Source organism: Zootoca vivipara, chromosome 4 (assembly GCF_965207765.1).
Source record: "Zootoca vivipara chromosome 4, rZooViv2.hap1.1, whole genome shotgun sequence".
NCBI classification, from domain to species: Eukaryota; Metazoa; Chordata; class Lepidosauria; order Squamata; family Lacertidae; genus Zootoca; species Zootoca vivipara.
In genome coordinates, this window is record NC_142587.1 from 39,227,152 (window position 1) to 39,470,944 (window position 243,793).

The window sequence follows — 243,793 nt, forward strand, 5'->3', positions numbered from 1 at the left end:
ATGTACAAAAGCCAATGAGACTGGTCATTGAATATTATTTCAATACCAGCAACAGAACAACATACCTGAGGGCAAGTAGGCTAGCTTTGGAGGAACAGGGTAGACCACGTAGCACACCTTCAACATCTCATCTCTCCTCCCGGCCCTCCAGGATCTGCTTGTCTAAAATGACTGCCTCATTCTGCCTAATGGTAGGACTGCCCCTACAGATGTGACACTCAGTTATGTGTGTCTTTCCTCCGACATTTTTTCCCTAAACATTCCTATAAGGTTGCAAGTGGAGAAAGAACACAGAAGAGCTGCTCAGTCCCTTTCCTTATCATTTTCCCATTCAAAATCCCCCTTCCTCCAAGTTGCTCATCTTAACGCCCTGTTGTACGGTAGTTTACCTGCCGGGTAGTCAGATTCAAGCATCCCTTGCACACTCAAGGCTGAATGGCTGACACTCTCTCTAAAGGAAACATGCTGTCTTTAATAAAGATATTGTCAAGAACCAAAAATGGTGAAAGCTTTCATGTCTCATCAAACATCTGACTTCACAAATGAATGTCAATTTCCACTGCCAGCCCCCTTTAAAAAAAGGAATAAATTTAAAGTGAAGTGACATTATCAAATACATTATTCAAGTAAGAGATGTAAAGAGCTCTTGAGGTTCCATAGCTCCTGAAGTAAAAAAATAATTGGTTTCCAAAGAATATGAAGTGCTTAAGGAAGTAGCCACTTACCAATTTATTCATCCAGGAGCATTTAAAGGAGCTGCTCTGGGCATTTTCAAGGTTAAAAGAAGAGGGGCTGTCTTCATTATCAAACAACAACATTAAAATTCAAGAGTCTCCCATCCGAATACTAACCTGGCCAGGATTGACCCTGCTTTGCTTCTGAGATCGGGCATGTTCAGGGTAGTATGGTAGCATATGGTACTTCAAAATCAAGAGGGATAGCAACTATCATTTCAAAGAGATGTGGGTTTAGTATATTAAAGATGAAGATCCTGAGGGAAGATCCAGCGGCAAATGGCAAGGGAAGAACACACTATGATTAATATTTACTGTATGCTCCTAATGAAAATCTGGTGGAATTTTTTGATAAAGTATTTAAGGGAATGGAGGGCATTCAAAAGGTCTATATCATTATGGCAGTAGATTTCAATATGGTATTAAACAAATGGATAAGTCTAATCCTACCCCCAGAGGAAAGATGTAATAACATTACAGGATTAGCTAAAATTATGAAAAGAAAATATATGAAAGATGTATGGACAGTAATGGGGGGGGAGGGTGAGAAGCTGAGGAGAATTGGTATTAGGGAATCCAGTAAATTGAAACAAGAAGAAGAAATGAAAAAGTTAGAGGAAGACATCAGGATACTGGAAAATCAATATATTAATGATAAAGATAAAAGATGTTATGCACAATTACAGGTAAAAAGGAAGGAGTTAGAAAATAAAGATATGGAAAATTGCAGAGAGATTTGATACTCTTGAAAAGAATTTTTTTGAATATAGTAATAAAAATTCCAAATTGCTGGCTAGAGCTGTACAGTAAAAAAAAAGTAAAGAATTCAATTAGCCTAATATAAGATAAAATGGTTAATATTCACAATCCAATGAAAGATAAATTGAGATTATTTCAGGAGTTTTACCAAAAGTTATATTTATCAGGTAACAATTCTATGGGGAAGATGAAAGATAAAACTAGAAAGTAAGGATGGAACAACCAACTTAAAAAAAATCTATACAGTGGTACCTTGGGTTGTGTACTCAATCCATTTGGGGTGCCATTCGCACCCCGAAAAGTACGCAGCCCGAGCAGCGTTTCAAAAGCATGTGTGAAGCACCAATAGAGCACTTCTGCGCACATGCAAAGTGTGCAGAACACTTCTGCACATGCGCGAAGTGCGCAGAACGTTTCAACGCATGCCCGCGCGGCGAAACCCAGAAGTAAACACTTTCGGGTCTGCCGTGTTCTTAAGCTGAAAGTACGCAACCCACAGCGTACTCAACCCGAGGTATTACTGTAGAGGTAGTTATAGGGAAACTAAAAGCAGATGAAGATGAATTGGGAATAGAATATTATAAGATTTTTTATAAAAAATATTGGTTCCTAAATTAAAAGTATTATATAATTTAGTAAAAGAGGGTGAGAGGATCCCTCCATCATGGGAACAATAAATAATGATCTTAATTCTAAAACTAGGAAAAGATTTGAAGGACCCGGAGTCATATAGACCAATTTCCCTAATCAAGATGATAAAATATTGACCACAACAATGGCAAAAAGGATGGATATTTTTATGTATAAATATATAAGTAAAAACCAATGTGGCTTTGTAGCAGAAAGACAGATCACTAGTTTAATAGGAAGAGTGTTGAATAAAATAGATATAAGAAGAAGAAATAAATTGAAAGAGGGCATAGTAGCATTGAATATTGTTAAGGCTTTTGACTGTGTAGAATGGACAGTGTTGAAAATTATTATGGAAAGCTTAGGATTTGGAGAATGATTTAAGGGATTAATAAATCAATTATACTTGAGGAACAAGGCATACGTTGTAGTGAACAGTGGTATAACAGAACAAATAACACTAGCCCAAGATACAAGACAAGGGTGCCCCCTTTCCCCAGTTTTATTTGTATTGGTCACTGAGACTCTGGCCAATGTAATTAGAGAAGATGGAAATGTAAAAGTCATAAGAATAATGGAAAAGTTAGTGGGGGGTGTAAATATGTATAATTATTATTAATTTTTTATTTGGCAAAGGGAGATAACAGAAATCAGTGGGTTAAAGCTCTCCAAAAGTCCAGAGGTAGCATTGCTATCAATTTACCATGGGGTGGACGGTTCGCAGGCTATGAAGGACTTGCTCACAAATTTATTGACAGCTGCACAAGTTTGTTATGGCCAGGAAGTGGAAGGGGCAAGGTGAATATAAAATAGAAGAATGGCATAAAGAGGTGTGGGATATAGCTATTAATGATAAATTAACATGTGTCATTAAGATAAGGCGGGGAATATGCAGGAGAAATGATTTTGAGGAGATATGGAAGTTATTTGTAGAATTTGAACTGTTAAAACACCATCGCAAGAGGTGTTGAAATTTTGGGAGGTTGGATAGTTACAATGGAATTGTCTCAGGGGTGGGGTGCACATTTTAATTTGTTATTATTATTACTTTGTTAAAATTTTAAAAATTCAAGAGTCGTTCTCGAAATGAAGAGTTCAGTTCTGCATATGTTGCCTTACCAAGGACAATGTGACTAGTCCCAAAGTGTAGACTGTTTAATCTGCTAGATATTTCACGATGTGCAGTCTACCCATTGACATGCTAATGAACACATCTTAGCGTGTGAAGAGGGGCGTTGAGGAAAACACGCTAACTCCTCCCCTTCAGCATTGTCATCCTTCTCCATGAGTTTGAGGGTTACCTTTTCTGAAGTGAGGGGGCTCTGGTGCTTGCGGAGGTTCTGCTCATGTTTTTGAATCCTGCTTTTCCAGGGCACAAAAATGTGTGGGGAACATAAAAACTGCAGAACTGCTTTTAAACTGCCAATATTTTAAATTACTTCAGTTTTAATGTTGGCCACAGCAGGTCAAGATTTAGAATTTTAACTGGCTAAAAGCCCATAAATGGTTTATTTAAGAGGTTGCTGCAATATTGAATTGGAAGATTTCACTACCAGAATTCGTCCCACTAATAAATAATCTGTGTGAGAGTTTATCTGACCTGTGTACTGAGCAGCATTTTTATTCTGCTTGAAGCATGTCTAGTTCCTGCTTATCTCTGTAGAAATAAATGAAAGACTGTTGCAAAATAACCATATTTCTCTTCTAGGCACATAAATGCTTGCATGCTCTATTCATGACACACAGCACTTAAAAATGTCAATACTTGAAAATAATGGTTGAGTTAAAATCAACCAAATGAAGTTAAATGTTTGGGGACTGGCCAACGATAGCTACTTTCCCTCTGATGCAGATGTCTCAATGTTTCCCTGTTTCCCAATAGATTTAATCCTCCTTTCCTGTGTCATATTTAGTTGCAGTCTCTCCCAGCATACCAGCTCATCTGCATTCACTCAGCTTTCATGATAAGCTCTAGCATTCACCATACTCAGCAGAAAATGACCTCACTTGCCCAATTGGCCACTTTAGTGGATCACTCTTTTATCCAGCTGTTTTTTTAAAGCCATTAATCATGTTGGGGGGGGGACTGCAAAGGCATATACAAATAATAATAATATTCTATTGTAGTTCACTTTCCTCCTTTTTAGACGTTCATTTTTTAAAAAAGTAAATCACAATTGTGGGGAAATATATTGCAGTCACTCTTTTAACCTTCCTATTTTGCTTTGGTTGGTATTTCAGAAAGCATAATACCTTTAAAGGGGCTTCCACAGCAGCCATCCTCTCCTGCTTTGTGCATTTTGCCAGAACAAAGGCGGCAACCCTACTTGGGGCAGCCTTCATGCATAACATGTGCTCAACATCCAAATTGTATACAGGGCCTCTCTCTCCACCCCCACCATTCAGCCTGGACACTGAGATTCAGCTCTGGGGGCCTTCTCACAGTTCCCTTACTGTGATAAGTGAAGTTTCGGGAAACCAGGCAAAGGGCCTTCTCGGTTGTGGTGCCTGCCCTGTGGAACACCCTCCTGTCAGACATAAACATTTATACAACTTTCTGAAGGCAGCCTGTATCGGAAAGCTTTTAATGTCTGGTGTTTTGTTGTGTTCTTTTATATTCTATGGGAAGCTATCTATCTATCGACTTATTCACATTTGAACATGAGTTAACTGTTAACGCACCTTTTCCCCATTCAAATAGACGTAGTACACACACACACACACACACACACACACACACACACACACTTATTTTAATTTGTATACAAAGAGCAACTTTTGTATAGGATAGGAATTTTTAATGTGGCTTGCATGTGCAGTTTTCTGGTTTTGTGCAAATCCGTGGGATCAAAAGAAATATCACACCTCCAGGAGCTCCTAGAAATAGTCAAGAGGGCTGTCAGAAAACCACATGCTTTCCAAATTGCTGCACAATATCTGGAATAGACATGTTTCTGTGGCTTACATGTGCAGTAGCTGACAATCCTGGGAGAGGGTTGGTTTGGTTTGTTTTTTAAGTAAAGGCTAACACATGAGTGAACATATTCAGAGAAATGGACCTTCCACTCAATAGCAGGATTGATATTTTGAATGGTCGGAGGGGATTTTAGGAAAGAACAGGGTCAGAATCAACAAAACTTCTGAGCCAGGACAAGAAGGACATTGAGTATACACCCATACCACCAGCCTTCTCCAACTGGGGTTTGGGAAGTCTTGGAAAAGATTAAGTTGGACAGGTTATGGTGGCGAATCCTCAAAGCCAAGCCAATGTGAGTTGCATTCATCATAGATGAGGACCCTTCTATACGGCGCAGTGGTCATATTATACAAAATGTAAAGTACCAACTGTGTAAGGTCAACTCAATGATTGATGATAAATTTCCATTTCTCTATAGACCTCCAGGGAGAGGCTCAAATAACTATCCCCCACCCCCCTGTCCCTGCTTTAAAAAAATAAATTTAAGTCGCTTTATGGCCAAGTTCGCTTAGTCGTGTCCGACTCTTCGTGACCCCATGGACCATAGACTAAACGACTAAACAACGACATGGCCCAGTTCAACAATAAAGCAGCAAATAAGAATGTAGAAATGGTGGTGACTGTACTCAGTTGGTTCAATTTATAACAGTGATCAAATGCACATAGGCGTCGTTAAGGTGGGGAAATGCTGCTATGAATGCTAAGCATAGTATTTGGCAGGTTACCAATTTCTCCTGACAGACAGCTATTTGAATTATTTCAGATAAGGGTAGTTTGTCTGTCTGATGCTGATGTATCTCTTAGCAATGATCCTTAGACAATAACTCCTTGATTTGCAAATCCTCTTGCCGTCACAAAATGTGTCAACCAAAATTGGTTGTCATGGAAATAGTCATGATGTTATGGATGTGAAAAGGAACTTAACCAAGCTAGGATAATGCACACATGCCTTTCTCCCCTCCTTTCTTGGCTAAAATACTCTGGAAATAAATGAAAAGTCTAAATGATGTCCTTGTGAAGCATATCTACTTTCTTTTTGTAGACCATCAAAAGTCTACAACAGCCTTTGCCAATGTGGTGCCCTTCAATGTTGTTGAATTACAACTCCCATCGACCTCTGTCGGCATGGGGCTTTTTTTCAGCCAGAACTCACCAGAACTCAGTCCCAACACCATTGTCATTCTAAGAGAACAAAGGAGGTGTTTGTGGTGAGTTGTGGCACCTCTTTTTCTAGAAAAATAGCCCTGGGGCTAATGAAGATTGTAGTCTAAAAATTCTGGCAGTCACTACATTAGGAAATGCTGTTGTAGACACTGGTAACCACTTCAAAGTCCAACCGTAGCCCTTTGGATCTGAGTGACTACTGCTGGATTCTGCTAATTTAACATCAGTGTTTGTGATGATGGTGATACCCTTGCTCTGTCCTGTGATCCCTGAAAATCCTATTTGACCAGAATTTTCAGCGCGAAAAAGAAAAGCGCATGTATACTTTCTTGAGAACCGTTGTCCTCCCTCAGTTTCTGGGTTGGATTAATCAACAGGATAAATATATTATAAAGCCCTTGCTGTATGTCAGAATCTTGAACTTCTTCAAAGTTCTCCATAGATTTGGAACAAGTTTCTTCATCACATAATGGAGGGGAATGGAAAAGTGCTGTACCTTGCCTAAGATGAGGAGAGGTTTGAGCTGCTCATCACTGCCTCTTGTCACGCAATCATTAAAAGGCCTTTCCTTTTTCCCTTTATTGCACTTCATACACAACAGCCACCCCTCCTCTCAGTAGCCACCTCCTGGAAGCTGCCCCTCAAACACACCATGCCCTTTGGGAGGACGCAGAAGCTGCTGGAGTAGCTCAGTCGGTAGAGCATGATACCCTTAATCTCAGAGTTGTGAGTTTGAGCCCCATGTTGATTCCTGCATTCCAGGGGGTTGAACTAGATGTCCCGCATGGTTCCTTCCTACTCTATGATTTTCTTACGTTCTATGTTCCAAGGAGCATTTGGGAGCAGAAACTTCCAACTGCCTTCCAATAGCCACAGAGAAGTGTTTCACTGTTCCCACTTGCAGCAGTGGCAAAAACAACTTTTGAATAGGGAGGGAAAGACTACTGGCACTGCCATGGCCTAGGAGAAGATCTTCACAAACTTCCACCCCCAAATCACACACACACCTAGATCAAATTTCAAGTGGAAAGTTTACAGAGTTGGACTTCTGGGTCCTGCTTTAGTATTGCACTAAAAACTACATTCAATTGTGAGTGTAAAGAAGAAGAAGATAAAGGACCCCTGGACAGTTAAATCCAGTCAAAGTCAACTATGGGGTGTGACGCTCATCTTGCTTTTTAGACCGAGGGAGCCATTGTTTGTAGATGCATTGATCCTGAAGGCAATCTGTTTTGAACAGCTTAGAGCATCACAGTTCTAAAAAAACAAAATAGTATCTTTTGATATGACTTGGTACAAGGGCAGTTTCCCATTCTTGGTGTGTGTATTCTAATCACACTGCAGCACCAACACTCACTTTAACAAAACAGAAAACAGGAGGGGGGGAAACAAGTGGCTTTTCATTGTGCAGAAAAACAGCAGAAAGGACTTGGCAATTTCAAACTGTTGGGAAGGACTTAGCCATGTGACTCCTATTAAAGCAGTCAAATATGTGTCAAGTGGTGAATAACCCCCCAGAATGCTTTGAAGATATACTTAAATGTGATTCCCCCCTGCCTTTTTTTTCCTTGATGGGGGAGGGCTTTCTGAAGGAAGTTGTGAAACATGACCACAGAACGCCACTCTCAAGAGACTGCTTCAGTTACTCCTCTTAGTGCACAGAGAAAAGAAAAGGCTGCTAAAAGGGCGGGGAAGCCATTTGGAATGCCAGCAGCAGGATGGCATAAACAAGCATCCTTTTTATTTTATTTTATTTTTGAAAAAAAAAGTTTATTTAATTCAAATCATAGCAAAATACCACAAAATTTACATATTTTCCATAATATTCCATTACACCAGTGATTCACATTTTACAATGAGACACAGGATAATAAAGCAAAACAAATGAGAATTCTAACCCTGACCCTAACCCTAACCCCCACCCCCTTTTCCTTTCCCTACTTCCCCACCCTCCCCATTGGACTTCCTGTTTACACTGACAAAGTATTTAGTTAGTAGCTAAACAGGGCAGGGCAGGGACATCACAAGAGAAAGTGGGTGGATTAGTGCTGGATCAACAATGTATAGTGAAATCCAGGGGTTTTCCTGTCCCCCTTGCTTGGAAGGAGAATCTTTTAATCCAGAATATTGGTGGCTTCCTGGGTTCATACTGCACACCCCTTGTATCTGCTCTACAGCACTAATAATAATAATAATAATAATAATAATAATAATAATAATAAATTTATTATTTATACCCCACCATCTGGCTGGGTTTCCTCAGCCACTCTGGGCAGCTTCCAACAGAAAAATAAAATAATCTATTAAACATTAAAAGCCTCCCTAAAGAGGGCTGCCTTCAGATGTCTTCTAAAAATCTGGTAGCTGTTTTTCTCTTTGACATCTGATGGGAGGGGGTTCCACAGGGCGGGCACCACTACCAAGAAAGCCCTCTGCCTGGTTCCCTGCAACTTGGCTTCTCGTAATGAGGGAACCGCCAGAAGGCCCTCAGTACTGGACCTCAGTGTCCAGGCAGAACAATGGGGGTGGAGATGCTCCTTCAGGTATACTGGACCGAGGCCATTTAGGGCTTTAAAGGTCCGCACCAACACTTTGAATTGTGAAAGCCACTGCTCAGTAGAATTTAAGAAGTGGCATGTTGGGTCAGACCAGTGGGCAGTGGCTCCCTTTCCACCAACCCTGGCTTACCCAGACACTCCGGGGAATGGTGGATATTTCCATTCCCAGCATTGACAGTGACAACAAGGATGAGTAAGGTGCTAGTAGAACTGTTCTGTTACACAAACTCTTCTTGCATCTGCAGTCCCTCTAGTCAAGAAAGCACAGGGCTCTTAAGTGATATAAATCATGCTTGGCACCTGAAGGAGCATGTCCATCCCTGTTATTCAGCCCGGTTCCCTCACTGAGAGAAGTGATGTTACAGGGAACCAGGCATAGGGCCTTCTCAGTAGTGGTGCCCACCCTGTGTAATGCCCTCCCATCAGATGTCAGTGAGATAAATAACTATGAAACCTTTGGAAGACATCTGAAGGCAGTCCTGTATAGGGAAGTTTTTAATGTTTAATGTTTTGTTACGTTTTTGTACATGCTGGAAGCCACCCAGGTTATTATTGGATTATGCCACTCTAGGCTCTCCCAATTGAATTGTAGGATCACTCACAATATCTTAAACCCAAAGCTAGCCTCCTCTTTGAGAACCCGCACAGACACGTGCAATTGTTGCGCTTTTATCTGAGATCTAGTATAGAATTTTCATTAAATCATTAAGTAGCCATTTGCTGACTCAGTCCTTCTGTAAGGAAATGTAGAATGACTTAATGAAGAGATGAGGCAGACCTTTATCTCTGCCTGCTCTGGCCTCATGGACAGCTCCATGGGGAGTAATAGACTTGTAGGAACATCTGAAAGAGGACAGCAGCAAGTCTTACTGAAAACTGGCACAGTTTTTTATGCTCCTCTTTTGGGTAACTGCCTATAGCCAACAGCTGCCCCTGCCATCTGTCAGCAGGAGCCTGCCAGTTTGCTGTGAACATAGGCTAACATTTCACACCTGCCAGAACTATTGGTAAAACTTTGACCCCAGTTCTTGGGGTTTCAGCTTCAAAGGGATACAAGTAAGAAGAACCGTTACGCAAGAGCGACATGTAGGGATAGCAGTGCACAGGTTAGAAATGAATGTTAAAGTTAGCAATGAGATCTGATGTGATCTACAGCCCTGTAGCCTTTACACATGTGCCTTTACAATACAGGTAATCATTCAAAAAGAACTAGCCATAGTTATGCTGACAGATTTACTATGTGCACTCAGAGGTCAAAGAACAAAAGGTCACTTTGCAAATATCCTTTTCAGGTGTCTCCGAATGCCTATCAGAATGCACATAAATGTACAGGAACACTCTGAAGAAAGTTGTTTTTACGACCTGCCTGGCTCGTAGCACAAGTTAAAGGTTGGAAATAAATTCCTTACCAGAACTGTCAAGGCAGCTACCAAATTTAGAGATTCCCATACCCCTGAAGACAGAAATAAAGGCTGTGTTGGTAGTCTAAGCTCAGTGTTGAACCCAGGTGAAGTGCTATTCTGAAACGCCTGGTTAATACACATTTTTAATAATGGTTACACACCTTTCTCTAATTAGGCCACATCTTCCTAGTTATCTGATTTTACAGGCCGTGATCCTCTAGCCACGCAGGCAATGTAGGCCAGGGTTGGCTAACCTCTGACCTGCAAGCCCCCCAAATTTGTTTCTGCCCCCCATTTAATTTTTATTTCAAAAAGAACTGATGTTCACATAGTTGCCCAACTGTGATGCCCAAAGTTGTTGTTCTTTTTTGGTCCCTCTAAAAATGTCGTTTAAATAAAAAAGATAAACTCTGTGATGCCTTTAAAAAAATGAACTTGCTCCTAGGGAAGCATATACAGCAAAACTTGGGTCTCCAGCTGTTTTTGGACTGCAACTCCCATCATCCCTGGCTAGCAAGACCAGTGGTCAGGGATGATGGGAATTGTAATCCAAAAACAGCTGGAGATCTAAATTTGGGAATTGTAGGTTAATATTACCAGACGTCCCCGCTTCCCGGGGACAATCCCCATACAAAATCAATTGAAGTTGAGAAGTGTCCCCGGATTCATTGAAAAAAATCTGGTAACCTTATTGTAGGCTCAACTTTATCTAGCCTTCTTTATCCATAGTCAAATACTGCTACCAATGGTTAATGATGAAAGAATGGGTAAAGGAGGAAGCAGAATAACAGATATGTGGCATATTCCCTTCTCTTGCGGGGGCCCAATTAGTGCCATTGCCTTCCGTTAAGAGCTTGGGTGTAATCCTTGACGCCTGCCTTTCTACAGAGGCACAGGTTACTACAACAGCTAAGGCGACATTTTTTTACCTTCACAGCATTAAGCAGTTGGTCCCTTACCTTTCCCGCCCCGACCTAGCCACAGTGATCCATGTGACGGTCACCTCCAGGCTTGACTACTGTAATTCGCTCTACGCGGGGCTGCCCTTGAAGCTGTCCCAGAAACTCCAGTGGGTGCAGAATGCTGCAGCGAGGCTCCTTGCGGGGTCCCTGATATGGGAGCATATTCACCCAGTGCTTTTCCAGCTGCACCGGCTCCCGGTGGAGTACAGAGTCAGATTTAAGGTGCTGGTTTTGACCTTTGAAGCCCTTTACGGCCTAAGGCCCTCGTACTTACAGGACCGTCTCTCCCGGTATGGCCCGCGGAGGACCTTAAGTTCCATAAATAGTAACACCTAAGAGGTCCCAGGCCCAAAGGAAATCAGACTAGCCTCTACTAGAACCAGGGCCTTCTCAACACTGGCCCCGACCGGGACCTGATTTCTTTCCACAGGGCCTGTAAGACAGATTTGTTCCGCCTGGCATTGCCTGGAGCCAACCTGATTCCCTCCCCCATTTTCCCTTTCTTTTTCCCTTTTATATGAGGCTGCGTTTTTAATTTTTAATATAATTGTTGTGACGTGGGGTTTGTGATTTCAGCTCTCTTGACAAAACATGCTGGAGACAGTTCTCTAGTAACAGCTCTTTATTAAAGTGAACAAGACTGAAGACTGAGGAGAGGAAAGCTACATTTATAGGGACAGGGGACTAGCTAGGAAGGGATACATTTTGGAGGGAACAATATCAAGCAATCACAATGCTGCCTTTTGGAGGAAACCAATAAGACAGAGGATCCAAATACAGCAGCTTAAATGAACCAATAGTAGCTGTACCCTCTGGAACCAAAAGGCAGTTACTTTATCCTAATGCAAATACAGACAATAATAATACAGATATAAAATCCTTTGACTCAATACACAACACCCCTCCCCCCCTAGTGAGCACAGCAGACGTAATCCCTCAGGTACTGTGGGGTCCTACAACTTCTACCTGATCTCCTGACAACAGGTGTTGCAGGTTCTGGATTGGGTGTTACCTGTGGTGGAGGGGCTGCTATAGGGGTTTCATCAGGAACAGATGGAGTCCCAGACATCTCAGGGTCCCCGACCTGTACCTCGTCATCATGAGGACTAGCAGACCCTGGTTCATTTGCTGAAGCCCCTGGTGACTGTACCTCTGGACCATTTTCACCAGGGAATGAATCCCTGGACCAGGGATGAATTATCTGACTCCTCCCTGCTGAGCGCCCGGCGCCTCAGCTGATCTATATGTCTCTTCCAAACTTGCCCATTTTCCAAGGTCACATAATAGGACACAGGTCCACTAGCCCGGGTGATCACACCGGCCACCCACCGCGGACCTCGTGAATAGTTCCTCACCCAGACCAGATCTTCAGGGGCGAGATACCTTGTTGTGTCAGTCTCAGCCTGGGGGGTTGCTCTTGAATTACGGTTTGGCATTTTATCTGGGTGGACATAATCCAGCACCGTTACCAGTCTTCTACCTAAGAGCAGCTCGGCTGGCGACTTGCCCGTCGCAGTACACGGCGTCGCATGCTGCAAAAATAACATTCGCGCAATGCGAGCCGACCAGTTACCCTCCATTAAGCGCGCAATGGATTCTTTGGCTGTTCTTACCATGCGCTCAGCCTGCCCATTGGAGGATGGGTGAAAGGGCGCGGATGTGACCCCTCTTATAAAGTTATCAGCCAAGAATGCCCTGAATTCTTGGGATACAAAAGCTGCCCCATTATCTGATACAATGGTCTCAGGTAACCCGTGGGTAGCAAACAGCTGCCTCAACACCTTGATTACGGCAGCTGATGCCATGCTAGGGACCATCGCCACTTCTAACCATTTGGAATATGCATCAACGATAACCAAAAAGACCTTCCCTTGGAATGGCCCAGCAAAATCTATGTGCAGCCGGCTCCAGGGAGTCCTGGACTGCTCCCACCAGTGGACTGGTGCTCTGGCCACTTCTGGCCGCACCTCTTGGCATGCCTTGCATGTTCGTACCCATTGTTCTATGTTCTGGTCCATTCCAGGCCACCACACATAACATCGGGCTAGCGACTTCATCCTGACCATTCCCGGGTGTCCCATGTGAAGCGTCTCAAGAACCCTGTTTCTCAGTGGTGCTGGGATTATCACCCTATCTCCCCATAGGAGACAACCCTTATGCATGGACAATTCGTGCTGCCTTGTCGCATAAGGCCTGAATTTTTCTTCATGCGGACCACCTGGCCACCCCCTCCCCACCCAAGTGAGCACACGGGAGAGAACAGCATCTTTCCTAGTTTTCTCAGCTATATCCGTAGCTGTTACAGGAGCCCCCGGAAGTGTTTCTAGCATCATAATGTGCTCCGCCGGAGCAGGATCCTCATTGCTCCCGCCAGGAAGGGGCAATCGACTCAGCGCATCAGCATGGCACAACTGTTTCCCCGGCACATGGGTCAAGGTGTACTGGAACCCATTCAGGAATATTGACCAACGCAACATTCTGGGGGAGAGAATTTGTGGCGTTTGTTTGTTTGGGTTGAACAACCCTAACAGTGGTTTGTGGTCCGTTTCAATGGAGAAATGGCGACCGTACAAATAATCATAGAACCTTTTGATTCCGGACACAATAGCCAGTGCCTCTTTATCAATTTGAGCATAGTTGCGCTCTGTGGGCGACAACGTACGGGAATAGAAAGAGATGGGCTTTTCCGACCCATCCGGTTCCCTATGACTCAGCACAGCCCCCAGACCGTATTGAGAGGCATCACATGCCAGGACCAGCGGCTTTGACTCATCATAATGAGCAAGGACGCTCCTGCTACTCAGCATTCCTCGCAAGGAGTCAAAAGCCTTCTGCTGCTCCCGCCCCCATCGCCACACATTCTTTTTCTGCAATAGTCTATGTAATGGTTCAGCTACCGAAGCTTTCTGGGGTAAGAACGAATGATAAAAGTTAATAAGTCCCAGGAATGACTGCAACTCCGTCTTGTTCTGTGGTCGTGGTGCCTCGATGATGGCCTTAATCTTAGCATCTGTGGGGTGGATGCCTGATGCATCAATTTTAAACCCCAAGAAATCCACAGTTGGCACCCCAAAACTGCATTTTTCTTTTTTCAGTTGCAACCCCACCTCCTTGAACTTGAGCAACACTGCACGGACACGCGCAACCAGTTCCTGTGGGTCTTTTCCAGCAATCAAAACATCATCAAAAAATGGCAAGACCCCCGGCAGACCTCTTAACAGGCGTTCCATGAGCCCTTGAAAAATCCCTGGGGCCACACAAACTCCGAACTGTAATCTGTTAACTCTGAACGCCCCTTTATGTGTGACAATAGTCTGTGCTTCCGCTGATTGTGGGGTTACTGGCAGCTGTTGGTAAGCTTGTGCCAGGTCAATTTTGGCGAACACCTTGCCCCCAGCCAGTTTAGCCAACAGATGTGATACGACTGGAATGGGGTATGAGTTTCCCCTGAGTGCCTTATTGATAGTACATTTGTAATCTGCACATATCCTGACTTCCCCATTTGCTTTAAGGGGTGTGACGATTGGAGTCTCCCACTTAGCAGAGTCCACGGGTGAGAGAACTCCCTGCTTGACCAATTTATCCAGCTCTGCCTCGATCTTGGGTTGCAGTGCAAATGGCACTCGCCTTGGTTTGAGTCGGATTGGAGCCACCCCGGGGTCCAACTCGAAGTCAACTGGGGGCCCTTTATAACAACCCAGTTTTCCATTAAAGAGACCAGCAAATTCCTTGCATAATACCTCACTCATCTCAGGGCAGGTTTGGATTGAATTAAGCCCTGAGATACTCAGTCCCAGGGCAGGGAACCAGTCAGTGCCCAGGAGACTGGGGCGACTGCCCTTCGCAATCACCAGTTTGAGTACAGCCTGTTTGTCCCGGAACTGTACTCTCACGGCACACATTCCCATAACATGGATGCGGCCTGCTGAGTACGACTGCAAGGTTGCCGGAAAGGGCTCCAGAGGGGGCAACTTACCCCTGGGGAAGAATGTCTTCGCGGTCTGGTCCGACACGATGGTGAATGCGGATCCGGAGTCCACCTCCATGTCGCACTGCTGACCCTCAATCTTCACCTTGACGTGTGCCTTGCCTTGCGCTGGAAACTGCACGGCCCTCCCGTTGATCTCCGTTACGTAGTGGCAGTCCTTTAGAAAACGAGTTGCTGTGGGCGGTCTGCGATGCTCCAGTCTAGGTGCTCCTGTTGCTCCCGACGCCGCCGATCTACAGACCCTGGCGATGTGACCCGTCTTTCCGCACGTCCGGCAGATAGCATCCCTGAAACGACAACTCTTCCTTTCATGGTTTCCGCCACAACCTGGGCAACTGCCTCGGCGATCTCTGTGCACTGTGCAGGCCTGACGCACCGACTCGACCCCACGGACTGGGCTCTGGCTCGGAGTAGCCTCTAGCTCGTCCATGGCATGCGCAACTTCTATCTGTGGCTTAGTGGCCTTGCGACTGGCATCAAGCTCCTCTCTTTCATAATTCTCCGTGGCGGTGGCCTCTTTCAAGGCTGAAGCAAGGGTAACCTCTTCTTTAGCCACGATGCGTCTTCTGGCTTTCTTGCTGCTCAGACCACCAATAAACCGATCCAGGAGAGTCTCTTCCAGATTTTGGAAGCCGCAGTGCTGAGCGAGCTTCCGGAGTTCAGCCAGAAATGTGGATACAGACTCCCCAGCATGCTGCTGCCTCTTATGGAACTCCATCCGCCGGGCCATCTTGGTCTCAGTAGGCGCCAAGTGGCTTGTTAGGCAGGCAAGAATATCTTTGAGAGATGTCTCACTCAGCTTTGCTGGAGCAAGTAATGCCTTGGCCAGCTTGAAGGTCTCGGGCCCACAGTAGCTCAGGAATGTGGCCCTTCTTTTGCTGGCATCGGTGATCCCTTGAGCCACTGCAAAGAACTCGAAGCGTTCGACGTAGTCTTCCCAGGTGTGGGGCTCTGATGGCTGGAAGGGCTCCAATACCCTTGGACTCTCCATTGTCCTAGCGGGCAGGGTCGTCTTCTCAGCTGGCCAGTGAGTCTTGTTCTCAGCTGCAATCCGGACTCTGAGGCAGGGTTGTGTTTAACCGCTCCTCAGCATTCCGGATCCCACCTTCGTCGCCAGTTGTTGTGACGTGGGGTTTGTGATTTCAGCTCTCTTGACAAAACATGCTGGAGACAGTTCTCTAGTAACAGCTCTTTATTAAAGTGAACAAGACTGAAGACTGAGGAGAGGAAAGCTACATTTATAGGGACAGGGGACTAGCTAGGAAGGGATACATTTTGGAGGGAACAATATCAAGCAATCACAATGCTGCCTTTTGGAGGAAACCAATAAGACAGAGGATCCAAATACAGCAGCTTAAATGAACCAATAGTAGCTGTACCCTCTGGAACCAAAAGGCAGTTACTTTATCCTAATGCAAATACAGACAATAATAATACAGATATAAAATCCTTTGACTCAATACACAACAATAATTTTGATGTATGTAGTCTTGTTGAGTTGTATTTTAATCAGTTGTTTTATATTGGTGTTAGCTGCTCTGAGCCCAGCTTTGGCTGGGGAGGGCAGGGTATAAATAAATTATTATTATTATTATTATTATTATTATTATTATTATTATTATTATTTTCTCTGTAGAAGGCTCGTGATAGTTGTTCTCCCAACCAAATGAGAGCCACGGATGATTTCTGGCTTCTTTTCTCTTTGCCTTAGTTTAGTGTTGTTGTTGTTTTAAGGTTTGTCCATGAATTGTGTATTAGCATAACATTTGTGACACTTAGAGGTTACACAGCTCATTAAAGTTTGTCCACATAGAAGGTGCAGTGGTTCATAGGGGCTGAGCTGTCAATGCTGTTTCTTTCAGCAGACAATAAATACTGGTTGCTTCTAAAAATAATCAATCTGTTTCAATTTTTTATTGTGTAGAGGTCAGCAAATAGTGCACACATCTGCAAACAGTCCTTTGAAAAAAAATGACATTGGCCTTTTGATGTATCTCTTACATAAACATTTCAGGAGAATCCGTGCATTTGAGATGTGCTGGGGACTGAGGTTGAGATGTTCATTGTAAGTAGCTGTTAAGAAACTGGTATACAGATCTTAAACTGGCTGATTTTGACCCGTTCAGACCTAGCCAAAGCATCTTCAATAAATAAATTGTGGAGATGGGGGAGGTGTTATTTGATTTAAACTACAAATTGAAAAAAAGATCACAGGATTTTTTTTAAAAAAGAAACCCTTTCACATCATAAATATATTTGAGGGAATTATGATTTGATCTTGCAACACTCCCAGGCAATAAAAAGGAACTCGGACCCTTCATAAAATTATCTGTTGTGAATTATTCTATCGTAACTAATCAAAAGAGTGGTTCCAGTCGGAAATATTCTCCCTCTTCTAATTTGATTCTGGGTTTAACAATGCAAAGCAATTTCCTCCAGTACTAAACTAATCTCCACTGTACACCCCTCAGTTGTGCTTTAATGATTTGAATTTAAATTGCCACCACATGGTTAGGACTATGCACAGCTGTTAGAATATTCAGATGTGCTTCCCATGTTGTATGGAAAGCACCTTCACCAGGCCTGTGAGTGCTCAGACCCCAGCAGTGCTGGGGTAGTTAATTCCCACACCATGCAGCCAAAAATGGAATCATCGTAAAAGCTTGAGAGAGATAGGGATTCCACCAAAAAAAGATGAAATTGATCCAGTAATTATTAACATAATAATAATAATAATAATAATAATAATAATAATAATAATAATTTATTTATACCCCACCCACTCTGGGCAGCTCCAACAGAATATTAAAAACACAATAAAACATGTTTTGCTGGGCATATACAAAGAGCTGAACTCACATGACCTCCTGCTCCAGAATCTTGGATCTCTTTGAAATACAGTGGTGCCTCGCTAGACGAAATTAATTCATTCCAAGGGTCTTTTCTTATAGCGAAAAATTCGTCTAGCGAATCCCATAGGAATGCCTTGAATTTTTTTTGCCCATAGGAACGCATTAATTGAATTTCAATGCATTCCTATGGGAAACCGCGATTCGCTAGACGAATTTTTCGTAAAACGCATTCATCAAGTGAGGCAACCTCCGCTCGAAAAATCCTTTCGTTAAGCGGAAATTTCATTAAGCAGGGCATTCGTTAAGCAAGGCACCACTGTAAAGCCATTTGCCCATTGTTAAGCAGGGTAGTTAAGTAATGGTGTCCTGTCCTCCATTGTTACAGGTCTCCCTGCTGAGTGACTTGGCTGAGGACTTTGGGAAAAGCAACCACAGTACCTGAGGATAGTTCAGGCGAGAAAAGATAGTTTGTGAATATGTTTTCCAAGGCAGTGAAGAAACTTCTTTCTTCTCAGGTGTAAGTAGGATTTCTAATTCTCAGGGCCACCTTAGATGCTTTGAGGGAAATGGCTTGCCTTGTCCTTTGTGGGCATCATCACAAGAAGTTTTTCAAATAATTTCATTGTTTGTTTAGCCCAGGGACTTGGAAATTAGTCCATCCAATTCAGTGGGTCTTAACTCTGAATAGCTTATTAGACAAGCACGGGGTTGTACAGTGGTACCTCGGTTTTTAAACAGCTTAGTTCCCTAACAACTCGGACCCCGAATGTTGCAAACCCAGATGTAGGTGTTCCAATTTCAGACTTTGCCTCAGAAGCCGAACGTGCTCCTGAGCTTCCATTTTCACTCTTGCACAGCTCATTTGAGTCCCCCCCCCCCCCGCATCATAATTAAAGCCTTCCATTTCTGATTGCAGTGTTCTGAGGTGATATTTGGTGCTTTTGGTTTTGCTATTTTTTGTGGTTTTGTTTGTGTGTTGTTGTTTTTTCATTTTTGTGACTGTGGCTTGTTTTTCGTTTTATGATTGATTGATTGATTGTGTGACTGCAGAAATGGATAACCCCCCCCCCCCATCCAAACAACGACTATCATAAGTGCAGGTAAGAAAAAAAATATTTTTATTTTTATCATCTACAATCCTGTCTTATTTATTTTATAGTACAGAACATTGAATATTGCTTTCATTTTATGGATCAATGGTCTTGTTAGAATAGTAAAATTCATGTTAAATTGCTGTTTTAGGGGTTGTTTTTAAAAGTCCGGAACGGATTAATCCATTTTGCATTACTTTCTATGGGAAAGTGTGCCCTGGTTTTGGAACACTTTGGTTTTGGAACGGACTTCCAGAACAGATTAAGTTTGAGAACCAAGATACCAATGTACTACTGTTCATCTCTGATTCCACCACTGCCACAAGCAAGCAAGCAAGCAAATAAATAAATAAATTGCAGGGGGACAGCTTTGGGCCTGGTTTCAAATCAAACATCTTAAAATCACCAATTCTGAGGTGGGGAAAACAGCTGTGAAATTACCCTTGTCCATTTACTTCAGCCCTACAGGCACATAGAAAGCAATCAATACCCTTTCAGAGCAATGATCAGTTCTCATTGTAAGTGCAGGTCACACCCACACCATACATTTAAAGCACATCACTGGCTCCTGGCTCCCCACAATAATCCTGGGAACTCTAGTTTGTTAAGAGTGCTGGGAATTGTAGTTCTGTTGGGGAGGGGGGTAAACTACAGCTCCCAGGATTTAGGGATGTGTGAAAACCAGGTACTTCAAGTGGGTGTTCTTGGTGTTTGCTGTGGTTGGGACCCAAAGGACTGCTTTAGACATGCCCAAGAATTTATCAAAAGAGTATGTGCTAAGTCCCATATTCTTTGGTAATTCAAATAGCTTCTCTCTCCCTATGTTTTCTTTCATCCTTTCTTTCCAAATCCTCACAGGGTTTCTTGTATTTCTTCCTATCTTACAATTTGCTTACACAAAGGAATGACGTTAAGTCTGAAAGTCTATCCTTGACACAGCAGGGGCGCCCAGTTTTAGTCTTTGTGTCCGTGTGTGTGTCAGGAACAGTACATTAAGTGATTTATTTATTTCATAAATTTCTCCCCTGCCTTTCTTCATCACCAATCCCAGGACAAATGATAAACACCTAAAACAATTCAGGTAAATAACAACAACTAATGAAAATATAAGAAATAAAATACTATAATAGTCTGTATAACCTCTAAAATTAAATTTACACTGTAAACAGCTTTAGATTTTAAGTAGGTGGTACCATGCTTCTTTGGAACCCATCTGTTGTGTTATCTCCCCTCCTGCTTCTTTTTATGGATAATTCCCAGAAGTGGCTACAATTACCCTCCTACAGATAGTAATAGACTCCGAGTCAGGGATTAAATCCAGCAGACCCACACCTTAAATGCAGTTCTAAATTTTGGAGAAAACAAACTTCTAAGGCAGGGGTCAGCAAACTTTTTCAGTAGGGGGCCGGTCCACTGTCCCTCATACCTTGTGGGGGGTCGGCTTATATTTTGAAAAAAAATATGAATGAATTCCTATGCCCCACAAATAACCCAGAGATGCATTTTAAATAAAAGGACACATTCTACTCATATAAAAACATGCTAATTCCCAGACTGTCCGCGGGCCGGATTTAGAAGGCAATTGGGCCACATCAGGCCCCCGGGCCTTAGTTTGGGAAGCCCTGTTCTAAGGTATTCTGCCTGCTATTACTTACCCTAATACTTGGAACTCCAACTGACCGTGTTTCCGCCTCAGCTGGCAAAGCATCAAGGTTAAGCAGACATGTGAGGAAACTCCCATTTAAATATATATTTTAAACAACTGAGACTAATAAGGGCACAGTAAGGCAGAACTGCACAGTTAGGTCACATGTAGATTTAAAAGGAATTACAGTAGATAAATGTATGGATAACTGGATAACTATAAAACATGACTAAATGAAAATGCGAGCTTTAGATGTAGCATGCCACTGGTAACCAGTTGCTAAGGCAGCGTAGGGAACCTACAGCCCTCTAGGTGTTGAACTACAACTCCCATCGGCCCCAGCCAGCACAGCCAATGGCCAGGGGTGATGGGAGCTGTAGTCCAGCAATATCTGGAGAGCTGTAGGTCACACTCCCCTATGCTAGTGGGAAGCACTATTGGCTTAATGCTCTGTTGTCAGCTTTCCAGAAGCATCTACCATGACCCACTATGGATAACAGGACGCTGGACTAAAATAATAGTTGGGGGGGAAGTGTCATCTAGTCTGACCCCCTGCAATGTAGGAATTACAGCTAAAGAATGTCTGACAGATGGCCATCCAACCTCTGTGTAGAAACCTCCAAAGAAGAAGAATCCACTGCCTTTCTTCTAACTCGAAGCCATTGGTTTTGGTTCTGGAACAGCAGAAAACAAGCTTGCTCTATCCTCCATGTGACAGCCCTTCAGCCCTTCAGATATCACAGTCTACTCTTCTCCCAACTAAACAGGCATATGACACAACCAAAGTAAGGCTTGGTTTTCAGACCCGATGGGCTCTGTTCTGAGTAGGGCTCTATTGTGTTCTTAGGAAGTGAAATGCAACAGAACAATAAAACGAAATGACCTCTTAAATAAAGGAAGCAAAAGAACTCTGGGAGGAAGAGATAGTTTCAGACACTGAAAGAGGAAGACCAGAGAGAAAATATTATTTAAAGGTTTTAAAATGAACCATTTTTGTCATACAAGAAGAAAAGGATGGACATAGGGGGAAATACAAAACTTGGGCAAATTTATCAGTATGGTGGAGAAAACAAACAAACAAATGGAACCAAAGCAGAGGAAATTAAGAAGTGAAGGGGGTGTTCTTCTCTAGCAAAGATTAAATAACAGGACCCCAACTTTCAGTATTAATTTCTGATTTAGGACTATATGTGTGCCTGCCTTAGAAATGCCTTTTTAATGACATTGCAATTAATTTAAATGTTAAGCACCTTATGAAATTGAAATCAAGCCCTGTGATGATGGCACCAGGTGCGTCTCCTCCCCTCCCCCTTTTGCCTGCAGGAAAAAAAAAACCAGGCTAGATCTGCAGAAGTCACAGGTAGGTCATTAATCAAAAACACAGCAGGATTCCTAACGTAGTTCCTGCAGCAGGAAACTGTTAGCACAGAATGCGAGGCCATTATTTCCTCCATATCCAGTCAACCTGAAGAGTATATAAAAAGGGGCTCTTTAAATCAGTACCTAATGTTAATGTCCATATTTCCATGATCTCATATGTTAAACTGCATTTTTGTTATTCCTTTCTCTTGCAATGACTGGATTATGTACGCTATCACTCCTCTATGTATATATATTTTTCCCAATCAAAACCAGCAGGTACACTCGGCTGTGTATTACTCTGGGAAAACAAAACACCAAATTTTAAATCTGCACTAACCAAGATGAAAAGGGAACTCAGCGGGGCATAATTTGAGGAGAGGATCACATTGTAAATTCTGTGGAATTCAAAGGGGCAGATTTACAGCCAAGAAGATCCTATTCTCAATTTAAGCCTGCCGGGAGAGATAGGATTGCTCCCAAATCTCTCGGCACCGGTGGAGCACAATGTTGCACCTGTGCAAAAAAATCCCCGATGCTGGAAGAAGTGTACTGCCAAGCATAATGTTTATGCCATCCCCAACCACAACAGGATTCCAATAAACTCTTGAGCCAGCTATGGATCTCACAAGAAGTATATAAGCTCCTGCCAGGGAACACAAAACAGAATCTCAAATGTGGGGAACTTTTGGGTCTCCAAATGTTGCCGAACTAGAACTGCAATCAGAGCATCTGTTGCATCAGTAGCCCTGCCCAGCAGGACACGAAGGATGGATGTGGGTGGACTGACAGATTGGGTTTGATCCCTGTGTGTCAGCTCCAGATATACGCAGCTGGGGTCTTGGATCGGGTCTAATGCTGTCTTGTGATACCAGCTTAGGATACAGAGAATCCCAGGCCAGCTCAGCCCTGCCACCCTCAGAATGTCCTGTTTGGGGTTTTCTGCTGGGCTCCCCTAGCTCAAGTTGTCTTCTGCCTTCCTGCACATTTGATAGGAAGAAGAGCACATTTGATAGGAAGAAGAGCCAGTGTGGTGTAGTAGTTAACAGCGGTAGACTTGTAATCTGGGGAACCGGGTTCGCGTCTCCGCTTCTCCACATGCAGCTACTGGGCTAGTCACACTTCTCTGAAGTCTCTCAGCCTCACTCACCTCACAGAGTGTTTGTTGTGGGAGAGGAAGGGAAAGGAGAATGTTAGCTGCTTTGAGACTCCTTTGGGTAGTGATAAAGCGGGATATCAAATCCAAACTCCTCCTCCTCCTCCTCCTCCTCCTCCTCCTCCTCCTCCTCCTTCTGCTGTACCAGCGATGGCAACCAGCAGGAAGCCAGGTCAACCAGAAGACACATGAACAGAGGGAGACCTCCACTCAATTCACCTCCCCGCAGCCCAATGTGAGAGGGTTTTGGATTGCAGACTAATCATATTTAAAATACTAATATGTAATTATATGAAATGTGTCATAGGAATTGATTTATGAATCATAACACCACAGTTAGAAAGAGTAAAAAGACACTGCAGGATCAGTTTTAGAAGACTGTCTCAAAGGTGCGCGGAATGTACATTATTTGATCAAATTGTTACATCTTGTCACATTCCAGAAGGATAGGAGAGGTAATAATAATACAAGAGATTATATTGAAAGCTGAAATACATTCATAACATACTGAAATAATTGGTTCAATCAATTTATTGCTGGTTTGATTTATTTTAATCAGTTTTTGAAGCATCAGTAACTTTGGAACATAAGATGATTATGTTATGTATTTTTTTTTTGTCCAGTATTTTGACTAACTAAACAAAATTATCCCATACATACTTTTATATGCCTGACCTAATATGACTGATACAGCTATGAAATATAATGATTCGATAATGAGAACTTTATTTTGAATTTAAAATCCATATATTTCTGTTTCCTAGATTGGGTTTGGGTATGTTTTTTAATGGTTTAACTCATGAACCTCTCTGACAAGGGGCTCTGTGGCTGTCCTGAAGGTGAACCAGACAGCATTGTGTACAGCAGGGGCAGCCAGTCTTCCAGATGTTGTGGACTACAAATCTCATCATCTCTGATTGCCGGCTGGGGCTGGTGGCCATCCATCACATCTGGAACGCATCAAATTGGTTTCCTCTGGCGTATAGTCATGCTCAACTGAGAAGCATTTAGGCCTCATCTGCACTATGCATTTATAGCAGTATCATACTTCATTCAACAGTCATGGCTTCCCCTAAAGAATGCTGGGAAGTGTCATTTGTTAAGAGTGCTGAGAGGTGCTAGGATACTCGTATTCCTCACACAGAGCTACAATTCTCAGAGTGGTTCAGCAATCAGTGCCTCTTACCAGGGAACTCTGGGATCTCTCAGTATGTGAACATAAATTTGTCAACATTGTAGTATGCATGTATCTTAACATGCACATTTTTGTATGCATTTTTTTCCCTTCTGAAATGTATTTCTGCAGTGCTATTTTTTTAAAAAAAATGTTTCGGGGTACTCTCATTTTCCTACTCATAATGAAATACTGCCCCTCAATGAGGCCAAACTTAAATTCACTAAATGTTTAGGGATATGCATACCCCTGCGCACCCCCAGAAAAAAGCACTGTATTTCTGTATGTCATTTTCACTAATATATGCATTTGTATGCGCGCTTTCCTGTAATACACATATTTTTGTACATAGACTTTGGCTGGAGAATGGCATTGAAAAATTCTGAGAAGTGTGAATTTCCAAGGATACTACATTTCAGGTTTCATATTTCATGATGTGCAAATTACATAGGCTTGCGTCAATATTCAAATCAAACTGAATTTCCCATCCACCTCCCATTGCAAGCTATCATCTTAAAGGTAAAGGTACCCCTGACCATTAGGTCCAGTCGCAGACGACTCTGGGGTTGCGGTGTTCATCTCTCTCTATAGGCCAAGGGAGCCAGCGTTTGTCCACAGACAGCTTCTGGGTCATGTGGCCAGCATGACTAAGCCGTTTCTGGCGGTCCAGAGCAGTGCATGGAAACGCCGTTTACCTTCCCACTGTAGTGGTACCTATTTATCTACTTGCACTTTGACGTGCTTTCGAACTGCTACCGGTAGGTTGACAGGAGCTGGGACTGAGCAACGGGAGCTCGCCCCGTTGAGGGGATTTGAACCGCCAACCTTCTGATCGGCAAGCCCTAGGCTCAGTGGTTTAGACCACAACCCCATCAAACTGAATTTCTCATCCATCTCCCATTGCAAGCTATCATCTTAGTTAGAATCATTTACCAGAAATTCTATTAACTCTTCAGAAATGGAACTCTTATTGCTCTTCCTTGCTCCCTCTCTCTTCTACCTCCTTGAAGACTGATCCTATCTGAATGAGATTTCACTCTTGAAATATCTCCCATTGCTTCAAGGCATGCACACAACCTTTCCAGCTGCTGATTTTTAGAGATGCTTCTTCATTTTCATGGATAATGCCTTTGCCCTTTCATTGTTATAAGGACAATGTTGACCCTGGAGGAAATAGGATGAGCAAGGTTTTGAAGTTTAATTTTCTCCCTAAATGGCCCATCAGTAGCATACATTTCTTGGAAATATCCTGCTATTATACATTGCAAAAGGGGAGCTGACTGAAGTACAAGGACGTGTGGTGTTTGGAGTGTGAGATCAGGTCTAGTTACAGATGATCATTCCTGAAGAGCAATGGGAAAAACTTCCTCTTAATGTTACCATGGCACCAGCTCTCCAACCAGCATAATATATTCATGCAGTGGGAAGGGATAGAAACTTTGCTGCGGGAGGAGGGGTGTCTGCTAATTTCTATCTTGGTGCCAAATTTCAGCCCCTTTTCTTAGTCCCATATAAGTAATTGGAACTGTGAGATTTACTAGATTGGCTTTCAGTTGGTCTAGTCAATTTAACACTCAAAAAAAAGGAGAAAAATAAAAATAATCTTGAATATCAGAATAATGCTTTTAAGACAGAGGAAGCATTATATTATGGGATTGCATTGCAGGGTTGTTGTTGTTGTTGTTTTTATAAGGGCTACCTGTGTATGGTTTTAAGTATATTTTTATGTATGAAAAATATTTTAAAATAACATTTCAGGCAAGTTCCAAAGCTACTCCAGGCGGCAGGAAGAAAGAGTGACTCTTTTTATGCACACTAGGGAAATCTGCTAGGGCTGACCTGAATTACTTTACACCCACCACTGCTGCAAAAAGGGTCTCCTGTCAGTGATTTTTCAAGGACTGTAAAGGTAAAGGACCCCTGACAGTTAAGTCCAGTCGCGAACGACTCTGGGGTTGCGGCACTCATCTCGCTTTACTGGCCGAGGGAGCCGACGTTTGTCCGAACCAGAGCAGTGCACGGAAACACCGTTTAACTTCCCACCGGAGCAGTACCTATTTATCTACTTGCACTTTGAGGTGCTTTCAAACTGCTAGGCTGGCAGGAGCAGGGACCGAGCAATGGGATCTTACCCCGTCGTGGGGATTCGAACCACCGACCTTCTGATCGGCAAGCCCTAGGCTCTGTGGTTTAGGGGTAATTAATGCTTGCTGTGAGACAGCCCATGCTCCTCTTTTCCCAAAAGTCAATTCAGAGTGAAGGCAATGCAATACAGATAGCATTGCCTTCACTCTGAATCAACACTGGGATGTCACCATGTAACAGTGAAGTCAGACTTCTGAGTGAAAATAGGCAGCATTGCTGCCCTGCTTAGTTTGATTCATGACTTCATTATATAGTCAGTTCACACTGGTTATATTTTGTCATGAAATCATGACACTCACAGCATCATCCCTGGGAGGGCAAAGAAGAAAATGTCACTGAAGTAACAGTAGAGGAACACAATAGCTGTAACTTAAAATGAACTATTTTGTGTGGGTGTTTTTAAGCACTTTGCAAGGGAGGGTATGTAGTGTCCCTAAAAATGTAATGTTTTCCAGTGGACATTCAACGTGGCCCTAAAGCGTACCCACACTTGTTGCAAGCCGTTGTTGTTTAACTTCTCAGAATTAGTCCCAGCTTTTTCTAGTTACTTCTTCAAGCACTACAGAAACCAGCAAAATAAGTTTAACCACAGACCACTTAGGGGCAGGAAAAAATGACTCTGCATACTACACCATCAAATCTACATAATCACCTCCAGCTCTGAAAGCCCATCTCTACACATAGCACTAAATAGTACTTGCCATTTCCAGATGGCATTTCTTTTCTTGCCGTAGGAACACAAAAATATTGTTATGTGCATCCCAGTTTTCTGAGAACTCCAGGGCTGCAACATAGGTGCAGGTTCTGTTTCCTTTGAAATTACATCACTGGAGATTTCTGGCATTGTGTGTTATATACAGGGCCCATGAGACAAACTGCCTCAGGCAGCAGAATCCAATGGGTGATGCTGTGAGCGCTGCCACTGCCAGAGAAGTGACAGCAGCAGCTTCCAAATTCCAGTATGATCTTGCAAGAGCTCACCAGAAAGTGGAAACTACCACTGCAGCTGTGCAACCGAGGCTTTAGCAGGGGCAGGGAGCTGCACAGGGCAGCACTTTCCCATTTTGCCTCAGGATGGTCCACCCCTGGATATATGGTTTATTTACACACATATATACAGATTGAGAATAAGCAGAGATTCGTCGCGTTCAGCCCTCAACAGATGCCCCAAATTTCACTGCTCCTCATCAGATTTCTAGGGGAATCGCTACCACTATCAATTGCCTATAGGGGGCAACTTTTTTAGGCTTAGTGTGCCATCTTGGAGGACAAAAAGATGGGCCATCTTCCTGCCTTTCTAGACCATTCACAGTCAAGCTGATAATCACCAGTTCACACAGGGACACCAGTTCACACAAGCATCTTGCCAAACCTCTTGCTCAGGCATCCCCAAACTCAGCCCTCCAGATGTTTTGGGACTACAACTCCCATCATCCCTAGTTAACAGGACCAGTGGTCAGGGATGATGGGAATTGTAGTCCCAAAACATCTGGAGGGCGAGTTTGGGGATGCCTGCTCTTGCTCATCATAGATTGGGGTAGCCAATGGCGTGCCCTCCAGATGTTGCTGCACTTGTACTCCCACTCCATCCCTGAACATTGGCCATGCTGGTTGTGGATGATGGGAGGTGGAATCCAGCAACACCTGGAAGGCATCACATTGTCTATCCCCATCCTAGATCCCTGGTTTAGAAGAGATCCTGCAAGGTCACTCAAGCCGGCCTCCAAACACACAACAATCTGCTTGGATATAGGCAGGAGCTGTACTTGGGAGCTATTAAAAAAAATGAGACAGAATTGGACTTACAGGAATTGTGGCTTCTCATGATAAAGTGCACACAGAATTTAACTTAAGGGACACTGCTGCACTTGAACTTCAAGGCTTATAAAAGCAACAATTGTTACATAGGCACCTGACACCAGTGGCTCCTTGTGCAAACAGCTACTCTGGTGTAGAATGAAAGCATCCCTGCTCACCTTAATGAAGGTGCACCTCTTCAGACTCCACCTGCCCCATCAGTCGGAATGTAAGAAGGCAGCAATTCCCATCCTATATTGGTCATAATCAGCACTGTTTCCATTCCGCTGCAGTTCAGCTTCCACCAAAAACTAGCTGATTTGTATTGCTGTTTGCTATGGTCAAATATAATTAATGATGTAATTAATTCCACACCACTCATTTCCATTCAAAGGGAATGTAAAAATGGGGAGGGGGTAATATCTCTATTGTTTGTAGACTAAAACAACAACAACTGGTTGTATTTGCTTGCCTGATTTCATTCCTGACCACGTGCAAACTGCAGCAATTTCCACTCGTGTATCTGCCATTCACACCCATCAGTTAGGAGAATGGGGAGGTTTGGTTGCATGGGAGATCTCTGTGTGTATCAGAGCACCTGCAGAGCTTTGAACTGGGAACATTGATTTTAATGAAACATTCTTCCCAACGACTCTGCTGGGGATCACACCTGTTCCCGTTACCTAATAATCTGTGATTTGCCCAATTAGGTGATAGCTTCCCCACATTTTCCTGAAATTGGATAATAAATAAGAAGCTGTGAAAACAACTGCTCCCTTTTCCTCTTAAGTATGTTCTAATTCTTAATGCTCACTATCTAAGCTTTAGATAAAGTGGAAGAGGAATGAGTAATACAAGAAACATGGGGCTAAAAATAATTTTGAAAAGCACTTCAAACTGATTAAGATAAAATCGGCCCTAGTTTTTAATCATTCTTCTCACTATTATCACCATTATTAATATTTTTATTTATTTATTGCTCTTTAAGGTCCGAGAACAGGTTACAACAATTCAAAATGAAACATTAAAAACAGTTTAAAGCTACTTTTTGTAGCCAGCCTATTAACACATGAACCTGAGAGGATTTCTTCTAGTGTAATGTAACAAAATAGAATTAGGAAACTTATCTCACTGGTCAGTGGTGAGATACTGACAAAGTGCGTTTCCCCTTATATTGAACTATAGCCACATATTGTTTATTCAGTTACATTTTCACCCTGATTTCTGTTGTGAAGCTATTAAAAGCTATTCTAATCTTCTGGCATGGCAAGTCGAGGAAGAAAGAGCTGCAAACCCATCTCTCAGCCATTAATTCAGTGTACTCTTTAATTAGTATGCACAGTTAATGCTATCCCGGAAGACTTCCAACTGAGTAATGTCATTTTTGCATTAACCCCATTTGCAGCCAACATAGTCCTATTACTGCTGCTGTTGCTCCTGATGGTAATCGCTTGCTTATCCTTTCCCTGTCTCCCAGAGAGGGTGAACAGTGGCAGCCAGAAGGAGGAGACCCATTCACCTGCCAGCTTTTCTCCCAAGCAAGAGAACAGTGTCTGACTGTCCAGGACTTGGATAAAAACCAGGTGAGACATTGGGAGGTACTCACACACCTGTTTTTCAGAAATGATGAAAGTGAAACCAAAACTCAATAGACTTAAGGGTCCTTCACAAGTCTCAGCACCCATCAACATACAGAGAAGGAGAGGCATGCACGCATGCTGTCCCCAGCCATTTTGGTGCATTCATTGTTGGTGTGAAAGGGACCTGCTCATGTTCTATAGTGGCGTGCGGTGAAAATGTTAGTAGGGGAACAATTAGGAGCAGAGGCTCTACATTAATACTCTGATTTACCAGGAGCTTTTAGGCTCCACTGCATGCCAGTGGTTCTACTATCTAAGGCTTTTCCATATGAGCAGGAGCTTTGGGTTCAAGAATGGCTGCAACTTCTGCCTTTGTGCATGCATGTTGTAAACACATAATAATAATATTTATACCCCGCCCATCTGGCTGGGTTTCCCCAGCCACTCTGGGCGGCTTCCAACAGAAATATTAAAATACAATAATTTATTAAACATTAAAAGCTTCCCTAAACAGGGCTGCCTTCAGATGTCCTCTAAAAGCCTAGTAGTTGCTTTTCTCTTTGACATCTGGTGGAAGGGTGTTCCACAGGGTGAGTGCCACTACCGAGAAGGCCCTCTGCCTGGTTCCCTGTAACTTGGCTTCTCGCAGCGAGGGAACCACCAGAAGGCCCTCGGCACTGTACCTCAGTGTCCGGGCAGAACGATGGAGGTGGAGACGCTCCTTCAGGTATACTGGACCGAGGCCGTTTAGGGGTTTAAAGGCCAGCACCAACACTTTGAATTGTGCTCTGAAACGTGCTGGGGGCCAATGTATGTCTTTCAAGACCGGTGTTATGTAGTCACGGCGGCCGCTCCCAGTCACCAATCTAGCTGCCGCATTCTGGATTAATTGTAGTTTCCGGGTCACCTTCAAAGGTAGCCCCACATAGAGCGCATTGCAGTAGTCCAAGCGAGAGATAACTAGAGCATGCACCACTCTGTCAAGACAGTCTGCAGGCAGGTAGGGTCTCAGCCTGCGTACCAAATGGAGCTGATAGACAGCTGCCCTGGACACAGAATCGACCTGTGCCTCCATGGACAGCTGTGAGTCCAAAATGACTCCCAGGCTGCGCACCTGGTCCTTCAGGGGCACAGTTACCCCATTCAGGACCAGGAAGACCATGTTCACAACTGCATAATTGTTTATTTATTTCATCAAATTCATACACTATTTAAAGAAACCCTCAGAGTGGTTTATAAAACAATAAAATGGAGCAAAATTGACAGCCATACTTTAAAACATACAAAAGTTAACATGCTAGAACAGATTAAAATCACCTCGGCATCTGGGTATGCTTCTCCAAACAAGAATGTTTTTAGCAGGTTCCAAGTGCCTGCTTGATCTCAAGAGCCGGTGAGTTCCAAAGCTGCAGGGGCTGCCACACTAAATGATTTTTTTAGAAATGCAGGTACTATGTGGCACCTGTAGTGCCAATTTGAGTGGGGACATGTGGGAAACATACTTAAGATGAAGGGAAGGTTTGTTTGTTTGTTTGTTTGTTTACTTCCTTTATGAATCATTTCCTCTAAAACATCTCAAGGTGAATTAGCAATATTTAATTTCAAGTCCAATGTGGACACAGAGTGGGATAAAATGTATGCTGTATATTCCTGCGTATAAGACTACTTTTTAACCCAGGAAAATCTTCTCACAAGTCGGGGGTTGCCTTATACGCCGGGTCGTATTTCTTATACGGCGAGTATATCCCAAACTCTATATTTTAACTGGAAAAGTTGGGGGTCGTCTTATACGCTGGAATATACAGTACTTAAAGGGCTTGTTAGAAAAGGAAGATCTTCAATTGGTGCTGAAAAGACGCCAGAGATTGTACCTGTCTGATAGGACTGAGAGGGTGTTTCAGAGGGAAGGTGCCACCACACAAAAAACCCGGTTCTGACATTGTGTGGAATAGACCTTCTGATAGGATAGATAGAATTTGCAGGTTGCCCTCTTGGGCTGGGTAAGTAAGGGATGGGAAGATCAGCTGGGTAGACAAGGGATGAGACCGTGTTTTAGGCATCCCGGTTGCCAGCTATATTGTGCTTTGTACACCAGTACTTGCACCTCAAACCGAGCCTGGCAGCTAACTGGCAGTGGGGTGGGGTGGGGTGGGTGGAGAACACCCCACACACAACATGTTGGATATCAGGGACTGCTTGTGCTTGGCCGAATGCCTAGTAACAGCTTGCACATGTAAAGGCCAGGCTAATGGCAAAGCCAACTGTTGATGTATGGCTATCCTGCGCAAGCCATTTGTGATTTAAAACAAAAGGGGAAAAAACATAATTCATAGCTGAACTTTAACGTGTTTACAATTCTGTGATGTGTTCACAGTGGTACAAAATGGGGACCATTTGTTTGCATTATTAACTCAAAGCAAGGAATTCCCCCCCCCTCAAGATTTAGAAAACTGCACTGGTTTTGTTTATTATTCAATTAATATTTTAGCACTCCAAATAGCATCTCAGACAAACTCCTGTATTTACCGCTTGTGTGTATAAGATTTGGCAATTTGCTTCTTTCCCTTTTTATAATCAAGGAAATAAGATATGCCATTAAAATTATGTATTGCTAGAAAGTGTATTTGCAAGTAGCAATGAGTCACTCTCTTGAGTGCTGCATTTGCATTTTGTTACTTACATGCTTTGCAGTCTCACTGGATGAAACGCCTTGACTCTCTGCCTCCTAGCACGCAGCTTATTTGTGCCAGCATATTTTGGAGGGAATCTACTGCTGTGTCACAGCAATGCTGCTGTTGCTATGGTGACAGAGATGCTTGTCTCTGCTTCATCACCTTTGTCTCCCCCCACCCTGCCCCTTTTTCATCACTTACTCGCCCTGCCAGGGCTCACAAAAGGCAAGCAATTTCACTGGGGGTTCTTGTTCTGTTTTTCAGCCACATGACATTACGGTATACTACATTCATGTCACTTTCTTTCATATGGCCTTATTTTAAAGTCTGCATTGTTACAGTGTGAATCTTTATTGTGTGTGAACAATGTTAGTTTTAAAAAAGCCAGGCTTCATAGGGTTGTTATACGGCTGGAATTTTCCAGGCGTATCAGGAATACTGCAGCCGCAAGCAGTGTCCAGGCAGAAATTGGCTTAAGTACCTGAGAAAATATGGACGTGTGGCAGCTCGTGTCATTTTTGCCAATTTCCCTCAGAATTAGCTCAAAACTGTCCAATTTCTTTGCAATTCTATTGCCCTGTATTGGCTACAGTGCAATCTTCTGCAAACTTGCTTAGAATTCTGACCCTGTGTATTCAATAGTAAGGCACAGGTACTGTATATTCCTGCGTATAAGACTACTTTTTAACCCAGGAAAATCTTCTCAAAAGTCAGAGGTCGTCTTATATGCCGGGTCGTATTTCTTATATGGCGAGTGTCACGGTCGCCGGAGAAGGCTACTTCAGAGTAACGACTCTACACAGCTCTGCCTTTCATCTTTTATTGGTGCAGAGTATTTACAGTGCTAATGGCAGTGCTATTTACAAAGACACATCTGTTCAGCTTGAATCAGAACCTCCAAGTGGCTTTTGGCGCGTTTTGCGCCAGCATAATAACTTGGGGAGACCCATCCTCTTCCCCCGACGCCTTTTGCGAAGTTCCGGAGTTGGGGGGACTGGCCTGCCCCCCTTCCTTTCCCCTTCCTGTCCCACCTGGGACGATGGCTCTCTTTCCCTGCCAGAGCCTTGGAACCCACTTCCTGTTTCCCCACTTGAGCTGGAGCTTTCCTTCTTTTCAGCCTCTCTCGGGTCTGGGCTGGAACTCAGGAGGGGAGGGGCTTCGCGATATCCCTTGCCCCTCACAGCAAGTATATTCCAAACTCAATATTTTAACTGGGAAAGTTGGGGGTCGTCTTATACGCCCAGTCGTCTTATACGCCGGAATATACGGGTAAATGTGCCCAGGGTTACAGTCTACTTGTTTCACTGATATATTAAATTACTGTGCATTCTACTTTCCCATAAGATAAGTCTCTAGTTTGTAGAGTTCTACAAACATTTGGGAGCAGCTCTAGACATGAACAATGCTTAGCAGTGCAACCCTGTGCGTGTCTACTTAGAAGTAAGCCCCCATTTAATTCAATGGAGCTTACTCCCAGGGAACTGAGCCTAGGACTGCAACCTTGACAACCCAGAATGACTGGTGCTTCCTGGCCTTTGCTCCTATTTGTCACTCCTGCAGCCGAACTCATGTATCACCTCCCAGGGTGAGATCTATATGCTCCAGATGAAGATATACGAGTTCTGTTACAGACATTACAAATAAGCCAAGGAGGACATGAAAGCTAAGCCACTTGCGCTTCCTGTCTCCTACCACCTGCAAGCTTGAAACCTTTCTCAGCTACCACTTGAATTTGCCTTCTGGGGGAATTATTATGAGGCCATTATATTCAAGTTAAGACTAGACTGTGCCATTAAAGAATACCTCTCCACCTTAAAATTTCATCTTATCCTGAAGTTTCTAAAAAAATTGTTCCAGTAATTATTTTCAAAATTAACAACTGATTCTTTAAAACAACAACAACAACAACAACAGCCGTAGCTGTTGCTTCAAGGATATAGATTTTTAACACGGTAAATGAATCTAGTCCTTGAGCTGCCTTGACAGTATACATGTGCTCACATGCATTTTTAACAGCCACTTTGTGCTGGAACCAGGAGAAACAACATCATCATTATTATTATAACATACCAGAGTAGTTTACAGCAATGTAAATTATGCAGCATTAAAATCGGTTAAACATTTACAATAAAAAGAATAGAGAGGCTTCCAAAGCTATAGAACTAAAGCACAATTCAAAGTGTTGGTGCTGTCCTTTCAAGCCCTAAATGGCATCGGCCCAGTATACCTGAAGAAGCGTCTCTAGCCAGCCACATCGCTTAGCCCAGACACTGAGGTTCTCCTCTGAGGGTCTTCTGCTGGTTCCCTCACTGCGAGAAGTGAAATAACAGGGAACCAGGCAGAGGGCCTTCTCGGTAGTGGCGCCCTCCCTCTCTTCAGATGTCAAGGAGATAAAGAATTACATAACTTTTAGGAGACATCTGAAGGCAGCCCTGTGTTGGGAGGATTTTAATGCTTGGTGTTTTTAGATACTGTATGCCACCCAGAGTGGCTGGCAAAACCCAGCCAGATGGGCGGGGTACAAATATTAGTATTAATATTAGTATTAGTATCAGCATCAGGTGTCAAAAGCCAGGTAAAGAGGTGTGCCTTGAACATATGATGAAAGCTTTACTGTGTAGCTACCAAACACACCTCTGTCAGGAGGGAATTCTGCAGCTTAGGGGCTGCCACAGAAAATGCCCTCTCCTGGGCTGCCACTCCCCAAAACTTCCAAAGTCTAGCATTCTCTGTATGCTACTGTCTACCACCTGTTGCCACTATCCTGCCATATTCTTAAGGGAGTCCCTTGTGCATCTCCTTACAGCGTTACACATCTTCCTGTCAACCATGCATCACAGCACATCCAAGGGAAGAGCCAAACAGTTGCTTTATTAAACAGGTGATAATTAGGTCTAGCAGGGATGCGGTTGATGCTGTGGTCTAAACCACAGAGCCAGCGGAAGGTCAGTGATTTGAATCCCCGCGACAGGGTGAGCTCCCGTTGTTTGGTCCCAGCTCCTGCCCACCTAGCAGTTCGAAAGCATGTCAAAGTGCAAGTAGATAAATAGGTACCGTTCCAGCAGGAAGGTAGACGGTGTTTCTGTGTGCTGCTCTGGTTTACCAGAAGTGGCTTAGTCATGCTTGCCACATGATCCGGAAGCTGTCTGCAGACAAACGCCGGCTCCCTCAGCCTATAGAGCGAGATGAGCACCACAACCCCAGAGTCGTCTGCGACTGGACACAGTGGTGTAGCTTCATGCTCCGCCACTGGGAGAGCAGGCGGGGGAGGGGCTGACACACATTCTGGGGGTGGGGCATGTGTTTTGGGGTGGGACTCACCACCCATGTTTGGGGGCGGGACACGTCACCCACAGGGGCGGGGTGCACGTTCTGGGGGCGGGGCACCCAGCACAGGCAGACTAGGGCAGCCGCCATGGCGCCCTCAGGATCGCACGCTGCCCGGGGCGGAGCACCCCCAACGCCCCTCCCTTGCTACACCCCTGACTGGACCTAACGGTCACGGGTACCTTTTCCTTTTAATCAGGACTAGATCTGAGGCCAGCTTACACAGAACGGAACTGGTAGAGCAGGGGTCCCCAGACTTACCGAGCGGCGGGCCGGTGCCCGCCGCGCCGCCCGCGCGGTGGGCCGGACGGCAGGGGAGTGCGCGCGCAGCGGGCCGGAGGGCGGGGGAGTGCGCGCCCGTGCGCATGCGCACACGCACACGGGCGGAAAAAAATAGCCGAAAATCGCTTGTGCGCATGCGTATGGGCCTCCCCCGACCCGGAAGTGCACCAGAAATGACCTCTTCCGGGTCGGGAGAGGCCTGTACGCATGCGCACAAAGGATTTTCGGCGATTTTTTGCGGTTTTTTTGATTGTCGCTGCGCCGCGCGCCGTGAGAGCGGGCGGCGGCAGCGGGCGGCGGGGGTCGTCGCGGGCCGGATTGGAAGGCCGATTGGGCCGCATCCGGCCCGGGGGCCGTAGTTTGGGGACCCCTGTGGTAGAGGGTTGAAACGCACACAATCTAAAGCCTACCTACTGAATCATTGAACAATAGTTGCAGTCAATCTCTTTACATGCCATATACCATGTATGGGGAGATCTACCTGGCTCTATAACAGGCATCCCCAAACTTCAGCCCTCCAGATGTTTTGGACTACAATTCCCATAATCCTTGACCACTGGTCCTCTTAGCTAGGGATCATGGGAGTTGAAGGCCAAAACATCTGGAGGCCGCAGTTTGGGGATGCCTGCTCTATAACTTGCTTGTGTTTTACAGTACAGTCAGAAAAAGAACTACTTATTCCAGCAGGCTTTAAAAAAACCAAACTGATTGCTATAGATGGCTTTGATCTGACTGATTGATTGATTGATTTAGCTTATTTATACACTGTCTTTCCGTGGTGAGCTGTACCAAAAGCAGCTTACAATAGACATCCGCTTCTTATCAAATACAAAACGTGGAGGTTGGGGGAGAAAGCAGTTAACAAAATGTCAATACATTCAAATAAGACCAACCATTGTAGCAAATATAGAATAAATTAAACACGACAAAAAATAATCTAGGCTTAAATATATAAGAAAAGCAAAAGGGAAGTGATCAGATAATGAAGTTCCATCTGTTGGTGCACTCCAATGAGCCTCGGCACCCTGACTTGGATACAGTTCAGAATGGAAGAGGTCTTCTCCCCAGGCTAAATGATGTTCAGCTGGCTCCCTCCTCTCTCTTCCAAAGGAGGCTAACAGCTGCAGAAAGTAAATGCTGAGGATGGCAATGATGACGAGTCTCCTTGCCAGCCTCCTGGAAATTCCAGCTGCCGGTACAGGTCTTACCGCACTCCAAAGACCCTTGACAGTGTAGTTTAAATACTGTTCAGAGAGTGAATGCTGGTGCCACTTTTGATGATGATGCTTCTATTATTATTATTATTATTATTATTATTATTATTATTATTATTGGCAGCAGTAGTGCTAGTAGTCATATTACTGTTGTAATATACAATTACTGACTCACACTTGCATACATGAAAGGGTTAACCTGAGCACAGGTTGCCAGTGGGGGTGGAGCTTAGCAGGCTTTTGTTCCCTCCCTCCCATTTTTCCCCCACTTTATGAAGCAAGGAGCCATGCAGCCAGTGGCTCCCAGCTGCAAGAAAAGCCAAGTGAACTGAATTTCTCAAAAATGGAGATTTTACAGCCTGCATCTTTGCTAATCCAAAGATTGCAAGATCATTTTTGTAAAGAAACAAATGACTTTTTAAGTTATTTGAAACTTTCTTCTTTGTTTTACTGCCAGTGGATGGAGACCTGGTTGCTGTAACTTCTGGAAACTGTGAGTAAAATATTCACTTATTTGGAAAGTGAAGTATCCCAGCCTAAGTATTTTCTTGAGGAATGTTTGTTTAAAGATGAATGAGGGTAGATATAAATCGAAGCAAGTTTTAGTATGCTTGGAGTAATCACTATTGTGCTAACCCTGCTGTGAGAGAGTAAGAAGTTTTCTTTCAAACCTCTCTTTCCAACAACTGCTACATTTATTTGTTACTTACTACAAAAATGTTTTAAGGCATCTTTTTATATACTGTATATGTTTTGTACACTGATTGTTTTAATACTGTAATTGTAAATAGTTTATTTTCACAGTATATTGGGCTCTGTTAACTGCTTTGAATATGTAGTAGGCCTACAGAAAAGTGGGAGGAGCACATATAGAATACATAGAATTACAGTGCGATACCATGCATATCTATTCGGATATAATTACCAGTGGAAGGTGTTTTGGGTTGTAAGTGTGTTTTGGATTGCTTCCTTGTGGCCTTTAAATCTATATATCCTTCTTTTCCTCAAGTGGCTTGCATCATGTTAGAAAATATTGTACAATGAGCTCCAAGTACATGAGTCAACGGTCAACATAAATAAATTAGTAAGATTACATTTATATGTCCCCAGACAATTTCTCCCACATTACACACACACACACACACACACACACACACACACACACACACAGGCTTGTGTTTTAAGATATACTAACACACACACAGATACCATCCATAAAATAAAGGAATATGTGGAGTTCTGAATCATTAAACGTCTTTACCTTGCAAGTAATAGCCAGAACTAACCTTATTTCCAGAATTTTTGATTAGCCTCATGCAAATGAGGCAAAAAGAAGAGACCAACACAGTTATTTTTGTCTAATTTGCTTTTTCCAAATGTCCTGTGCTTCTGTTTGACATAAGTTACTGAGGAGAAACATGTTCCACAATGATATTCTCCAAGAGGTCACAGAATGTAATGTTTTGTTTCCAGCCTTCTGTCTGCCTTTTGTTTAAGAAGATAGGAACTTGGCTTGGCTGTCTATTTTTCTCCTGACTACTCTCAGGAAATCTACCTATGATGAGTGATTGGGATTCAGTTGTGGGGGAGAGATTCATTTTTTAACAACATAATGAAATCTAGATAAACTAATAATAAAACTCATAGCCAAGAACAATGTGTCTTTAACCTACATTTTAGTTCAATTAGATTTGGGGCCCCTATTGCCCCCCCTTTCATGAATAAGCACTTTTATTATTCAAAACAAGCTTCAAAGAGCAATTACATCCTCTATAGAAAAAAAAATCAGCTGGTGTATAATTCAGTGGTAGGATGCAAATTTAAATTCCCATAAGGAGAGGACTGTTAATGCTGTTTAAATTGGTTGTAAATTACAGATGATACACTTGGGATTCCAAGCCCAGATTGGTGGAGTGTTGCCTTATGAATCCATTTCTTGAACTTGCTCTGCATTGAATTGTGAACAATAAGGCAATGAGGGTTGTTATATACCTGGACTTCAGTACTTCCGTACATTAGTGTGCAAACTGCATGTCCTTGGGTGAAGTATTCAGCTCAACATCCTTGACTTTTTTTTTGTAAAGACAACTATTGTATCTGCACACAGCTGTGGATCTATGTAACAAAAATTATCATGGGGAAATAAATATTTATTAGAAATAATAGGATTATTCTAGCTCCCCAAGAGGTTGAAAGGCAATTATTTTCTCAAATCTGTTTCATTCCTAGAGGAGTTAGATTGGCTTCCTCGTTGGTCTTCCACTTGTGGGTGAAGACCTTTTTATTCCAACTTTAGGAACTGACGGTTTTTAATGAAAGGGTTACTGCTGTGTTGTTGTTGTTGTATTCTGTATTCAATATATCTTTATATTGTTACTGTTTTATTGCTTTTTGATTATATTTTCTATGTTTTTAGCTTTTTCTATTTTATCTGTGTTTTGGTATTTCTATGTGTAAGCCGCCTTGAGTCCAGGTCTAGGGAAAAGGCAGGACATGAATAAATATCTTAAATAAGTTATCCAAAAGAAGTGTGAAGCTCCAACTGGTGCTGAAACTGAAAACCTACTCTGTAAAAGCTGCCAGCATTTTCATAACACTTGGAAATAATTCTCCTTTGAGGGCAATTCTTATGATGTTCTTCTTAACTATTCCTTTGCTTGCTTTTGGTAAAAGCATAATTACCGTAGTAGGGGTGTGCAACTGCCCTGTGCTGCTGAGAAATGAGGTGAATTGAGGTGATTCACCACCACCACCACCCCGTGTCAACAAGATCACTGAGTAGGTTCAGGGCTCCTACAAAGCCTCATGTTGCTCTAATGTTCTGTTTTTCTGTCCTCAGTCAGGGGTAGACTTTGGCCTCTTAAATTTCAACAGTGCTCTGTGCAAGGCCAAGATTTGGTCCTCCCCAGCCGCTGCCTCTTGCCTTCTGCACATGCAGTTTGTCACAGTTTCGGCGCCCTGCAGCACCCCCTCAGCTCGGTACAGGGGAACCGGCCGTGCTCCCTAAACCCACCTCTTCCTCAGAAAACTATATTGCTATGTTTTTAAAGTCTGTTTGGGCTTTGCCTGAAGCGAGGCTGTCCAAAATATTGCCTATGGAGTGCACTCCCATTTGGCTAGTTTGTCTTTTCAAAGTATTACTCTGTTTGAATACTATCCAAAGTAGTTTTAAACAGGAGCATTCAGAATATGATACATCTCCGAGAACCAGACCTCCATCCCTCATGCCGAAAAGTAAAGCCATCGTTCCCAATGTTGGAATGGAAGACTAAGGATTAGATCATTTGTTTTAATGAATATAAACAACTTTTTTATATATATAAAGAAGTTGCATGGTATCTGGGGTGAGAGACATTTACAATGCTGGGTAATAATTTAAAATGTGACAGAAGTGTATATTCTGCCCTCTCCTCCAGACTTCTTTCCCTAACTTTTTAGCATGGATTTCTAAACTAAGTCTTCCCACTCATAGTTACAGGTAGGTAGCCGTGTTGGTTAGCCGTTTTTCAAGTGTATCTGAAGAAGTGTGCATGCACACGAAAGCTCATACCAAAATAAAAACTTAGTTGGTCTTTAAGGTGCTACTGAAGGAATTTTTTTTATCTTCCTACTCATTCTTTTCAATTCTGCATTCAATTTTGCAGCTTGGGCATTTGCCTCTATTTGGCTTTTCAGTTATGACCTTTTTCATTTATTTCTCTCATTCTCCCCCCCCCCCCCAAAGAAAGGGGCAGCCCAAAAAACCCTATCTTTTCAGGCACTAGGAAAGAGGCTCAATTTTCATTGTGAAAGCTAAGCAGGACTCAACCTGGTCTACATAAGGGGTCATGTGGGAGGCCAGTGTAAGAGCTTCTTGAAATAAAATAAGAGTGAGAACAATAACAACACAAGTTTAATGAACTAGTCAGGGAAAGAGCAGTAGGAACACATTGAGCTTGTCAAATACTTTCATTAGGGTGATGTCTGTTGGATCAGGGAAAGGTGTGAAAGGGATACACAGGCTTAAGCCTTTGCACGCAGCCATTCTGGCATCTAAGTTGACTACCATTGGGAAGAACTGGGCAGAGCTTACATATTTAAACAGCAGCTCCTTTGCTCTGGAAGAAAATGGTGCCATAGAAGCAAATAGTTAATATCAGAAGATTCTGGGCTATATACGTCAGTGCTTCCATGAACTGGAAAAGACAGGGCAAATTACTGCTTCAGACAAATTGCGGAAGGACAATAAAATTTGCTTCTCAAATGCCAGGAATTCTGAGCATGCAAAATTCTCCCAAAGGCTCTCCTTTTCCAGAGAATAAGGCATCAACCATTGCCCTTTCCCAGCTTTCAAATGAGTAAAAATGTGAATGAAAATTATTGTATATTAATACAAATACTACACTGTAAGCTGGTGAATGCATTCCCAGAACTGACCAACTTAAAAGGTTCTCAGTTAAACCCTAGCTCCTAGAGAGTTCCTAGTAAGAGAGCAGTCAAGTCTGTGCCTACCTAGGTACGGTAGTTTTGAGACAGGAAGCTGGCCAAGATGCAGCCGGGGCTTCAGGCCACAATCAGTATGGCACTACTTAGCCCAACCGCCTGCAATGCAGGAATCTCTACCTAACATGGGGATCAAACCCACGACCCTGAGATTAAGAGTCTCATGCTGTACCGACTGTGACACTGTATGCAGAGGCCAGTGGGTTTAACACTAGGATCTAGAACAGTGGTTCCTAATTAGCTAAGTACTGTGGACCCACTGTTTTTCAAAAGCCAAGCCACAGACCCCCTACTTTTAAATTTTTTGGATTTTGTGATGGTAGTTTTTGATATGTGAATGGTGGCACAGACCTCCACACCGCCCACCTTCGCCGCCAGCAGAGAAGCAGTGCTGGACTTTGTTCTCCACCAGTGGTAGCAGGGCAGAAAGGGGCACCCATGGGGGCGCTGCCTCAGGGACTTCCACTGCCTGAGGCGGCTGTTTCACCCCACCTCATGAGTGGGCCAGCCCTGCTTACTACATACTGGTATTTTCTTTTTATTTGACACTCACTCACTCTCCGTATCCCCCTCTGAGAGCATCTGCATTGTACAGTCATACCTCTGGTTACGTTTGCTGCGGGTTGCGTATTTTCAGCTTAAGAATGCAGCGGACCCGGAAGTCTTTACTTCCGGGTTCCGCCGCTCACAAATGTGCAGAAGTGTTCTGCGTGCTTCGCACATGCGCAAAAACGTTCTGCACGTTTTGCGCATACGCAAAAGCTCTATCGGCGCTTCGCGCATGCGTGGAAGCGCCACTCCGGATACGTACTTTTCTGGGTGAGAACAGCACCCCAGAATGGATCAAGTACGTATCCAGAGGTACCACTGTACCTTGGTCATGTATCCTGAAGCAGAACATTGTGTAAGGATGAGGCTGTATATTGTGCCTGTACCCTACGATGAACCAATTTTTAGCATCCCCCCCCCCCACTCTGGGGCTTTCTTTTACAGAAAAGTTCATCATCTCATTGGAACTTGCTGGATTTCACTATAGCTATGGTTGGCATGCCTGACTAAAGCAATGCAATTTTAGCCACTCTCTGTTTCTCTGTCTTCCTATATGAAGTTCGGTTTACCACATTTCCACATCAATTTGAGGTGTGTGTCAGTCCATGTCCATGTCCACATTAAAATTTATCAGCATTTTACTGTTAAATTATCCCAACATACACTTCTGTATCCAATTCTATCCAATAGGCACCTCTTGCAAGCATTTCCCTCCAACACAATGCGTTTTGTGTGGCATATTTGCTGGTATATTTTTATGCGCACTTCCTGCTAATATGTGCATTTTTACCGTTTTTGTGCAATACACACATTACCCAAAAGCATTTGTTAGAAAACTGCATTGCAGACTTTGGGCAAGTGATAACTCTGAAGGAGAGCTGTGTTTCGATTTGCACACTGAATCCTACCCAAGTGTACCATTAGCTTCAATAGGTCGTCATATCAAAATACTCCCATGTTCAAAATTGGTGCATAAACTTATTTGTATTTCCACTGCAATAATCAGCAGAGAACTAAGATCAGTTCATCTTGTATACCTAACTGCACCCAAATTGGCTGCGGATCCTCCCTGTTCACCCAAGGAAAGGTTGCCTCATCCGTGCCTTGCTTATTCCATGTGTATATGACTTTCCCCTAAATGCTTAATGCAGCACATCTTGTGTTGAGAGTGGGAAGTGGCGACTCCATAGTTAGCCACAGCTTAAAGAGACTGTTGAGAGGATTTCAGGCTCATTAATAACCTTTCAAAGTGTTATCTCAAAAACTATATTTACAGCTTTCCTTAAATGTCGCAACTTACTTGCCGACTTTAATGCGCGCTTGTCCCATGGGTTTCCCGTCCATTAAAATAGATTAAGTGACTATTTCTAATGCACAATAGTAGATTTTGTCGCCCTGCAGTTCAGCACCCGACTGTGGCTGCCTGATACTCAACCCCTCTGAATCCCCGCTGAGAATCTAAGCTCTCTCAGCTGTGGTGAATGTATTTAATCTACATAAAAAGAACACAAATTGCATGTTAGCCTTTTTTGAGCCTAGTAATCAGCACGGTTTACCTCATAGGTTTCTCTGCACTTTGAAGAGGTTGCAAAGGATTTCCCCTCCCTTCCCCCGCCCCATCCCTCTATCAGGTATAAGTGAAATGCTTGCCTGCTGACTGAGCCCAGTGAATGGCTCCTGTAACTCATCCATTGTTCATATTTAATGCTGACTGGAGCCCTGCTGTGCCACTGATAACAATAATATGTAAGGAGGCACACGCTGTGCTATTTTATTCCTGCATCACCTAATAATTTGGAATTAAATTTGTTAATTAAAACAGGAGCTCTTAAAATGAGGCTCCAAAATTGCCAGATTATACATATTCTCCTTGCCTCAGTGGGAAGATAATGCTTGGTTATTTATATAGGCTGCAATGCACCGAACCCCACTGACATTGTTGTCAAAAAAAATCCTTCATTCCACTTAGAACAGTTATATTTCCATAATAAATTTTGTTTTAATATCGAATGTACACACACAGAAGAACAAAAAAGCGCATGTAGTTTTTGTTCAATCATAACTAGAGAGGAATAAGGAGCTGTCTGTCCCTATTGACTTTGAAGACCCGTCAAACTGAGTGGAACTCAGAGCTACATTTCCTTCAAGATCTAATTGTAAGGCCTAAGTTTTTTTTGCTGTCCAGGAACACAGATTTTTTTACTCCTCCACTGTTGGGCCTTTATTGTAGAAAAGCTTGTTATCTCATTGCACCATATGAACATAAGCAATTGCCTGGTGGATTGGTTAGCCTAATAAATAAATGTTCTCATTATATTTCGAGTGTACATTATTTGTTGCAAACACCAAACACAAGAGCCAACGCTGCTGCTGTCATTTTTGAAAACTATGCATGCAAACCTCTGATAATTTGATATTCTTTGTCTCAGTGTTGTTAGGGCCTTTTCCAATGGCGTTGTTGACCTCAAAAGCCTATTATTAGACACTCAAATTACGTTTTCAGATCACCCAAGAAAGGGCGTTTATGCCAAGACAGCCTAAAGGTGTATGTTTAACAATATGGCGGCGTCATAGATGCCTGACAGCAAATGGGGATGTCTGTCCAAGTTTTTAGATTTATTTTTTTCATATGTGTTGTCCACTTTTGTTGTTTTAACTCTGTTAAGGGGACTCTGTGCCAGGATGCTATTACAAATAATATAAAGAATAACTGTGTATTGTAACGATGTCGTCAGATCTGGATCTTCAACATGTTATAATCAGAGGAAAAGATTTTTATAAAGAACACATTGTAATCCAGCATATTTATATTTATTTAGCTTGTTTATTGCTTCACATTTAAACAGAAATCTCTAAGTGGTTTACATATCACTTGGCCACAGTAAAATCAATATTAAATAAATAAGGTACAATACAAATTCCACATTCAGTGTGAAAAAATACTACTTCTATTGCGGTAATAATAATTGTTCCACGTTTTGAATATAAGCAAACAACAATAAAAAGGTCAATCTACCTAAGCAAAATAAATGTTACAGGTAACCTTAGTATGACCTGTCCTTTACTTTAGTTACAGGTAGGTAGCCGTGTTGGTCTGACGCAGTCAAAATAAAAATAAAAAATCCTTCCAGTAGCACCTTAGAGACCAACTAAGTTTGTCATAGGTATGAGCTTTCGTGTGCATGCACACTTCGTCGGTGTATCTGAAGAAGTGTGCATGCACACGAAAGCTCATACCTATGACAGACTTAGTTAGTCTCTAAGGTGCTACTGGAAGGATTTTTTATTTTTATTTTAAAATAAATGTGCATATGTAAATTGTATACAAATCATCAAAATGCAACATAATTACACAATATGTTTAGAAAATCTCATATATTTCATAAATAGGGACCACACTAATAAGAGTATAATCACCAGAATACTCATATCTATCATCTCACTACCAAGGGGGCCATCTGCCCCCTCCCAAAAAAATCAAGGAGGGCCCCCTCAAAATTCTGCAGCGGGCGTATGTGCACGCCATGGGTTTGCTTGCGTCATGTGTGCAAGCCCTGTGGCCTGTGCTGACATTGCACGGCCCCAGCCCCCTCTATCGCAGGGGCAAGGCAGTGTGCTTGCACATTACACAAAGCTAATCTAAACGCACAACCCTGCATATTTTAACAGTCACACTCTCCTTACATCCACTACATCACTCCAGCCACTCAGCTGTCACTTCAATAAAATGCTCTTTCAACATACAGAAAAACAGCTGAATGAGAACAATCCACTACACTACACTTTCCAGTGGACTGTAGCAACACAGCTCTGATAGTTTGCAGAATACTTGCAAATGCCTGAGCTCTCAAAGGAACTTGGTCATTATTTGTTTTGATTCAGCAAACCAATCCCATAGGCAGCCTTAAAAAAGCAATAGTGTTGTGTAGAGAAGACTTGCACCTCTGCCTGCACAAATTTCTCACACAGGCTCTCACTTTTCTCCTGCCACTCTCTGCCTGTGTAGTTTTGAGGAGGAGGAGCTCGAATATGTGAAAAAAGGCATACTCTTTGAAATCCAAACAGGTCAAGGGACACTTTCACATTTTTCTGAAGTATACCCCAAAGCCAAAGTGGCCTGAGGCATCCGAGTGTATCTGCAGCTCCTCCTTTGGCTGCAGCCACGTTTGCCAGAAAGACACCCCATTATAGCCTTCAAGGAAGGCCAACCATGTGTTTAGATTTTTCTTTACCAGTTTTGTGACCCTGACGTGATGATGGGGGGCCTCGCCCCCCGCCAAGAGGCGGTTTAAGTGTGCCCAGAAGGCACGGCCTGGCGCAATGACCCTGCATGTGAAATTAAGGTGGCCTCCCGGCAACAACGCAGGCCGGGGGAGGGGCAGCCGCCCATAGCGGCGGCGCCCCTCGCCCATGCGGCCCTGCTAAGGCCGGGGCTGCAGCTACAAGCCGGGAGATCGCTTCATGCCCGGGAGGGGTGGGCGGCCGCCCGGAGTGGCGGCGCCCCTCCCCTACGCAGCCCAGCTAGGCGGGGGCCGCAACTACCAGGTCAGGAGGCTGACAGCGCAGGCCGGGGGGGAGGCTAGGCCAGGCTTGCCGAGGCCCCCCGGCAACCTGATCAGGGGAGGGAGGGGGGAGAGGCCGCCCGCAATAATAATAATAATAATGCCAAACCTAGTGTCTTATTGCATCAGAAGAATGCAGTGTAGGCTTTGTTTTGAAACCTCTCATAATGTACAGTAATCTACACAAGGGGAGCAAAATTCACTAAATGCATATCAAGTAGCCAGGGAATTATTACAGATGTGGTAAACTCCAATAAACATGGATGTCCCTTGTCCACAATGGCTGCCATCTAGACAATGGGGGGGGGGGAAGAGAAGATACACATTTGCACCCTAAGGTTGCATATAATTTTTTGCTGCATTCATTCTCCTGACTGGATGGGCAAATCTGTGTTTAGAAGAAAGGCAGCCAGGAAGGCTTTGGTATGCTATAGGTCTGCTATAGGTGAAATACTTTTGAAAACACTTCTAAATGTGTATTCTTCTCTGCCTGTGATGTGGCTGTCTGGGATTGTCGTCAAGAGTTTCACAAATGCAAACATTTATTTATGAATGAATGAATGAATGAAAATGAATGAATGAATGAAAATGTAGTAATTCACTACCAGGAGTCATAAGCAAGTAATGGAAATAAAGACTGTGGTTTGCCGAGGTGCAGTCCTCTCTCAAGTTCACCATGGATCAAATTTTCCGTCTCATCTGTTTCCAAATGTGTCCTTAACTGAATTAATAATTTAATTTGTTGTATTCATTGTTCATCTCCTTTTGCATTTGAAAAAGTGTAAACATTCTCCAAAAATTTTGGTGAAAAAAAAATCTAAGCCCAATATGAGGAAAGCCTGGTGCAAAAATAAACAATGTTCTTTTCACTATGCCTTTGTTGTGGTCCTTCTGCTTGGGACACCAACAATATAAACAAATATTACAATATAATGACTTGCGTTTCCCTCCAGAGAGAGGGTTGGAGTGAGGATGAAGTGAGATTTCCTTTAGTAACCCCTCAAATTCTACGATGATTTTAAGAGACACTTAACCACTCAGGAATTTCTAAGATCTCTTTTGTAAAGGACCCTAGGAACTACACACCCAGGTGTATAAATGCATCACACAGAGTAAGCACTGAGAGATTTCAATCTCCTATTTATAGGGACACATATTGTAATTATTTAGACAATTTCTATACCATTGAATATATAAAAATATTCCTAAGTGATATATAGAAAGCTTAAAACAACAACAGAAAAAGGTCACAAGAATACACTGTGTTACATACCAGTATACAAATGTACAAAGGCAAATGTTTCAATAATACAAAATGATTTCAGAATGTCAGGTTTCATGTCCTGGACCTTGTCACAAACAGGTCCAACAGCATCTAGAAACACAAGGGGAGCCATGATCATGTTGTTCTCATGGTAGCTAGTATCTCTGGACATAAAATTAGAAATAGAAGTAGCAAGAGATTTCATAGCAAATGGAGGCATTCTGGACCTGGAATGAAGATGCATTCTGGACCTGGAATGAAGATGCATTCTGGATCTAGAATGAAGATGAATTCTGGATTAATAATAATAATAATAATAATAATAATAATAATAATAATAATAATAATAATAAATAGGCTCAGACAGGCTCAGGGTGGCTAACACCAAATATATAATACATTAAAAGCACAAAAATCAAACAATTAGTTTAAAATACAATTTGAATCACATTTAAAATCAAAATAAAATTAAGTGGGAACCCACGAATCATAACTGTAGGGGTAAGGAATTAAAAGTTCACTAGGCCCGGCCACCCGTGCTGGTCCCATATGGGCTGACAGAAAGAGACCATATGAATGAAGATGCATTCTAATCTAGAATGAAGCTGCATCGGGCTTCCAGTTTGCCTGTGGAGGGAAATGGCGCAGCGTGGATTGTCTGGCTAAGAGACTACACTGCCGGGCATTCTGAGTGTCGGGTGCGTGCCAGGGTTAGGCACCCCTCTAAAAAAAGCCCCACGGACAAGTGGGGTCTTGAGGGTACCAGCTGGGCTAGAAGGGACTCACCGTGCTCACTGAGCTCCACCGCTGCATCGGCAGTGGGGCGGGGGGAGAGAGAAGTGGCTTGAGTCTGCCCGTGACTGTATCGCAGGTCAGGAAAGCCAAAACCATGATTCGCCACCTGAAGCAGCAGACTTTCTAAAGAGGTAAAGGTAAAAGTAAAAGGTAAAAGTGCATCAGGGTTGCATCCAATGTAAAGGTAAAGGGACCCCTGACCATTAGGTCCAGTCGTGACGGACTCTGGGGTTGCGGTGCTTATCTCGTGTTATTGGCCGAGGGAGCCGGCGTACAGCTTCCAGGTCATGTGGCCAGCATGGCAAAGCTGCTTCTGGCGAACCAGAGCAGCGCACAGAAACGCCGTTTACCTTCCCGCTGTAGAGGTACCTATTTATCTACTTGCACTTTGAGGTGCTTTCAAACTGCTAGTTTGGCAGGAGCTGGGATCGAGCAACGGGAGCTCACCCCGTTGCGGGGATTCGAACCGCCGACCTTCTGATCAGCAAGCCCTAGGCTCTGTGGTTTAATCCACAGCGTACTGATTGCCAATTTTTTTGGACTTCAAAAAATAATGTTAGGAATTAATTTAAATTTGGCAAAGACGGTGTTTAAAAAGGAAGCCAACTTCTGTCTTTTGAAGGACAGACTGTAGTATAAATTTGTGAATGGGATCAAAAACACTGGGAAATACATCAGTCTTTTGTTACTTTTTAAGCTGCACTTAGCTACCTATTAGCAAACCATCTCTTTGGTGGATACAAAGAACTGATCTGTTGCTCTTTGAACTTTTAAAAGGAGTATGCATGAATGGAGTGGAGTGCCCTCAGTTTTTTTATGAGTGGAGAAATCGTTTTCATGAATGAAAATGATTAAAGAATTGCAAAAAATTCAGATAAATTTTAAAGGACCCAGGGTCTTGGCAAATCCTACCAAAGCTCAACAAAGCTCAATAGAACACTTTTCTACAACTGGGAGAAATCTCAGGGAGGAGAAGTGCCTGGGAAAGCAGGAGTAGGAAAGGAAGAAAAAAACCTTCAATGAGCATTGGAATAAAAACTGAGAACATTAAATATTGGATTATAAATATCATTCGGATTACAAATACCATCTGGATTATAAATTTCGATTACAAAACTGGTTTACATCTGGAACACATTGGATTTTAAATAAATCATTTTGGACTATAAGATACAGCGAGGATTATAAGATACGACTAGAGACTTTGAAAGCATCAGACTGCCATCAGGGGAACAATGTAACATCATTCGTGGACTGTGATAATAACCAGGCTTCTTTTCTTGTTAAACTGTGTATATATGTGGTTACAGGTAGGTAGCCGTGTTGGTCTGGATCGAAGTAAAATAAAAAAAATTCCTTCAGTAGCACCTTAAAGACCAACTAAGTTTTTATTTTGGTATGAGCTTTCGTGTGCATGCACACTTCTTCAGATACAGTGAAATGGAAGTTTCCAGGCACTTATGTAGAGAAGGGGTGGGGAGGGGTGGGGATGGGTGGTGGAAATGGGTGATTGACTGACTGATAGCTGTTGATGACCGCAAACGACTGCAAATGGTTTTGCATGAAAAAGCAAGGGTTGAGATGGCTGAAGATCGCTTATCATGTATAATGAGATAAAAATCCGATATCTCTGTTCAAACCAGGTCCCTCCATGGTTTTGAGCTTGGTGATAAGTTGCAATTCAGCAACTTCTCTTTCCAGTCTATTTCTGAAATTCTTTTGTAGTAAGACAGCTACTTTGAGATCTTGTATAGAATGTCCTGGGAGATTGAAGTGTTCTCCTACTGGTTTTTCTGTCTTCTGGTTCCTGATGTCAGATTTATGTCCATTTATCCTTTGGCGTAGGGTTTGGCCTGTTTGTCCAATATAGAGAGCTGAAGGGCACTGTTGGCATTTGATGGCATACACAATGTTAGAAGATGAGCAATTAAATAGTCCTGAGATGGTATGTTGGATGTTGTTGGGGCCAGTAATGGTGTTGTCTGGGTGTATGTGGCAGCAAAGTTGGCATCTGGGTTTATTGCAGGCTCTGGTACCAGTGTCCATGTTAAGTCTGGTGGTTGTATTATTGTGGGTGAGGAGTTGTTTAAGATTGGGTGGCTGTCTGTAGGCAATGAAAGGTCTTCCTCCCAGAGCTTGAGAAAGGGAGCTGTCATTGTCCAGGAGAGGCTGTAGATCTCTGATGATGTGTTGTACTGTTTTAGCTTGGGAGCTGTATGTGATGACTAGTGGTGTTCTGTTATTTTCTTTTTTGGGTCTGTCTTGCAGCAGGTTCTCTCTAGGTATCTGTCTGGCTCTGTTGATCTGTTGTTTAACTTCATCAGGTGGATATTTTAGTTCTAAAAAGGTTTGCTGTAGATCTCTTAGGTGAGATTCTCTGTCTGTAGAGTTGGAACAGATGCGGTTGTAACGTAAGGCCTGGCTGTATACGATGGATTGTTTGGTATGTTTGGGATGGTAGCTAGAAGCATGTAGATATGTTTGTCGGTCAGTTGGTTTTCTGTATAAGGTGGTGTCTATATGTCCATCCTGTATTTTTATAGTAGTGTCCAAAAATGTATTTCTTGCATAGATTGGTTCATTGTTAGGTTGATGGTGGGGTGAAAGTCATTGAATGTCTGGTGGAAGGTTTCCAGGGTCTGTTGTCCATGTGTCCAGATAATAAAAATATCGTCAATGTACCACAGGTACAGGAGAGGTTTGAGTGGGTAGGAGTTAAGGAAACGTTGTTCTAAATCTGCCATGAAGATGTTGGCATACTGTGGGGCCATGCGGGTGCCCATGGCAAATTTGAAGTGGTTGTGGGTAAGGACAAAGTGGCAGAGTTTGGTAGCAAAGTCCGCTGTGGTTTTATCTGAAATGGTGTTCCTTATGGCTTGTAAACCATCATTGTGTGGGATGTTGGTATATAGAGATTCCACATCCATAGTGGCTAGTATAGTATTGTTAGGAAGATTGTTCAAATATTGTATTTTCCTCAGAAAATCTGTGGTGTCACGTACGTAGCTGGGAGCACTGATAGCATATGGTTTCAGAACAGAGTCCATATAGCCGGAAACACCCACTGTAATGGTGCCAATACCTGAGATGATGGGGCGTCCTGGGTTTCCTGGTTTGTGTATTTTGGGTAGAAGATAGAAAGTTCCTGACCGAGGTTCCGCTGGTGTGTTTGTGAGGATCTGTTCTTGGATGTGTAGGGGTAGCTCCTTAATAATCTTGTTCAGTTCTTTTTTGTATGCTTGTGTGGGGTCTGAGTCCAATTTCATGTAAAAGGCAGTATTGGAAAGTTGTCTGTGGGCCTCCTGGATGTAATCAGTTTTGTTCATGATGACGACAGCTCCACCCTTGTCTGCCTCTTTAATTATAATGTCTGGGTTGTTCCTGAGATTTTCTATGGCTCTCCTTTCAGCATGGTTTAGATTTTGTAGTAAGCGATGGTGTTTTCTGGTCACATCCGTTTGGATTCTGTGGCGGAAGCATTCGATGTACAGATCTAGTGTGGTATTGCGTCCATCAGGAGGGGTCCATGTGGAGTCCCTTTTTGTGTAACTTCTTTTCGGTGGTAGTTGGTGGTCAATGTTCTGTTCATTGATGCGTTTGGAGAGTGATGGTTGTTCCCCAGTAAGTTGAGAGGTGTTGTGTTGTGGGGATGTAGTTTGTTCTACTTTGTCTTGTTCTTGTGTGTGATGAAAATACTCCTTCAGGCGTAAACGGCGGAAAAATGCTTCCAGGTCCCCGCAGAACTGAATCATGTGTTGGGATTTGGCAGGGCAGAATGATAGTCCCCGTGAAAGGACGGATTCCTCAGCTGGGCTGAGTGTTTGCTGTGAAAGATTGACAATGTTGTTGATCTTGTTGAAAGATTGACAATGTTGTTGATCTTGTTGAAGATTGACAATGTTGTTGATCTGTGAAAGATTGACAATGTTGTTGATCTTGTGTATATATGTGTGATCCTTCCTTTTTCTTGGAGAGAGAAGAGAAGAAGACATTATTCATGTATGCTACTACAGCTGTGAGAATTTTGATAGCAAAAATTGGAAGACTGGAGAAATGCCAGTTAAAGAACAATGGCAAGAAAAACTGATGAACTATGCAGAATGGGCAAAATTGACGGACAGACTTTGGGAGGAAAAGACAACAGTGACTTTGAAAGAGAATGGGAACCATTAGTATATTTGCAGAAACTAAGGAAGACTTGATGGCAGGATTTAAATAAACACTCACACCTTTATTAGCAAAAATATGTAGAAGATAAAGAAATGATATAGTGTATTCTTTTTAGAAACAGCAGTATGAAATAAGGGAAAAATAAACCAGAAGTGAACATGGGCGTACCCAGGATCAAAGCTAGGGGGGGACACACCAGCCACGCCCCCCAGCCACCCGACTGGCTAGCTGGTAATGATGTGGCCAGGATCCCCCCAGGAGGCATGGTCAACGTCCACACACCCCAGAGAAAAGGAGGCCATTTACAAGGCAGCACAGGGAGCCACCCACACTTGCACTCCTGCCTTGCCTGCTCCTTTAATGGCAGCAGTGACTAAAATGAGGCAGCAGCTGCCTCCGTTGAACGAAACCTGGACCTGGACCTGGGCTAACTTCAGCCCACACTCTTTCAAGTCACAGCGAGCACAGCACAGAAAGTGCTGCCCCACAATGCTCTGCGGCACCTCATTTGCATGTGCTCGCTGTGACTTGAAAGAGTGTGCAAATGAGGTGCCACAGAGCATTGTGCTGCATACATGCAAATGAGGTGCCACAGAGCATTGTGGGGCAGCACTTTCTGTGTTGTGCTCGCTGTGACTTGAAAGAGTGTTTAGGTACAGGTTTTTTTCAACAGAGGCAGCTTTGCTGCCATTGCTGCTGTTTTGTTTCAGCCAAGCAGGCTGAGGCAGAGCACAGCAGGCAGTGTTCCTGCCTGCCCTCTCCAGCTGTCCTGCTTCTAGGGGGGGGCAGCTGCCTACCCCTGCCCCATGGTGGGTATCGCCATGGAAGTGAATGTTATGGATATGTGATGTATGTAACAACAGAAAAAGAAAATGGAATAAAAATTTAATAATAATATGAAGATGCATCAAGGGAACCGTCCGGGGTTTCTGATTCCCACCCTCACTGTCTCCAATTACATAATCACTTCATACAACATTTACATAGGTGTAAGGAAATTGCTTTTCGCCATGGATACTGGTAATAATGAATATTGTTTAATAAGTTTGTTATTGCAGATTGTTCTTCTAGTGCTAATGAGGAAATGGTGCAACACAAAAGCCTGCAATCTTAAATACACTTGTTTGGGGATTTAAGTGGCATTTGCCCCAGAGGAACTTATTTCTCAATGAAATGCATGGGATGGTGCTGTAGATTCCGCTTCGAAAGCATCATTGTTCATTATTGACTATATGAAGGCTTTACTGCTGAGCTCTGGAAGGGAACATTCACTTTCTATTATGCAAATGTAATTTCATGGTATCACACATCCATAGGGCTATCTTTCTTTACTCCCCCTGGCACAAAATGCATCTGCTGCGTTAATGCATTTGATATATCGTATTTGATGTGATTTCAAATGATATTTATAGTCATTTTTATAATGTCATTAACTGTCCCCAGCACATCCTCTGATGTTTCGTTTTCTCCATGTACTTTGAAGAATGGCTAACATAATTTGATTGTAAGGCAGTTTGGCTCTAACTTCACTCTTCCTAAATTAGAGATTTCTGCAATTGGCTACTATTAGCAACTTGATGCTGCTGTGATATGAGAGCCATGTACTTTCACATATGTTTCCAGAAGAAAGAGATCAAATAACTGGGCATAATAATACACCGATGATAACTGAAACAGGGCAGTTGAATTCAAGGGGTGGCCTGAAATTCTTCTGAACCTTGTATATCCGGGGTTGTCAACATGGTGCCTGTGGCTGCGAGTGTGCCCATCAGTACCTCCTTTGGCACCTGTGAAAAATTGCAGTAAATATCTTCTTTTAAAAAAAAATCCACAATACAGAAGAGTTTGCTTTTTCTGCTCATTTCCTGTATCTGAAGAAGTGTGCATGCACACGAAAGCTCATACCAAAATATAAACTTAGTTGGTCTTTAAGGTGCTACTGAAGGAATTTTTTTATTTTGCTCATTTCCTGTTTGCACTGCCTCAGCCTCTCCTACGTTGAACAGCTCCCTTAAATATGCTCACATTTCATTGGATGCCAGGATTTGATGCCCACCCTCCCATCTGTTCTGAAAAGAGGAGAGGTGCTCTTTCTCCCCCCCCCCCAATTGATGGGGTGAGGGACAGGGTCATGCCTGGACCATTTTGTGGTCTGCCTTTTTTCTTTCTTTTTTTAAAGATTTGGCAGTCTTTATGTCATGCCCTAGGGCAGCCAATTTGTGATTGAACCTCAGTTGGTCGTATTTGCTAGGGCTGGTGGGAGTTGTGGTTCAGCAACATTTGGAAGGACGAATGTTCTCTACTCTTGGTGCGTGGGATTGCAGCCTGAAGATGATGGTACATTAATAAGACCTTATTTATTAAAAAAATAAAATAAAATTAACATGCAGCCTTCAGTTAACAGTTATTGTGGTAAGGGGTTTAACACACTGCAATTCAACAGTTGAATTTAGGATTTGGCGCGCAAGGTGCCTTATTCTGCCTGCTTGTTTCTTACACACACACACACACACACACACACACACACACACACACACACACGTGTTATAAGCAACACAATGACAAGACCTGGAAAGACAAGCTTTGCCGTATTTCTCTGATTGGGGCATGCTATTGTAATGTGACCTTGCAGCCTGCCAGTTGGTCTGTAGCACAAAATAGGCGCACAGTCCCTGGAAATAAGACAGCAGGTGCAAGTTAATTAAATAAGGGAACCATGCTGCTTTGTGCTGGAAGAGAGCATGCACCCTGCTCACCTCCCACTGTTACATTCACACTTCCTTGCGAGATGTTAAGATCTTTCTTATATGGAAGATGTTGCATCCATAGGGCGAAGGGAGGAGGGTCTGTTTGGGCACAAGCCAAGAATGCTCATTTAGCCAGCCAGTCTAGTAACTCTGCAACACATCTGTGTGTCAATACAAGAGAGAGAGAGATTGCAGGCACTATCCTGATCCTGTATAGATGCCTCTTTTTAATAAAACTTTATTATTTTTCCAACTTGGGAGAATAAAACAAGCAATATGCAGAGCATTTTAAATCAAGTTTAGTTAAAATGCAGAATGAGCATTCCAAAAAGGAAATGTCTCACAAAAGAAGCATTCAATTTCTACCATCCAACATCCACAAAAGTTAGAAAGACTGTATTATTTATTATTACCTTGGAAAAGGACATTATTATTATGAAGCCCCTTCAGCCCAATCATATCCAGAGTTAGTGGTCCCTATTAAAATCAAAGGGGTTAGGTATACCTAATACTACCCAGGCTCTTGTTGTTTATAGTCAATAAAATCCAAAAGTAATATATCTGGAAATATGTTTTTTTAACGTCATTCCATAGGTTTAAGATCATGTATATGAAGACATGTGAATGCTTCACCTATGGCATCCTTGATATTTGCTCCATCCAAGGTAAATGTTTCAAAACAACCCCAACTAGCCTTTTTTTCTGTATGTTCCAAAGTGAACCAAACATATAGTTCATGCTCATGAACAGCTAAAAAAGAAAAACACTGATATCAACTATATTGCAAACACTTTAGGAGGTGGAAATGTAATTCAGTGTGTGCTCCCTGCTCCGGGTTCTGTGTGGATGTGCTCTTGTAGCCCACTTGGTATATGAGGCTGGACTGCCCTGCACTAGAGCTTCAGCATTTACTGACAGCCTTCTGGGCGGAACTGCTGGTTCTAGTTTTGATTCTGTGACCTTCAGTGAGCTTCATCTCAGTATACCTCAAAAACTACCTTCTTCCCTCTGCCCTCTGTAGCATTTGCAGCTTTTGTATTAATGGTGCACCAGTTTTTCCAACAAGGGGGCAGCTGCTTATGATGGTACTATGACAACTGTGTCTGGAGTCTGTTCTATGAAATTAACCTATGGTCTATATGATTCAATTTTTTAGGTATGTGCTTATTCTTGCTGTGTAATCAGCAGGCAACACAAAGCTAATGTACTTTAATGCTCTTAAAAAAAAAACAAGCTAGGGAGCTGTTCATTTTGAGGTTATATGACAAGCTTTATGCTCCATTTGCAACAGATTTAACACACCAGCAAAGCAAACAAAAGCAGTATTGCTTCCTTTGCAGTTTCCAGTCTTTCATCTCCAAAGAATTCCAGTCCTCAGTTATGGTTGAAGGTTTTCCCTGCTCTTAGGGATGCTATTTATGATTGGCTTAAATAATGGAGAGAGAGAGAGAGAGAGAGCGCATATATTGTCCATGATCATTTTGAAAGGCCACACCAAAGAAGAGATTATATTTAAAAAGCAGCTAAAATGTGGAAGCCTACCCTTCTTATTTCAGTAATATAGCAACTGAGAGTCTAAAAATACCCTCCTGGCACAATGGAAGTGAATGAATCTCTCCCATACACACATACACACAAATCAATGAGAAATTGCTTCTTCATGCCATCAAGAAGTTCTAGTTAACAACATTGAACAAACACCAGATTCTTTAAATGACGGTTTCATGTGCAGCTTTTATAATTCACACTGTTCAATTTACTTCTCAAATGCTGCCAAGGCCCAAACATCTAAAGGTTGGGGAATATATCCACTTCATCTACTTGTTTTATTTTTCACTCTTCCTCTGATTACACAGAAGTTTTGTGCCTGTAGCTTCACCCTTGATGGGCTTTTCCAGGAGCATTTTGTACCTGGGAAAATCACTCCCATCATTCCTTTGTTAAGAGAATATGCTTCTATAGTAATCTAGGGAGCATTCCATTTGAGACAATAAATGGCAAGACTGCAACACCATCGACACCTTTCATCCTCATAATGTGTCCAGAACTTGATTGCTATTTGGTGTCTCTGTGTTTCCCTACTTGGTTTATCTATGCAGATCTCATCAGTAAACATGCACTATGTTAAAAAAAAAAGCACACTAACCTATGAATGAAGCTTTCATTTTCAGCCAGTTTTTGGTATTCTGTTCTCTGGTCTCCTTTGATTAGATCTTACTCATCATGTCAGTACAGTGGTACCTCGGGTTAAGAACTTAATTCGTTCTGGAGGTCCGTTCTTAACCTGAAACTGTTCTTAACCTGAGATACCACTTTAGCTAATGGGGCCTCCCGCTGCCACCGTGCGATTTCTGTTCTCATCCTGAAGCAAAGTTCTTAACCCGAGGTACTATTTCTGGGTTAGCGGAGTCTGTAACATGAGGCGCCTGTAACCTGAAGCATCTGTAACCCGAGGTACCACTGTAAATGACATTTGTAATGATAAAGATTCCAAACTGATTTGCAAGAGGGACCCCATAGAGTTGAATGGGTTTTCAGAGTAAGTTGGATTTGGGTTGCCCTTGCAATAAAATATTGATAATGCCATATTTTTATACTGTTATTTTAAAAAAAAGAAACTTAGATCATGGGTCACTTGCTTCTTTTGCTTGGGCTATGTACTCTGATGAAATGTAGGAATAAATTCATAAAGATACAATGTGCCTAGGGATGATTAGGGCACCATGCGAAAGGTCGCCGTCTTCTAACCTCAATTTTTGAGGAATGGATGTGACATTTAAATTGTATATCATTTCAGTCATAACAAATTTATTTATATCATGTGTTACTGGGATCGTTTTTACATACATTATTTGTTTGATATATTACGAGCTATTTGGATCACTCTGTATTTGCATCATAATGTAATGTCATGTGCCATCACCATGACATTAGCTGCTAGGCGCAATGAATATTACTCATTTAGAGGCTATGCTGATTGTAAGAGCTGTCACATAACAGTTCACTAGTGCCAGCATTGCCTGAGATTTCATGCATTGGTTTTGAAGGGTTTTTATATACAGGGATGGGAAAATTATAAACTGATGGACTAATGCAAATCTAGACCATGAAATGGAACTCTCATTAATTTACATGTAAGATTTTTCCATTTATACATATCGGGTAAAGTACTGTGTATAATTATCACTTTAGAAAAATGATTGCCAATAAATAAGTGTCCTAAATATAAAATAGCAGAAGTTTAAAACTGGAGCTTCTCCTACGCATTGCAATGAGATTGGGGTTGGACTAAATGGGGTTTTTTTTAGTCTCCTCCTGCCTTTTGACTTTACAGCTGTAAATATGGGATTCTGCAGGAAAAGGGGGCTGTTTCTTTGTGACATAATATCCCTTGCTTGGTTAAAGTACCCACGTTGTATTATAAGCCAGGGCAATGGGTTCCTACAGAAACTAAATAGCTGGAGATCCTTCTGGTCAGTTAGCACAAAGGGGCATCTCTTTCTTGCCTTGCCCTCCCCTGTCTGGAGGTGACATCATCCAGGTGTCTGTGTGTATGAAAGTGAACAATAGCTAGGCAGTCTTGAAAGTGAGCCTGAAAAGAGAGAAGATGGCTGACTTCCTCTCTGTAATAATTGAATGCTATGCCATTGGAGGTTCCCCTAGAAAGCTTACTTTTTTATATATATTTAAAACATTTCCAGGTCACTTCTCATTCAGTTTGTAACACAGGGGCTAATTCTGTTATTAGTAAGCCAGCTAACCATTTTGATGTCACATTATTGCTGTCACGCTCTTCTTTTCAGAAAGTTGTGTGCTGACTGAGAAGGTATTTTTCACTTATTATACTTTCACACATCTCAAAATTCAGACTCTGATTAGCCCAACCCATTTTTTTCCAGCAGAGGCACAAGTAAGTGATTTAGATGTGTATAGAAGGCCAATGTCAACCTAGAAACCATCTGGGCATCATCTGCCCTTATTTCATCAATCAGAACATCATTGGGTTGGATTCTTTTTTGGAGGGCAATTTCAATATCAATGTCAAATTTAGCCTGGGGATTGCACACCCTTGCCCTATAGCCTGTTGTCGCTGGCTGACAAACCAATACAAAAGTCTTCCTCACTGCTTTGTGTGAGGTGATCCTTTGCTTGTAATACTTATGCCATTAGATAATGGCATTCATTTGGTGACAAATATTTCACAGGGCTTTGCTTGGTGGAAGCAACAGCTGTTATGACTGAGCACTTGCAAGATGACAAGCAACCATTCTCTTTGAAAAGTTATGGGAAATGATTTAATTTGAACACTCCAGCTTCACTACACTATTAAAAAATAATTGCTTCCTGATGCTGCATCAAAAATCCAGATGATACAGAAGAATATATATTCTAGTCTTCCAAGTAAATCTCTCCCAACAATTTGTAAAGAGGTTTTTTTAAAAAAACAAAAGCAGAAATAGTAAATGAGCAACCAAAACAATTACAATTGTTTCATTAGAATGGTGTTTCAAGGATGTTATGAAGATGGATGGGTGACTAAGAAAGAGCACCTTGAAACACCTCATTGGCACAAATAGTTCTCTCTCACACTCACACATACACCCTCACACACAGGCTGTGATTCTTGAGCTTCCCCCTCTAAATTTTTTGAAAACAGCAATTGCCAAGTGGCCTAGGTCCATGATTTCCTACACTGGCAGATGAAACTTCTTTCCCAGGGGACAATTGGATTGCCTTTGACTTCAGTAAAGAGTTTAAATACATACACAAATTCACTATAGCATCTCTCTTCAGAAAGAACATGTTTTTCCCCCCATGAAAGATTACAATTGATGCAGGAAGGCCAGTTGACTCGTAAATTGGAATCCATGTCCCAGTCATATTTCTGGCTGGCAAAGGAAGCCATTGTTGGCTCATGCAGTCTGCTGTTCAAGTGCTGCCCAGAACAGCTCCCAAAATATATGCATTATGCTATGAATATTAGATAAAGCTTCTGAGCTGATGAACATGCTACTTCTTTGCATGGCTACGACTTTGCTGCCAAGCTAGATTCAAGGTTCTCGTGTTAAATCACAAAACCTTAAAATAACTTGGCCCTAACGTGATGTAAGAACCACATGATTCCCTGTGCTCCACCTCAGCCAGTGAGACATTCTTCTGGTGGTCCCCCACCCACCTGAAGTTCAGTCTGCCTTAATTCAGATCGTGCCCTGTGGAACTCACTGCCACAAGAGGTATATATGTCCTTCCTGCTTTCCTTTAGATGTCTTTTTAAAACTATACTATTTTGGAATGTGTTTTTTATTTTTTTTAAAAAACCCAAACCAATTAGTTTTCAAAGTTGTTTTATTGATTCATTGTAGTGGTATGTCTTTTACATTGTACACCACATGTGCTTTTTATGAATGTATATAGATAAATAGATCCTCTTCTGGCTGTTTGATAGCTGTCAGCTGCTAGTATGTCTTAGGGATTACATATACAGGTGAAACTCGAAAAATTAGAATATCGTCGAAAAGTGCATTGATTTCAGGAACGCAACTTAAAAGGCAAAACCAATCTTTGAAATAGATGCATGACATGCAAAACAAGATATGTCAAGCCTTGATTTGTTATCATTAATTGTTGTTAGGCGGGTCAATTATAAATGGAATGGAATGAATGAAATCTAATACTGTAGCGATGTTTATTTTTGTTGATCTTTGTATGATCGTAACTATTTGTATGATTCCTGTGGAATTTCCAAAAGAAAGCATTTGTCAAAATTAAACGGAACGGAAAATAAAAAGTAATAAGTTGCATTACTGAAATAAAGGCACTTTTCGATGATATTCTAATTTTCCGAGTTTCACCTGTAAGTTTTTGAGTCCTGCTTTCTGATTTTCAGGCCTGCTTAGTTAGGCCTGCAATCTTTCCCCACCGTATTGTCTACTAGTAGTCTATTTTTATAACTTACAAGCTGGTCTGTCAACATGTAACAGAAGTGTTACATTATGTGTGAACAATTTATATAAGCTGCGGGTGCTCAACACTGAAGGTCACATAAGAGAATCATCAGTACCTGATGTGTTACTCTGATCATCTTCACATTTTATTAATGCATATTAATTGCTGCATGACCAAAACAGGTTTCAAAATACTTTTAATATATTTGAAAATTAATAACACGTGCAAGATATGTTGGACAAATTCCTGGACTCATCATTGCAAGTTATCACCAAATGTTTTTTCTTGCCAGAACCAAATAAAATCTTTACAAACTCCCATAGTTTCACTTATATGAAATGCTTGACAAAACGCACATATTGTACTTGATGGTCAGATACAGGGGAGCTGAGAAGATGTTTGTTTCTATGATTGGTCTCTCCCAAGTGATACAGCTCAACTCAGTGCAAGAGAGTGTCTGTTGGCCTGATGAGTGAAGGGAAAGGATGCAAGTTGTCATAACCTTAGTATGACCTGTCCTTTACTCTAGTTACAGGTAGGTAGCCGTGTTGGTCTGCCGTAGTCGAAACAAAATTTAAAAAAATCCTTCCAGTAGCACTTTAGAGACCAACTAAGTTTGTCATTGGTATGAGCTTTCATGTGCATGCACACTTCTTCAGATACACTGAAACAGAGGTCACCAGACTCTTATACAGTATATAGTGAGAGGGTGGGGAGGGGTATTTCTCAGAAGGTGGTGGGAATGGGTGATACCGTGGGTGTGGTAAACCTGTTGATGACTGTTAACGACTGCAATTGGTCTTACAGGAAAAAGCAAGGGGTGAGATGGCTAAAAATAGCTTTATCGTGCATAATGAGATAAGAATCCAATGTCTCTATTCAGACCAGGTCTCTCCATGGTTTTAAGTTTGGTAATAAGTTGCAATTCAGCAACTCCTCTTTCCAGTCGATTTCTGAAATTCTTTTGTAATAAGACAGCTACTTTGAGATCTTGTATAGAATGTCCTGGGAGATTGAAGTGTTCTCCTACTGGTTTCTCTGTCTTGTGATTCCTGATCTCAGATTTATGTCCATTTATCCTTTAGTGTAGGGTTTGGCCTTTACTCTACTTCCCTAATAAAAAGGAAGAAGGGGAAGAAACTCTCCTTGCCCTCTAATGGAAAATTATGAATGTGCTTTGAGTTAAATTACTACAGTATATAATTCATGGTTTACTGGAGTATATAAAAGCATTTGCTCCAGAGATGAAAAGCTTTGAGCAATGGTATATTTGCTGGGAAGACAGTTGTTTCTCATCATTTATGTTATTTTGTTACCATCCTTTTAAAGAAAAAGTTTCCTTTTTAAAAACGAACTCTTGTATTTGGCATCCTGTATACATTTACCTTTGTCATTTTATATTTTGCTGTTTCTGGCATAAGTCCCTTTCTTCCCTGGGATTTCCTTCTTTTCTACTTAAAAGAATCTGGCATACTGTGGGCTCCTATCAGCACTGAACCAGGAATGGTTAGCCTTCCAGAAATCAAGATTGCATGCAAGGCAGTTAAGTCAGAGTAGCTGTATTTGAAGCCACGGGGATTAAACAAACAAAAAAGAGAGCAACTTTTATTGGCTCAGATGAATTATGGAGCCTGAATTGGGCAATAAGAAACTGCTCCATACTTCTGAGCATTTGAGTACCGTATAGTTACAGATCCTGACAACTTCAGTAGATTTTGTGTTGAATCTAACACAGATATTTTTCCTGTGAATTTTGGAAAGTTGGATGTGGAACATGGCCCATAAGAATGCCGATTTCCCCAAGATTATCTAGCACATGGAAGCAGCATAGCCAGCCATATTGTAGCCTAGCCTTTGAATTTGTAATGTGTTTATTTTGAATGCACATTCTGTCCTTTGCTGCAGTTTGCATTTACAGTATGTTGTTGTTGTTTAGTTGTTTAGTCGTGTCTGACTCTTCGTGACCCCATGGACCATAGCACACCAGGCACTCCTATCTTGCACTGCCTCCCGCAGTTTGGTCAAACTCATGTTGGTAGCTTCGAGAACACTGTCCAACCATCTCGTCCTCTGTCGTCCCCTTCTCCTAGTGCCCTCAATCTTTCCCAACATCAGGGTCTTTTCCAGGGAGTCTTCTCTTCTCATGATGTGGTCAAAGTATTGGAGCCTCAGCTTCACAATCTGTCCTTCCAGTGAACACTCAGGGCTGATTTCCTGAAGAATGGATAGGTTTGATCTTCTTGCAGTCCATGGGACTCTCAAGAGTCTCCTCCAGTATAATCCCTACTAAATTGCCTCCTACTCAGGACATTATGCATTTAGAAACAGTGTACATACTTCTCCACCTAGATGTAGAGTGTGATTCTTCCCCTCTGTAACCCACCAGCTGAGCCTGCATTTAAAAAAGTTAATATTCAGTTGCTTGGGCTCCTAGAGTATCATGATATTTTGGATCAAAGTTGAATTTACAAACAAGTTTTAGATTATTCATTTAATTAGTAAAACCAGGAGAAGGGGAATCCCTTCCCATGGGAAACGCTTCCTCACCCACAACAATACTCAAATACAAAAAAGACACAGGCATGTGAAAGGCTTTTGCATGTGTAGAATCAGGCACATACAATCTTCATACAAAATAATACTTATAAAGGAAAACATGGAGCCTGAACTTGTGATGCATTTTGTTTTCAGAGGCATGTGGCTAAATCTACACATGTGCATTCTTCATACTTCATGGGAATTGCAAAATGGGTACTTTATTTTCCTTATTTATTTCAACCTCATAATTATAATTCAGGGCTCTATTGTGATTTCGCTCACTTTAGGAATGATTTTTTTTAAAAAATGTAGCATTTGAGGATTGTTGGACGATATAAAAAAATGCCCCAGATATTTCATGACATGAGATATATTTGCTGATGCAGACATAAGACACATTATTAGTAATGTATGTAATATAGTAACTTCATATAAAGAAATAATAACCTTTCCCTGCCATATGCTAAAGCTTGGGGATACGGTATGTCTTGCTTTCCCCAAGACATGTACAGTAAAGTGACGCACCTCAACTTTTCAATGAAATTGACCATGGCAGGCTTGTGAGAACATCAGCATTAGACATATGAACAGGGAAACCAGCCACCAACAACAGAAGGCTTTTTTGATTGATTTTAAATTAAGGTCATGGTCCCTCAGGCCACAGAAAGATTTGATTATTTCCGTCATATTTGAAGTGTGTGTTGGGTTTCTTTTTTTCGTTGCACTTGGCTATTCAATGGAGCAGTGACCCCCAAATTGATCAAATGTTCAGGAAACCTAGAACAGTCACAATCCTTGTGGCAATTATATACACCTTATTTAACAATTTGCTGTAACTTCATCTAATAACTGTATATATAGTTATTGTATTTGGAAGAGTATATGCTACTTCACTAGTCACTCCTTTGAAATTGCTTTGCTTTACAAACAGCATCAACACAAACGTACACATAGCAGAGGTGCTGGAAGATAAGGAACAGTGGACTTCTCATAGCCTTAAAAGAGTACAATCACATTTATTTAGTTCCTATGACCATGTGTATGTTCTTGCAACCCTGTTAGCCTGATGACCCGCCTAACCCTTTTCTATTTTGCTGGTTTATAAAAGAATATGATTATAGAAAGAGCTTTGGATGGAAATCTTGAAATGAATAAAGCAATCATATATGCAGTGGCACAATTCAGGCCTTATACCGTACACACTACAATAATCCTAACATAGAACTCGCTGTGGTTTGACCTCAAATCAGGCCCATGGCATGACTTCTGGTGGTTGAACAATGGTTGTAATCACACCAAACCATAGATTGCTGACTGATTGTGAACCATAGCCTGTCAATTCAGACATGTCACCAAGCCATACCTACCGGTAAGCTTCTTTAGTAATTTCTTCTTCTTCTGACAATGATTATTTCAAAATGTACTGTGTGAAGTTCATTCAAGTGCTTAAATGAAACAGCAAATTGGAAGAGCAATTGTTGCCTGCTTTTTATAGAATCAATGATGGAACTAAAAAAAAACCAATTATATGTAGTTGGCAAGCTTATGTAATATTAGTAAACAAAATCAAGATTAATTTACTGAACTTTCTAAGATGGACTTTACAAAAAATATGGCCATATTAAAATAAGTGTATATGCTAAATATATATGGTGCAAACTGACAGGCTAGGAAAGTCAGTAGTGTAGGGTTGCCATATTTCAAAAATAAAAAATCAGGACACCCCGAAAGTTGTTGAGCTGCAAGAATTTTTGAGTTTGGGAGCTATTTTAAGGCATTTTTGGCACAATTTAACCACCGTTGCTGGTTTTCCAGGACATTTGCCCGATTTCCAGAAAAAAATAGTCCAGGGCGCCATTTTCTAAGGCAAATTCCTGGACATGTTCTGGAGAATCAGGACCTATGGCAGCCCTACACTAGTGCTATAGTCCAAAAAAGCCAGAGCATTGGCAGAAACTATTATGGCAAAAACTAAAATTGTTTACAAACAAGTACAGTAATGTAAATCACAATTACGTGGTGCCAATAACTAACTCTGACGGGTAAAGAGGGGGAAAAATCAAACACTCTTCCCATACTGTAGCACCCTCTTCCATATTCACAAATGCTCATGACGGTCTATGTAAGAGATTTTAGTGTGTTACAAGAGGGCACAGAGACCATGAAGCAGAGTTTTAAAATATTTAATGAATGTCATATATAAAAATATTGTTATTTTTGATTCAGTATTGGCACCCAGAACCCAAACACTGACGAAGGCTGCTGCTCCCATCTTGGGAACGTTCACAGTGAGTTTGGCGATAACAAGAGGCAGCCAAAACTATGCCCAAAAACAGCACAGTGACGCCAAAGATACATTTCAGTCTGTCATCTTGATTGAAAATGGTGTCAAAATTAGGATGAAGAGCCCTGCCCCCACCTCGGGAACCCTTGTGCCAAGCTTGGGCATATCTCGAGAGGCATTCCGATCATAGACAACAAGCCACTTTCCAAAATAATAGCACTGCATGAAGGTATAAACTGCAAATACTGTACTAAATGTGTGCTATGTAATGGAATATAAAACCAGACATTATACCGGTACCTTTTCATATCTTTCCTTTTATCAGAATAGCACGGTCTGCCACAATCCCAAATTCTTTTTCTATAATGCAGAATATTAGAGATGTTGTCTTCAAATCCTTAACCTTTCAGTACTACCTATATATGCTGGTAAAAAACCTGCACCTTTCTGCGCCAGATCCCCCCCCCCCCAGCTGTCTTAATGCAGAGCAAACTTCCCCTCTTTACTCCTCAACTATCCTCTCCTCTGCTATTCACATCCATCTGCAGTGCCACTACCCACCCTGCAGAGCAGGCCCAAATTTGCATTAACTTCTTTCCAAGACACCTCACTTCTCCCTGTACAACGTTGCCAAATGCATGCACAATACAGACCCTTTATGCCTCTAGCAAAACGGATTCATGCTTCCCCCCCCCCCACTTCACTAGATTTGCAACCGAGAGTCCGCATCCTCTCTCGCGGCCCTCCCTGGGCTTCGCCCCTCTTTGGCCATTTTCTCCCTACACCCTTCTCTCCCCCCACCCGCAATTCCCCCCGCACCTCATTCCGTCTCCCTTGGGGGCTCCGCGCCAGGAAAAGAAAAAAAAACCAAGGGAAGCCGCTCCACCTTCCCCGCACCCTCTTCCTCCTCCTCCTCCTCTGCCCTGAACGACCCCCGAGCCCTTCGCAGCCAAAATGCTCCTTGGGGGATCGGGAGTACGTTTCTGGACAGGGAGGGATGGAAAGTTAAGCAGCTGGCGCTTGCTTGCTTTCGCGCGGGGTGGGGGTGGGGGACCGGCGGCGACAGCGCGTGCCAGGCCCCGCCTCTCGAGCTTGGCGACCGCGGGCATGCGCCCTGGAACCATGGACCCGCACCAGTTTGGAGGCGGGCACTACTCGGCTTCCTACTGGCCCGCCCCCTCCCTCCCTCCCACCCCGTGTGTGTGTGTGTGTGTGTGTGTGTGTGCGCGCGCGCGCGCACGACGCGGAGAGATACCAGGGATACTCAGACACCAGACAGCAGCAGCAGCAGCAGCAGCAGCAGCAGCGACGACAGGGAGGGCAGGGCGCGCGTTGAAGCGGCACGTAGAGCGGCTCGCCCTCGTTGTCAGCCGGGCAGCGCCTGACAGTCTCGTTGCGAGGACGTTATTAAAAAGGGGGTGGGAGTGTGAGTTTGTAGGGGGTGGGAGAAAGAGAGAAGCCTTCGCCAGCTGCAGCTGAAACAGCGAACGGGGAGGCGAGGAGGCTGCCGCGCGTCTTCCCAGCCTCCCTCCCAGCCTGTCCGCCCGGTCCATGGAGCCCAGCTAAGGCAGCGCCGGCAGAGAGGACAGCGAGGTAACGGCAACGGGGTAAAAGCTCTCGGGTCGGCAGCAGAGGGGAGACTTCGGCAGCCGGAGGAACGGGCTGGGAGAGAAGCGGCGCGGGCGCCACCCAATGCGCTCCTGCCCCGCTCAGCCGCCCCGCGGACGCCCTGCTTGTGAAGGGAGGGGGGAGGCTCTGGAGCTGAAGGTTAAGGGAGGGAGGGGGGAGCGAGCGAGCGTAGGGGCTCCTGATGTCTTATCTGGGGTGGGGTGGGGGTGGATGCCTGTGAACCTGGCGAGCCCTCCAGGCGGCGGGGGCGAGGGCCGGGCTGCCGCCTCCGGCTGACAGGTTGCCGGAGTCCAGGGAGGATGGGGACGTAGGTGCTCAACATCGCCCCTCTTCAGAGGATGCTTTACGGGGAATTGTCTCTTTAATGTGGAGGGGGGAAAGGAAAGCTCCCTTTATGTGTGTGTGTGTGTGTGTGTGTGTGTGTGTGTGTGTGTGTGTGTGTGTGTGATATACGGTAATCATAAAGGTATAGTTTATATATGTGGCATAATCATAAAGGGTTGCCTGAAAAAGAAAAGGGGGGGTTGTTTTCTATGTACTCGGGACTGGTTTCCCATACAATTTGGGTCCATGAAAGGGGAGGCTGAGGTTGTTGTGAAGCATCCATTTTGCCATCTGATGGGTTTGGCTGCACAGGAAGGAATGGATCCTTTAGAAGGGGATGCTTTAGCAATGCCTCGAGTGCATGCTTTGCTGTGAAGTTGTATTTTGTGCTAAATCATTGAAGGGAGGCGGAGGAGGGAGTGATCCCAGCAGTGTCTTTTGACAGCATCCGCCTCATTTTGACTTTATGCAGCAGTCCCAAATTGGACCTGCAGTATTTATGTGTGCCGGGCCTTGCGAGAGTCTTTCTCCTATTCTGGGAAATGGTACAGCACAAGGGAAGATGAGAGAATCTTAAATGGTAGCACCAAATGTACCAGCAGCTATATGGCTTTTATTGGAACAGAGCTGTACAATAAAGATATTGTACCTATAGGCAATCTTCCCATTTATAGATGGCAGTACAATGCAAAATGAGCTTCCATTCCCTATTTCTGATCACTTTGCTCCAGTGGTATAGAAAAGTTGAGCAAATGCATTTGTGTTGGAGTATATTTGGTTCCCCCTCTCCTGCAGTGTATTTTACCCATAAATGAGTGGCTATTGTTTCGCTCGGCACTGAGTAAGGTCCGCATGTTTACTGAAATGAAATCTCATTGCATTTGCTGTGTAGGGTTAGAAATGTTGCCAAACAGCTGCTGCTTTGTGTTTCAATTGCCAAAGTCCCAGGAGTGGGTTTTGGACAGGGAGTGACATGGTGTGTAAACGATGAAGGAAGAGGAGGACAAGGGTCAAGTGCAGATTTATGGGTGCATAGATCTCCCTCTGCTAAACTTCCTAAAAAAATAATAATTTGGAGAGGTAGTGGTAGATCATGAGGCTGAGGATTAAAACCAAACCCACGCTGCAGACTTATTAGTCAGCGATATTTTTTTAAACCTTGGATTGATACACTCAAACCCAAAACAATGGATGATATGAAATTAAACACAGTTTTTTAGTTTTATATTTGTAACCATTGCAGAGCAGTTGCTTATGTATCACTCTTAAAAAATACACTGTCTGTAGTTAAAGTTATTCAGTAGGAAATAATCCCTTCGTTTTTCTTTCACTCTGGTGCATTTGTTTGTTCTGGACAAGGTGATAGTGGTTTTATTATTTTTCTGTCTGTGATTCTGGCTTGAAGTTGCATTATTTGGTTACTGGAGCATGTTTAAATATTTCAGTGAAGATTTTACATTGACCAAGTGCTACTTTGCACAGAATACATTGCGGATGGGAAATAAAACACACTTTTGCCTGAATTTTAAGTCATACCCTGCTCATTTGTTTGCTATTGGGTTTGCCAGATAAATGGTAGTTTACAAGCAAGAATATGTTGAGATTCTTCCAATAAACTAATTTATTGCATTTTCCTTTTTCCAGTATGTTCTCTCTCATGGAACCGCTTCAGATAAGGGTGTGCTGATTAATTGAAGTTTCTGATTTTCAGTGCATTGTTGGTTTCTTTTTAATTTCTTTCCAAAAAAATGTTTGCTTGGTCCTCCTACTCTATAGGGATATAAGCTCTTTCTCTTTCCGTGAGGCCAAGGATTAGTTGTTGTGACGAAATAGTGGGTCAAATGGGTATCCTGAACATATGATAGAAATTGTGTTTTACCGGATTGGCTGTGGAATCTTCTGGAGGAAAAGCCAATTTCTTAAGCTCCTCTTACTCCATTTAATAGCCTTACTTTGTTACTTTAATAGTGGCCTGTGATAAATGGAAATTGCCACTAGGGGCTTCACAGAGACAGCCAAACCTACACGTTAAGTTAAAAAATTTAATATTAGAGGGAATATTTGCCAAATAAAAAAAGATGAGGCTTTGGCCTTCTGTGTTTTTTCTAGGGTAGTAAAGCTCTAACTAAGAAATCTGAGCTGGCCCTATAACTAGAAAAACAGTTTATTGGTGGTTGTCAGTGGAGTGGGTTTGAATAGATACCCTTCTTGAATCAGATGAGGATTTTATATATGTTTTAAAGCATTCTGCTTTTTTCCTGAGCATATAAAATCATGCGGGTGAAATATGCATTTAATGTTAATTGAAATGTTGCCAATGTCCACACTTGCTAGATTTTCCTATTTATAGTCTATTGCAAAATTAATTAGATATAGTAAAATAGAAATTATTCTTTGCCTTCATTCAGAGGTAACACCATGATTTAGCTTTTCAATAACAGGCCTTGGTGAGCCTCTGCTCACAAGCTGTCCTCTCTGCTCCCCTTTGGTGTCAAGGAGAGGAGATTGAAGCATTCATTTTTGGTTTTGAATGCTAGGATAACATCTCAGGAATTTTTTTGGTAAAGTCAAAGAAATTAGGATTAAACCACAGTTCAAATAAACCACAGTTGCCTGAGTTGACATACAATGGAACACTATGGTTTGTTCATATTAACAGTAGGCTTGCATTACTGCTGCTACTGCTACTATTACTACTATTACTATTTGTATACTACCCTTCATCTGAAGACCCCAGGGTGGTTCACAACACAAGTATTCTTATAGTGCTAAACCATGATTACATCTGAACTGGGCAGTTAGTGTTCAAAGAAAAGTTCAAAGCTCCTCACAGCCTAGGTTGCCAGTGGCTAAACTATGGATGTCCTAGAGAATGGCAGGCATTTATCCTAGACGAAAGACCTCAGGATAGTGGGCTGCAATGTTCTTCAGTACAATAAAAATGGCCCTAATTAGGCCCAGCTGCCAGCCTCAGCTAAATGGCATATGGGTTTGTTTATTTCAGATCTTTCTAGGTTGCAAAGTTGAAATTAGATGTAGGGTGTTTTATGTGGCAAATAATTTAACCTCAATTACTTTTACATAAATCATATGAGTGGTTGTCAAGAATGGCTTAAACACACATGTTGTATTAAAAAGAGACTTGGGGGAGGGGTACAGCTGATTATTTCAAATCGATGTGAGCTTCAGATTGCCTTATTCTTGTAATTCCTGGCCTCTGCTACCCTACTGTCTCCCAGTTTGCCTTCCTTTCTCGGAGTACAGTCTGAAGCATGCTGGCTCAGGATTAAATTATTTCCTCAGAAGGTGCTTCTCCTAAGTAGATTTAGGACTGCAACCAGAAGCTCTTCTCTTGATGTCTAGGGTGGCTCTTGGGAAGTTGTTGAAATGCAGCTCCCATTTTCACCTGCCAACGTGGGCAATTGTTATTGTTGTTTAGTCGTTTAGTCATGTCCGACTCTTCGTGACCCCATGGGCCATAGCACGCCAGGCACTCCTGTCTTGCACTGCCTCCCGCAGTTTGGTCAAACTCATGTTCGTAGCTTCGAGAACGTGGGCAATAGCCAAGGTTAAAGGGAGCTGTAGTTCAGCAGCATCTGGAGGGAACCAGGTTGGGAAACTCTTCTCTAGAACACTTCTTTTTCCAGACTGCTGTCTTAAGGTACATACCTTCTTCTCCATTAAACACTTCTTCCTGTCCTGCCACGTATGAGCAGCTTGGCCACTGGAAGCCAGATATTTTCTGTCTGTCCAACCCTTCTCTGACACTAGAGAAGCTCATTCTGGCACTATCAGAGGCTTCCTTCCTTTGTTTGTTTGTTAAATTTATATTCTGCCTTTCCACCAAATGGTGCTTGAGACAGCTAGCCAATACCAATACAATAAAAGATGAAGTAAAACATTAAAAAGCAGGTAAATAATGAGTGAAACCAGTAAAAACCAATTACTGCATAGTTACAACACAGTTTATTTATATATTTATAAATTTCCCATCATTTGTAAATAATTGTGGAGGAGGCAGGGCTTGACAGGACTTCCTTGACATTACTACTATTGCAATCACAAATATCCATTTTACTACACTACAGCATATATATAAATAAATGGTTCTGTCTTTGTCACACAGAGGCAATCATAATAAAGATGACTCCAGAAAAAAGGTGAGGGAGGAGATATGGGGTATTCCTAAAGCCCAGTCCACTTCAGGAAAGCTTTGATTCTAATACTTCTCCATGCTAGCCTCATCCCCTCTCTCAGCTGCGGTAGACAGGGAAAAAGAAGGGTTTGCCTCTAGACATCTGTGTTAAAATCTGGTGGAGGAAGCATCTTTGAGGGATGGTTTATTTGAGTACAAATGGGATGAGCTGCTGTGTAGTTGGGGATCCATGTGTATTGCTTTCATCGAGGCCAAAAAAGCGGCATCAAATGGTTACTAAGGGTCTTCCAGTAGACATGGTTAGGAAGTGTATGTGTGTGTGACACCTATTACTCACCTGCTGGAATCTTCAAACAATTGAATATTTTAAACTTTTTTATTTGATTTCCGGTATTACGTTTTAATAATTGAATGACAGTATTAATTAACTTAATATAAATCAATTAATACAAATAAACTACCCATGCAACTTAGTAGGACTTCTTCTGACTAAACCAGAGGGTATTTGGGCATGGTGTATTTGCAAGTCTGTGTAGTTAAGAGCTGATATGGTTTTCTCAAATAGCAAAGTGAACAAGAAGCCGAGAAGCAAAAGGGGAGAATGTGCTTGTGATGTCACTAGAACTGACACGTGGTTTGTGTTTTTCACCATGTTGAGCAGAAGCGGGAAACAGGCTTGTTTTACTGTGAATGGTTTTGTCTCTGGACAAGACTTCATTGTGTCACACATTCAGAAACCATCTCTGTTGAATAATAGTGTGAGTATTTTCCTCAGCATTCCACAGAAAACTCTTCCTTGGGGTGGTAATGAAGCACTGTGAGGTCACAGAGGTGTGCCCCTAAGAGCCTTTGTGATGCTACAGGAGATCTGCTGGTGCTTTGTGTGGCTTCAGAGTTGAAGCAGTGCCCCACAAGGAAAGCAGTGTACTTACTGGATCATTATTTTGACAGGCTAAAGAATCTTAGAAAGCCAGAAATATTTACAAAAGGTACAGTTTTGCCATATGCAGTGGTTGAATAAATACAGCCTTGACCATATTGAAAAATTAAGAGTTTAGAAATCTAGTTCTAATGATCACATTTACTACTACTACTACTACCGGTACTACTACACTACTACTACTATTATTAGATTTTATTTTTTTATACCTTGCCCATCTGGCTGGGTTTCCCCAGCTACTCTGGGCAGCTCCCAAAAGAATTAAAAGCACAGTAAAACATCAAACATTAAAAATGTCCCTAAACAGGGCTGCCTTCAGATGTCTTCTAGAAGTCAGATTGTTGTTTATTTCCTTGACATCTGATGGGAGGGCGTTCCACAGGGTGGGCACCACTACCGAGAAGGACCTTTGCCTGGTTCCCTGCAACCTCGCTTCTCACAGGGAGGGAACTGCCATAAGGCCCTCGGAGCTGGACTTCAGTGTCCGGGCAGAACGATGGGGTTGGAGATGCTCTTCGGGTATAGTGGGCCAAGGCCGTTTAGGGCTTTAAAGGTCAGCACCAACATTTTGAATTGTGCTTGGAAACGTACTGGGAGCCAATGTATGGTAGGTCTTTCAGGACCAGTGTTATGTGGTCTCAGTGGCCACTCCCAGTCACCCACTAGCTGCCGCATTCGGTACAGTTTCCGGGTCACCTTCAAAGGCAGCCCCACGTAGAGCACATTGCAGTAGTCCAAGCAGTAGTCATTAAGCAGATACTTAGCTGCATATAGGTCACTCCCCCCTTTAAAAATGCACTTACTGTTTAGTTAAATTGCTGTGTTTGAATTTTTACTAATTGCTCTCCATTCTTTTCTATCAAATTCCTGTGTCTCCCCCCACCCCTGGAATTATGGCTTGGTGGTAACAGTTCAAAGTAGCATTAAGCTAGTGTTGATTTTATTCTTTCCCATGGATCTTGAAGAATTTGAAAACAAAGGGATGGCACCCTCTCATGGCAGTATGTCAGTGTGTACAGTAATGCTGTGATTCTGGCTTCATCAAACTTGGTGCCCCCCAGATATTGGACTACAGTTCCCACTAGCCTCACATGTACTGGTTGGGGCTGATAGGAGTTGTAATTCAAAACAACTGGAGGGCACTAGATTGGCATAGGCTGCCATGATGTGCTTTCAATGGCAAAGTTCCGCAGATGTCAATTGGAGAAGAATCATTCTGTTATCTGGAGGTCATGGCAAGGTCAACAGGCTAAATAGGAATATGGATTAAAAACTGGAATGGGTAAAAGCATATGGGACATATAGAAGCCCACCACTTTTAACCTAATGTTGAAAAGTAATACCTGTAGTTAGAAATATATCATAATTTAATATGCTTCATAAATCCTTGCTTCATAAATATGTTCCACCTCTTGGTTCCACTCTAATATCCTGGAATTCTCAACACTCCTACCCCGGTGGAGTATTATTTTATTTCATTTCATTTCATTTCAATGTTGCAACTGAAGATGGGGTATTTGGGGAAGGAAAGAGACCGGTCCTTGGAGAGCTTTTTAAAAAAATGGTGATCTAAGTTCAGATTAAGTGCATGGAGTCCCACTGCCATGCTCAAGGTTGGATCTGCCATATTGGTAAGTAATTTTCTCCCTGGGTACAATTTGGCATCTCTTGTGACATGTCTTATAAAATTAGCCACGTGGCTGAAACAAGTGAATCAGCCTCTGTGTTCAGGAGGGAGGGAAGGCAAGACCCTTGAATTATGCAGACACTGCTGCCATTCTGCATTTGGTTATATATTGCAATAGCAATCTTCAGCCCAGCATGTGGGTGATGCTTTGGGGCATTTTGGAATTAAGCATGAGGCATCAAATTAAAGCACAGAATTCGCAGATCTGCTAAAAAGAAGAGTAAGGTGCAAATTTAATGTTAAGAGATGAAATGTATTGTAAATGCAGGCTCTGATAGTAAAGGAATGTTCTGACAGTTTATTGCCTTAACAGTTAGTACTAAGGTCTTAAGGACAGAAGAGATTGGATGCTCTTGGTGGACAAGCAACATAGACTGAGATTATTATTCCTACAAGGGCAGCTTCTTCCTTCAGTCTGCTGTTTGTGATTTGAAAACACTTTTACTTTCTTTGTTTATCTCTGTCGTGGCATTTCACCTTATGGTATTTTACTTGCTTGGGTTTTATAAATGAGGAATAGGGTTAAAAATCCAAACTTAATTTGTTTGAGATGAGCCAAGTCGGAGAGGGAGGAAGGGGAACTCGTGCTTCTTGCTCCTGGAGCGCTGTACTTGTTCCAGTCATAATTGCTTTGACATTGCTGTACACTATTTCTTTTCTATGCCTTTTTTTTCCTATGGCTTTTTTTAACACGGTGGCTCTCTTGACAGCTGTTTCTTAATTAAATAGAGAGCTGGAGCACTGAGGGATGTTGCAGCACTAGACCTGGTAGAGAGGTGGCATGAGCTCTCTGCAAACCATACTTCTCCCTGCCATATATTCCCCACTCCCTTTCTTTTTTGGCTTTAACTGACGCTGTACACATGATACCAACTATCATTAATGCTAACTTGTTGTTGTTGTTTAGTCGTTTAGTCGTGTCCGACTCTTCGTGACCCCATGGACCATAGCACGCCAGGCACTCCTGTCTTCCACTGCCTCCCGCAGTTTGGTTAAACTCATGTTCGTAGCTTCGAGAACACTGTCCAATGCTAACTAGGTTCCACTTAACCAGGGTTTACAAACCCACTTCAGAAAATGGTTTGAAACTGTTTAGTATGTGTTGAAATATATACGGTAGCTGCTGGTCAGCTAACCTCTCCATCCTTCCCCATGTGTGCTTCTCTACACCCACAAGTTCTCTTCTCACTGCTTCCCACACTTCTCCTCTCAACTGTCCTCCTGAATCTGAGAGCTCTGTTAGTACCGTATGCATAAGGGATCAAGTAGACAGTCTCATAATACATTCTGATGTCTGGACCTTACAGTGCTGTTTGCCTTACATTACTGTTTCTCAGACCATACAGAAGGTCCCTAGATTCAGTCTCCAGCATCTTCAGGTGGAGCCAAAACCCTGGAGAGCAGCTCTCAGTCACTGCCAATGATAGTTAGCCAGATGGGCCAGAGGTCTGTCTCGGTACTAGGCAGATTCCGATGTTCCTGTTATTGGTCAATGTAGTCCAAGGCACTGAGACTGGCAGCTGCAGAGGCCTTGCTATTGGAGATCCTTCAACCTTGGATATCAGTGATTGGATTTGGGCCTCTAAATATGCAAAGCATGTGAACTAAACTGTGACCCCCATCATCTCATGTAATTCAGAGAGCTGCCGGCACAGGCAGTGCCCTGGTGCCAAAGAAGCTGGCACTTGAAGACCACTGGTACTTCACATATTTATGGGTCAGAAGAGAACACCTAAAGAGATTTGCATGCATTTGCACTCCTGCTCTGCCTTTCCTGGGACAAAGAAATGGTTAGTCTCTGGGTGGGAAATGTTAGCAGTAATATTGATGCAACTGCACAGCAGTTTAATATGACTTATTCAGTAGTGTGAACCTAGTAATTCAGTTGCTTGCATGTTTCTGTTCCTCCATCTCTTCAGAGCTCTTTTTTGTGTGAAGGGCTGTTCTTAATGCCAACAGAAACTGGCCATACAGTGGTACCTTGGTTTAAGTACACAGTTGGTTCCGGAAGTCTGTACTTAACCTGAAGCGTACTTTCCCATTGAAAGTAATGGAAAGTGGATTAATCCATTCCAGATGGTCCACGGAGTACTTAAACTAAAGCGTACTTAACCTGAAGTGAACTTTCCCATTGAAAGTAATGAAAAGTGGATTAATCCATTCCAGACGGGTCCGCGGAGTACTCAACCTGAAGCGTACTTAACCCGAAGTATGTGTGTAATTGGTTCTGGAAGTCCGTACTTAACCTGAAGCGAACTTTCCCATTGAAAGTAATGGAAAGTGGATTAATCCGTTCCAGATGGGTCCACGGAGTACTTAACCTGAAAGTACTCAAAGTGAAGCGTACTTAAACCGAGGTATGACTGTAAACAAGGGCAGATCTTTGGTCCATATCCAGGAATTTGATTTCATTGCATCCATGTAGAAATATAGCATGCCAGCAACAGAATGACCCTTGATGAACCTGATAATTTGTATTCACTGTTCCACCACACCTTGTGTTGGTGTTTGAAGGAAATAAAAAGTAGCAATCAGTTTATAAAACAATGTGGGTTTTTTGCCTTTTTAGATTCAAACATGCACTGCATGTTACTTGGCTGTTTCAGCACTAACATTTAAAAGGAGGTAAATGATGCAACTGTGTTAGAGGGAAATGAGATAACTTATGAGTGGTAGAAAGGTGCAAGGGGAAAAAGAGGCAGCTGGAAGAACTGATGTAGTTGCAGAAATATGCAGTGTAAGAACAGTACTGAAAAAGGACAGACAGCAACACAATAAAGCGACATGGACAATATATGTTTTGATGTGGGAATGCCATAAAGTTTTTATTGCTGCTTGATTGCTCCCTCATTAGTAAAGTCCTCCCACAGTGTAATGCTGTCCCACACTGGTGGCAATAAATATAATTTAGTACCTACAGTCATATAAAGCATTCATTCTGTTGCTCTAGAAAAAATACCTGTGTGATGTTGCTGTTTGAAACCTATTGTGATGTGTGTGTAGACGTTAGGAACAACATCACATGCTTTAATTTACAGATTTAAAATCTGTGCCTAATTGTTATCCTTCGGCAATGGCTTCCTTGCCCTTCTAGTTTCTTTACATATGTTAAAAACATTCTCTGTAGAATGTTTTTGTGTGCTATTTCAATAGTTTGCCAACAAGCCTTGCATTGTGCTTCTTTTTCAAATGATGTACAGGTACTGGAGATTTGTAAATCTGCTTTTAGTCTGTGTAGAATGCAAGCAGAATATACTATTAACTGCATGGCTGCAGAAAGCCCCTGCAGAACTGACCCCTGATCATTGAAAGCCTTGGCTCTAGTCTGCCTGTTCAAGGCCATTTCTCCTGAGTGTGTGTGCGATGCATGTTATTGAAGCCTTGGGCACTTCTAGACTGTCACTGTTTTCGGTTGGGATTCATGCCAGCACATTCAGGCTGTTCTTGAAGCTCTTGTGATACAACCCACTTTCCCCAAATATGTGACTTTTTGTGACAAAGGAAGTGACTGGAAAATGTTTGATGTAACTTCATTAAACATTTGTTTGATGCAACGTCATCTAATCTATCTAAAAACAAACCAGGATGAATGCTCAATAAACAAGTTATCTGTTTGTCAAGAAAGCATAAACACGGAAGGTAAAATTGCAGGGAATATTCTGTATGTTTAGGCCATCTTGAAAGGTCAAAGGTGTTTGTTTTTTTAAAGAATAGAACAGACAAAAGATCTATTTATTTAATAATTTTTTATTTTATTTTTAAAAAAACTGTTTTACTTGGCACTTTTACTCTGCAGAAACAATTACACAATATTCCTATCATGAGTGTTTTCAAATCTCTCAATTGGTTTTTCATATTAGACTTTTTGGTATGAAAGTCTTCAGCAAAAGCACACTTAAGCAGCTGAAGAAGGCTGTTGATTGCACCATAACAAAGTATACTAAGCAACACATTTCTCTTTAAAGCTGTTAATCCTTTTTCTTAGGTCCATTAACTTCAGTAGTCTACTCTGAGTAAAAACTGGCTGAATATAATACCGTAAGTTATTTGAACTGGTGGGCTATTCAGAGCCGTGCCTTTAGTGATGCTTCTCAGACCAAGAGAGTATGCAGAAAGATTCTCCCTGTGACTGATGTAGCAGTACAGAACACAATTGACCTGGATCAAGGCTTAAGCATATGTTATTTTGTTATGTTATTTACAGTAACTCTTGTAGTCTCAAAACATGGTGTGATTCCAGGCAAAAAGATTGCAAGCTATGCTATATTGCTCATGTCTGTTCTTTCATCTGTAGCTAAATCATAGAAAACAAATTCAACAGCAGATTCTGAGTTTTCAGGGTTTCAGGCAAGAGTCCTTTCCTCAGTTTATCTGGGAGTGAATATGGGTGCCTATGGATACATGCATGTACTCTGTCCCTGAGCTATAGCCTTGCAACAAGAAATCACCACCAGAATTTATGGCTGTTTGAGTGTGATAACTATCTAACCCAGAGATGGGGAACCTGTTGTCCTCTATGTGTAACTGGAATCTCAGTTCCCACCAGCCCCACCCAGTATGGCCAATGGGCAGGGATGATGGGAGTGGCAGTCTAGCAAAATCTGGAGGGCCATGGGTTACCCATCCCTGATCAAATCATTCATCTTTGTACAGGGCGAGTCTTTTAAAATAGGCCCCGTGGAACATGTGTACTCTGTGCGCTGCATATAATGCCTTAGGGATCAATTCTGATGCTTCCAACAGTGGAGGACCAATTGAAGAATATGGGCAAGAACAGACAAGAACAGATAATTCAGCTATCTAATGGGGCATCTCAATAATTGAAATGAATGCTCTTGTGGACATAAATTGCATCCTTACACCCCTCTTATCTATCTCTAATAGGCCTGTAGGTTAATACTCCATTGAAGAGAATGCACCTGTGCAATGAATGAGATTTAATTTATACAGGCATTATTACAGTATTCTCATAATGTATTATTTTGCATAACGAATATAGGGGAAGCGGGGTTTGAGATATACCTCAACTTAGTGTAGATCCAATATGGTACCAACCTAAAGGAGAGAAATGCTTACTATTGAATGATTTGTGAGCGAATTGCAGTAGAATCACTAGGGGAGATTTGAGAATGCTGCCTCAGAAACAAGGACTTGAGTGTAATTGATTGGTAAGGAAGAGTGCAGGGGACATTCAGAGGTTTGCCACATGGCAGGGACAATGAGGTGTTGGCAGTAGTATTTTATTGTGATTCTATCTGAAGCCAGTGAAGGTTTTGAGAAATTGTAGCTGAAGCCTTAACACTGTAATAAAGTTCTTAATGTGAAGAACTCTTGTCATTAAATGATTATCAATATATTTTAGAAAAGTTCCATAGATCAAGTCCCAATGAATTGCTAGGGCGTGATAGCATGTTCTCACGAACTATAAAACAAGTTGTGTATATAACAGCTGAATTACATATTCTGATCTATATACCCTCTATATAATAGTTTATATGCAAGAAAAAATTTTTGTGTAAGAAAGGTAACAAATGCACTGTCAATCTTTCAAAATGTTTTTTTTTGTGTGTGTGTGCATGTGAATATGTGCAAGACAAATAAGCAGCCTTTCTAAGTTATAGTCCCCATTCTTAGAAAAAATGGATAAAATATGACACATTTAATCAGTTTTCTAATTAAAACAGCGGGCCATATTTGTAAACAAAACTCTACAAGAAGCTTAATCTAAATGATGATGTCCTTGGATTTTAAAAACCTTTCTCACTGAGTGTTTCTTTGACTGAAGGTCCTTGAATAAAAGCTGGTGTCCTTTTCTGAAAGTCAACAATGGATTATAAGGCAGGAGTAACTCTCACTGTGAAGAGAGGCAAGAAGAAGGATGACCCAAGGATTTATACCAGGATGTGTTTTTTTATATATATAGCCATACAAAAAGACCTGGAACAAATAGTAACCAGTGATATCCAGTATATTCACAAAACACATTACAGTATTTAAGAGCTACAGAAGGTTCTTGTGATAATGTTAGGAGAATGCACTTTGGCAAGGGCAAAATGGCTTCAGTTTAATTGAAAATAGATGCTGGATTTACTGTTATTCAAGGAAGATCAAAATTTTGGTGCTGCTTCCACACACACACACACACACACACACACACACACACACACACACACACAACTTCTTGAACTTAAAGGAACTTGCTAGGTGGATTATTGTTTGGCAAAATGCTTATAGAACCATAGTCCTCTTCCATAATAGTCTATATCAGAAAACCTCAAAATATGCCCTTAATCAGGGGTCAGCAACATTTTTCAGCCGTGGGCCGGTCCACCGTCCCTCAGACCATGTGGTGGGCTGGACTATATTTTGAAGGAAAAAAATGAACGTATTCCTATCCCCCACAAATAACCCAGAGATGCATTTTAAATAAAAGCACACATTCTACTCATGTAAAAACACCAGGCAGGCCCCACAAATAACCCAGAGATGCATTTTAAATAAAATCACACATTCTACTCATGTAAAAACACGCAGATTCCCAGACCATCCGTGGGCCAGATTGAGAAGGCGATTGGGCCGCATCTGGCCCACGGGCCTCAGGTTGCCTACCCTTGCCCTTAATGAAAAAGCATTACAGTATTGGTTGCTGTATGTATCATGGTGGTAGGGAACAAGAACTTCTTGTGGAGTGTATCATCTTGAATAATTCTTGGCTAATGGATAACTTCCAGTGGTATCTGAATGTATTCCATACCACCCCACAGCAAGCCAATCAGAATGTATAGCTGTATTTGGGTATATTTAGCATTTAAAGCAATAGTGTCTTGAACAAACTTGTCACTGAACAAACTGATGCATTGGGAGAGAATGAATTGTGCCTGGTTGGATTATTATGATGCAATTGTAATCAGAGCCCATACCTGCAAGGAACCCCAGATGTTGATCCCCCTCTCCATTTTTAAGTAAGTATCTAGTCCTCCATAAATGAAAGCTCTGAAACAAGAAGTATAGGCCACCTTCAGACCGATTGCTTTGAGATGAGCCAGCCTGGCTGCTCATGAATTTCAGTATTTTTAGCTAATGAGTAAAACCAGAGCTATGATTGATGAGTGAGTTGTTTGGAATTACTGGGGTGTTTCTCCCTCCCCTTTAGTGTACTTTCCTTTGGTGTATATATTTTAAAGTGGTATGCTGTCAAGCCTGTACTTCAAGTCAACAGGTCTAGGACAGGGATGTAACAGAGGAGTTTGGTACACAATGAGCACTGACAATCAAATCTTTGTTTGGTTCCTTATGAAATCACTTTAAGTAGCTTTGATTGAAACACATCTAAATAAGGACATAATCCTTAGAAGATTAGTTTCTCTCTTCGGCAAGCAGGTTAACAGCAGTCAAAATTTGTACTTCAAGTAGCCAGCTCTGCCACTTACATATATGGTTGTTTCATTGTTGTTGTTGCTGCTTTATGTCATCTGCCTTGAGATGTGAATCATGTAGTTTTGAGATTCCTATACAGTAGGGCAGGGGTGAGGAACCCTTGACTCTCAGAGGGTGCTGGACTGCAACAACTTGTATCATTCCTGACCAATGGCCATACTGAGTGGGGCTGTTGGAGTCCAGCAGCACCAAGAGGCATCCCATCTCTCTGGGTATAGGATGCAAAGTTCAAATGACTTTTTGCAAGCAATAGGATTGCAACTTACCCTGCCTTTGTTTTAATTGGCTGCCAACTGTGCAAAGAGTCTATAACCTGGTAAAGAGGCTCATTGGTACAGAAGACTGCAGCGAAACTGCCTAGAACAGAGCTTTCCAAACTGTGTGTCATGACACGTTAGTGTATCGGTTGCAGTGTGTAGGTGTGTCGCGTGAATTCTCCCTGCGCTCCTCCCGGGGCTGGAAAGGGGCTAGTTTAACCTTCAGTTTGCTAGTAAAACAGAATTACTGTGTCGCGAAATGATGCACGTCTAAAAAGAGTGCCACCAACATGAAGAGTTTGGAAAGCTCTGGCCTAGAATATGGAGGCTCTTTCAGCTTAGACTTACTGTGGTTCCAGTAATCAGTCTTTACGATTTTTTCCATTTTGTCAGCTCTCCAGTTAAAACCAGAAGTATGATTGCATACAATCCAATTTATTGTACTAAGCATTGACCATGACAAAACTGAATCGAAAATAAATACAAGCAAAAGGGGTGTCACGCCACAAATAATGGTCTCTATTTAGATCTCTGCATCTCCCTCACATTTCATGGCTATATTGTCCAGACTCTCCTTTCTGATCTTTTCGGCCGCCAAAGCAAAAAGGGTGACTTTATCAGTCACTGAATTGTTTAGGACCTTCTTTGCCAGGAAGAGATATTTTTTCCAGTACAGATGGTAAGGTGAGAAATCGCCTCCTGGGTCCTATGTATAGTGGGCAATATAGTAAATAGTGCAAGATGTCTTCCACCTGCGGTTGCCCACATATACAGAGTCTGTCTTTGTACTGTACCCTGTTATATCTTCCGTCTGGGATGGCAGGCATACCGGTAGCTTGAAAATGCAGCTCAGTAAAAGTGCATCTAAGTGAGGCTGGCTGGAGATTCAACAGGTAACTGGCTCAAAAATGGAGCATTTTTAGAAGGGAGAACCAAGGAGAGCATTTAGAGTATGATTACATAGAGTTAATGTTTAAAATCACATCACTTTTACATACTATTATAATCTTAAGCATCAGACAGTGCTAACTTCAACAAAATAAAGCTAAGCTTTATGACACTGCTAAGAAGGCACATATGTGATAATCTGTGGGAGACTGCCTAAAATTTGTCCAGAAGATTCAAGGGACTGAGGAAGCACACAGTTTATTAAAAGCATTTGTTGAAACAGGCACAAATCTGTCTTTGATAAGAACACTTAGTGCTCATGATGTGAATAATTACGTGGTACAAGGTAAAAGATCATCTGGTTAATGTTTTTCATATCTGATCTGTCCTTGTTTCTGTACGTAGGCAAGTTTGTGCTACAAGCAAAGGAAAATGAGTTAAAAGCTGAGCATTTTTATCAATGAGGGTCCTGCTTCTCTCTTTAATTTCTGAATTAAAGGATGGTGTTAAAATGCCATTGTATGTTGTGGTGTATGTGAAACAGGCTAGAATTTACTATTCAAAGCAATTTCAAAGAGGTATGTAACTGACAATGGATATAAGAGAGGGCAAAAATGCAGCAAAATGGATCATCCTTGCCCACGTAAAACAAACATAGGTCGTGGGGTTACACTCCACTTTGTGGAGTATTGTGCCATCAAAGTTTCAGGAGGCTTGACTGTTTGCTATGAAAATTGCCATTTCAGGGGGTGAGAAATGTCTCCCCCCCACCTCCCCCACCCCCCATGCACATTTTAGCTCCTTCAGGTGTGTTTTGTCTGTTTTGCAGCAGTCCTTGTTATCCAGTCTGCTACTTGTGGGAGGGTGCTTAATTCTTTTCATCACTAAATTTTCCCAATCTAAATAAATACCTCCATCTTCATGATGCTGCTATTTATTTTGTTGTGGGAAATGTGCAAGCAGCTATACGTTTTCCTCAGCAGAGCACATAGCGTCAGGGGCTTCATGGATTTTTTAAAAAATACAGATAAATGTGGAAATGGGACAGAGAGCTCTCTCTCTCTCTTTCTCTCTCTCTCTCTCTGTGTGTGTGTTCTTATTGATACTTTTACTGTACAGGTATTGTTAAATTGCTTCTGGATGCTTCATGAGAAATGCTTCATAAATAAAAATAAATTAAACAAATAATACATGTTCGAGGCAACAGTGTGCCTAGATTGCGAGTACCCATGCTTCTGGAATCAAGCCACAACATTTTTCAAGAGTCTGGCAAGTGGAGATTTCCTCTGGTCTCAGAGAATTCAGAAAGCTGTGCAGTCAATACTTGAGTTAATTCACCGCATAATAGCTGTGAGAATTAAGTACAAATGTTAACTCAGAATTCCTATTCCAAATGAATGACCTTACCTCAACTTAGAGATAGAAATACAGTGGTGCCTCGCTAGACGAAATCAATTCGTTCCACGGGTCTTTTCTTATAGCGAAAAATTTGTCTAGCGAATCAGATAGGAATGCACTGAATTTTTTTTGAATTTCTTTTGCCCATAGGAACGCATTAATTGAATTTCAATGCATTCCTATGGGAAACCGCGATTCGCTAGACGAATTTTTCGTAAAACGCATTCGTCTAGCGAGGCAACCTCCGCTAGAAAAATCCTTTCGTTAAGCGGAAATTTCGTTAAGCAGGGCATTCGTTAAGCGAGGCACCACTGTAACATCTCGGTTTTGCATTTGTGTACCCCCTCCCCTCCCTCCCTCCCTCTTTTTTTTTTGCCAATGCAGATACACACTGTGATAAAAATATCCATTTAAGAAGTTTGCTGGAAGAGAGGGGTCTTCATTGGGCACCAAAAAGAAAATATTGATGTTGCCTGCCTGATAATGTATATAATGGGAGTTCCAAAGGGTACATGCCACCATACAAGTTGTCTGATTCATATATTGTATGGAGAAGACTTCCTGATGATGATGCCCTTTCCTGCAGAGTCCAGTGATCAACTGGGTATATACAGTGTGGGTTGAGATGACCTTTAAGGTCATGCGAACAGTTGTTTTATATATATATATATATATAATATATATATATATATATATATATATATATATATATATATATATATGGGGGGAATCAACTGATGGTGAGTTGAGGCCCACACAGTGCTGTGAAAATAGTAGATCACTTTGTTTCCCTGGTGGAGCACTTGATGGTAGTGACTGGGCAGGTGAGCAAGAAAAGAAGGGCAAGAATTGCATATCAATGTTGGATTTAATGCTACGCTAGAGACAAATATAAAAGCGGTGACAGCAGGTTCAATATTGTGATTTTCCTTTTTTATATTGAAGTGTGCATTAAATTGCCCATCAACTATATAATTGAAACAAGCTTATGGGTGGAATAAATGCTCTGTATTATATGTATTATGAAACAGACAGAATGGGAAGATGCTGAACATCGCTTAATGGCAAAGTGCTTTTATGGCTTTTCCAGCAGAGCTTGAACTCCAGATTTGCTGGTGATCTATATAGGAAACAAGAGCATTTCTGCATCCAGTGCCAGGATAAAATAAAAGTTTGGCATTTAGGCTTTTGGCACTGAAGAAAGAACTCTCTATTGCCTTAATTTCAGCTTATTGTGCATTTAAATAGCATTGCACTTCAATGTAGATCACTGTGATGTATGTGTGCTGATTGCACAGATGTGTTTGTCTTTATTTACATTTGCTAGGAAGCCCTGACTGGCAACAACATTAAAAATAAATATATATAAACTAACACATGGTGGCTGCCTCAATATGCAGTGTGCATGCTGTTTCCTGTGGAATATCTGTCGTGCCTTCCATGAGAATTGATCTGAAGAGTATTAGGTATTCATGGAGAAATGGGTGTTTGCTGCTACCTTTCCCCCCCAACATTTTTAAAAATAAACAGCTGTGTGGCAGAAATCCAACAGGTGCTTATTTTGCTAGCACTACATCTCTGTTATAGGAAAAAAAGATTCATGCTGAAGTTTTGTCTTGTCAGACAAGTGCTAAAGGCAATGAGGCCTTTCAGGAAAACAGCATAGCAACACTAAATCTGCCATATCAAAGGCTTTCAGTATATAGCCCTGACTTTGTTTTCACTGATATAAAATTTAATTTAATTTTTCAGCAAAAGAAACGTAAGGGGTGAAGAGGGCATGCATTATTCAGTTTATCAAGTGATTTAAAATAACCAAAGGCAATCTTTTTACCAAAAAGGAAGCACACACACACACACACAAACACACACACACATATGTGTGTGTGTGTGTGTGTGTTTGTTTCTTTGTACATTTGAGTTAACGTTTATCACAGTTGGTCTCTGTTCTGTGAACTTTGCTAAGTGGCATTTAAAAAAAAACAAAAAACCACAACCCTCTGTGCACACTTACTCCTTTCTGGTTTTTTCAGCTGGTACTTAAAGCCAGGAAGTAATTAACTCTAGATTACAGTAATATGACTTCTGTAAACTAGTGTTCTTGTGACAGGAACATCCTAGTAATTGTAGGGCAATTGTTAGTCTTCTCTTGCAGCAATGACAGGTCCAACCCTGTGAAATGCTCAGTACCTGTTCTTCCTACTGACGTTAATGAAGGCCGAGGGCTTCTAATGATTCACAGAATCAGGCTTCACGGTAATTGTAGAAAACCACTGCTATTCCATTACAGTACTTGCCTTTTGCTACAAAAAAGGGGCAAGAGAAGATGAGAGAAGGTACATCTTGCCAGAATTTGTGGCAGCGGGGATTTGCATTTTATTGGCAATAGGAAATCCTGACGTCATGCCATTGGAAGGGACACAGGAAACCCATTCACCATCCTCTTCATCACCCACCACCACTCTACTGTCGGGCATTTTGACTATAGAAAAGTGCTGCATTTTTATGGGCATATTGCCTTCAGTAGTATGTTATCTTTCTTTTGGTTACTCAGCACCCTTTCGAGGACCCTACTTATACTCATGCCACTGAACACCACAAAATATATTGGTATTACAGTACAACTAATCACCTACAGAGTTGAATGCTGGTAAGCTTTAAAAAAATGGAATTTACTACCAATATTGATTACAATGGCGTAATGAGAAAACAGCAGCACATGGTGTTACTGCAGCAGAAGTGGTCAAATCATGTAGCGTTTGGGTTTCATTTCATATGAAATGAGAATTATTCTGAATGCTGCAGTCTCTTCATCAGATAGTGCCCAAGACTTATTCAAGTTGTGGTGCAGTGGAAAGAATATAAACCTTGGACTGTGCCTTGAAGCTCACTGGGTGACCCTTAGCCATGACCAATACCCATTCTAGCCTACCTCAGGTTTTTATAATGATAAATGTGGGGAGAACCTTGCTATACAACCTTGAGTAGGGAATGGAAGGATCCGCCTGTTTCTGGTCTGTGTCAGTTTTGCATGTGCTCAATTGTTCAATCTCATTTCCATATCAATTTGTGGATAATTTTTAACTGCATGAAATATTCACATTGTTATCTCTGTTTTTCACAAAATGCACATTTTAATTGGGATTTAGGTACACTTCAGCAGAAAACTGTGTTGCAAAATTAAAAGAAGTCTTAAAAAACTGAAACATTACTGCGTTCTGATATATTAGCCTAGGAATTGCAAATCAGGTTCGTTTGCTCTAAAATGCAGACATGACAAAATCCTTGAGTAACCTTGATACCAAGCTCCTTGGAAGAATTGTGTGTCTGTGTGTGTATTTAATTTCCTTGTGTCAATAAGTTTCTTCAACATCCATATTTGCATATACAGTATGATCTCATCTTAGAATTCGATTCCAAGAGTTCCACATATGCACAAAAACATATATACCCAAACCCTTGGCATTGCCCCTGTGCAAACATCCTGGGCCTTCTGTGATCTCACAGGAACACCCCACAACTTGCTTTTCCCAGCTCAAAAAGAGCTTTTAAGCTCTCTACCGTGCTTGGGGACCAAGGCCCTCTCTGCACGCCAGCTTTGAAGTCCATGGGAGGATCTCACAGAGCTATTCCAGTTCCTACGAGATCTCATGGAAGCACCCCAGACCTGATACACTGAGAGAGCCTTGCTTCCCAAGGCAGAGAGTTTAAAAGCTCTTTTTTCACAAGAAAAATCCAGCACAAAATAGCTTTTAAGCCTTCTTGCATTTCGGGATTTCAACTAACGGCCTTTAGACGTCTATGATTGAAATTGCGCTAGTTAAATCGGTGTTGGATGTGATTGTACTGTAGCAGCAATAATTTGTGTACATGCCAGTATTGCACAGCATAGAAAGAAGATCTGATAAAAAAAGTAACCATCCCAGTACTACTCTGAGATAATGGGAGTTTGAAGACAGAAAAGTATTTAGTATGTATTGGAGTTTTACCAATCTGAATGGAGTGGGGGAATGCATGGCTGTATCTGAGGTATTTTTAGCATTGCGTTTGTTTCAGAACAGGATTCATGGATATTTATTCCTCAGAAAATTAGTAATCTCCTATGATGTGGGTTTAGCAGGAGGTGGAAATGATGCATTACTGTAATGCTAAGTGCAGAGGCACATTTTGGGGTAGACATTCAATTTGGCCTTCAGGCTTGCTCTGAACGGGAACATTAGTTATTTATTTTAAAAATAAAAACGTCTTTGGCTTTACAAAACCAGAGTAGGTTGGGTTTTTTCCCTTCATTCAAACAATTTTTTGGAAACACACTGAGAGCAGTTGAAAAGGGTATTTAATCTGCCCTACTTCTTCTTCTCAGCAGATCATAATTACTGACAGAGACATTTTGAAAGAGCTGTGTTTTTGAAATAAACTATCCCCCCAAGCGTCATAATGAGCATTATATAGAAATGACCTTTCCCTTGACAGTGTTCAGCGTACACATTTTTACACTCTGATAGTATCTCTCAACAAACTTTATTACAGTATCAGAATTGGGTGGGTCCATGAGTTGTTCTTGGTTTAAAACTACAGCACTTTGCTACTTTGCTTTTTAATTCATTTTCACTTATTCATTGCAGAAATTGAGATAAATAAATAATGTTCCCATTCAGAGCAAGCTTGAAGGCCAAATTGGATGTCTACCCCAAAATGTGCCTCTGTACTTGGCATTACAGTAATGCATCATTTCCACCTCTTTTTTTAAATATATTTTTTATTAATTTTTCCAATTAAAACCAATTATATCACATTCATTATTTCAAATTATACACATATATATCAATCAAACCGAATGTTATGCCAAATCATCTAGAAAAATTTTTTTGGGGTTCCCATGCTTCAAGAAATTGGGGATTCCTCGCAACCGTCCACTGCCGTCTTTTTTCTAAAGTTCAAATCGTCTCTCCGAGTTCATAATAATCCAGATCTTTCCCTTACAGTCACATAGATGTTTTCCTCTTTCAACCGATTATTTCCCAGCTGCTGAGATAAATGTCAAACAAAGTTTCACAAATGTTCTTTCTCCTGTGTGAGTTAATCAGTCCAGCCTCCCCATAAATCTTCTTGGTCTGGAGCGTCCCTATTGCGTCGACTCTCAACACGAAGCAGCGCCATCTTAAAAAAACTCAAATCACTTTCGTTTTCTCTCATAGATTAACGATCTTTATAAAATTCACAGCTTTTCCAGGCAGAAGAACCAGACCTCACACCATGCATAGACTCTTGGTAAATTAATGGATCTCCTTGCCCTATAGCTGAACTTAGCTTCAGGTCGCTGCTCCAATTCAAAGTGCGTCACAACTCCTAAATCCTCCGAACGCGTCCAGGCACTCCTCCCATCCAACTAGAGGGGGGCTTTTCTCGTCAACAACTCCTAATGCATCATTTCCACCTCCTGCTAAACCCACATCATAGGAGATTACTTATTTTCTGAGCAATAAATATCCATGAATCCTGTTCTCAAACAAATGCAATGTTAAAATACCTCAGATATAGCCATGCATTCCCCCACTCCATGAAATTGTTATGCACATACAATACTAAGTGATATTTTTCTTTTACTAATGCCAGATTCGTACAGAAGTTGCTTCCACACTGTGGAATAGCCACACTTTGATCACTCACTTTTTCGCATGGCATCTATGTAACCTCACCATCATGTTTTTCTCTTGGCATTTGGAACTTGCTGTTTTGAGAAAAGTAACTGTAAACTTCTCTCGGAGCTAACTCCACAATCTTTGTATCTTGGCTTTTGAACTGAAGTGTTTGATTAATAGTCAGCCACAGTGTGTTAAACGCACCTGAGCCAATGATGAAGCAGAATATAATTTTCTAAGGTAACAGGTGTGGGGAGCTCCCTACTTACCTCGTTGTTGGACTAGCCAGCCCCCCACCCTCAGTAAGGCTCGGTGCCACCTCCACCTCCTCCACCTCTCTCTGCAATCTTCACCCCACTGACTTGGGAGTAAGCACCATTGAATTCAGTAGATATGGTTCAGATTGTGTTGTGAGGCGTTATTAGCATTCTGTCATAATTTTAGAAACTAAACGTTGCTGCTGCAAACTACTAATGTCAGGACAAGGCTTAACATCTTTATAATGCTATTGGACTGTGTCCTTTAATTTCTAGGAGAGAGGTCAAACAGAAAATCATATTTTCAGGAAGAGTTGGTGATGTGGCCCAGAGGGCTTTGGTTCAATGATGATGAATTAGAACTGTCCGTTTAATGCAACAGCTTCATAGGGGGGAAATGAAATTGTGGTTTGAAGTTGTGCAGTTTTTGTATTATGTACAAACTAGTAGAAGTATAGTACCTTCAATATGCACCTTTAAGCGGTTGATTTGATTGACATCCTATGCCCTTTTAAAATGTGTGGTTTTTTGTGGGGGAGGGGTATTGGGTGATTGTTTTTATTTTGATTATATATTTTGTGGTTTTCTATTATGATTTTGTTTTGTGAACTGCCCTGAGACCTCCTGGTATAGGGCAGTATATAAATTCAAATAATAATAATAATGCATACTGCATTTTCATCAGGGAACACACATACACACATGTGGAGAAACAGTAGTGCTAAAATAGAAGATTTCAGAGATTTATAGAGCTGTTACTTTTCTCAAAGTATGGTAGTATGGTTCCATTTTCTCAGTTCTGAGGATAACATAGAAAGACCCAGAGAACCACATTTGATTCCTGCACTAAGTTTCCCACCCGTGAATTAGCTCCAGAGGTGTCAGTCCACTCATGGAAGAGTGAAAGATCATCTTTAAAGCAACCCTACAACTGGCCTGTATACAACTTGACACAGTTGTGTCTTTTTCATGCCACTACACTGTTGTTGATGTAGTTGTTGTGATACAGTGACTGCTAACTAAAGCGAAGGCATTTATGTAAAATGCCTGGCTTTTGTCTTCACCTGCTGTGATGTGGATCAAAGGGAGATGGGATGGCAGATTTATATGTGTGCGGGAGTGCGCACACACAAATAAGTGCTTATAAGCTTAACCACATACTGTAAGTACACATTTAGGTTTTTAAAAATAAAAGTAGTATTCAAGGCTGTTTGTATCCTCACAGAAGTCCTGTGACATTTCAAAAACATGTTATTTCTTTCTTATGCTGATGTCCAGTTCTGCTGTGAGTATCTCCTTGATTTCTTTTTAAAAGAACAAATATCCTTGCCTATTTAACAGCAACCCCCCAAATCTTCATTGCAAGGCTACCCTTCTTCTTCTTCATTATGTTTGTATACGATAATTATCAGCCAGTATCTCTACAGCATTAAGGAGACCTTCCTCCACCAAAATAATCTCTGCAGAAATGCCTGCCAGTTATGCACACTTGTTCTCCTGACCAGCTGGTGCTGACAACATGAACATTCCTTGGGACAAATCCAGTACTTGAAGAAGAGAAGCAAGAACAGCACCAGGCCAGGAACTTCGCTCTTGTGATTCACCCACAAGTCCCCCCTTAAGCCCAGCACAGCCACAGATCCACTTCTGCCTAAGCGTGGGAGCCACAACAAAGGGGAATTTCTGCCTGTCGGGAGTTTAGCATTCCAGTTCAGTCACCTGCATGCAACAGAACTGCAGCAGTTTGCCCCAAATGAGAAATTATATGTGCGGATATGTGTGGCTTTCATTTGTAGGACATGGGTGCTTTGTTGGCGAAACATTGGAGGGATTTCTAATGTCATTATATCAGCACTAGACTGCTGCAAATTACTGCACTACAGCCTTGAATTTAATACAGAATACTGGAATTTTGCACATGACAGCTTCAAGGAGAAAAGGTCGCTGACTCACTCTAGCGAATGAAATCATCTGCTTACAGTGCAACCGAAGGGGAGACTGTACTCAGTAGGTCACTACTTTCTTAAGGAGAGTTTCTCCTTCAGGTCCCCAAAATATCAGAAGCCTGGTCCACAGTAGAATCATAAAGTTGGGAGGGACCCCAAGGATCATCGTCCAACCCCCTGCAGTGCAGGAATATGCAGCTGCCCCATACGGGGATCAAACCTGCAACCTTGGCGTTATCAGCACCACACACTAACCAACTGAGCTATTCAAGTTAATGCTGTTAATGATAGGAATTTTGGTGTGACTGTCCCTGTTCTGTGGAACCACACTCCTGTTGAGATACAACAGCTACTTTCCAGAAACAAAAACATACTTGTTTCGATTAGCTTTTCCAGCTTTGGTGCTTGTCTTGTCTTGTTTTTAAATCCAGGTTATTTTTGTACAGTTCTAAAACTATTTTTAATTGTTCTATGATATTTTTATAAGTCACCACCTACATAACGTGATTCATAAATTTATTACTAATATTAATGATAAAAATGAAATGGAAAGTTAAATTGTTTTATTAGCAGCTCCAGCTATTGGATGGCTCAGAACTATGGGTCTTCACAACAGCTATTTTCTATTAATTACATTCACTACAGTTAGATTATACAGCCCTGCAGATGAAACTCCTTTCAGTCAAAGACATCTTATAAAAAAAATCCTTCCAGTAGCACCTTAGAGACCAACTAAGTTTGTCATAGGTATGAGCTTTCGTGTGCATGCACACTTCTTCTTACCTATGACAAACTTAGTTGGTCTCTAAGGTGCTACTGGAAGGATTTTTTATTTTGTTTTGACTGCGTCAGACCAACACGGCTACCTACCTGTAACTAAAGACATCTTATGTTTCCGAATCCTGCCACGCCTTGCAGGGACAGAAATGCACACAGTTAATTCTGTCACAATATTTTGATCTTTGGCTGATGTTTTCTTCTGGGACAGTGCTATGGATTTGACATTGCCCATCAGATGTGTGTGACCATGATGTAGCCATTAAGTTTTATATAAGCATCTACTAAAGTTCAATTTTAAAATCCCCTGGCTTTTGCCAATGGTGGTTCGTAGATTTGGACTGAAATAAAAAGAAATATTTAGCCGTCAGACTTTAGTGGAAAAATCTGTTTCCTTGTTGTTGTTGTTATCATCATGCATTTTAAATGGCTTCCTTTTATCTAAAATGTATCAGTTACTAGGGAAATAAAATTCAAGAGTTACTTGTAAAAAACAAAAACAACACCCCTCTTTATTTGTTTTTAGTGGCTGTGTTCTTAGAATAGCTCAATTTTTTTTGTTTTGTTGCTGACTATAAAGCACATGAAAAATGAAACTAAATCCATCAACAGAGGGGCTTTAATTGCAAGCAGTATAATTTGTTTAATACATTTTTCCCCAAAGGAGACTAAGACAACTTCCATTTTAAAAATACTTCTAATACTAGCATGCCCTGAGAGCTTATTCCCAAAGTAATAATCACAACAGGACTTTCACTGGGACATCTTTTCATGAAAGGCATTTACTATGGTGCCAGAAATGTGAGCTCTCTTGCACTGCAGGGGATGAGTTGGAAGATGTAGCCTTGTGGATTTTATGTCTTTACTGTGCCAGTAAATAGATGACATCTTGTTTTGCTTGCCGATGGATTTATGGCATTTTATTATACTTTATTGTCTATTTTCTAAATGACAGGTCCCAAGTCTCAAGTTATGCTTATGAATGTCTGATGTCATGTCATGTTCTCATATTCGCTAATGAGGGTTTGTCACTAGAGAATCATTTAGAAGCCTAACCCAATAGATAAGTAGCTGTGATTGCATCGGTGTCCATTTTTTGCAGAGGTTATGCAGCACTAGACTTCACAGCCCATATTTGTACCATAGCTGGTGTGTGTGTGTGTGGCGTAACCTGGGATGTGGTAGTTGACTGGCCACTTCAGTGCTTCTTGGTTGGCTTAAAAATTACTATGCCTTTTTTATATTACAGTGGTACCTCGGTTTATGAACACAATTGGTTCTGGAAGTCTGTTCATAAACTGAAGCGAACTTTCCCATTGAAAGTAATGGAAAGTGGATTAATCCGTTCCAGACGGGTCCGCAGAGTACTCAACCTGAAGCGTACTTAACCCAAAGCATGGGTGTAATTGGTTCCGCAAGTCTGTTCATAAACTGAAGCGTTCATAAACTGAAGCAAACTTTCCCATTGAAAGTAATGGAAAGTGAATTAATCCGTTCCAGATGGGTCCGCGGCGTTCGTAAACCGAAAATTCATAAACCGAGGTGTTCATAAACAGAGGTTCCACTGTAATTCCAGTTCATTGTATATCAGTCTGTGGGATACTGCACAACTATTCAAGACTAGTTTGCAGCCTTAGAAGGTTTTCCCATTTTCACTATAAAATATTACAGATTTTTTTTTTTAGTCTTTGAAAATCTGCATCATCTACCTGATTCAACCATTTTGAGAATATCATTTTGGAGCATTTACTAGTGTTTTGGATGCTCGACTGAGGGTCCAAACAAAACCCAGAATTACTGGATTTTGTTCTTCTTTCTCCCAGTGATCAAGGGGCAGCTGCATGATGGTCACTGGGTTACCTATAGCAGCTTTTTTCTCAACAGCTCCACTTTTTTCTTGCATGTCATGGTTAAATCTATCTATGCTGTAAGCGCAAATACTGGAAGCTGTAATCAAAGTCTTAACAACTGAAGTAGGAATCCAGCTCAGAAATGCCTGTCAGCGAGATGAGTGAAAAATGAATAGCAAAGAAGATTTAAGTAGGCATCTGAAATGTCTACAAGCATGTACAGTATTAAGGGCACAAACACTTGGCAATTTTCCTGATTCAAACACTCTGATTATGTCTTATGGCACATAACTGTGCTACATGATTCAGGTGCCCTGCTCTCAGCGGTGGCTAAACACAATGGAATTAATCACCACTTCCTTTAATAACATTTTGCACATTGCTCTCTATGACATAGCATTCATCACATGCACTTAAGCCTTATCTCTGCCAGTCTGGGATGCCTAGCAGCATTTACAGATCTATTTTCATTGCTGTAAAAAATTAAACAGTTTTGTAAGTAGGAATGAGAGTATGTGGGATATCTGGCATGACAGTGTGCTGAATGGTTAAGGAGGAATAGAGGGAGGTTATTTATCTATCTAATGGTACATGGCCAACCCTTAAGAACACTCAGTATCTTTTTTGTTTTTCACTTAACATAGGTGAACAGGGCTGCCAACATGGTGCCAACTTATGGATGTCCCTTGTGTGTGTTTGAGTGTGATACACACACACTTGTCATTTATCTACTAGCTTTAAAAAAGGATAGCTTCATTTTTCTGTTTCTATTTCTTAAGAAGCCTTCTCCTGCTGTTGGCAACAACAACAACGAAAAGCAGCGCCAAAAATAGGTTGTTTCTGACTAAGCCATAGTTAGAGCTGATTCATTGAAATCAATGGAATTTGTTAGCTTCGTTCATTTCAATGGAATTATTATGAGTAGGCTTTGGTTGGATAGAGCCCAATACTTATTCAGAGAGAGAGAGAGACTGCTCAACCTGGAAAGCAATATAGCTTGATTGTATTTCAAAGAGAAAAAAACCCATAGGTTTTTCTTCAAGATGCCTGCCTATGATAGAACATATTATCAGTCTGGTGTGGCTATTCTGTGTCTAGCCATAGCAAAACTGTACGGCTTAAATGTTGCAGTGCTTGGAGACGGAGGATAGTTAAGTTTAAGCAAACCAGTCTTTTATCTTGTCTCATACTTGATCCCACTCAGTTATCTGTTTTCTTTCCTGTGCTCTCTGTATATTAATCCCCTTAGCCTGCCTTGCAGGTCTCCTTTGTAGTATCATTTTCACTATAATTTCACTATTTTTCATAGTTAAATTGATTAGGCAGGGGAATGGGAGATCCCCTGTGTCCTGTGAGGTCATTAGTTTCTCATGAAAACAGAGATCACTATTAATTAAGCAGCAACAAATAAAACAATCCAAAGCACAGAAGAGGAAATAGTTTTTAAACTTTCACCATGTTTTGGACAAATATGTGCAATACCCTTGTATATTCTTGTATTATTCACTGCATATGTGTAGACATGTATTAGAAGAGTTTTAGCATAGCCAATGAAATAGTGCCCTTTCTTTAAATTGTTTAAGAATTTATCCGCTATACATCTGCATCTTCCTATCGCTAATGCAATGTCTCTTCGGTGTCTGTATAGCATCAAGCTTTGTAATGTGTGAACGATGAGTCAGTGTATCCCCACCCACTAGATCAGTAAGCCCTAGGCTCAGACTGCGTGATCAATATACTGTTTGCTTATACTGGAAGACCTGGGTAAATTATGTGCTATGATAACACTTCATCATCAAGTGGCAGCTGTTCAGACAATTTGTGTTTCGACTTCTTGTTTGGGTCTTATACCAACCAGCAGATATTGCTAACTTGCCTTTTCAGAAGAGTGTCTTAGTGCCATGCATTGCTACTGAAGGATATTTCTTTTGAGCATGAACAAAGCTTGCATTGTTAGCCAATAAGGTGTGTGTTGTGAATTTTAATCCTCAATAGTTGTTCATTCAGAGTGATAAATAGATTTTCCCCATAGCTACCACAATAGTCACTCCTCTCACCAACTCCTGATGTTTTATTGTTTGAATGCAAGTCTTTTAGTTATCCAGTGTGTGCATATATGGCGTGAAACCTTTCTGTATCAAAATACAGGACAGAGGAGCCATGGAGCCAGCTTTTGAGGATTGCTGTTAAAGAAAGAGAAACATTGGCAGGTGAGAAGATGGTATTGCTTGTAGTGGTCATGGTGTAAGTACCGTCCCCTTCATAACGCCACAATTTTAAAATACGAATTGAGAAATCTTTGGCCAAACATCGTATTAGATTATATTTGGTGCAACAAAGTGCATTGGGGACAAAGAAGCAACGGCTGCATTGTCAGGTTGGAATTGAATGCAACACTCTCAGGCTGCAGTCAGACAGAGGTTAGGGGTGCTTAAGCCCATTGACATCAATACCTGCCAATTGCGGCATTAGGTTTTCTGTCTGATTGAGAAGCTATTGCGGAGATTATAACTGGGGCTATTATTTTCTCATTGAACCGTTTCTAGTTCTCCAAAAAAACATGTTTCTCTTTGAAAATCCTCACTGATAAAGGTGCCTGGAATTCATTTTTAGTGTTCCGTTTCAGTTGAAACGTCCAAAGCCACTGCCACGTTGACAATACGGCATTAATGTTTTAATGCAGAGAGGTGAGGAGGGCAATTCATGCATTTAGCACCCCGTGTGGGGTCAGAGTTGGCAGCTATTGCTAAGGCACCACTGCTCAATAGCATGCATGTTAAGGGCTCATCTGCCTTTGTCAGAGTATATAGCCTTAAAATTTGTCAGTGTTTATAGGATTAGGTTTGGAACTGTTTGTCCTGGGTTTTCACAAATACGGGTTTGTTTTTGTTTGCCTCGCAGTTAGCCAGAGTAACCATTAACATGACTAAGCTGTGTTGCCAGTAAGAATATAAGAAAAAAAGAAAACGAACAGCCTGAAATTATCCAGTTACCTAGTTGTTGTTGTTTTTTAAAAAATAAAATGTTCTTTCCCATCATGAGAAGATAAGATACAGTTTTCCATGGAGCATTTTTTCTCATCAACATTTCATCATAGTGTTATTCTGTGGAGTACAGAAAATAAAATGAGTGGGTGGGAACAAAATAAAAGAGGGGAGAGAGAAAAGTCTATTAACAATGAAGCAGCTGGACTAGAACCTGGGAGGCCCAGGGTTCAAATCCACACTTAGTCGTGAAGCTCCCTGGGTGACCTTCAGCCAGTCACCTACTCTCAGCACAGGGGTTGTGAGGATAAAGTGGGGGGAGGGGGAGGACCCTGTACCCTACTTTGGAGAAAAGATGCAATATACAGTACATGTAATCATAAATAAAATGTAGAATAAATCACAAAAAGGGCACTAGGAGAAGGGGACGACAGAGGACAAGATGGTTGGACAGTGTTCTCGAAGCTACGAACATGAGTTTGACCAAACTGCGGGAGGCAGTGCAAGACAGGAGTGCCTGGCGTGCTATGGTCCATGGGGTCACGAAGAGTCGGACACGACTAAACGACTAAACAACAACAAATCACAAAAAAGAATAAAACGAATAACAGAGACCTACTTAATGCAGAATGGTGGCAAACGCCATAAGCAGTTCCTTAGTATTATAAGTAGAATACTTATACACAAAACCAAGATGGTTGTTTCATTGGTCAAAACAACAACACCACCACATTATAGTTGTTCAAAATAACTGTAGACAAGTGGTGGGCAGAAGTTGAATTGGGATCTACTTTAAATAGATCTATGCATTTTGTTGTTGCTTTTTATTATTATACATTGTTTTTTTCTTGCTATTGGCCTGATTTTTTTTTTCTGTTGCTACTTCTATAGAATAGCACTACAAATTTTTTTTGATTGATTAGGGTTGTAGCCTGCCACGCTTCAAGGATTTGGGAGCAGATTAAGAGTGTGTTGAGATAATGGTGGTAAGGAAGATTTCGTCCCAAATGGTATAAAATCTAAAGGGCAGATGGGAACAGAATATAAAGATGCAAGATTCTTAGGAAATAAGTGATACATTTATATGACTCCTTGGGCTCTAAAGTTCTGCATTAAGAAGCATCCTTTTAAGTTAAGAGACATCTGACAATACTAGTATCTGTGAGGGTGGAGAAGCTTTCGCAGCAAAAGTGATTTGTGCTTGGTGCCTTGAGGGTGGGCAGAATGTTCTCGACATTGTGCTAAACCACTCCTGGTTTACAAAGAGTGCTTCTCTATCCCCCCCTCTCCCCCCCCCCGACATCTGCGCAGTTAAGATTAGGCTGTCAGAGTACATCTAAATCAGCTTTGATTTTAATTCTGTGTGTCTTTCTTAATACAGATTTCTATTTCCGTCATTGTATAGTGCAGAAGAACTAGTTCCTTTTAAAATATGGCTCTGATTAAAAGCTCACAAAGTGGGGTGTGTGGTTGTGTGTGCATGTGCAGGGCTTTGTGGTACTGCTTCAATACAATCTATGGACCTATCACAAATGGTATGTTTGCATTGGCTGGCTTTAAGAGTTTGCAAGGCAGAAAGTATTTGATTCTTTCAGTTGCACTGAAGCTTTCCAAGTCCAAGCCAGCATCGTTTTTATCATGAGTTATTTTTAGGGCACCTCAATTTGGGGATCTTGTTGAGTGTAAACAGTGCAGCTGCTTCCCTGTGTCACATGACGCCACTGCATGAAGCTTTGTTTAAAAGTATGAAATGAACAGCCTGAATTCTTGCTCTGCTTCTAGCGGTTTTTTTTTTCCTGTAGTAGCTTCAGTCCTTAAATTATCTTTGTTTATGGCTATCTTTAAGCTCCCCAGGACTCTTCAAGTAACACTCAAGAGATGAACGTTCTGTATATGCATATATTCTATACACACATATGCCCAGGATACAGAACCATAGGGCTGCTTGTCCCCAAAGGGTGGAAGCACTTAATGTTCCATTTTTGTGACAGGTGGTCTTAGAAAGAGAGAAAGAAAGAAAGAAAGAGAAAGTTGCAGTTATTATTTTAAGCAAGCGATTTATACCGTGCTTAAAACATCTCTCTCTTTTGCAGGCTGGTAGTGTTCATGTGGATGTTTTGGGCTGCCCAGAGATTAATTGGATGCCCGTGACAGCTATGTAAACTACAGTTCTGCAAACCCTCGGAAATCCTGCAAGATGGAGGAACTATATAAGGACACGCAAAACCTGCCCATGGATGTTACCACCTCGCCCTCGGCTATGGCAAACAACAAGCTAGAGAATGGAGTTGCCCAGCTGATAACGGCAGAAGCCTGGAATATCAATTCAGCAGACTTGATGAAGAAAGCCCTTTCGCCGCTGGTAACTGTCCCCGCTCCGTCAATATTGACACCGCCGGCAGAATCCCAGAGCGGGGTCGCTCTCAAGGTAGCTGCCACGGTGCTTCAGCCCATTTGCTTAGGAGACAGCCCTGTGGTTCTCCCAATACACCTCCAAGTAGCAGGAAGCACAGCCCCTCAGATTGCTCCGAACGGCAACACTCCCTACGTCATGACCACTCAAGGCCCAGTGCCCCTGCCTGTCCTCTTAGAGCAACATGTGTTCCAACATTTAAACTCCCCACTGGTGTTACCGCAGAGTTCTCCCTGTGCAGCCAACTCCATTCACAGCAACCTCTTCCAGGGCTCTTCCGCTCCGCTGGGACAGCCGCAACTGTTGGATCAGAAACCATCAAATACAGCTCAGGAGTCTGTCTTACCTCCTGTGTTTCAGACCCCGGGATTTGCTGCCGTTTTGCAGGATCTCTTCCCCACACAAGGCGCCTTAGGTCCTTCGCCCTATCAGCCACCCCCAGACTGCTCTTCTGTCCCTCCGCCACAGCCCTTTGGCTCCCCGTTGTCTCCACTGGTTCCGCCAGCCACACTCTTGGTACCGTACCCCGTGATCGTTCCTCTGCCAGTCCCAGTTCCTATTCCTATCCCCATCCCCATCCCCGTGCCCCATAGTGCTGAGTCTAAGGCCAACATGGACTACCCGAAACCAGCTGCTTCGTTCGTCTTGCATTCCTGCAAAGGTACCCAAACTCCCTTGGAGAAAGAAGAAACCAAACCATTCGATTTCATCCACCACAGAGAGCTTTCCCAGCTGAACCGGCACACTGTCATCAAGATGAGTAATGAGAATGAGGTCCTCGATCTGTCCATGAAAACAGCCCCTTTGCTTAAGGAAGGCGAGGACAATTCCCAGCTCTCACTGGAGGGAGGCGCTTTGGACCTCTCAATTACTTCCTGTCGGAAGGCTAGCAACATCGAAGCAAGCAATAACGGCACCCGCTCTGGATCCGCGATGGATGGCGCTTCTCATTCTGCAGCGGATAAGCTTTCCGGCGCAGTTTTGCCCTTTGCTTCTTCCAAGCTGCAGGAAGCTCTAGCAAAGGTGGAAAGCAGAGTGATCAGTAGCGGCTCATCTGAACTCCTGAGACAGCAGCCCAAATGGCTGGTGGACCAGACCAGTATAGCACCCTGCGAGCCGCCCACTGGCAATAACATTGAGATTGTGAGCACATCGCAGACGGCCAAAGTGATCGTCTCTGTCAAAGATGCGGTGCCTACCATTTTCTGCGGCAAGATTAAGGGCCTCTCGGGGGTTTCGACAAAAAACTTTTCCTTCAAAAGGGACATGCCCCAGGACTCGGCGTTGCAGTGTTACGACGTGAAGAACCAGCCGGAAGCCCGGGATAATGCAGAGGCTCTTAGGAAACCTATAAAAAACAGGAGTGTCAAGTTAAAGAAAATGAGCTCACAGGAAATACACATTCTTCCAATCAAAAAGCAGCGGCTTGCAGCCTTTTTTCCAAGAAAGTAATTTATGAGGTTTTTAGAATGTTTTAAGGTATAATTATTATAAATAAAGAGATGCACTTCATTTTAAATTGCATTAAAATGTTAAGCTATCTTTTAAGTTATTTCGAGGCAGAGGACTGTGGAGTGGGGAGGGGAGGGGAAGGGGGTGGAGCAGCTTGGGTGGGGAGGAAGACAGCTGGAGATAACTGGCTATGTCTTCCCTGTTCAATGGGTCCCCCTCCCACCTTGTTGCGTTCTAAACTTTTCATGAAAACTAAATAAAAAGCAGCATATTTTTCAAGTGAATTGCACCTTTGCAGCTTTAATGGGATACAATGGGTGGACGAGCCAGAGGGGTAAGAGCTATTTTCACTGCCATGAAGTGCTTTGATGATGTAATTCTGAACAATGGTGGGTAGAATGGAACTTTCGGAATAAATATTTGTATGTGCTAGTTTGGTTGCGGTATTTTGTACTTTTTTATATATGATTTGCACTCTGGGTCCAAAAAGGTTTGGCACAAGCCTGGAAACTTGTATAGCTGTTAACTTGTCATGTTCTTGAGCTGTTGAAATAACCCAAGCTCATTACCCAGTTTTACCCTTGGCGCTCTTCATCACGTTTTTAGCAATGAAGCGTTTTGAACTATGCGGACTGAAACAAGTTGAATGTTGATATTATAGCAAAACTACATTTGCATAGTCTATCAAGTATATCCACCAGTTCTATAAAAAGAAAGCTAACTTCTGTTAAAAAGTGGGTGAGGACAAGTTGCATCTCTCACCCTCTGTGTAGTAATATAGACCAAGGTTGAATAGGCACCAGGTTGTTAGGTATACTTGGGGGTTTTTTCCTCCCTGGTCCCTGGAATCCACAGACTAGAATTAGATGCAAAATAATGGCCTTGGGGTGGGGGATCTTCTATACACTTAGAAGTACAGAAGCTAACAATTTCCACTTTTCTCTGTTTCTTACCTCTCCAAACTTTGAGTTGACTTTGCCGCATTTCTACATCCATTTGCTTTTGTTAAAAGTCCCCTTGAATTTTGCCATCGTTTTAGTGTGCATTTCTCCTAATGTACATGTTTATGTGCAAGTTTGCCCAATGACAGGCAATTTGTATTTCATTAACCGAATAAAAGCTAGCCATACAAATGTGGAAAAACATAAAATAAAAAGTCTCTATATGGGGAGTGCAACGACACTGGTTATACCAGACCCTCCAAGCAGCTTCAATGCCGTTATTCTTAAAGATTGTGTTGTCTCTGAATAGGGATTTCGGGGATTGTGGTGCCTTGTGGTTTTTTTTCCAGGACATGTTTCAGAAGGTGGTATTGGTGGGGGCTTGTGATCGATGACTTGGTCACTGACTTACGGTGTCTTGCAGGGTTCCATTTTACTGAGTAGAGGCGCCTGGTGTTATGGAGTTGGTGGCTGTCAGGATGTGGATGACGGCAGGCTCTGTCTTCTTTTGTTATCTCATTCTGTGGAGGTTGTGGAAGCTCTGAATCTGTTTGCAGTCAGTGATGGGCAGGACGACCACACCAGGGATAGAATTGTCAGCCTAATATCCAAATTAGGCTGCCCTTAAAATTTCACATTTGCAGGCTGTTAGAGCTCTTAGGTTTACTTCTAGATGCTCACATGGTGATCCTAGCTCAAGAGTGCTTTTGTTGTTTCAGCTGCTGTGTCCTTTTCTGGTGCAGTCAGAGCACAATCAGACATGTTATTAGTTAAATCTTGACTGGACTGCTGTAATGCACGCTTTGTGGGGCAGCTCTTGAAGGCCACTTGGGAACTTTGGTTAGTGCAGAATCCTGCAGCAAGAATCATGATTGGGGCCTAGTCTTGGAATCATGTTACCAGATGTATCGGTCATTTCACAATTTTTAGATGCAACTTGCAATGTTAGTTATTACTTCAAAAGCCCTAAAAAGCTTGGGAGGACTGCCCACCTCTGTGAATTTACTGTTTTTTAATAGAAGTATTGCTTGTGCCACTGCATCCTGAGCATAGCTGCCAAGTTTTCCCTTTTCTCGTGAGGAAGCCTATTCAGCATAAGGGAAAATCCCTTTTAAAAAGGGATAACTTGGCAGCTATGATCCTGAGGCAGTTGGTGGCAACACGGAAGAGGGCTTTCTGTGACAACACTGCTATGTGGAATTTACTGCACCGAAAGGTTGAACGAGGTAAAAAGGTCAGTGTTCTACTGCCATCTAAAGGTGTAACTGTTTCAGCAGAAACCAGGTCCTCTGCTGGTGAGTTTGGGATCATCATTTTGGCTCTTTGCTGTAGTGGCATTGTGTTGTTTTGCTATTATTTTACTTGACAATAGGATTGGTGTTGTTTTTGTCCATTTGATTTGCCTCATTACCACAGGTAACGCTGCTACCTTTGTTTTTTACTGTCATCTGTGGCACTGGGAAGGGATTCAGGGCCGCATCTCATGTGTTGTAACTGCTGGACTTGACTCTCATTTGCTTGGCTCCTATCCTTCTTTGGTGCACCTTCAATAATTTAAAGTTTTTTTCACTATTCTGCTTTCTTTCTGGGGAGAGTGAGAGAGGTGGGCATCAAGTGTGTCTCTTACAGGGATCCTGGAGAAAACGTCCATGGATCTCACGCAAGTGCTTCTGCAAGGTGTGCTGAAGGTGAGTCAAGCCCTGAAACCAGTTCTCCAGGAAAGCCCCAAAACATTTAAATGCTTGAGTATGGAAATCTGAGGGGACACGGGTGGCACTGTGGTCTAAACCAGTGCTCCCCAACCTTTTTATCACCGCGGACCAGTCAACGTTTGATAATTTTACTGTGGCCCACTGGGGGGGGGGCGTTTATTGTTTATATTTTATTTAGATTGTTTTGATTTAATAATTTTAATTTAATTGTATTTAATGATCCTTAGGCGGCCCGGTACCAATTGATCCACGGACCGCTACCGGTCCGTGGCCCGGGGGTTGAAGACCACTGGTCTAAACCACTGAGCCTTTGGGCTTGCCGATCAGAAGGTCGGCGGTTCGAATCCCCGCAACAGGGTGAGTTCCCGTTGCTCGGTCCCAGCTCCTGCCAACCTAGCAGTTTGAAAGCACACCAGTGCAAGTGGATTGATAAGTACTGCTCCGACGGGAAGGTAAATGGCATTTCCATGCGCTGCTCTGTTGGTGTCCTGTTGCGCCAGAAGCGCTTTAGTCATGCTGGCCACATGACCCGGAAAAATTGTCTGCGGACAAACGCCGGCTCCCTCAGCCTGTTAAACGAGATGAGCGCCGCAACCCTAAAGTCGTCTGTGACTGGACTTAACTTTCAGGGGTCCTTTACCTTTTTATGGAAATCTGAACTTGCCATCTCCTTCCCTCTCCCCAGCAGTAAAAACAAAGTGTAGGTGTGTGTGAATGGACTGTTTGAAATGCTAGATCAGAGGTCACCAACCATTTTGAACCCATGAGCAGTAGTTCCAAGTATGAAACTGGGCATGATGAACCTGAGAGGTTGTCCAATAAACATGTGACATTATAGTTGTGCATCACTTGCCTAGTGTTTTCAGGTGAGATTTTCTGAAAGGAGGAAACAGGCCTGTCACTGTGACATTTTAAAGAGGGACAGAATACTTAATGTTTAGATCTCACTACAAAGAACTATAACCAGCACAACCATCCCATGTCTGGGCAGAGGAATCAGTTTGTTGAGGCCTGTGTAAGAAAAACCTTGCTATATTTCTAAGGCTGGAGACGGGTAATTAAGCATTTTGAATACCAACCATGTTGCTAGATGTTGGCTGGAATGAACTTGAACATTATTTGTATGGTTCTACTTTTTATGGTGACAGATCACAGCAGATATTCCTTTAATTCAGTGGCTGACTGTCAAGAAGATTTTTACTGATATTTTTTTTTTAAGTGCCTTTTTTCTTGAAATAAGAGACTGGAACTCCCACCTTCCATTCAGTGTTTATAGCCACTCATCTTCTCTAGTGTTGAGTTCAAGTACTGGGACCAATGCTCCCTCGGTATTTCTTTGCTCAAGGTCTATTTGGTGTAAAGCATTGGGCAGCAGAATACCTTACCTCAGATTTTAGCTTGTTCTGATAAAAAAACTACACACACACAGGGTTATGCAAAAACGTATGTTTTTCTTGAAGCATGGTTTAAGGCAAGCCTTATATCATCTCAACAGCTTCTTGTTAAGACCATTAGCAACCCAGAAAGTATTCAACTCTGTGTATGTCACAAAGGATCTGTCTTTTACCGGTGGGATTTGGTGATAGAAGTCTGTATAATATCTTGACATCTAGTCCTGCCAAAGATATAGAATTGGAGAGAGAGAAAGTGTGTGTCTTGTTAAGTAGTTCAGGGCTCAATGCAAAGATGACATAGTCTGTTTGAAAGTCTCGCTCTAATTCAACTATTAGCTAATTGAAGCACTATTAGTAGTCTGGTACTGTGTGTAGAAGGACTTTGTACAATTACAGGTTGCATAAATCAGGGACAGCTGATATCATAAAAAACTAACATGTAAACAACACTGAACATGTTTTATTTTCTGCGTAGATGAAAACATCCAGTTGAAAATAATTAAAATATATATTCTGTTACAAACACTTGATAAGAGTTTGATATCATGCTATATATATAGTACAAGGTTAAATTTCAGTATGGCATTCTTGTTTCGTGTACACAATGCAATGCACACCCTTTCCCCTATTCAATGGCAAAAAACCACACTCCCAAAATGCATGAGGGAGGCTAAAATATTTGTATAAAACATTTTAAAACCAACTGTAGGTTACATAATATGAGCTGAACTATACGATACTAGTTCTTCCAGTTGACAGATAAAAATAACCACATGCATGCAAGACTGGGGTTTTCTCCATATTCAAATCTATTTTTTAATATTCTTTATGGAATAAGCCACACTTATTAGAATACACATTGTATTTTACTGTGTCTCTCTGCCACATGCTATATTGTATTAACAGCATTCAGAATTGCCGCATTAGAAGCAAAAGGTTTGTCCAAGTATCGCTGATTAAAAAGTGTGGATAAATTTGGTACTATTTTGAGTATGCGGAAATTTCACTTAGCCAAAAACTGCAAAAAAATATGTCTCACAGACTGCAGCCACCGACATAAATGCCAAGTATTTGCTATCACATTATCCATGTCGTGCATCAATTTTTCATTAAGATAAATTTGGTAAAATATATTGCAGCCCTTGCAGCTCGATTCCAAACATCTGCAAAAGCGGTGTGGCACAGTTCCGAAGTCATTCTGGGCTGGTGGTATGGTTTGTACACTTAATAGAGGGAACTATTTAGCAGACACAACAAATATTAACATCAGGTTGTTCATAAAATACAACACACCTTTGAAGTGAACTCATTTAAATCATATTGCAGTGATTTAAAGAAATACTTAAGCCTGGAAATTGTTTTGTGACTTTGCAGTACTTTTTGCTAAACCTGAGTAATACTAGTATACCAGCAAGCAAGGCATTTTCAAATGAGTAATGTGTAAAAATACTTTCTTTAACTAGACACATTTGATATAAAAAGGCAATAAGAAATATAAAATCTACCTTCCTTTTTGGACTACATCTTCTCTATCATCACTTGTACTATTACATACAGTACATTCCATTTCCTACACAGCAAATGTACACCATTGTCCCTGATATGATATTGGCAGTGACAGCAAAATGTTTTACTATCAGCACTTCTTGTAGCTTATAGAAACAGCACCAAAGTGTATAATACACACACACACACACAAAACCATCCATGTGCAGTTCAACTTCTTTGTTAAAATTGTCATTTTTTTCTACTTCAAAAGAAGCTGAGGGCAAGATAGAAAATCAGAACACAAAAAAGTCACCACACTTTTTTCCAGAAATCTTCCCAGAACAAAATGGCTCAGTACGACATGATGAAAATCCAAAATATTGCATAGTACAGGGACGTTCCCCTGTGTGAATCCACCCGTCCTTTGATTGTTTCTTATCCCTCCAGAAATGGAAAGCAAAGCAGACAGGTGTTAAGTCAATAACAGCAAGAAGACACATTCACTTTCATCCAGCAAAAGGTGCTTTGTGGAGTTCAGACCCGTGCATCTAGTACTAGAGCTGCATGCAGAAATACTTGCTGGGTTACACAGAACCTAACAGACTTGAGTGCAGTCAGGCCTGAAAGCATGAAATCATCTGTTTGGAGTGATAGAGGTATATAGGCCCTTTTCTTCCCCTCCCCACCCTGTCCTCCAGCAAGAAGCCTGTAGTTGTATGGGTGTCAGGAAATGATCATAGTGCTCAGCAGAGTGTTCACAAAGCCTCATACTGCACATAACAATCTGTAAACAGGGCCCAAAATGTATTGTGCATGGTTTCTTTTGTTTTGTTTTGTACTGGTAAAACTTTTATCTCTACAGTTTGTCATCTGTCACAGTGCAAAAGTACCTTTTAAAAGACTTTCCAAAAAAAATGAACACTATGTACAGAATAGACGCATGTATCGTACTCACACACAAATATACAAGCGCATGAACTTTTTATGTTCATGTTAAGCTCCACGGAGAAGGAATGATTCAAAATGATAGGTGGCACAGGTTCCAGTGAGCAAGGAGGAAATTGGTTCACTCACCTGGAAAAGTTGGCTGTTCAAATCAGCCACGAGAACTTCCTTCTCAAAAAGAAAAAGAAATACTGCCAGCTTAAATTGTCAACACTACAAAAAATTCCCCTCATAATTTAAAACTCTTTACAAAAGCTTTCTTTTGTTTTTAAACACACAGCACGCACACATACGGAACATTTCATATGGCTATTCCCTTTGTGGAAACCTATGTAGCATACATAATCTGAATATTGATCTCCTGGAGTATCAGGATGTTAACTGAGAAGTGAACTCATTGCAGACATTAATACCTTATCCCGTTTAGCATTATGAATTCAGTCACCTCTGCAAAACAAAGAATGCTCAGATCCTGATAGCCTATTTTAATTCCTTTGGAATTCAGCTGTTTTGGTTCTGAATGAAAATGCACCAGCTGAAGCCAAATGGTTGCGAATTATGTTTAGAACTTCCCATGTAAATACCCATGGCACTGCCTTTCCCTGCACCTTGAAAGTTTTGTAAATACAAAAATGTAACTACTTTCTCTTGACAACAAATTTCATATTGTGGGGAAGAAACTTCTGGAAACCAATGACTGTTTAGGACATGGAACATTGGGCATGATCTGCTGGCAACTTGTTCTGCTGAAGTGAATGGGCCATCTCCCATCTATTTCCAAGATGCTCAGTCAGGCAACGTCCCCGCTGTATTGTGCCTTCCCCCATCTTGATGAACCTGAGAGGTTGTCCAATAAGCATGTGACATTATAGTTGTGCATCACTTGCCTAGTATTTCCCTTGTTTAAGTCTCTCGATGTGGTAGCACAGCTTTAGTGCAGGCCCCAACTTCAGTCCCATGTATTTCATTATCATATCACTCCTCAGTAACAAGAGTGCCTTTCCATCAATTTCCTGTGGAAAAAGCACACAATAAGGATTAACCACCTGGTAATGTCTTGGTCTAGAATCCTTGAAAAAAGAACAGAAAAAATAGTACTAGGCTTGCATGAAACAATGTGCATCTGCGTGTGTAATAAGCTAAACGAGATACAGTAGGTTGTAGAGTACAGGCTTGGGGAAACATCATAAAGAGAATGATAAATTATGATCTGGGGCAGTCTTGCCAACCTTGCACCCCCCAGAACACCTGTGCTGGCAGGGACTGATGGGCGCAAGGTTGGTAAAGGCTGACCTAGGGTCTTTGTCACGTCTGTGAATGGAAGGAGCCCTTCTATTTGTGAAGCCTAATTAGGATACCAGCACTTTTCACAGCAAAGTATTTGTAGGCATAGCTTTTTGTTTTAAGCTATTCTCAAGGATATTGCCAAAATACTTCCTAATGTAAATGCACTATTTGTGTTAAATTATTTTATATAGCAGATACCCTGCCAAGCAAAGGAAATGGCTTTTCACTGAATTTTGGCCACAGAAAATTCTAGATTTTTGGAGCAGTTCTGCAGGGAAATAATTTATTTGTAGCCTGCCTTTCCAGAGTTCATGCTCAAGGCAGTTTACAACATTGGGGGGGGGGGGAACCTCAACCACAACTTAACAAAAGTAGTCAAAAATAATAAATAAAACATTAAAATATACAAAACCAAACTGAACTATTTCCAAATAAATCACAACAAGATCTAAAATAAAGATACAAAAAACCAGCATCAACAACCCCAAGGCCCCAGAGTCTGTTCAGCAGGCTCATCTTTTCGTTGTGGGTCAGTCAGCTATAGCCTCAAACTGGGAACCAATTTCAATTTGAGCTGGGAATTGATTTGAGTCCTTTAAATGTGTCCTACCAAAAATGCCTGCTTGGATGGTGTATGTTTTTAACAATCAAGCAGTATATAAATGTTATGAAGTAAGTTTTGCTGGGATTTTTTTAAACCAAAGGATTGAAAAGTTGCCTGCCAAAATAAAATCAAAATGCAGAGATTATTTGGTCTCCAGAGAACAGCTATAAAATTACACAATAAAGGGTCGTGCTTCACAGCCTAATAGAGATGACTTCTACTTTGAGAAATAATGAGCATTTGTAGTAAAGAACCCAACAGATAATGTGATTCATCACAATGGATGGCTTCAAGTGAGCTTGCTATAACTTTTTTTTTTCAAAAAAACCGAAATGGTTTGTGTCCCTGGAAGAAAACCCACAATCTCTCAAAGATTGTGCCCAAGTTTTTTTACGCTCATGTAGTACAATAGAAGTGAGAGCTGGACCATAAAGAAGGCTGATCGCTGAAGAATTGATGCTTTTGAATTATAGTGCTGGAGGAGACTCTTGAGAGTCCCATGGACTGCAAGAAGATCAAACCTATCCATTCTGAAGGAAATCAGCCCTGAGTGTTCACTGGAAGGACAGATTCTGAAGTTGAGGCTCCAATACTTTGGGCACCTCATGAGAAGAGAAGACTCCCTGGAAAAGACCCTGATGTTGAGAAAGATGGAGGGCACAAGGAGAAGGGGATGACAGAGGACGAGATGGCTGGACAGTGTCCTCGAAGCGACTAACATGAGTTTGACCAAACTGCGGGAGGCAGGGGAAGACAGGAGTGCCTGGCGTGCTATGGTCCATGGGGTCACAAAGAGTCGGACACGACTAAACGACTAAACAACAAGAAGTACAATAGACTAAATGTTGTAATATAAGCAAACAGTCTCCTTACGTGTCTTCTGAAGAGTTCTGCGTGAGGTGCTAACGCCTGAGGATCAGCTTCTTTCACAAATCGCATGACTTCATCTATCGACCACATAGAAGGATCCTTACTGGGTACACGGGAGGGTTCTCGTTTTAGCGTGCTGAGGTCGGGTCCTGTTGTGGAGCTTGCAGCTTAAATATACAAAATCATGAAACTGAGGAAGGTGGAAATGCCGTTTGTAGAACCAGCTCATTTCGGACACACAACACCAAGTTCTTAGGCTTCCATTTATAAATAAGAAGGGGCAAATTACCACATGGTGATTCTTCCCTTGCCATTCCTCCTGAGTGCCTCTCCATATAAGGAGGATTATATTTAATAATAATCTGTAAACACCTGGTGCTTTTTATTATTATTCATGCTGTGGTTAAATATACATCTGACTGCCATTACTGGTTAATTAAGAAGGGCGGTAGGAGGGAAAATGCCATATGGTGACTTTTTATAGCTATAAAAGATCACGTATGTTTGCTCTTAAGGCTCCACTGCACTTGATGTTCTGCCTACACAAAAGAGAAGAGTGAACTCGTATTTGTGAATTGCAACTATTAGCTCATCTGACCAGACTTTCATAGGTTAGGAAGGCCTAAATAATACAGATTACACCACGCTATATCTAAGGTACAGCAGGTTCAAGAATAGAAGTGACAACTGAGAATTAACTACCTACCAACTTCTGAGATATCAAGGAGAGTTGAGGAAATACCTAAAACACGGTTAAGGAAGACAGGAATCTTCAACCATGATTTTTTCCTACATTTCAGAAATGGCTCTTCAGTGACCTATAACCAGCCCAATCCCTTATAAACTCAGGAGGGAGGATATTACAACATGAGGAACCTCTACAGAGTAAGATTGGGTGGCTAACTTGTTTTCTGGCACATCTGATACTTTGCAAGTTTTGACTTTTTCAAATCCTTGCAATATCAAAGCATGTTCTTCAGAACCTGCTTTTATAAACTGTAGTTTTTGTTCAACAAGACAAAAAAAGCAATAATATATGAGTTTATATATCGTTAAGAAGACAGAACAGAGCATGGACTTTTAACGGGCTAGATTGTACCTTCAATCCTCCTCTGCAGCCTGTTCCTGTTGACTTCATAGTAACTGCTGTTCCCAGCAGAACTTGACGACAGTCTCCGTAGAATTGGTGCTGTGTTTGAGGTAGCAGTCACTGGCGGAAGAGAATTCCTGTAATAGGCTGCACTCCCTGAGGTTCGATATTCAGTGGAATTCCGGCAGTTAGGGCTTGCGGGATTGACTAAATTAAGTGCAGAATCCATTGAGTCCTCTGAAAATCTGTGTTCTTTGGAAGTGCCATTTTCTTCACTTGGCAAGGTTTCCGCTGTATAAAGTAATTTAACATAAATAATGCATTTACATTAGGAAGTATTATGGCAATACCCTTGAGAATAGGGGGTGGTGTTTTTTTTGAAGAAGAAAAAGAGCTATGTCTACAAATACTTTGCTGTAAAAAGGGCTGGTATTCAAATTAGGCATGTATGAATGGAAGGGCTCCCTCTATTCAAAGACACGAACAAGACAGCATTTTCCCCATCTGCACTGGACAGCCTGATGCTGTTTATTGCCAGTGCACCATCTCTCCCCAACTTATAGTGGAAAAGACACAGAGGTAAGAGCATTGTGCCCATATGGTAACTAGATCCTCATAAAAACACACAGACAAGGGTGATTTCAGAGAAAAGGGTTCCTGTAGAAGTGGCAGTAATCCCAGATGTGTATGGATTTGGGGTGTTAATTTATTAATGGGTGAAGTAACGAAACTATGCTTAGACATATATTCGTTTCCCAGTTTTCATTAGATGAAATTTCATTTCATTAGAAAAATGCAGCTTGTTTTGCCTGACCTAGTACTGAAAAATATATGTAGACGTAAACACACTGAAATCAGTGAGCTACATTGAATAGTGCAGTCCTAAGGAAGTAGCCTAGTGTGTTATTTGTGTATTGAATATTTCCCCCGCATCTAAGCTGGGTGTGCCTGCCACAGAATCTAGTACACGCCTGGACTGCATGAGAAAATAAGAAGAGTCCCTTCTGGACTTCCCAGATGCCTATGAGAAGCTTGCAAGGAGGACCCGAGCGCAACAGATCTGTTCCCACTTGATATTCTCAACAATTGGCACTGAAAGGCTTACAGCCTCTGACAATGCAGGTGAAACACAGCCGCCATGGCTACTAGCTACTTATCCTCCTATTCATGTGGGTTTTGGGTATATATTATTATTATTATTATTATTATTATTATTAATTTATACCCCGCCCATCTGGCTGGGTTTCCCCAGCCACTCTGGGCGGCTTACAACAGAAACATTAAAATACACTAATTTCTTAAACATTAAAAGCCTCCCTAAACAGGGCTGTTGGGCTAGACTGCCTAGAAATGCAGTGCTGCTTTTTAAAAGAAATATAACAATTTATAACAACAACAAAATATAACCTTCTGAGGGATGAGCTTCAGTCCTTGGTAGTTTAGGAGACAGGGGGGCAGTATAGGATGGCAAATCCTGAGAATATCGCTTTGTACTTCTGTTGTCAGAGATTTCTTCTTTTGCTGGGAGAGGAAAAAAAGGATTCACTTTTAAAAACAACAACCCACTTCTCAGTGCCTTATGTAGTCCCCACATTTCCTTTGGGGAAATGCTTTGGGCTGGTTTCTGTAGGGAAAAAAAAACACCTATGGGAACCCTTGTGGGTTTTTCTACATTGCATGGATCTGAGAATATCTTGCTCATAAAACTTTCTATGCAAAATGTATGTCAATCTTACATTCTGGTGTAATCACTTCCCCGTATGTGCTCCTCTGCAGAAATCGTTCCAAAGCACTGTCATTGGAGAAAACAATTACAATGATACCATTTGGTATTCGAGAAGGGCTCTTTTCCCATGCATGTGCTGATAACATTAGGTGGAAAGTTTAGCTCCCCCTTGGTAGCTGAAGGCAGAAATCCCTGTTCAGCTTTGTAGAAGCTTTTGGTGTTCCCTTGTGTTCTCAGATCAGTTCTCTAACAGAAAGCCATTAGAAAGACCGGGTCTAGTAAGTTGATAGGGTGCTTCCAGAGCTGGCATCCAAGATGGTAACTGCCAAGAGGGGGATCATGAGAGGAGTTTCTTTCTGAAGATTTGACTCCTGAAGCTACCAGGGAAGAGGCAGATGAACCGGCCCGGGCAGATGCACCTCATCTCTAAAATGTAAGGAGGGTCCACTGAAGAGGTCAGGTGTGAGATGCCATGCCTAAAGGGTGACTTAGTTCATCAAGACCATGAGCCCCAAAATGTTTGTTAGGATTTTGGCGTAAGGAGGCAAAACCAAAACGGTGAACAACTTGACCATGACAGAGGGATGGCTGCAGACAGTGAAGGAAGGAAGGAAGGAAGGAAGGAAGGAAGGAAGGAAGGAAGGAAGGAAGGAAGGAAGGAAGGAAGGAAGGAAGGAAGGAGAAATATAGACTAGAAACCAAAGGGCCCTCTCTCTTTTTAAGTTCAGAGGTATAGGGGAAAGCTGAGGCAAATGGAGAGCAGAAAAAAAGTTAGCAATGAGCTGACCAAGGGGCAGGAAAAAGAGTGAAGGATAAGACACAACTGAAGTAAAAATAATTTTTTTAAAAAAACATTACTGGAGGAAAAGTACTAGAGGTACTAAACAGACACACAAACCATAAAAAAGCAAAAATATATAATACTATAATACCCCGGAAACAAAGATCATGGAAAGAGCATGCATGCCATGAACACACTTGGTAAAGGCAGAATACGGCTGATCTGAGAACATCAGAAGCTTCTAAAAATATGAACAGTGATTTCTGCCTTCAGTCACTAGGAGGAGCTGAACTTCCCACCTGATGTCACCCGCAAGCAGGGGGAAAAGGTGTATTCTACACCGAAAACGGAAACACCATATAGCACAAACTAGAGGGGCTGTAGTCAATTTGCTCATTGCAGCATGCAGCAATTGACATAATAAGCAATGATTAAAATGTGCATACTTAACCATCTGTGCATCTTTTTTTTAATGGCCATGGCAGATGCCAATATTTCTCAAAAATATTGAAAGCACAGCCTTCGACTATTTCAGCTCCTGAAAATTGTGGGTACAGAAATAATAAGCTTGGAAGGGTATCATGTGACAAAGAGAGTGAGCCAGGAAATCTGGCCACTTCCCATCTCTCCTCAGTCATGCGCATCCTCAGTGGCCTTAGGCTTTCAGCCACATTTCTCTCTGCCCCTTGTTTCATATACATAATTCATACAGGGATAACGGAGCTTTTATAGGACAGTTGATGAGTTACTGCAATAACACACTTGGCATGCATGATGGAAATGCTGTTTGAGCATTTTTTTAGGAAGTAACTCTGCTTTTTAATCACTGTTGTCTAACAGAAAACCTTCTGAGAATACATTGTTTTATAAAATTAAGTAATAATGTAATGCCTAGACCACTGTAAAACTGGGTAGATTCAAACTCGCAATTAACATCTGAATGTGGCTATCTGAGGAAGCAATATATATAATCTCATGTTCACACAGCAATCCTATGTATGGCTACCCAAAAGTGAAGTTCTACTGAGTTCAATGGGACTTACTCCCAGGTAAGTATACAATATATATGGATTGCAACCACAATCAATTTCTAATAAGTGCAATAAATAAATAATACTCCTTTACAAATCTGATGGGGGGGGGAGACAAAAACCAGAATTATTTAATCCACACCAAAAATCCAGCAGCATAAATATGAGGTTTGATGGCGAGGAGTATCAAATTTTCAAATTGGTTATCAAAATCAGTTTGCTTTCTTTCTGCAACAGCCAGTGACCAGGATAATGCCTGGGCAGCAACTGTGTGTGGAATTAGCCCTACGCAAGGCACAAGGGAATATTCTGCTTTTCTTTATACGTGTATATTGCTGTATATGTCAAAAATCTAGAAACAAGCTGACACTAAAACATATTTTTAAAATCAAAAATCATAAATTTCTATGCCACACCAGAGAGGATTCCTTTAAAGACGTAAGGTTGCAAAATCCATTGAATTAATCAGTGCTTGCTTATGATTGTGTACACATAGTATCAGGCAGCAAAGGAAAACAACAACACATCTTAAGCACAAGACTTTAAATGGCTCGCACTAGATTAGTTTACACTGATCTTCACAAATATAAATCCAACTGTGTTTTGTGTTTTTTTTATAAAATACACACCATAACTTCTAAAAATGCAGGTTGGGCAAGGGTGGTGGAGGGCATTACCTGGTTTGCTTCTATCATATTCGGTGGGGCTGTATGCACTTCCCATGTAAGGGCTGAAGGGCTGGCTGCTGAAAAGGTTATCGCACTGCAGGCTGTGGCAGAGCTTCTCCAAGAAGCGCAGGACAAACGAGGCACTGTTTACAGAAGGAAGACTGATGGCGTGCTTCTCCCCATCAAAGGAGGCTATAGGGTAAAAAGAAGACCTCAAATTACGGCGGGATTGATTGAAAAACCAGTGCCTACAGCAGAAGACAACACCCCCCCCCCCCGGTTTGACTGAAACAAAGGGGGTAAAAGAAGGCAGAACATTTTGACGTGCTTCTTGTGTTGTCTTTGCCCATTTCAATACCAAAGCTTGAAAGTTTGTCCCTTGGCTAATCTGGAGTAACTGTGGTTAAGCTATCCTTTAAATAAAGGCAGCACCGTGGTCTGATACAAGCTTTGTTATATGGCTGTAGATTTATCATCAAAGGCCTAGCTCCCATATCACATTAAACCATAGTAAAACAAATCAAGGTTTTCATGTGAATGAAAGGTTGCTCAAAAGTTCCCAAAACAATTCTTCCCTGCTATGCCACCGATGAAAAAAATTAATCTAGCTTGAGTCATGAGAACCTAGGCTTGTGGTTTGCTCTTGGCTTACTGCCTGTGGTTTGTTTGGAGGAAACAAACTGTGGGCCAGAGGGTGAAACAACATGACTAGCCAGACACCGGCTTGCTTAAGTCTGTGTCTCAGCAGCAGCAGCAGGGGAACTTTTGAGCAGCGTGCACCATCACGCTGTACCTGCACATGGTTTAATATGACATGTGAATATGACACACTAATCTTTGGTCTTGATTTTGCACAAAAACTAAAACTGAATCACATTTTACTAATAAGAAAATCTGCTACTCATTCATCTACCAAAGTATGCTTTGCCATTATCAAACATGTTTCACAGCCTCCTGGTTTGTTTTATTAGTTCTGCTGCTGTTTTTATTATACTGTTTTATTACGCTTCGTTTTTATTGACATTTGATTCTATTTAACTGTTAGCTTCTTTGAGACTCTGCAAAAAGAAGGGATATAAATCCATTTATATATAAAAATAAAATCAATGAAGTACCAGTGATGATCTCTCCCGCGTGGTGCCCCGACTTCAGGAATCCAAAGACTGTCTTTGATTGATAGGCACAGTCCACACAGGCTTGCACAGCCTGCTGAAGCACTACATTCACAGGACCCGGTCCAAAGTGATCAGGAAGCTGCTGAACCTTCTTTTTGTCCAGATGAGGCCCAGAGTTTCCGTGTTTGTTAACATAGACACAAACTAAGAGAAAAAAGGAGGAATGTAAAAAAAAAAACATTTTAAAAAAAGAATTTGCAAACAATGCATTCCAGACCAAATAGTATTTCATAAAGTTTTCATTGAGAATGAACTGGATGAACATGTTCTATACATTTTGATCTATTCCAAAAGCTTGCAAATAGCTAAACTTTTAGGCTGTAATTAGATCAGGTATCCCCAAACTGCGGCCCCCCAGATGTTTTGGCCTACAACTCCCATTATCCCTAGCTAACAGGGCCAGTGGTTGGGAAAGATGGGAATTGTAGTCCAAAACATCTGGAGGGCTGAAGTTTGGGGATGCCTGAATTAGATGATGAACTGATGCTTCACATGTAAAATCTAGGTAAAAGTAAAGGATCCCTAGACGGTTTAGGTCCAGTCAAAGGCGACTATGGGGTTGCGGCGCTCATCTTGCTTTCAGGCCGAGGGAGCCAGCGTTTGTCCACAGACAGCTTTTGGGGTCATGTGACCAGCATGACTAAACTGCTTCTGGTGCAATGGGACACCGTGATGGAAACCAGAGCACACGGAAACACCGTTTACCTTCCCGCTGTAGCGGTTCCTATTTATCTACTTGCACTTTGACGTGCTTTCGAACTGCTAGGTTGGCAGGAGCTGGGACTGAGCAACGGGAGCTCACCCCATCACAGGGATTCAAACCGCCGACCTTCTGATCGGCAAGCCCAAGAGGCTCAGTGGTTTAGACCACAGCGCCACCCACGTCCTTTATGTAAAATCTACCCACACTAAACAAACTACTTCCATATGCTTTATTTAACCTCCAACTCCAACAGGTGGTGGTGCACAAATGTCCACACACTTGCCACATCTAGACAAGCATAACTGACATTGCCAAATTATATACCCACATTCCTTGCTTTTGCCTGTTATCCTCCAGAACTATAGAGCTAACAAATACGCCTTTAGGAGCAAATGCTGCTCCTTCCCTTCTATATTTTGTTTGCCCTTGTAATAACCCCTGATCAAGGTACTCTTCCCATATTTGGATAGGGAATGTTGGCTACAAGTGTCTTGGTAAAGTCTCACTGAATATGTGGCAGGAAATTAATGTGTTCATGGTGTGAAAATCTTCAACATAGGCATTTGAAAATACAGTCTGTTGATGTTGATGAGAGGTAACTGTGGTAGAGCTTCCGCGTGCCCATGTTACACGGAATGAGAGAAAAGCAGAAAGAGAAACAGAAGGTAAGAGGAACAGGAGGAAAACAGAAGGTCGGAATTAAGGCAAGAAAAAATAAGATCAGAAGGCAGGGGGGAGGGAAAAGATAAGATAACAGAACATGGTGAAAGAGAAATAAAAGAAGGAAAGAGGAATTTCAAAGCAAAACAAGAAAGGTGGAGAAGAAAGCAAGAGATCAAATAAACACACTTTCAGGGCTAGAGAATGTATCAGAAGGTGAAAAGGGGGGGGGATTAGCCACAACATGGAAATCTAGAAGGCAAAAGAAATGAGGTTGCAGAAAAGCTGAATGGTTGTTGGATGGGTAAACGGGCAAAAACGATAGAATAGGGAGAGAAAGAATAGGACCAAGCCACAGAGACATTCTGAATACTGCTTTGGGGAAATAATCTGCTCTTATATCTGACAGAGCCAGATAGTTCTTTAGCCTGTGCAGGGAAGTAACAAGCAAACTGTTCAGCCAAGCAAGAAGACACAAGAAGACACCTGAGACCAATGGAGGCCTATTTTGTGCAGGTAGAGCGCTGCTAACTCTGAAGGCAGTGAAAGAAATGTCTAGCAAGAAATGAGAGCCAAGTGAGAGATTTGGGAACAGGGTGCTAGCAGTAGCATGCACCATAGCTTCATTTTCCAATCACTACTACTACTACTTCCTCCTATTATTATTATTTTCTATTACTACTGTGGACTTTCATGCATCCATAAAAGATGCTACTTAAAAAAGTAAAGTTATTGGGCTCACAGTCTGCTTTCTTCTGAGTTTCAAACCTGTACACAAAATGAGGAGTCGGATCCAGTGTCAAAGACGCAAACAGAGGTAGCAGCCTTACACTGAGTCAGACATAGCCCTATCCAGCTCAATAATGTCTACAACAGACAGTTGCTCTCCATGGTTTCAAACGGGACATTCCCTGCCCTACCTAGAGATGTTGACGACTGACCCAGGGACCACCTGCGTGCAAGCAGATGCTCTACCACTTAGCTGCAGACCAGTATCTGAATCCATTTACTTTTACCAGTGCTTTCATGACACTCTGGAACCAACCAGCAGTGCCCCCAGAAGATTTATATAAGACATGCAAGCTATAGATCATTTTGTTGTTGTTTAGTCATTTAGTCGTGTCCGACTCTTCATGACCCCATGGACCAGAGCATGCCAGATCATTTTACCTGTTGAAATGACAGCCGCTGTTACACCAGTGATACTAGGTCCATCTTTGTGTATCTGAGGTGCACTGTTGTCCACTTTTGCAGAGGTAAGGGGAGGAGGAAATGCTGGAGATTGCACTGGTAAGATTTTTTTCTGTTTTTTTAAAAAAGAAGAAATATATTTATCGTAAATTTTAAAATATATAACTATTTTCTATCAGAAGACAGACAGCCTTCAGATCACCATTTGCTGAAGCTATCTTATTTCTCTTAACTATAGAATGCTGCCAGAAGAGTATAAAGACTAGATCTTTGCAACTCCCAGTCCCAACCCATTTCTCAGGGGTTCTCCAGAAGGGTCAGCATCAGAATCTCATCACAGGCTAGGGAACCACATGAGATAATCTGTTAAAACTGGCCAGCACAGCTCAAGATTATTTCACACATCACTACCCTATTATGGTATGTACAGTGGTAGGTTCAGGTAGCTTCAGGCATTGTAAGCCACATCAGTTGTGTCCCACTTGCATGTCTAGTTCCCATGGATAATAAAGCGGCTGATACTTTAATTGATAATGATGCCAGATGCTGATATTCTTCTTTGCCACTGTCCTTGCAACCAATGGCAAAAATGCATGCTTTAATTAGCAATCTTTGTCCGTAAAGTTAGCCTGCACTGAAGCAGCTCTTGTTAAAGCAGAGTCAACAAGAAATCAAATAAAGGGATATTTCTTTTGGCAACCACATTTAGATTAACACTGAATGGGTAGCTGAGGACAAATACGTGGTTCATAAATTAATGAAATAATAATATCTCTTTCAAACCAGTATCAAGGTGATTTAATGTCAAACAATTTAAAAAGCAAAAATAGGTCAAAAACAACTAAGGATTGATTTTAAAACAATACCGGTACTTGAAGCTCCAAGGCCTAAAAGGTTCACCAATAACATGTACAAAAGGGCAGGCCCAGCTCAAAAGAGGCGGCCTACTGGGGAGGTAAGAGATAAAGGGGTCTCTCGAGTAATCTGGTCCCAAGTGCACTCTCCCAGTATCAGCAAATGTTAGAATGTAGCAATCTAAACAATATATTTATATTTGTCCCCAATACAGTGGAACCTCGACTTACAAACAACTCGACAACCGAATTTTTCGACTTACGAGTGGGGCAAATGGCTGCACGCTTACGAATTTCTCGACATCTGAACAGAAACTGCGGCAGTTTTAGATAGGGTTTTTTCGACTTACAAATTTTTCCATTCCCAATGCATTCCTATGGGAAAACGCGTTTCCAATGGCACTTTTCGACTTACAATTTTTTCGACCTACGAAGGTGCCTTCGGAACAGATTAAATTCGTAAGTCAAGGCACCACTGTACATTCAATAAAATATATTGTTTGCACCTTTTATTATTGTTATTTCTATACTTATCTTCATCTGAGGATCACAGGGTGGTTTACAGTATAAATACATAACATAGTAACAAACAAAAACAATGTCCCACCCCTGTTTAAAAGGCCATAGGTTTTTTTTTAATTGGTCACAGGCCTAGAAGAAGGGGAATGTTTTTGCCTGTCGCCTATAGATACGCAACGAAGGTGCCAGGTGAGCTTCCCTGGAGAGAGCATTCCATAAGTGGGGAGCCACCGCAGAAAAAAGCTTGTTCTCATGTTCCCGCCCTTCAGACCTCTCATGAAGGGGTCACAAAAAGAAAGGCCTCAGATAATGATTACATGATATGGGGTGGTTTATACGGGAAGAAGTGGTCCTTGAGGTATTGTGGTCCTGAGCTGACTGGCATTGTATGCTCAAACCGTCTTGCCCTGGTGAGCACCAGCTGAAATTTCACTGCAGTAATCTTAGAGTTTACCAGAGCACAGATGACAGAAGTTAGGCTGTCCCTTGTCCAGATAAGGGTGCAACTGGGCCACTAGCTGAAGCTGACGGAAGGCACTCCGCGATACCAAGACCACCTGCACTTCAAGTATCAGCAATGGATCCAGAATTACCCCCAAGATGATTTACCTGCTGTAACCTGATCGGGGAACCTGTGCTCCTTCAAAGAGAGTGTCACCTTGAAAAGGATGCTGTGTTCAATATGGCACCTAGTAAACTGCTTGCGCAATTGCACATTTCAAAAAGAAACTCAGGTGGGGAAATCAGTACAAAAATAAGCCAGAGAAACATAAAAACATCGACTGCAATTGTGATGGTAAACAGATAATATGCTCTCACCTTCCTTCCTGGTTTCAAGCCTTTTTTCCTTTTTTTGAGATTCTCTTTTTGAGATGCGTTTTTCGCTACAGGGGTGTTTTTGGGAGACCTGCCTTTCCTAGGGACTGCAGGTGGAGCCGCTGGTTTCCCCCGGCTAGGCTTCCTTCCTCTTGATGTAGAAGGAGGAACAGGAGCAGATTTCTGAGGAGACTGCATTGAGCGCCGGGTCACTTTGGAAGGGGATGTTTGCAGTTTCGAATTATTCTTTGTACCCGAAACTGTGAAGGAAGTCAAATATACATTTATCAGAATGCATACACTTCAGGAAGCAGTATTCTTAAAAAAGTTCAATTACACTTCGAAGTATGTCCACAGTGAGATATTTTCAAGTGATTTTGAACTGAAACAAGGACTGCTAACTTTTTAACTAGATAGGGAAGTGGTGTCTCTGACAGCAAGCTTGAGGTGCACAAATATGCAAGTGGCTAATGTTAAACTTCATGCAAAGAAAAGCTGGTTTCTGCGCATCAAGCTGCTGCTAGAGGCACAAAATTGGGCCATGTGATTTCTTTTCTGGCAACACCAGTTAGAACATAATGAGATAACAGAAGAGCTCCACCCCCCCAAAAAAACCCTAAATGAAATTTAATGGAACTTCTTGGCAAAATGCTGGGAGTTTTGCTTTCACAGGCCCTACTGAAATGAATGGAATTTGTTCAAGAATATTTGTGGTAACTCTTTATGAACAGCAAGTCATATATATATATCAATGCTTCTGATTAACTGAAAAGGTTTTGATCATTCTGCCTTCTACCCCTTGACTTTCCAGTCATTTGGATTTCTGTGATTGGTTTCATTTGGTCAAGGAAGTACGCTGTTCAATTCCTTCATGTGTCTTACAGAAGAAGATGGCTTTTCCCCTCCTTACTTCACATCAAAATAAATGTAGTTTTGATGTTTCTGTTGAGCTTGTTTTTCTACTATCCAAGAAGAACCCCAAAGTAATTTTAAAGTCCCACAGTTGGTAAAACAATGTCCTCCCATATCTAAATGCAGTTGCTTCAATGTGAAAGGGAAAACACTTCAGTTTTCAAAAATAAAATTGTGGCACCATTTTGGACCAATCAAACACTGAACACCAATTTTTGGAAGACATAACCAAGGTTGCATGGTCTGTTTTTGTGTAAAGCAGGAAAATTCTACAGAGAGAATACATTCATAGAGAATAAAAAAATATATTTTATTTATGTGACACAAAATTTTAACACGTGAAATCTGGCCCAGTTCCTATGTATATTGTTGTTTGACTAGATCACACCCTACAGATTATACATTTCTTTTTCATATAGCTTTATACAATTCTGGAGACGTTTTTAGCTAACTAAACAATGTTGCTTATCTTCTTCATCACATTCAAAAGTTATCAACCACTTGTATTATACTACTGTTGAAGAATGAAACATTATTAAAAAGGTACATTTGTGTGAAGTTAAATTCCATATATTCCGATGTTCAGAAAATCATCAGTGGTGTAAAAATTGAAAAATAAAGTTTTATTAGAAAATGTAATTTCACTGCACACAAACACAAATTTCATAGCACACTCTCACACACACTTGCCACACTCACACATTGCAAAACCACATTTATCTGGAATAAACATGTTTGTGCTACAGTCTATGGCTGCCTCCACTGAAATGTCAATGGATTAACGTGCAGCAAAAATCTGAGAGGACAGCAGAGTTCACAAATACAAAGAAAACACCCTTCAATGCCACAGGTTGTAAAATAGCAGGTACACGCTTTTACACACAGTAACTTTCTGCTCTTTGGAATAAATGATGGATAGTGCTTGCTGAACAAAGGCTGCAAATGGAGTAATAATGAGCCCCTGCTGGAACGCTATATAAAAACAATTTCCTTTTAAACAGGTTTCCTACCTTTATATTCCAGAGATGCAGATGTCATTTACATTAGCCACTTGTAAGGTTCAAGACCCAATCTCATAGGACTGCTTTTTTAGACTGAAAAAGGAGATCTGCAACAAAGCCCACATTGCCTTGGACAGCGGGCACTGAAATTTTGCACGAGCAAATCAGGGTGCAGCAATTTGCATTTGTTGGTTTAAGAGGAAGAGAAAGGGGGAGGGCAACAGTGTGGAGGGGAGGCTGCTAAAGCAATTCACATATTGTCTGTGGGCTCTATTGACAGTGACCATCAGTCACCTGCTCATACTTCCTTAACCACCCCCTCTTGAGGAGGGGATCAAAGGTTACATGGGGTCAGAGAATCTGGAAAGAGTGAAAGGACAAGCAAAGAAATCTAGCTGCCAACACACTGCATCATGTACAAAGGTATATCAGCTGAGCTACAGGAGCCAAAACTTTAAAACCATTTTGTAATCTCAACAGGATTTGTATTAAAATATTAGTGCATTAAAATATTAGTTTATTAAAATGGGGCGGGGGGGTTTATCGGCAGTGTCTCTTTGTAATTAATATATAATGTGTAGTTGGATGGGGGTGGGCAGCTCTTTTGCTCTTTTCAGGCCATTGCTTTGCATTACAATGGCCCTCTCAATTCCACAAACAAAACAAAGCATTTTGTTTCTTGCTGAGCTGGCAAAACAATTGAGACATCAAGCATTCAGGTCTCTTGTGGGTACTCTAGCTAAGCAGCAGCCCCTGCTTAAAACTCTGATCCTAAGCAACAACTTTATTAAAGTCTTTTCAAACCAAATAGTCTTATACTAACTGGAGCAACAATGCATATTGAAAGGATGGAACAAGAAGCAAAGGATGTTAACACGGTTTTCTGTATTGAGAGTACTGATTGCTTATACAGCTTTCAGTAGCACAGACAGTTCTTTACTACGAACATATAACAGCAACTAGGATGCTTCAATTGCTTCTACAATTGCTTATCCTTGTTTTGATAAAGTGTGAGCATTAAACATTATGTGTAGAACTATTATTGTATCATCATTTTGGAGTCATGTTCAAGAGCTTACAACTTTTCCACATCTGTTCATTTATTTTAGGATCCATAAGCAGACCCAGATAGCCAAACTCTACTATTACCAAATAGTCAGATGTTGCAGCTCCATATAAGACAAATTATGGTCTTCTGAAACAGGAAGGAGATAGCTGCTCAGCTTTTTCAGGGAACCTGCTTTTTAATGCATCTAGAAAAAGTACTGTATTTTTCGCTCCATAAGACGCACCTGACCAAAAGACGCACCTAATTTTTAGAGGAGGAAAGGGGGAAAGCCTTGTTTTTTGGGGATCAGCTCAAAGTTGTTGAGCTTCTTTTGCAAATGGGAAAAGTCCCTTTTTTGAGCATCGGCTCACAGTTGTGCAGTTTTTTTTGCAAAGGGGGAAAGCTCCATTTTTGAGGATCAGCTCAAAGTTGTTGAGCTTACCTTGCAAAGGGGGGGGAATCCTGTTTTTATGGGGTTCAACTCACTCACAGTTCTGCAACTTCTTTAGGAAAGGAAAGGGAGCCATTTCTACAGTTTCCAGACAGATAATCTAATCAGCCAGTCACATGTCAGCTGGGGAAACACAACAATGGAGGCCTGGGCAAGGGGGCAGGCCGGGAAGGGAGCTAGCGTCTCTTATCTCCCTCCCCGATTTCTTGCAATCAGCTGCTGAGCGAGTTCCTTTAAACACCCTCCTTCCCTCTTGTTAGCCTTTAGCTCTTTCTAAAAAAACAACCACAAGCATGATCTGCTTTTCGCCCCTGGGCAATTCGGCTCCAGGGACCATGCATTTGCTCCATAAGACACACAGACATTTCTTCTTACTTTTTAGGAGGAAAAAAGTGTGTCTTATGGAGCAAAAAATACAGTAGTTGCTAGAGAAACTATATGGACAATAGCTATGCTAGTGCCATAAGCAACTCAACAGCTGAGCAGCATCTCTTGACATAACTGTAATGAGAACAAAATATAGTACACCAATGTAAGAGAGGGAGAGAGGGAAAGAGAGAGACACACATGCACAAGAGAAACAATGCAATAGTAACTGTGGAAAAGTTCATTAAGGAGTTGTAATATGCCACTACTTCTGACAATGATTGAGACGTAAGTTGAGACGTAACGAAAAACCATGGGATCAGTCTGTTTAAGTGATGACTTGTGAGAAGAAGCCATGTTTTGAAACAACTTTTCCCTGATCACAGGGAAACCATGGTTTACATATTATCCAAAGAAGCTTCCAACCACCTTCCTTAGCACAACAGTGGGGGAGAGGGAAGCATGCAGCTCCCAAGGGTTGCTACACCTTGTTCAGGTAACGTGACCCTACGGTTTCTCATTACATCTGAACTGGTGGCAAGCGTAAAGGTATCAAGGTTTGTCTCTCTTTGGCTCCAATCCATGAACATGAGGGGAAGCTACATTGCAAGGATAGTAAATGATAGAGCAGAGTTCACCAAGGTCACCAATATTTCTGGACTAGTGGGCAAATTCTGTAGTGTGACAGTCACAAAACCTTCGTAGCCACCATGGCACCTGCAGACATTGGGATGGTGATCTCTGGTGCCAGTGAATACATTTAATTAAAGCTAGTAGGATGCCTTAGGCTTTATTTCACCCTACTTAGATTTTGCTATAGCATTAAATGATGATGGGAAACACACAAAAGCCAACACATTTTTCCTTATAGCTTCTCTGTCAGCTGTATCAAAGCCTTAAAGACACAGGCTTAAAAGCAAAGATGGACCAGATGAGCCTGATGTGTGGAATTTAACAAATAAAAAATTCTTACCGCTATTCCCTGGTGGCTGTAGAGCATCTCCTGTTAAATCGCACCATCCAACTGGAAAGATATCCCGAGAATCATATTTACACCAATAGTCAAATGCCCCTCGCCAGCCATCAAAGGTAATAAAAACTTCATCTCCTTTAACATTCCCAATGGTTGCGGGACATATTAAATAAGGATTTTTTCTGTCTATTGCTTCTAGCTTCATTCCGACTTTGAAACAGTTTGGAGAAGGCTTTGTAGGTTCCTACCAAAACAAAAGAGCCGAACAGGTATGCACACATGAGATCTTGAAGGAAATGAGATTCATATAACCTTGATGCCTAAAAGGACTCATGCTCCAAAAGATACATAGTACTGGGGGGGGAAATATGTTAGCATTTTTCCTTTATTTTCTATGGTCCAGATCTCCTCCATGGATAAAAATTCATGTTTCTAAGCTAAATGACAGGATTTAGGAGTGATAAAAAGCAGCAAATAATTTAAAAGCAAGAATTTAAAAGAAATCAACAAAAGGACACTTTGGAGTATTTAGTCATTTACAATATTTCTATTACCGCCTATCTTTTTTGGGTCTATTTTTTTGTTTTGTTGAAAATTTAAGATACGTATTTCTTTCCTTAATTACTGATGAAAGAAACAGAACTACCAAGCAACATATTTCCAACGCCTTGCTAATCACAAGAAGAATAAGTTGTTACAGTGTTGTTAAAAAGATAAAATAGTTTGCAGTGTCACCTGTCAGTGTCGAGACCACGAACTGACCAATTTACCATCTTCAAGTCTATGCCTAAAGCAGGTTTGTAAACTAACAGGAGACTCTTTTATAAAGCCATTCGGATTTGCATAATGTGACTTCAATGCATGTTCAAATGATGAATTGCTTCCATGATGGCGTTTTGTTCCCTACCCTTCCTTACTTTTTATTGTTCATTAGATTGGTTTCCAAGTTTTGTGGTGAAGGACATGCACTAATAATAAAAAGGTACACAGCTTCATTTGTAAAATTGCCCATGTAACTGAAAGGACAATTTACGTTGTAAATATAACTTGTATTCTTCTTCCTTACATAACTTAGGCACGTTACGTATTTCATTTCTTCACTTTGTAAATCAACCCACTTCATTTTCTTCGCAGAACAATAGACTTGTACTGTTCCAGCTTTGGTGCAATTCATAAAGTTTATTTATTTCATAACATTTCTATTCCACTTGAGTGTAAAAAAAAAAAACCCACCAAACCTCAAAGCGGTTTACAAAATGAGTAACACAATAAAATTATCGGCAAAAAAAGTTTAACAACTACTACTACTACTACTACCACTAATTGCATTTATATACCACTCTATACCCAGAGGTCTTGGGGTGGTTCACAGAACAAAATCAAGATATAAAACCACAAAATAATCTAAATAAAAACAACCCCCCAATAACCCGCTCCCCCAAAAAATCCACATTTTAAAAGGGCATAGGATGTCAATCAAATCAACCATATGTCTGGTTAAAAAGGAACGTTTTTGCCTAGTGCCTAAAGGTGTATAATGAAGGCACCAGGCGAACGTCCCTGGGGAGAGCATTCCACAGATGGGGAGCCACTGCAGAGAAGGCCTGTTCTTGTGTTGCCACCCTCTGGACCTCTCAAAGAGGAGGCACACAAAGGAGGGCCTCTGAAGATTATCTCAGGGTTCAGGCAGGTTCATATGGAAAGAAGCGGTCCTTGAGGTATTGCAGTCCTGAGCCATTTAAGGCTTTATAAGTCAAAAACAGCACTTTGAATTGGGCCTGGAAATTAATTGGTAGCCAGTGCAGTCGGACCAGGATCGGTGTAATATGCTCAAACCATCTTGCTTCGGTGAGCAACCTGGCTGCTGAATTCTGTACTAGCTAAAGTTTCCGAACCGTCTTCAGAGGCAGCCCTACATATAACGCATCGCAGTAATCTAATCTTGAGGTTACCAGAGCATAGACAACAGTAATTAGGCTATCCCTGTCCAGATAGCGGCATAGCTGGACCACCAGCCAAAGCTGATGGAAGGCATTCCGCTCCACTGAGGCCACCTGAGCCTCGAGCGACAGCAAAGGATGCAGGAGTACCCCCAAGCTACAAACCTGCTCCTTCAGGTCAGAAGTGCAAGAGCAGGCGATCTCCCAAACCATCAGGTCTAGTGCCTCAGTCTCACCTGGATTGAGCTTCAGTTATTAAAATAACATAAACTAAGCACAAATTAAAACACATGTAAACATCATATACCAAGAGAGAAGAAAGGAGTAAAAATGTTGAGGTCATTACAAGAAGAGAGTGTATTGTTTTTAGCATAAAAATGTGTTCTGCGTTGTCATTTGTGTATGATCCCTACAACAGTGACTGGAATAAGGAGGATGGGGCATAATTTATGGGTGTTCACTATGCTTGGAAGTCTTTGATACATTCATCAGACTATTCAACAGAAAAAAGTCAACCTCTCCCATACAGGAATTAACATGCTTACATTTGTAATACACCATTTATGCATGAACAGGAACATCACATGTAATAAATAACGCACATATTTTAATATATTAATTTGACCTCTGTGGAAAGGGAAGCATAGAACTGTTAAAACCAAAGAGATTTGTTCTGAACTCAAGACATATACAGACATTTTCTAAAGGCAAGAATTGAGGATGGGGGAGGATGTTCCCCTTCCTAGTCCTGTCCTTTTAAACAACTTCCTTGCCTTTTCAGGCTGGACAGAACAGTATAGTGCAATGGAATCCTCAACAAGCCAGACAACTGCAGCTGAGTCTCCTACCTTCTTAAAGAATGAAGCAGGCGCCATTTCAGCACCATTTAGTGTTCTTAGGAGAAACATTGGCCAAGAAGATGCATTCATCTGGAACCCTAAAATTGACAACAATGTATTAGTTGTGCGTAAGATTTACCAAAATATGCCTTTTAAGAAACAAGAGAACCTTTGTTAAGTGGCGTTATCTCTGCAGGATATGTTTTGATTATAAATAGAGGATGAGCATGGGCGCATCATGCTGAGGCACTTCCCACCACAAGCTACAACCGTAATTGAGCAATACTAAGCTAAGCACCTGGTGCAACATGTGGGAATACAGTGCTACATTTCAAGTTAAGCAGAAAGGGAGCGTTTTGACTCATATTGTATTACGAGCGGAATAGGATTTCTGGGACCAGACAGTTCGATGTCACTTGGGAAATACCAATTTTGTATACAGTTAGCAGGAGGCAATTACACACACAATTAGCTCCAAGCTCAGCCAACAAACAAGATGCGGCAAAACTGCCAAAGGGAAAGGTTTCAAAAAGGAATTTAGCTGTACAACACCATTTGGACACTGGAATTCTGCCTATCTTCAGAAAACATTTGTTGTTTAGTCGTTTAGTCGTTTCCGACTCTTCGTGACCCCATGGACCATAGCACGCCAGGCACTCCTGTCTTGCACTGCCTCCCGCAGTTTGGTCAAACTCATGTTCGTAGCTTCGAGAACACTGTCCAACCATCTTGTCCTCTGTCGTCCCCTTCTCCTAGTGCCCTCAGTCTTTCCCAACATCAGGGTCTTTTCCAAGGATTCTTCTCTTCTCATGAGGTGGCCAAAGTATTGGAGCCTCAGCTTCACGATCTGTCCTTCCAGGGAGCACTCAGGGCTGATTTCCTTAAGAATGGATAGGTTTGATCTTCTTGCAGTCCATGGGACTCTCAAGAGTCTCCTCCAGCACCATAATTCAAAAGCATCAATTCTTCGGCGATCAGCCTTCTTTATGGTCCAGCTCTCACTTCCATACATCACTACTGGGAAAACCATAGCTTTAACTATACGGACCTTTGTCGGCAAGGTGATGTCTCTGCTTTTTAAGATGCTGTCTAGGTTTGTCATTGCTTTTCTCCCAAGAAGCAGGCGTCTTTTAATTTCGTGACTGCTGTCACCATCTGCAGTGATCAAGGAGCCCAAGAAAGTAAAATCTCTCACTGCCTCCATTTCTTCCCCTTCTATTTGCCAGGAGGTGATGGGACCAGTGGCCATGATCTTGGTTTTTTTGATGTTGAGCTTCAGACCATATTTTGCGCTCTCCTCTTTCACCCTCATTAAAAGGTTCTTTAATTCCTCCTCGCTTTCTGCCATCAAGGTTGTGTCATCTGCATATCTGAGGTTGTTGATATTTCTTCCGGCAATCTTAATTCCGGCTTGGGATTCATCTAGTCCAGCCTTTCGCATGATGAATTCTGCATATAAGTTAAATAAGCAGGGAGACAATATACAACCTTGTCGTACTCCTTTCCCAATTTTGAACCAATCAGTTGTTCCATATCCAGTTCTAACTGTAGCTTCTTGTCCCACATAGAGATTTCTCAGGAGACAGATGAGGTGATCAGGCACTCCCATTTCTTTAAGAACTTGCCATAGTTTGCTGTGGTCGACACAGTCAAAGGCTTTTGCATAGTCAATGAAGCAGAAGTAGACGTTTTTCTGGAACTCTCTAGCTTTCTCCATAATCCAGCGCATGTTTGCTATTTGGTCTCTGGTTCCTCTGCCCTTTCGAAATCCAGCTTGCACTTCTGGGAGTTCTCGGTCCACATACTGCCTAAGCCTGCCTTGTAGAATTTTAAGCATAACCTTGCTAGCGTGTGAAATGAGCGCAATTGTGCGGTAGTTGCAGCATTCTTTGGCACTGCCCTTCTTTGGAATTGGGATGTAGACTGATCTTCTCCAATCCTCTGGCCATTGCTGAGTTTTCCAAACTTGCTGGCATATTGGGTGTAGCACCTTAACAGCATCATCTTTTAAAATTTTAAACAGTTCAGCTGGAATATCATCACTTCCACTGGCCTTGTTATTAGCAATGCTTTCTAAGGCCCATTTGACTTCACTCTCCAAGATGTCTGGCTCAAGGTCAGCAACCACACTACCTGAGGTGTACGAGACCTCCATATCTTTCTGGTATAATTCCTCTGTGTATTCTTGCCACCTCTTCTTGATGTCTTCTGCTTCTGTTAGGTCCTTACCACTTTTGTCCTTGATTATGGTAATCTTTGTAAGAAAGAAACATAGGAAACATAGGAAGACCAAATACAGTATGATATATTTTATCAATGGCTCACTTGTCTGGCTCAATAAAGATATGTGCCAGTTTACATATACTGTACCGCAGGAGCAAACTAACTGCATTATAGTATCTGGCAAACATTACTGCAAAGATTTTTGGGGGGGGAGGGGAACTGGTGGTGCTGAAACACCTGTTTCAAGCCATTTTGCTTCCAAACAATTACTTTCTGTCTCAGTATAGGCCAGGTGTGGAGAACCTCCGGGTCTTTTTTTCCCCACCCCTCACTGGCTCCGCTTTTGCACTCCAAGTGTTTTTGCCGGGCTGGAAGGTGTCTGAATCACACTATGATGCAGCCTCTTGCTTATCAAAATGGAAGGTAGAGATTAGGTCCAGTCGTGGAGGACTCTGGGGTTGCAGCGCTCATCTCGCGTTATTGGCCGAAGGAGCCGGCGTACAGCTTCCAGGTCATGTGGCCAGCGTGACTAAGCCACTTCTGGCGAACCAGAGCAGCACACGGAAATGCCGTTTACCTTCCCGCCAGAGCGGTACCTATTTATCTACTTGTACTTTGACGTGCTTTCAAACTGCTAGGTTGGCAGCACCTGGGACAGAGCAATGGGAGCTCACCCCGTCATGGGGATTCGAACCGCCAACCTTCTGATCAGCAAGCCCTAGGCTCAGTGGTTTAAACCACAGCACCATCTGCGTCCCAGAAGGTAGAAAGGAGGGTGCAAATTTGCTTCGTGCACTTTCCCCTCTGGCCACCATGGGCACCCTCACCCTGAAGGCAATAAAACATCTTTTTCATACCCGGGGAAGGAACCCGTGGCTCTCCAAATGTGCAACTGATCATCTTTGACATTGCTGGCTGGAGCTGATGGGAGATTGGGAGTCCAACCACATTTGGAGGCCACAAGTTAGTCACCTCTGCTTTAAACCGATTATTATTTCCATTATTCATACAGAACCATCAGTGGCGCTAGACAGGCTTTGGAAGACAGGTCCCTAATCTGTTGCAGGCTTATGGCCTACAACTGAACACAGACGCCAACAGGGAAATGGAGGCGTAGGGTAAACAGTGAAGAATGTGTATTATTTCAGTGACATGCAGTGACAGTAGGGCAAGGGGGACCAGGAAGCTGCCCCCAAAGACTTCACACAGGACAGATATGGCTTGAGGAAGTGAGAGAGAGGTGGCATCACACAGGTTTTTTTTCTGAGAGACAGTTCTAAAGGTCTGCAATAGAGAAGGGGTGGAGTTCTTTGAAGAAGTCACATACACATCAAGATGGTGGAACTGGGCAAGGGCAGAGGATAACGGAAGGACAACGCTACAGAGAGTTTTGTAGGAAAAAAAAAACCTGGGAACTTAAGTGACATTTCTCACAGCAGTGCCATGAATCCATGGTTCACTTGTATGATCTCTAGCAAACTCAACCAAGTGCACAGAGTCCAAATGCCAACCCAGTAAATTCAGTCTATTCCTCCAGATCCTTCTTTCTCTTTTTCTCTTACCAAGTGGTGGCTGAAGCATTCCTCCTTTCTTCTCGCAGGTTCCAATTGGCTGTATGTCAGACGAATCCACTAGCCTCCAAAAGTCGTTTTTGTTGTCGCTTCCATCAAGCCGCAACCTTAACCTGGCACCCGTGATTCCAATAACTGTAGCTATACATACTGAGGTAATGTTTCGAGGGTCATGGGCTTCCAATTTCATCCCCACTTTGAAATCATTGCTAGGTGGAACCCTAGACTGCAAGAAAGGCAAAATAAGGCATTTTACTGGACTATTTTTCCAGGAGGGAGAGAGAGAAGGAATCAGCAGTACTTATTTGGCTAGCCACAAGTTTATTTATGACCACCATAACTGTTTCTCAGCCTTTGGGACCAAGATCAAGTGTAGCTCCTCAAAGAAATCGCTGGAAAATTTCCTGGCACCTAAATATTTGATTCTATTTCCAGTTCTGGGCAATTATCCCAGGTGCACAAAATGCCATTTATACTTACTGTAAATCACTCCCCAATTTAACCAAGGATTTACAGTTCCTATTGTATCTTCACATTATGAGGTAGGCTAGGCTAAAAGATAGTAACCACTGAGCAACAACCTTCAATGGATGAGCTAACCCACCTACAAATCTAATAGATGATCCATTGTATTGAAGTTGGCTTCTTACACAAATTTATTCTTTTGCACAACTATAGTAAGCTGGCACTTCCACCCTAAACTTGCCTACTTGCAAGCTGTCTCATCCATTTTATTGTAATTTACTTGTAATTAACTTCACAACAAATCACAGCTTTAAGAGGCATGAAAGGCTAATACCTTCCTAACAGAAAAATTTAACTTATGCAACTAGTATTTATGATTATAAAAGCCACTGGAGTTTTCTGCCCCCCCCTCTAAATAGTATAAGTATCTGAAGCTTGCAAAATACCCATATGGATTGTGTAACACAGAAGTAGGCAGACTGGAATCAACTGAGAAATCTCTGGGGGTGATTTGCAGTTAATTAACAAGTGGTTCTAGCTCCTCATAGTTTAACAACAGTGAAAGTTTTTAAAAGGAAGCTATTTCTCTCCTTGTGCTAACGTTCTTAGGTGTTTCTAACTTATAAAATTTGCATAATGATTGGCGGCCTTTGGCAAAGTTTTTAATACAACAGTATTGGCCACTTTAGGGACGCAGGTGGTGCTGTGGTCTAAAACACTGAGCCTAAGGCTTGCCGATCAGAAGGTCGGCAGTTCAAATCCCCGCGACGAGGTGAGCTCCCGTTGCTCAGTCCCAGCTCCTGCCCACCTAGCAGTTCGAAAGCACGTCAACTGCAAGTAGATAAATAGGTGCCGTTCCGGCGGGAAGGTAAACGGCATTTCTGTGTGCTGCTCTGGTTTGCCAGAAGCGGCTTAGTCATGCTGGCCACATGACCCGGAAGCTGTTTGCACCAGCTCCCTCGGCCTATAGAGCAAGATGAGCGCCGCAACCCCAGAGTCGTCCACGACTGGACCTAACGGTCAGGGGTACCTTTACTTTTTATTGGCCACTTTAAGAGTTCTGAGTTCTCATCCTTGATCTATGCCAGACATCCCCATACTTCGGCCCTCCAGATGTTTTGGACTACAATTCCCATCTTCCCCGACCACTGGTCCTGTTAGCTAGGGATCATGGGAGTTGTAGGCCAAAACATCTGGAGGGCCGTAGTTTGGGGGTGTCTGATCTATGCTAACTCAAGATACAGATTCATATATCCATCCATATACAGTGACTGGCTCAGGGATTACAACAGGTTGTTGATTCCACTCTCCATATATACCAGGCATGGCCAAACCTGGCCCTCCAGCTGTTTTGGGACTACAACTCCTATCATCCCTAGCTAAGAGGACCAGTGGTTAGGGATGATGTCCCAAAACAGCTGGAGGGCCAAGTTTGGCCATGCCTGAACAAGCCCTCTAAACCTTGGGCTTCTTGTAAAAAAACCTCATAAGCCTGAAGTCTGCTCACCCCTGGCATAACATATATATATGAAAGGTAAGCAACACAAAGAAACTACAATACTAACATAAAACACTTTCGTATACTCATTTATATTTTAAACCATTTACCTGTTTGAAACAATGTGAAGGAGCAGCTAAGGATCCAGTCTCTTTCAAGTAGTTATCCCAGTTAAAATATTCTAGGAGGGGAGAGAGCAAAATTTAAACATATTGTTGAGATAAAAAGACTTCAACCTGCAGGAAGCACACAGATTTTTGTTTATTATTTCCTTCAATCTTTTGTATATTTGTCATCAGTTGGCTGAGGGAAGCATTTAGCACTCTAAGAGACTACCGGAAGATAAGCAGAAATCATTTACCCAAAGGAAAACAAAGTATCTGAACTTCTCTTTTCTATATACATACAGTATAGATAATGCTTTTCTTTTCAGATATACGAAATCCTTGTTAGAATCTAGATTTATATACCATACTACCTTTGCAGGAGCAGGTTTAGTGAAATTAATAGAAGCGGTTTCACTGGTTTACAGATTGAGCAATAACATAAAAAAAGAGGAACATTTCTTTGTGCACAGGGAGGCCAGTCACTGCTGGAAAAAACCAACAGAAATACATTCACACTTAAGCTGTGTCTACACTACAGCTTAGAATAGCTCAACCTTGCAGTGTGTTAAATTTGCAGGGTCTGGATTCCCTTTGTTATCTCTCCAATTCCTTCAGAACCCTGCTGAATAAGGATAAACTACAAAGTGGTTCTTGGTTTAACAATGGCAAGGGCTGAGCTAAGTAAATAATCCTTTTTAAAAGTTTCTTTTCTAAAAAAAATGAAAAAGTAAATGCTGATTCTCATTATAGTGTACAGCTGCATAATTTGGGCAAATGCTTGAGAATCAATACCTGCTCCACTCAAAAATCCAGATGCAAGTTTGTTTGTTTTTGCAGGTGGGTGTGCAATAGTTTGCAGGAGTGGAGAGAAGGCAGAGATGGAAATGAACCGCCTCCACCCACCACCAGCTAAACACAAAATGCACACAACATTGCATACCATACAAGGCACGGATATGCATGAAAATATACATACACATGTACACATGAGGGGAAGGGACGCGGGTGGCGCTGTGGGTTAAACCACAGAGCCTAGGGCTTGCCGATCAGAAGGTTAGCGGTTCAAATCCCCGTGACGGGATGAGCTCCCGTTGCTCAGTCCCAGCTCCTGCCAACCTAGCAGTTTGAAAGCACATCAAAGTGCAAGTAGATAAATAGGTACCACTCCGGCGGGAAGGTAAACAGCGTTTCCGTGTACTGCTCTGGTTCGCCAGAAGCGGCTTTGTCATGCTGGCCACATAACCTGGAAGCTGTACTCTGGCTCCCTTGGCCAATAACGCAAGATGAGTGCGGCAACCCCAGAGTCGGTCACGACTGGACCTAATGGTCAGGGGTCCCTTTACCTTTTACACATGAGGCGAAAGGACAGAGGGAACATGTCATCCCCAGATACACACATAGTTGAAGGAATAGTACCAAAAGGGGGGGACCACCCCCTTGTCTTTCCCCCCTGTACACCCATCCACTCATGTGCTTCCCACACAACCATCTCTACTACTTCATCCCTTCTTTCTGCACACCTCTAGCTATCCTCCTCCAGACTGAAGGAGATGGTTGACATGACATCTCAGTGCTCACAAGCCAAGAGAAAAAAACAAGGTCTCTCATACTCTGGCCAGTCAACAGACATATATTGGGACTACACGTCCAGATCCCACCTTACACTGCTAATCTGTGCACGTTCTCCATGCCTTCATAGTTTCCACTCCAAATACAAAAATTAAGCCACTGAAAAAAATGATACTCTGGTGCCACCTAGTGGCTTTGTTAGGATAATCTACAACCTGGTGCCCTCCAGATGTTTTCAACAATTCCCATCAGCTGATGTCAGCTGTACTTTGATGTAGTGTTAGAAACTGAGATATGAAAGCTAGGAGCTAAATGGCACCTTAAACCTAGGTTATGGGTGCAACAACGGAATGTCTAGGCATGCTTTTTTATAACAAGAATACAGAGCTGAAAATGAATGAACTGCAGCTAAAATATTATGTTCATTTTCCACATGGTCTACCCCCCCCCCAATATTCTTAAGAGGGTCTCTTCTCTAGTCTTCAGAGAGTGGCTGGAAGTGGGGAGGCAGAGAAAGGTCCTCCTTTCCTTCCACCCGGAGGTTTTAATCTAAAATCTTAGGTGCAGTACTGCACCCAGAGCTCAGAAACTAGTCGCGCTAATGAAATTCCCCGTCGCAAAATGCGCCTAGAACAATGGGGGTTTTGAACACTGCCTTGATGCATGTAGACTAAAACAACCTGTAGGCTGCTTTATAATTGCTAATAAAACTCAGAGGTCCTGGCTACTAGCGGAACCTGCATCTCATGTTCTGACATTAGCTTGCACTGGATTTCCACCATTCATTATGTGGCACACATCCTGTGTTTCACTCATGTATCCAGCCCATTATTTCCTTAAGATATTAAAACTCTTGCACAATCAGTGTCTTGAGCAGAGCTATTCACTTTTAAAAGTCCTTCTTTACTTCCTTCATTTACAAACCAAAAAACCTGCTTTTTGTTTTAACTCCCTCAGTCTACCTATATATCAACCAAATTTCAATTTCTCCCTTTGGTTTATTTTAGAAACATTACCTAGCCTAAAATCTTTCTTGAACCCAAGAGCAAAGATACCAGCAAACCCAGGCAAAGGGCTCAACTAGGAGAATAGGGAGCAACTTACTTGTTTATTTTAAAAAAATTATATACCTCTATTTCATTAAAAAAGAAAAAGAAAAGCATACCCGGGCGGGCAGAGTTAAGTATGCTCATTTGTGTTTTTGTATTAAGGTTGTGTGTCTGGGTTAAGTGTGCATGACAGGTTGGCCCCACTCTGGTGCCAGGCCCTGGAGCGGAGTCTCTAAGAACTTGTCCTGGAAAAAGAAGTGTCCTACCCATTTTAAATCCCTAAATGTTATGGCAAGGCCACTGGAGCAAGGATCTTTCTGATCTTCTTCTTCCCCCACACGCAGCAGCCCTCTTAAAAGATCCCTGGTTGATTGGGAGACCTCCTGAACAGCATGGGCTACATTGCAGGAGGTAGTTGTAACTGTCCAAAAATCAGGAAGGAGGCACCTTGCACAAGTGGAGAGGCTAATCGGGTGGTGCAGGAGGTGATGGGAGAGATATGTGAATGAGCAGAGGTTAAACCCCCTTTATTTATTTGTTATTTTAAAAGTAATTCATAATATTTACATTTACAATACATACCATTGTTTAACAATTGGTTGCTTGACAGACAACTCTTCCCATGTTTTTCTCTTCTAATAGTCTTAGAATCTAAAGAAAAAGAAAAAGAAAGGACGTAAAACACAGTATATATATATATTTTACATAATTTTGCAGAATAAAGTGCCCCGGGGCTGAGGGACCCATGCATCCATCCCTCCATTGTGCATGGATATAGTTCCAGCTGATAACCACTGCTATGCATACAAAGCTAAATTATTTGAAGCTAATTATCTTTTTAATTAATTAGCTCTGCCCTAAAATTATTTGAAGCTAATTATCTTTTTAATTAGCTGTGCCCTAAAAAGAATATAAGTACTTTGAATGAATGAGTAAATAAATAAATAGGACACACAGACACACACACACACACACACAAAATATGTTATGTATGTATGTATGTATGTATGTATTTGCCAAGCAGCAGGTGGTACTGTCGGTCCTCATTGTTGCACTGGTGAGGTTTCAATTTCTCCCCTTGGTCATCATGCTTAGTCTGCGAATGTCTTTTCAACCTTTGCAAAAGGTCCCCTTCTCCCTCTGGTAGTGCACTATTCTTCTAAGAATCCCAACAATTCTGCCACACAAGAGGGAAAGGGGCCTCTTTGCAAAAGAGGCTGGTTTCCTCCTCTGCTCCCCAGAACAGGGCTGGGGTAAGAGGCCCTTCTACATCAGTGCTTCCTTAGAGAGCAAAAACTCTGCTGAATGTGTGAGTCTGATGCAGGATGTCTGCTGAGCCTGCCCCCACCCCCCAGGGCAATACATGTTTAATGTATACTTGTCTAGTCCTTCCTTGCCGAGGGTGTGTTTGCATTGCAATGTGTTGCAAATGGGTGGCTGACCCAAAACGTGGCCCTTGGGCCAATCCAGGCTACCCATGGATGGGTGATGGGCTGATGGGAGTGGTAAACCTGTAGATGGCTGTTAACGACTGCTGATGACTGCAATTGGTCCTGCGGGGGGAAAAGCAAGGGCTGAGGCACTAAGCCCATCACCCATAACCACCCACCCACTCCCTGAATATACATAAGGGTCTGGCGGATTCTGTTTCAGTGTATCTGACGAAGTGTGCATGCACACGAAAGCTCATACCAAAATAAAAACTTAGTTAGTCTTTAAGGTGCTACTGAAGGAATTTTTTTATTCCCTTACAAGACAAAGTAGCCCGTTTCAAACAGTTATCTGTAGAATGTCTTGCCATGGGTTGCTCTGACAACTACTAGCATAACTGTAAGACCATGTAGACCGGGGCACCCCCCAACTTGGCCCTCCAGCTCTTTTGGGACTACAACTCCCATCATCCCTAGCTAACAGGAGCAGTGGTAAGGGATTATGGGAGTTGTAGTCCCAAAACAACTGGAGGGCTGAGTTTGGGGATGCCTGATGTAGACGCTTCAAGGAAAAGTTTAACAATGGCTGCCAGATACTGAAGGTCAAGGAACAGGGGTGCCAACTTGAATAAAATATGGGGGGGGGGTCCCCAGGTATGCCATGCCCCACAAAATCCATCACGACAGGGCACACCAATTTGAATTGCAATGCCGATCAACTTTGGGCTCCCCCAGCCCCTCAAATATTTTATTGGGGGAGCTGAAGGGACCTCGGCCCCTAGGAGTTGGCTCCTATGTGAAGAAAGATGGCAATCTTGTTTTGCTTGTTGTATTGGGCTGGTCACAGATCAAAGTTGAGGAGCAATAAATATCTAACCTGGCCCAGCATGGTAGATGCTGCATTCTAGCCAAATCAGGAATTCTCCGTAATTTGGAAGGGCGTAAGCATTTTCAGTGTGCTATGTAATTAACTACAACTGTGGTGTGTTCCCTGTGGAGCTCTGTAAACTCTCTCCCCAAGTATTGGAAGTGATTTGACCTGTAGCAGTGCAACAATGGGACCAAGCATACATGCTCAACTATCTGGAAGGGTAACCACTTAATATGCCTCTGACATTTTAATCTATCCCCAATATAAAAGGTTAGAAAACTCCATCACAGCAATACAGCAACAGTGAACATACTAAATTTGAGAGAAATATGTACATTAAATCATAAGGCTGCAATCATATACCCATATACTTATGGGACAACAAAATCAAAATGGAAAAGGACCAGGGCAGAGAATAATAACCATAAAATACCCTGCAGAAATCTATTCCACTCTACCATGAGATTAGTGAGTTGATTGTGGGTAGTTATATTTCCAAGCTGTGAGGTCTTTCCTAGTCCACCTCCCATTTATTGGGTCTTTTTGGGCTCCCCTAACCATACTTTCCCCAAAAAAACTGCAGCCCCTCATTTACGTTGTTGCTTTGTTTCAAGAACTTTACCTTTAGCTGCTGTTTTCCCCATGGTAAAATGTTTGGTCCTCCTTTTTCACAATAAGAACACAGCCATCCACTCTTCTTTTTTCAACACAACCGCTTCCTGTGAAGCAGTAACACAGCAGGTGAGGCCAAATGCAAAATAAAAAACTTTTATACAGTGGAAGCGGTATATAAAGGGGCAATGCCTTTTTAACCCAGCCAAGAAGGAAGATGGGAGATAAATGTTACACCTTAGCCCTAAGTCACTTGGAAACAAATGCTATAGAATTTTCTGCGCTATAGTTCGTGAAGCTTGAAGCTTAAGTTTAGATTCTGTTTAAACCATTTTATTAAAGGTCATGCTACTGTTTCTAATTCCTGTTTGTCAAGCAAAATACCACTTGATGATACCATTTCCCATGCATTGCAGACATCCTATAGCTAACTAGGAAAACTGAATTCATTAAAACAGGAGATTGTATTACGTAGTATTAAAATTTTAATTGTGGCAGCACATAATAGTAAACAGAAATCTAAGTGCACACACTTTACAAATCACATTCATAAATATTGCCACTGGCATTATCAGATCACTTTCAGCAGCGTGTCTGGCAGTAATGAAACTATAAAGTTGATGTTTTCACTCGCTCCACAAATATACAAGGCACAAATTTAACTAGTCGTTAAGTCTACTAGTTCCCTCATCTGTGCCTCAACTTAAATTATGTTGTCATTTATTGCACCTGCCTTCCTGAGATGTGCAACCTTGATTAATGGCTCATGCCTTTTATATATATACACCAAACTCTGAACAGGGAAATGATAAACATTAGGGGATAAAAAAACAACAGCACTTATCAGATTACTATCCTGCATTTGGTTTTGATGTAAGGTGTAAGACAAAGATCCAAACAGCAGGAAAGGAAACATATTTTTATTTCCAATTGCAGCCATTCATTCCATATTGAATCCTTGCTTCATCTGGCCAGAATTCAGTATTTCAGATATTGACGTATACCAAATTAATAGTAATCTATACTGTTTGTGAATTATTAGAAGCATTTTAAAGTTGTATTTATTAAAACAACCATTTAAAAATTGTATTTATAAATGATATTACAAAAACGTATGTATGAATAAATTGGCACATGCCTTCCTATATCTCATTATATGTATAATTTAAGTTTACACCATAATTAATTTAAAAACTGAATCCTGAACACATTCATTTTCATGAAATATCCATCTACTAACCAGAGAAGTTGAAAACATAGAGATGGATATTATAGCATTACTTAAATTTATTATATTTCATAACACTATGCCAGCATTTGCGAAATTACTTGCTTTTCATGATGGTGCTAACTTATAGTTATGGATTTTAGGAAAATTATCACCTTCAAATTTATATAACACTCTAACTGAGAACCATTAAAGTTGAAAAGCTGTCTACAAAAACTGCAATAAATCAAACAAAATACTAAGCTGGCAATTGCCTCATTACACAAACAATGTAATTCCCTCGGATTATTCTGTCTGAACCCATTCTGTGTGCTATTTTACACACCTTACAAAAACTGAAAAATGCTTGCACATATACGGTAATTTGAGCCTATAAATTACTTCATGTGCTACAGGGTACTACAAAGAGCACTGTAAAACATAAAGAAACACATAACACATTTCATGCGTCTATCGAATCCAATAAGCAGAAGAAATGAAAATCTGCTTAAATGGAACATCACAAATAGCTGCTGAAGTCAAACACATTCCAAAGCTACTCTTCTCTGCCAGCAATAAACTATGAAAGGTGATGCTTAGTCCCAGTGGCCTCACTTTATGTCCAGGCTACTTTAAACAGTTTGTGGGGTTTTTTAATCTTTTTTTGTTGCCACCAGATTGCACTTGCTCCCATAATAAAGATTCCAACCCAGCAGTGATAATCATCCCTCTTAGCCACTGGAGTCCCTGTTAGAAACATAAAAAGAATTCCAGAGTTTCAGAAATCTGTGCAGTTTTGGAGAGACGACTCCCTGCTAACACAGCAACTGCAATCCTTAAGTGGGGTTGTTGATATGCATCCCTCCCTGGCCCAAAGATACTGTTATGTGGCTTATGAAATTCCGCTGCAGGTTTGAGAATTCAAGTTTTCATTTATGGATACATACACTGGGTTCCTAATGTATGTATAGCACGGCCAAAAGGTATCTGAACTGTCCATATATGACCAGTGTATACATGAAGATTAATCTCTACATTGGGGGGGTAGGGTGAGGAATGTGTGAAACTGCCCACTGGATTCAGTGCAGAAATACAGTCCCTTCATCATTACTATTAGTTCACAGTTACATTTTAATACAACATCCACTGCACACTTAAAACTACTATTCATGGTACTGCTACCCTCGCCTTCTTGCCTTTCTGACTCAGTGCAAGTTTACAATATAGGAGCCACTTGACCCAGAAGTGAGAATAAATGGTGAAATACTATCAGTTTCAAAGTATGGCTTAAGCTAAGGAATTAATTTCAAAAGATGTCATTCCAACTGTATGAAGTGTTGTTTTGAATCTAAGTTCTAACTCCCTTCCCAATTACAGTATATTTCAAAATAGACTTTAGAAAATGTTGTTGCAGTAAGAAGGAAGTTTGAGACTTGTTTTTCAGACTACTATTAATTTATCCAAAGTCCTTCAGGTTTGCAGTTACACAGTTGTAATGAACCTGAAGTTGTGCCTCTCGGAGTCATCTCTGCCTTGTTCCATTCTGGTAAGACAGACAGACAGACAGACAGGCACATGGAAATATATAAACGCCTGCACTTTTTTCACCAATGAAGTAGCAAGTTGGCACCTTAAATAAATTGGCTTTAAAACTCCAGCCTCTTGCACCAGCATACTCACACATTTACCATCACAAGCCATTGACTTTTAACAATTTGCAAGAACTAATGCTTATTCAGTGCAAGATTAATAATGTGACTGATGAACATATCCAAGCTTTATCTTGTTTTCCTTGAAATGTACACGATCAATCTTTCACTTAGTTCACCAACAGTGACATTTAATCTATCAAAAATGGGTTCTCTCTCCCATTGGTAAGTGAAAGTGATTAATCATGCACTGTGGGTATAAGCAAATAATCCACTTGAGAGGCACTTTAAAGAAGTGGACTCCAAATCCCATCAGCTGCAGCCAGCATTGCATATGCTCTGGAGTGATGGAGGAGCTGGAGTCATACAAGTGTGGCTGAACTGAAGTACAAGCGCAACGCAACCATTCATGAGATATCAGCCCCTCGAGCTAAAATTTCAGAATGCCAATTAATACAACTAAAGAAGAAATATTTTGCACATATTAGCAATGACAATTCTGCATAGGATTAAATATATGCTCAAAAGCAGTACCAACAGCTCAATGATCATCCATTGACACTGTAAGCTCCTTTGAATTTTCTGTTTATAACTTGGGTTCAGAGCCCTGGGCGCTAATGAAAAAAATACAGTGGTACCTCGACTTACGAAGGCGCTCTTCCGTTCTGCGGCGCTCTTCGTAAGTTGAAACCTTCGGAAGTCGAGGCATTCGGAAGTCGAGGTACCACTGTACTTCTTAGTTATATAGGACAGCCAACTCTACTCACACAAATAAATCTAGGGTGAGGAACTTGTGGCCTTCCAGATGTTGATGGACTACAACTCCCATCACCCCTGACGGTTGGCATAATGACTGCAGCCAAAAGGAGCTAGAGCTCAACAGGTTCCCCACCACTGGTCTAAATGACCATCCATGTAGTGTGGCAAAATGGAAAGTACCTATGCAAAACCTGCACCAGAGAATGGCTGTTTGAATTCCGGCTGTGGAATCAAGTTCACTGAACGGCTGCAAGGAACGTTAGGCTGTACGGAACAAGGCTGCAGTAATGAAAGAGACAGCTCCTGGTGCGCTGCCTTGAGCTCCTTGGAAGCAGGGTGGAGTGTATGTGTGTGGGAGAAAGAGAGAGAGAGAAATATAGGTCTCAAACTAAGTAACTCCTAAACAGTGCAGGCTCCACATATTCAGCACCTTTGTGTTCCTTAAGACGCCAGCAGAATGTCTACGTGTCATTTAATGAGGAAGTCAGATTTGCAAGAATGTGATACGGAGAAATGTTCTGTTGGTGCCCTATGACTGTTGGTGCCTTTCCTGAAGACACACCCCAAAGACCTTATTTCAGGCATCCCCAAACTTGGCCCTCCAGATGTTTTGGGACTACAACTCCCATCATCCCTAGCTAACAGGACCAGTGGTCAGGGATAATGGTAATTGTAGTCCCAAAACATCTGGAGGGCTGAGTTTTTTTGGGGGGGGCTGTCTTATTTCATTGTTTTTAGAAGATGCAAGGCCTCCCATTATATGCATAGGCTTTATTTACTCTTTTAATTGTAGGTTCATACAGATTATTGTTTATATATTAATTTAATAATAACCACCACCACCACTACTACCCATAAAAGATGCTTTATTACTTTTAATAAGTACTACTTTGTGTCATTGACAAAAAGTGGAAGAGAACTTTTAAAATAAATAAGGCTATGTTGAAGAGCCATAAGGCACAACCAACTAAACAAAATTCTCCTTCTTAACCATGTATAGGACTGCCACCAATTTGATATTTTGCTTTGGTATGGGTTATAAAGATCAAATACCTAACATAGGACCACTCTACAAAACAGAAAACCTCAAAATAATGTTTTTAAAAAGAGGCTGAACTTCCTATACAAACTATCCAAATCATTTTGGAAGAATGGGGGAACCAATTACTGAGGCAAACAACAAAAGTAACCATGTTAAAAAAGAAACTTTTTTAAGAAACAAAATGTAGATGTTTATTGAACGAGTATGGAGTAAACTTGTTGGAAAATGAATTTGGAAATAATCTCAAGTTGAATCCAACCTTACACACCATACTTCATCAACACTGTTTCTGCATGCAAAACAATTCAAACGTATTTCTGCAAATTTTGATTTAGTTTATTTTGTAACAAACATGAAAAGGCACTGATTCCTGTCTGTAAGTCACTGGTATTGCAGAACTGCTGTACATAGTGCAGTAACCTGAATGTAAATCCACTGGCTATCCTATGCAAGAACGGAATATAATATTTCAAGTATTGGTGTAGCCTTTATAAAAAAATTACTGCATGTTGTCATTATAAAGAATCTGTTATCATTCAAAGATTTATTACATAATGGGATTTTAATCTTATGCTTAACAGCTAAACAGTCTCAGAAGTTATAAATATCTAAGATACCAACATTTAAGCATTTTATTCCCACTGATTTCAGTGGAAGAGTTGAAATCTCCCATTGAGATAAATGGAAATTATATGTATTTAGTTGGATCACATGGCAAGTGATTTGTACAGGATTTTGAGATTCTCTTGTTGAATGTTCCATGTTTCAAAGCATTATGTCACAGGAGACCACATTCATAAGAGCTTCACTCAGGATGGCTATTATTTTTTCAATTTATATCCTGCCTTTCTTCCCTAAACAGCCCAACTCTCTCTCAAAAGGTCACACCCATGGTTTAGCTAAAAGCACAATTAACAGAATCTGAAACCATTTTAAAAAATTCCTTCAGTAGCACCTTAAAGACCAACTAAGTTTATATTTTGGTATGAGCTTTCGTGTGCATGCACACTTCTTCAGATACACTTCTTCAGAAGTGTGCATGCACACGAAAGCTCATACCAAAATATAAACTTAGTTGGTCTTTAAGGTGCTACTGAAGGAATTTTTTTATTTTGCTTCGACTCAGACCAACACGGCTACCTACCTGTAACTGAAACCATTTTGTAAGCATAAATACTGGCACAATTTTACTGCCAATATATGAAAGCAAATTTTTATTTCTGAAACATAACCACTTTTTAAAATTAGAAGGTACACTTTAGCACCTGTTCTTTTGCAGCTATAATGCTTTACTACACAATGCTATGCTGAAATATTTGTTGCACTCAGCAACTCAATATGCAATTTAATCTAGGTACACTGATCAAGGAAAAATAAAAAGAAAGGTTGACTTGTATGGCAAGGGGAAAAGATTCGTGCATCTTTATTTGGTTAAAAACACATCAGAAGTTTTTTTTATTGAAAAAACCCCATAATTTAGTGAAGACTTCAAACTTCAATGGTTTATTTGCTCATGACATCAAAGAGAAAAAGTGGAATGTATTTCTCAAAGAAATTTCTGAGCTCGAGGAACCAGAGCCAGAAATGTCCTAGTGCACAACCTTCCAAAAAAACACACAACAAAAACCTCATTTCCACAAGTCCCATCAAAATGAGTGCAGATTCCAATTTCTTTCAATAAGGCTTGCACAGGAAAACCTCTGGGGATTATTCATCCGTATGTGATGCCTAGGGCTTTGATTTTCCAGCCTCAGTCAGAAAACTACAGTATTTAAGTGTATGATGGAAAGCAGAGCAGATGCAGCCTCTTTATTTCTTGCAAATGCATGCAAAGGGAGAAAGTAACTTGTTGTCTAGAGTAACTCATTCCTACTGAGAAGCCCTACTGTACTCCATGAACCACCTAGAGAACTCATGTTATGGGGCAGCTATTTTAAATGCAATTCATAAAATAAAGACTGAAACCTGCCCTGCCCACTTGAATCAAAATATACAGGGCAAAGCTGTTTAGTATTAAAAGCAACCTTGTATTTTATTGTAAACTTGCTACCTTCAGTCCAGTTGAACACAGGCTTAAAAACTCTTGGAGACTTTCATTATCCGGACCCCATAACTTGTTATTTTATGTATTATTACAGGACTATTCCATCTTACTTCCAATGAGTTCTTCCCCCTCCTAATTTTGGGAAATTTCCAACTTGGCCATGAATATATAAAATATACGGGTTATAACTATAGTTAGAGTAGAGCCACTGAAATTAACAGACCTAAATTAATCATCCCTTCATGTGCCTGCTCTGAGAATGGTTAACCTTGGATACAACCGTACTGAAATAAACTTTCCTTCTCACTGGGGTTACTGCTGCAATAGTCAATTTCCAGTTTACGTTTATACTGTTTACATGGGTAGACTATTTACAGAAGGGGATGGAGAGAGAAATTATTATCCAATTATAACGTATGAATCAGTCCTTGATGAACAGTAACATCACGTTCCATAACTATGTAAACGACCCCCGTATGAAATAATCGGAAACCTTAATGCCTGGTATAATTTCCGTGCAAACAAACCATGCATATATAAGAAAGTTTGGTTAAAGTGTCTCACACACTTGCATAGTAGACATTAACAGTGCGGTCCTATACATATCTACACAGAAGTCCCTCAAACTCACTGGAGCTTAACCCCAGGTAAGTGGAGTTCAATCACATCCTGAATGAAGGAAAAACAGCGTCTACTTCCACCTACACCCTCGCTCCAGGAAATCTTGCTCACAAGGGTAACCCGATTGCTGTAGTTCATTATGTGCAAACAACTGTCTCTGAATCACACTGGCTGACCTCAGAGCACCATTTGTGCATCAAGTGTTTGCCCAGCTTTATATCAGAGCAACCATGGCTAGGGGGAATAAGACAACTTGCTGGCCACTGTGCAACATTTGTAGTTAGTTATTTCTATGTAAGTTTACAGTGACTTTTAAATACCACTTCTCCTTAATACTAATTGTTGCCTTCACAATACACTACTTGCCAGATAACAATTGTTGATTGCAATTCATTAAAATGACCTACAAATTATAACACAGTAGCAGATTAATAATATGTTATAATCATGTAAAGGAACATATCTTAATCTAGTGTGATCATTCAAGCTATAAGTTCCATGACGCTTATTTCAACCTTTATTTCAACCTGCAGGCTGTCCAATCTAAAGCACTTCAAATTGAGGATTACGGTATTTTTTTAATGCAAAATATCTAGTTAAAAGAGCTAAAGTAATCGTTGCTAACTGCCACCCTAACTTTTTAAAATAGTGTTTTAACTCTAGTCCTTAAATGTTAGTACAAATACTAAGCTCTACAAAATACATATTTTTCATTTTAACAAATATGTTATAGCATTGTGTGTTTTACTCCAAATTACTACATAGCATTTAAATATATTATTCATATAAGCATTTATTTTGCTGTTCATAATGAAAATTAAAGAATCACTAAAGAATTATTTGATAGGTAACAAATTCAATGTTTAAGAAAATATAATGTCAGGAAGAAAGAAATTAACATATTTTAGGCTACAATATGTAACTATTTAGAAAAGCAACACATGAAAGTTCTTTTTATTACCGAAGTTTAACCAAGCATGAAATGTAGCTATATAAAGTAAGGTTCCACTTAATTACTACCATGCTACAATCTGTACTGCAATTTGCTAAGCCATGGGGCAGTGGCTAATTCATAAAATATTCTTTTCACAGCATCAAAGTTGAAAGTTAACTTTAGACTTTTTTAAAAAATTCTAAAGCATAAACAAAACCTGAAGGTTATAGACATCACTCTGCATAACACGATCCACTCTTAGCACCGCCATCCTAAACTTATGGAAGTCCTGTAGTGCTTATTTTAACATACTTGGGCACAAGCTTCAAGTACCCTTAATCCACCTACAATGAATGGTACTTAAGCACATACATTTCTTTAGATTGTGTTCTTATGTACAAGATAATGGGTTTTACAGTACATACCGTAATCACAGCAGTGTGTTCTTTCACACTTGGATTATCAATACACTTTAAGTGTTCTCCTAAATCTGTGTTCAGCATTTCATAGGGAAGCAGTTAGTTAGGATTAACTGATTAAACACTGTCATAGTGGAGCTGCTGTCAAAAACACTTAACATTGTTACAAACCAATAGTCCCATGGATTTCCTTAAGATTCTTCCAACATCTGATTATCTCCAATGAAAACAATATTCACCATGGCATCATCATAAGCAGGTTACAGGTAGGTAGCCGTGTTGGTCTGGATCGAAGTAAAATAAAAAAAATTCCTTCAGTAGCACCTTAAAGACCAACTAAGTTTTTATTTTGGTATGAGCTTAGTGTGCATGCACACGAAAGCTCATACCAAAATAAAAACTTAGTTGGTCTTTAAGGTGCTACTGAAGGAATTTTTTTATTTTATCATCATAAGCAGTTTGTCTTTCTGAGCTTTTATTTTTTTTGTTTTTGATCTTTATCATGTTGTTGAAATGGATCATTTAGATTATGAATAAAATACCAAGCACACTTACAGAGCAATTATGTGCATATTTGCTTAGAGACAAGTATCTGTGTGTTCACTAGGGCTTATTCCCTAATAGGTAGCAGTCCTAAACATACCTTACTTCAACTAAGACTCACTAATCTCACAGTAAACATGCATAGGATCCATCTCAATTCTTGTCATCAGAAGCATATGATCTTGGAAAATCACCCTGGGATCCTATCGGATGAAAATATGATTATAGGATTTACTTTCCAAGCTAGTGTGTTTATGACAGGAGGTACCACTTTTTTAATAACACACAGTTTGTTCCTGCCCTGAAAAGTATTCCTAGACACAATTTGCAGTATTACAGCTGCTGTGCAGAACTGCTCTCCACCCGTCCTCAAGGCACTTTAGGCCAAGCCCTACTGACTTACACGAGAAAACTCCGTCGAAAAGGGCAGGAGCAAGTGCAACGTCTTAAGCAGGGGAAGATTCGATGATGTGGGGGGGGGACCCAAAGCACACGGACTCCTCCTCATCTGTCCGGCTGAAAGCCTGCCTTCAATCGAGAGCTGCCTGCAGCCGGTTCTAAAGCAAGTGGATTTTAGGCGCCACTCCTATTCCTCCTACTCAGGAAGGAACAAGGGAGGGGAGCATTCCGCCTGCGGGAAGCTGCAGCCCAAGGAGGTGTGTCCTCTCACGCTCCTGTCAAATATACAGCAAAGGATACCAAACCACACACGGAACACTCCGGCCCAAAATGCACGGCGACCGGGGAGGGGGGAGGGCGGCCAAAAAGGAGATCTAGCTTGATCTCTGGGCGGACCCAGGAAAGGTATCCTCCGCCGCCTCCCCTATTTCCCCAGCCCCGCAAGCGCCAATCATTCCTTCTGAGTTCTGCCCTACTTCTGCTCTAAGTTGAAACGCCTGTGCGCGTCGTTTCTTGCTTTCTACGCGCGTTGGATTCAAACGCGCCAGCTGCGGAGGCTCAACTCCGGCGGCCAGGCTGCTTCCCCCCCCCCTTCCTTATTATTATTTTTAAGTCAACCACCAAAAAAGAGCGGGAAGGAGGAGAGAAACCACACCATCCCAAGAGCAGGAGCGCCCATCCCTGCTCCTCGTCGAAAACTAGGGGGCCTTCCAGGGAGCGGGAGGGAAAAAGAGACAGACCTGCCATGCCCCGGGCTAAACACAAGGTTAGCTCCCCTTCCAAGATCTCCCACCTCCTCCTCCTCCTCTGCCTCTCCCTCAAGAGGAATGCAATTTCCCCCTCCCCTCGGCCTTTTGATCGCAAGGAAGGTGGACGTGAAAGGTTTTGGAAGAGGGAGCGGTGGGGGGGGGAGGTCCCGCTTCGGCGGAGATAAAAACTCTCGCGCTCTCCGAACGCGGCAGGCGCGCAAAAACTAAAATAACAACAGGGGGAAGGAGAGAGAGAGAGAGCGCTCAGCGCCCAAATGCACGGAGAGGGACGGCGCAGCAACACAAACGGTGCAATGGGGGGGGGGGGCACGACTGGAGCCAGCGGGATGGGAGAGCGGCTTCCCTCCTCAGCCAAACCCGCCTTGCGGAACAGAGCGGGCTTCTGGGCGAGCGAGCTGCCGGCACCCACCGGGCAGCCAACCGCGTCCCTTTCTGCACACGCGCGTTCTCCGGAAGGCGGGCGGCAACTGCTGCGCCACAGCCGCCGCTTCCCCTTGCACTGCCCGCGCTTCAGCGTGCGGGACCCGGGAGACGCCGCAGCGAGGAGAAGAGGAGGCGGCAAAGGGGGAGGAGGCGGCGGTGGCTCCGGCTTCGCCTCCTTTCCTCCCTCGCAAGGCTCCTCGGCAGCCCCGGCGCGAGGCAGAACCTCGGGCTCGGGAGCCGCCGGCCGGCACGCACTCACCGAAAGGAAGGGACCCGGCGCCCCCTCGGCGCGCCGGCGACGCGGCTCGCGTGTCTGTCAGCTGCTCGGCTGCTGCCCCCGTCGCTTGGATTCACGCCGCCTCCGCCTCCGCCATGTTCCTGGGGCGCCGCGCATGCCCGGCAGCGGCACTGGGGGCTTCCCTCCGCCTTCGCGTCCTCCCTTCGCAGCCCACTGACAAGGGGGCGGAGGGCGCGGGCGGCGGCTCACCCACCGCCTCCGCCGCTACCACCATGCTGCGGACCCGGCTCGGAGTCTGAGGGGGGCTGTGCCCTAGCTCTCCACGCCCACGCCAGGCGGCTCCTGTGCACTTGCTGCTCCGCAGAGCGCGCGCAAACACTAGCGCGGGCGCAGGAAGAGTGCAGCCAGGCGAGCTAGGAGCTGGCGGGGCCGACCCTTCCTCAAAACAACGTTTTAAAATACGTTTTCTGTTAGCACATTCATTAAAATGCAAGAAAATATCATTTATTAAAATGCAAGGGAAAATATATATTTTTAATAAAGCAATATACAAAACAGTTACTTAAAACTTGCTAATAGATCGCCTTGGAAGCTGGGGATAGTTCCGTAAAAGGGGTGCAATTCCTTTATGTTCAGTTCCCCCAAAAAGTTTGGGAGCAATTCCCCCCCTTTTAATCTTAATTTCACTATCTTTTCCAGTGGCTCCATGCAGATGTCAGAACAGTATGCTCTGTTATGTGCCACATAAAAGCATGTGTACAAAATGGAAGCAAAATGTTTCTGTTCAATGGAACACATATGTTTCTCTGGACGCATACATTTTCTATTATCAAAGTTTGATTTTGTGGCTTTATGCTTGAATTGAAGGAGTGGTTTCCTGCACAACTAGCATGATAATGTCCCCCACCAATTACAGCTGTTGTGAATTATCACTGTGCTTATCTTGGGTAAATTTAAGCTCTACGTAGAATTATTACAGGGTACTTTTAATTGCCATGGCCCATGAGTATTAGTGGAGAGAGAAGATAAAACCCTATGATTCTGATATAGCGGTTCCCAGTCTGCAAATTATTATGCAGGGGAAAAGTACAAGACTTATCTTTAGCAAAATCAAGAAAATAGACTGAATACAGCTACTGCTCTGACCATTGTTACATGCAGAGTCTCTAGTAATCATCAAATATAATCTAAAAAATACTGCACATGAATGCATGTGGAAGTATCCTCTGCCAAGCCACCTTCTTTTTTTCAGTTCCTACTATCCCTAGTTGCTTCCTAATAATTCCTTCTTCCTCATCTGCACTATTCTTTATCAAGCTCTTTCCTCTTTCTTCAGCTTTTTCCCTGCTGTGATATTAAGCATATGCACTTTGAAGTAAATTCCGCCTAAAATCAATTGTGCCTTAAGGATGTGTATGAAATGGTCGCTGCAAAGAAGGTGCTTTGAACAGGGATTGGGACAGTATTCCTATGACATTTGGGGGGGGGGATTATCACATTCGTATCCTTCCTTTTCCCCAAGGAGTTCTGTATAATGCGGTCTCACTTTATCCTGAAATCAACCTGGTGAGGTATGTTAGACCAAGAGGTAGTGGCTGCCCAATAAATAGTGGCTGTCAGAGTTTCATGATACATTGGTATCAAAATGATACACTGGAATAAAAAACAGGCACATTCAATCTCCCCATAGACCCCCACAGCTATACTACCCACACTTTCATTGTACAAAATTTATTACAGTATTTTCAAAATTGGGAAGAAAGGGCCTTTATACATTAACATATTTTTATGAAGAAGAAGCTCCTTAACAGGACCTAAAGTAAAAACTTGATGAGGTAAACACTACTTGGATTTTTATATACATGTTTTTATGTGTAATGTACTGTTTTATACTGTACTGATATTTGTATACCAAAAATGGAATTAAACATTCTTTGGGGAGGGGTTAATGAGAGAGTAAAGACTACTGGCCTTTCAGAAGTAAGTTCAGGCCATTTTATTTAAACACCTTTGAGAGAGTAACTTTAATTTGGCTTGTTGTGTTCTTGTGGAAGAGGCTTTTTTAGTGGTTCCAATGGACATTAATATAGTTATTGTTTTTAGATATTTTAACTATTATAGGTGGGCCCATTAGGGGGCAGGAAGGTGAGACTGAAATTATTCATGTAATTAAATGCACTTCAAGTAAACTGACTTTTCAGGTGTTAATAATAATGGGTGGCATTAGTAAGAGAGAGACTCTTATCAAATAGCCCCATGCCCGTGCTAGACAGAACCTCTAGTGGGGAAGTTAACACCTGATTCATTTATTTTTATTGTAGTAGATTATTTACCTCTCTACTATGTAGGGATAGGTGAATCTGTTGATGTCAGTTTCCAATCTTGAAATCAGTTCTCCCCATAAATACAGTTTCCCTCTGATTCAAATTAATCTCTGCCCTAAGGACTCAATTAGCTTCAAAGTGGTCAAAGACACTTAAAAGTTTATAACATCTTGGAGGTGAGATTAGGGTAGGAGAATACATGCTGCAATCCCATCTTTCAGGCTGCCATAAAACTGTTACGTAGAAGATTGATCAAGACCACTTTCCGGAACGTCATGTTCTTTTTCATTCTCCCCACCTCCGCTTTCCCACCTTTCTGTTGTCTCCCTTATCTTTCTGGAGGACTATTCAGATGCTCAAGTTGTTTTGCATGAGTTTCCCCCTCTTTTCTTTTCTAATTTGCAAACTGTTTCCCAAAAAATAGGTGTGGGGTCATTTGTATTAAAACAAACAGGTGGAAACCTACCACAGTTTGTTGCAGTGTTTCCCCAGCCTCTGAAAAGCGTGGTTCTAGAGCTCCAGCCAGTCTGGAACATGAGCTTTGTCATGTTGTCTTGAGACTACAGGTTGGGATGTTTCAGAAGGTAGGGAGCAGGATGAGGACGGACATTAAATCTTTCCCCACTCTATGCTGTGAAATATCAGTGGGCTCAGGCTCAGTAAGGAAGGACAAGAAATACAATTCAGTTCCCATTTAAAGGGAAACCTACCTAATCCATTTAAAGGCAAACCTACCTAATTCACACTGTCTGAAACAATACCATAGCTGCCAAGTTTTCCCTTTTCTCGCGAGGAAGCCTATTCAGCATAAGGGAAAATCCCTTTAAAAAAGGGATAACTTGGCAGCTATGCAATACACAAACTGAAATGCAGCCATCCTTCAAAAACTGCCCTTCTCTGAATTTTTGAAATAGCTTTTCAAAAAATTTGTTATGAGGAAACATGCATACAAAAATGTTAGGAGGAAATGTTATGAGGAAACATGCATACAAAAATGTGTATATTATAAAAATTCACATCAAAATGCTGATGAATGTGAAATATGTAGAAATGAACATGAGAAAAATGAGAAATTGAGGGAAACTGAAATTGGCAGATTTACCAGTCCATAGGCTCAGGGCTCTCTGCAAGTCTCAATAATGAGTTCCTATCGCTATATAGTGTGATGGAGGGGAAGTTGCTAGCAAGTGGGAAAGGCATATAGTGCAAGGAGGGAAAACCTCATTGTATGCATCCCTCCAAATATATCCCTCCAAATCCATGTAGGATAAGCCATTAGCAAATGGATAAGGACAGTTCTCTGCTGCCATCCGTTTGTTGTTGTTTTCCCCATCCTGCCCCACCAGAACCGGGCACTCAACCACTATCCTCAACATGCCTTTTGCTTATTAACAGGACTATGTTAAGGCATACCTGGGGAGGCTCCAAAACATGCAGAAATACCTACCTCATCTATGGTAGGCCCCATTTCACAGCCCAGCTGGGCTACCATGTTTGTTATTTAAGACAGTAAGTGGGAACCATAACAAGCTGTTTCAGGAGGTTGTCCCCATTGCTCCTTTCCAGGGCTCCCGTCATGTCAGATCAAAAGTCTTGTTATGGTGTTCAGAGGTCACGGGGGTGAGGGAAACAGCAGTGAAGTTTCAGATGGGGAAAGGAAAAATTGATACCTCCTACCACCACAGTCCTCAAATCTTCTTCTTGTTGCAGTGCTATAAAGTGCCAAAGGTGGACACTTAATTGTAGGGAAATTACAGTGAGTGGGAAAGAGGTGGATTTTTTTGGAACTCCCCAGTGCATATTCAATCAAACTTAATGTTCACATCCAGGAAAACTGTAAGCTGTTAGAAGGTACCCAGCCCAGAACCTGCACATTTAATAGCAAGGATGGGGGAGCATTTTCAGCTTTTGAGCAACCTTCCGGGGGGGGGGCACATATCCGTGTTATGGTGCCAGAGGCAAAAATGTGAATTTTAGCTTTGTTCAGTTGGCTAGTTTTTACACACGCTCCCACACCCCTTTCTGTCTTCCATCTGTGCAGGACAGAGGCATTCTCAGAGTTCAAGGACGCATTCCACCCAGGCAAAATGGTATAAAGTGGGGGCAGGGCGAGGCTGTGGCCTGAGGGGAGAGAGTGTGAGAAAGTCTCGAGAGTCTGATGGAGTGGCCTGAGGCGCCACATTTGGCCGCCAGGCCTGAGGTTCTCCATTCCTGTTTTGTAGATATATACTGAGTGGGGGTTCTGGATACTGGACAAGGTGAAAGGAGTTTCCCCCATTTCATTCCTCCTGAACAATCAGAGGTGGCAAGTAGTGTAAGCTAGTTCTGATCATGGGGTAATGAAGATAAGCAACAGGCACGCCAGCCAATGGATGTTGCAAATCTGCATAATATTAATTAATCTCAGTCTGGTGCTGTACCTAATAAGAGAGACACCTGGAATGATCCCTTTCATGTGTTGGCTTTCCTCCAGCGAGCATACTCCACCCTAATTAAGCATCCCAGGTTTCATCTCTTGAGAAATCCAAGTTTCGCCCCTCCAGTGAGTCCTGGGTAGAATGCAAGACCACCAGAGACCAGTGTGCATGTCGGTACCTCCTATAGCACCTACCCTGTTTCCCTGAAAATAAGACATACCCATAAAAAAGCTGTAGCAGGATTTCTAAGCATTTGTGCAATATAAGCCATACCCCGAAAATAAGACATAGTGATAGGTGCAGTTCTGGAGGCTGCCAAGGAAGAGCCTAGGCTGGACACGTAACAAAAATAACATCTCCTGAAAATAAGCCACCGTGGTTGTTTTTTTTGAGGAAAAATAAATATAAGACGGTGTCTTATTTTCGGAGAAACACGGTACGGAAGGTCTCCATAAATATTCCCTCAAAAATAATATTATTTATTGCACTTATTAGTTACTCTTTTTAAAATGAAAAGTGACTCAACGCAAGTTACAAAAAAGTGGTGCATAAATGAAAACCAACATAAAACTAAAACAGAGTAAAAGCTAAAAGCACATTCGTATTTATAAAAAGGCACTGGAGGAGACCGCTAATATAAAAAGCCCACCAAATTAAAGGCCACAGGCTTGGTGAAAAATAAATGTTTTTGCCTGCTGCCTAAAAATAAATAATGATGGCACCAGGGAACAAGGTTTTGTAAGTGGGGAGCCACCACTGAGCTTGGGTCAGTTCATGTGCAGCTCAATTCCTGTTGGCATCTGCTCAGCCACACCTACATTAAAACTGCCCACATTTCACTGGATGATAGGACTGGACATCTCGTCTTCCTCCATTTTGAGCGTGAGAGATATGTAACAAGCTTCTGTGTGTGTGTGTGTGTATGAGTGTGTGAGAGAGTGATAGTGGCTGACTGTAGGTACCTTTCCCCTGAATCAATGGGCAGGCTGATAAGCAGGGCATGATCACACAATTTTGTCCTCTTCCTCCTTCTCTTCTCTTTTAATTGCGCCCCACTCTCGGGCATCTTATACCACATCCCCCCGCAGCAGCCATTTTGTGGCCTGAACCCATAGCACTTTCTCAAAATTCAAAATGTACCTACTAATCCAAAAAGGTTGGCAAACCATGTTTAAAACATTGTATGATTGATAGGGATGCCCATGTGTCTCTGCCACAACTGTGTGATGGGGAACTTAATGTATGTGATTTGTAACAACTCAGTTTCTGTGTTTTTTGTTATGTAATGTTGCCTATGCCCATGCTGAACAGTGAGTTGGTTCTTTCGAAATTTTATACAAGGGCTCTTGATAAGCCCTTTCCTAAGATGTATCTGATGCCCCCTATGAAGGTGGCACCTGGTTCTCAGTGATAAGGCTGTTGTCCTGCCTTTCTGCCTCCAGCTCCTTTGTTACCTTTTCCCTCTGGCCAACCAAAGTCCTTCCATCTCCTTGATGTTGCTCCTGCATTCCACAGGAAGGGCAGGGTAGAGAGCTGGCCAGATTGTTTCCTCCTATCCACCGAGAGTCATAACCGGAGTATCTCTGTTCTCTACTGTATCCCCGAATGCCTGCCTTCCAGCCTCTCGTCTGCTCCTTTTCCTTCGTCCACCTTTTGTGTCTGAGGCTGCCAAATAACACTTGATCCTGACTGAGCCCAAGGGCTAGTGTGAAAAGAGATATGAATCAACCTTCCCCGCTTTCAAATAATATGTCTACAATGCACTTAAAAAGGTAAAGGTAAAGGGGCCCCTGACCATCAGGTCCAGTCGTGTCCGACTCTGGGGTTGCGGCGCTCATCTCGCTCTATAGGCCGAGGGAGCTGGCGTTTGTCCGCAGACAGCTTCTGGGTCATGTGGCCAGCATGACAACGCTGCTTCTGGCGAACCAGAGCAGCGCACGGAAACGCCATTTACCTTCCCGCCGGAGCGGTCCCTATTTATCTACTTGCACTTTGGTGTGCTTTCGAACTGCTAGGTGGGCAGGAGCTGGGACCGAGCAACGGGAGCTCACCCCGTTGCAGGGACTCGAACCACTGACCTTCTGATCAGCAAGCCCTAGACTCTGTTGTTTAACCCACAGCGCCACCTGGGTCCCTACAATGCACTTACTAGGTAGCATTAAGCAAACAACTCTTAGTTCCATCTGTAATACTGTATGTGGATAAATAGCCACTTACCTTACAGTATTGTTGTCAGGATTACAAGACAACATACTTTATTATGGGTTATTTGAAAAGACAACAGCACTATAGCAGAGATGGGGAATCTGCGGCACTCCAGATATTATTTCACTCTGCAACTTTCATTAGCTGCAGCCAACATGGCCAATGGCCAGGGCTGGTGGGAATTGTACCCCAGTTACATCTAGAGGGCCACAGGTTTCCTGTCACTGGCCTATACAAATTCTAAACATTATTCAAATCTTCTTTTGAAAAAACTCCACAGATCACACATTGCATTTGTTTTGCAGTGGTTTATAGCTTTTCGAGTTAATGAGCTCCCAGCAGAACACTGCTTCAATTAGCTCCTTTAAGTTTTCTCACTGAATTTTTAGAGTTACTTGATGTCCTTTTATGTAAGTCCTCGAGAAAGCGTTGAAATGAAGCACAGCAATATTGTATCTTGAAGTGCAAACAGAGTTACAGTATAGCCTCCATGCAGCAAATCTGAAGTCTAATGTCCTATCGAAATAAATGCCTGGAAACTCCCTGAATTTAAAAGGCCATGGGTTAAATTGAATTCTGTTCCTGACAATGTGAATCTATTTGTGTATATTAAAATGAAACATTTGATCCTCCTCAGTGAAGAGATGCAAACTGCGTAACTTGCTTTCAGATATTCTACAAGACACCAGTGTGGGACACTGACTTACATTTTAAATAATTTATTTCATTATGCTTTTATGTTTTTCCTATAACAAGAGAAATTCCACCTCCTGCTTCCAGGAATAAATATATGCAGTTTCAGGGGGAAAGTCAAGAATCATTTTTACAGCTGGGGAATGTAAAGCAGTTTTAACTTGCATAACTGTAATCCTATGTATCTCTACAAAAAAAAAAAAAAAGTCCCACTGAGGTGAGTGTGGGACTGAATGCAAAGTAAGTGATCTTAGGATTTCAGCCTTATGGGGAATAAGTGCTGTTGCACTGCCAGCTCGAAGGCAGTAGTGCTGAATATCTGCATACATAAGCATAAGTATGAAGTGTTTTCTGGAAACTCACCTAGACTTGCTTTTAGGAGTGTAGTAAATTGCTACAATGGGGTTCTTATGTTACCTCAATGGTATGGGGATTTCTGAAGCACCAGCCCACTCCACATTTCTAGGGTAATAGGAGAAGGCTGAAGATAGGCAGAAACCGTCCCATGGGGGATGACATAGGGACATTGCGAAGGGAAGAGCTTTGGTGTGGGCTCCTCATCCCATGTTCCAGTGCAATGAAGAGATAAGCGCTGCTGTCACGTCCATGCCACTAGCATTAACTCAGCAAATTTATTACAGAAAGCAATAATTAAAGAAGTAATAAAAAAACAAGGATAGTGATATTCTGAAAGGCAATCCTGCGTGCATATATTCTAAACCAGGGATAGGGAACTTCTGGCCTGCCAAATATTGTTGGACTACAACTCCCAGCATCCTTGGCTATTGACAATGCTGGCTGGGGCTGATGGGAGATGGAGTGAAACATATCTGGAAGGCCAGAAATTCCTCATCCAAATGGGCAGTCATTTCTGCCTTCGGTGGGAGTGTATTCCATAGTTTAATTTGCACTGTTTGGAACATATTTTTTATCTTGCTTGTCTACCCAGGAGCTCAAGGTTCTGTACACTTCCCTCCCCTCCCACTTTTATATTTGCAACAACCTGTGAGGTAGACTAAGTTGAGTTAATATATGTACGTAAGTAACAGTTCTTGTAAATAGATTCCTGGGGGAGCAGGATCCACATACATTGTAACAGGCCCAGGAAATTCTGTTGGCATCCGTCCAGGAGAAACTTGGGGGGGGGGTGTGACTATTAAGCACCTGCAGTGCAGATGCTCCCCATTCCAGCACTCACCAAGTTTTCTGAGGTTAGCATTTGTGAGGCTGCATGGATTTCTCCTACATGCCTGGAGGCTTCTTATATTACCCCAGCATTGTAGGATGGGGCAGTCAAAGTCAAAATTAGAATCCATTTTAAGGTAATTCAGATTGGTTTAGATTTAGAATATCCAAAGGCCCTACACTTCAGGTGATCACTATCCTTGTTTGGAACTGTAGAATTAACCAGAATGCATAATGGTAGGGGGAAAGTAGTGCGAACTAAGCAGCACGCAGGAACTATGTGAACAGGCAGCACACAAATGGCATCTTCAGTTCCTATATTTGTCATAGTTAGAAAATGTCCAGATAATTAATATATGCTTGCTGGCTTTATATATGCATCACCAAATCCATACCACTATGTCATCTTCTTGTTATGGTTCTGATCAAGTTGACAAAATTCATGCATGTATGCAGAGGTGTTCGGTTTTATTTACGTTATTTTGCAACAAGTGTGTCAAGGTTGAATCACAGGTGAATCCAGATTCAGATGTTGGTGTCATGACCCCTACCCCATGCTCAAATTCAGTCCTAGATGAGGAAGGGTCAGCCAGATCAGAAGGTTCATCAGTGAATGCCACAGAAGGTTTCAGACCAGACATGGGCACCAACACTGGCCGTGATCCAAAGCATATAATCCAATAGACCCCTAAACAAGGGTCCTGAGAACAGCCAAATGCCTCTTCACTGAGGCCTCCACATTCTCTATTGCTGGATCACCAGTTCTAGCAACATGCTAGAATTGAACTAATAGAGAAGAGCTGAAGTTCTAGGCTCCAGGCCATCAGACCAGCCCTTTGAGCTCACCTTTCTCCAGGAAAGAGGTGGAACTCGAAAGAGGTAGTCTGGGCTGATGAGAGACCTCACTCAGTTTTTGACCTTGTCCAAGCAAGTTTTTGTTCACTTGGTACTCTCCAAGGTCCTGTAGCCAACAACTTACCGGTTAGACTATATTGCCCTCAGGTGGTCAGACATGCTATGAGAGTTCTTGCTCATGTTCAGGTCAGACCAGAAGGAAGCACAAAACACACACAGGGAGATCTTAGTGCTCGGGCAAGATGCCAGATCAATCAGGAATATGTTTATAGCCCTTCCTGTCCAGGAAAAAAACACAATAGCTAACTTGAGTCGGTGGGGCCAGTTCAGAGCCTGAGAGTTATCCAAGCTGGAGACCAGTTCTGGGTACATCACCATGCAGGGCACTCAGAACTGAAAGTTCCTGGTTGCACCCCCCAATGCCTTTTGACAAAGTGATTGGATCTGTGGTAATTACTGGTGAGCATTAGAGCCCTAGTAGAACATTACAGTACATGGACATGGGTCATCTCTGCATATTTAATAGAGTGAAAATTAATATGAGTTGGGATAACCATATTTTGGTATGGATGATCCTGCTTCTTTGCTCATCTTGCACAATATGACCTTTTCATCCCTGTGATTCTCTTGACATGCCTGGCCTCAATTAACCTCTTTAATAGAGGCTGAATAAAGTGGCATGGCACACATTGGTTTTTCCTTAATAAGTATTAATACTTCTTCAAATTATTAATGCTCCAAAGAAAGCATTCATTGTTGTTGTTCTTGAAGCACTTCTCAAATAATGACAAGATCTTACAAAGGCTCACAGTCTTAAGTAGCTAGAAATCACAAGAGGGAAGGCAGGAGGAAAGATAATATACAGAAGTAATTTGTAATTTATAAAGGACAGTGCCATCACAAAAGAGGACAACCAATCAATGTTACAAGCTAATGTTTTCCCTCTTCCCCTTTTTTTCACTGGTTTCAGTTTTGCTTTGTGTTCTTGTAAAAAAGTACCGGTATGAGAGGAAAAAAAAATCAATCCCCAAGTTGTGCTGTTATTTCCTAAGAAGGATGAAAGATGCGTGGAAGCCACAGAGAAAAGACACAGGGGGAAGCAAATAGAGCAGGGGAAAAACCAATGAAGTGACGAAAGGCAATAAAAGAAAATAGCACTATCATAGGTCCAGAGACATAAATGGAATCTTGGTGCTCAGAAGCAACATATCATTAGAGAATTAGGGGATACAAGGTACAGTGGTACCTCGGATTACAGACGCTTCAGGTTACAGACACTTCAGGTTACAGACTCCGCTAACCCAGAAATAGTACCTCTTGGGTTAAGAACTTTGCTTCAGGATGAGAACAAAAATGGAGTGGCGGCAGCAGGAGGCCCCATTAGCTAAAGTGGTACCTCAGGTTAAGAACAGTTTCAAGTTAAGAACGGACCTCCAGAACAAATTAAGTTCTTAACCTGAGGTACCACTGTACAAAGAACAAGCTTTGGCTATGTGCATCTTGCCTTCCTTGTAAATTTTCAAGGGGCATCTCACTAGTGACTGAGGAACAAGAAACTGGACTGGATAGACTCTGGTTTTATCTTGTAAGGCAATTACTGTGCTTGTATATTTGAAGGTTACATATGTGATAGAGGGAAGTCATACAAGGAGCTACTTTGCTTGATTTATCAGCCAAATGCACAAAATCCTCTATCATCAAATGATAATCTTTATACAATATTCCAGTTCATTTGCATATTCAGATATTTCCACATTTCAGTGCTAGACTGCTGCAAACTCCTTGCATCATGCCACCTCATCGAAACTAATTTAAGAGCTGCTATTCTCAGCTCAAAGTAACTGTGAGAAAATTTAAACTCTGTCAGTTTTTCTCCATGAAAAAGGAAGTAGAATTGGGGGGGGGAATACTGCTTTCCACACAGAGAAACATGTATTGTTGGATAATTGTGAGAATTACCAGATTTCAGGGGGGGAAAGTCAATGCAAGAGATCTGATTTAAAAATGTAGCGGATACTGCTAGCATATGGGCTGATGAATGGACTAAAAGCCTTGTGTGCTTGGTGGTGCAACATTGACAGACGGCCTACTTGGGAAGTACTGTTCAATGGGCTCTAAATGGCCACTTTCATGTTTAAGTCAGCACATATGCGCCAGGGATCTGCTTTACCTCTCTCCTAAATCTGAGGTGGCAAGTCTGCCCACAGGCTGCATCCAGCCTCCCAAGAGCTTTTTTTATGGTCCCCACCCTGATTTTGCATTTTTTAAATATATAAAAACATTCAGCGGAATTCAGCACCACATGTTTCTGAACATTCCACATGCAGAAGAATTGCAGCTTGCCAGTTGGAATGGTTCCATCTCTCCTACATTCCCATGTGGCGTTCTGGGAATTCTCCCAACAGGTGTGGGTGGTGCAGGGACAGGAGAGGGTTGGGGAAGCCACATTGCACAGGTGGAAGTCCTTGCACAGGGCTTCTGCTGATGGGGCATGTTAGGTTAATCCCACCCATTGACTGCTCCTATGGTAGGTCCCCTGCTGCAATACTGTAATGCCAAAAGTTTTCTTGTGGCCTTCCAAGCTTCTACCGCCACCCCACCCCAATTTGTCTAATATTCTCTCTCTCTCCTACTCTTGTGGGTCTCCTCTGTGATTTGGGGGTGCCCAAATTTTTTGTGTGACCAACCCCGCCTCCAATTTGTCCTGAAAAATAATTAAAGTTGGCCAGGCCATGTTCTACCTTTGACATGCATCATCTGGAGGACTGGCCATAAATCAATGCAAATTTTGGCCTGAAAAAAGGTTAGCCATTGTTTCCCAAAAGGATAGTAAACTGAGCCACCCTATGGCTCTGACCGTGTGCTATTGTGCTTAGAGCATTAATTAGAATTGGGTGGGGGGCATTTATCTGAAGCCAGGCTGCTGAAGCTCCTTGGAGTGAAATGTGATCTGCACCAGCAGTTGGAAATTTACTGAGTTTTCTTAAAAGTTTCATTTTCGTTTGTACTTCTGAATTTAAGTCTAGCTTATTTCTTTTATATATTTATTTTATAGGGCTTGCCAATCAGAAAGTCGGCGGTTCAAATCCCTGTGACGGGGTGAGCTCCCATTGATCCCAGCTCCTGCCCACTTAGCAGTTCGAAAGCACGTCAAGTGCAGGTAGATAAATAGGTACCGCTCTGGTGGGAAGGTAAACGGCATTTCTGTGCGCTGCTGTGGTTTGCCAGAAGCAGCTTAGTCATGCTGGCCACATGTCCCAGAAGCTGTATGCCAGCTCCCTTGGCCAGTAAAGCGAGATGAGTGCCGCAACCCCAGAGTCATTCACGACTGGACTTAACTGTCAGGGGCCCCTTTACTTTTACCTATTTCTTTTATAATATTGAATATAGCTGCTAATGGTTGGCTTTGTCCTGTTTTATTTTCATATATATATACTGACCTCTCTACCCCACCCCAATATTTTTGATAAGTGAATGTTTGTTACAACCCACTATGGGTACTCCTCGCTGTATAAAAGTGACAGCATATAAATAAACTGAATCAATCTATCAAATCATCTCCTAATGCTGTCCCCAAAACAGTAGCAGTTCTCAGGATAAGTATTAAAGAGCACCTCAAAGGCATTGATATCTTAGAAGTGTCCAGAATAATTTTGGAGATCTTCCTGTGCCTGGTTAGAAGCTGTAGCTCCTAACAAAGACCACCCAATTTCGATTGGAAACCACCCTTTCTTGGTTTGCTACATATTGAATGCTGCTGTAGTGTAAGTATCTCCCCACGTTGAAACATCTACAAGGAGCAGCCTTAAGCTAATATCAGCCAGTGCTTCGGCAGTCCTAGGCACACAATTGAGGGTACTCAGTCCACTACCGTATATATTATTGTGCAAAACACACACATACAAAAAAAACCTTAGTGAGATTGCCTTCTAAAGTCAGTGTATGTTGAAGAATGCTGTTCATCTTAGAATTCTTTGTTCCATTCATTTGTTATATTTAACAAGATTTGTGCACCTTTCAGTCCTCTTAAACCCCAGGTATCATGGTGACATGCATGCATGTATGCATTCAATAAGCATTCATCTTAAACAACAACAACAACCCTGGGTTCACACCTATGCCGCAGTATTTGTTTCTGTGCACCAGCTGCTGGGGAGCTGTATCAGGAAAGCACTATTAACAGCAAACCCTGCCTAAGGGCTTTCCAGAATCATTTGTTTGTCCACTGTAGGATACTAGACTAGACGAACCTTTGGCTTGTTCTGGCACGATTGCTCTTATGTCCCCATCCTTTAAATTGCAGTCCTGTACACACTTACTTATGAGCAGCAAGACCCACTGAATTCAGGGATTATTTTCTGAGAAATCATGCTAGAGTTTCCTCCGAACAGAATCTGATATAATAGCACAATGATTGCCAGAAATTTCTATTTAGGTTTTTATTATGTAATATTCTCCTTAGGCAATGCGGAAATGGGACATTTAGGTCACTATGGTGCATTTATGGTTTTCAAAAAGTAAGTGTGGAGCACTTTCCTCAAGTCACTTTGCTGCACCTTCCATTTTCATTCAACAGATGTCACTGTAACACAGGCCAGGCACAGAATACTGTTTGGCAAGGCGGGGGAAGATTCTGTTATGTGTATTTAAAGAGCATTTTCAGTTTACCAGGTTGAACTGAGAAGGGATTCTGATTTGATGTTTTGGAAATAAAATTAAGAGAAACAATTAAAATTTATTCATGGAGCAAACTTGGCTTATGAACCAAAGCGTAGGTCAAATTTAGTTCATTCATTCATGGATCTAGACAAACTTATTTACTTCAACTTTCTCTCCTTCACTTAGAATATGAATAAATTTTGTTTCAATAGGACTTAATCACAATTAGCTTTCACCATCCTCTGGGAAGCCACACACACAGCTTTATTGCCGTCCATAGACCCAAAATACACAGTACAACAATAGTATATATGAATAGTTATTAAGGTGTAAGAACTGGGAAGTCTGTACTCTTGAGGCCCTACCCACATGCCATCTAAATGATGGTTTAACGTTTTGTGCACCAGCTGCAATTAGACTCATTGTCTTCCTCCATTGCATGTTGAAAAACTGAAGGTTATCACAATAGTTTTAGACAAATTGGGGTTTCTCATTTAACCTGAATACGGGAAACTGTGGCTTGTGCAAACAGGACTGGCATGTTATCAGGCAAAATGAGGGAGCTGCAGGTGCTGAGGGATGGCAATTTCCTACCCCACCCATCCCACTCTCCCCAGCCATTCTTCCTAAGACTCCCCATCATGTTTTGATGATGGAACGCTAGAAATTATTCATTGGGTAAATGCAGCAAGGGGTGGGGAGGGCAATGCATTGGTGAACTGACAGCAGTTTCCAGACCAAGGGTGTGTTCACGTTAACACTGTTTTCTATAATAATTTTATTTCACATTAACACTTTAAAGTAGTGGTTCCCAATTGGTGGTCCGCAGACCCCAGGGTGCCCACATAACCCACCCAGGAGGTCCGTAACACCATTCACATAACAAAAACTACCACAGAGATGTCCAAATTTTCAAAAGTAGGGGGTACATGGCTTGGCTTTTGAAAAACAGGATGTTCATAGTACTTAGCTAATTGGGAAACACTGCTTTAGCGCACAGGGAAGTGGTCAGCTTCACCCAGTGTGTTTCTCAGCTTGTTCTCCCCAGCTGTTCACATCAGCACCGTTTCATTAGTGCCAGTTTCGTTTCTGACTGTGTACACTAAAGGGGGCATTGGTGGTTGGGAATGTCCACCCCCTATGCAGAGGTGTTCACACCTTAGTTTGAGATGAATTAGCAATGGCTTAAGGACTCCAAACAATCTGAAGCTGGTTTGAGAATCACAACAAATAAATAATGCAAGATATTAATGTAAATTTCCAGCAGATGCAATACATTTGTTCTATATTGTCAAAGTGAACCGAACTCATTTATGAACAGTGCATAAAAGCAGTTTGACGTCTGAATATTTAATGTATGTATATTATATACCTTAACCGACTTTCAATAAAACATTGCCAGTTTGTTCCAGTGGTTTAGTAAAGAACTTAAACTTCAGAGTACAGCATGTATGAAGTACAAATATAAAATTAGTGCAGCTTTTATTAGTTTTTCTGTGAAAGCTATCTTTTAAAAACAAACAACAACAAAGAAAAAAGTAATTCCCAAAACTGTAACCCTTCGAACTGAGGTATGCTAATCCAGAGAAATAAAAGCTATGGAGTTGCTTTTTGTTTTATTGTGAGGTACCAAGAAGAAAAAGAAACAGTGAGAACGAATAATGACTAGTTTGGTGTTGTCTTTGTGCCAAGTCCTGCTGTTTTTATTCACACAAAACTCCATTGATCTCATGCATTTAAGAATGATTTCACATGCAGCAATAGCTGTGGTCCTTAAAAATGCTTCTTATGTAATTATTTTTACACCCATGCAAAATAGACATCTAATTGGAATTCTTTGATTAAAGTACTTTCATAATACTTCTTCTTCTTTGGCGATCACTCGTAGCCGAGTAAGATTGTCTTCCATAAACACAGTTTTAACAATGGGTCCGTAAGTGACTGTGGAGACCAATTCTGGATCCACACGTCCTTCCACAGTCATCACCTTGTCGTGGTGAGTGGGCTTGCATGTTCCTATGACCCTTGTGAGCGAAGCCGCCGGGAATCTCGTACTCCCAGCAGGGTCACCCAAGGCGGTAAGGTCAAAGGGAAGGAGCTAGACAAAGAATGATCCAAAAAGTCCTCAATGGCAGAACAGGTGGATGATAACAAGCGGTATGTTACAACAGCTGTGAAGGCGGATGAAGGCTGCAGCAGATAGGAATCTACCGGTTTGTCGTGACTACTACATGCCATCGGAACAGAGCCCTACTGCGAAGACTGTGCGTTGGTCAGCGTGCGCTGATCTACACTGATAAAACAAATTCACGCACAGGCGTCTTCCAAAAACCCAACCCTTTCATAATACTATGCTGTTCTCAGCAGGCATTTATTTACACACACACAGGGCTGCTTCTTCTGCTCGCTTGACTTGCCCACACTGCCCACCACACCCCCTCTCCAAAACTATTCCCCTGATCATAAAGCTCAGCCAAACCACCTCACATTTCCTTGGAGCTTCTCCAAGTCACCACCCTCCATCTCCCATTACACCTCGTTGCTGCTGCTGCTGCTGCTGGAGATGGGAGAGAAAAGCCTCCTTCTGCTGCTTGCTCACTTTCCTGCCCACCTGCTGTTCCAGTGGCATATTGGAGTTTGGTGGCCATGCGAACTGCAGCGTGATGAACATCCATATATATATATATATACACACACACAAATTGTGCAAACTGCAAAAATAAGTTGAGACATATTGGTTGAGTCTGGATTAACCATTAAGCCACATACACTGTGCTCCAGAGCTGTAGCAGAGTTCCAACCAAGATTGATTAGTTTATGTCCCTGGTATATGCCTTTTAGTAGGTCATCCCATTGGAAGAAGCCACTGGTAGCCGGAGTAGCTCTTCATGCTCAAAGCACCTGTAAAGTAGCTATGGCCCAAGGTACCCCTTTAATGATCTTCTGTCCCTGTGCATCAGGCAAGAGAACTGCCACTCACACATCATCCTGACAGTGTACTGCCTTTCAGTTTTGTCTGGTAGAAACAAGGACAGAGATTTTGTGGTTCTCTTTAGTAAAAGAAAAGAAAAAAGATGCTGTATCACGAGAGTGATGGGCAGAGATGGTACTTCTTTGTGCCTCAAAAGCAGCTTGGACCTTACAGCACAGGTACCTTTTGTTTTGGCAACCAGAAGCTACTGCAGCCACTAAGAGGTTTATTATTTTTGTTTGATGCCTTGTTAAGAGACAAAGGTAGGAACCAAAGGTAAGAATGACTTGGCTTGCAGAGTGAGCTTGTTCCATTTCTCCTGTTAGGCTGCAGTTCCTTTTAGATCAGGCATAGGCAAACTTGGTTCTCCAGATGTTTTGAGACTACAATTCCCATCATCCCTGACCACTGGTCTTTTTAGCTAGGGATTATGGGAGTTGTAGTCCCAAAACAAATGGGGGGCGAGTTTGCCTATGTCTGTTTTAGATTACTGTATAGAATCCTTGAATACAACCAGGGGTGGTTTGATCATGATGTTAAAATTGCTACTTGCATTTCCCGTAGCTTTTCATAAGTGTGTCACTCTGTTGTACATGCTAAAAGTTAGTGTGTTTGCATTCTTAATTGTACTATCAACACAATTTTATGGTGTAGGAGAGAATACACACACACAGGTTTATAGCTGTTATGCATCTGGCCCACAATAAAACACATCTTTAAGACTGATCACAGAACATGCATACAGACATTTTTAATTTAAGACCTAATTTTCCAGGGTCTGTTATTTAATCTAATCCAAAAATGGCAGTTCCCAATATGTACCATGTCACACACATAGATAAATTCAAAATTAATGTACACAAGAGACAAAAAAATTGCATTGTTAATGTAGTTTATGAAAGAGCCCAAAGGTATGATTAAAATAAAAGTGTATTGCATGTTAAAGCCTATGAGAATGTACCTCCACATTCCTCTCATTATTAGTTTTAGATACGTATTTTGCAAGGATGAGCATCTGAAGGTAGTTTTTTGGGCGGGGGCAGGTAGGTAAATGCTAAAAGGGATGATCATGCCAATTTCACACAAACATGTGAGAGTAGTATCTGCACCTTTTGCCTTATATCTCAGGTTCTACAAATGATAGAAACTTGTTCTTTTCTAAAATAAATGAAAGCTGGGAACCTGGGGATTATGGTCATTAAACTGCTTCTAAAAAAACACCTTTAGACCAGGCAAATATGGCCAACTATCGCCCAGTCTCAAATCTACCATTGATTGAGCGAGTGGTTACGGAACAACTCCAAGCACGCCTGGAGGATGCGGACCATTTGAATCGCTTCCAATCGGGATTCAGGCCTCATCATGGGACTGAAACTGCCCTGGTCGCACTGGTTGATGATCTCTGGCGAGCTAGGGACAAAGGTGAGAGCTGTTTCCTAGCTCTGCTGGATCTCTCAGCGGCCTTTGATACAATCGACCATAACATCCTTCTGGACCATCTAGAGGGGTTGGGAGCTGGGGGGACTGTCATACAGTGGTTCCGCTCCTTCCTCCTGGGCCATGTTCAGAAAGTGGTGATGGGGGATGAGTGTTCAGACCCCTGGGATCTCACTTGTGGGGTGCCTCAGGGTTCCGTCCTCTCCCCCATGCTTTTTAACATCTATATGAAGCCACTGGGAGAGATCATCAGGGGGTTTGGGCTGGGTGTTCATCAGTATGCAGATGACACCCAACTCTATCTCTCTTTTAAATCAGAACCAGTGAAGGCCATGAATGTCCTGTGTGAGTGTCTGGAGGCAGTTGGAGGATGGATGGCGGCTAACAGATTGAGGTTGAATCCTGACAAGACAGAAGTACTGTTTTTGGGGGACAGGGGGTGGGCGGGGGTGGGGGACTCCCTGGTCCTGAATGGGATAACTGTGCCCTTGAAGGACCAGGCGCGCAGCCTGGGAGTCATTTTGGACTCACAGTTGTCCATGGAGGCACAGGTTAATTCTGTGTCCAGGGCAGCTGTCTACCAGCTCCATCTGGTACGCAGGCTGAGACCCTACCTGCCCGCAGACTGTCTCACCGGAGTGGTGCATGCTCTAGTTATCTCCCGTTTGGACTACTGCAATGCGCTCTACGTGGGGCTACCTTTGAAGGTGACCCAGAAACTGCAATTAATCCAGAATGCGGCAGCTAGACTGCTGACTGGGAGCGGCTGCCGAGACCATATAACACCGGTTCTAAGAGACCTACATTGGCTCCCAGTACGTTTCCGAGCACAATTCAAAGTGTTGGTGCTGACCTTTAAAGCCCTAAACGGCCTCGGTCCAGTACAGTATACCTGAAGGAGCGTCTCCACCCCCATCGTTCTGCCCGGACACTGAGATCCAGCGCCGAGGGCCTTCTGGCGGTTCCCTCACTGCGAGAAGCAAAGCTACAGGGAACCAGGCAGAGGGCCTTCTCGGTAGTGGCACCCGCCCTGTGGAACGCCCTCCCATCAGATGTCAAAGAGAAAAACAACTACCAGACTTTTAGAAGACATCTGAAGGCAGCCCTGTTTAGCGAAGTTTTTAATCTGTGATATTTTAATGTATTTGTATATTTGTTGGAAGCTGCCCAGAATGGCCGGGGAAACCCAGCCAGATAGGCGGGATATATAAATAAATAAATAAATAAATAAATAAATAAATAATCAATCCAAGGAGACCAATGCCCCCTCCCCCTGTGGACACCTGTGCTTGAAAGCCTTCCTACACACATAGGCTCTACACTAAAATTAGGAAGACTATGTTATAGGTATCCTGGCAGGTGGTATACCCAAAGTGGATTGTGTTTAAAGGTTTTCTGGCAGCATTCTTATACTCAGGTGGGAGTGCAATACAATACACATCTACTTAGTAGGAAGCCACATTGAGTTGCTCCCAGCAGGTAAGTGTTCATAGGGGCATATTCCTAGATAAGTGTGCCTAGGATTGAAGTCTTAGAAACACATTTGATATCCATGGCTGTGATCCAGATCCATAACCATCAAAAGAAGAAGGAATGTTGCCCTGGGTCACATGAGAAAGTACCTGTGTTTTGTTTTTCTTGGGTTGCCTTAGTGTGTGGCTTGGCTACCTGCCATTGTTATAATCATCATTATGTATACAGCGCCCACCATATACATGGCGCCTTACAAAGCTTACACAGGCAATCGGTAATTACTGTTCTCTGTAAGCACCTTACTGCTCAAACCTAAGTACAGTATACACGTTCAGAATACCTACTGAGATGAGTAGGCCTTCCTAGTAAGTATGGTTAGGTTTGCAGTTGTGATGTGCCTTAGTTCTGGTTTGCTAGAAGGCAGATACTATCTTGCAGCAATTAGCTAGACTGGATGGCCTGCTGTTTCCATTATTTCCATGAGAGCTCACATAACCAGTCACTACTCGCTGGAAAAATACAGGAGAGTGGTATTGCCCTCATTTTCTTCTGTGGGTTCCCCAGAGGCATTTGGCTGGTCACAAGAGGAAACAGGACCCAGCAGGACTCTCTACAGTGCTGTAGTGGGGAAGGGGGCTAGTTTTTTTTTTTTGTTGCCTCAGGTAAAGCCTCCAGAGGGGCACCATTGAAGCTCCCAGCCTCTCTGTGCGAGTGTACACAAATGTGTGTGTGGGGGGGGGGTACGGGGGTATGCCACACTGGGTCTTTGACCCAGGTGAAAAAAACTTAACGTTTCACCCCTGCTCCCTATATGAAGAATGGTTGGGTAAACTGTGTGAATACTTGGCGCTCGCAAAGCTGACAGATATAATAAGATACAAGTCTACCAAGATAGACAAAAAAGCATGGGATTACCTAAATAACTACTTGTTCTGGCTGTGTTTAGAATAACCCCGCAAAGGAAAAAGTTCCCAGATACCAAGATGAGGGATTTACTGAAATACAGATAGACTTTAATTAGAAATAATGAACTGTAGTGAAGTTGGCGGAAGTCCACAATTAGTGTGTTTCTTTTTTTGTTTGATATGTGTTAGTTTAAGAATGAATTATGTATCTATTTGTGTCTTTCCTCTCCTTTTTGTTTTCTTCTTTTCTTTTTCTTTTGTTTAAGATTTAAATGAATTAATGAAACGTATATATTTATTTTCTTTTTCGGTGCTTCTATCTTTATTTCTTTCTGTTTTTATTTTATTAGATCTTATTATACTTTTGTATTTCTCTATTTTCTTTTAAGTGCGTGTATCTCGATTTGAATGTATATATGTGTTTTTTTGTTTGATATGTGTTAGTTTAAGAATGAATTATGTATCTATTTGTGTCTTTCCTCTCCTTTTTGTTTTCTTCTTTTCTTTTTCTTTTGTTTAAGATTTAAATGAATTAATGAAACGTATATATTTATTTTCTTTTTCGGTGCTTCTATCTTTATTTCTTTCTGTTTTTATTTTATTAGATCTTATTATACTTTTGTATTTCTCTATTTTCTTTTAAGTGCGTGTATCTCGATTTGAATGTATATATGTGCAATATAAGCAAATAATAATAAAAGCTTAAGTTTCACCCCTGCTCTCTATTTGCTCTTAGAATTGTATTTGACAAGCTGGTGCTTTCCAGATGTTTTAACTGCAACTTCGACCAGGCTGGTGGAAGTTGTAGCCCCAAACATCTGGAGAATGCAAGCTTGGCAAAGGCTGAAACTAACAGTCACATAATGAAGCATTCAGACACATGCAGACTTAAATTGATATGATCATGTATCATATGAGTCCTCTGGGTATATATGAATTGTATAGTGTATTTTATTGGTGATGGTGAGGTAAATGTTCTAGTTATCTAACTTGGGGGAGACACTATAGCTCATGCATTGTATCCAGAATACACCACAAATCCAGCATATGCCCTTATAATTCTCACAATCTAATATTCCAATTATCTGAACATTTTGGATGTCTAACCCACAAACTACTTGAATAAAGGAGGCTATCACTGATGCTAAGCACATTGATTTGAACATTATTTCACTGATAGCTGCTTTCAAGTAAGGAGGAGATTTCGGACTTTTTTCGAGAGTACTGTGTTGAACAGCAGTTGCTTCCAAAGAAATGTTTTGAGGATTACAGCCTTGAAGATCAATCTTGCTTCAGTTGAAGTAAGTAACAAAACACCTATTACAATCAATAGGGGAGTTAATGACTGGACCCTATGTATCCTGACCCAAAATCAATTTCCACTGTTTATGAATTCAACATGACTTAACTTCCTAGTTAATGGGTTTACAATTCACAGTGTACCGATATCTGGTACTAGGGCTTTGTACAAGTTCCCATCCAGCCTGCTCCTCCTGACCTCCTCCCACCACCGGTTTGGGAGGTGATGCACGGTTTGCTACAATCCATACTACCAGTGTTCCTATCCTGTCTTTTCTTACGAAGTAATACTGCACACCCATCCAACAGCTTCGATTCAAATGGGGGGGGGCGCAAGAATGACCTAGCTGCATTTTAAGCCAGTGTACACAGCCCTGTTTTCCAGCTACTGGGGGGGGGGGGAATCCAGCAAGAAGGGATGCATTAAGGAGGAAAGCCTGTGCATATTACTGACCTACACTGCAAACATGCTTAGCGGTTTCCTGCACGTTGCATCCTTGGCGCCTCCCCGCTCCCCCCGTGCCGGTGTGCACCCCCTTGGCACATGCAACAGTAGTCATAAAATGGAGTGGGGGGGGACGAAAAAGCATCCACCCTGAGGGAAATTCGTGCTAGGGAGCGACGAAGAAGATGAATATATACATACACACATATATTCTTCTCCCCTGCCTATTTTGAGCCCCCACCTGTTTCTGCCTGTGTCACATACGCTGCTTAGTCATGACAGCACCAGCTGCTGGTGCTGTTTATGCCTCCCTCACGAGCACCCAGCCCTCCTCCCCACCCTTTCCTCTCTCCTTGGCAGCAGCAGCTGCGACTTCCCAGTCACGACTCCCCTGCTACCAGCCCCCTTCCCCCCTCCATTTCTCCCTCTCCCGGCTCCAGCTGCCAGGCAGCGGCGGCGGCAGAAGTAAAAGCCTCCGTCTCCATCACGGCCCCTGTGGTTGCTCGGGAACTGTAAAGCCAACCGAGCCTGGACGTGCGGTGGGCGGGGCCAAGCCGCGAGGAAAAGGCGGGCGTGGGGGTGGAGTCACGGCGGCGAAGGTCGCGGAGACCCCCGCCCATCTCCAGCCCATCGTGGCGCAAAGCGAGCGCGGTCTGTGTGTGGAGGGGGAGGAGGAGGCGGGCGCTTAGCTCCATTGGTTCCCGTGGGGCTAAGGGCGTGGCCTCCCCCGTCCCGTGCTCCTTTCCCATTGGTGGGGCTGACTGTCAGTGGACCAAACGAGAGCGCGGGCGGTAGGCAAGGGGAGGAGGAGGGAAGGCCCGTCTCGGTAAACACCTCCCTCCAAGCCTTGCAAGCGGGTAGCGGGTTTGGCTGAGAACGAAGCGAGCGAGGTGCGAGGCAGAGAGAGGAAGGCGTGAGGCAAGTGCGGGGATGAATTTTTCTTTTCTTTTTTTTCCACGCGGGTGGGCAATAGCGAAGGCGGCCCCAGGGAGGCGGCGGCGGCGATAGCGGCGGCAGCAGCAGCGCTGAGGGACGGAGCGACGGGGGATGCGAGGCCCGGTAAGCCGCGGGCACTCGGGGGTGGAGGCGTTTACCTGCCCCACCTGTCGCCCACATTGCAGTTTCCCTTCACCCTCCCTCCCTCACCCTCCCCATAACCGCCCCCCCTTTTCAAATCCCACCCACAGCCCTCAGCCGCCCACCACCCAGCACACACGCCGTAGTTGCCACAGATGCCGCCTACTTCCTTGCTTCTCTTTCTCCTCTCTCTCTCCCCCCCCCCACAACCCCACCGCCTCCAAATTTCTTTCCGCCAGCCGTGGCTGCTGTTTCCCCACCCGAAGCGCAAGTCCCATTGGGCATCTCCCCTCCCCTCCCCATCCATTTCCCTACAGAGCTGCTGCTGCTGCTTCTTTTTGAAGAAGGGGGGGTATTCTGGTGGTGGTTGTTAGGGTTTTTCCCCCTGCCACCATCGCCACCACAAGTGCAGCCGCCACCGCCTCTATCTCCAGCAGGAGCAGCAAGACCAAGGGCTTGCCAGACCCCCGCATCCATTAATACTGTACCTATGTTGTACTGGGAGTGATGGTGGCGTTGGAGACCTCGGCATGATCCATCTCGCCGGGCTGCTTGTATGTGCTTGGTATTCTCGTGGTGCAAGAAGAGCCAGCCCAGGCAGTTTTTCGTCTTTCGCTGCTTCTCCTTGCCTATTTTTATTCTTCTGGTATGTCATACATGTGGCTTTCTTCTCTTCCCCCACCCCCATCTCTTCTCCCCCAATGAGTTAGGTGTGAGCAATATTATGTATGCAATTGCGCTGCAGACTCATGTTCTGTGCTGTGGCTTTTCCTTCCCTGTCCTGTTAGTAAAAATTGCAATTTGGGCTGAAAACCCCATTCTATGCCATGCTTTACCTCTGGGTGCTTGACATAAAAGGGTTTGTGCACCTTTCCCTTGGCTCCCTATGGGGATGTGTATTTGAATAGGCACAGATGTGGGGGAATGTTAATTATTACAAATCATAGGTTGGCTTCAGTTCTCTCGCCCCCCCCATCTTTTGTGATAGATTTTTTTTTTAAAGCAAAGGTGTCACAGATTGCTGTGAAGAGAATGGTACATGCGGCCGTAGAAGCTGGATGTAATGGCAAAATCCTGATGAAGCTCCGTTAAAAATTTCCCTCTGTAAGATAGGCTCTGGGATTCCCCTTATGGTGCCATTGCTTGCCTTTGCTCTGTAGTGCAGCTTCAGTGTCCATCACATTGTCGTCAACTAACATACCCAGTAGAATTGAAAGTAGAATTGAGTAATCTGTGTTCTTCATTAGAAATTTTTAAAAATAATTTGTCTGAAGCTATTTCAATTGAAAGGGTTGGGCTTTATATGCAGGATATGTGCATGCATTGCTTATATAGGGCAATGTGTTTGAAATTTTCAAAAACATTATAATTTTTATTTGGTCAAGATAAAGCATTGTATTTGTTAAACATACTCAATGTATACATCCATGATTGAAATACTGTGATTATAGTTTTAATCGTTAAAAGCAGACAACATGCTAAAAAATAAATAAAAACAGCGCTTTAATTACTCAACAGCCCAATTGCAAATTAAATTTGAAGTTTTGAAAGAACATGATTGAATGAAATGTTTAATTTTCAGTTGCTCATGTCTTCTACCTTCTATTGGGAAGGTTCAAAACCCCTGACCTGCTTTTTCTACCTGTACATATATATTGTAGCTGCTGGTGTTTTTTAAAGATTGCTCCTATATGAGCCACTTAGAATGAAATCAACAATTGTTATATAAACTCATTGGTATAAGGTGAAATTTGGGCAACATTTACACAAATGCATACGCGCATGCACACACACACACATATATTACTATCTCTTTTGCTTTCTCTCCTTTTTGGTGAGGGCTTAGTTTAGGAGCTCTTTTCCTTGCCTTAGCTTATGTGATGAAATGACTTTTAAAAAGAATACAATTCATCATATAATAATTGCATTCTTTTGTGAAAAAAAGGTTATGTGAGTTTCTGTGTCTTCCATGCTGCTCCCTGCTGCCCCCTCCCACAGAATACTGCTTTGGATGAATGGTGGAGGTCTGAAGAAGTGTGCATGCACACGAAAGCTCATACCAAAATAAAAACTTAGTTGGTCTTTAAGGTGCTACTGAAGGAATTTTTTTATTTTGCAAAGCTCCTAGGTTAGCTCAAAACAGCCATAGGTTGCATTCTTACCTGGGGTAGGGACTAAACCTTTGAACTTAATGACACTTACTTCTGAATAAAAATGAACAGAATTTCAGGGGCAAAGTATATAATTATTAGACTTTCAATAAAGTCTCAAAATTAGTACTTGGAAAAAGCAAATTTAAATCCTAAATATCTGTAGTTGCTTATAACATTAATTATATCGGATATGTATATATTTTTGAATAGTTACATAGTGCTTTAATGTTCAAAGTACATTATTGATCTTTACAACAATATTTTAAGGTAGGTAGAATTGTTGTCTGCATATCACTGCTGACAAATAGTAACTTTAAGTCAAGTGGCTGGATCTGAAACAAGGACTCTGGCTCACAGCTTAGGTCCCCGTCCCCCAATCCTATGTCTACTCAGAAGTAAGTCCTACTGCATTGTATGTTGCTTACTCTCAGTGAAGAGGGGTAATTAAGATTAGGTGTCTTAATTAGGAAAGTGTTTGTAGTAGGCTTGAATTATGCAACCGTTGGGATTTGTGCTCCTCCTCAAGCAGAACCTTAGTAAGTCAGTTTTAGATTGGATTCCTGTTGCAGAGATACCCTAGGCCACTGATCTAAATTTTATACTGTATTTTGGAATTAAGTAAAAATGGAGTCAATGCTTTTTAAAATGTATAATGTCCTGTAGTAGCTTTTTACTTCAAGCTATTTTATTTCTTTATTTTTAATTATGCTTGTTAATACTGACCACATTGTAGTGTCTTGGGGTGCAATCTAAGCTCCTATTGCTGATGGAGTGGCCCATGGTGGAAAGGGGAGCAGACAGTTGTGTTCAGATCAGATCAGATGCCATTTTTTGGTGGCAGTGAGATTGGTTTTGGATCGAGCAGATTACATACCGGTACAGTATTGGTTTCCCCTTGCTCTCAGAAAGAGCCGGGGGGGGGGGGTGTCTGCTGGGCTCTTCCAGTAGGCCACCTACCCACTTGTTCAACAGATGGAAGGGAAAGACTGGTGAGGATGAGAGGCTGACTCACAAAAAACCTGGATAAAAACTATTTTTTTAAAAATAGACAACCATAGACCTGGCAGGATCAGGGGTTGGATTGCACATCAATATTGTAAGTTTTTATGATGACCAACTTTTCTGTATCACTCTCTTCTAACAGTATCATGGTCTGAATATCAAATCTTTCAAATGTATGTCATGTTGGGACGCGGGTGGCGCTGTGGTCTAAACCACCAAGGCTTTGGGGCTTGCTCATCAGAAGGTCAGCGGTTCGAATCCGCACTACGGGATGAGCTTCTGTTGCTCTGTCCCAGCTTCTGCCAACATAGCAGTTCGAAAGCGTACCAGTGCAAGTAGATAAATAGGTACTGCTGTTGTGGGAAGGGAAACAGCATTTCTGTGCGCTCTGGCTTCTGTCGCGGTGTTCTGTTGCACCAGATGCAGTTTAGTCATGCTCGCCACATGACCCAGAAAGCTGTCTGTGGAAAAACGTCGGGTCCTTCAGTCTGAAATGAGATGAGCACCACACCCCATAGTCACCTTTGACTGGACTTAACCGTCCAGAAGTCCTTTACCTATAGTACAGTGGTACCTTGGGTTACAAACTTAATTTGTCCTGGAGGTCCATTCTTAACCTGAAACTGTTCTTAACCTGAGGCGCACTTTTGCTAATGGGGCCTACCGCTGCCACCACGCGATTTCTGTTCTTATCCTGGGGCAAAGTTCGCAACCTGGAGCAACTACTTCCAGGTTAGCGGAGTTTGTAACCCAAAGCATTTGTAACCCGAGGTACCACTGTATGCCATGTGTGGAAGCTATTGTATTACTGATTCACTTAAGTATGACTTTGCACTTTTCCATGGCTTGTATTCAATTCCTCATTTAAGACTATATTTTTATGGATTGTGTAGAAGTGTAGCTTGATCCTATGCATGTTCATTTAAATAAGTCCATTTCAATGAGTTACTTAAAAATAAGTATGCATGGGATTGCAGCCTTACTATTTTTTACACTGCCTTGTTCAAGATAAACAAGATTTCTTGTTGATAACATTCATATCTTTGAAATCAAATTTATTGAGATTTATTCAGGTTAAGAACATTGATTTATCAGAATCTCTTCCTTGGTCTTTCAGTAAACAGTTTCTTAAACTATTTTATAGGGAGCTGTGCTTGTTGTGTCATGTGATTACAGATTCAAAAAATAATGTTTCTTGATTGGTGTAATATACAAATGAGTAAACAATTATGTAGTGTACCTACATCATTGCTAAGTTTATGCACAGCCTGATCTGTGAATATTTATCCATTGTATTCAATGTGACTTGCTTCCAAATAAGTGTTCTTAGGATTGAAGTTTGTAGTAAGAAATGCTATTTAGTAAAGTAGTTCATCCTAGAATGATACTTTGACTTCTGTAAATTGTCATTCCCAGGGCAGAGCTTATGGCTTTGTGTTAGCATATCTGAGTTGACAAATGGTGTTGAAATCTATCAGTAACACAGTGTGACTATTAGTTTTTTCTAATGCATGGACAACGATCAGCCAGCTGGGTAGGTAGGCGGAATGAGAAGGCAACCAACCTAAATTCTCTCCCTTCTTCATTTTGGTTTTTTTTTTTAACAGTCAAGTTAGGAGGGAAACACTAGCGGTGCATCTTATTCAAAAATGGGAATAAAATGTCCATAAACCGACCTTCAAAACCTATACAAGATGTTCCTTGATCGTAATCCATAGCTGAAGTATGCATGGATGAATATACAGGGCAGTCCAACTTTTCATATTAAGTGGGCCGCAAGAATACTTTGACATGGAACCCACAGACTGCACACTCCCTTGTTGCACATGGGGGGTGGAGCGAGGCCAAAATTTGATGCCCCCCCCCTGCAGCCATCATGCAGCCTTCCAAAAGCTGGATAAGTGAGGTGCTGGGATTTGGGAAAGAGGTGCGAGGCTCTGGCAGGGTCCTAGATCCTTCCCATCTTCTTTCCTAATCTGAGAGTTAACTAGGCCTTTGGAAGGAAGACGGAGGACTCTAGGACACTGTCAGAGCCCCCATGCCTACCCAAAATCCAGTGCCTCACTGACTCAGCTTTGGGAAGGAGGGCTGTGAGAAGGGTGTCAAATGTTGCTGAGGGCTGCCCAGAAAGGCCTAGAAGATTGCATGTGGCCCTTGGACTGAGTGTTGGATCTCCCTGTTCCATAACGTTTGAAGGCCAATTTATAGACAATTTATCCTTGATACCCTGTCACAGTTGTAGCAATCTTGGCAGAGCTTTCACTGTGTTATGCCCTTCCCACAAGCAAGGGGGCACGGGAGGAACTGTAGGAGGTTGGTAGCGAGACAGGGGGCTGTCTTTGTGGTAGTGATCAAGTTAAGACACTGTTTCCCTAGGCACATGTGTGCATGATGCCATCACTGCTGTCTTTAAACACCATGCGACCCCTGACCTGTTCTGCTATGTTTTTGTTTTTATTAGGATATGTTTCTTGGCTACTTTATCTACTGCTCTCATTTTTATGTTCTTATTGGTACCTCTATATACTGCCTTGGTTCCTAAGATAACTTAAGAAAGTCAATGGAATGAAAGTTTTGCATCTCCTCCTTCCCACTGCAGCTATGTGTTTCCCCTGAAAGTCTTAATCGAGGATCAAGGGACTCCTGAGCAATTGGGAAGGGAAGTGGTGAGCTGCAAAGGAGGGGATAATTGGGCTTGGATCCAGTAGCCCTCTCCTTCCCACATCTGTTCAGCATATACCTCTTACCATTTAGAGAGGGTTTTAGAGGTTGCAGGTGGCTTCTCATAGGATGAAAGGATGCAAAAATGTTTTTTATGTGAACTAAAGTTACAGATAGGGTCTTCACTATTACAATTTTTGTCAGTTGCTTTCACATACATAAGACACATACATAAGAATAAATACTAGTTTCTAATAAGAAACATCAATGCTGTAATGCTGTTAATTGCTAAAAAATCCCCATGTTGCAGGTCTGGTTTAGGCTGCAAGGGATTGTTGTACAGCAACCTATGCATACTCTGCTATTAATATCTCCATGGTTATAGATTGTAACCCCCATATAATATAGATTATATACTGTATTATAATCTTGGCATTTTAGAAGAAGGTTGAGGTTGCCAGTGGTTTATAACAACCATCTAATAAAACCATTTAAGCTCAATTATAAAACATCTGCATTGCTGCAAAATAACGTTTTATCTATCTACACACATACAGTTACAGGTTTCTCCTATGATACTACATGGTATACCTCAGTTTTTAAGTGGGAATTATACCCTCTTCCCATCAATTGGGTTACAGCTGCTACATAATAGGCAATATACCAGATATCCTCCATCCTCAGATTATTGAAAGGGAATTGCCTGTCCCTCAGAGATTTCTCTTTTCCCTGCAACAACTGTGGCTCCCCAGTTCCTAATATAGCCTATCTAGAAGGAGAGCATCCTTAGAAAGCTTCTAAGACAGAGATAGATATGATCCAAAGGCCTGCCAAACCTCCTTATTTGGCCTGCTAGGCCATTTGGGCTGAAGCATTCCCACCTGCTCTATGTCAGCTGCTGGGCAGGTAAAATACCTGGTTCAGCCAAAGAGAGAGATGCTGATCTGTGATGCTTAAAAAGTCCTTTCCAAGGGACTTCATAAGATAATGCTTTGTAAACTGTTCTGCAAGACCTGTGTAGGCAATAAAGTGTCACCTGATGCTATTGTGGCGCCAGACGGTAGAAAGGTGGATGGTCATCATGACTAATCAAATCTGGGATGTAGCCACTTTGTGGCTTGCTGGTCAGATTCAGTTCTCTACTGCTGCTTTAAGAGATCCAGGTCACACTCCCCTTGTCCGTCTCCTATTACAGGTCAACCATTGTGACAACTGAGGCAGTTTCTCTGCCAGAGCCAGGCAAAGTTGAAATACAGGTGATCAGGTCCACCCAAGAGTGTCTGGAGTTGCATGGCAACCACTCCCTTGAGCAGCTTCCTCAAGAAGTGAATATTTGCAACTTGCAAACAATATTGTCTTCTAATGTGTCTTAGTCAAGATCAGGGGTCAGGAACCTTTTTCAGCGTGGGCCGGACTATATTTTTTGGGGGGGGAAATGAATGAATTCCTATGCCCCACAAATAACCCAGAGATGCATTTTAAATAAAAGAACACATTCTACTCATGTAAAAACACGCTGATTCCCGGAACGTCCACGGGGTGGATTGAGAAGACGATTGGGCAGCATCTGGCCCATGGGCCTTAGGTTGCCTACCCCTGGTCAAGATAGATGGCACTTTCTCCCTTGCTGCCTTCTGAATCCATATGGTCAACTCTCCTACTAGATGTTAGACTAAGAAGATGAATGGTTGAGTGAATATGTTGTAGGCCATAACTTGTTTTCAATACCTGAAATTTAATTTATAGCTCAGGACTAGACTGTGCACTAGACACCTTCATAGACTGAACTCCTATAGTAGTGGATGTTACCTGCTTAGAGAAAATCTTTATATCTGATATTACCCTTAGTTTTAAGCTTTGTTAGTAAGCTTTGTTTCACATAATTTGATAAGATCAAGAGCCTGCAAGCAATTTTGTTCATCTGGTGCAGGTTGCTTTGACTGGTTTGTGTGCTTTTTGTTTGTTTCATTATAATAATAATGTTGTTGTTTAGTCGTTTAGTCGTGTCCAACTTTTCGTGACTCCATGGACCAGAGCACTCCAGGCACTCCTGTCTTCCACTGTCTCCCGTAGTTTGGTCAAACTCATGTTAGTAGCTTCGAGAACACTGTCCAACCATCTCGTCCTCTTTCATCCTCTTCTCCTTGTGCCCTCAATCTTTCCCAATAATGTAGATAATAGCAATTTTGATTTCTTGTTAAGTCATGCATTTTTGTCTTTAAAAACAATGCCTTTATATTTAAAGCTGACTTTGTTTGCTGTTGTATATTGTAACCACCAAGAGTTGGTATACAAAGAACTTTTGTTAAACTTGTTGAATTGTATTTATTGTTCTTGCATAAGCGTACAATACAAACAGTGGCTCCTAAGAATGTTTATTACAAACCAGCTTTGTATAGTGTCAGGCTGATGGGTTATCTAATTGAATATTGTGTCCCTTGACTTGATTGCCTCAGAACCTAAACAGGTGACTTTTCTAGTGAATTCATCTGAGGTAGCTTGACCAGAGATCCTAGGGACTGAAATGGAGACATATATGAAGTGTTTGTTTTGCCAGGGACCAGTGTTTGAAATTAGCCAGGTGCCAGGCACATTTTGCATCTGGCTTTCAATCATTTGCAACCAAGTGACTATGCCTGGGTGCCAGGATGGTGTCTGATATCTCCACCATGTGGAGCTGCATGCCTGGGGATCATTGGATCTGGACTGTTTTCACACACTAATATCTCATTCTGTAGAATTCTATCACTTATATTTTATCTGCACAATCAGAATGAATTTCTGGAACCAAAATGCTTCTCGTGCAACCTGAGCAGGAGCAGTCACCATTAAGAAATAGAGGTTGGAATAGGGCAGTATATATGTGGACTGCCCCTGGATCAAACAACTTTTCTACTTAAGTTCTCAAAGCTCAAGGTTGTCATCTGAACTAGCCAGATGTTTAACTGAGAATCAACCACACTCAATCCATCATTTGAAAAATAAGACTTTAGAACTGTCCAAAAATGGCAAGTAAACATTCCGTTTTGGCAACTGTAACCTTGGTTTAAGGAGCCATTTGGCACCTAGCTTATATATCTGAGTTTCTAACACTGCCAGGGACACCTTGTGAGATGGTGCAGATGGTAATTTGTTGCTGCCATGTGATTCCAGGCCTTTGCTTGCAGATATAGCTTGATGCCAGCAGCAAATTGCAAATGAGGTCTAGTAAAGTTTATGATTAGACTAGGGCTGTGCCAAACTAAAACCTGTTCTCCAGTTTCTTGATGTTTTGTTAGTCTGTAAGAGCCTTCTTACAGGGATGCGGGTGGCGCTGTGGGTTAAACCACTGAGCCTAGGGCTTGCTGATCAGAAGGTCGGCAGTTCGAATCCCCACGACGAGGTGAGCTCCCATTGTTCGGTCCCAGCTTCTGCCCACCTAGCAGTTCGAAAGCATGTCAAAGTGCAAGTAGATAAATAGGTACCGCTACAGTGGGAAGGTAAACGGCGTTTCCGTGTGCTGCTCTGGTTTGCCAGAAGTGGCTTTGTCATGCTGGCCACATGACCTGGAAGCTCCCTGGGCCTATAACGCAAGATGTGCGCCACAACCCCAGAGTTGGTCATGACTGGACCTATTGGTCAGGGGTCCCTTTACCTTTTAAGAGCCTTCTGTTTTTCTGCCTCATTTGCAGGGTACGTAGAATGTTATAATTTTGGTTGGTGTAGGGTTGCATGACGCTCTCCTCTCAATTGGTTAATATTCAGTCATATAAGTAGTTTGATAATTTGTGTTGAGAGTCCTGTAAAAACAGTTTATAATTTGCCTGTAAAAGAACTATTCTGCATGCAGAGTTGGAGAGTATACATTCAACAATGTTGAATAGATAGTTATTCACATTCTCTAATGCATGCCAGTTTGTGTTCAGCTGTGTTGCATGACTAAAAATAAATGTACCCTCTCTGGATTGAGCATTCTGGAGGAGGGTTAAAGAAAATAAATTATCTGTCTTGTTAATGTACTAAACATTTGCATTTTAAGTAACTGCATAATGTGTATTCCTTTCTGGTTTGAAGCATAAAATGGCTAGTAGAAATTACATGAAACAAGTTATAGGTAGAGTTGATCAAGTGTTTGGGTAGGGGCCTTTGCAGGTTAGAAATAACCATGACTAATATGGATAGAGTTGAAACAAAATTAAAAAATTCCTTCCAGTAGCATCTTAGAGACCAACTAGGTTTGTCATTGGTATGAGCTTTCGTGTGCATGCACACTTCTTGTAATTACAGGTAGGTAGCCGTGTTGGTCTGAGTCGAAGCAAAATAAAAAAATTCCTTCAGTAGCACCTTAAAGACCAACTAAGTTTATATTTTGGTATGAGCTTTCGTGTGCATGCACACTGAAGAAGTATCTGAAGAAGTGTGTATCTGTGTATCTGAAGTGTGAAGTATCTGAAGAAGTGTGTATCTGTGTATCTGAAGAAGTGTGCATGCACACGAAAGCTCATACCAAAATATAAACTTAGTTGGTCTTTAAGGTGCTACTGAAGGAATTTTTTTATTTTACTTCTTGTAATTGTGAACTATGACTAGGAGCAGGATGCATGAAGAGAGTTGGCTGACAGGAGGGAGTAAGTAACACTGTGGCCCATTCCCAGTCCAGATCAAGGGAACACCAATGTCTGTACAAGATTAGCTTCATCTTTTTGGGTACAGAATTTTGTCCAACAGATCCCCATCTGCCATAAAATTCAGTGCAATTTTAAAGTCTCCTTCAAAAAAAGTCTCTTATCTTGATTAGCCTGGGATGATCAGTCTTTTTCACAACCTCCATTTCAGTTTCATCAGCATATTGAAGAAACTGCATTCTATAAACTCAACAACCTACAGCAATTTCATGTAGACATTTTTTTTTAAAAAAGTACAGTTAAATAGGAAATTGTTTTAGAATTGGTAGCTGCTCCACCGCCATACCACTGTGATAGTAGGAACCAGCAAGGCTTCATATGCAACAGTTGTCTGCTGCTCTGAATTCCCCCAGCCCCAGCTAGGATTGCTCTGTTAGTATGTTTTTATCTACCTTTGTTAATTGAACATGCTGTTGATTATAATAAAAGGATTGGAGACAAAACTACCCGTAATCCCTGAACACCCTACAGGACAACTCTCGGGTATAAGCAACAGTCAGCAACATTGTTGCATGTATACTGACTGCCAAATACGGTATAACCAGAGTTCAAGCTTTATTAAGATAAGCACAACTTTGCAAGTTATAGTTTTCACCTTCAAAAAACAAACAAACAAACATATATACAAACCAACAAACAAAACCCCACCCCTTTCCTGAAAAATGGGAATAATTTTATACCTTAAGAAGAACATGTTAAAAACACAGCTGTTCTGGGATCTTTTTCATGCTTCTATGCTTGTTTGTCACCTTCTTTTTAAAAGCTGCTTTGTCATTTTCATAATACATAAACATAATCAAAAAGAAAAACTCCTTTCTATCCACCTCCCAAGCCCCAGTCCCATTCAAATACACACAGATAATTCTCCTTCAAATAAAAGTTATTTCCATATGTCCCCATAAGTTGCTGGTAGTCCATAGCCATGATCTTTTGTACGTAGTTGCTTATTAAATAAAGCTTAACCATGTTTATAAAAGTTGTATGATCGTGTGTCGGTCCTTTGGCCTTCAGCTTTGTTAGTCAGTTTTTCCATTAATATCAAGTCCTATACCTGCTTAAACCACATTTTAAACAAATCAGCATTTAGAGTACTCCAGTATCAAAACAGTTGTAAGGTGTGCTTCCTTTGTAAGGTAAGTTACAAGGTCCTTCTGAATGAGATCCACCATGTCTGTAGAGTAGGCACACTTGTTCCATGAAAAAATCTCGAGGCACACCACCATTAAAAAAGTTAAAAAATTTAACTCTGTGCTGCCCTATATTGACTATATAATTATGACTGTAAGAAACACTTGCCAAAAAGATAGTAATTTGTGTCTCACTTAAGATTGTATTTTTAAAGTTTGGTTGTTAATTTAAAAGAAATAGTGAAGCTTTTGTTTCATTAGTTTGATGAATAAAAATGATGTCCTTTTATGATTATGTACTCAATAAATTGGGTTTTTTTGGGGGGGGGATTCCCTGGATGCGCACTTTAATGAAATGTGTGGCGTACACCTATGCAAAATTGTTTTGCTGGGATTCTCGACAGGAAGTGCTGTGTCATTAATCAAAATGATTTAGCCTGCCTAAAATGAAAATACGTGTTAATATCATGACAGATTGATGCTGAAGAGTTTACTTTTCATCAATAAAAGTTTAAACACACCTACACGGAGTTCAGAGCCCCGCCGAGGGAGGAGGAGGAGGAGCGGACCCAGCGACACACCCGCCCCGCGGCCGCCTGCTTGGAGCCCAGCCGGGTGCGCGGCGGCAGCCATGGCGGGAGAAGGGCCGCCGGCAGGAGCCGAGCATCTGCCTTGACGGCCCCTGGGCGCCCCGTGAGCTGCGCTGGGCTGCCAACGTCTGGAGAAGGAGACCTGGCTGGCAGAGTCGGGAGACCACGAGAGCGTCAGCCCTGCCCCCTCCCACACAGCGCGGACTCCGGCGGGCGCCTCGCGGCCGTCTGGAGGGCGCTGGACGACTCCCGACGTTCAGGAGAAACCGCCGGAGTCCACAGCTGCGCAAAGGACTCCCAAACGTCGGGAGCATCAGCGTCAGCCCCTGCCCCCTCCCACACAGCACGGCTGTGATGGCAGGCGCCTCAGGCGCCGCACGGCTCGGGAGTCGGGCGCAACTGCCGCGGGCGCCGGACGACTGCCGCGGGCGCAGCGGCTCGGCGCCCCTGGCAGCCCGGCACCCTGGTGCATTGCGGGCGACAATCGCCCTTCTTGTCACCGCACGTCGCGGCACACCAGCCAGCGTCTCGCGGCACACTAGTGTGCCGCAACAGCGGTTGAGAAACGTTGGTCTACATCACTCATTTGAGCCATGATCAATTCAGTTTCCCAATAAACCTGATAATGACCACCACATATGAAACACCCAAGCTGCAACTGTTTCTCCAGCATTGTGACAAGATGCTTTTGTTAAATTTATTTGTTTTTTAAAAAAATAAATAAATAAATCCCAGATCAGCTAGGTTTTTATTTTTTTAAGAATAGGAAACACGAGTTGTTTTCAGTACAATTGTTGTTGTTTAGTCGTGTCCGACTCTTTGTGACCCCATGGACCAGAGCACGCCAGGCACTCCTGTCTTGCACTGCCTCTCGCAGTTTGGTCAGACTCATGTTGGTAGCTTCGAGAACACTGTCCAACCATCTCGTCCTCTGTCGTCCCCTTCTCCTTGTGCCCTCCATCTTTCCCAACATCAGGGTCTTTCCCAGGGAGTCTTCTCTTCTCATGAGGTGGCCAAAGTATTGGAGCCTCAGCTTCAGGATCTGTCCTTCCATTGAGCACTCAGGGCTGATTTCCTTCAGAAGCAGGCGTCTTGGGAGAAAAGCAGTGACAAACCTAGACAGCATTTCAATACAGTAATTGAGCTTAAAAACAAGTGAAGTAATTTACCTTTAAGCATTAGTAAAGTGCTATTTTACTTTTAAGTAATAATAAGCAAAACCTCCAGGCCAATGTAAGATGTTATACTGTATTGATATTGCAGCATTTCATTTTAAAAAAATGAAATGTTTGTTCATTGTATCTCACTCCATATAAGTTATCAACAAAATTATAAACTACCTACTGCATTATGTTGGTAACTGCTGATTTTGGTTGTATCTGATAGGATTGTAAATAAATTGTAAATAAATGTGCATAAGTTACACATTACCTATATTTGGGTGCACTAAAAATAGTAATCCAGCTTTGTTTTTAGGGTTGCAAAGCTCAACAGATTGGTTCATTGAGTTAAATGCATGTGCTTATTTAATTATTTAGATTCATTCCTACCCTCAAGTCCTGTTTCCCACGAACTTCTCTGTTTCCAGGGCAGATATGTAAAGATAATTTGTTCCTCAGTCAACTTGGTTGATTTCTTCATTTGTATAAAGCTTTTCTTTAGCTTTGATTCTGTTACAAAGTTCCCCACTCCCCATTCATTCTGCACTTAAAGAGCTCATATTATATGATTTTATTGTTTTACTTTTTTAAATTAAAACCATGGTATTGGTCCAGTTGTGTAAAATGTTTTATTGGAATGATGCTACATCTTATAGTTTATTAACTTAATTTAACTTAATAATGACACTTATCTTTATGTATTCTCAAACTTTAAAAATACCAAACTTTTTCATGGTTTCTTTAAAACTATGAATTAATATTAAAACATTTTGGGATACTCCTAGCCACCTCCTAGGGGTAGCATGTCTTGCATATGTGATGCAATTTCATATGTCCTCTTTTCCAAAGCAACATTACAGTCTGCCTTCAAATACAGGTGGAATTTTAGGCGCATCTGATGCATAATTGCCGGCACGTGGGTTCTTTTGGACCCAGAAGAGGGCAGAATGGGGCATGGGGTGGTATGGGTAGCCAGGAATGGAACCCCCATGTGAAATGGTTACTGCCTGTACAGGATGGCTAATGATGCACTTGAGGCATAAGCATCATGACAACATCCGTACACCCAGGCCTTTATGCACTTCTGTAGGAGCTCTCTAGCTCTTAACAACTTGAACGATCAAAGGACAGCATGCTGTGCTTCTGTTTTAACCACAATGTAAAACTGTAACACTGGGCTTAAGCTTCTTGAATTATTTTTCTGTAAAAAGTGTGTGTCTCTTTTGATGGGGTTTGAGTCATAACTTCTGGGGTGCAAATAATTGCCAATATAGTGAATCTGCCATTGATTGTTTTGTGAAACAGTGTTAGCTGATGCCACTTATTTTATTTCTGCACAGGAATCTCCCACAAAGTTAAATACATGACTGTAAGAAAGAAGAAATCTATATTGATAGACTGTACTATCAAAAACCTTCTCTTCAGTCTGCAAAGCCTTCAGCTTTTCTCTATGCCATGTTGTGTGACTGTTGTCCCATGAGGAATTTGTCTTCATGAAGATTCCTAATATTGGTAATGTGATGAATAAATTTGAGATCCTTGGGGTTGTTGGTGAAGGTAAGCACATGTTTTATTGTGTTTTTAATATTTTGTTGCGAGCCACCTAGAGTGCTTGGGGCAACCCAGTCAGATGGGCTATTATTATTATTATAAATAATGAAAATTTTGTTGAAGGTGCACAGGCATAACTAGAGGGAGAATAAAATAAGGTGGTGTCTACAGGAATCTCTTTTGGACCTCCAAATATGGTTATAGTTAGGGACAAGGTTTTTTAAATAAAAAAACCTTTTATTGCAAATCACTTTACATAAAACATTAAAGGAAAAAACGATTAGGACATACAGACAAAACAATACCCCAATAACACCACTAAACTTTAACTAATTACACAACATCTAACATCATGCACTCCTTTGGCTTCCAAATCACCTCTTTGTGCTTTCAACGTATTCTTAATAGTTGGGGACAAGTTAATGCTTTTTTAAGAGAGAGCTAATGATGGTATGAGGAAGCTACTGGTGCACAGGCTATGCAGACTCCTGGGTATCTGCCAAAAGAAATTAAAAAAAAAACACTACAAGCGACCTACAAAATCTTTTTTCTGGGGAGAAGGAGAATAATTGTCCACTATGGGAAGCATTAACTAACCTTCAATACTCTCTCGCTCACACTATCACGGTATCTTTTGCTAGCATATTCTCTTCCGACAGACAATGTTCTGTTATAACATTAGTGTGATAAGGCCCTACAGCTTGGGACCAGGTAACCTTAGGTAGTCTCATCTTGGTCCTTGGGATCACTGCAGGGAGGTCCTTTTTTCCATATCACCATACCAGACATCCAGGAATGATGTGGAGGGGCTTTCATGGAGGTGGTAACTATCATGTGGAATGATCTCCCCACTGAGATTAGACAAGCAGTAATGCTGGCCTACAATTAAAACTATTTCTATTTAGCCCTGACCACTACTGCTAGTTCTGGATGTCCCTCATTTACTGCGATTGATTTTTTAAAATAGAAAAATTGATTGTGTGTGCTGTATCTTTATTGTGATTTTTATGGTTGTATAAAGAGCTTTGGTATATATTTTAGAAATTAAAAGTGGTGTGTACACACACACACACACACACACACACACACACACACACACACACACTTACATACCATAATATATATATTCTGATAGCTTCAATAGTGAATGTAAGACTAAAGTGTTTCTTTATGTCCCAGCTCTAAATCTTGGTGTATGAAGCAGGGAGGGAATTCCCCTGCTTCTCTGAAGCCTAGAAAAGGATGAGGCCTCTCCTTAATCATAATCACTCAAAGCAAGCTGTCTCACTGTTTTATACATTTTCCTGCGAGCTCAGGAAAAACCCGTCTGCTCTATCAAGCTTGCAAAGTATGCAGTGCTTGCCTAATGTCCAGAAACCCTCAAGAGACAAGGCTGTTCCTTTTCCTTTTGCAAAGAGAATGTTGTTGCCAAGTGCATTATTTTCCTGGCTCCAGTTTTGATCCCTAGCATTAACATGCATTTCTTTTTTGTGTAACAGTATGTGCAAAGCACATGTCAGTAGTGGATAAACTAATTCAAATTTCTAGATGCTTGCTTCGCCAAACCTTTTTTAGGTATTACAAATATAGGCCATCATAAAACACCCATATGTAAAATTTTAAAATATATACCAATAAACAGCCGTGTAAAAATATGTACTAGCGAGGATTTTCATTGGAGTTTCTTCCCACTAACTAGTGCCATTCACTACTCTGAGAGATACTATTAATAAAAACTCAGCCACCCTTGCAGTTACTTCCAGGTAAATGTCAGACAGATAGAATCTGATATTTTCACTGTGCCGTGATGTTAGACTACCCAAGAAAGGGGACAGCACGCGTTTGAGTTGCTGGTTGTACAATGGACAATAGAAAAGAATATGTTCTATATCTGGCAGATCAATTTCTGGATGCAGACTCATCTACTTAATAACATAGCTCCTTGCTACTAATTTCTGGAATGATTTTAGACACTTTTAATGTAAAAGAAAGTATATATTATTGTTGGACATCCTAAGCTTTCTTGCATAAGCTTTGTTGGCCCAATGTTTGCTCATTACTCCTTAAAAATAAAGCTGATGATATAACAGCATTTCTATCACCTCTGTATTTTTATGCTGCATACATTCAAAATTAGTAACTTTCATGGAAAAGGTCTTCCAAAATCTGCAACAGAAGTACATTTGTGTGCATGTGTATATTCCTTTTTAGAGTTCTGCTTTCTGTGGAAAGATACAAGGATACATGGTTTCAAACTGTGTAAAAGAATCAAAATATTTGAAAACTTACTAGCCAATTTTCAGTATATTCGGAGTTGCCTCATATTACTAAATGTTACAGCATTTGGTCTAAATAATGAGTAGGGGTGTGTGTTTATATTTTATATCTGTATGCTTGTATATATAACAATTTCTGCCTTCTGGTGGCTAACCTCTCCCCCCCCCTCTTTTTTTAAATGGTGGTCTAGGAGCCTATGGAGTTGTTCTTAAGTGCAGGCACAAGGTAAGAAAAATACTTTTAAGCTGTGTAATCCCAGTTCCCATGATGAAATTGTATAGATGAAATTTAGAGTAAATTGCTACCATATGCAGAGCTAATTTGGCCTCCCTTCTTTCCTCCCTCCTTACCTCTCTTCCTAATTTGAGGCAACTCATTGTCTACTGTTTTGTCTGAACCAAAGTAATATTTGATTCTGGTTTGCAGAGCAAGCACAAATCATAAACTATGGCTTGTCTCACTAGAGAGAAGGGTTTTGCTGTGAGGTAAGGCAGAAGGGAGTTCCTTTAACACTTGTTTATATTTGTGTGAAGGTGACCCTTCCTTCAGGGCAAGCATTATTACTTGCTGGACAGAACAATCTCCCACTCCACCCATGCACAGAGCTTCTGCTAAGGGGACTCATTGGTTGAATCCCACCTGTTGTTTTAATTTGTGTTGGACCAAATCCTATGTCCTCCAGAGGATTTTACAGTAAGCTCCTTGTGGTAGCTAAGTTTCAGAGAACGTTGGGGAAAAGGGGGAACCATGGTTGTTGTTTTTTAAAAAAGAAAGCTGTGTTTTATGAAGTTTCTGATTCATGATACTTAAAAAAGTAAGAAGTTCCACTTTGTTATGCAGGTAATCACTAGTACTTAAAGGAGTGTTCTCTTTTAATTGTGCACAAGCTATGTGTACAGTTCTGAACCTTTTGTTCATTTTTTTGGGTTGCCTTATCTAACTTCATAATATGGGGGGGGGAATAGAAACATAAGCCTTTTGATGTTCATTCACAATCTCACTGTCTGTAGTCTGAATTGCACAGGAGAAATTTTCAAGTCTTTCACCTGCCTAGCATTTAAGTTGCTCAGCAGAAGACTGCTGAGTTGCCTACACTGCCATGAAAAATGACATCTCTGATTTAAAAAACTGCTCAAACCAGTCAGGCTCAAAAGCCACTACATATCTTATGTTAAACAAGATAAAAAGACCTAGTCCAAAAGCTGGCTCCTGTGAAGTTACTGAGAACATAAAATAATCACACGCAGTGAATGTATTGAAGAGCACTGATTCTCAACATTTATATCCAAATCTTCAGCTTATTTATTTTGGGAGGAAATATCACTGGTTTTAAATCCCAATGTAATATTTTGTATGCAAGTGTGCCTAAGATTGCAGCATACAGGTGTGTGAAAATGTTTCCACAAACACAACTGGTGTTGCATGTAATACCAGAGGTGCTGCTTTCAGTAAATGTAGTTCAGTATACGTTGATGAAGCTTTCATCTCCTGAAGTTCTGAGAACAATATGAAATACTGTGATTAGCACATATCTGCATCTAATCAGCATTAGCGTTTACTCTAGCACTTTGTTCTTTCATATGAAAGAACCTCATCCAGTTTCTGCTTCTGAATGAAGGTAATGTAAAAGAGTGCAAATATTGGAAGATAAAATGTTAAGTTTCCAGTACAATAGGCCAAGAAAGATTTGAAAAGCAAATCACTAACAATATGAAAGCTAGGGATAAAACAGTATTGAATTACATGACAGATGAAAATATAACCAGATAGTCACTAAAGACTGTTAGAAGACAAAGATATAAATTAATCTGTCGTAGAAAACAGGATAATTGTCCAGAAATGTAGTGCATTCAATTGTAACTTTAATTATTTATTTTTAACTTAAATTATTTTGCTGACTTCACTGTGCTGAGACAGCCCATCAAAACTTTTTTGAGGTGTTAATATTGAAATAATTTGTGTAACATAAATGGCAAACGATGAAGATTTAGAAATAATTTAAAACTAAATAGAAAGCCACTCAACCAGGTATTGTAATTAAATGTAAAACAGAACATAGACACGAAGAAAAGCTATTTCTGCACACTGTGCATAATTTTTGACACCTTTGTTGTGTCATTCCCTCACCTCAGTTGTGCTCCCCTTTTTTCTAAACTAGAAAGTTTAGAACCTTTCATTAAAGGGGACTTTTTTGGCCCATTGAGCCTTTTGAGTGCCCTGTTCTGTACCTATTTGAGCTCTACAAATCATTACTCTTTGAAATCAAATACGAGTATGTTGGGCTTAAAATCCTGGAGAGATATTTTGACTGACTAGCCTCAGTCAACAGCAGGATACCGGTACATGGATTTTGAGCTAATCAAAGTTTACACGCAATCTTCAGAGGCAGCCCTATGTTCAATACATTATAGTAGTCAATCCTAGGTATTGCCAAAGCTTGTGTAACTGAGACCAGGCTCTCTGCCTAATTTGAGACCATAACTTGTTCAGAGTCTAAAATGATTGAAGGTGCTCCTTGCCACAGAAACAAGTGGCCTCTCTTGGCAAAGCTGACTCCAGCATTGGACTCCCAAACTACAAGTGCAATCCTTTCAGAGAGTGCAAACCTATTCAGAACAGGTTGAACACCATCTGTCTGAATAAAGAAACCACCAACCATTTTATCATGAATGAGCTGCAGTTTATTAGCCTTCATCCAGCCTCCTTCTGATTCCAGGCACCAATTCAGCACTTCCACTGCCTCATTTGAATGTGAGGGAACTGGGTGTTGGCACTGCCCTTTTAAATTTTATCCCTGTGAGATTTTGTGTGATTGGTAGTGAATAAATAGTAGGGTGGTTGGAGGAAGATGAGAATGTTCACTGGGTGTGTTTGGTGTGGGTTGGTTTTTTAAGGAAAGGGAAGAGTAGTGTGTCAAATTGAGAATATTTTATTTAATCTGATGAAGAAACTGGAAAAAAATCTCAAGGATGTTGATCTCAATGATGTTATCTGGTCACTTTGCTAGACAGGGGTTGTTGTGTTCTTGGCCTTCTGTTTTATAGAAGACATAATCCTTTTCTCCCAAGCCACTTGATAAAACCTGAGTTTTGACTCTGGGGAAGACTTTGCATAGAAGCTACAGTTAGAACTGGATATGGAACAACTGATTGGTTCAAAATTGGGAAAGGAGTACGACAAGGCTGTATATTGTCTCCCTGCTTATTTAACTTATATGCAGAATTCATCATGCGAAAGGCTGTGCTGGATGAATCCCAATCTGGAATTAAGATTGCCGGAAGAAATATCAACAACCTCAGATATGCAGATGACACAACCTTCATGGCAGAAAGTGAGGAGGAATTAAAGAACCTCTTAATGAGGGTGAAAGAGGAGAGCGCAAAATATGGTCTGAAGCTCAACATCAAAAAAACCCCAAGATCATGGCCACTGGTCCCATCACCTCCTGGCAAATAGAAGGGGAAGAAATGGAGGCAGTGAGAGATTTTACTTCCTTGGGCTCCATGATCACTGCACATAGTGACAGCGGTCACGAAATTAAAAGATGCCTGCTTCTTGGGAGAAAAGCAATGACAAACCTAGACAGCATCTTAAAAAGCAGAGACATCACCTTGCCGACAAAGGTCCGTATAGTTAAAGCTATGGTTTTCCCAGTAGTGATTTATGGAAGTGAGAGCTGGACCATAAAGAAGGCTGATCGCCGAAGAATTGATGCTTTTGAATTATGGTGCTGGAGGAGACTCTTGAGAGTCCCATGGATTGCAAGAAGATCAAACCTATCCATTCTGAAGGAAATCGGCCCTGAGTGCTCACTGGAAGGACAGATCCTGAAGCTGAGGCTCCCATACTTCGGCCACTTCATGAGAAGAGAAGACTCCCTGGAAAAGACCCTGATGTTGGGAAAGATGGAGGGCACTAGAAGAAGGGGACGACAGAGGATGAGATGGTTGGACAGTGTTCTCGAAGCTACAAACATGAGTGACCAAACTGCGGGAGGCAGTGCAAGTCAGGAGTGCCTGGTGTGCTATGGTCCATGGGGTCATAAAGAGTTGGACATGACTAAACGACTAAACAACAACAACAACCTTGAATACCCTTTATGCTACTCACAGCCACTGTTTTTGAGTAGAATACAGAGGGCTTACATAGCTCTCTAGGCAAGAGCCCTGGAGAGGTCTTTTTACAACCCTCTTTGGAGCAGGGGGTCAAGACCTACTCAAGGAAAAACATATTTTTATCAAGCAGCCATTGGGAGGGAGCCAGAATATACAGAAATCTTTCAGGAATGGAGTCTGAGGAACCCAAGGCAAATAGTGGCAACAAGAGCTGGAATGCTACCTGGCAGGGCTGGCCTGTCAGTCAAAATGAAGGAGGTGGCCCTGCTAGGTGGCATTCCTACAGACCTAGAGACCCAGGCACACCTAGGTCAATTAGGAGTATTGCATAAAAAATAGTCTGCCTTCACCATTGGATAACCAGCCCTTTTGGCCCACCACCCCCTCTCTTGGCAACCCACATAACCAGTCCAGCCCTTCTCCATCAGGTTGGCTCATATACCTGGGTAGCAGTACCCATCCTAATTGTGCACCCTGAGAGGACTGCCCCCTATCCTCACAGTACAGGGTGTTTGAGTGAGCATAGAGAAGAGGGACTACTACTACTGAACTCATCATGGCTCATGTTCACTCTACCCACTCAGAATCCTATTCTGAGGCCAGCTGAAGCTAGATCATACTAGAAGGGGCGTGGGGGAAGAACCCATGTGTATCAGTGCCTGGTGACAGAGAAACAATACCTGGAATATTCAAAGCCTTTATTGGGTTAGAATCAGTAGATTAAGAAAAGGAAATAACATTATCTGGAGCATTGCCAAGTGGTCTTCTCAGCAGTGGTCATCTCCTGTTCCTTGGACAAGGCTCTATAGACAGCAGAGCAGCAGGTGCAGTGTCTCTTACGGCACTATTGCTTAAATGATATGTCTGTTTAGGGTGTGACCCTTAAGAGCTGCAATTTCCTGGCTTTTTGGAAGCTGGGTGAATAGAAGCCTTTTAAAACACAGCTTGTTAAACAAAAAACTTTTTTGTTAATTGATTCTTATATCCCACCATCTTCAACCTGGATAAACACAGGGAAGTTAAGTGTGGGATGGGCCTGTCTTACACTTGAAGGATCACAGGATTAGCACTAGAAGTGACCAAAGGCCAGATTGTATGAATTCTGGTGTCTGCGGAGGGGAGGGGAACCCTCCCCAGCCAAAACAGGATTATTGAAAAGTCAAGAGCTTGCTTACTAATTTACAATCTTCCATAGCTTACATCTTCACCAAGTGTAGAGCTTGTCTTCCTGAAACTAATTAACATTTATGGCAAATATGGAATACTGCCATGATTATGTAAAGAGTAATTCACAAGCAGTGCCATCTGTAGATTGTTATGACTTTCTGGCTAGCTTCTGATAAAGTAACTTCCTGTGCAGTTCTTGTATTTCTGCTTTTGCAGGGAGTAGTTATTGGACTAGCATCAAGAATATATATTGTTAATTATTTGGTTTTTACTCTACATGCTTTTGATTCTTTAGTAAGAAATCACCTTAATTCTCAGTGTTGGTACTGTGCAACCTGTTTAGCATGAATAGAAGCTCACAGCTTTTAAACCATAGTCTGTGCAATTAAAGAGAAGACTCACTGTTCAGAACTAGGCAATTAATATGGTAGAAAGTGGCAAAGCGATTCTGTTCACTGTTAATATTAGTTGGATCATCTCTTTTGAGTGTTCTGGTAGAAAGGAACGTGGAGCCACTTTTGGCTAGAGGGCTGGATCCTGTTGTGGTCAGCCTTCTACAAGCCATAGCTGACATCAAATCACCTGACATTATACAATGGTGGATCTGAGTATGGCTTTGAGTCTTGTATTCGGCACCCACTTGAAACAGTGGAATCCTTTTGCTTTGCAAAGGAACAAACAGCAGCATACTCTAGGGTTCTGGATTGTTTTTTTATAGCCATAGCTTTGCCTGTCCCTGTCTCTGATCGTGGCTGGGGGAGACAGCCTGGTGGGCCACAGTAGGCCTAGTGACTTTAATTTGGCCCAAGGACCAGAGCTTTCCCTACTTGTATTCTAGAAGAACCACACATACATAAAATAACCTCCAAAAGTGGCACCCTGCTGTTTCCAAAGGATCTAGGATGGTATTTTGTTTTAGATAAGTAATCCCATCTGAATAAGCTTCAGGTACTTGTGATGCTTATCTCATACTATGAACCTTTCTTTAATTCTCAAAAGATTAATTTAATGCCATGTTTCAATCTAAGAATAGTAATATATTAAGTGCATCCATATATTGCATTGCACCTAGTGATTAAAATTATTTTTTCCTTCTAATTTCATTTTTAATTTACTTTCTTGCTTTGAAAGTATGTTTACTGTTGTTTTAATTTCTGTGCCACATCTCCAAGGCTCATGGTGGCTTACCAAAGAAAACAAAAACCCCAACACCCTCCCATAACGACAGCAACCACCCATGTCATGGGTGTAAGTAGAATTTTGGTCACATGAAAAGGCTTTCACACCTTCCTCCTCCTCCTGCAGCCCTGAAAATCCACTTCTGAGTGCTGGATAGCCCTCAAGTCATAACATGATATGGTGTGATGGCTACAATGAGAGGAGGACTTGGTAAAAAGTCGGGAAGGAGTTCCTCCCCTTGCACTACCGGTAGCTGAAATGTGTGCCTGTATGCAACAGGCTCTTGGGATTCGAGCAAATATAAAACCTCATAAAAAATAACATTATGTCTACAGTAATTAGTTGATCCAAAAAGACTAGCCAGCCAGCTCAAATGCCAAGTGAAAAAGCTGATCTTTACATTCTCCACTAAAAATCCAATACATTAGAAGAACTGCAGACCTCTGAGTGAGAATTTTTCCTGTAGTCTTGGGGACGGCTGTAAAAGCCCTACTTTTAACTGCAACATTTCTAGGCCTTCACAGATTTGGAACACAAAGTAGCACTATATACTAACTGAAAGTATGTGTTTATTGCAGAACCTTGATGTTTATTGGATGGTGGGATATTTGTGTGGTTTGACAAAGAGCTGATTTTGCTGCCTTTTTTATTTATAGGAAACACATGAAATTGTGGCCATTAAGAAGTTCAAAGACAGTGAAGGTATTTTTCCCCACTTGCATATATCAATGCATTGGTGATGAAATTCAGCAGGCTTTGTGTCTTAAGATAAAAATCTGTCCCATTATATAATGCTTATTTTAGTGTCATTTATGTTAAGCGTTCACTATTTCCAAGACTCACAATTGTCCAGACTCCAGCTACTTAAAAGCTAACTCTTTTGTGTGGCAAAGGGGACCTAAGGAGATTTGTTCTAAAGCTTCTGCTGAGACAATGCTAGATGTTTAGTGTTAAACCTGTATGCTTTCCACATTATGAACAGATTTTAACTTTTATTTTTGGTACTTATAGCTCCCTTTAATTTATTCCAAGTAGTTAAAATTATTTTCAGGGAGGAAGGTTAAACTTTTTATGTTGCAGTCTAATAATAATAATAATCTGTATGTCATGTAGATCTTCAAACTTACTAAGAATGATTTAACTAATGCAATTAGATCTTATAATTTTGAGAAACTTGCTTTCATATCCAATATAGAAATAAACTCTTGTCTTATTATTCTTCAGTTCTTTAATTTTTAACTAGAGAACATGGGACTCTTCATTTTGATAGGGCCATTGATATGCTACTAGCTTATTTCATACAGATTCACAGTTTTTAACTGCTTTGTATAAATTATTTAAACTTGCTCTCTCATCTCAAAAGGCCTTTTTCATTATCAGTTTGTCATAGATGCTGACATAGCCTACTGTCAATGTCACAGACACTCCATCACAAACATAATTCAGGGGACAGCAGCAGGCGTATAATTGATCATCCCAGATTCACAGATTCGTGAATTAAAGTTGTAACTAGCTTACTATGTTCCCGATTTCTTTGTGTAAATATTTGGGAGTGAAATTCTCTTTTATCCTACGTGAGATAAAAACCTTAGACTGGTGAAGTAAGGTACTTTTTTACCTCCTCCAAGTGCAATGCCCAAAACTATGGAGACACGCCACCTGAGACCCACATGCATATGAGAAAGAATTGCTTTTCAGATTAGGAAAACACATCAGTTTGCTTATAAAAAGTGGATAAAGGCCTGTACTTAATGTTGGCACTTATACATCACCAAAAAAGAGGGTATGCACCAACAAAGAAGAGGACTTAAATGGGGATAAAATTTGCATGTGCAAATTTAGAAATAATTACTAGAATTCAAATTTCATTTAGATAAATCATTTAATTCCTATCCAAATCACCCAAAATAAAATTTTCTTTTTAAAAAATAAATAAATTTTTTATTAGAACAAATTTACCAAAACAATTTAACAATCAATATATCCAATCACATCCCCCCCTTTTATTCCCTCCACCCCTCCCCCCTCCCCCCTCCATGGACTTCCCTCAGCTTTCCTCTCTGGTTTGTTTATACATATTGTTCTCTGCATGTTGTAAATGTGTACATATCATTACCTTATCTATCATCTATTTTGCTAATAAAGTTGTGGATGTTTATTCAAAACCTGCCAAAGAGTTCAAATCTTCTGCTGTCTTTTTAAATAATTTGTAAAAAGTTCCCATTCTTCTTTAAAGTCACGGTTGTCCTTCTCCCGTAGTTTGTATGTTAACTTTGCCAGTTCCGCATAACTCATCAGTCTTTCTTGCCAGTGTTCTTTCATTGGAAGACTGAAGAAATCCCAATGAAAGAACCCAAAATAAAACTATCAATTTGCATCCCACCCATATTGCCCTTTCAAATCAGACCTTTACAAACTACCCAATTGATTTCCAATCAAAATGACCCTGTTCCACAATTTTACTGTTAAATGGCCTACTTTCTTCAATCAGGCAGCTTTAGGACACAATACTATTTTTGATAAATGGAAATTGAAACTTCGGCTGCCATCCTAAACACATTTAAAGCAATCTAAACCTGATACCTTGGAGTTTCAGCCAGAGCTATGTTGGGATAAGTCTTTCACCCTGGCTCGGCGGGTGGAAGTTAAGGTGGTGTAAGCCCCACAAAGGGGTGTTCTGAGGCTGTGGAAGGATCGCCTTTTAGCTGGGTTCCCTAAACTAGTACCCCAGTAGAATTTAACCAGCAAAAAAAGGGCAGTGTACGTCAAATTCTTCCCAAATGGAGTTTGGAATGGGGGTAAATTAACCTGGGGTAAGTTGTGCCAGCTTTCTGAAGCTGAAATTGCTCTGTTACGCAGGTTGCTGGTGTGTTGCTGATCTCTCCTGCTGTAGTGGTTGAGAGTCAGGGTACATATTTGATGGGTATTCACGAGGCAACACCCCTCTTCCCGGTACAGCATTTCCTTAACACATAATCTTGCCTACCTACATTCCGCCTGTCAGGCAGTTGTCGAAAGTAGAACAGTAAGCAGTATTACTTGTTCTTACTCTCCACTTGAAAGCTCTCCTAGCTTTTCCTTTTCACTCAGACTGATTCTTCAGAGTCAGAAAGGCATGAGTTCTTCACAGCGAATGTTTAGGGCAAAACAAAATGTGATGTTAATTGCATGATTGTGGTTTGTTGGCAGTAAACAAACCACAGGTAAGTCATTGGGCAAGGTTTGGATGACCGAAAAACTTCAACCTATTTCAGAGCATGTTTCCTTGGAAGTAGTTTCCTCTAAGTTGAGTTTCACCTATCACAAGCATGTTTAACAGTGCAGCTTAGGGCAAAATTCAGCAGTTATATATAATGATAGACTTCTCAATCACAGAGCATACAGTACTTGGGAGGGAGTGTTCTACCAGAGAATGGTTGTTTAACCCTTCATGCTGTCTGCTTTCCCATACAAAAGAAGTTGTTCTTGCAACTAATTTTATTTTATTAAATTAATTATTATGAGTTTAAATAAACTAATTTTATTAAATTTGTATTCTGCCCTTCAGGAAGATCTCAGGGTGGGTGGCAACATTAAAATACAAAATGGGAACACAAAATACATAATAAAACAAAACAAAGCAATAACCCTCCCCTGAACACATTTGGAAGGATATAGAGTTTTAATCAGCCAGAGGCCTGGTTAAAGAGGAATGTTGTCTTCTGGTGTCTAAAAATGTATAATGGACCTAGCTGAGATGGACCTACATGGGGGTTTGTTCCATCTTGCCAGCCATTCCTGTTCCTCTAGTTTCAAACCCAGTTCTTGCTCCCACATTATTTTAAGGCCTTTTGTACCATTCACTTCTGATTTCAATAAACCATGGTACAGTATTGAAATCAAACTCTTAGTATTACCACTAGAGTGCTTCACAAAACCTTCAGACTCTGAAAGTTTATGTGTTGCCACGTCTCTAATACCTTTCAAATGGAAAAAAGAGAGCTCTACCTACATGTAGACTCGGCACTAGTTTTTTTTTAGTTTATCCTCCGAAATGCGAACATTGTCTATGTAAAAATCATAATACATTTCCTTAGCCTTAGTATAATAATAGTTTTTAAGAATATGATTTCGTACTAACATTCATGGAGTACTTGTAATGTTATATGAATAGGGGATTGATAGTGGTAGACTTTCCTTGGTGTCAAAATTTTAATGAATCTCTTTCCATACAAGGAGGGTTTTTTGTTTTTATTAAAGTTAGTTTTACCAACTTTCCTTTTTAACTTTTAGAAAATGAAGAGGTCAAAGAAACTACTTTACGAGAACTTAAAATGCTCCGTACTTTGAAACAGGAAAACATAGTTGAGCTGAAAGAAGCTTTCAGAAGAAGAGGAAAACTATATTTGGTGTTTGAATATGTAGAAAAAGTAAGTTTTTTTTTTAATTCAGAAGGAAAAAGTTCAGAAACTAAACCAGAAACTAAAAAAAGAAGATATTTTTATCCATCAAAAATTGTTATAGTTTTTATTCTTGCAGAAATAATATGAACAGATACTATTTGCTTGATTACATTATTCCACAAAGGTAGATCCATCTCCAGGCAGAAGATAGCAAAATCAGTTGGGACTAGGAGGCTTTAAAGTCATAGCTGCCAAGTTTTCCCTTTTCTCACGAGGAAGCCTATTCAGCATAAGGGAATTTCCCTTAAAAAAAGGGATAACTTGGCAGCTATGTTTAAAGTTGGACTTGTGGGCTTGCAGGAAATAAGCAAATTATTACTGCATTCTTGAACGATAAATGAAGATATTCCTTTATCACCAAGTAATTCTTAAATTAAGCCACTATTCAAAAGTGGCAAAACTTCTTTTTTCCGATCCTAACTAGTAGCTACTTCTACATTTAGTTATTTTCTAGGAGATGTTGGTTTCTTAACCTGTAGTTTCACCACCTATAGATAAGATGTGTGACAGACACTTCCAGCATTTTGTAAGCCTTTCAGTAAGGAAAACTAAAAACCTCTTGGTTCTGGAGAACACAGGTTTGTAATATAAAATATAATTTGACTATATAGGTAAAGGGACCCCTGACCATTAGGTCCAGTCGTGACCGACTCTGGGGTTGCGCGCTCATCTCGCATTATTGGCCAAGGGAGCCGGCGTATAGCTTCCAGGTCATGTGGCCAGCATGACAAAGCTGCTTCTGGAGAAACAGAGCAGCACATGGAAACGCCGTTTACCTTCCCGCTGTAGCGGTTCCTATTTATCTACTTGCATTTTGATGTGCTTTCGAACTGCTAGGTTGGCAGGAGCTGGGACCAAGCAACGGGAGCTCACCCGTTGGTGAATACCTAATAAATCCAAATCCAAAATCCTTCATAGGTCATTAAATAATGATTATCATCTCGAGAGAAAGAGACCACTTTCTGTTTGGCTTTATCCTGCACTCATTCCTTTCAGGAGGAGCATGTCCAAGGCTCACTCCTGATCACAAAGAAAGTATCAGGTGTTAAACCGATTATGATACACCAAGACCAAAACACCAACACGGCTTGCAAATATAAAGAACAATTTTACTTGATTAAACACACTAAAGTGCAACGTGCATGTCAAAGCCTGGAGATACTTATAGACAAACAGTCAACTAATGGCACAACTCTGCCAGTAATGTATATAATAACGTCAAGGCGCAGTGCAAACACGCAAATTTTCCTGCAGATAGTTCTCTATTAGAAGCGCAAAGTCATGTAAAATGGGAACGGTCACAGGAAAGGATTCTTCACATAGCCATGTGTAGAGGCAGGGGTCATGCATGGATGGCGGATGCAGACGATCACCTCCTCACCGTCCCTCAGCGAATGCAGTACAGTAGATCAGAAGACCTGTACTCCGGATGATAAACAGGTTTTGCAACAGCTTCTTCAGTTCACAATACTATACAGTATACTTAACACGATACATCAAGAATATAAGATCTTCACAGGCACAGCAAGCTTTATCATGTATAATGAGATAAGAATCCAATGTCTCTATTCAGACCAGGTCTCTCCATGGTTTTAAGTTTGGTAATATGTTGCAATTCAGCAACTTTTCTTTCCAGTCTATTTCTGAAATTCTTTTGTAATAAGACAGCTACTTTGAGATCTTGTATAGTGTGTCCTGGGAGACTAACATGTTCTCCTACTGGTTTCTCTGTCTTGTGATTCCTGATGTCAGATTTATGTCCATTCTTATCTCATTATAGATGATAAAGCTATTTTTAGCTGTATCATCCCTTGCTTTTTTCCTGTAAGACCAATTGCAGTCATTAACAGTCATCAATAGGTTTACCACACCTGTCAGCCAATCACCCATTCCCACCACCCTTCTGAGTAATACCCCTCCCCATCCTCTCACTATATATAAGGGTCTGGTGACGTCTGTTTCAGTGTATCTGAAGAAGTGTGCATGCACACGAATGCTCATACCAATGGCAAATTTAGTTGGTCTCTAAGGTACTACTGGAAGGAATTTTTTTTATTTTGTTTTGACTACAGCAGACCAACATGGCTACCTACCCGTAATCCGAAATGAAGTTAGATTACCATATCTGTAACATTAATGTCATGATGATGTTGCATAATTACTTTTTATAAACTTTGCAATTATGGTAGTAATCTAGATTAACTTTTTTTAGCCTCTAATATAATTATGCTTTAACTCATAGAATATGCTTGAATTGCTAGAAGAAATGCCAAATGGAGTTACACCTGAAAAAGTAAAAAGCTATATTTATCAACTAATAAAAGCAATTCATTGGTGTCATAAAAATGATATTGTTCATAGAGGTGAGTATATCAGAAATAAGAACACTTGTCAACAAATTTAGCTTTACTCTAATGCATATTTTTACCTCTCTTTACCTTGTGAACATCATTACCCTGGCCTTGGGCACTGAGATGTATATTTTTAGGACCCACCTTATTTTCTGGGACTGTATCCCCCCCCCCCGGTATGTCCCAAAGTATGTAACAGTGAGTCTCCCAATCCTCTAGAGCAGATTTTGCCAGTGCATAAAGGACTGCAGAGAAGGGCGGGGGAGGAAAGTCTGTTGCAAAGTCTGTTGCATGAGCAGGCCAGCAGTATTTGATACAACCCCAAAAGTAGAATTTGTTAACATTTATTTTTCTGTATTTCAAATAAATAGTGGGAAGAATAACTAATAAATCAATTAATAATGCAGAACAAGTAAAATGCTATGATGCTAATTTTTTCCGACCCATTTAATATTTCAGATATCAAGCCAGAGAATCTCTTAATAAGCCACAATGATATTTTGAAATTGTGTGACTTTGGTAAGGATTTTCAGTTTTTGAAGCACACTCTTGTTTTTCTGTTCTGTATATTATGACTTTTATTTTGTAATTTGAATTATGTTTGTCTTTGTTTTGCTTCATCTGAAAACCTTTTCTTTTGAACATGTTTTGTAGGATAATTAGTTTCTACAATAAAAACAAAAATGTTTTCTCTTTTGCTAGTAATAGTTCAGTTCTTTGAATGGTTTGCCAGTTAGCATTTCAGTGCAAAAATAGATGCATATACACTCATATACACACATGCATTCAGCTCACAGTAAAAGTTGGGACATGAATGGCAGTAATTGTAGCTCCATCTGACTGGGACTCGACACCATTGAATTAAAGAAATTCTGAATAGACATAAAATTGTGGCCTAATTTTGTTGTACTGATAGAAGAGAATTACTTGAGCTGCCCTGAAATGCCTAAGTGTGTGAAGATACAAGGTGGAATTCAACATCCAGCTATGGCATTATATCTAGCATTCAGAGACATAGTGTATCTGATCTTGAAGAGGTAGTAGGTACCTTCTGTGTAATAGTCATTGGCAGCTTTAGTCTCCATGAATTGGTCTAATTATCTTTTAGAGCCATCTCCACCCCCTATTGAAGTGAGTTCCATAGTTAAACTACCCACTGTATAGAGAAGTACTTCCCTTTCTCCGTCCCATCATCCATTGGATGTTCCTGTGTTTTTAGTACAATGGTACCTCGGGTTACAAACACTTTGGGTTACAGACTCTGCTAACCCGGAAGTAGTACCTTGGGTTAAGAACTTTGCCCCAGGATGAGAATAGCAGTGGGAGGCCCCATTAGCTAAAGTGGTACCTCAGATTAAGAACAGTTTCAGGTTAAGAATGGACCTCTGGAACGATTTAAGTTTGTAACGAGAGGTACCACTGTATTATGAGAGAGAGAAAGAGAAACTGTTCTTTACCCACCACACATGTTCTTATATACCTCTACCATGCTCCCCTTAATTGCCTTTTCCTAAACTAAAAAGCCCCAAATGTTGTAACTTTCCCTCACAGGGGAGTTGCCTCAGGCACTAAACATTTGGGTTGCTATTTTGAGAGCTCTGTCATATAAGTAATCCTGGACAGCTACAATAGCCAATAATTGTGGTATTCTTAGCCAAAATATTCATCAGTATTCTATTCATCATCAGACTCAGTATCTGAATCATTGAATTTGAAAGCAAAATACATCAGTGTTTTTGAGCTTTTAGAGCATTATGGCTGTAATCCTGTACCTGAGAATAAGCTTGGTTGATAACAATGAGACTTACTTCAGAGTAGACTTGTATAGGACTGTGCTGTTGTAAGTCTGTGTTTCTTAGCTGCTTTTGTAGAAGCGGTTTTCATTCTGTGATTCAGGAAAAACCCATCTGAATTATTTGGAAATTTACCAGTTTCACAGTAAAAATGACAGATAGGCTTCTCTGAAAGATTCCTTACAGATTTTTTTTTTTTTGCCTGTGGGAAAGATTTTCTTTTTCTTTTTCCTCTTTTTTTCTTACTATTATTTAACAAAGAGCTAACACATAAGTGCTTTTTAGAAGTGTTTGACTGCTATGCCTTAAATATGCTGTGCTTTGTACTTATATAATGTGCAGTAGCTACTTAGACATGTATTGTGCAGGTGCAATTTCTTGCTAGTAAAAATGTTGAGAGAAGAGTACTAAGCATAGACTAATTGTGACAGATGCACTTGGCTATTATACTATTGTGTTTCATGGTCTAGTACATCTGCTCTGTTTTGAGACTGTTTCCCTCCCACAAGATTAGGCTTACTCATTTGGGAAGTTATGTAGAAGTATGCAGGGTTTCACTTAGACTACTGAAATATCAAATGTGTTTGCAAATGGATCAGTATCAAATAGTTCAGTTGGAAATCCATGTCAGAGGAGTGGCCTCTAGCCCCATCCATAAACAAGAATTCATGGTAAGAATGCCCATTTTCTACAGCAGAAGCATGTTAGGGCTAGAACTCACTATTCTGTAGGTTTGGCTTTTAAGAGAAGCAGCTCCCTTCCTAGGCAATAGTGATATACTTGCTGATAAGTGGGCTACCAGCAGTAGAATCCTGATGGAATGAACATTCGTGTTCCTACTCAACTGGATGACCCACTTCATACATTCCAAAGAACCAACAAGAAAGAAAGCCAAATGACTAGCTTCCTTTCCCCACACTTCCAGGTCTGTGACGAAAGCAAGAGATGCATACTTGAATCCCAGTTTCATGCCTCTCCCCTTCCACAGAAGGCCTGGAAAGGGGGCGGGGCATGAACTACTAATTATATTTCTGTTTATGCTGCTTCTGGGTTAGCATATAAATGCCTTTTCTGTGAATTTGCTTTTGTGCCAATTAACGTTACATTACTGTTCATGGAATAACCTACAGGACTGGACTTAACTGGAAAAAGAAGATCCTGTTGCACAAAAATTTGAATACTGCTAATGTTGAATAACTAGTGGCAAGGTGGCTTTTATGTGGAATGCAGAAAAACTGACATGCAAATAGCTCATAAATTTCTTTAAAAAGAGCATTTAACTTAAAATGCTAAAATTAAACGCTAAAATAAATGTATATTCACATTCAAGTCATTTTCAAATTACCTTGATACAGGATTTGCACGGAATTTATCAGAAGGGAGCAATGCTAACTACACAGAATATGTGGCCACCAGGTGGTATCGTTCACCTGAACTTTTGCTTGGGTAAGTAATCTATCTGTAGGTAGTGTACCATTTTGGAGATCTTATCCACTAACAGCATTTGGTTGCTAAAGTTTTAACCTTCAATAAGGAGCATATTTAATTATTATTTTCCTTGCTTATTTCCATTGGCTAGTTTCATAATCAGCGCTAAATTGAAGCCTAATTTAGTAATTTCATCATTCTAAAAAAACAGCAAAAATGTTTTTATAGGATTGGAGTCTAATGAAATCTGTTAGCCTTACATGCTTTAGGCCACAGGTGGTCAACCTCTGCAGCAACTAGACTGTATGTTTTGGCATCCATTTGGAGGCCATTCTTTTGAGCATTCCATAGAGCCCAGGAATGTGTGTGTGAAGAGCCCTATCCAGCAGATATTCATGTGGCTTCCTGGTAGTCGAGCTTCTGATACCTCTGATTTATAGATTAGACTACTGGGTCAGTTTTTTCTGTCACTTTCTTGGTCTTTCTTTTATACACACATTCTCCAAGCATCTGGTCAGTTTGTGTGTCTTATTTCCTTACTTGTTACCAGCACCTGAACTTCCTGCATGCCTTATCCTCTTCCATTCTGGTCAGCGCTGTGAGAGTCACTATGAGACTGTCATTCACCATATGCAGTATTGGTGAAGAATGTAGCTCAACTCTGGGGGTTGTTCTGCCCCTCCCCATATTCTTTTGTCTCTTACCTCTTACTTTAAATGTGTATCAGCATTTTTTTTATTTCATAAAAATTATACACTGCTTTGATTGTAAAAAACAACAACCCTCAAAATGGTTTACAAAAAGATAGAACACTAAAATCAAGGGAAAAAATCACAACCATACTTTAAAACATACAAAAATTAAAATATTAAAAGAAATTAAAATGATCTCAACTCAATTCAGCTAGCTGCTGCTCTGGGAGGTAAATTTAACCCCTTTCTGCCTTGCTGCACTCCTGAGGAAAATCTCTTCTCTGAAGTTGCTATTTCCATCTGGGAAGAAATTCCACATTGGGGCCAATGTGGGTTTTCCCCTCTCAGCTTTCAAACGGGGATTTTCCTCAAGGCCACAGCAGAGGAGGAAACTGTCCTTTGATACCTGCAATCCCAGTGTTGCCATTTTTATTTGCACATTAAAAGACCTGTTAAATGGAAAGGTAAATTTAACATCAGCCTGAGTTTCTGCTTAAGGGCTGTTCAACTCAAGAAAAAATGAACTGGGGAATAATTATTGTGAAGTGAATGTGTGGGGCCCAGAAAATCCCATTCTCTCCCCCCCAAAAAATTAAAATTACTGGGTAAGGTAATGCAGCTCTTGAATAAATCTTAAATTCATTTGAATACAATTTAAATGACACATATAGACATATGCTGCAGTGTATATTAAGATACTTCAGATTTCACTATTTCTTGAGTTATGTGTGTCCAAAGTGTTACTTTATTTTAATATGGATAAAGAAATAATTTTAGAAGCTCCACACATCTCTCTCTTTGTGGTTATGATTATAATTAATATGGGTCATTTTTTGCGCTTTAGCTGTTTTATATATATTTTTCTGAGTGTTGAAAACATTAGAGTTTTGAATTCCTTATATGCTACAGTGCCATTTTAATAAGCCTGAAAGAGAGCAAGGAAAGCTTACGAATAGCTAATTATACTACCAAATATTTTATGACTTTTTCCCATGGTAATAACCTATAATTTCCCTTGATTTACAAGAATTGTAAAGCTTTTACTAGCATGACTATGAAGAGCTTGCTCTCACATTCCTGTTCATTCTTAAGATAATTTGTATTTTGATTATTTTTAAATAGCTTTCATGGTTGCATTTTAGTTGTCATATTTGTTTTGTGAGTTCACAGTATTATTGAAAACCTTCGTTACTGGGTAGTAATATAAACTTAATAATAGATAGTTCATTCCACTGCTCTTTGAACAGGACGTCTTTGCAGATATTATCCTTAGAGGGGTGTTCTCAGGAGTTGCTTGCTGTAGCTTCAATTTTAACATTTCTATCAGCAGGAGTAACTTCTTGGCTTTGGTGCATGTTTTGATGCGCTTTGCAGAATGTAGAGGGGACAGCAAAGCAAACCAAGACTAGTCCTGATTTGGCCTTTATATGCCAATATTTATGTGTGGTAAATGTGAAGAAAGCAACTGAAAATAAGCTTTCAGCAGCAGGGGACTAGTGTACTGCAGTATAAGGGGAGAGAGATATACCCATCAACTGTTGCTGTTGATGTAAATTCGGGATTTATTTATTTATTGCAATGGAAAAGAGAGTGGTTATTTTTAAATGTTTTTCCCATTGAAGTAGAAAGTAGCAGTTACTTGTAATTGGTTAGAAGGACAGAGGGACGACCAAGGTCAGATAAACATGGGCAGTGGAAGAGCACTGTTGACTTTTTAAACACATAATGTGAAAGTAAAATAGTTACAGCCATGCCTTAAAGCAGAATCATTCCAAGCACAGAGGAAACACTGGCCATGGATTGTTATATACCAGATTTTCACCTTTTGAAATATGGCAACCCTATTAATGTAAGCTCCTGCCAGGTAATCACATAGTTTGCTCAGATAAAACTCAAGTATTTTGTCTCTTGGCTGTTTCTCATTTATGAGATCTACATACTGTTTGCAATTCTGGCAGCAGTAAATCGAACATATGCACATGCATATTCAGTTTAAACATGAGTCTCTTTTGTATCATTTAAACAATATTTGCTAGGAAGACATTCTGGGCATTTTTATTGTGCGGAATGTACCCATGAGAGTACGTTATGCTTTGGTCTTGCTTGCAAGCTTCCCACGTGCATCTAGTTGGCCACTGTGAGAACAGGATGCTGAACTAGATGGACGGGTGGCCTGATTCAGCAAGACTGTTATTATGTTCTTATTACCCAGTGGTTTTTTTCTGGGGGTATGTATACCCCTAAACATTTTGTGAATCGTTATACTTTTTTTCATTTACTGTATTTATTTTTCCTGATTTGAACTATAAAATGGTGGTTTTCTTGAGTCAAAATGAGAGTACCCCTAAACATTTTTTAAAAGAAAAAAGCACAGTTATTACCCATAGAAAATGGAAGGAGAGACCAGAAAGGCTTTCCTCAATCAAGAATTCTCCCATCTTGATTCTCCTAAAAACACCATCTTACTTTTCAGATATGTAAGGCTTGATGCAGTACCTTTCTCCTTAAGGTTGCTGCTTATGGTTAAGAAACAGGAAGTAGGAATAAATGGACAGTTCTCCCAGTGTATGAATGTAGAAAGTAGAGCCCCGCAAGGATCAGTTCTAGGAGCTGTGCCTTTTAACTTGTTCATTAGGAGTTAAGAGTTCATAGTGAGGTTGTGAAGTTTGGTGACGATAGCAAATTGTTCGAGGTAGTTAAAACGAAAAAAATATGAGAAGCGCCAAAAGAATACCTCCAAACTGGGAGAATGGAAATAAATGAATGGGAGATAAGATGAAAAATGCAATCCAGTGTGAGTTTGTGGATGGAAAGAAAAAATCTCACATATATGCTAATGAAGTCTGACTTGACGGAGACTGGGTAAAAAAATGGACTTTAGAGTCACTGTCGATGAAGATACCGCTTCTGTGGTAGTAGCAAGAGCTGCGGCATCCTTCTTGGAGACCAGATCTGCTGCACCCCCAAGCCACATCTACAGAGGCCTTTTGGTGAATAGGAGGCACTGCTGGTCTCTTCCCAGCCTTTTCCCCTATGAAGATATTTATTTTCCCTTTGTTCCTGATGTGTTCCTGATGCAGATCTTCACTCACCCCTTCTTCTTTGGCAGGGGTTGTATATGTGCTATTTTGTGGTTAGCCTCAGGTGCCAAAATGCCTTTGCCTGCCTGGCCCTGATGCCTCTGAATACTCATGGCTGGCAATCATAAGTTGGGAGATTGCTGTTGCACTCTGGTCCTGCTAGCAGGCTTCTCAAAGGGATCTGGTTGGCCACTGTGGAAACAGAATGCTGGGCGAGATGGTTCTTTGGTCTAATCAACTAGGGTTCTTAAAAGGAAATGTTAGATTTTTTAAAAATTAAATTTTTTATTTTTAATTCATTTTTGAAGAGTTTATTGCTGTTTAAAATCTCATTCTTGGTTTCTTTTGGCTTAATTAATGGAATAGATGTGACTAACATCCTGACCTACATGTTCAGTGTACCGAAGACATTTTGTTCAGTTCAGCTGTAAGATCCTTAGAAGTGAAAATCAACAAGAGCATTAGTAATTCTGATTTGAAAATGTTTGTTCTTTTTGGAGTGAATTCCTATAAAAAAGGCTGGCAGGTTTTGTCAAATTCAAAACCAGTTTTTCAATGGGAGCATGCACAATTACTACATTTTTCTCTATATATTACCTTAACTATTGGTGCTCTAAGGAAAAGCCATCTATTGTGGGGAAAGGTGGGGGAGTGAACAGAGAGCTTTTTTCTCTAAAGGATGAAATACCCCCTGATACTGAATTTCTTCCTAGATACAATACGGGGGAAACCCTAAAACATTGGTTTGTTAAATTTAATATGTGTATTAGTGTGCAAAGTAGCAATAACACCCATGTTTTCTTTTCAGAGCCCCATATGGCAAGTCTGTAGATATGTGGTCAGTAGGCTGTATTCTTGGGGAACTTAGTGACGGACAGCCCTTGTTTCCTGGCGAAAGTGAAATTGACCAACTTTTTACAATTCAGAAGGTGCTAGGACCACTTCCTCCAGAGCAAATGAAGCTTTTCTACAGCAATCCCCGTTTCCATGGGCTGCGGGTAATGCTTAAATTAAGTTTTTCATGCATTTTTCCAGGTGGTGAATTGTTTGGACCAAAGTAATCTCCCTGTTCAATAAATATTTTTGTAATGAGGTAGATATTTATACATGTGTTTCCATTTCTGTTTTTCACTACTAGCACAAGTGTCTAATTATGATTCATTAACATAGGTCCCTAGTCGTGGGGGGGGGAGAGATTTCCTAGTATCCTGTTCACAGCAAATTTGAAATTTACAGATTGGAAGGATAGATAGTCCATACTACATAGTGAATTAAATATGTATGTTTCACAGATAAAATATGTATGTTTCACATTTAAAATAATTAATTTAACATAAATAAATGGTATTTATTTCAATTTTTTATAAAAAAAATGGATAAATATTGCTTGTTCTATGCTATGTAAGAGAGAAGTGTCGACACAGCATGTCAAAACAATTTTAAAACTGTTAACCTCTGTTAATCAGATTAGAAAGAACATAACTTTTGAGCAGGACAGGACAGGTGCCATTGGCAAAAGTCAACTTACCAAGGGTTCTTATCTAGAGATTAATAACAAGAGATGGCAGTATAAGCATTGTTTCATCTTTGGCTGGGGGCAATCACTCCTTTACAAATACAGTAGCCCATTATATTTATGATGTTTAGGGTAGTTTTTAATGTTTGACGTTTTATTCTGCTTTTAATTTTCTGTTGGGAGCCGCCCAGAGTGGCTAGGGAAACCCAGCCAGACGGGCAGAGAATGAATGAATGAATAAAAGATGGGCTCTTATGGCTGTCCAGATAAAATCTTTCTGAGGATGGAACTTTTTATTATATGGAAGGTGGTAAAAAAGCTGCATCTATTATTATTATTATTATCATCATCATCATCATCATTTGATGCGGCTTTTTTTACCATCTTCCATATAATAAAGTTCCATCCTCAGACAGATTTTATCTGGACAGCCAGAAGAGCCCATCTGTTGGGAAAATCTTTTAAGATATTCTAAGACTTCACTGCATATTTAAAACGTTAAAATAATCTGCAGTAGCATAGCAACTTGGGTCTGCTCTGAGTATGACTAATGTTGGGCATCACCCTCTTAGTTAGGCAACTTGTAAAATTAATTGCAATTAAGTAGATACTAAGTTGCAGCAGTTCCTGTAATTTAAACGAAGAGTGCAGTAAGAGATCAAGCTCTTCACCCTTTGAAGTTTTGTGAAACCCTGCTATTTGAGATATATGATGACTCCCTTTCTAGTATGTCTTCTTACAACAGCTCTCCTCTAGTTTTCCACATTATTAATCAAAGGAGACAAGCAGTCTGGAATGTTGTATGCTAGTGCTGAAAAGTTACGTAATTAAAACTATACTTGGGAAGAACTCTCACTATTAAGCTCTCAAACCATTTATATGACCTACTTTTGGATCTAGTAGTTTGCCAAAGGCTATTGTATATGCAAGACATTTTCAAGAGCAAGAAAATTAACAGTTTGTAAACTCCTGTGGATCAAACTCTAGACAGAACCAAATACAGTGGTACCTCGGTTTAAGTACACAATTGGTTCCAGAAGTCTGTACTTAACCTGAAGCGTACTTAACCTGAAGCGAACTTTCCCATTGAAAGTAATGGAAGGTGGATTAATCCATTCCAGACGGGTCCGCGGAGTACTCAACCTGAAGCATACTTAACCCGAAGTATGACTGTAATTGGTTCTGGAAGTCCGTACTTAACCTGAAGCGTACTTAACCTGAAGCAAACTTTCCTCCCCATTGAATGTAATGGAAAGTGGATTAATCCATTCCAGACGGGTCCGCGGAGTACTTAAACTGAAAATACTCAAACCGAAGTGTACCTAAAGCGAGGTATTGACTGTATAATATCTACTAGGAACTGCCCCCCCCTGCATGCATTGCTCCCTACCCCTGCCCCCATCCTCACCCCTCTACACCTCCCCTAAACCCCCATCTCCTCACTGTTCCTTCAGCACCCCGCCAACCAACCCCTCACATCCCTTAAATTTTTACTCCCACCTACCCGCTGCCCCACCTACTCCCCTACCCTGCCTACCTGCTACACCACCACCTTGCTGCCAGTGTCCATCCCCTAAGAGCTCACCCTAAACTCCCCCTCCAAATCCCCCCACAGCTCACTCCAGTCCCAAGATCCCACTTCTGCCACTTCTTACAGAGGAGAGGCAAACAAACAAACAAACAAACAAACAGGAGGTGTTTCACCTCATCCCACCACCAACAGAAGGAAGTACCGGTATATATTTAATATTGCACACTTCCTTCTGGTAGTGATGGACGCAGTGGTGGCAGCAGCCTTGACAATAACAAGGAGCAGATGAAGGCCTGCTTGGGCTGCCTGCTCACTCACTCTTCTGGACCACCTACTCTGGATCACTTGCTCAGCTGGGCCACCTGTTCACTCAGACCCCGGACTTCCTTTGCCCTCTTGTGCATGCCTCTTAGTGAGCAGGCACACGGGTGGCAATGACAGCGATAACAACGCCTGCCTGAACTACCGGCTGGCCCACTTATTTGCCTCCACTGTTGTCTTGCTCACTTGCACTTCCCACTGTTGTCATGCTGCAATTCGCTTGGCCGCCTAGTGGTGGCCACACTAACTTGCAGCATGATGACTTTTTTCTTACAAAAATATTATATAGAAAGCAAAGTACATGTGGAAGCTTACCATTGACATATTGTCTTTGTTCAGTTCTTGACAAAAATAAAATAAAATTGCAAATAGTGCCCTGAAACAATAGTGGAATTTTTTACCTATGTCCAAACTGCATTTTATAGCATTTTGTGGTTGACTACGTAGCTACTGTGTGATTCTTCAAGAGCTGAACGCTACACTTTGCAGAAGCTTTAAAGCATGGCCAGAAGATCTGGTGCTAAATTCTGCTGACCTAGAACTCCCGCAGTGCCTCTGCAGTACAAGAGTGTTACACAAAACCCCTTTTCAGTTTACTGTGTGACGTGATGATGCCATTAGCTTTTCTACACCATCTAAAGTGCTGTCAAATGGCTGCAACCTAGTGCAGGCAAGGAAGCATAGCAAGCTCTTTTGTGCTTGGTTCTAACAGCAAGTGGACATGACTACTCAACTATGCTATGCTTCAACTGAAAAACATCATCCAGCCCTTGGCATATATGTGGAAGTTTCCTTTTCACATCTGTATTTCAGTTATTCACATTCAATTAAACACGTCTGTAGATAAAAGATACTTTGAAACTAATTCTAATTTCATTAGTTTAGACCTTTCTTTAATAATTACCAGTCTTTCATAATTACATCTTTGGAAATCTTGTATTTTAAGAGGGCACCCAAGGCATGGCATGGGAGTTCATGGTCTGCATTTCTCTATGTATTGTTTATGTTAATTGCAGCTTTGGTGGAACCTGGAGTGGTTGCTTCTGGGGGGGGGGCTAGAGGCAGTCTTATGGTACCTGTATATTTTTTCACACCTTTGCAGTTTGGGGGGAATTTTAATTGAAAAACCCGGGGCATTAACCCATCTCTTCCTTCCCCTCCAGCACAATAGTCCTAGTCTGACTTCCTCCCTTTTCTATTCCTCCCTGTCTGCACAAGTGCTATTAATCGTTTTCAAAACATAGATTGCATTTAGTATGACCTTAATAAGGTGATTATCTTTGTGTTTTTCTAATGTGTGTGATTATTTCAAGAGGCCAACCTGTATTTAAGCTATCTATGCTACTGTATGTTGCTCCAGGTATTTTAGGCAGCATATACCACAAACAGAGTTTTGATGACTTTTGTAAATGTGCCTTCCTAATGTATGGAAATTATTTTTGTACAGTTTCCTGCAGTTAACCATCCACAGTCTTTGGAAAGGAGATATTTAGGAATCTTAAGTGGTGTTTTACTTGACCTTATGAAGGTAGGAATATTGTTATTCTATGTATTATTGTTTCTATGTTCCACTGCTGTTCTGATGTTAGTAGTAAATCTGTGTGATGCTGGTTTCTTTTTCAAATCAGCTTCAAATATCTGAAATGGTGCCAGGGATACTTCAGGGGAATTATGCCTTTTGCTGAGTATACTCTATTTTTAAAAAATAGAAAGTTGTATTTTTCATTCATTATTTTTCTCTGTGAAAGCAATGTAATTCTATTTACCACAATGTAGACATCTTTTCAGGTGACAAAAAAACTGAATTTAGTCCTCATTAATAGAAATAATGTTTTAACATGTTAGCAATAGAGATAATGGTGTTTATTTCATTAAGTGCCTTCTCCAGCTTATTAACATAAATGAATAACCAGAGAAACAAAATAGAAAATGAAATCTATTTCCTGGCTTCTGCAGCAACCCACTTGTGTGCTATCAGGCCCAAATTTTATAGGTTCCAGTGGCTACTGGGCCCCAGGGTTCTTCACGCTGCATACATCTACATCAGTTTGTAGTGTGAGTTTGTAATGTGAGTTGTTCACAATAGGTATAGCACTTAGAGTCAATGTTTTAAATACAAGATAGAGGAAAAATAGGCAAATAGTTTTAAATAGTTTTCAGTGCACAAAATACTTCTTAGAAAGTGCAATGTTTAAATATTAATTGGCCAAATACTTTTTGCTTCCAAATGGTATACAACTCAGCTTTATTACTTAAACCCGAATTTCTGTTCAAAAGAACTTACTGAAACTGGATCCAGCTGACAGATACTTAACAGAGCAGTGTCTGAACCACCCAGCATTTCAAACTCAGAGGCTCTTGGATCGTTCACCTTCACGGTCAACTAAAAGAAAACCTTACCATGGAGATAGTAACACCTTATCCAACAGGTAAGTACAAACCATCTCTTGCCACTGGGATATTGGGATATTGATGCCCTAGCAACCCACATGTCCACTGGACTTAATGGAAACTGTTGCTTATTGTCTGGGCATAGTGACTCATGTGAAGAGTACCTTCTGTGTTGATGGCAGTTGCTGTGACATTTGTGTTTTTGAGCCTCCTATACCTGAATCATATGTGTTAAATTCAGGAATGAACAAAGTACTTTTCATTGTTTCTTTGTTCATTTTGATTCTGTGCATCTTTTACTTTTAACAACTTGATCTTGTGGGTTCTCCTTTAATTGTTCTAACTTAATAGGCACTTGGAACAAACAAATTAGCCATCTCAGTGCCCAACAGTCTCCAATCCATACTGTATGTAAGCAAATCTCAAACACCAAGTTTACTGGAGCAACTGGTGTTTAAAGGTAGAAATTAACACGTGTTTTTTCTGTGTTTTATAATATAGAACTCAAGCTAGCAAAAGTACTGCTGTACAGTCTCATCACAGATCAAACAGCAAAGATATACAGAATGTAGGAGTTGGATTGCAGAGAGAAGAGGTTCTTCCATCAAACGAAAGCTTTCTAAATGGAAATCTGCCTGTTGCTGCTCATAGCCCAATGCTTTCAAAGAAGCCAGCTAACCCTCCTGGATCTGGAAGCAAGGATCTAGCTAATAACAACATCCCACACCTCCTCAGTCCAAAAGAAGCGAAGACAAAAACTGAATTTGATTTTAATTCGGATCCCAAAGCATCTGATGGTCCAGGTACAAAATACTTGAAGTCAAATTCCAGATCTCAGCACAACCGCCACTCATTTATGGAGAGTTCTCAGAGCAAAACTGGCACGCTGCAACCAGGCGAAAGGCATAGCCGTCACAGTTACATTGATACTATTCCTCAGTCTTCAAAGAGTCCCTCATATCGAACAAAGTCAAAAAGTCATGGGGCTCTGACAGATTCCAAATCAGTGGGTAATCTTTCCGAGGCCAGGGTTCAAGTTGCAGAACCAAACAACAGTAGGTATTTTCCATCCAGCTGTTTGGACTTGAACTCTCCTACCACACCAACACCTCCACGCCATGCTGACAACAGGACTTTGCTTAGTCCTTCTGCAAGAAATAACAGAAGTGACGGTACACTTGAATCGCGAAGACCATCTACAAGACATTCCAAAACTATGGAGGAGCTGAAATTGCCAGATCACATGGATGGAAGCCATTCACACTCTTTGTCTGCTCCCCATGAATCTTTTTCTTACGGTTTAGGTTATACAAGTCCCTTTTCTTCACAGCAGCGCCCTCATAGACATTCTATGTATGTGAGCCGGGACAGAGTGAGGACCAAGGGCTCAGAGGGTGGCTTAAGCGTAGGGCAAGGGATGGCAGCCAGAGCAAACAGCCTGCAACTATTATCTCCACAGGTGCAGCATAAGTCACTCACAAGATCTGTTGGCTCCTCTCGTGAAGACTGTACAGAAGATACCAGTAGGGTTAGTCTGAATTTTGACTGTTGGAGAGACTACTCTTCCCCATTTTGTATGTCTGTCATGCGTGAGCATATAACTAAATTGTTAAATGTAGGAATTACTTTTACCCCACGCTGGGAGCGCCCACTTTGATATACATTAAGAACTTTTACTTTATTATAAAAATAGGTGAAACCTATTGTGTGATCATAAATGATTGAAATTATTTATTACATTTATATCCCAGCCTTCTTCCAAGGAGCTCAAGCTGATGTGCATTGTTCTCCGTAGCCTTCACAATCCGGAATGTTGCATGTGTCATAAGGCTATTACTTTGTGTTGATAATAGTTTAACCCAGATTTTTGAATACAGTTTGTTTGTTTTTTAGAATAGTTTTAAACAGTAGTTGATCTTGGGATAAGTACAGGCAGATTTTAGATATGAGAAATTCAAAGAAATTATGGGTATTTCTTCACCTTTCCTTCGAAGAACAAACAACTAGGCTAAGCCTAGCATAGGTGAAAACAGCCCATGAAAACTTTGCCATATGTCAGGCATGGGGAACCTATGGCCCAACAAGGGTCCTAATTTGGCCTACAAGGCTGTTTTTCAGGTGTGGCCACAACTCCAAAGGAACAGTCGGGAAAGTTAGTGCACTCATTGTACATCTGCAAGCAAGGCTTGCATTTCAGCAGCCTTTAATTTTTTTGCCGTATACAAACTGACTGGGAAGAGCTCCACTTGAATTCAAGCCAGGGATACAAAGGCTTTTCCAAGCTGTGCCTGCAAAGGAAGAAATGAAATAATTGGGTGTGCTCTTGATTCTTTCCTTTGAAGTTTAGTCACTTGATGTCATGGTGACATCAGGCGACTGACAGGTCAAAGTGGCCAATGGGGTAGGGGAGCTGAGGATTCTAGTTACTGGCCAGGTCCTGTTCCTCACTCCTGCCATTGGCACTTGTACTTAAAGAAAGGATAGAACTTCCACAGGTTTTTAAAAATGAGAGACAAACAGCAGGGAAGAGCACTTGGAAACAGGATCACTAGCTGATACCTTGGTATTATCTAGCAGGGGTGCTCATACATAGTCATTGGTCTGGGAGTTGTAATATGCTGGAGAGGTAGCAGGAAGAGGAGAAGACAGGAAGGTGAAGTGAAGGAGTGTAGATGATGGGAGCAGTGGGGTTTTTTCTAATGATTTGGAAAAAAATGGTCTAGCTAGAGGAAACACTCCTAAAATAAAATCTTAAATCTGTAATTTTATGCAGTAAGCAGGCATAGGAAACTCGGCCCTCCAGATGTTTTGGGACTACAACTCCCATCATCCCTAGCTAATAGGACCAGTGGTCAGGGGTGATGGGAGTCATAGTCTCAAAACATCTGGATGACTGAGTTTGCCTATGCCTGGGTAATAGCACTTGCTTTAGCCATGTACCTTGTGATAGTTTTTGAGTGGGGGGGGGGGACTTTGAAGGTGTCTGATTTACATGGGGCGCACTAAAATTGTGACAGTTTTTATGTGCTGCGGTTTTCAGGACACATTTCTACACAAAACAGCACAGGTTGCAACTGCGAACCATATGAGTGACATTCAGAGGGGTGCTGTATTGACTTAAGATCCTTCAACTTGGTTAATTAGACTTCAGTCTTTGTATGTTTAAGAAAAGCATATACTTCAGTGGGTAGAAACTGGGTTCAAAGTGCAAACAGTACCAGACTCCTGGAATTTTAAGTAGTTTTTCAAAATATGTAGTTTTTTGCAATTGCACTTTTAACTGGTAAACACAGCCAGTAAATGTGAATTGGCTTCAGTATTCAGGTGTTCCCATAAAATAATACTAGAACTATAAACAGGCATTGTTGTGAATACAGGCAACGACTGTTTTAGGCACATCCAACTGACGTGCGACTGTGCACGCGTGCATCACGTTGACCCCCAAAATGGCTGGAAAAGAGGGTGGAACGGGCTTACACATGCTCCGCTGATGCGCACAGGGATCAGGAACGGGGCCCCTGTACAGAACGGTTGTTGCCTGTAGAGAATATCTGATGGTCACTGTAGCAAACTGTATGGCAGTTGCTGTCATTGTCATCATCTATTTTTCAACTTTTAACCAGCCTTTTCTCCCACTTATTAGTGAAATTTGTGGAGGTGTTAATATTTGTTCCAGTTCAGGCTGTTTTTAAGACAATATGGGGACATATTTTAGATACGGTATTGCTCTGTTATTGAGCTTCCAGGATGGGGTGAATTTAGTAATAAGTAAATGTGTTTTTCTTTCATTGTTGTCACCGGACTGTCCAGATTTGATTACAGTTGCAAGAGCTCTAGGGTGGATGCTGTGCCCTTTTTAGTTCATGAAAAAATAAAATCTGGTCACTTTACAGTTCTTAACATATGGCTTTGGAACAAATATCGTTTAACATAATCCTTTCATTTATTGTGTGGAGGAAAGTTTCATTTTAACAAATACTCATAAATGTAGAGTGAGGTTATGGGCAGATTGCTTCTTGTCCTGTTACATACCAATGGAGAACAGAGCTCTTTGGCTTAACAAATTGATTGTTCTTTTATTTAGGGTGGAGCGTATCATGATCAGCACACAGATGATGGAGCATCCACAAAAGAAAATAGACTTCTGTATAATGATCCTGTACCTAGGAGAGTTGGTAGCTTTTACAGAGGTATTTTTATCTCATGGAATTTGATCAATATTTCTTCCATTGTTCAGATAAAAGATACTATCTATTTGAGAACTGATTTCACTCTTTCCCCATGCAGACAAATCCAGGACAGGTGGGAGGAGCCTTCTGTGAAAGTCCTTTTGTTTTAGTAGAGGTTCCTTCGCTTCTACAACTCTTGTTTCTACTTGTGGGTAGATATGCAGGGTTTGGCTGCACCTTTAGACTTGTGTTTAGTTAAGTAGTCTTACAGACCGAACCTAAGCATGTTTACTCAGAAGTAAGTACTATTGTGTTCAGCATGCATACTCATTACATGTGCATAGGGCTGCAGCCTTGGTTATAGCTTTTTGTGTTGCACCTTTCTGAGAGTCTAGCTTAGAAATAATACAACAGCTTTTGTGTTGCACCTTTCTGAGAGTATACCGTAGCTTAGAAATAATACAACAGAGGGTTTTTTTGTATTAACTTGAAGGTGACATTCAGAAATACCAGCATATCTTGGTTTGCCGTTAAGCGCAGTTTTTCTCATTTAGATAAAATTGCAAACTGTGGCTTGCAGCAAAAAAGAAATGGAAACATCTAACTTCTGCTTTCATGTGTGAAGAAGGGAAGAGTATGTATGATTACAACAGCTCCTATGAATTGGGCCTTAGTCTAGGCTCTGGACAGAAGTTCTTTTCAGACATGACTGCAGCTACAAGAAATAATTGGTGTGATTCATCCACATTTTTGAATGCTGAAATCCCATTGTCTTTAGAGGGAAAGGACAGCCTGTCCCATTGAAATTAGTGGTGTTTTAAAATACCAAACTTTCTATTCCTTCCAAATATATACCGTACTTACATTTGAAATATTTTACTAATGGAATAGATGTATATGTGTGCAGTATTTATGAAATGGAATGGCTTTAAGCTAAAATTTAAAGTAGTCTTCTGAATTCTCTTTGGTTTTCCATCTCAGTATTTAGTTTACGCCTGCTTGTAACCTCTTTTTCTTTGGCGATCACTCGTAGCCGAGTGAGATTGTCTTCCATAAACACGGTTTTAACAATGGGTCCGTAAATGACTGTGGAGGCCAATTCTGGATCCACATGTCCTTTCACAGTGGGGACATTGGTTTCCAGGCGGGAGTTGATCACGGTGTGGATTTGCCAAGCGTGCCTTCCTCTTAGCACGTTTCTCCCTTGCGTCCTGAGATCGATTTTCTTCAAAGCCCATGACACCTTTGGTAAAGGCTGTTCTCCAACTGGAGTGCTCACAGGCCAGTGTTTTCCAGTTGTCATTGTTTATACTACATTTTTTAATATTCGCCTTGAGATAGTCTTTAAACCTCTATTGTTGACCACCAGCATTACGCTTTCCATTTTTAACTTCGGAATAGAGTAGTTGCTTTGGAAGACGATCATCAGGCATCCGCACAACATGACCAGTCCAACGAAGTTGTTGTTGAAGAATCATTGCTTCAACACTGGTGATCTTTAATTGTAACCTATTGAATATATTTGTAACCTATTGAATATATTTAGGTCCAGTTCATTTGGTATTAGATACAAAGGTTGCACCCTGTCTCTCCTTTCTCTCTCTCACTTGTATATGCATCATTGGTAGTTCAAGATATTGTACAACTTCAGCTTATCCAGAATTTTTTAAAATTACTCTAAATATAGACATATGAGCAGCTCTGACAGGTTATGTTTGGATATAAATAATTTGATCATTCAAACTCATAGGTAGTATTTGTCTGAAACCATAAATTTTGGTTTATAATTACAGAAAGGAACTTATGTAAGCCTAACACATGCATGCTGTTTCTCCTCCCCCAATGTGGTTGCAAGGAGGAGACTGAAAGGTTTCACTTCCATTTTAAATCAACCACAGTTTACCCATTATGCAGTTAATCTTAGGGTAAAGAGACCCCTGACTTAGGGTAAAGAGACCCCTGATTCAGACAAATGACAAATTCTGTCGTGACCACTAATTTATTTTTAGTTATAATGTGGGTTGTTATCTTTCAGGCTCCCTAAGTGCTCTAGGGGAAACAACCACCCTTAAACAAGAAAAGGTAAATGTAAAGGGACCCCTGACCATTAGGTCCAGTCATGACCGACTCTGGGGTTGCGGCGCTCATTTCGCTTTATTGGCCAAGGGAGCCGGCGTACAGCTTCCAGGTCATGTGGCCAGCATGACTAAGCCGCTTCTGGCGAACCAGAGCAGTGTACAGAAATGCCATTTACCTTCCCGCCAGAGTGGTACCTATTTATCTACTTGCACTTCGACGTGCTTTCGAACTGCTAGGTTGGCAGGAGCAGGGACCGAGCAACGGGAGCTCACCCTGTCATGGGGATTCGAACCGCCGACCTTCTGATCAGCACGCCCTAGGCTCTGTGGTTTAACCCACAGCACCACCCGCGTCCTGCAGTTAATCTTAGTTATGGTTTATTGAAGCAAGCTAGCTTGGAGGAACACAATGACTTTTTTCAAAAACTGTTGCTACCCTTTGATACTGAGGGGCTTTATTGTCCCTATCTTGTATCAGTATTGTAATACTTTCTAAGAGTGTGATATTAAATGTTGAATATCAAGACCGAAGTGCCTAAGTAATATAGGCCTGGAAATTACAGGCATGCCCATCTTAACTTTTCTAAATTGCCAACAATCACACACAGCATGGACACATATTAATAATCATCCAGGAATTGACACTGTGCAAGAATCTGAAGATTCTTATTAGAGTTAAAATAGTGTTATTAAGGGACTGGTTAGACAAACGAATCCACTAAATTATTGGGATATTGGAGAAAATGATTTTAATAACTTTCTTCAACTTCAGGAGTTTAGTTTGCTTTTTGTGGCAATATAGCAATGTCATCCTCATCCTCATCATCATTTATTAGTTACGTTTCTCACAAAAGTGACCCAAAAAGATTTACAGTGCCTTCAAATGTAGTCTAGAAGCCTGTAGTCCTTTGGAACCACATTCTCGCTTGTATTATGCTGAGTATTTGAATAGAATACTTTGTCCAACTGTTGGTGCTTAACGTTATTACAGATAAATTGCTGTCAGTTGCCCATGTAAGAACCTATGCTCTACAGTAGAAGGTGATTCTGAATTCAGTCAGAGGCTTCCGATCTTGTTGTTCAACAGAAAATTCTGCCCGTTCACACTGGCCGCCTAACCTGCCTGTTCAAATGCGAGCTTTGTGCATATGTGTTGGAGCATCCGTACATAAAGTGAAATAATAATAATAATAATAATAATAATAATAATAATAATAATAATAATTTAATAATAATTTATTTTTTATACCCTGCCCATCTGGCTGGGTTCCCCCAGCCACTCTGGGTGGCTTCCAACAAAACATTGAAATACAGAAATCCATCAAACATTAAAAGCTTCCCTAAACAGGACTGCCTTAAGATGCCTTCTAAAGGTCTGGTCATTGTTGTTCTCTTTGACCTCTGGTGGGAGGGCGTTCCACAGGGTGGTAATTTTTTTTTTTGTAGTAATTTTTCTTTATCCTTTTTCTTTCGGTTTTGCTCCATCTTTATGAACACTTTCTACACAGTCACATTTTATTGGTTCAGTGAGATTCTTTGGTGGCAAAGAGTTTGATACTTAACACTCTTGAAATCCCTCCGTTCTTTTTGTTGAGCAGTGGGCAGAGGGAGGTCAATGTTTAAGGACAAACTTATTTTATGGAAGAAGAGTTTCATAAAAATTTTATTTGGCAGAAGTATGGATTTGTTTCAGTACTAAAGCTCAAGTACTTCCATTAGTTTTTTATTTACCTACCTTTCAACTCATTTTGTCTTTTGTTTCTTCCCCTCTTTTCTTCTTTCTCTTCTCTCTACTGATGTGTCTTCCCTGCCCTCTTTGCTTTAAGTTTCTCATTGGCTCTTGAGTTGTTGTTGTTTTGCTTGCATTATATTCATTTGTAAAAGTTAAAGGAATAAATATCAACAACTTTTTAAAATGTAGCTTCAGGGTTGTAAAAATACACAAATCCATAAATGGCATTTTTGTGCTGCTATATTAGTTCTATGTTTTGTTCATACTCATTTAAATGCAATCTATGTTGCTTATGCATGCAATTTCTTGTTTTTAAGCCCTTCGTGTTTACCAGTTTTATTTCATAGGTGAAATGCTTCTTTCAGAAGTAAACTTCTCTTGAAAGTTTTCAGCTGTATTTCCTAAAGAGGTTTAGACTACTTTGAGGCTGCTGTCTCCCAATTTGCCATCCAACTTGCAAGAGCAAATTGGATAAGCTAGTTATGTTTTCTACATGCTAAAACCTAGTGTCTTTTCATTCATTTCTCAGTGCTGATAGGATGTTATGCTTCGTAAACAATCAGCACAGTAAATAGAGACAAAAGTTAGTGAGAGTCAGATGACGGTGGATATATGGCAGCTTTATATATTTTTTCAATTACAGTCCCATCTCCACGCCCAGAGGGAACATTCCTAGATAATAGTGCCTCAAACAGAATACCTTCGCTACCAGCAGAAAGTAGTAGTGTAACAAGCCACTCAAAGAGACAAACGGCTTTTGATCCCTGGTAAGTTGGTGTGTTTAAGGGATGTTTTAAAAACAGAACAGATGGAAAGGGTGTTCACTTAACAATTTCTATTTTCTTGAACCTTTTATTGCTGCACATTTCACTGGTATTCCTATACAGTGGTGCCTTGCTAGACCAGTGTTTTTCAACCTTTTTTGGGCAAAGGCACACTTGTTCCATGAAAAAAATCACGAGGCACACCACCATTAAAAAAGTTTAAAAAATTAACTTTGTGCCTATATTGACTATATATAAAGTAATTCTCTTTATATATAGGCCATTTGTTAATGCCCTTTGTTGACTTTAAGGCTGGGTGGCTCTTTTTAATTTTTTTCCCCTTGCCACACAGTACAAATATTCTCAGGCGTTAAGCTTTCCTTGCCCTGACTGCCTCCTGTTCATCTGGGACTGCGTGGGAGCTAAATTTAAACTTGATAGATAGCTTTTAACCTAGGGGGAAGGTCAGGATGATATTTTCCTGTAAAAATATCCATTGGAACCCGCGCGACCCCCCAGGAGCAACGGGCCTGCCCCTCCTCAGTCCAGGCCAGGTGCCTCACCTTCTGCAGGGCGCGCACGTGCTCCTCGCCGAAGAGGCCGCTCACTCCCTGGTAGACGCCGCTGGCTGCCCTCCGGAGGCTGTTCTGCTTGTCGGCCCGCGGCCTCGCGTCGACCAAGCCCCGGGCGCCGCCAGCAACAGGAGAGAGAGCGAGACGAAGAGCAGCAGCAGCAGCAGCACCCGCCGGCCACCTCTCACGTCCGAGGCTGTGGTGGTGGCTGTTGAGAGCTGCGCTCGCCCCGCGTCGTGACCCGGCCGGCTTCCTTTCCGGCGGGCCAGCGCCCCCTAATGGCGGCCACCTTCTTGTCGCGGCACGTGACCAGGCAACAAATCGCCCTTCTCGTCGCGGCACGTTGCGGCACACCAGCCAGCGTCTCGCGGTTGAAAAACGCTGCGCTAGACAAATTCAATTCGTTCCAGGACTCAATTTGTCCTACGAAAAATTCGTCTAGCGAGTCCTGGTTTCCCATAGGAATGCATTGAAACTTAATGCATTCCTATGGGCTCCGGGGGACTGGCGGCGGCATGGGACGGGGCTTCAGAGAAGGTCTCCAAAGCCCTGTCCGATGCCGGCTGTGTGCGAGGCGGCGGTGGGGAGAAGCTCTCTTCTCCCGGCTGCCACCTTGCCTGCCTTCCCCAGCATGGGATGCGGCTTCGGAGGTCTCCGAAGCTGCGTCCCATGCCGGCTGTGCACGGCGAGGCAGTGGCCTGGAGAAGCTCTCTTCTCCCGGCCGCCACCTCGCCTGCCTTCCCCGGCATGGGACACGGCTTCGGAGGTCTCCGAAGCTGCGTCCCATGCCGGCTGTGCGCGGCGAGGCAGCGGTGGGGAGAAGCGCTTCTCCCCGCTGCCGCCTCGCCTGCTTTCCCCCCACCCTGTCTGCCACACAGCGGGGATCGGACAGGCGGCAGCGGGGGGAAGCAGAGGAAGGAACAGATCCGTTCCTCCGCTTCTTCCCGCGCTAGTGTTCCGCTGGTCTCTGCCGTTTGCCCCTCACTGCTCGCGGCAACCAGCAGAGACCAGCGGTACACAAAGGGGAACCAGCTGCAGCGTGGGAAGAATTCAAAGGAAGATCAGCTGATCTTCCTTTGCCTTCTTCCCTTGCTACAGCTGGTTCCCCTTTCGCTAGACAAATGCCTTTTGCAAATAGGTTTTGTGATCAGAGGTTTTTATGGCCACGCTTCGCAAGACGAAGCGGCGGCCATAGAAAACCTCATTGTCTTGCGAGGCAACCTCCAATCGCAAAACCTATTCGTATAGTGAAAAATTTGTCTAACAGGGAATTCGTATAGCGAGGCACCACTGTATTCTTATCATGTTTAAGTCAGACTCATGGTGAATTATTTAATTTCCAAAACTTAAGGTTTAAATCTTTTAAGTGAAAAGTTCAAGTGTTTTTCTGAATGTATTAGGCCTCTAGGCAAAGTACTGTTGATATAATCAGTCAAAACAAAACAATTATTGGTAGCACATGTAGGTTACACAAAACCCCTGGACAGTGGTCTGAGCTAATGTCATCAGCCTGTACATGTGCCTAGAGTTCCTTACCAAATGCACTGGGAACACCTGCCAGACTCACTGTGGGTTTTGGTAAGTCTTACTCCTCACCTCTGGCCCCCAAAATTTGCTTTCCTTTTTGCACTGCTTATTTTCTATCATGAAAATCTAGATTGGAATTCAGGTGCAGCCCTATATGTTTTAGGACTTTTGAGGCCTGAGGAGATTCTTTATACCCATTCCTGTGAAAATGATGACTCCATAAGATAATCCAATGTAAAAAAATAATTTTTTTTTTGCTAAAGTTGGCTTTCTGTTTGTTTGTTTTCCCCCTCTGTATTAAGGAAAAGTCCTGAAAATGCTCATTCTGAGCAACTAAAGGAAAAGGAAAAGCAAGGGTTTTTCAGGGCAATAAAAAAGAAGAAAAAGAAATCTCAATCTGTAAGTAATTTCAGTTTCCTATTTTTAAAAAGTTTGTTTTGTCTCATCTTTATGTTATAGTTTTATCAAGCATCAGTTTTCCTTTTCAGATGTTAACACTTATTTGCATATAAACATTTTAGGTTGAAATCTGTAGAGCTACTTAGACTTAATAATCAGTTTATGCTGACCAGCAGAATTTCTCACTTTAGAGATCTGACTCCAAGATTATCACAAGCTGCTTTTGAACCTCATAATATCAAAAGCAATTTACTATGTGGGCAAGGGAAGTAAAGTGCTGTAATTCAAGAAAAATACCTAAAGCCACCCCTGCTTGGGCTCAGGAAACAAGTTTCACAGTTCTTTCAATCCTTGGTTCATGTTGTCAGCTATATAATTATTCATATCTGAAAACAAAAGTATCTGAAGGATTACTTCCGTGGAAATATTATCCTTTGAAGTCTATAGTATGGCAAGACCAAACACAGAATGCTAACAAGCTGAGTCTTCATCCAGACAAGGCAGAAGTACTGCTGGTCAATAGACAAACTGATCCATGAGTAGAAGTACAAAGTGTTCTGGATGGGATTGCACTCACTCTGAATTCCCAGTTTCATAGCTTGGGAGGTGCTTCTAAATATGCTCTCTGTTCTGGCTGGTTGGTGTGGGGAGGAGGGGAATGATTGGTCTTATCATACCCACATGCATAACCTTCAATCTCATCCATTATACACCATAATAGTATCCCAGATCATGATGATATGCTGAACAGATTAAAATGCATTTGATAAAAAAGCAGTAAGTTCCAGTTAAGTGCAGTATTGTTCAAACAATAAATTCTTTCAGCAGATATAATGAAGATAGCTTAAAAGGGGGGTTTCTGCATTTTTTAAAATGTTGTATTTAGCATTGCATGCGTCTGATTTTCAGAGATCTCCAATCAGTTTACAAAGAAAGGCATTTATTCAAACAGTTCAGCAATAAAATAGCTAAATTAGAATTGGGATGAGGCAGGCTAGACTCAAAAAATAATTTATTGCATAAATTTTACAGGGTAATGTATTAGGAATTAACTAATTAAAAAGCATATTATTGTATGAGAATGGGTGATGCGTCTGCATGCATGCATATGCTGTTTTAATATCAAATAATGAGTGCAGTGAAAGCATGTGGTTAGAATTCATATTCTCTGGTAAATGATATTTAATTTACATAGGAATAAGTAGCATTAGTATTTATAGTAGTGTAATACCTGCAGCAATATAGCTGATATCTGAAATTATTATTATATTTAGCATGCTGAATTCTCATTTGGAAACACAACTTTGAACATAGTTTGGTTGAAATTCCATTGGATTTCTTTTTTATAACTGTTTAATAGTTATTGTATACCAATTTAAGTCTGGATAAAATGGATAACAGGTTTAATATGACATCATAATTGCCATGTTTAGGGTGAGCATGTTACAAGTCACACTCATGTGAATGAGCATTATCTGGTCTTGTGATATCTGCATTCTCACATTTAACCCCTTTTCTGTTAAACTCTGCAATCTCATGCCCCTTTCCCCCATTTTCTGCCAACCCATCTTTGTTCTTGTGAGCAAGCATTATTGTATGGATACAAGCCCATAATGTAGTGCAGTTAGACAAAATTAAAGCTGGGAAATGTTTCTTTGGAAATTGTTGGTGCGGGGCTAAAAATGAGTTGAAAGGAGAATTCAGCTTCTGCTGCATGTGTCTAACATAATGGAAATATCTATAGTCATTATCAACTGCTGCCCTGGTAAAACTTTACCTATTGTTGCGGTAAAGGATCATTTTCTGCTAAGACATCATGACTCAACCCAAGATATTGGCTAGCTCAGCATGCAAAGCTGTCACATGGCGCAGAAATGAGAAAATAAGCAATATGTTGTGCATAGGATCTGGGGCTTTTTGTGTGCCAATCTCTGAAATTTTGGGCATTATGGAGCCAGCTACAAATCAGTGTGCCCGACTATTGTAATGAATCATTGTACAGTTATACAGACCACATAGCTATGCGCAGAAACTGGTGTAAATCAACAGCTATAGGACATCCGCATAATTGACACACCTGCTTCATATTCAGCAGTGAAAATATTTTGTGCTAGTTTTATTTGTCTGTTTCAAGCTAGCACAATGCTTTGCCATAAGAACATTTCTCACTGGTTTCTTTCTGAAACAGAGGCAAAGAGAGTGGCTTAGTTGTTAAAATATGTTGGAATAGGGAGAACTCAGCTTAAATATTCAGTCTTACCTACTTCACAGGATAATTGTGAGTACAAAATTAGGGAGAGAGCATGTTGGACACTGTGAGAAGGGGGAATTATAGTATGGAACATTCCCCTCTATTGGAGTTGCTTTGGATCCCTCCCTCCTGCTATGAAAAGAAGACTAAAGGATGCAAAGTAGCAGAGCTATTTTTTCTGAGCAGTTTTATTTGAAACTGCTGCCCTGTTATTAAAAATTGGCACAAACACTGTAGTGCACCTAAGTTTTTCATAGCCTGCAGGTAATTTAGTTCTCCCATATAATTCCGTCTGAAATACATATGTCAGCTACAAGGCATATGCAGAGCACAACTCCTATACATGTGTATTTCAGATTAAATTTACTGTGTTCAGTGAGGTTTATAGCCTAGGAATTAGGATTTCAGCCTTGGACATGCATTTTCATTGAAGGATGTTTTTCTCTTATTGTTTGATAATTAGTTTAGTTAATAAAATGAAACTAGCTATAACTTTAGCTAAGTGCATACTAGGAGTCGGTACTTTGCATGCAAGTAAACCCTTTTCTAATTTCTCTTACCACTTGCTGCATCCGGATATAATGATCTTAAACAATAATGATATAAAACCCTACATTGTGTAAGTAAACTGATACACATTTTATGCACCTCACTACATGCAAAATCAGCTCTAATGATTCTGCTAAGAGTTCATATGCTAAATTCAAAAGCCTGGTTAAATCAATTCATTCTGAACTTATTAAATACATGCATTCTTGACAGACACATTCTTGAAATGTGTTAAGTGGGCAGGTGTGTTTCTTCCATAGACATTTTTTTTATTCAGCAGAGCAATTAATCTTATCTTGCCACAATTATGTAACAGCAGGTTTGGCATAAGAAATGGCTATCTTATTAAAGTGTTCATATATGTGCAGATAAGAGACGTGGGTAGCTCTCCTGAATTATACTGTTACTTATGCAATTAGTCTCTTATCTTATATTGCAGACAGAATCCACCAAGGCGGAGAATCCAAGCATCAAGAAATCACTCTTTCCTCTTTTTAGTACAAAGAATCACTTAAAGCATAGCTCTTCTTTGAAAAAGATTCCTGTAGTCACTCTACCTATGGTATTGACTTTTAAGAATGGTAGCACTGAATTTAAAAAACAAACAAATTTTTCAGTAAATCTATTTTACTGACCACAACAGCATGTACTTTCCCATGGGATCACAGCCTCTTCATGCAAGCTAAGCATCTTGAGCCAGTTCCACAAATCCAAAGGATTTTTTTTAAGTTTTCAAAACTTCCAAGAAGTGTAGCATGGTTAAATTTTGAAAAATTAGGAATAGATGTTTGTAGCAAACCATAAAATGCAACATCTGAAATCAGTCACATGGTACTAATGTTCAAATTATCCTTTCTTTATATTATTTAGTTGAATCTTCTTGTTTACCTGGTTTGCAATTTCTTTCCTTTGGCTTAAGTAAAAAGAAGCTTCCTTTGAAAAATGAAACAACCTCTTATTAACTTGATTTGCCACAGAACTCTATATTGGTCTGTTTTTAATAGCATTAATTTCCTTAGGTTTTGTGGTAATTAGCCGCCTTGTTGTTTTATTTGGCAGACTAAAGGCTAAGCTCCCTACATTAAATGTCTTAACAGATTTTTAATCCTAAAATTCAGTTGCTGAGAAAACACTATCCAGCCAATAATTTCTCGTCCCTCCCCAATAATTCTATAAATATTTAAACCATCCCAGTGATGGGTTCAGCCATCATTTGCCCTTGCAACTAGTGTAGCATTACTTAGCAACCTGTGTGATTAGAAACTTCATTTTACTTGGGTGGGGAATAAATTGTTTCCTTGCACAAATAATGCACAACTGACAGCCTGATAACTCTCAATTCATATATTGATCTTTTTTCTTTAGAAGAAAGAAAACATGTTTTTTGTGGAGGTGGCTCATGAGCAGTATGGAATGCTATGGAAATGAGGATGAAACACAACAATGCACTTATTTAACTGCTCTTTCTCTCTTACAGTGATTTCACTAACAGCATGTGAATGCCTTAAAGGTGGCGGTTGTAACAAATCTGCATGGCATCTACAAATGTGATTATTAATATGGACATATTAAAGGGGCATTGCAATAATGGGCTTCACGTGCATTGCTTTGATCTGGGAAGCTGGGAGAAGGGGAACAGTTTGGAACATCTCCTGCTTAGGAATTTATCAGCCCCCAAAATCTTTCTGTGTTGCAGATGCCTGGGAGTGATAGTCAGGATCTTTTGGCATTACAGAAAGCTATGCACTCATCTAATCACCCTGGCAGCAGGCAGAAGGATTGGCATTGTGATAAGATGACAGAAATCCAAAGTCATGTAAGTGAAAGTATTGCTTCATTCCAGTTTAAGGTCAGGGGAATAGTAGGTAGGTCTGCTACCAGTATATACAGTACCTTGATATCAGAGGAACATATGAAGCTTTTACTAGATTCAGGTCATTGGTCCATCCACTGAGTACTAGCTGACTGGCAGCTCTCCAGTGCTTCACACTGAATCCATTGCTTCTCTAACCCACTTTTCTCTGGGTTTTTAGTCCAGCCCTACTCTCTCTTTCAAGCAAGTCTCTAGGTATGCCCAAACAGCAAGATGGGGCAGATGAAAAAAACAGAGAAATGCTGAAGGGAGAAGATAAAGTTGCCTTGTGCTTCGATGTCACTGTCTTTCCTCCTTCCCTCCAGAATCAACCTAGAATAGTTACGGTTGCCAGTCTCACAACCCAGAGAACCATTTTTACTTTAATTCCACTATGACCAGCAATGTGTTGGACAGGGGACAGTATTTTGTTGTTGTAATTAGAAACTGTATACAGTTGTACCTTGGATCCCAATTGCCTTGGGATTCGAACGTTTTTGCTCCCAAACACTGCAAACCCAGAAGTGAGTGTTCCGGTTTGCGAACGTTCTTTGGAACCCGAATGTCCGGCATGGCTTCTGATTGGCTGCAGGTGAAAAGGCCTTTTCTGAGAGGTTTCCAGATGGCCAGCAGGGTCTCCTCTTAGGTTGATCAATAAAGGTTGATTTGGCCTATGGTAGAGGCAACCAGTACTTGGCCATTGCTGCTCAACAGCAGCTAAGTGAGTTGCTCGCCACATGTTCATACTAGAGAAAGGTGTAAGGTAGCAACTGAGGTGGAGTCAGGACACATGATCACGTGAATTATCAGCAGTTCCTTGTGCAAGGTGCTGACATTAGCAGGCTTCATGGAAAGCCTGCCTGAACTGCTGTATCATGGTTATCTCTACCCCTTTTGCTGCTACTCAGCAGTAGTGGACAAGGTACTGTCTCCACCCCTGTTCTTTACTGATGACATTGGCATCTTCAAAGAAGAAATAGTTCCCCAAGGTTCTGACCTGGCTTCCTAATAACTACTCCATCTGCCAATTAGTGGCATGCTTTTTTGGATGATTTGATATCGTTTACATTCCACAGTAAAATATAAGAATAGCGCTAAACTTCTGCTTCACTTCACTCCTGAAGTATAGGTGAATTATTTGCCAGATCCTATGACTGCTGGTGAGCTATTGGCCACATTCACATGTCACTCTAATCCATGGTGTGCAATGTGCACGATCCACACTGAGTGCTCCCCCTTTCTTCCTCCTGCATGGCCAGGAAGATTCAATCATATCCTTTCACTTCTGCTTTAGTTAGCCAGTTTGCTGTGTGATCCAAGCCTGGAATTGTGGTTAACACTAGCTGTGGTTAGTTTCAACAAGCCAGCTTCAGAAACCGTGGTTTAAAGTTCCCTTGTTTGAAATGAACCGTATTTCCTGTTTGCCACATTTTGTTAAACCAGCAACAAAGGTTTCTGAACTTCTTATCTCAGACTCATGGCCAGGAGGAGTCAGAAATCTCATAGGGATAAATAAGAGTACAGTACAGGAGAGGTTTCAGTTTCAAATGTGAGGTGATGAACTCATGAACTCCCTTGAGCTAGATAAATTGATTTGCTGTCTGCATTCCATCCTGTCCAGCAATGCTAAAATGAAAAGGTGGCTAAAAGCACACACCCTTAACACATATAGAGAACTGGAGGTACTGGGAAGCCATAGCTTCTGAGAAGTGCAGAGCATGGCTGTTATGGTATTATCCCATATGTTATCATTTATATCAAAATTTGAGCACAGAAATCTTCAGCTAGAGAAAAACATACTGGGGCATTGTATTTCTAGACTATACTTTCTTGAGTGAAAAGCGGAAAGTGGCTGGGAAAAGAAATATATTGTAAATAATATACTTACAGGTCAAAGCAAAGACTGTTTTGGGTGTTTATAAGCAGAAAAGCGAGTACAAATAAATAAAAATAACAAGGCCCATGAAGTTTTCTTCTTTTTCTTTAGAGCCAGCCTTTAAAATCCCTCCGCAAGTTGTTGCACCTTTCTTCATCCTCAAACCATTCAATTCCTTCTGAACCTCGATTCCAGCCCTTACCAAGTCAGCCAACTAAAGCATCTTTTTCTGAAGTTCGAATTCATCCTATAAGTCAAGTTTCCTCCAGTAGCAGCAGCAACCTACGGCAGGAGTCCCAGTCGAAAGGCAGAACCACACTCCAGATCCCGGGCCAGATGGAACCCAGTTGGCATGTTTCCCCAGTGAACAGGAGTGCCAATGATGGGACTTCATACTCTGATCAGATGCCTTCTAAGAGTGGGCAAAATGGTCATACTTATAACCGAACAAATAGATCCCGAATGCCAAACTTGAATGATTTGAAAGAGACAGCTTTGTAATAATACTCCAAAAAATGCTATTACAGGGATTTTATCAGAGGGCATGGCAGTGCTGGTGATCGTGGTGGTAACTGAATTCTCAGCTTAATAAAAGGTGTGCAATATTGAATACATGGAGCTACTGTTTGGTACCACACCAATAGGGAACTTACAGTGAAATTAAGTTTATTAATTGCCATTCATCTAATCTCATGACAAAAGAATGTGCACTTCAGGGAGAATGAACTTTTTTGCCCTTTTCTCTCATTTTACATTCCAGCTTAGTGCACATCTCTGTCTGTATAGGCACTTCGGAGAGTTGAAAGGAATGTCTTTAGACCTGTGCCCTTATGAGAAAAATATATTGCTGCCTAGATTTAATTTTTTTAAAGAAAAACTGTGGGGTTTATGTGAAACACTTGTATCCCTAATAAGGGTTTAAAGTTAAGTTGTATGTTTTTATTTGTTTTTTAAACTTCCATATTTGATAGGATTTGTAATATTTATTTATGATCTACTATTGTATTGTTATAATCATATCTCATGTTACAATGTATAGTTATTTTGAGCTGTTTGAAACATTGTGATGCAGTGCAACAGCTACAGTAGTTTCTGTAAAAACTAACATACATAGATTGCATCAGGAGTATTTTATTATATACATAAATTATATATATGAATATATATATATATAGATATATATAAATGGTAAATAACTGTCTTTTTAAAAATATACTCATTTAAAAGAAAAGTATTGTTATGACACTATCTGCCATATTTTTATACATTTGTGATATAAAGTGCAGTATTATACTTCTAATAAAAGGGAACTAAATGTGGATTGAAGTGTGAACTGTAAGAAGTTTTGCCCAGCTAGTACTAGATGCAGTGTCATTGGTGACAAACAAAAATACAATAGTAATTCTCAGACTTTGCTCTTAGCTTGTTTCTGCAGGTAATGGCTTATCAAAAATCGAAACCCTTAAAGTCAATTGAAAAGTGATATATTTTCCCCTAAATGTATGCTTAGCTTTTCCCATTACTCTTAATGGAAGATAGGCCATCTGCATTATCGTGGTAGAATCCCACCTTGTTACAGTTGTCCATGCAGAAAAACTAACCTGTAACAAGTTAACACAGATCCTCTTCTGTTCAATATGTGAGGTGAAGACCAAAGAGTCACAGCATGAGTTGCAAGTGGCAAGCCAAAGTTGGCACGACATAGCACTGTAAATCATGGTGAAAGGTTTTAGGCCTCTATGTATTCTTCTTTGCACTTTGCTTGAAATTGTACCGACCAGAAAGTAAAATATTGTATTTAAATGTAAGAGAGGATGTGGCACTTCAATTTTGTTTCTGAGATTTAATAAAAAACTGTGACATAATATTTGAATATGGGAAGCAACACTTTTCCTGCTAAGTTTGATTTCCCCTTATATCACTTATAAGAATATCTATGTGGACATTAAAGCTTCACTCTCTTCAGAGTGCTGGATGTTTTCTAATTTCCTATAGAACATTATTTTTTAAAAAAATCAAGTGGACTTATAGCAGAGTGTATGTAGAGTCTAATATTCCATTTGCTCACAATTACTATAACTCAGGAAAAAAGATAATTGGAAAAATGTTGGCACATTATGGAGCTTGTATCAATAAAAAAAGAATGAGACAATAGTGTCAGAACAATACATGTTTTAAGTCTTAACTCCTCAGACTTACACAACTCCAAGCATAGCTTAGTCAACTAGTTGTCGTTTTTCTAGCAGTTTACTGCTTTGTCCTCCAAAAGATTACCTGAAAAGCAGAAACTGTTGCTGGTTTATGCAGATATTTAGATGTACAGATGAATGGAAGAGATGTACTCTTATCTTTGTAGTACATTAAAGATATATGTGAATTTTTAAAAACAGCAGCATCAGCAGACTTCATAGCAGGAACAAAATGTTTTTCATTGCAAAAACCGAAAACTTGAGTTGGAAGGATAGTATATGTGTCTGTTTCCTATTTAGAAAACAGGTATTGGAACAATACATGAAATAATGAGTGTGTTGTGGGGAAAGCTCAGTGAGGAATATGAGACCGTATGATGGCGTTTGTTTAATAACTGGGTGTCATTGTGTCAATTGGATTACTAGAGTATCTATCTTCTAACAGTCTCCTTCACCCACCCACTGCCCAAATAGTCCTTACTATTTGTTTTGAGACTGCGGCTCTGAGCCGTACTGTTTGTGTTACACTAGTTGTAGCTGTTTAATTATCGCTATACCCCATTTTGATTACTAATACTTATTACACTGCAAGCAATTTGCACACACAATTTTTTTTGTAATGCTATTTCTAGCTCGTATGTGCTGAAGCCCTCTGCCTTGAAAATATTTAGCATCAAATTTAAGTATATCAGAGAATCATTAATTGTATTGTTGCATTTAAAATTAGTATTGCCATTTTCAAGGATAAACCTGGAAGTATCTGTCTGACTTTCAGGAGAGAGTCAAGAAATAATATAATTTTCTCTTTTTGTTAAAATAAAAACCGTACATCATGCTTGAACACACACAGTTTCCAATCTGTTAATATAAAGAGTAAGTCTTATTTCAAAAGCCTTGCACTTAATTTGGTTTATGTAGCCAACTTGTAATATGTTAGACTTGTAAATATGCTAAGACATCCAAAAATCTTATTAGGCTAATGGAGATTTGCTAGCATCCGAAGAAGAGCAAAGCCTATTACACATTAAACTATTATTGAAGTGTGAGCTTTTCTCTTCGCTGTGATTAGAAAAGTAATTTGCTGTACTCTCTGTAGCTTTACCAAGGATAGAGCAGCTAAACTTAGGTATGTGTTTTGCTCTCTGATGGTATTCCTAGTGTAAAAAAATCAGTGTCGTGTATACTACTGGAAGGCAGCATACATTTTCCTGTGGGATTGTAGGGATATTTTTAAAAGGGGAAATAAAACCTTGATATATTTAACAATATCTGTGGAACAAATCTTTGATACTTTTGGAAAATTGTCCATTCAATAGCATTTCATTTGAAAGTGCCCATATTCCAATAAAATGCATCAAAACTGGCCTAAACAGTTTATTGAAAGTAGAATTTGGTTTCCAAATTGTAAACATGCTGCTGAGATTTTTTATTTTGGTAAACGTTGATGATAGTAAAAAGAGAAGCAAGTTTAATTCTGCTTGACTCTCAGTGTGGGGAACGAGCATATTTTAAAGGGTTTTTTAAAAAAAACAACTAAGCCGTGTTTAAAATTTGAAAGATTACGAGATTTATGACTGAGATCTAGCATGTTTAGTGCAAGAGGTTTGAGAGCTGACATTGCACAAGCATTAGTGAACAAGCTTAACTGTGACCATCTATAATAATAAGGGCAGTTGTGCTAGTTGTCCTCAAGCATCAGTCACCCACTGGATTTGGCTGTTGCACTACACTGCTAATGAGACTCCTAATAGCAGACTGGCTTGTCACGTGAGCAGGTTGCCACAATTGGATATCTCCCTTTTTTAAAAAAAACAACACACTACTTTGAGCAACAGACAAGATCACTGGGGAAGGGCAATGGCAGTCACTCCTTGTTTCTTGGATTTGGCATACATTTTTTCAAGTATTTCAACCCAGTACTTTTTAACTTCAACCCAAGATCAGGAGGTATAGTTTTCAGGTGTGGTTGTTTTTTTTAAATGTTCTGTTTTTAAACTCTATATCAGAAGGCTTCCCATATAAATCCCCAAATAGTATTGGGATCCCGATTTGTAACTATTATTCTTATTCTTACTATTTTTCAAAGATCATTAATGTCCCAGAAGAGAAGTACTGATACAATCTTTAGTATTTCATTTCGGTTTTGTATAGAAACAGAGTTATTAAAATGTTCTCTCTTCCATTCCGCCATTGCCCCCACCACCATAAAAGTATGAGTAATCCACAGTTTCCAGCTGCCTTAAATATATCCAACTTTTATTTTTACACTGTATGGTAATTCAGCTAAAACTGAAGGCATTTGTAAAATAACCAACAGAGAAGAACCAGGAATCTAAATATTTTAAGGTTCCTGTTTCAATACCAAATTGAATTATGACCGAGAGCAAATGTGAAATTGGCAGAGAACAGGTATATCTGTGTCACATTTCTATTTGAGTATTGGACTAGTGTGTGTTTGTTTTGCTCTGAGGCAGAATAATAAAACTTAGTCAGACTTTTGCCTAAAACACTCTCAACTGAGAATGTGAATGTGTAGCCTGACTCTTGCATAACAGTAATGTTTTGATAAGTTTTTGTGTATTTGTTTTGTGTGGTGGCGAAACTATTCAGGCATTAGATGAACATGCACAGGGAATGTACAATGGTTCTGTCTTATAGTGTAGTTATTTGAGCTAGGCTTGGTGTATGTTGCAAGGAAAGCATATTACAGTAGTCTTCAATAAACATTCAAACAATCTATCAAAGTATCTGTGAAATTAAGAGATTATTTTAGAACAGCCTTTCTCAACCTGGTTCCCTTCAGATGTTTTAGGGTACACGTAAAATCATCCCTTGCTTTTCTGGAGCTGACGAGAATTGCAGGCCTCAACATCTAGAAGGCACAAGGTTGAGGAAATGTTCTAGAAGAAAATGTGCCTTTCCATATCCAAATTCATTCTGTTCATTTTTTTATTATTCTAGCTGGCTCACACACGAGACTTAGTAGCAGATAAGGACAAAAGCCATTTTTCCTAGTCTCTAGTATAATCCAGCTGCTCTTTAAGAACTTTTAATACAACACAGTTGCATCCCGACAAATTATCAAAATAAATTAATGTATCTTGATTTCCCAGTGAATTCTCTTCATTCAGCTGCCGTAACAATAGTGTGAGAGCCTTTCCTCACATGTCTGCGTGTGTGTGCTCACACAAACACATTTACCAATATTCTGCATTATAGAATAAAAGTACCAGGAAAAACAAAACTGACCAGTTTATTAACAAAACCCTTAAAGGAATTTTATGTGTTAGCTGAACACAGTTCCATTTACTTTGAAGAGTAATGAATAAAAGTTGACGTCACTCGCTTCAGAATAGCGGTGTAGAAGATATGCCCACTCCTGTGAAGTTTACCATTAAATGAGCAGTGCTTCTGGGAAATGTAGATTA

General features: G+C 41.3%; 3 protein-coding genes across 8 annotated transcripts; 2 read left to right on the top strand and 1 right to left on the bottom strand.

The window, feature by feature from the left end:
• The first annotated feature begins 67,907 nt into the window (after window positions 1–67,907).
• On the top strand, window positions 67,908–122,473 carry RAI2 (retinoic acid induced 2). Of its 3 annotated transcripts, none has more exons than XM_088667771.1 (3): window positions 67,908–68,399; window positions 98,143–98,204; window positions 101,072–103,977. In XM_088667771.1, exon 3 carries the CDS (start codon window positions 101,176–101,178, stop codon window positions 102,841–102,843), a length of 1,668 nt encoding a protein of 555 aa, XP_088523897.1. In that variant the 5' UTR covers window positions 67,908–68,399; window positions 98,143–98,204; window positions 101,072–101,175; the 3' UTR covers window positions 102,844–103,977. The 3 variants fall into 3 exon arrangements, 2 of the variants coding, with proteins under 2 accessions (XP_088523897.1, XP_034971587.1); XR_015949527.1 differs by lacking the exons at window positions 98,143–98,204; window positions 101,072–103,977 and adding exons at window positions 121,348–121,529; window positions 122,179–122,473 and having other exon boundaries at window positions 68,093–68,399; XM_035115696.3 differs by lacking the exon at window positions 98,143–98,204 and having other exon boundaries at window positions 67,998–68,399.
• SCML2 (Scm polycomb group protein like 2) lies at window positions 107,331–153,651 on the bottom strand. Of its 2 annotated transcripts, none has more exons than XM_035115397.3 (15): window positions 153,293–153,651; window positions 142,234–142,330; window positions 139,893–139,961; window positions 136,696–136,766; window positions 134,614–134,848; window positions 130,838–130,926; window positions 128,050–128,293; window positions 123,302–123,558; window positions 121,089–121,221; window positions 118,496–118,699; window positions 117,390–117,572; window positions 114,582–114,695; window positions 113,184–113,465; window positions 112,088–112,251; window positions 107,331–110,336 (listed from the first exon to the last, which is right to left on the bottom strand). In XM_035115397.3, the coding sequence occupies exons 2-15, from the start codon at window positions 142,253–142,255 to the stop codon at window positions 110,211–110,213; spliced, it is 2,193 nt and encodes a 730-aa protein (XP_034971288.3). In that variant the 5' UTR covers window positions 142,256–142,330; window positions 153,293–153,651; the 3' UTR covers window positions 107,331–110,210. The 2 variants fall into 2 exon arrangements, with proteins under 2 accessions (XP_034971288.3, XP_088523895.1); XM_088667769.1 differs by lacking the exon at window positions 153,293–153,651 and adding an exon at window positions 151,845–152,981.
• A 23,257-nt stretch (window positions 153,652–176,908) lies between these two features.
• On the top strand, window positions 176,909–239,507 carry CDKL5 (cyclin dependent kinase like 5). Of its 3 annotated transcripts, none has more exons than XM_088667772.1 (18): window positions 176,909–177,057; window positions 191,914–192,130; window positions 194,592–194,626; window positions 201,519–201,564; window positions 205,135–205,271; window positions 207,547–207,667; window positions 208,115–208,174; window positions 210,804–210,894; window positions 215,457–215,646; window positions 219,464–219,544; window positions 220,294–220,445; window positions 220,909–221,935; window positions 224,492–224,597; window positions 229,030–229,153; window positions 231,552–231,648; window positions 234,888–235,010; window positions 236,145–236,264; window positions 238,288–239,287. In XM_088667772.1, exons 2-18 carry the CDS (start codon window positions 192,067–192,069, stop codon window positions 238,675–238,677), a joined length of 2,964 nt encoding a protein of 987 aa, XP_088523898.1. In that variant the 5' UTR covers window positions 176,909–177,057; window positions 191,914–192,066; the 3' UTR covers window positions 238,678–239,287. The 3 variants fall into 3 exon arrangements, with proteins under 3 accessions (XP_088523898.1, XP_088523899.1, XP_034970802.3); XM_035114911.3 differs by having other exon boundaries at window positions 176,911–177,198; XM_088667773.1 differs by lacking the exon at window positions 234,888–235,010 and having other exon boundaries at window positions 238,288–239,507.
• The last annotated feature ends 4,286 nt before the right edge of the window (window positions 239,508–243,793 follow it).

Excerpts from the sequence above, each read along its gene's own strand:
- RAI2 (XM_088667771.1), top strand. The coding sequence starts at position 101,176 with ATGGAGGAACTATATAAGGACACGCAAAACCTGCCCATGGATGTTACC.
- SCML2 (XM_035115397.3), bottom strand. The coding sequence starts at position 142,255 with ATGGGGAAAACAGCAGCTAAAG. Across the intron at positions 136,767-139,892 it reads CAACCAATTGTTAAACAATG|AATATTTTAACTGGGATAAC; the intron begins GTATGTATTGTA and ends CTCCCCTCCTAG. Across the intron at positions 128,294-130,837 it reads CTGCTTCATTCTTTAAGAAG|GAACCTACAAAGCCTTCTCC; the intron begins GTAGGAGACTCA and ends TTGTTTTGGTAG.
- CDKL5 (XM_088667772.1), top strand. The coding sequence starts at position 192,067 with ATGAAGATTCCTAATATTGGTAATGTGATGAATAAATTTGAGATCCTT. Across the intron at positions 221,936-224,491 it reads GTACAGAAGATACCAGTAGG|GGTGGAGCGTATCATGATCA; the intron begins GTTAGTCTGAAT and ends TCTTTTATTTAG. Across the intron at positions 236,265-238,287 it reads TGACAGAAATCCAAAGTCAT|AGCCAGCCTTTAAAATCCCT; the intron begins GTAAGTGAAAGT and ends CTTTTTCTTTAG.